Source organism: Ixodes scapularis, unplaced genomic scaffold (assembly GCF_016920785.2).
Source record: "Ixodes scapularis isolate PalLabHiFi unplaced genomic scaffold, ASM1692078v2 PGA_scaffold2__306_contigs__length_199485367, whole genome shotgun sequence".
NCBI classification, from domain to species: Eukaryota; Metazoa; Arthropoda; class Arachnida; order Ixodida; family Ixodidae; genus Ixodes; species Ixodes scapularis.
This window is the reverse complement of record NW_024609857.1, coordinates 6,439,245-6,682,652: the sequence shown is the minus strand read 5'-3', so window position 1 is coordinate 6,682,652 and position 243,408 is coordinate 6,439,245. Positions and strand designations below refer to the sequence as shown.

At 46.4% G+C, this 243,408-nt stretch overlaps 11 protein-coding genes across 20 annotated transcripts; 6 read left to right on the top strand and 5 right to left on the bottom strand.

Annotated features, from left to right (window-relative positions):
* Positions 1-2,675: 2,675 nt before the first annotated feature.
* LOC115319079 lies at positions 2,676-23,848 on the bottom strand. The gene is made up of 13 exons (XM_040219090.3): positions 23,629-23,848; positions 23,473-23,545; positions 20,097-20,216; positions 19,825-19,929; positions 19,580-19,722; positions 18,028-18,208; positions 17,190-17,323; positions 14,812-14,958; positions 13,064-13,273; positions 9,234-9,577; positions 7,273-7,424; positions 6,474-6,650; positions 2,676-4,928 (listed from the first exon to the last, which is right to left on the bottom strand). Exons 1-13 carry the CDS (start codon positions 23,776-23,778, stop codon positions 4,729-4,731), a joined length of 2,136 nt encoding a protein of 711 aa, XP_040075024.1. The 5' UTR covers positions 23,779-23,848; the 3' UTR covers positions 2,676-4,728.
* A 223-nt stretch (positions 23,849-24,071) lies between these two features.
* On the top strand, positions 24,072-25,333 carry LOC8035297 (U7 snRNA-associated Sm-like protein LSm10). Of its 2 annotated transcripts, none has more exons than XM_029978874.3 (3): positions 24,072-24,201; positions 24,431-24,585; positions 24,982-25,333. In XM_029978874.3, the coding sequence occupies exons 2-3, from the start codon at positions 24,452-24,454 to the stop codon at positions 25,286-25,288; spliced, it is 441 nt and encodes a 146-aa protein (XP_029834734.2). In that variant the 5' UTR covers positions 24,072-24,201; positions 24,431-24,451; the 3' UTR covers positions 25,289-25,333. The 2 variants fall into 2 exon arrangements, with proteins under 2 accessions (XP_029834734.2, XP_029834733.2); XM_029978873.4 differs by having other exon boundaries at positions 24,196-24,257.
* Positions 25,334-28,019: 2,686 nt separating this feature from the next.
* On the bottom strand, positions 28,020-41,035 carry LOC115326361 (citramalyl-CoA lyase, mitochondrial; the record flags this gene model as incomplete). Its single annotated transcript, XM_029987191.2, has 6 exons — positions 28,020-28,242; positions 30,778-30,956; positions 33,999-34,112; positions 39,524-39,722; positions 40,208-40,399; positions 40,622-41,035. Coding segments are annotated over 6 exons (1,266 nt in total), but the record flags the coding sequence as incomplete, so codon positions are not given.
* On the top strand, positions 40,942-51,545 carry LOC115319080 (transmembrane protein 39A-B). The gene is made up of 8 exons (XM_029978871.3): positions 40,942-41,375; positions 41,691-41,892; positions 42,326-42,409; positions 43,770-43,924; positions 48,725-48,989; positions 49,896-50,080; positions 50,800-50,920; positions 51,230-51,545. The coding sequence occupies exons 1-8, from the start codon at positions 41,299-41,301 to the stop codon at positions 51,464-51,466; spliced, it is 1,326 nt and encodes a 441-aa protein (XP_029834731.2). The 5' UTR covers positions 40,942-41,298; the 3' UTR covers positions 51,467-51,545.
* A 2,463-nt stretch (positions 51,546-54,008) lies between these two features.
* LOC8030002 (probable arginine--tRNA ligase, mitochondrial) lies at positions 54,009-80,620 on the top strand. Its single transcript, XM_029978870.3, has 19 exons — positions 54,009-54,204; positions 54,298-54,383; positions 54,484-54,586; positions 55,330-55,398; positions 55,501-55,598; positions 55,893-56,032; positions 56,524-56,600; positions 56,680-56,764; positions 56,887-56,960; positions 58,209-58,315; positions 61,155-61,253; positions 68,169-68,229; positions 69,951-70,024; positions 74,853-74,980; positions 78,064-78,247; positions 79,666-79,761; positions 79,993-80,067; positions 80,155-80,218; positions 80,515-80,620. Exons 1-19 carry the CDS (start codon positions 54,169-54,171, stop codon positions 80,599-80,601), a joined length of 1,743 nt encoding a protein of 580 aa, XP_029834730.2. The 5' UTR covers positions 54,009-54,168; the 3' UTR covers positions 80,602-80,620.
* Positions 80,621-81,169: 549 nt separating this feature from the next.
* LOC8053772 (phosphatidylinositol-binding clathrin assembly protein LAP) lies at positions 81,170-125,845 on the top strand. 4 transcript variants are annotated; one of them, XM_040219105.3, is made up of 20 exons: positions 81,322-81,657; positions 89,318-89,460; positions 90,721-90,796; positions 92,125-92,139; positions 93,249-93,354; positions 93,876-93,915; positions 93,999-94,055; positions 94,769-94,880; positions 94,957-95,063; positions 100,105-100,146; positions 101,269-101,357; positions 103,161-103,320; positions 105,652-105,711; positions 107,007-107,310; positions 110,343-110,438; positions 114,313-114,517; positions 120,191-120,353; positions 122,434-122,547; positions 122,906-123,061; positions 124,190-125,845. In XM_040219105.3, exons 1-19 carry the CDS (start codon positions 81,519-81,521, stop codon positions 123,050-123,052), a joined length of 2,175 nt encoding a protein of 724 aa, XP_040075039.1. In that variant the 5' UTR covers positions 81,322-81,518; the 3' UTR covers positions 123,053-123,061; positions 124,190-125,845. The 4 variants fall into 4 exon arrangements, with proteins under 4 accessions (XP_040075040.1, XP_040075042.1, XP_040075039.1 ...); XM_040219106.2 differs by lacking the exon at positions 92,125-92,139 and having other exon boundaries at positions 81,170-81,657; XM_040219107.3 differs by lacking the exon at positions 105,652-105,711 and having other exon boundaries at positions 81,342-81,657.
* Positions 125,846-128,904: 3,059 nt separating this feature from the next.
* On the bottom strand, positions 128,905-168,239 carry LOC8053775 (early endosome antigen 1). Its single transcript, XM_040219109.1, has 37 exons — positions 168,171-168,239; positions 168,008-168,070; positions 167,079-167,291; positions 165,428-165,438; positions 163,484-163,544; positions 163,298-163,387; positions 162,478-162,535; positions 160,349-160,455; positions 157,885-157,971; positions 157,736-157,773; positions 157,467-157,607; positions 157,302-157,370; positions 157,031-157,136; positions 155,606-155,773; positions 154,065-154,202; positions 153,455-153,541; positions 152,887-152,969; positions 151,426-151,519; positions 150,432-150,488; positions 150,258-150,359; positions 148,311-148,439; positions 147,304-147,426; positions 145,385-145,615; positions 143,403-143,468; positions 143,210-143,329; positions 142,497-142,604; positions 142,374-142,400; positions 140,327-140,563; positions 138,377-138,535; positions 138,161-138,250; positions 136,762-136,893; positions 136,043-136,231; positions 134,464-134,647; positions 133,893-133,947; positions 133,680-133,800; positions 131,670-131,768; positions 128,905-129,470 (listed from the first exon to the last, which is right to left on the bottom strand). The coding sequence occupies exons 1-37, from the start codon at positions 168,213-168,215 to the stop codon at positions 129,348-129,350; spliced, it is 4,011 nt and encodes a 1,336-aa protein (XP_040075043.1). The 5' UTR covers positions 168,216-168,239; the 3' UTR covers positions 128,905-129,347.
* Positions 168,240-168,574: 335 nt separating this feature from the next.
* LOC8053777 (solute carrier family 35 member E3) lies at positions 168,575-178,198 on the top strand. Its single transcript, XM_002434873.5, has 6 exons — positions 168,575-169,363; positions 169,635-169,745; positions 171,135-171,296; positions 174,814-174,896; positions 176,112-176,250; positions 177,945-178,198. The coding sequence occupies exons 1-6, from the start codon at positions 168,956-168,958 to the stop codon at positions 178,017-178,019; spliced, it is 978 nt and encodes a 325-aa protein (XP_002434918.3). The 5' UTR covers positions 168,575-168,955; the 3' UTR covers positions 178,020-178,198.
* A 417-nt stretch (positions 178,199-178,615) lies between these two features.
* LOC8053778 (solute carrier family 41 member 1) lies at positions 178,616-186,845 on the bottom strand. Its single transcript, XM_029987216.4, has 10 exons — positions 186,368-186,845; positions 186,184-186,291; positions 184,889-184,960; positions 184,628-184,772; positions 183,961-184,107; positions 183,737-183,881; positions 180,298-180,371; positions 180,085-180,216; positions 179,516-179,664; positions 178,616-178,913 (listed from the first exon to the last, which is right to left on the bottom strand). The coding sequence occupies exons 1-10, from the start codon at positions 186,671-186,673 to the stop codon at positions 178,659-178,661; spliced, it is 1,533 nt and encodes a 510-aa protein (XP_029843076.2). The 5' UTR covers positions 186,674-186,845; the 3' UTR covers positions 178,616-178,658.
* Positions 186,846-190,749: 3,904 nt separating this feature from the next.
* On the bottom strand, positions 190,750-237,140 carry LOC8053780 (host cell factor 1). Of its 6 annotated transcripts, none has more exons than XM_040219110.1 (26): positions 236,956-237,140; positions 232,769-233,081; positions 230,679-231,079; positions 228,770-228,915; positions 228,454-228,571; positions 227,813-228,085; positions 225,458-225,547; positions 222,282-222,409; positions 220,752-221,156; positions 220,589-220,645; positions 218,429-218,572; positions 214,874-215,183; positions 211,432-211,590; positions 210,853-210,962; positions 209,072-209,290; positions 208,742-208,907; positions 208,308-208,387; positions 205,817-207,176; positions 200,133-200,363; positions 198,930-199,049; positions 197,524-197,738; positions 196,965-197,102; positions 195,023-195,211; positions 193,889-194,204; positions 193,242-193,305; positions 190,750-191,925 (listed from the first exon to the last, which is right to left on the bottom strand). In XM_040219110.1, exons 1-26 carry the CDS (start codon positions 237,113-237,115, stop codon positions 191,883-191,885), a joined length of 5,955 nt encoding a protein of 1,984 aa, XP_040075044.1. In that variant the 5' UTR covers positions 237,116-237,140; the 3' UTR covers positions 190,750-191,882. The 6 variants fall into 6 exon arrangements, with proteins under 6 accessions (XP_040075044.1, XP_040075046.1, XP_040075045.1 ...); XM_040219112.3 differs by having other exon boundaries at positions 220,752-221,117; XM_040219111.3 differs by having other exon boundaries at positions 225,458-225,544.
* A 319-nt stretch (positions 237,141-237,459) lies between these two features.
* On the top strand, positions 237,460-241,033 carry LOC115326360 (transmembrane protein 187-like). The gene is made up of 2 exons (XM_029987190.2): positions 237,460-238,169; positions 240,704-241,033. The coding sequence occupies exons 1-2, from the start codon at positions 237,579-237,581 to the stop codon at positions 241,031-241,033; spliced, it is 921 nt and encodes a 306-aa protein (XP_029843050.2). The 5' UTR covers positions 237,460-237,578.
* The last annotated feature ends 2,375 nt before the right edge of the window (positions 241,034-243,408 follow it).

Below are 243,408 nucleotides of genomic sequence, written 5' to 3'. Positions count from 1 at the left end.
TTGGCAGCGTAAAACGGACCAGTTGCATTCGCTGGTACGATAAGAAGTATTTTAACCTCGAGAAGGACCTTTCCACGCTGACCAGCATGGCTGCAAGAGTCACAAGCGCAAGTGAATATAATTTGGGGCGCCAAAATTACGAGACATTTCTACCCTTGCCATAGCGGGGGACCTTTTCAGAGCCGTCCAGTAGGGACGGAGTTTCCCCAGACGCCGAAGAATGGTCGCTACATGCTTTCAGGCAGCCACTTCCTTTCTCCACGAGGAAAGCTTCAAGGTCATCATCAGGACAAGTGGACCCCACTGTTCACAGTGCTTGAGGGTGTTGTGGCTGGGCATGCTTTTTAAGTGCGTACGGCGTCTTGCACGCCAGTAGAAGATGCTGTTTTGCTCTAGACCTCTCCTTGCTTGTTAGTGGGACACGGCATCGAGGATCCAAAAATATAGCCGCACAGAATATGTCTCTTCTGAGCAACACTTTGTCTTGCCTTTTCATGGCAGTGGCCGGCTAGGTTGTGGCTGTCAATAGACCATTTGCTATATCCCCCAAGTGCCCGGCCCGCGCTAAAAGAATCGTGGGAGCGGCGTTCCTTCAGCCCCTTAGTGATCGGTAACTTCGCCCCTATTTCTGGTTACACAGGTTCTGAGCGTAATTCAGAGTTGCCCTGAACAAGCGCCTGATATACCTCAGTGATTTGTCGTATCGCTTTTAAAATTTCTCCTCAATGTCAGCGTTTTTGATACTGTGCATTAGAGCACTGCACGGGCCCGGGCCAGCCCGAAAGCCCGAGCCCGGCCCGGTCCGCGGGCCGGGCTCGGGCCGGGTAGCACGTATTTTCTCGGGCCCGGGCCGGGCTCGGGCTTGAACAAAAAAGCTCTCGGGCCGCGCCGGCCCGGGCCGGCCCGGGCCGTGCCTGGGCAATCTTGTGCCGTAAGTCATAAATTGTTGTTGATAGCAAGTTTCCTTATTAATCTTTTAGGTTCATTGAATACAAAAAAAAAAGCGAAGTGCAAATTCAGTACAGCGTCGTTAAAAATAATAACTAAAAGACGTCTTTGAAGCTAGAAAGCCTTCAAGTTTTTTCCGTGTGAGCGAGGGTTCAGTGTTATAAATTGTAAACAAAGTAAAGTCTCAGTCATATGCTTGTCAACCTGTCTGATTCATCGCTCTCAAAAATATCTAGTTCACTATAAGGAAGATTTAGAAAAACCTACGCAAGCGCTTTGGGTACCGTAAAAATAGCGTTGCGATATAAAACCTATGGCGATGCTAAGTTTAGCTTGCCCAAAGTGCTTGAGTACGTTATTCTAAGACTCCCTTATTGCACAGAGCGCGACACCATATTAGCGCGAACAAGCGATCGTCGTGTTTTTATGTTTATCTCATAGAACCAAAATGCTGTTTTCAAAACTATTAGTGTCTTTAGAAGTGCTCATCTGGGCCACAGACCTAGGCGGTATACTTTGGTGCCTACTAACACCATTTCGAAGTAAAATTCGAAAAAAGAGCCAACGTCGTGTTCGCGGTATCAGTGTCGCGCAGTGTACATAATCCGTTCCGCGCTTGCACGTTTTGGGAACCATCTTGAAAAAAAAAAGTTTTAAGGGGTTAAGTAGGAATATATTAAACTTAAGCTTGCCTGAAAGGGTTGTATATTTTAAGAACGCGTTGACATGTAAAGCTACTTCAGAACGTATTCTTAAACAGAAAAGGTGTGCAGACCAGGCTTAGAACGATGGAGACTTTTTGCGAGAGGTTGCGATGGGCAGGGCCTTATAAAAGTGGGTTGAAACCGGACGCGTTCAAACGCAAAGGGTGTTTCGGAAACTGGTTCAAGTAAGAAGAGCGTTTAGGGAATAGGTTGAAGCAGGACAAATTCAAACGAGAAGGGCGTTTAGGGAACTGGTCGAAACGGGATGGGTTCAAATGGGAAGGGCGTTTAAAGAATGGGTCGAAACAGGACGGGTTCAAATGGGGAGCTGGTTTCGGGAACGGGTCGAAACGGGACGGGTTCAAACGGGAATGGGTTGTTTCGGGCTACAGCCATCGGGCCGGGTCGGGCGGGGCCTAGAAATTGAAAATTTTGTCGGGCTCGGGCCGGGCCCGGGCCGTCTCTCTTCCGGGCCGGGTTGGGCCGAGCCTAGAAATTAAAAATTCTGTCGGGCTCGGGCAGGGCCCGGGCCGTGTCTCTACCGGGCCGGGTCGGGCCGGGCCTAGAAATTCCGGCCCGTGCAGTGCTCTACTGTGCATGCTGTCCACCCTTCAACCTGGTTGGGCTGCAGAAATCTCTTACATTATTATCCTGCCGATGTTAAGTTAGAAACGCTAAAAATGCTATAAACAGCCCCGCGGACTCCGTGCTAAATCCTGGTTTTTGTTGTGAATTATCGGCTTTTTAAGCAATTCCTGCTCAAACAACAATTACAAAAATGATAATATTGTAAGAGATTTCTGCAGCTCAGCCAGGTTGAAAGGTGGATCGTAAGCGCAGTATCAAAAATGCTGACGTTGACAAGCAATTTTAAAAGTGATACGACAGGTCCTTGGGGTATATCAGGTGCTTGTTCAGGGTGACCTCGAATTACGCTCAAAAAATGTGTAACCATGGAGTTGGTCCAAAATTAGCGATCACTAGGGAGCTGAAGGAACACCGTTCCCATGATTCCTTGAGTGTGGGCTGGGGCGCTTGGGAATACTGCGAATGGTCTATTCTTGACATCTCAATTCGACACGAGAGCCCTGCTCCGTGGAAGTCTCCCAAAGTTAGTTGCTCCCTTTGAAGCTGCACTGTTGCTTCCTCGGCCAGCCCCAGGGGCGCAACTACGTTGTTTATTGACTGCCAGTCTTCTTGATTAAGACGGTGTTCATCATCCATGATAAACTCATCTCGGAAGTATCACGGCTCCAGCAGTCATCGCATTATGGCCCCAGGGGACATCCACCTCGTTACGCAATCCAGGATGGGCTTCTTAGACTGAGCTTCCGAAGCGGGGAAGCACGGTCTGCCACCTCATTTTTTTCACAACTTTTCGGGCCTTCTGCACATGAACAGCGAGTGCCATGTACAGCGAGCTGCAACGTGTGTGCAGCACACCTCATTCCTCAACAAAGAGGTCCTTCATCTGAAAAAGCAAAAGACCCTTCTAATTCTTCGAGTTAGGAGGCCCCATCCGAGGCGCCATTGTATGCGTGCACATCTTCGTCCTCCAACTCGGACAGGTCGGACCAACGTTACTCGATCAATTCAGTTGGCAAACTCCCACGGAGAGCGTAATCCTTTATCGTACCCCTCACTTGGGCTAACACTGTTCGAAGCGTAAACCTTCTTGCTCGCTGTGGCACGTCTTGCAACAGCAGTTCAAAACACAGCTGCAGCGGGCAAAAAGGTTGACGCTTCAAACAGCATTTCCGAATCTAGGGGTTTCCTAACCTTTAAAGGTCTCTGAACCACTTTGTTAGCAACAGGGCAAGCAGCAGGTGTGGTGAAAACACCTCAACAATCATCAGCTAAAAACAGCATTTTTTGCTTTATTTCCTGAATACTTGCGCTAAGCTGGATGGATCAACGGATGCTAACGGCTGTACCCTTCATAACGGGCACTGGCATGAGCAACCTAGCCTAGAAATTAAAAACAAGTGATTTGGCCCCTCGCCCTTCTAGGTTCATTTGCTTCCCTGCAATTTTATAACTATCACCAAGATAACTTTTGGGGAATGGAGAAAGAAAACTAAGAACATAACCCCTCGCCTCCTCCCCCGGCGAGGGAGTAGCCAATCTCCCTCTGTCCCACCTGTCTCCAGCTGTTCCTAGTTAGTTGTACGTCATTCCATTTCCTCTAGATAATTTCCACCAGTCTTCAAATCTTCTCTGTTATCAAAGTGTATCATCCATTCTCGTCCGCAAACCCCAGTGCTCCAGCTAAATCCATTGCCCCCTCCGGGAGGGCGGGAGCAAGTCCAATGCACCTCAGCACCACATGTTCTATTGTCTTGTCTTCCCCATGGCACACAGCACACTGCGTATCCATTTCCTCACACTTTGTCCTAAATGTCCTAGTCCTCAATACTCCTGTTCTAGCTTCGAATAACAATGAACTCCCCCGTGAATTATCATGCCAATGTTCCTTCCATATTTCCTGTTTTTGTCCCCTGTTGAAGCTGATTTTCCCTGCATTCTTTCCTCCCAGATTTTTCTCTCGGTTTCTCTTAATTTCTTTTCCACAGAGGTAGTCTATACTCTGTCCCAGCACTTGACTGTTGGCATTTGAATTTCAGTTTTCGGGTTCGGCTTGTCCATTTTGCTGTCCTGACTTTCCATGTATAAGTGCTTATATGCCTTTCTCGCCCATCGTGCATCATCAATTTTGTCTAGCTTTTGTTCAAATATCAACTCACTGGTCGCCTCGAAAGATGCCCAGCCCATGTCCCCCTGCACTTCTTCATTTAGTGTAAATTCCCATGCACCCCCAGTGCCAGTCTGCCCTCGCTCCTCTGATGAATCTCTAAGCTCAACTGGACCTCAGATTTCATGCATATAATACCGCATTGCCAAAGCGCACCAAGTTGCCAACCTGCACATATTCATCATAATAAAAGTACCGTACACATGCTTTATTTACTTTTTTGTGATGCCTATTTACATACCTAACACAAGAAACTGAACATGGAAAATTTCTTCTCTAGTACAAAGGACTTTAAAAATCTTTCTTTTGCACGCACCACATGAATCAGCTGTTGGATGCAAGCTTTTCGTCGAGGTACTGCACTTGGGGCGCTCCCACGCTTGAACTGTGGACAAGAGCCCCGTTCAGCTCGGCTCCGTTCCGTCTGGCCCCTGCCTTGAACTGCTGCCAGACAATGCGTGCAGCTTCGAGCTTTCCCGTAGCAATCAAGAGCACGCTCAGATTGTAGGCGGCGTCGATGTTGCCTGCAAACAAATTATGGAAGCCAGCTAGCACCAAGGTTTCCCTATTGTACGAAAAATAAACAAGGATATATATAAAAAAGGATCCGTTACGAGACACCCTAATCTGCCAGGGAGAAGACTGCAGCACTTACATTTGCGAGAAATCCTACACCGAGCGGTGCCCTTGCAGCATGCTTTACAAGCATTAAAGGGACTATGAAATTGCTTTTCTTTGCATTGGCTGACTGGTGCTCAAAATAAACGCTTCTCATTCATAAAGCATGACATGGGCATCATAGTCTGTTCCACCTTAAGATGTACTAGCGCAGCTAAATGCCATCTCAGTCAGTCGAGTGCTTGGCACATGCCATACTATTTCATACTTCATGCTCCGCTCCACCCAACCGGATGGTGGCGTAATGTACCTCGAGCTCTTGACTGGCCTGTGTGGCTCATGGGCCATTGTAAGGTGAAGCAAGTTACTATTATACAGAGTTTTTGGTCACATGTGCTCGTTTTTGTAAAGAGTGCATTTATGAGCCTCGCATTTCTTTTCCTCTTTAACCTGCTCGGTTGAGCTTGCCAGGGTTTAGCGCCAAAGAGGCCATGAGCCTTCGAAGAAGCGAAACAGGGAAAAGAAAAGAAACATGCTAAGCCAAAGGTTGCTACGGCGCCCCGAGACATCCCAAAAGGAAGCCAGTGTTGTCCGATTCCTGAGCACCCGCTTTCGTTTCATGGTCCCTTTAAGACCTACTGAAATGGTTGACTCTCACATTCACATAAGGTGAGCAACACTGAAGGACGTACGAGTCTTGATACAGAACATGACGTGAAACAATTGATGAACCTGGAAACTCCAAATAAGAAGGCGGCTCACTGTTTACAAGAAATGCATCGGATACAAGTCACTCCAGACCCCAAAAAATATTATTGGACACGGTCCATTTGCTTCCTTTGCCTGCTTTCTGATTGCTTCATTTTTCGAATGCGTGTGAGGTTTTAAAACATTTTCTAGATGTCGGCGGCAATCCTTTTATCGCTACGAGAGTAAAAAATGTGACCGGCAGCGTTTAATGTTGACATCCGTGTCATTAAACGTCATCTTGCGCCACTCATTTTTTTTTTATAAATACATTTAATTTTTAGCAGTCCAAATCAAACATGTGCTAAGAGCGCGTGCTTTTTGGGAGAGGCGTTCGCCTTTCCTTCAACCTCTTTCGGCGTAGAGGTTATCTTCCATTGGTCAATCTGGAAGCACAAAGGGTCCCAGCGCAGACTTAGACCACTGCCTCAAAATGACGGTTGGAAATGGTTCGCTTCCTGCTGCACCACTCGGTAAATCACACTAATTATTGATTGATAATGCTTAATTATGACTAATTCCGACTTCTACATGCTTTGTATGCTTTATGTTGCCCTAGCCTGATTGTAATGGTTTTTTGTTACTTTTGAGCGTACCTAATGCTTTTCACGCGAAACCCGACCTTTAAACACACTCCAAAGGACATTAGCATGCAAGTAACCTGGGCTGGCAAATTGCCACGACAAAACAAATCGGGTGAGCACCTGGCCACGTGACGATTGCAGCCTGCAGGTGGTTGTAGGCATCCCGAAGCAGGTCCTGGCGGACGCGAATCACGCCCAAGTTCACCAGCAACTTGGACTTGAGGTGGCAGGCGTCGCAGGCATTGCTCGAGCCCGAGTTGGATGCCGCCGTGGAATGCGGGTCCACTACACCGACTTCTGCGAAATACAGAGTACAGAGAATACTAAAGCATGTTCACTAAGCAGCACAGCTAAGTCAGCCTAGCATTTCAAATTTGTCCCAGCAAACAACTGCAAAAAGGCTTCACTTTGGATGAATCTGTGGCAGAAGCTCTTTATAGTAAAGACTAATGCTGCAGCATAATATAGATGCAGTGAAGCAAAGTCAAAAGTAGACAATTGTAAAGCTGCTACGGGCATTTGGGGAACTGATACAGCAAATATCTTGCTATAGAAAGATTTATCCTGAAAAAAATGACGTTAAGAGAGGTTCTAGTGTACGCATCCAGCTTGCTTGTCCCCAAGGCCAAGAAATGGCACCACAAACTAAAAACAATTATAAAGCCTTTACATCCCGGCCCAGTGAAGACAGTGGCCCAAGGGGTGCCTCTACAAAGAACTCGGGAATACTTACCAAGACCACCTGGAAGTCTTCAATCAGTAAATGAAGTTGGTTATTCTGGGCACCCAAACCATCAAGAGCATCAATCAGACTGTGGCAACCTCAGCTAGGACATAAGAAAATAATCCCACCAGCTTTTTCTAGAAGCAAAGCCTCCCTGAAAGTGTTTGGGTCCAAGCAGAACATGGCGACACCAACCTCCTTCCACGACGTTGCCCGTACCGCCGTCCAGTTTGGGTCTCTTGGCGGGGGTCTCCGCACTTTCGCCTGTGCTCTCATCCCGTCCACTCACGACTGGCCGAGACCGTCCGCACCGACACTGCTTCAGTGCGTGCGTCATCCGGAGGGCACTGAAAAGATGCGCCGGACAAATGTTACTGCCGCTGAGAAACAACAAACTGTTTCTGACCCTCCTCCCCCCCCCCCCCCCCAAAAAAAAAGAAAACTGAAATGCCAAGGCCAACCGAAAATATTTTTTTATAAAGAACTTCCGAAGTGGGGGTTGTATGCACAACAGATTGTCTAAAGTGCCGCTTTTCGGAACATTTCAGAGGGATGAAATTTTGTAAGCAAGAATAAACAGGTTCGTCGACCACGGCATCCCCTCGAGACACAGGCCGATGAGAGATGACTAACTGAGCCTTACAAACAGTGGCTGTATTTACTTCAAAGTTCACTTTAAAAAACGAAACACTTCGAAATTGAGAACTCTGCTAAAAACACGCTTAAGACAGAGTGCGTTACGACCTCTTGTGATCCCTTATGAGAGCATGCCGGCGCCATCTATCTGGGGGCGGTGGAGCATCTCCACAAATTGTTTTTGTGAATCTTTTTTTTTTTTTTCTCGCAGAAACGATTACACAAAGCGTGCTGCGACTGACGGCGGTAGCTGCTGCATTGTGGAAAGGCACGTTGAAGGAGATTTATTTTCAGCCAGTATGCTATACAATGTTTGCAATGGGTTCTTTGCTTTCGGTACAATTGATGTAAGAGACGTGCGTGAGGAGACATGTGCTTTGGTGGAACGATTGGGCAAGATGTTGCACGCGTTAAAAAAAGACAGAGACACACTTTCTTTTTTTTTGCTGAAACACTTTTTAAGAACGGAGGTGCCGGTGATTGTGCCTGTGGCGGAAGCAAAAGTATTTTCGTGAGCCATACATACTTTGAGCAGCAGCAGTGGGGCTGACGAGAGAGCGCGTCCGCACGGCGCGACTGTAGTACAGAAAATGGGAGTTCTAGACCATCCCCCATTCCCCTGACCTTGAAAAATGACCTTCAAGAAGTAAAAACAATATACAAAGATCACCCTGTGGGAACATGTTCCACCATTTCCTGTTCATAAATTTCTCCCAGTATATCTTTTCCCTTCATGTCAACTAAATGGTAATACAGATCACTGAAGAATTTCTTCATTCGAAAAAATTTGGTCGTATAATTCCGTTTGTAACCCTTTTCAAAAGCCCCTTTATAATTTCACAATCTCACAGTATCACCAACTTTGAATTTCGGCCCCCGCTTACTTTTCGGTCGAGCCATATAGAGTGCCTCTCAACCTTATAGGGAGCTTTGCTGGACCTTTGCGACGAATGATCTGCCCCTACCAGCGGACAGGGCCATTACAAGCGAACCAGAGCAATTGAGCTCCTTGGCGAGAACTAGTCACTGGACAGTGAGAACCCCAGCCATCCATCTGATCCACCACCAGAGGAGGAGGCCCTCAAGGAACTGCACAAACGGCAAATATGTGACCATCAATCCCACCTTGTTTAGTGGAGAAAACAGGCCTCGTTTGAGCTGCGGTGGAGCACGAATCGAATTGGAAGGAAAAACAGGAGTCATTTATTATGTGACAGCTGTTCATCTCACTGATCAGCCTAAAAAAATAAGAATTACTGAACTTATTAGCATTTAAATTCACATTATTTTATAAATTACTATTGTTCATATATAGTAGTACAAACATTCAATCTCGCAAATAGTTTAAAATGCAGTTCCAGGGTCACCTCATAGATGGCGCCAACGTACCAGTGCGTTCTCTCGCCGTAAGAGATAGCGAGAGCTTACCTAGTTGTAAGCAAACGTGAATGTGTGAACGGACCCTTAAAGCAACAAACAGACCTACGCCCTCCGCAAATGAGACAAGAACGACGACCAACCAGCGGATATCTTCCAGGGCGTTTTCATATCTCTCGAGAGAAGCGAGAGAGGAGCCCCTGTAGAAGTGGAACGCAATCGTCCGCAGCTGCAACTTTACGGCGTGACTCGCGGGAGAGGAGGGCTCCGTCGACGAAAGACGGCCGAAGACCACGCCGTCCCCGTCATCCGGAAAAGCCGAGGGACAGTCCGTGGAAGTCTCCTCCACTGACGCAGCACCCAGCAGCTGGCCGCAGAGCTGGACGCAGTCTTCGAAACGGCCGCAGTTGAGCAGGCAGTGGACGCGTTCCAGCTGCACGTCACGACAGTCCGGAACGGGGAGCCGGCCGTCAAACGCGTGGATTTCCTGCGCAAGTTTTAGTATCGGGTAAAGCGTTGGCCACTCCGGCCATGAAAACGAGCGCAATAAAAAGTTGCCCCGAAATGAACAAATTATGAATGTTACGATCATCGCGCCTTATACTGCTAGATAGCATATGAGCTTTTTTTTATGAACAAAGCCCGCACACCTGCTTTGATGCAGAGAATGAGAATAATAGCCAATCACTGACATTTACGAAAAGGGTTCAGGGAATGGTGAGGTGATGGTAGCAAGAGTCATATATCTAAGTCTGTAAGTCGCACAGCCTTATAAACACTTCTTTTACAAAAAAGATGATATATAAGTCGCACCCTCACGTAAAGTCACGCTTTCTCGTGTGGTTGCCATGGTGCTGCATTTACGCCGCCCCGCTTCAGCCTATCTTTAAACTGCCAAAACAGAAGACCATCGGAAGGTGTTCCAATGTTCGTCCTTTGTCGTAAATGTCAATACGGCCAACGTCATACACAATTAAGGTACACACTTAGAAGAAAAAAGTCATATAAGCTGCACCGTCGTATAAAGCACAGAAATGCAAATTTAGAAAAAAAAACCTAGATTTATATGCCAGAAATTATGGTCAATCCCAGAATAAATTGCATTTCTAAACCAAAAGGCTATCAGTGCATTGTCATTCGCTCATCTCTTTTCGTAAATTATATTAATAGGACTCCACATGCCCTCGTAAAAGTGGCTGCAAAGGATAGCTTAGCCTATCTGCGGGACTTTACGGCATTGTTCAGGCCTTCTAAATGCCTCATCGTCAACAGTGGTGGAACTGACAAGTGGTGATTTGGAGCAGCTCTTGTGGCAGGGAAAAACGGGTTTTGGTGTAGACAATTTTTAAGCTTTCATCTCAGAGAATTTTATACAATCTCTTTAAAAGCTAGCCTCTGGAAAAAACTGCAGTTGTTGGAGTGTTGGAAGAAGACTATTTAAAGTGTCATAACTACAGGGGATCTGGCCGCTACAGATATTTATTTGTTAGAGCGCAGCTCTTAGGCGCCCGTTTGCGGCTTGAGCAGCGTCGGCATCGCCGTTGGCGTAACCACACGGTGCATTATGGGTAAATTTCCCCGCTAAACCTAGCGGAAAATTTTCCCCTAAAAGGGAGGCTAGCAGGAGAGGAGAGGCATAGCCTCCTCTCTGTACCTTCCTCTGCTCGTCCTCAAGGGCTGCGCTCCAATTCGGCGTTACAGGGAGTTGTAAACGGTTTTCATTTTTTATTGAATAATCATACGCTGGTAATTTTGCAGACACCTTAAATAACCTACCGTAGGATACCGCGCATTCTCCCATACCACACTAAGCGCCCATACCCAAATTTGTAAGATCTGAGAAAATATGCACAGTACATTGATATGTAAAACTGATAACCGGACAAGTGCCCATCCCCCATTTTTTCGCGATTATCTCTAAATTTTGAGTGGGTGCTTGCCCGGTATTTTACGGTATTAGGAGTACCGAAGGCATCTTCGATTGTGTGTGACATAAAAAATTATTTTGGCTAATTTGTAGGGTTTGTATCACGCTACTCTCGCTCATATTTCACCTGCTACTGTTCATAGAGCAGCTAAGCAGAGCACATAGCCACTCTAACTGATCACAATGAATAATAGTGATTTTGGCCAAATATTTCTGAATTGAATATTGAATTGTTGCTTCACCTTTCTCCATGCCTTTCACTACGGTTACACCATGCTTAGACAAGAATTTAGCTAAGCTCGCAAAGGTTGTTCCCAAGCTTCTAACTGCCCACTTATGAGCTCTGTTAAATTTAATCTAGCTATATTTATAGAGTGTGGCCTCAGAAAGTCCAATACCTACATCGGGATGGGAAGTAAACGACAGATTTTACATAAAATTAAACCTATAAAGGAGCCCAGCCATACGTAATTGAGGGGTTTTATAAAATCCTCTTGCTACAAGCAAATATTTTCTTCAATTCTGAATTTAGAAAAACAAGCACAAATAATGAACGCAGGTTGTTAGATCATCGCTGCCTACCACATAGCATAATAGCCACAGTTACATTTTGAAAATTTTACTGCAATGTAAATATCAACAATCAAGTTTTCTTTCTTTTTTTTTATACATTAGAAGCGCACGTATACCAGAACACTTTGAAGGTGTGTTTTTCGCCTAAGTGCTGTGGCGAAGCGGGTGGCAAGATCGCTGTGTTCGCTCCGCGGGTATTGCTTCTCTGCAGTGCACCGGCGCTTGAGGAGAAGTGCACTCAAAAGGGCTAACCCACCGCAATCAACACTTCGAAAAGTATGACTATCGCAGCTCATTTTAAAGATAATATCAAATAGAGTATAATTTAGAACTACATTTTTTTTTTAATTTCAATATTTGCACAACGCTACTCTTTGCACATAGTACTTAGGCATCCAAAAAAACAACTGTGCTTTCTTAATTTTCAGTGACATCGCCCGCAATGCCACGTGAGAGACGCTTTCAGTTGCCTTTCTGAGAACAGCTCCCTTTTGGCTTTTGGCACAGGCATGGGGCAAATTGTGCACAAATACACCCCCCGGAGCAGCATGCAGCAGGTTGTTCGTTCTGGCCAAAGCCAAATTTCTAGCTGCAGAAAGTTTCTCTGTGGTAGTCCTTGTACGCCACATTTCTACGAAAATCCAGAAATGTGCAAACGTTCGGCCAGAGGCCCTTCAAACGTGGTGCATGGAACGCATCTTCAACTGGTGCGTTTATTGCAACTTAAAAATTGGCCCTTCGATTTCCACAAAACGACGTCGTAGAAACGTCACCTTGTCGCCGGCCGTGATCCTTGCAGTGTCACAGTGGCAGTGGTGAATGTGGCACACGTCTGTTTCACTGCAGCTCACTCTCCAGCTCGACAGCCCATGGAAACTTAGGCAGCCAAGGGTTGGGACGCCGCAATGGCAGCGACACACGCATTATTTCGTGTTTTTACAGCGGAGCTGTTAAGGGCTAGCTTCCTTAGGATCGTGTCCCGTACCAAACAAATCTCGACACCCGTGGTCGACGCACCACTCTGGTTGCCACCGTCGCACATAGATGGTGGCAACATTTCTTCGAAGGAAGAAGAGCGGGAACAGAACGAGCGGCGATGTGCGCAGCAGCGCAAATGGTTCCGCAACTGCCGCAAGGCCACTATCGCCTAAAGTTCCACAGCGTCAAGCACTTCAGATTCTCTTGCGAAAGAAGAGCAGATCGCTCGCCTGGAAAGCCACCACAGAGAACAGAAGCTACAGCTCCGCTTCTCTTAGTTCTTCACCAGAATGGAAAGGCTGAAAGTTTTTTTTAGAACTCCAACGACCAATCACTGGGATCGCAACATCCTACAGCATGACATTTTGGCTTTTGTGATGTCATTCATTGCCACTTGTGGACCCCTTTCGATGCATGGGCGGGACAGGACGCTAAACTGACGAGTAGTAGATGCGTTCTAGGCACCATACTCGAGCGTGAAAGCTCCGAGCTCACCTTGGCCACGGTGCAGTCTTCCCAGAGTTCCTGGAGATGGTCATAACAGTCGGCCGCTTTCTCGTAGCGCCCCAGGGCCATCAGGCGGCGGGCCGAGTGGTACGCTAGGGACAGGCTCGGTGCCGGTGCCACCTCCGACAGAAAGCAGCGTCTCCCATCAGGGCCATCCAAGACAGTGCTGCGGCCGGACACACGCGTCTGCAGCGCTTCCTGCATTCCCGAAGAAGTTGAATGACCACAGTGTGTCGACGGGTAAACGAATGCGCCGTACACAAAAATTTTCATACTTCGACAAATATAGGGTAGCTCCAGCGAATCCGACGTGGTAAAACAAGCAGGAAACATTGGTGCCTCCACATGGAAAACTCAAACTTTCACCGAATGTGCATTGAGCGGGTCAGTTTTACCTTGTGAAATTTCAAGGCGTAGTTCTCCTTCTGGGAAAAATAAGAGCAACAAATTTGCCAAAGTGAACATCGGGCGCATTTGCAGACGACAGGGTCAGCGACACAATCGACTTGTGGCACCACCTACCGGTAGGCGCAGCAGGTAGACGACGCACACTGTTGTCCGCTCCCTGCACCTATGGGTAGTTGAAACTTTATATGTGTTGGCACCAATTTTTCCGGCTCGTTTTACTGCGTCAGATCCGCCGGAGCCATCTCACATTTGTTCCGTAACTCTGACAGAAGCCGCTCCTGCTTCAGATTTTACGGACATTCCATTCGTGCTCCTGAGATGAAAGTGACTCTAGCAATCTATTCTTGTAAAAACATTATCTGCCGTTTCTTGGCCAATACATCCCTCAGATGTGACGTCGCTAAATGGTTTTATTTTGTACAGTTACTCGCTAAAATAAATCGAGCTGACAATTGTCTTTCAGATATTTTGACAAATTTCAACAAATGATATGCTAATGTTTACAGAATCTGTCTTTTTTTAATTAAATGAAGAGAATATGGCCAGCCGATGGCTGTAGTGAGAGCATCCCATGTCATTGCACTTAAAATTAATGCTGGCCACCCACCCCCGTGATGCACTCAATTTGAGGCCGGTGGCACCTAATATAACATTATTTTGCTCTACTGACGCTTAATGTCCGGTTAATGCAGCTCGTGGAGCACTCTGCCGGTTATGAGAAGCTCCGAGGACCGCAGACCCGACCGAGTGGATTATTTTCAGCCACATGCCAGTCGCCTAGAAGGCGCAAGTTGCACTCCAATTAGGTGGATGCACCCATTGCTCCTGTCCAGTTTCTTCTGTCCACAACTGGATATTGTGGGGAAATAAAAACTTAGGCCGCCCTCCCTGCTTCACAAATCGTTCATATCTGAGTAACGCTGGTTCGAGAGGTGGTTTCGTCATTTATAATACAACAAAAAAAAAATGACAAAAAGCTGGGCTGAGACAACACTGTCTTGAAGACGAGGCCTGCACCTTTCCCCCCCCAACCGCCGTCACCAGTGGATCCAGGCAGCGCCGTCTAGCTCACATCAGCATCGCCGCCAGCACGTCTTGCGGCGTCTCAAAACGAGCGCGACACTGGAACGCGGGGACGCCAAGACAGACGTGTCTGCCACTGGACAGTCTCTCGTCAAGCTTTGGCGCATTTGCCGCTCGGGACAAGTCGGAGATCCACCGACAACGACGTTACGCGCAGGCCTCGTCTTCTAGGTGGTATCGGGCAAGCCACCTTTGAAGACGGTTGCCCTTTCAAGACAGTTACCGCCACTTCTCCTTCCACGTGCCTCAAACAGGAGGACGAGCGCCTGGAACTGGGCGTCGTGCATCCCGAGGCAGTCGTAGCACTGGGCCATGTTCCACAGGGCGAGCAGGTTGCATGGATCCTGCTCCAGGGAGGCGAGGAAGAGCTCCACCGACGAGTGCCACTTCCCCTGCACGCACCGAGAGGCGGTCACGTGTCTGCGACAAACTTGCATCTGGCTTGCGCACGAACGGGACTTGGGTCGTTCTTTCGCCCATCTTGGAAAAAAAATGTATGCCAAATTGCTAGGAAATTGTGTTGCGTTTGTGAAATGTTCTAGCATCACAGACGTTTAGCGGTACTGAGTTTCCAGACGCCAGATGCCTATGTTCACAGCACCCTTCATTGGTTAGTTTAATGAATGACCACATGTACACTTGACAGTTGTTCTTAGAATGAAGCGATACTACCGCTCTTCCTCACCTAATTGACTCCTTTTCACCTACCCCTCTGGTCACGTTACCTCCCCGCTAACCATCCAGCGTCGAACACCTTGCTCCTCCTCTCCCACCCCTCAACCAATCAGTGTCGAGCCTCGCGGCCATGCTTTTATCTGGGCTTCACGAAATGCCGAACAAATAACCAAAAATGTTTTGCGTTAAAATGAAAAAATTATTCTGCAGGTCTGGTGCATGTACTCAAAAGCTAGGTTAAAAGTGCAAGAGCGGAAAGGAAAAGTGAAAAGTAATAAACGATTGACTAAAACAAAAAAAAAGAAAAAATAAAAGAAAAAATAAGTTGCGCGGGTTTGGCGCACAGTAGCAGCAATAGTCGGCGACAAAGTGAGAAGAGCAGGGCGTCTCTGTCGAACGCCCAGCCTCCGGCATGTGCTCGTTGCCTTTTGCTATGCTTTGGCTGCAAGTGCACGCCCGCGGCTCACAAGGCGCCGAAGCGTTATTGAAAGTAGGAAGATTATGCTGGAGGTGGGACAACTGAAGCTCCTCCCTGCCGTTCTCACTCACAGTGACATCAGGACGAATCAAATGTGCGGTTACACTAGAACTTCTCCATAGTAGTCGCTTTTTCCATTTTAAATCTGAAAAAAAAAATGTGGTGTGTGTAGTACCTTAATATGGCCCTCCATAGATCTTACGAAGTGCTCGCACACAGGTGACATTGCGTATGAAGAATGCCCCCCAAAAAATTACAGGAGGACACTTAAGACTGTTTATGTGAAGGAATGCGAAAGCATTCCTACAAGCAGTGCGCCATGTCTGCCTATCGCACACGGAGCTCCAGCGGTGACATCACGCCTCCCCACTGCGCAGGCGCGGCGCACCACGCCGGCTCCACGCCTTCCGTGTCGATGCATCTGCGTTGCTGTGCTTTTCTTTGTGTCTTATTTCTGAAGCAGGTCCACTTTGACCTTGAGTGCCCCGCCGACTTCCGTGACGAAGCATCTGCGTTGCTGTGCTTTTGGCCAATGGGAATTTAACTGCCGTTTCGCAGCTACAGACGGTTACAGACAATGCTGGCTCCGCTCCACGGGACAGTTAATGCTTTTGCATTAAAAACTTTCTGAACACACTCCCAACTGACCTCTTAACAACAGCAATACATAGCGATCAACTTTGTTGAGTGATTGTGGGTTGCTGTTTTTGGCATCGATGTAAAGGCGCATTCACACCGGCAATGCGGTAGTCGCACGATAACTTTCATCGCAAAAGCGACCATAGCGGAAGGAAAGCGACACGATTTGAGCAGTCGCTACCTGATCCGACTTTCTGCGATGCGATCTAATCGCGGAGCAGCTGAGCCAACCAGCGGCGATCAACGCAAGCGTTTTCGAAAAGCGACTTGCAAACGAAGGTGTTGGACTCGCTCATCGCACACGCCAGTGTGACCATCTAATTATTTTGCGATGCGAGCTAGTCGCATCGCACAACTGCTTTGCATCGCCAGTGTGAATGCGCCTTAAGGGAGTCAAAAAAGAAAGACCACAGTAACAGCACCGTGTCAAGAATTACAAAACATAGTAGGTAAAGAATTGAGGAACAAAGAATTTTCGACAGCCAAGTGGAAACTTGACACTTATTTCATGCAAGACCAAAAAGCAGCCTTTTCTGAGGGCACTGACCAGTGACCCACTTCTTTCTGACAAGATAGCAGCAGCAGCGTGCATTAAGGGCTTTCCTCTCCACCGCCGCCATTTCCCTAAAATAACCGCCACAGTGCCTTTTTTTGTTTTTCTGTCCTAAAATAACAGTCCTCATTCTAACTCGCCACTGTCCAGTTGCATCTTTGCAAAAGATTCCACATGTTTGGCGAGAAACTCCATTTGCGCAGCAAAAAAAGTTGATGCCACAATACAATTTTGGCTTGTCGCGTGGCACCCTGACCTGCTTGCTGCGGCTCTCTCACCTTCTTGGCCAGGTGACAGCCAACGAGGTTCAGCAGTGCTGAGCGGACGCTGTTACTGCTCGAAGCTTGAAGCTTCTGCAGAGCTTTCCAAATGTCAGCTCCGGCGTCAGCCATGCTTTCAAAGCAGACAAGGGCTGTGGGTACACCGACACAAAAAATAAATTCAACGTGGTGTGTGGCCAATTCTTTTCATTCTCCATTCAATTTAAGCCAGCGAGGGAGGCTCTCGTCAGCAGTGCCTGGCAGTGTCCATCGGCATTATCAAGTTTGGGCAAAGAAGATGAAGGTTGCATAAGAACCAAAAAAAGCACATAACAACAGTGATGACACCTTTTAGATTAGTGCATTGTTCCGAAAAGGTTTTGTCTTTGTCTTACAGATGCAAACAGCCTATAACTTTGCAACTACCCGAGATGAGACGATTACTTGGTCCTCCCGTGCCCAAATGCCCATGCACCATGCATGCTTAGAGCGTGCTTGAGATTAGAGCCACCATCACTGCCCCACCCATCTCTTACCAAGACGTAGAGCCATTTAAACAAGCAGCTAAAAGCCGAAAAAAGTCCCGAGAACCAGGAGTAACTGCACTGGCGACAAAACAAGCGCATGCTACGAGAAAGCCAATGAGTGCTCGAGTTGACCGCACCAAAAAGAATTTAAAAAAAGATAAAAGGGAAGGGTATAGCCATGGTTGTGTTCATGTAAAGCCGACTAGAAGCCTCTATGCCAGTGCAACAGCCACCGCAAGTTCAGGCTACCTGACCACCTTTACAAAAACAAGCAAGCTCTACCAAATTAACATCAACCCAGAGTTTAGAACATCAATGCCAAGCATCACCTTGGAAATATGTCACAAAAGGGTCCAGAGCCTGGCAGCGGACTTCGGTGAGGCATCGCCGGACATCGGGCGAGGCGCCGGTGGAGATGTAACCGCACACCGCGCGGAGCACACTGCACAGGGACCGGAGTGAGGCATGGTCCCTGTACTGTGTTACCCGCAGCCAGTCTCGTTCCTGTTCCTGCTGGTGAAGCAAAGACCAACGCTGAGAGAACAACCTCACTACCTTGCTGTCATTCACGTCTCCCAATTAGCGCTGCAGTCACCGCATTTCAGTCGATGCCTGATGACGAAAGGCTGCCTTTTTTATAAAACATACCACCGTTATCTTACGGTTAGGGTGCTGCATTCATAGACTGATTAACTTTGAATACATGCGGTGCATCTCCGGATCCATTCATGCACTAGGTAACTTGTATTTTCCCCTTAAAATGTGCACCTATGGCAAAGCGTTGAACTCTTCACTTTTGGCTTTGACCTCGTTACAGAACATCACATAAAGAATTTAATTTGATTTATTCATTTAAAAGGGCATAAACACTTTCTAGCAAAATACACACAAAAGAAAAGATAGAAAAGAAACACACACTAGAACAAGAAAAACAAGAAAATGTGTTAACAGATTTTCTGATGGGTTGGCAAAACTGCAGGAACAAATACAAAGAATCACCCAATATTTTACCGAAAGACAAGCTAGAATAGGAAAAACACAAAAGCAAAGAGCACAGAACTTAAAAAAAAAGGATGTTTATTTTTTTTTTATTTCACAAGTCACAAGATGTGTCATGAGACGCAAGGAATGAACAAAACAATTCATGCGAATGACACGAGACATCATCTTCAGGAAATGAGTTCCAGTCGCTGATAGTCAACGGGAAAAAGGAATATATAAAAACAGTCCTTGAAGCACTGGGGCTGACGAAGGGTACGGCTATGTTCGTTGCGAGTAATTCCAAGCACATCAGAAGTGACGTAAACTGTTCTATTTATCTGCAGAAAAAAAAAGACACGTGGACCAAATAAAATTTATCTATCTATTATTAGCTGCAATGTACACTCACACACAAGAACACGAGAAATTAATCATGAAACAAATCAAGCGTCCCGACCCTTCGTTTAGGGGGTAAATAAATAAATAAAAAAATAGTTAAAGGGAATTGTAGAAATAAACTTTTAAAATACCTAAAGCACAGAATGAAGAGAAGGAAAACCAATAACTCAATGAAGAAGACTGTAAATGCGCAATGCTGTAAAGGCTAAAACTTAGCCAGGGCAGTATGGCTGCTAGCATGCACCACAAGACAGTGGTTACATGACTGCATGCCAGTGCAGTGGCACTCATTCCTATTGGAATGGGCAGGGGTGGGAACCAAACTCGAATGATCCCTGTTGTTCTGCAGTGAGCTTTCGCTTCACCTGTTTCGAGCTGCAATGTGCTAACGAACTCGGCTACACCGAGAAAGAAAAAAATGACGGATGCATCATCGACGAAGAAGTTCAGGCTGAGATAACTTTGTTGAGCACCATCAAAGGAACAGTTACGGGCACTCACATCTTTTGTCACTTCTGGAAGACCCAGAGCAGAGATGTAGGACAGCAGTTGAAAGCTGTTCACAAAGTCGTTTTCGCTCAACAGCCTCTCAGCCAGGCTGCAACTTGCAAGGACCAAAAGTTCAAAGGACGCTGGATCTTGCACTGCAATATGAAATTACGAGTTGCTCAAGCCTAGCAGTTGGTTATGTCTACATGTTGCTTGTAGAAGGCACCCGACAAAAACCGTTTGCACGGCGTACTCACTTTTCAGTCTCTTTCCGACCTGCCGAAACGACTTGATGAGATCTCCGACATCTTCCACCACAGAGGTCGTGCTTGAGGCGTAAGATGCATTCAGCAAGATGGATGCTTGAAATAGGCGATAAAAGAGCATTTCTGTCTCAGCTGTCGGCGTCTTGCATTGTGTCTTATTTAATCACAGGCCAACGCTTGCCAGCAGCTCAGGCACTGACCAATCAGGTACCAGGAATTCGCCAGTGACCTGGTGGTGCTTCGACCATGTTCACTATACGCACCTTTCTCAAGAAGCACACCGTAGTGGCGGGTCAAATCTTGCAAGCCAATCTGAATGCATTTGGATTCGTTGTGCAATATGGCACATGCCAGGGCCAATGTCCCACTTTTCACGGTAGCGTCTGCATGGGCACGTAAAATGAATTAATATTCTGAAGCGTTATGGCTAGGGTGTGTATTTTCCGGTTTTAACCGAAAAACACCGATAAACATCCGTCGGTGACAAAAATACAAAATCGGTTAAAACCGAAAAACACCGGTGGTTGGATATTTTCGCCCCGGTTAAAACCGAAAAACACCGGTCGTTGCACGTTTCAGACCTAGCGAAACCCTTTCCCCGTAGAGGTTCGTCAAACGTGTTATCTCGTCGATCCTGCATTCTTCCAGTGTCTATACATGGCTTGCACGTGGTGTCAGTCCGCCCTCCTTTCTGGGGGTCAAAAGCGTCTAGTTAACGCAGTGGAAGCTAAGGTCTCACACGCCTTTCCCCCATTGTGTCGCCCATTGCCCCCTTTTGTGGAAAAATTAACGCAGTGGAGGGTACGCTCTCACGTGCCCTTTCCCCATTGTGTTTGGCCAAGTAATGTTGGTACAAGCCATGTATTCAGAGGTTGCTGTGGTTCCTGCAAGACTCTGCCAACATCCGTGTCGTGCAGGCTACTGACCTTTCAGAACTAAGACTGAGATGCGTTCCTTGTTATCTTGTTAGTTTCCATGGGCTTTTGGGGAAACAGAAAAGGGGTTTTGTTGGCGGGAAAGTTTTTCACTGTGTATAAAAGGACCGTTCTGTAAAACAATTTGCAGACGTGTTTGAGAAGGCGCGTCCGTCCCGCGTCTGCGGGTTTGCTCAACGTGAGACTTGCTTCTCTTCGTCGTCACGCGGAGTAGAAGGCCACCAGGATGGGAAGTAAGCGGAAAGCTCAGGATGACTACGCTACAGATTTCATGGATGAATCGTCGTTCTGGTTCCGCGTGCCAATTGTTAATCCGTGCATAAACGTGGAGCTGCAGCCTGAGGGATTTGTGCCTTATGAAAGTATCTATCAGCTGGTCCTCCGAGGCGAGAGCTAGCTGAGTGACCTAGAATCAGAGTTTCTTTGTTACCGCCAGTATGCTGTGACTAGCACCGTTCATCCAGTGTTATTTTGGAAACTTCATTTACCTGACTAGCCACTACTGTCCCGAGCCTCGCTGGACATTTTGGGATTTCCTGTGTCCAACGCAAATGTGGAGCGTGCGTTTTCAAAATTGCGGGTTGTGAACCGCAAGGAACGTGCTGCCATGACGGATGCAAGCCTCTCGAAGTATGCTTGCATCTACTATAATAACAAAGTGTGAGAAATAGATGCTTCCTCGAGAAGTGTATGAAATATGTGAATAAAACTGGAACTCTCTCTCTGTGATCAATCGCGTTTTTTTCCACCGATAATCACCGATTTTATCCTCGTTGTGAGACGTTCCACCGAAATACACCGGTGTTTCGAAAATAAGTAAACACCGAAAAACGTCCGCCGATCTTTCTCACAAATAAACACCGGAAAGTACACACCCTAGTTATGGCCAACAAAATCAACATTCACCTGTATTTATTCTAAAGAGATGCATCCCCAGCAGATAAATGATGAAGACTGTCATAAATACAAGAAATATTTCTATGGCTACTTGAGCCTTTCTGAATGCACGCATATCCTCGAGTGGGTCTGGACATTTCATAGAACGCAGTTTCATAAAAAAAACTGTTTCACCGAACGTCATTTTGTCGAACGCTGTTTCATTGAACTATGCCGAGATGAGGACTTGGAACTTTTGATCTAATAATTTTCTTTTAACAACAGAATAGCAGACCTTTCTTTTCCTCCAGAGAGGTGAACTATTAATAGGAAACTTCATATTTCTAAGCATTTCTATTTTTTTTTATAGTAAATGATGAGGTGTGCTGGGGCTACAGGCCATTTGTCAAAAGACAATTTGTAGCAGGGCAGTTCGTCAGATAGGGCAATTTGTCGCATTGAGTTTGTCAGACTATTGAAGGACCTTTGCAGGACTGTTCGTCGAAAAGGGCTGTTTGTCTTTTGACGAAGTCCTTTAGCCCTTGTGCTGCTAATGTGGCCAATAATAACTGGGAACGCCACCTTGACATTTTATGAAACCTGGGATCGGGTGCAGTGACAAAAGTACATCCCTTCAAAGTATATCCTCGTCCTTGACGGGACGTAATGTTTCAAGCACAAAGCCATCCTTGAAGCAATGACATGTCTCCATGTCAAGTGAAACAGAAAAAGAATGGTATCTCCACTGTTTATTTTTTATCCTCGGCAGAAACATGGACTTGCCGGCTTTTCAACCTACATTTCAGAAGCTGTTTTCCTAGAAGAAATGAAAACACAAGTAACTAAATAAATAAAAGAATAAAAAAGGCAGAGAGAAGAATAGTTATATTCCTTTCTGGACGTACCTTTTATGTGCAAACAAATAGGGAACAAAGTATGGGGTGGAGCACAGCTGCTTATATTGACTGAAAATAGTAAGTTGCATACCCCCTCAAGTTTTGTTATGTTCTATGATTCAATAGCCAAATGTTTGGTGAAAAAATTACCATGGTATTCATCTTATTTCTGGTGAATGTGATTCGACAGCAACGTGAACACAACTCAGAAGTAAGAGTAAAATAGTATATAAAAAGCATTATAATCCTCTGAAATTTGGTGAAAAGAAATTCAAAGAAAAGGTGTCAAGCGATTCGATGAAAGAACATTTGATGAATAGGCGTTCAATGAAATGTCCACTTATTAATGCGAAGGCATTAAATGTATCATGGAGCAAACCGACGTCATCAGCTTTTGAAGCCATATCAAACGGCACCTTCCCCTGTCCCAATGGAGCGAAGCCTGCCGTATTTAGCAGAGATCTGATAGATAGGCTCCCATTGGCTGGTGCCGTTACTGTTTCAAGGAGGAAGGTTCCCATTGGCTCTCGCGCGGCATAGTTCCAAGGAACGGCACCAGAGAGAAGCCCTCTCCATGGCGGCGCAGCGCACGCGGCGGCCCGGCCGCCGGTAAAAGTGAGCAGAGCCGGCACAGGCAAACTCCGAAGAGGTTGCACGGCCGGGCTCAGCGCGGCGCGGCCACCCATCCTCAAAAAGGTGGAGTCATCATGACCATAGTTTTTACAGTGATATTAATTCTGGAGTAGCACTTGCCTGGATATCATGAACAAGATATGACAAACGGTGTATGATTAATACGATGTTCGGTAGTCCAAGCTTAGCTCATTACAGGGACTTCGATCGTTAGAAAGCGTTTGTACCGAGTGGTTTCTACCTTCAATGACACTGTTGGCGCGCTTTTTTCTCTACGAGGAAATTTCTATTTTCTTTACCTCGCAGGAGATCGAACAGTGTGTAGAACTCGTGCACGAGCGTCCGCTCCGAAACGCCGTCCAACGTTGCAACCTATGGATTAGGAACCAAAGAAATGCTTTCTGAAGGCCCCAGTGATTTCCAAGGCTTCGGGGCTTCGGGCTGCACCGCATTACCTCTGCCCGGCACACGAGTCTGTTGTGTTTCCACACCAAGTGGTGCAAGGCGTCGCTCGGGGCCTCTTGTACATCCAAGAGGCGACCCGCTTCTTTGAACCTCAAGTACTTGAAAGATTCGATAACTCCTTGCAGTGAACTCTCGTCCATAATTTCAAAAACAGCGACCACCGTCAATATAATCGCAACAGTTATTTTGATGTCCGCAACGCCACAACGCCACCTTCCGACCTTCCATAAAGTTCCATAAAGTGAAAATATTTTTTTTTTTTTTTAAATCGTTGTGACGTCCCTTGTTAAAATATGCATTGCTTTCGCTTTCTTTTGACGTGACTTTAACCACTTTAAAACTTTTCCATCTTGGACCATTTGGGCTTCGGACCGTGCTTCGGACACTGGCTTCGGACTCGGTACTTCTGGTCACAGCTTCTGGTCCTCGTTGATTGGCTGAATAAACGTTTAAAAATGGCGGGCCGGTTGGCGGCAAGGGCAAGAGAAACTTGTTGAACCAAACATTGTTCGAAGTTAACTTGTTTACCAGCTGCCCACTTGCACCGAAGTCATCTCTGACAGGTAGGGTCAAGTGAGGTGTTGCTACGGTGCATGGAACGCGTCTCCGACGGTTCCAGGCATGTTGCTAACTGGTGACTACGCATAATCAACCTCACTTAAAAAATCGCGGGTTGACTTACGAATTGTGGTGGCGTGCTAGCCGTACGTGTAACTGACCGTCGCTTCGTGCTTGGACAGTGATGAGACTGCATCAGTTCATTCCTGCGAGTTCTGGTTTTATTTCTTTCAGGTTGGCGCCCGCGCGTAACCAATGGCAACCCCGAAAGAACGAGCGGTGACTTCCAAGTCGCTCATCCTGCTGCTTCAGGCCTTGGAAGGACGAACCACGACGGTGGAACTCCGCAATGAGATAGTCGTACACGGGACTGTCGAAAAAGTCGACAGGCAAGCGGCTGCCCTCTTCTAAACATGGCCACGTGGTTGCGACGGCAGCTTATTGGGATGAGATTGAGCGGGAGACTGCTAGGATTGGATTAAAGGGGAAGGGAGGGAGACCATGGGCACGTGACTGGTGAGAACTGGGCTATCCCCCAACCGATCGCTGCCACCTCCATAAACAAGCTTACCGGAAAGTAATGATCCTGGCTTAGTAGCAGTAGTAGTGCAGCGAGTTTACTTGTAGAAGTAATATGTCAACCAGCATTCTGGTGCTGAATTGCTAGCCGTCACCCTAGATGTTGGTTCAAGGTGTACTGTTAAATGGCACCGTCCAGAGAGGCCTTAGTGGAGTAACGGTCATAACTACTGTCGACGCGTCACAGTGCCATGCCTCTCCCGCAGCTGCATGAACGTGGACATGGCGAACGTCATGCTGACCGTGCCCACCTCTAGCGATGCAGCGTCGCCCGTCGGCCGCTTCGAGCAGTTCCACATTCAGGGCCGCCAGGTGCGGTACGTTCACGTCCCAGACGACGTGGACATGATGGCCGCCCTGAAGCAGAAACTGGAGGAGCTACAGGGCAGCCGGGGCCAAAGCGACAGCAAGCCCTCAGGAATGCTGCTGCTCAAGACCCGCCAGCTGCGCGAGAAGATCCTCAGGCGGAAGGAGGGGAGCCTGCTGGGCAGGGGAAGGCCCCGCCAGCCATAGTGGACCAATAAGGCCTACAACACAAGGCCTTCCCCCCCCCCCCCCAAACGTCTTTTTTTTTTATAGTGAATCCACACAGCGCCACCCACTTTGCATCAGCATCGTCACCGGAGCGTCACTAGCACGCGACGACGAACGTGTCTCCTGCTTTTCTGCATCTCTCGTTGAACTTCCACGTATATTTGCCTCTTGGGGCGTGTAATGCACGGGCCTTGTGTACTAGGTAATAGGCAGACGGACATGGCCTGTTCCGGGATTCTTTTATGGCCTCGCCTTCAGCTGTGGACTGGTGCTCCCTTCACCGTGGTCGTGCCTGGCGTGTGGAAAGCCAACGAAGAAATACCGCACCGGTTTGTGAAGTTGCCAACGAAGAAATACACGGACCACCCAGGTGATCGTTTGACTGATCTCGATCGGTTCAGTGGCTGACGTGGTTCCTTGCAACGGGTCTTCGTCCAGAACCCTCCCCCCCTTTTGTGGCTATTGAGTCGATTGGTCTAAATGTCTGGCCGTGGAGAGGGCGGGGGGCTGTCGCCTTGTCAGGCATGTCGATACCTTTTGTGACGGCCCCCCAGACAGCTGTATTCCTCGACGGTTATCTAAATAAACTTTGATTTGATTTGATTTGATTTGAAAAAGGGCATTTCTGGGGTCTATGTCACGATACGACCGACACTGTGAGAGATGCCTCTGTGAACGCCTTGGGAGAGGAACCTTTGGGAAGCCTCGGACTAGCAGACAACAATTTAACAAGAGGCTTGGCTTCTTCGGGGTGCCAAGTCTTGGCCAAATGTCGGCTGCCACTTTGAGGTGTCTGTAAAGTTTCTTTTCAACTCCTTCATGATTTGTTTGAGCGAGTGCATTCCTCTGCATTTGATTAGCCATGAAGGTGTTCTTCACGTATTGAAGCGAAAAAACTTCCAACAGGTCTCGTAACCACATACTACAGATGCGAGCCATTTTTCCAGTTGTCAATTACGAGCATCTACGTAGCTTTAGCCCAATTTTCACTTTCCGAGCCAGACACCTCTTAAAACACTTCAATATTTGAGGGCTTAGTCTTGGAAACTCCTGCTGGAAGATGTTACATATCCACGGCGTCTTCAAGAAGCCGCCGGCACCATAGAAATTGCATGGATGTGACTGAAGGCTTCCGATAGGGCAGCTGCTCGAGTTGCCTGACCAGTTTGAAGATGTATGCCGTTTGGTCGGGAGTTTTATATCCAAAATGGGCTTTTGAAAGCCGAGCAAAAAGACATGCGAATGGTGCACCATCCAAGTCTTGTCTCAAAAATTAAATCAGTTGGTCCCTCAAGCTTATTTCCTTTGTGTCGTGTTTGTCCCTGTTTGATCTCTAGTACTGATACAGGCAAATATATTAACTTGGGATTAAATTGAATGCAGATTAAATGGTTGCATCATTTGAATAACTTCAGTCAACAAATTGTATATTGTACTATACACAAAATGTTCAAAACTTCGTTAGAAATAAAAAATTAAATTTTTTAGTAGGGTAAAAAAAAAGTGTTTTCCCTGTGTTTAATAGAATACATAACCCTAAATGCCCACCTCTGTGTTTCATAGAACGCTGAACCCTCTACGAGAACACGAGTAGAAAATCCATTTCATGTAGGTTGTGACATTCACAGTGTGTCGGGGTGTACATCCATCATATAATTTCATCAAATTCTATCCTTTACAGAAAACAAAAAAGCATGCCAAAATTTCTTTTTGCTTCAAAATAGTACCACCGTATGCATTCCTCCACAAACAAGCCTGGAAACGGTACTTTTCTTTGCACACACCGCGCAAAAAGTGGCGTCTGCTAACATGCGTGCTGCCCAAAACGTTTCCCCAGCCAGTGGTGCTTCCCCGAGTTGCCGTTCAGTCGTGTTTGTCCAGGGCAGGGTGTAAGATAGACAGGTGGGGAAACGGCCCATAGAAACCTACCGCAGCGCCGTGACCGTATTGTGTACTCGTCTGCTTGCGGGTACCCCCGATTTGCGACAGATGGCGCTGCGGCGAGAGGAAAAAAATTGGAATCGAATTCGCATGGAACTTTATGGGAGAGTGCGCAAAATAAACCGAGAGCACGACATTCCTTCATTGAAAATCCATGAGAAATCATCTCCATCAGTTTATCCGGTCGCCACCGGTCACCCACCCGGAGTGAGAGTTCGCGGTGCTCCACATAGATGGCGCCACAGAAAAAGAGAAACCCGAGGGGGACACAATCCGGTCGCTCATTTGGCTCTCGTTTCCCCACCTGTCTATCTTACACCCTGGTCCAGGGGCAGATCCAAGTGAGGGGCGACGGGGGCGGCCATCCCCCCCCCCAAACTAAGTCGACCCCCCCTCCCCCCTTCTCGGAGGGCAATTTAACATGGGTGGACCCCCCCCCGGTGCACATGAAAGAATGGGAGAATAGTATCCTTACAAATTTTCTGCGCCCCCCCCCTCCCTCCCAAAACAGAGTTCTGGATCCGCCCGTGTTGGTCGCGAATGTGACTGAAAGCCAGAATGTGCCTGCCAAAAGAGAACTGTTGAAAGCCCACCGGCAAGAAATCTCTTTCTCAAAGTTTAATTTATTTACAGCCTTGCTCGTTTGAATTTTTTTTTATTTGTTATCGCCGACGTTTTGTACCAAAGATCTGCCACTTTTTATTTTATTATGTCTTTTCATCCGCTTTATGTCCACACTTGCAGTATTGTCAAATAAAAAAAGCGAATCAGTCGCTTCTAGACACATTTATTTGATCACTCCTAAGTGGGCCATAGGTGCCCCCCTAGCTCTCCTTCTTTGCCTTCTTTTCGTGCTTTTCGTCGTCCGAAGAGTTCTTCTCCTCGACCTTGTTTTCCCGCGAGGCATGGATGGCCCTGTCCGCTTCCACCAGGTTGGTTGCCTGTAGCACCGTCGGCATGTCGATCATGCTGCCTTCGAAGGTGAAGGCACCCTGCGAGTGCCAGCCACGCATTGGAGGTCGAACCACGGGGAGGACAATACTTGGTGAGGACAAAATAATTCACTTCAACAAACTGGCAAACAAAAAGAAAAAAAAAAAAAAAAACATGGTTTGTTTTTTAAAGTAAAATAAATTGGTTACTTTATTAGCTTGCCTGCCTTTTTTCACGTTCGTCCCTCAAACTTATCCGATTAAAATCGGATAAATTTGATTTAAATCGCTGTAGTTAAAAAATGGTGATTATGGCAGAATGATCGATAAATCCATCCAATCTCTCAAAACAATGCGGAAGAAATACTGCAACCTACGAAACTGTATAATTACCAACTTCTTACTGATGGAAACCCAGCCACACTAAAACAGCAGCAGCTTGATTTTCTAGCTAGTCAAAAGTTTACTCTCTATTTCAGATCCTGATTTGCTTGCAATAGGATGTTATGTAACCGACCAAAGAAGAGCAAGGTAGAAAGCTCAACATGCTCCAGTTTGCTGGGAAGAGCAACTGCTTTTTGCTCGTGTACAGTCCAATAGAAATCTTTGCGATTTCTTGATTTATGTACGGAATAAAGGCTCACAGAAAGTACAAAATGACAAACAAACAGTAAAGTAAAAATATATTTCCGGGGTTATTTTTTGTGGGAAAAGTGATTTAAATCATTAGTGAAACTGGTCCGATTTAAATAGGTTTAAATCATCTTGATTTTTATTCTCCACCTTACTGGCGAAACAACCAAAACACAGACAAAAAAAAAAAAAAAAAAAGGCAAGGTAAGTTACTGCAGACCAGGCCTGTTCCCGGGCTGTACAGCTGCGATCTGACTGAGCTAATCATGAGCGCCTCATCACGGTGCCTTTGTGTGTCGGACATCACTGAGAAAATCAATCGCATACAGTGAGTGAGCCCTGGTCCTGCACTTCTTTTTGCGTGTGATTGGTAAGCGAAAGCACCCACTATTAACGTTTCCCAAACTTGGGAAGTCTGCAAATTATACGTCGGGCACCCAATTTGACCGGACCAGCACCTGTCTCTAGATTAAGCCATCTTTTCGGTGAAAGTGGGGCAAATGCTTCCCCGGTATTTTTCAATATATTTTTCTTCTTTTTAAAAAAAAGATTCCATTTAATGATTTGGTTTTAAGTCTGCAGTGCTCATGTGGGAACGGACAGAAGTTACTTTATTTTTTAGTCTTTTTTCCAATTACCCCAACTCTAAATCTAGTGCTCAGACTGAACACTTCACATTCGTAAGGCGCACAATATAGGAATACTTTTTTGTTTTGTATTTGGATTTTACAAAAAAAAAAAAGTATTCCAGAGGATCGCAGTTCTTCATGAACTCCCCATTCGGTCCTAAGCCGGACAATCCCGTCCCCTCGAGGGGCAACCCTTGGAACACATCTTTCGTTAAAGCGGCACTCAAGTGGAATCCGAGATGGTCTATTTATTATCATAATTCGATCTATGGACTCTAAGCATCCTAAAAAACCCGAAATTACATTCAGAAGCAGCCGCGTCCTCCTTTTTGCGCCGTGGCGGAGAACACTAGGGGGCGCCACCAGACAAGAAGGCAGCAGACATGATAGCCAATCACGCAAGATGGCTTCCCAGCGGACTAAATATTTTAATATGCGCATCTATGAAAAGTCAGTCCACCGGGAAGCCGTCACTCGTGATTGCCTGTCACATGCCCTCCCCTGTTGCCTTCCTGTCCAATAACACCCCCTGGTGTTCTGCACCACGGCGCAGAAAGAAGGTCGCGGCACTATCTTTGATTGGACCTTTAATAGGAAAATCGGCCACTCTTGAATGTGATTTCGGGTTTTTGAAAATGCTTAGAGCCCATAGATTGAGTTATGATAATAAATAGACAATCTCAGAATGCACTTGAGTGCCCCTTTAGGGATAGAACATGTATGTCACAAAACAAAGCTTTCCCCGCCAAAAAAAGTTAGTCCAATATTTTCATGGCGACTCATTTGAGCAATTCTAGAACGTGCTTCTACGAGAGTGAGTCTATCTGCACTCAGGATATTTTCCAACTTGGCCGCACTGTCGGCGCTTCTGGCACACGGTTGCTGCCTCTCCAGTTGCTGCCGTGCGGGTTTGAACGTGTTAAGTTGCGACTGAGGTGCGACGAAGAACGGCTGCCTTACTTGGATTTGCACATGTGGGGGAGCCGTCGTTTTTGTGGTCCGAAAGTGCGTCTGGCGCCGACATTTTATCCGAGACTTTGTGCGCAGTATAAAATAAGTGTTTTGTCGCAAACAAGTGTGTTTGAATGGATTCAAAAGTTTTAGAAAGGACGCACAAAATGTCACGAGCGTTCTTTCCGCAATGAGCCCGCTCGGCAAAAAAGGGGTAGACCAAAACAACAGAGAAGTGAACCTGGGGCGTAGCAAAGAAACATTCTCTCCCTCAAGAAACTGGCAGGTGTGCCAAAAAAGGGCCAAAGGCCGCTTAAGTTTGTATCGTCCGTGACGGTGCACGACGAGGATGTCCTTGGAAGCGCACGTGGCTGCCTCCCACCTTGCCCTCCTTCTGGTGCTTCTCGAACTGTGCCACCATCCTGCGGGCCCTGTCGAGCTGCTCGGGCGAGGGGGAGAAAGCCTCCTGCACCACCGCCACCTGGCCCGGGTGGATCACCTGCTTGCCCGTGAAGCCCATCGAGGCACCCTCCAGGGACTGCGCCCGGAGCCCCTCCAGGTCTGGGAAAAAGCCGCGCCACGCTATACTACGGTGACTGCAAAGCGTCTCTAGCCGGTGCGTTTGCCGTCCCATCCCACCCACACGTCAAAAGTGATCCCGAAGTGGCAGCAAGTGACGTCGCAGAAGCCGACGCGTCACGTTGTCAGATGTCACGATTCTGGCAATTGGTGCAAAAGTCCCGGCAAAAAGTAAGGGCGAATGCGAGTGTCGCTGTCGTCGCAGAGTCCAAACTCCTGGCTGCTGAAGCTTCTGCGGGCTGTCAAGCTGGAGAGCGAATTCCAGCGAAATAGGCGACTGCCATATACACCGCCGCTGCTAAGACACCGCCAGGATCGCAGCCGGTAAAAATGGGACACTTCCGTGACGTCATCGGGCAGAAACCGAGGTGCTAAGTGCGTTCTTAAAATGTAACTCGGTTATAGTTGTTATGCATGGGTTCTTTTGAGAGTTGAATGAACCAGGACGGAGATAGATTGTATTAAAACATTACATGCTCTCTATTGTTACCATGGCGGCTGGCGGGTCCTGGGATTAGTAGGCTCGGCACAACAGAAAATCTCTAGTGTTGCAAGTACAAACAACACAGGTGGCACCAGCTTCTGTTACATACCGTAATATCCCGAGTCATCGCCCATCCCCGAGCCATCGCCCACCCCAATTTTTGGGCCAATATCGATTTCCGAAAAAACACCGAGTCATCGCCCACCCCTTCAAATACCCCAGCGCGGACTCTGTGATCCTCGAACACTCATCCTACCCGAATGACGAGGCCGCGGACCTTACAGTTGGAGGACGTCCGTGACAAAGTAAAACGAAGGAGGGAAAGACATTTCTTTTTGTTTACGCATTTCCTCCGTGAGCGACCCCAAAGTGGTCGTGTATCCGTGCGAAAAGAAAACGATGGAGATAACAAAATAAGAGTTTGTTAATATAACCGCGGAGTGTTAAGTCAAAGTCTGTCTCCGCCGAAGTAAGGACACCGCGAACCCGCTCCTTCTTCCCGCCCGTCGCGACCGCGGCTGTGCAATATTTTAGGCAAAGCCAACGCGTAAATAAAGCTTTGCTGGAACGCCCTACACAGACGTTTGCAGAGCGTCCCAACCGTCCATTGATAGCCCGCCGTGCACGGACGCACGTATGTACGCACCAAACAAGAAAGTTGCGCAAGAGCTTGCGATTGACAAGGCGCCCGACTTGGCCCGACGCCAAAGTATTTGCCAACGCGACCGCCGGCTTTCCCGCTTTCCCAGGATTGCGCTTGGTCGCTTCTTTGGTCCGCTCGCTCGCTCGTTGCGCCTGGTCGGTTTTTCTATTTTCTTGTAGACTTTTCTTTCTTTTTTTTCTTACTAACTAGGAGAACATAGTGGTGACATTCTTTAACGGAACAAACGTTCGCGCTATATGCAGATCGGCGGTGTTTATAGCGCATATGCAAGCAACGGACTTCGCTACAGTAAAATGTTCTTTCGTGAGCATTTTTTTCTATAAAACAATGAAACTAAATCGAGTTTTGAGTTTGATGTATCTCTTGTGCATCAGCGCTAGATACGCAGAGAAAAATAGGCGGTTTTTTCCGCTTTTTTTCAAGTGTTTGTGCTCACCCACCGAGACATGGCCCACCCCACTTTTTTAATGAATTTCAGGCGGTAGGGGGGTGGGCGATGACTCGGGATATTACGGTATATAACAATAGTCACTTCAGGTGGAATGTAGTTATTCTATAAACACAGTAACGATATGTTAACAGATGTACCTATAGTCGCTGACTAGGTAAAAGCGGCGAAGAGCTTCAGTTGTCCCGCCTCAGGCGCAAGCTCCTGCCTTCGACAATGCTTCTACATCTGATGCGTCCCATGCACATGTGCGTGCAGCCAAAACATGGCAGAACGCATGGAGCACATACCAGAGGTCTGGAGTTAAAAAGACACGCTGTACCGTTCTCATTCAGTGACTTCAGTCAGAAAAATAGCACCTTTGCCATATTTGCGTGGCAAAAGCAGTGGTAACGCAAAATGTGATGTGTTAGTGGGGAGATACTATGTACACCTGTGGAGACTGGATGGTGCCCCCGAGTTGTGCAGGGTAAGCGTGCGAGCGCTTAATGGATGTGTTATGTACTTGCGAGTGCCGCGTTCTGCGCTTCCATCGTAAACGCGACTTCCACAGAGCCTGTTGGAGTGTGAGACGTGGTAGAAGGAATGCGCGAAAAACAGAACAATTGGAACACAGCAGTGCTGAGCAGAGCCCTGGTGTTAGCTTCCAGCGGAAGAAAAAACGCTGCGACAAAGTGAGTGTCCGCTTTCTTTTCTGCCAGTCTCTCTTGCACTCTTTCTCTGTGTGGAGTTTCATGGAGCAGAGCGCCGCTGTATGTTTGAACACATGATGTTTTCCCCCCACTGGGAGTTCTATGCTGGCACTCGAGGTAGAGGTTTGGCTGGTGTCCAATCAGCGAGAAGACGGCTGGCAGTCGGCCAGACGATTTCTGCTGCACCTAACTGGATATGGTTAGGTGCCACACGTTAAAAGTAACTAAATGTATTTCAATGCTTTTCGTGATTGTGACACTAACGGTTCAACTCTAACGTGGAAATGGGCACAGCGTCATTTGGATCCCGTTTGTAGCAGTGCTCGAGGTAGCACATATTGCTAAGGTTGAGAGCCTATGAATGAGAATAATTTGTCAGCCTAATTTCGAGAAGTGAGCTGTATCTGAACTTGGTCATTTAGTACTCCGAAATGTGGTTTCTCATCAGTTACAGCTACAGAAATTCTATTGCCACTTAGAAAGTATATTTAATTATTGAAAGATTAATTAATTACAGTAACTTGTATAGCTTTAATTACGCAGCTCACACCCTTTTGTCTAAGCCCAGCCTGGGCCCGAAAAGGGGCTCGCCAGCTCGAGCCTGAAAATATTCTAGAAAATCTTTCCACTGCCCATGTGTCCAACCTTGCTACACTGAAGAACAGCTAGCAGCTCAAAGAGCTCTTGGGCAGTGGCTTGCATGATTACAACGAAGCTACTCTTGGATTGCTATCACCTTTGTAGTCAATGTGAACCATGTCGATCGCCTGGATGCCGTATGCCTTAGCCAGGACCACCACTTGTTGCCTGGCAAAGAGCACTTCCTTTGCGTCCTTTGTACGGGTGGCACCTGCAACAAGGTCGTCGGATGTTTTGTAATAAAACTCGCAAATCCTGTCCCACTGGTGAGGCTAAAATTCTGTTTACCTAAGGAGGCATTAAGAGTGCAGTTTAGGTGCTGTAAAACTTCCCCTCTTTGCCCACCATTCTAATGTCTCGCTGCATGCAAACTCTGTGACAAAAAGCATTTACAAAAGAAACCGGCTGTTTTTGTTTTCTTTGGAGATGGTAATGAATTTTCTGAAAGAGTATGTTTTGTTGATTACTTGCCAGCAATGATGTGGAGGAATATACAGTGAAGCTTCACATATTATCTATTATAGTTTGACATTTATTTTATTTATTTATTTATTTATTTACATACCTCTAAAGGCTCCAAAGGAGCATTACATAGAGGGGGGTGTCGTATAAACTTTTACATAATCATACAATATTTTACAAGAAAAAATAGAAGACATCGTGTCACGCTAAACAGAACCATGAAGGGAAGACATTACATAACAAAAAAGCCACACACGCACTCACATCATTGGAGGCAGTCGATGTGCTAGAAAAAAAGCAATAGACCCAGCGAGCGAGTAACAAACATACAGGGCAATATATGATTCATTCACTTTAAAGATTCACGCAATAACAACATAAATGTATCATGATCAGTGACCGTCGCAATTTCGCTTGCCAACTCATTCCATTCAGTCGCCGCTTGTACGAACGGGGAGTATTTGAACAGATTAGTTCTTGCAAATGGAATATGAACTTTGTAACAATGATCATGACGAGGGGAAATGCGAGCCGGTGGGAGAATGTTGTTTTGACGGAAATCTGAGGAACTATGATAGAGTTTATGAAAATGGGATAACCTTGCGAGGTATCTTCGCTGGTGGAGAGTCAATAAACCAAGTGAACCCTTAAGTTGACTGACGCTTATAGGTGAATACGTTTTTAGTATAAACCTAGTGGCCCTGTTTTGTAATGATTCTAAATTATTAATTAAATATTTTTGATGCGGGTTCCAAATTATAGCTGCATATTCCAACTTGGGCCTAATGAGGGTAGAGTATGCAAGTAGTTTCGTTTCTGCAGTTGCCATATATAAATGCCTTCTTAAGAAACCAAGTGACTGGTTAGCCCTCCTAAGGATATAATCTAGATGAGTGTTCCAGGAGAGGTTGGAAGTTAAGTGGACTCCTAAATATTTATATGTGGATACTTTATCCAATTTTGAATCTATAACTTTGTAGTCGTATTGAAAAGATGAGCGACGATTGGTAAATGTCATTATTTTTGTTTTATCTATATTTATCTGCATTTGCCACGTGTCACACCATGAAAGTATGATATCCAAATCACTTTGAAGGGCCAGGCAGTCGCTTTGACTAGATATTTGACGGTATACCACACAGTCGTCTGCAAATAGGCGAATCTTTGAAGAAATGTTGTTGGGGAGGTCATTTATATAAATTAAAAACAAAAGTGGTCCAATAACGGATCCTTGAGGGACACCAGATTTGACATGTATAGGTGGTGAGGTGATGTCATTTGCAAGTACTGATTGTTTTCTATCGTGCAAAAACTCACGAATCCATGTAATTACCTTATCATTAATTTTGAGATATTGTAGTTTTTTTATCAGACGACTGTGTGGTACACGATCAAAGGCCTTCGAAAAGTCTATAAAAATAGCGTCGATTTGTGAGGATGAGTGAATACAGGTATGCAAATCCGTTACCAGTTCAAACAGTTGGGTTTCACACGAAAGACCACGTTGAAAGCCGTGCTGATTGGGAAATAGCAGGTTGTTTGAGACTAAGTGTTTCATGACAGATGAATATATTATATGTTCTAAAAGTTTACAAGGAACAGAGGTCAATGAAATTGGTCTATAATTTGTTGGGCAATTCCGATTACCAGATTTATAAATCGGCACGACATTTGCTGATTTCCATTCCTTCGGAATGTGGCCAGTATTAAGCGATTGCTGGAATAAGCCGGCAAGCACGGCACCTGATGCATCCTTTGTTAGTTTAAGTAGCTTCGAGCATACACCATCAGGACCCGGGCTGGATTTTGTCGGCAAGCGGTTAATGGCACTGATAACACCATCAATATTGATTTGCACATCGTCCATTTCTGGAATGACGATTGTAGGTGTAACATGGCGGTCAGATAAAGGGAGCTCGTCGGTAAACACTTCGCCAAAAAATGTGTTAAGTTTAAAAGCGGACTCGGATGCAGAAAGCTTTACGTCACCTTCTTGAAGTAAAGGAAATGTATTTTTTTCTTTGGGGTTTACGACATGCCAGAACTTCTTTGGATTTGTTTTTAGTATGCTAGATAAATCGTCGTTGAAAAAACTATTCTTTGCCTTTCTTATCTCATTTTTGCATAAGCGCGCACAATCTTCGTACGACTGCCAGTCACGGTCTGAATTTGAAGAACTGGCCTTTCTGAAAAGTCTCTTCTTTTTGGAGATCAAGCGTTTTACGCTTCGTGAAAACCAGGGACAACCCTCACTCGGGTTAATGATTAACTTAGGAACAAAAGCTTCACGTATAGAGATTAGTTTGTTTTTTATTGAAACCCAGTTTTCTTCAACAGAGCGTGTATGGAAGGTGCTTTCATACTGAATCAAAAAGTCTGACAGTGTTACCGCAATATCACTATAATTTGCCTTAGAGTAGTCATATATCACTTTTTTTAGGTTCACTCTCGTAGCATCCGATATCTTATAGCAGAAATAAACAATTCTATGGTCGCTAATTTCATCCAGCACGCGTACAGACATGTTTTCGGGGTGAGTGGCACAAACAAGGTCCAGTACTGCATCTCCGCGTGTGGGATCCTTTACCAATTGTTTCATTGAAAATGAATCTAAGAGATTTATAAAACTTAAACACTCTTCTACACGTGAGCAAGTATTACATACTTGGAGGTTGGACCAATCGATCCCAGGATAATTAAAATCACCTGCCAATATAAGTGGTAAATGTGGATACTTGAAATGAATAAATTCTAGAATATCTGTTAGTCTGTTGACAAATTCACATGTTGAATCAGGTGGTCGGTAACAAATTCCAACAATAATATTCTGAAAGGATACGGTACCAATGGAAACCCAAAGGGTTTCAAGAGGAGAGTCGATTGAAATCAGAGTGCAAGATATGTCCTTTCGAACTGCGATGATTACGCCACCGCCTCGTTTGGAAATTCGGTCCTTACGAAATATGTTAAAATTGTCGCTTAAAAGTAAACTGGAATTTGAAATAGTATCGGTAAGCCACGTTTCGGTTGCAACAATAACATCTGCTGAGCATGAAATAATGCTGCTTGCGAGGTCATCCTGTTTTGGCAGAAGGCTTCTAAAGTTTGCTAGCAAAAATGAGAAAATGATTATTCTCACATTCGCACTGCTAGCATAAACTACTGATGTTGATGGCAGTAAAAATAACACAAGAGGATGCAAAACCTCTTTGATCTAATAGCGAGTTTGTTTCACGGCCTTCGTGCCCACGCGTGCCTACTCGCAGCGTGGAACGGGTTCGTTTTGGCCGGCACTCCACGAGTGGTTGCACTCTCCGAGTTCGTTTCAGCGCTGACACCCCATGCGTGCATGCACTCGCTGTACCGAGAAAATCGGGAGTGCACCAAAATGCAATCCCGTCATGCCTCGCTCCGGTGGGGCCGGCGAGGAGCGGGAGCAGACGACGATGGTTCGTCTGCTACGATGTGTCGCGGAACCGAACGGAAAAAAAAGTAGATTTTCTGATAGAAATCGCGTTCCGCGGGCAACGAAATCAAACGCGAGCTTGAATTGTGAGCATCTGCTATTTCACAAAGGAAGCAGTCGACAACCCGATTTATTTGCAGGTTTTAAATCGCTCTGTTGCCGTACAAATGCTGAAATAAAGTGTAAAGAAATACTCAGAACAAACGCAACAGCGGCCCCCGAGATGTCTATCACCGTCCGTGTGCGGGTGAAAAATTTAACATTTGTCGACAAAACTCCCCCAGCAGAAACCTCTGACTGCCCAATAAGCATCAGAGAAAGCTAAAGATGGAGACTTTACCCGAGGCTTGGGCAACATCATCATGTTTAACATTTACCTACGTCAGCTAACTTGCCCCGTCGTATTTTGTTCGAGAAAGCTCTCGTTCTCGACGCCCTCACCAAGACTAATATCGAATCCACCTATAATGACGATCCAGATCGAAAGTCCCAGTTTTGCTGGATATTCCAACAGGCTAGTTTTAAACCGTACCCTTTCAGTGGTCCACGCATAATACCATGTTCAAATGAATCAAGCTTCTGCTCGGACAGCATCATCAGTTTTCTTCAGTGTAAACGGTTATAAGAATTGAAAGATCGCAACCAGCTGCTTTGTAGACAGCTGGTTGCGAAAATTTAAGCCGTCTGTAATTATCTCTACGGCAGCCTAGCTGCTTGAAGTCATCGCAACTATAAACTACAGGTTGCAGCGACCAACGTTTGTAGATAAACGTTGGTAGCGACTGCATTCTCGCATTCCCATGCATCACTCTGAACAGAAAGGCGCTAGTTTCGGTTTGAAGTCGGTACCTTTTCTACAACCTATACTCCGCGACAACTTTTCTTGGCAATGCAGTGGAAGGTACGTCCCGCGTCCCCTCTCCCATTTTTGTACGCAGGCTCTCCTCCTCTCCCCAGAAATGGGGGAGGAGGAAAGCCTGCGTACACTATACTTCGTTTCAGCTTCGGTCCGAGCGCGGCGGATGTTATGAGCCGAAGGGCTAATCAAACAGCGAAAAAGGCACAACGTCATGGCGTGCTTTCTGCAGTTGATAGGAGCAGCCGCTATTCGCCGTCTCTCTGTGCGCGCTCCTCCGCCGGCTGGTCCTATCAAGCGCAGAGAGCACGCCATGACGCTGCCCTTTTTGCGCTGTTTGATTGGCCCTTCGGCTCATAACATTGGCCGCGCTCGGACAGAAGCTGAAACGAAGTATAGAAATGGGAGAGGGGACGCGTGACGTACCTTCCACTGCATTGCCAAGAAAAGTTGTCGCGGAGTATAGATGGCGGCAGCATCAGTCTTCTGCACTCGGTGCATTTGGCGTGTTCGTTTGAGTCCAGTTTTCCGTGCAACACTCTGTGAGTGCGATGCATTCTGGGAGAGAACTCGAACGGTGCCAGTGCGTGTGAAACGAACTCGCTATAACTGACTGCAACAGACAGGACAAATGGAGTTTGTTCCAAAGTGCATTACACTTTTGGTAATCAAAGATTAAAGTGAGCATTTAGAGCCTGTCCTAAATCACAACTGGGTTGCAGCTGAGGATCACAACTGGATTACAGCTGAGTATGGGCATGTGCAGCTCATGCACACCAGACTGGCATCCTGCCTCAGCGAACTCGCACACACAGCAAGAAAGCAAGCCAGTGCGTACCGATGTTGGCTGTAAAGTCGTCCGAGCCGAAGACAAGTCCGGCCAGTCGGAAACGGGTGAACTCCGACATTTCTCTGGTGTGCTCCAGGAACTCTCGGCAGTTGAGGAGTCCCAGCGCGGTTTCGACGTACAACACCAAGTCAAACTTGTGCTTGTCCCTCTTGCGGTCCTTCAACTCCGACTGCACATGGTTCATGAGCTGCCCGCGATGGGAAAATGCACAAACCACAATGCTTGAAGATATCAGCTTGAAGAATTAACTACCATAGAGCAGTATAGGTGGTATTCACTGGGTGCCATGCTTGAGCGCATGCTCGGAAAAATATCCCACTTGCCTTCCAAGAGGACTTGCAATCCTGGTGGTGCGAACTGCCTGTTACCGAAGTGTTGCTTAAGCTCACGGTGAGCACACGCTTTGCAACAGCGGACTCGATTATGGCTGCAAGTGAATACCACCCATAGAAGGCAAAAGCAAAATGAGTTTCCCAATAACAACCCACGACAACAATTTTTCAGCTGTCTCAGCTCTGCCGAAACAATTATATGCGCCATAATTCCATGTCTCTCAAGCATATGACCTCAAGGGTATGACAAATATCCTCTCCTGGTGTTTCAAACTGTGTAACTTTGGAAAGATCCTCATCACATCACGTAAGGAAGAGAAGCGGGCTTTCGCAACTGTACCCAGGTGACGTCGTCCTTGCTCTCCACCTTGGGCAGGAAGATGGTGCTGGGCAGCGTCTTGGCTTCCAGGATGCACTCCAGGTCTTCCTCTGCCAGACCACTTCCCACCGAGTTGACGCGTACTGCCACATCCGTCCTGGCTCCAAATTGGAGACTGCCCAGAACTTTGCCAATCGTCTCCCTGGCTTCTTTCTGCACGATTAAGAAAAAAAAAAAAATGTATTGTTTTACATTGTGGTGGCATTGAAGTACTGCATTACACTAGAATGCCCCAAAATGGCGGCGAGGCAGCCATTTTGGGGCCTTCGAGAATAAAAAGTTTCTTGTACGATTGCTTACAAAGTTGGGGTTGGTTAAAAAAAAAAAAAAAGATTAAGAAAACAAGATGCATGTCAGACCCAAGGAGGACCAGACCTTCTTATTTACGGCCACTCCATCTTCACAGTCAAGTACGACACAGTCCACATCCAAGTTGGTGGTTTTCACAATTTTCTTCTCATCGTTTCCCGGGACGTAAAGCACTGCTCGTCTTGGTGTGTACTTTTTTCTTGTCGGTGTTGCATTGTCGTCACTTTTGTATCGACGGGGAAGCAACGAGCACAACCTGAGCTGTGAGCTCAGATCTCTGCGAAAAAATTGTCGCAGCATTTGAAGCAGAAGTGGCAGAAGTACCAAAGGACAGTAAAAACAGTAGCAGAAAGCTCGCACCGCAAGTCTTTCCTCTGCTAGATGGTGGAAGACATCATCATCATCATCATCATCGTAATGAAACACAAACAACGTGCCTTTCACTTTTGAAACAGTACGAATTTTGGACAATGCAGTATTTGAAAGTTGTTAATATTAGTAAATATTACGGTAAGCGGTATTACGAGGGTAAGTTTTAGTTCGCCAACATTTCTTTTTCATCATCATCATCACTTTAAACAAGCAGAAGCAGACATCTCTCCCGCCTGCGTTTTCGTCAAGCGACGACTCCGCCAAATTTACTTCTAACAAGAGCACCAGCGAGAAGATCCTTGATCACCGCTGCTGGGATAAAACTCTGGTCGTTAACTGACAACGCGGTCCGGATTCTGCGAGTAGCAAGCATGACGCGCGTCTCAAACGCTCGACGAAATTTTGCGAAGTCTGGTGGCAGCAAAGCCGTCATGCCCACAGATGACAGGTTAGTATATTTTCCATACTCGGTTGGCGATTTACCGTGCGCACGACATCGTAACTTACATATTTGTTTTAGAAACCGGTGTGCGTGCAGGTTAGTTTGTTAGCGAAGACTTTAAATCGGTCAAACTCCGACTTTGATGAGAACGCAGCATATGTCGAACCTTGCCCCCTTGAATCGGTGGACGACAAAGCAGGTGATCGTTACGGCTTTGTTCGTTTACTTTTTGTTGACAAAACTTTATGCGGTTTGCAAGGACACTTCCAGGTCGTCCTGTTGCGTTCATCGCACTGACCAAGGCGGCCCCTTCTGCTTCAGGTCGGGTCCTCTGGGAGGCCACGACCCGCTGTCAACAGCAAGCGTGCTAAAGCACGTTCAGATGCCGGACGTGCCCGTTGACGGGGAGCTGGTCTTTGAGGCCATCTCCGTCGTGTTCGTGGCAGCCGTGCTCTGCTGCCAGTACATCAACCTGTACAGGACCGTCTGGTGGTTGCCGCACTCGTATAACAACCAAGCCCTCGTGAGTAACCCGTACAGAATTCCACTAGCTGTAGTATACTGACTTGAACTCATCTAGATGTCGACAGTAAGAGAGAGCATTTCGCCGACATGTCGAAGTGTACATGAAAAGAATATGCTGGTGTGCAAGTATATGCATTTGTAAACTAGAGGCAGTCTATGGAGGTGAACAAGGGACATGGATAGCCTTACGGGACTAGAGGATGGACAGTTTCGTCCACAGCTTCGCCGGGTTCGTTAACCATCAATGTACAGCATGTCTTCGGGAAAGAAACTCTCCTCGCCACAGGCATGAGGAGAACTAGAAAGAGTCTCCGTTTCTTCGTTTTGAAGATGGTTGAGCTGTCAATAAAACTTTCTTTTGAAATCAATTTTAGGAGCCATGTTCTGTTTGTGGACTCGTGTTGGCCCTGTGGCCGCTGTATATCTTGCAGAACTACTACCTCATCGATGTCCACGTGGCAACCTTCAGCGTAGTGATCGCCTGTCGCCGCTTTCCTCTGGCCATCCTCAAGTCGGTAAGCGTACAACGCTTTTTGGGTGCTGTAGAAGTCCGAGTCTCAGTGCAAAGGAGAAATCAGATCAGATGAGGAGTCAGCGCAGCACAGCTGGCACTGACTGCAAATCTAGTTGTATGTTTAACGAGGCTCGTTGTTGGGCTGGTTGGTGCACATTGCTCAGCAAACTCATAAGCGCAAACAGCGATGGATACAAAGTGCTTGTCCATGTCCCCCTTCTTTGTGTTCGTTGCTGTTTGCGCTTACATGTTTCTTGAGTAACATTGTATGTTTGTTACGCTTGCCATGCCATACCCTAGGTTTCGTTGAGCTAGGTAATCATTGGGTTTGTGTTTTAATTTGTAAATGCATAACTGCAGAAAAAAAAAGATAAATGCAGGAAAACTATTGAATTCTATGTCGGTAATTAGTTGCTATAGTCACAAAAACTACCGGCAATCATGAAACTTGATTATTCGAAAACCACAGTTTGCTAAAGGAAGAAGTGTTGGCTGATGATCGTCAGCCAACATTTCTTTATTTGCAAGTGCATCAGTGCACTTGAGACATAAACGTCTGTGACTTGAATATTTTAATCTCTATCAGTTTACTTAAGGGAGTTTTCACCATCCACACTTAAAATATTTTTAATGAATGGGCGTCCGCGAAATTGGTGTCGACAAAAGGAAATGAAATGCATTCAGCTGCATAGCGTCAGAAGATGCTTTCTGTGCGTATCCCTGCCAAAGCAATCTTGCACTGCCACTGTTGTCTACTCTGGTGTCCGATCTTGGTCAAGATGAGAGCAAGAACCTTCTAAGCAGCTGGTTAGAGGGGGTGCCACGAATAAGACATTCTTTACCATTGGGCAACGTTTTAGTGAGAACATCCCACTAACATACAAATGGCAAGAGGAGTCTCGCAGCCTCTGATGTGATTGTCCTCAGTGCTCTCTCGTCCACAGGGCAATGTCTGGCTGTGTGCATTGGAAAAACGACTCGAGATTTGCCAACAAAGCGCGAGTTGTCAGTGGCTTCCAACGTGTAATAGACATTCAGAATTTCAGCATGCATCCGATCTTACTACGCCGTGGTGCCCAGTTCCTTGCAGACGATAAACATTTTTTCCCGTCTGTTAGCAGATGACATTCTGTGCTTTGTTGTTTTATTTCAGACTGCGAATGATGCTTCGTAGCTGACGAGGCGCCTTTTTTTCTCGCGTTAGCAGACAAACCACCTATGAACGCTATCTTCACTGGCTCAGCGAGAGGTAAATTAAATCTCGCTCTTGCGGTAACGAAAATCGGACCAGTGATGCGCAGTTGCACCAGATTCCTTGTCATTGTGCTGACGGGTCTTGGCCCGCTCTTTCACATGAGCAGCTGCTGTGGCTGGTCCTGCCGGGCGCCTGGTATCCGCGGGCATCGGAGGCGTGCCGGTCCGTGGTCCTTGCAGCGGCTGCGGCCATGCTGCTCTGGTGCTCCTACCACATCTGCCTGGGCCACGGCCTCCTCAGCCTCCTCTGCCTCGCCTATCCGTGAGTGACGGGCCTCATCCACGGACGACCCCCGAGAGGCGGGATGGTCATTCACCTTAAGCCTCCCCCGTATGCCGAGCTCAAATGTTTCTTTCAGCAATCATCATCATCATCGTTATGTATTTTTGTGAACACTTAAAAAAAACTATTATTTAATAACAAAAATGCGCTGTAATTTAGTTATAGGTTAGAAGGAGGAAATAGGGTAATGGCTGCAGCAAATTCATTAGTGTCAGTTATGGAAACAATTGGGTTGGGTCAGGTAGTGCATTTCAGTCATCAATGGCCAATGGTAAGGTTGACATTTGATGAGTGACGGTTGACAATGAAATTGGACGTACCTTACAAGAAAGGTCGAAACAAGAAAACAAATTGGGAGCCATTCCACTTTGTGAAGGTCGGTGACCAGTGAAGCTGTTTAGCACACGATACAGACGTGTCATAGAATTTTACAGCGAAGCTGTTTATGGCCAGGGTTTGGTGGATTTTTCGTATGCGTGTCCAAAAGCTCTACGCTCGCACCGCCGCATGCGCACGCCTTCCCCGTATAAAAGATTAGAAGTAAATAACCAAAATGAAGCGTTGATGAGCGTGCGTGCAAGATGCCATTTGTTTGAGGCTTTTGCTTTAGAACAGTTACTGCTGCAGTCGCCGGCATGTGTGACACGTGGAACACCATTCTCTGCATCCTCCTTGGTGCTTGGGTAATTCAACAATACGGTCTATTTCACTTCTCTTGTTGTATTGGGGAGGCCGCATACAGTCCGTTCTCCCGAAGAGCAACGCGTCTGCAAAGAGCAACAATGGGAATGGCACCGAGAATGTCAGCGGCGGCGGCGGGCGGCAAACACCACCGATGAAGATCGGGCACAAAACGCTAAGCTCATGTGGCAAACCAGACAAGACTATGAACGTTGCGGGGCAGAGAACACATCAAGAAGACGCAGATATCATGCTTCTAAATTAGACAACTTTAATGGAGGATACGCTAAACTCTGTGTCGTATGCTAAACAGCTTCGCTCATCATCCACCTTCACAGAGTGGAATGGCTCATGATTTTTTAACGAAGGTATGAACACATTTATTGTCTTGATCAGTGGTCATCGTGGCATACAAAATGTACACACACGTGCCGCCCACCACCACCGCTGACATTCTCGTTGCCATTCCCGCCGTCGCTCTTCGTAGGCACGTTGCTCTTCGGGAGTCTGGACTATATGTGGCCCTCCCACTACAGCGAGAGAAGAGAAGTGAAATTGAAGATGGAGAACGGCAACCCAAGCTTCAAGGAGAACGCAGAGAATGGTGTTCCACGTGCCGCATGCACACAACTTCTCCCGTATAAAAGATTCAAAGTAAATAACCAAAATAAACTGTTGACGAATGTGCATGCAAGATGCCATTTGTTTTAGGCTTTTGCTTTAGAACAGTTAACTGCTGCACACGCGACATGTGCGGCGCATGGGTGTGGTGCGAGCGTAGAGTTTTTGGTCACACACAAAAAAATCCATGGAACCCTAGCCATAAACAGCTTTGCTGGAAATTATGGTGAGGAGGCGATAACAAACATTGTCCGAGATGATTGTTGCGATAGAAGGTCTGATGGAGGAGAGAGAGACGAGACACCCTGCTGCGGTGAGAAAGTGTGTCAAGGTTAGCTGATTGGCGAAATCCTGGTGTGCAAGCATATGGGGAGTAGTCAGAATAAATAAAACTGAGGGCTCTGCTTTGAACAGATTCAAGACTGTTAGTTAGGTATACCTGCCTTGGTGACCATATGGAGGAAGCGAATTGTAGTTTAGTTTTGACCAAGGTAGTAGTAGCTAGTTATTTTCTGTAGTGTGTTCTTTAATTCATATTTATTTATGAGATGTGTTGTTTTGAGGGCAAAAAGTAAATTGATGTCTGCATGCCCCCAACCAAGACCAGAAGCAAGTGAGCCTTGGAGGAATAGCATACTTTGAACCTTGGTAAACAAAAAGAATAGCTTGTTTTTCTGGTATTAATTGTTAATGCAAAGAACCCGCACTGTATTTCAATATATAAGATGTAAGTAAAAACATAATCAAAAAATGTGCAAGGCGAAAAACGTGTACGAGGGAATTCTAATAAAGTGTGGAGATATGTTAAAAAGATAAGCTAAAAAGAAATCCTAAGGAACCTTAATCTGTTAAAAATAAAAAAAAATCTTTACTGCCGCCGCCCCTCATGTAATAGATGCTATATGCTATGGTATTGATCTAGAAGGCAAAGCTGAAAGCTTTTATTTGTGACATATTTTCCAAGTGTATAATCCGCAAAAACTAATTTCAGCTAAAAAAAAAAAGATTTTCCTTAGATTATTTGCACCAAATGCATAGTCCACGCGCTTTGCATAGTTTGCACGTGGTGCATAGTCCGCACTTAGTGCCTAATCAGAGCGTAAAAAAGATCATACACAGCACATCTTGACAAATGCCTGCTGTATTAGCTCACAAAGGAGCTTGTATCATACATAAATCACCATTAATATACTCTATTATCCATAAAATTCTTAATGTCTTGTCACTGTGAACAATCTAGAAAAATACAAAACCTTGTATTTTTCTAGATTTGTAAATACAGACGATCCACTCCTGTAGATAGTCTGTATTGGGAAAAATTTCAACTTTTAAATATATGTAGTCCGCGGACTATACACTGGAAAATACGGCATTTCCAGTCTAGTGGTCTACAAGATTACAATGGGTTCTCGCAAATAATGAATGACAGATTTTTCCAAACATGGCATTATTTTTCTCTTAAAGAAAATCAAGATAAACTCTGCCCCTGGCCCAAACTGTATCTCAAACTACAGAGTGTCCCTCGCCCCCCCCCCCCCCCCCCCCCCCAAAAAAAAAAGAAATTGCAAGGTTTTCTTTACTACAAAAATAAACTGCGTCGCCAAACGCTAATAGACCGATTTCACCTGCCAGTTTTGGTACGCCACTGCTGCCGCAACTCATCCAGGGAACTTTAGTCTTTCTGCATGTGCCACAACCTCGCTGGAGCTCTGCGCAAGGAGTGCACAAACAGTCTCGTGCGCTGCCGATTGCCTCCTGTGAACTAAAGTTATGGTGGCTTTACGCATGCGCCGCACGCTTGGTGTCCGAATTGGACGCCAAATTTTCAGAACTAACCATTATTTTATTCATAAGACATGATTTTCTAAAATTTTCAGGGGGAATATGATGGTGGCCGGCAGAGCTCTCGAATACATGGAGCTCCATAACGCCAGTTACCGAAAACAAGCGAAAAGGAGCCAAACTTTCCAGTAGAAATTTTCAGAAAATCACTTTAAATTTTTGAATATTGATAATGATGAAACTTTGGTATCTGCTTCAGACCGTATGAACTACATTTGGGCGGACAACGAGCATTCGGCAATGCATACCATTATATCCTGACGGATAACCCAGCTAAAATCATGAGCAAATCTTGTGAAAATGAGGAGTGGGTTAACTGTCTCTGTACAACCAATAAAAGTTGAAAAAGCGCTATTTTTAAATCATGTTTTCTTGCCAAACTTGCTATCACAGAGAGGGACAATGAAGCAAAGATGACTGTACTTCTCAGTCAACAATGTTTGCTTATATCCCGCCATAGCTACCTACTAGCCGCATTTACGCTGAGGTCATCATTGATCTGAACACTACTAAGTGGGCTCTTTTTTAGTTAGAATGCAATTAATTGCAAAGGTGCAAGCGAGCTGGACAAGAATGATGAAAATAATCCCTGGAGAAGGGGAACAAGGAAACAAGGAACAGGGATTATTTTCATCTTTTTTAGTGTTAGAAAAAATATTGCAAATCTAGCTAAAAATAGGGGGCGGGTTATTTTTTGGGTGTGGGATATATTTCGGAAAATATTACGGTAGTTTATTTTTGAGTTGAAAAAAATACTGTAAATTCTTTTGGGGGGGACACGCTGCACATCTTGAAACTGTGCCGTTTCTGCTGCTGTCCACCTAATCGAGTTGTTTAGAAAAATCTTTTGAACAAAGCGAGTTACCTCTTGACTGGGAAAATGCAAATATAGGACCTATACACAAAAGTAAAGACAAAACAAGAACTTGTAACTATAGGCTCATCTCTTTAACGAGTGTTTCCTGTGAAATGGTAGAGCACATAATTTACGCTAACTTAGTCGGTCATCTCAATGATAATCACTTTTTCCACCCTATGTAACATGGGTCTAAGAAAGGCTTCTTGTGATACACAATTAGTAGAGTGCACCCATGACCTTCCTGCTTTGATAAACTGTGGTAGTCAGGTTGATCATGTTTTTTTTAACTTCCGCAGGGCATTTGATTCTGTATAACATACTCTGTTATTGCAAATGTTAAGCACACTTCATATTCCAGATACACTTTTTTTTATGGATTGAAGCTTGACTCCTAGGAAGAAAGAAAAAAGTTGCCTTCGATGGTGCAATTTGGTTAAATGTTACCATGTTATTGGGTGTTTTGAAGGGTCTGTTTTGGGCCGCCCTTCTCTTTTTACTATATGTTTATAATCTAACTCTGAATATTTCTAGCCACGTGTGATTATATGCTGATGAATGTTGCGTATATCACAATATCTCCCGCTAGGCGGATTGTGAACTTTTTAAAAATGATCTTAACTTTACCTCATTGTGGTGTCAAACGTGGAAGATGACTCTCAACTTTATTAAGTGCAATTTAGTCAGATTTACCAACTTGACAAGCCCTGTCACTACAGATTATTTTCTTGATAGCACAACTCTAACTGGGCCACCTTTTATCGTCGTTGGCCGTGCAGGGCGGTCATCTACGCCATCCTGTTCGGGCCCAAGGCCGGCCCGCTGACAGAGCTGGTGCCCACACCACCGAGGAAAGTGGCGGCGGCCGGTCCTGTGCCAGGCTCCCCCACGGCCCTGGTGCACGTGTGCTCCCCGAGCCCCGGCGACGTGCGCGCCGAGGTGGAGCTGCACAAGCGCGACCTCAACGAGCGGCTCAAGCGGGTGCTCTTCAACACCCTCGTGGTGGCCTACTACACCTCCTTCCAGCCATGCTGCTTCGTCCAGGTGGGCAGGTGTCGCGGGCAGTGGTTGGCAGCAGAGAGAAATGCTGGTTGGGGTGTTGTTTGTGGCACGCTGTTAGTTTTCTAATGATGAGGCGGTGGAGACTTTGTTTCATAATCTGTCCGCACCGGCTGTAGGATTGAAAAGACGTATGCTTGCAAACTGTGTGAGACGTTGATCCCATGCTGGGATGCGGTACTATCAATCCAACCCGGCACCATTTTCTTTACAAAGCTTACGCATGCTTACGTCAAGATATGACCACAGGTCACCGGCACGTCCATGCTTTGTACAAGGCGTTGCAACCAGTTAAAGGAGTACCTTGGCACTCTTCGTACGAGGTGCCGGTGACTTGCGGTCATATCTCACTGTAGGCGTAGGTAAGCTTCGTGACATAAGAAAACGGTGCTGTGCAAACCAGGTTTTAGCGAAAGGCAAGAAGATCACTTTGAAGACGTGCACAATCGAGCGAACATTTTGCGGAGTTCCACTACATCAGACTTAAAGATTAGAACCAAAAATACTGATCTCACTTAAGATAGAATGTCGTCTGGCAGCAGAAGTCGACAAAATGTGTCTGTTCTCCCCTGCATCGCTCGGATGACACCCCTGTCGATGATAACCAGCAGCAAGTAGAGCTAATTGCCAGTGTTGCGTCGTTGGAGAAACCTAACTGAAAATAGGCACCCCATCTGATTTCACAGAGTGTGCTTAAATTCTGGTTCACACACTCGCAACTGCTTATGACCTGAAAGCTTGAAAACTATTTATAAACCTTACGACCCACTGTGCAGCAGTGCAGCTGGCTGTAAGCAGTCGCAAGAGGTTTAAAATTCGGTTGTAACGTAGTCAGTCGCAATTGAATGCGAGTGAAGCAGCCCCAAGTCTGGAACTTGCGGTCATTTGCAGAGCCAGCTTCAACTGGAGCTGTGGTGGGTGGTGCAGCACGGGGTGCTGTCCTGGCTCGGGGCGCTGACCCTTCACGCAGCCTACTGCTTCCCGCCGCAATACCTGGATGCGCTGCACCGCTCGGCGCTGCACCTCGGCCGCTGGAGGCGCCTGGAGCCACGCAACGTGCACGCACCGCACCACATGTGAGGACTGGCATCTGTCCCTGTAGGAAGGGAAACATGCTAACGCACGATGCATGTCCCCGAAAAATGGCCCATCCCCTTGTGAAGGTTAGATCAGATGGAAAAGGTTGGCGTGCTAACTTTCGACATATGGCTGCAAGATGGCCGATAAAAATTTCTTCAGGCACGAGACAAACTCATGCCTAAATCAGCTGCCTAGATCCCACCACGAGCATACTATTACTTGAAAAACGAACGGAAAGGAAATTTTTTTATTGAACTGCCTTACAAAATTTTGTCTGAGTAGATCCAGTTGTTAAAGCTCGTATCGCTTGCCCACTGCAGAAATCGCTTGAACCCATCTAATGCAATTTTGAAGGGTGGGCTATCCTGGGATGGCCCACCCGTAGACAATAGACAGAAAACGAGTAGGCCGAATATTGAGGTAGGTTGGGCCTTCTCCATATAGAAATTGCTTGAACCCATCTAACACAATTTCTAAGGTTGAGCTATCCTGTGACAATAGACAGAAAACAGGGGTGTGCCAGATATTAAGGTATGTTGGCCTTCTTTTAATTTGCCTTCACTCCTCAAAACGTGGGAATCCACATCCAGATTTCTGCAGCCAAGTTTAACCTGCTACAACAGTTGATGGATAGGTCTGTCATGTCTGTATTTCAGTTAAATCTGCGTGGCAGTTGTGAAATACAGTCAGCTCGACCCTTTTTTTTTTTCTTCAGCTGGTCGGAGAACGTGCTGTGGCCACAAAACAACCTCGTGAAGCATAGCAAGGAGTACTTCAAGGCGGAGGGCATCAGCAACGCCGCGGAACCTGGCAACATGGCTCAGTCTCGCTTTTACGTGAGTGCTGCATGAGTCTGCCGATCAACGACCCCATGGTTACCGGCAGCTTGTGGATGACAGGGTAGTCTCCTAGTTGTCTCTGTGCCCAGTGCAAGCTTGCCGCCTTCAGTAGTGCTCTGGCAGATTTCCCAACATCACCAGAACGTCACTCAAGCTGTTTTCTATGAAACAAGTGTTAATGAAGCATGTACCGGGAGAAAATAATCAACCAGAGCTTGACTTGTTAAGGGCCTACATTAAAAGCCATAGCCTTTGCCGCTTATAGCTTAAGCTTATCACTGTTTCTTTTTATTCTCATGTTTGCAGACAATATTCCACAGCCCCTTGGTGATCATGGGTGGCCTGTTGACTACTCAGGTCATGCAGATTGTGTTTGAGCTCTACCTCCTGCTGAAGTCCTCCGAGTGGCACCGGCTGCTCACCATCACCCTGTTTGTGATGCTCAACTCAGTGACTCTGTTCAAGCTGGCACGACAGTACTTTGTCATGGAGAGGATCTACCACGCAGAGAGGATTGTGCAGGAGACTCTTCTGGGCGGCTAGCAGATCTGCACAGCTGGTCTCTGCTTTGTACATACGGATGTTTGTAGATAATGTTAATAAAGCTGCGCCTCTGAACAAACTGCGAGTGAATTAATAACGTCTGCTATGCAAGATTAGTTATCCTGTAAGCTATGCGGAGGGCAAGTCGTATGCTTCTTGTGCAGGAGTTGCGGTGAAGTCAGAACGACGCTGAGCTCTGATTGGCTTTGACTGAAAATATAATGGGTAGAACTGAATGCTAGAGACCTTGAGGTTTACCCACTATTTTTTACAGCAAAGTTGTTATACACTAAGGTCTGGGAAGAATGTGTCCTCACATGTTGACAGAAAACTCCCCATTGGTTGTGGCAAGTGTGAATATATAAAAACAGAGTGGGGTCAAGTATGAATAAATAAAAACGAAAAGAGGGAGTAACCAACGTGAGTCAGCTTTCCTCGGCATTATTAGATAGGTCCTGATTTCTTGTTATCATCTCTAAGCATCGTCCTCGAGGTCGTCCGAGGTGTTATCCTCGAGGTGGTCTTTGAGGTCATCCTAGACGTCCTTGAGGTCGTCCTAGAAGTTGTCCTTGAGTTCATCCAAAAGGTTGTCCTCTAGGCGTTGTCCTTGAGGTTGTCCTAGATGTCATCCTAGAAGTCGTCCTTGAGGGCATTCTAGAAGTCGTCCCAAAGGTCCTCTGAGAGGTTGTACTCTAGGCGTCGTCCTTGAGGTCGTCGTAGACGTCGTCCTCGAGGCCGTTCTAGAAGTCGTCCTTGAGGTTATCCGAGAGGTTGTCCTAGGTGTTTTAGAAGTTGTCCCTAAGGTAATCCTAGACGCTGTCCTCGAGGTCGTCCTAGAAGTTGTCCTAAACGTCATCCTCAAGGTTGTTTTAGAAGTGGTCCTTGAGGTCGTCCTAGACGTCCTCGAGGTCGTCCTAGAAGTCGTCCCTGAGGTCGTCCTAGACGTCGTAAAGATAACAGCTTTGCTGGTCCTCCATCTTCACGTGAAGTGGAAGGGCTCTACAATTTTTTCTATCAGCCAATAAGAGTTTGGCGTTTGGATATCGTCGCAACCCCTGTGCAGGAAGCAGATGAGTTTGCGCTCCGCATAGGCACGTATTTATATCGCAAGCTTGGTCCAGGCCAAGGTGGAAATGAGGTATCGGACAAGGACAGAAAATGGGGTCGTTATTCCACCCGGGCTTTGAGCGTAGGCACAGTCGGTTTGGAACTCGGTGCATAGGCACGGCGCATGCCACGCAGCCTTCACGCGGATGCGCCTCGCGGCCTTGAGAAAGTGTACGCAAATGAGGACGGTTCCTCGAGCCCCTATTACGCGGTGCCATTTTATGGCGTTTGTCAGAAATGGGAGTGAACCAATTCGACACTCGTTCCGTGGCGGGGCGGCGCCATTCTCTCTCCTTTCACTGTGGTCCAGTGCACGTCGGCTCTGGCAAGCAGTGGTGTAGCCAGGGGGAATCTTACGGGGCTTCAGCCCCCCCCCCCCCCCCCCCCTCTCCCAGCTGACCCTATAATATACATTTGCATTTTTTAACCCTTCCCTTTCCCCTCAGCACCCCAAGTCATGGACACCAAAGCCACCTCAGCCCCTCCCCCCAAAAAAATGTAAAGCCCTTCCACTTCACGTAAAGATGGAGGACCAGCGACGCTGTTGCATTCACAATGTCTAAGACGATGCTTAGATGACGACGTATAGAGGGCGACGTCTAGGACGACCTCAAGGACGACTTCGAGGACGATGCCTGGGACCACCTCAGGGACGATGTCTAAAATGACCTCGAGGGCGACCTTGAGAACAACCTCAAGGATGACTTCTAGGATGACCTCGAGGACGACCTCAAGGACGACGTCTAGGACGACCTCAAAGACGACATGTAGGAAGACCTCAAGGACAACTTCTAGGATGACTCCAAGAGAAATTCAGCCTTTCCACACCGGTGAAAACCAGAATGGAAAGGCTGGAAAGGTTGCCGCCATCTATGAACAGCAACGGTAACCAGACAACCGGCAAGCCGGTTGTCTGGTTGCCGCCATTGTTCATAGATGGCAATAGCTGTCTGGAGTTTTGTGTCAACATTTGTTTGTCCACGGACATGATACTGGGGAAACTAGCCCTTAACAGCTCTGCTGTAAAATTCCTGGATAGGCCACAATGATGAACCTGTCGCCAGGCCCGCGAGTCATTTTGATAACTTTTGAATAGATGTATTCTGACAAGATCAGAGTTCTGGACAATACATGGGTTGCACGTGACGTCATTAAAAGAGCGCTCGATGACCACCAGAGACGAGGGCAAGGAGCTCCCCTCTTATCGGGACCCTCTTCTTTGCCTCCCGGATTTGCACAGGCGTCGCTATTCTCCTCCCAGAAGATTATGGAAGATTAACCCGTCACTCAAAATTCTTACAAAAGCAGCTTCCCTCTCTACCACTTACATGGTGGTCAAAAGTATGCGATGTGACGTGTTACGGGGTAAAAAGTTTATGGAATCAAAAGTAATCTTGGCAACCAAAAGTAGCAGATAATCGACAGTAGCCAATCCGGATCCAAATCCGATGTCAGCTTGTAAACATTTTGAACCAGCGTGGTTCACGGAGTGCGGCATGTTTCTGTGCTATAATCGAGAAATATGTAACACACTGTTGTCCTTTAACTTTTAACTGCTTGTTTTCGGTGTTGCGTGCTTGCCCTCAGTGAATATCATGGCTCTGGCGGTGCGGCGGTTACTCGCAGAAAAGGTGAGCCCTCGAGCTCGTGTCTCGGGTGCGGCGCGCTGTTCCCCTATGTTAATGCGCGACATGTTTATTTTATTTATTATTTCAACCTCTCAGATTACCCAGACAGCTGATCGTATTGGATGCAGCGATGGCTCTATACAAAAAATACTTCCTTTATTGAAATTAAAACTTGATTCCCGGTAAGTTGGTTTCGGTTTACCGTTGTCGATCGACACGCGTGCGCTCGTTTGTTTGTGTTTACACTTGGCGGCTTTTTGTTTGTTTGTTGCGCTGTTTAAGATTCGTGCCGCAGATCGTCGTCCCTTTGCAAGCGATCTCGTCGGCAACCGGCATTGAGAGCGACGCACTTTGGAAGCGACTCAAGTCCGACCTGAACTCGGACGTAAGTGCCTCCGTCCTATTCTTTCAAAAAGACGATGAAAGGATTCATTTTTCGCTTTGGCTATCTAGCGCTCAGAAAAGACACTTTACGCTTATGAAGCGTATGTAGATCAGGGGTGTCGCGAACTTTTGTCGAACCGGATTTTTAGGTCGAACTTTCGGGGTTCGACTGGGTCGAACCGGTTCGACTCGAACCGGTTCGACGAACCTTCGACCTTTTCACCAGATTCGACCGGTTCGACTTTGCGGACAGTGTGGCCAGACCTTGATACACGTATGTCTAGGTTTGGAGAATTTATTTTTATGCAAAGGGTTATTTTATTTTATGAACAGTTGCAATTAAAAGAAACCAATTTTAGTCACTGAAGACGTTAATAACTTAATTGTTTTGTACTGTATTAACTGAAATAACCAATCAGCGGTGCCCTTAATTCATCCTTTAGCCATTACCATCCAATCTGAAGCCAACTGTCCAGGTTGTCGCGCATGCGCACACGAGTTGAACCTCAATACAAGGTTCGTCGAAATTTCCGCAAAAGGTTCGAAAAAGTCTAACCTGGTCGAACTCGAACCTCGGCCGGTTCGCGACACCCCTAATGTAGATCTTCTGTTGAGCCAATAGCCGTCTGGGAACCCTGTGCCGTCATACCAGGAAACTCGTGACGTCATAATCGCGCGCGGAAGATAAGGATCATACGGTTCTCGACCATCAGTTTCTCTTTCACGGTCCCCTGTGCCCTTTAGTTCCCCATCGAGCTCGGATCGGGGGGAGACACTATCGCCGTCAATTTGGAGGTTAAAGATTTTGTAAAGGTATGGAACGCACAAAACTCTCTTCCTGCTATTTTGTGCATTTTATATCTGTTAAAGTTACGGCTAATTGTTTTTTGTGGGCTGTTTTTTTTTTGGTTCCAGGATACACTGCGATCAGCAGTGGCAATCGAAGGTGACTTTGTGAAACGGAGCGGCCTGCTCTCGAACCTACCTCGCCGTCGAGTGATAGCTGACTTTAGGTACTCGTAAACTTACCAACAACTTTGGTATACATAGCTTTACAGTGCTGACAAGCTTTGCTTTACAAATATGTTGCAGCACTTCTAAATACCTGAAACTGTCAGGGTGTTAATTGTAAATATTAATTCCACATATAATTGGACCGGGCGAGGTTCTAGATGACTTTTGTCCTATTATAATGGTAGCTTTTAGCGTGGTAACACTGAATATGTGCATGCCTAACTGATATTGAATCATGTCTTTAAAGGTTCTGTTTCATGACTGTCGTCTAATATTTTTGTCCATGCCTGCAGCTCACCCAACATTGCCAAACCCTTCCATGTGGGACACCTAAGGTCGACCATCATCGGCAACGTTCTCTGCAACTTGCACCAATTTGTGGGGGATGACGTGACAAGGATAAATTACCTCGGTGACTGGGGAACACAGTTTGGTATGTTGTACACCCAATGGTCTCTTGTTTTAATTCGGTACTTTTTCCTACCCTGTAACAAGCTGGGGTCATTACTTCAGTTCAAAACCCTTCCTTGAAATAATGGAACCTGGAGACATGTCTTTGTGATTTGAATCAAACCTGCTGGCTATCACAGAGTATTCTCATTGACTAAGTCCTAATGTGCAAGAAATGTTGTGAGCCATTGGTGGCATGGTAAATCCAGCTTCTGTCGTGTGTCAACAGTTTTACTGTGTAGTCAGTTGCGGTTGACAAGCATAATGTGAGGCTGATACTTAACCGGGTACAGTTTGTTATATGGTTAAAATTTCCTGGGTTTGTTTGTAACTAAGAAGCACATTTTGATGCTTTTTATTGAGTATGTCTCTTTGCACTAACTTGTTCTCCTAATAAAATACTACGTTCTTGGAACAAGCAGTAATTGCTTACAACCAGATCACAACATTATTTTCCTCCTTTCCCCCAACCAGGCATCCTAAGTTGTGGCTTTAGAAAATTTGGAAACCAGGCGGAACTTGAAAAAAATCCTCTGAAACATCTCTTGAAGGTTAGCAATCTTAGGCACCTGTGCTTGGATGCATGGCAAATGTTATGCACAAGCACTTACGATTTTCTTTTTTACCCAGATTTATGTTGAATCAAACGCCGAGGCAGAACAAAATCCTGCGTTTCGTGCCGAAGCACTGAGACAGTTCTCCGACTTGGAATCAGGTGACACTTATTTCTTCTCTAACATCCGTTCATTTGAACGTGGATAGTTTTTGCCTGTTGTGTTCCATTTACTAAATGGACTGCATAATAAATATTGGAGCCTTTTTTGTTTTGTGTTTCAGGCAACAAGGTTGTTGTTTCTCAGTGGAAACTTTTCAGAGAGCTCAGCATTGTCAACTACACAGAGCTCTACAAGGTACCACTACTCCTACTAACTTGCTACTATAACAATTTCCACAGCTGACTGATTTGTTGTTTCCTACTGGTGGCCCTCGTTGTGGTTGCATTAGATTACAGTTAACATTCAAGCAATGGAGTAATAGACAGTTGGTTAGATTTTGTAAGCACCTGTATAAACTTAAAATGTTCACATACAGACTTGTCTGTTGAGCAGACAGCATTTTTTTTTACTTTTCTTTTGCAACAGCAGTTCAAAGGTTGTATTTATGTTGGTCTAATTTTCTCCTTACAAAACTCGGTTATGCAATATTTATTTATTAATTTATTACCTTAAAAATCATTTAAAAAAAAAAAAAAAATCTTTACAGGGGTCTTAACCTGCCAAACACAAATTCGGAGCCGAAAGTTTGTGTAGCGTGCCGTTTGAATGGCGTTTGAATGCCGTCTGAACGCCGGCGGCTAAAGTGCGAAGTCATCGCCGTGATAGTCCAATCAGTGCGCTCCATGAGCTTCGGCCCCAACTTTGTGTTTGACAAGTTTAGAGCCCCAGAAGTGAAAAAAAAAACAAAACAGCAACAATATTTTGAGGCGAAAAAACAAGAACAGGAGAGTCCCTGAAGAAAGAACATAAAACAATAAATTCTCAACCAAATCAATCAAAGCAAAACACAAACCAATCAATCAATCACTCAAGACCAATATTAGTCAATTGAAAATGTAGAACTGCAGCATGCATTCATAATGTTTGCTAAAACGTTTGTTTTGAAAAAGAAAAAAAAAATGGTAAAACTGTAATATCTTAAAAGATGCCCCACCCCCGAAAGGTAACCCACTCCTATTTTTGGCAAGATTTGCTATTTTTTCAAGAACACCGAAAGATGGTCCATTTCTAGTAATTGCAGGGCCCTGGCCGGTGGTGACCTCGGCAGAAACGGTGTTCTTTAGCTACAACGGGAGATAAGCGAACATTGCTGACTAGGTAGGACGGTCGTCTTTGGTTCGTTGCCCCTGCCTGCGATCATAAGCCTTTGCAGGTCACACAAGCATTCTTTAAACTTCTTCTATCACGCACCAAAAAGTTAGCTTACTCCTTAGTGTCACCTAATTTGCCTTCGAGTTTAGGTGGGCCATCTCTTAAGTTATTAACAATAAAGTGAACATTGATAGCCATAGCAGATAAGGTACCCTTTGTGGAGATTGCAAGCTTGTGAGCCGAGTGCTTGCTGGCTAATGGAATGCAGGCAATTTACCTTTTTCACACCAGAGGCTAGGAGTGACGTTCGACGTTATTGATGGTGAGTCAAACTACAGCAAGGCGGCCCTCGAACTCTTGGATCGTCTGCGCACGGAGTCAAGACTCCAGTCAAGAGAGTGAGTTAGGTCAACCTTAGGGAGGACCATCTGCCAAACACCTTGCATGTGCAGCAATTCACTTGTGTAGAAGTGAAGGGGCCGAATTGATTAAAGCTCTAAATGCCGAACTTTGAAAACTACACTTTTACAACTATTGAGATCTGGTGTGTTAAGAAAGAAAAGAGACTCGGGATTCTGAAACAGTGGCCGTACTTGAAAATACCTTATTTATAATACAGAGAAAAATGTGAGCTTGGGAGGAACCATCACATTACAAACACAAATGAAGTCCAGTCGGAAAAGATCGCTTACACAGTTCCACACTTTTTGTGTCGATACAGTAGCCTTGCAGCTTTCAAGATCTTTTCTAGTCGGCAAGGGGTACAGGAGGTGAATGTTTGGGCAGCTTGGACGATACGCCCACGGGCATTCAGGCATTCGTCCGGAGCATTACTCGGCGTCCGGGACCACTGGTGTCCTGCTGCATTCTTTTCTCTAGGCTGCTTTCTGCGTGCCACCAAGCGTGTGTGTGTGCTTAGTTCGGCTGTAGTTGTCTTTATAGTGATGTTATTGCTGTGTCATTTACGTCAAACCGCATTAAAGTACTCTTCCACATTCTGCTACATTTCACCAAACAGACCAATTTGCATAAAAATTATGCCAGAATCTAATTTTACTTTCTCAATACTAAAACTAATAACTCACGCCTTCTATGCTGCAGGACGGCTACGGTATGCTTGTGCGAATTTTCGAAGATTCAGATTATAGTTTAAAATAATGTGCTATTCAATTCAATCTTAAAGGGCAACTCCGCTTCATTTTTGATATTTAGAAAACTATGTAGCCCTCTTCAGTATCATATAGGAAGACCCCATGTCAAATACTACGATCTAATTCCGTCTATATATTTAATAAACTGGCCAGCAAACCTTCAAGTGAGCCAAGTCGCCGAAATCTGCCAACTCTAGCGTGCGACGCGAGGCGCAATCGTCAGCGCAGTCAATGCGACGGAGTTGGAGCGGCAAACGTTGAGCCACTACGTCAGAGGCATGTGTACGTCATTCTCACGTTTTGTTTGTTTTTACTTCTCAGAGCGAAATTGAACAATGATGTCATGAGTTTCCCCTCCCGGTGTTGGCTGACCGGGCGTTCACGTGGTCACCGCAACGCGGATGCGCTAGTTTGCGCTGCCCTGCGCGCTTATCGGTCTGTTTCTCCGCTCCCTTTCTCTTTCGTCTTCTCCCCTTCTCCCTCTCACCCGGGCCGTCATCGTCCACGCCATGCGAAGCGACCTGCGCGCGTCGCGTGTCCTGTCCCTCGCCCCCCTCCCGAACGTCACAAGACCACGTGGTTCGGCGTGACGTGCCCATGACTCTGACCACACGAGACCAATGTTGCCTGACGCAACCGAAGTTTCGGTTTCGGTATCAGCTGGTGTTTAAATTAGGATTACACAAATAATATTTCACATTTCGCGAATCCGAAGACGTAGAGTTGTTTAGTAGTGCTTTGTGAATTGGAATCACATGTAAGCCTAAATTTTTCGGAATTGAGCGGAGTTGCCCTTTAATATCAATCACTGACAGAACTTGAAAGTTACATAATATTCTGCATTGTTTGTGATGTTTTCAAGTGGGCTCATTAGCTCCGTTGAGTACACTACACAGCACGCTGTTGTGCACTGCAAAAAAAAGTGACATTGTTGAGTGGACATTGCAACCCTGCATATCGCTTCACCACAGCACCACAGCATCTCTACCAACTGAACTAACCAGGAGTTAGACGTGAGTAGAGCAGATGGGTTTTAACAGCTGCCACCAGTCACCTAGCTGTGTTTGAAAATTTGTGTTTGTTTTTTGTTCCCCTTCTCCAGGGATTATTATTGTTATTCTTGTCCAGCTAGCTTGCACCTTTGCATTAATTGCATTATCATCATAACCTTAAAATGCAGGCTGTTCACTTTAGTTGGTGTTAGACTGGTGGCAGCTATTAAAACCCGTTTGCTCTGCTGACGTCTAACTCCCGGTTAACTCAGTTGGTAGAGCGCTCCACTGGAAATGGAGAGGTTCCTGGTTCGATACAAGGAAAAGGCCAATTTTTTCAGTCATGTACCAGTCACCTAGTTTTATTTGGAGATTTGTGTTTGTCCTTTGTCCCCCTTGTTCCCTTTCTCCAGGTATTATTATCATTGTCGTTGTACATACTTGGATATAACAAGAAGATTTCTAAATAACCTTGATTAGGTGGGGCTGAGCTGCACTACAGATTTAATTTTAATGTCAAACCTCCTATTTAGTTACTGGTTGTATATGGACCTCAACTGTTTGATGGCACAACCAAGGTTTCAACTAAAACTATGAATTTTACAGTAAATCTTGACACTGTAAAGTGAGCCAAATAAATCGGCGCTATCACAGAGGAAGCTCAAGCTTTCACCGAATGTGCACTTAGGTGCTGCATTTTACCTGGTGAAATTTCAAGGTGTAGCCTCCTTTCTAAGGAAAATGAGATCAACAAACACTCCCAGGTCAACGGCAAACATGTTTGCAGGTGACCGAGTTAGCGATGGTTGTAACCTGTAGCTCCATCTCCCAGTAAGCGCAACGAGCAGATGACGCATTCTTTTTTCTGCTTGCTGCGCTTACAGGCACATCACATATCTTCTGTACTCTCTTAAAAGTTTAACCTGAATGTCTGCACTGGCTGAATCCAAAACTTGATATGAAATTCTCTGAATGGTATCACCGTTAAATTCATATTCAATGCAATCCTGAGAAGGTTGTTATTTGCACATGCCCACATGCATGTGTAGGACTTCCTTGATGATTGACTTGCTTCTGATCTGGTGTCTGCACAGGGACGGGGTACTGGGAATCCACGTTCCAGGCGAGGAGGGAGAGGAGGACTGCTTTGTGCCACTGGCCAAGAGTGATGGGTCCAGCCTCTACCTGACCAGGTGACTCTCATTGTGCGCTGCTAGACCTGAACTTGTTTAGTACGCTGACTTTGCAGAAGGTTTCATCCTAAAATATGACGGAGGAATAAGAAGGAGCATTTCTTATGGTCCTTTTTAACCCTTTGAATGTCTTTTTTTTTTTCAAATGTTGAATGCATATTTTGGTCTCAATAACACTGCAGCATGCTCTGCCAAGAACATTTATTAATAAAATACACTCTTTTATGGGCAAAATTTAATTGATGTCTGCATGGCTCCAATCTACGTATATCTTCTATTACACTTTTTCCGGACACAATGCCACTCAGTGGTACCTCTACTTTGCACCCTGAGGTCACTCTTTTAAACGGCCTTGACTGTTCTTTGGTTATTCTGGATTATAACTTCCTTGTTTTCACAGTCATAGAATACCGAGTTCATTAGTAATTTCTAGATCTCTGTTCGCCTTGAAGCGCAAGGTTGAACAACATAAATTCACCATTCTATAGCAACGAAGGAGTGTAGCATAACAGAAGTCACCTAAACAAAAAAGAAAATTCCATGCCATCAAAAAGTGATGCTACAAGATAAAACATTGCTTTCATGACTTGCTCATACATGCCGCAACACATTAAAAAAAAAGAAGTTTACAGCTTAGTTGGGAGGGGCGAAGAGCAAACAAAAACTGAAACCACCCTGAAATCCGCCTGAGTATACTTGGGTGTGGCACTCAAAGGGTTAAAAGCCACGTGCCTACAAGATGTGCGCCTTACTCAAACTGAACAACAGTCTAAGATTGAGCATAACACCCGAGGATAACACCTGTTCACCTCAGGGGCAGGCTTTTGCTAAAAATGATAAGCTGTTGTCAGAGTTTTCTCTCTTAAGCTGGTGTTGTGCAAATATTGGTATTTCATAATAATAGGCTATTCAATATTCGCTTCGAGATGAACTGAAATATCCATACTTTTTAAAGTATTGATCGCGGAAAGTTAGCTCTGTTAAGTGTGCTCTTTAACAAGCACCGGTGCACTGCGGGGAAGCAACACCCCAGGAGCCTGTGGGTTCCTTGAGTCTTGCTTCCCCGCAGTGCACAGGTGCTCGGTGAGGTGCGCTCTCAACAGGGTTAACCCGCCGCAATTATGCAAGAGCATGTGTTAAGGCCCGTTCACACTCTTGCGACTGCTTGCGACCTCTTAAACCTGGGTTCCTTAAAACTTCTTAAACCAGGGAACACACTGGCGCCATCTATTGGGAAGCAGTGTAAACTCGGCGGTCCGGCCTATTTTTTTTTTATTTCTCGCGCAATATCCTTTCTTTTTTGGCTCGAAAAGCTTTTGTCAATGTTATAAACGAGTCTTTCTATGGGTATTATGCACATTTGACCTCGGAAATCCCGCAAAACCTTCGCTTTTGTGAAATGCAGTTCTAGGGTCACCGCATAGATGGCGCCACAATGTCAGTGTGTTCCCTCATTCTAGAAACATTTAAGAAGTTGTAAGAGATCTCGTCTCTCTCAGTCGTACTCGGTCGCAAGAGTGTGAACGGGCCTTTAGGCTGCGATGTCTTCACAACCCACACTCATGATTCACACTTTTTTACAGTGGAGCTGTTAAGGGCTAGGTTCCCCAGTATCGTGTCCGTGTATGTCGACACGAACCTACCTGGACAGCTACCGCCATCTATGAGCGACGGCGGCAAGCACACAACGGGTATGGTTTCCGCCGTCGCTCGTAGATGGCGGCAACCTTGCCAGCTATAGTAGAAGAATGGATAGTTGGGCGTGTTGGCGGGAATTCATCATAGGAAACATCGTGAAAAACAGACAACAACGAAGAAGAAGCACACAGTGTATCGAGTACAGCTCCGCTGGTCTTCCTTCTTTTTTTTTGTCAGATCTAAAATCAAAGAAAGAATATTTGCATATGACAAGCAGATTCATAAATTATCCGATTAAGATAACTGTGGCAATTTTGTTGTTCAAATGTCATAGTTCATAAATATAGCTATATTAAAATTAACTGTTTGAAGTGCCCAAATGGAATATTCATGCTTACAAGTTTTCTCTTTTTCCTAGAACTGTAAAAGATTGGAATAATCTCCCACAAAATATTTTGTCATCGGATTGTTTAGATGAATTTGAGAGCGCCCTTCTGAATATGTGTAAGATGGACTGATACATAGTAGTTCTAATATTTTTGCTAAGTAGTGGATGTTGAGTGCTGAGAATTAATCTTGTTCAGTGCTAGATAATATATTGAATGTTTGTTCTATTTCAGCCGCTTTATTTTAAGTAGACGTCGCTGAATGTTTACTGGATTGTATTCCTGATGTATGTTTCAATGTTCTCCTATCCCCCACACCTGCTAAAGGCCCGTACTTGGGGTGAACAGTATTCAGAAATAAATAAATAAAAAAATTGAGCGTAGAAGTAGACAATTACCTGCACAAGTTCAGCTGTTTTTTGTATTAGCATGGCACGCGGTAGTGAAAGACTTGGAGAGGCTATGCAATATTTGATTTGAAAACATTCGGTCTTTTTGCGAGGAGCCAGATCATAGGAGAAAGAGAGAGAAAAAAACCACATCAGTCTTGTATCCCTTTTTTCTTTTCATGATGTAACTTTTTTTTTAAAGTTTGACTAAACTTTTCCAATTCAGGTTTTGCTTTCGTGTGGGGGAAAAGAAATCATGTCTATTTGCACTTGGCTTTTTCCAAACAGCGCATTTGAAGTGAAAAGCAAGTTTTCACTTACGCGGAGAAATTATGCTGCAGTGCAAACTAACACATTTCCCCCCTAACTTAATGTTTAATATTTACCGATGTGATCGGTCCGCACAGAGAGGAGGTGGTGTGCTAATAGCGGTAAAAAAATGCATTTCTTCCTTTCATATTACTACCAGCTCCAATATCGAGGCTACTTTTGTTTGTGTTACATCGTCCTGCACAAAAACTATTATCGGTGTCTGCTACCGACCTCCGAATAATAGCGGCATGTTTTGCCACGAGCTTCATTCTCTGCTGCTTGAAATCAATGAGCGGTACCTAAGATCAAATGTCTTAGTCTTTGGCGACTTTAACTTCCCTAACATAGATTGGTTTAGTCTAACATCTAACAACTAGTGGGTCCAGTGAAGCCAGGGATTTTCTCGATCTATGCTTAAACCATAATCTCACCCAAGTCGTCGACAAACCTACACGTGAAGACAACATCCTTGATCTTATTCTAACGACGTCCCCAGACCTGGTGACATCTATTTGCCAAAGGAAAGGTTTTAGCGACCACAATCTGCTGACCGTGGAGTTATTCTTACCCATCCATTATAGAAACCCATCCTCAAAAATGATCAAGGACTACTCCAAAGCCAATTTCGACGCAATGAACAGCAATCTTTCTGCATATCTTCCTTTGTATACCACCAGTTTTTACTCTAGGACCGTAGAACAGAACTGGTTACTTTTTAAGAACAAGTTAAATAATCTCGTTGACCTGTTCGTACCCTCTGTACATATACGGAGCGATGATTGCAACCCATGGTATAACAAAGCATTAAGGTCCCTCAACAATAAAAAAAAGCGATTGTTTAGAAGAGCAAGGCATCTAGACTGCGACGCTGCCTGGGATGCATACTTTTTGTGCCCTAAGACCTACACTCAGAACCTTTGGCTGGCTAAACACAAGTTCTTTTTTGAGGTTCTTTTTGGTATCCTGCGTAACAACCCTAAAAAATTCTGGAAGATAATATCCCCCAACTCTCGCTCCTCCTCTATCCAGCTAACCGACGAGGACGGGTTCCCGATATCTGAAGCGGACTGTGCCACAGTATTAAATGACTATTTTTCGTCTGTGTTCGCATTAGAAGACGCCGACGTCCCTATATTGGCAGCATTACCGTACGAGTCAATGGAACCTATTGACATCTCATGCGCTGGAATAGCGAAACTCCTTGACAACTTGAAATTGACATTCTTTGGAGGACCTGACGACATCACCCCCAAAATTCTTCATTACACCAAAGCAATATCCAGTGAATTTCTCTACTTAATATTCTCGCAGTCCTTATCGCAGGGATGCCTACCATCCGACTGGAAACTGGGTAAGGTCGTTCCGGTCTTTAAAAATGGGGATCGTTCTTCGGCTTCGAATTACCACCCTATATCTCTAACCTGCGTAGCCTCAAAACTCCTAGAGCATATTATCTACTCAAACGTTGTATCTCATCTTGAGAGCAATAACTTCTTTTACAACAAGCAACACGGTTTTCGTAAGGGACTGTCTTGTGAGACGCAACTCATAGAATTCACCCACGAGTTATACACTAATTTTGAATTCAACCACCAAACTGATGCCCTATTTTTAGACTTTTCAAAGGCTTTCGACCGCGTTGCTCATTGTCGCCTGCTTGCCAAACTTTCGTGCCTCGGAATTGACCCTCTCATTCTCTCCTGGATCCAGGATTTCCTCTCCTCTCGCACTCAATTCACCACAATTAATAGTTCCTCATCCACACGCGCTGAGGTTACTTCGGGAGTTCCCCAGGGCTCGGTCCTTAGTCCCCTACTTTTTCTGATCTTTATTAATGACATTCCAGGCAAAATTTCCTCTAACATCCACCTTTTCGCTGACAACTGCGTCCTATACCGAAGGATAGCTTCTTTTGAAGACCATCTTTTACTTCAAAGAGACCTGGACGAAATCCAGGCATGGTGCACCAGGTGGTTAATGACGCTAAACAAATCTAAATGCAAGTTAGTCCAGTTTTCCCGAAAACGGCAAGGATCTCAGTTCTCGTACAAGTTAGAAAATAACTTAGTAGAAGACGTCCCGTCCTATAAATACCTCGGTCTGACTCTAACTAACGATCTTACCTGGAACGCTCACATCGAACTTATATGCGCCGAGGCGTCTCGCTGCCTCGGTTACATAAGACGAAACCTGAAATCGGCTCCCCCATTCGTGCGAAAATTGGCTTATGAGACATACATTCGACCCAAATTGGAATATGCTGCGGCCATTTGGAGCCCTCACCAAATATACTTATTAAATCATCTCGAGGCAGTCCAGAACCGCGCTGCCAGGTTTATTTTGAAGAAATACGATTGGTCGGTTAGTGTATCCGCCCTAAAAAGCGAACTGAACCTTCCTTTACTAAACGTCCGCCGTAAGATAGCGCGACTCTGTCTCTTTCACAAAATTTACTACTACCTCCCTGCGCTGCGAGACCCGCTCCTCCTGCCCCCCAGGCGATCTTCATCGCGGCTAAATCACCCGTGTCACGTTTCCCGCATCTCAGGCAGCACATCCTATTTTAACTCCTCCTTCTTCCCTCGTACTATTGTAGACTGGAACGACCTCCCCTCACTTATTGTGACCCAGACGAATCCCACCGCATTTCGCAACGCTCTTTGTGCTCATTTCTGTTAGTCCCACTGTGCCTTTCTATTGGTTTGTCTTGTGCTTTGCTGGTTGCCATGTATCAATGTTTTCATCCCCTTACGCTCCCCATGTACCCAGACTAATTTGTGTATTGCCGTAGCTCGTGGCGATGCCATATTGTTTTTGCAGCACCCCGTGTATTCGCATATGTCGTTGTTACTGTTTTATACTCTCGTGTTATGTACCCCCGCTTATGTAATGCCCTCAACGAGGGCCTTTAAGGGAACTTGAATAAAATACCGGGCCTCTCAAAATTTGGAGATAATCGCAAAAAAATGGGGGATGGGCGCTTGTCCAATCATCAATTTTACATATAAGTGTACTCTGCATATTTTCTCAGATCTTACAAATTTGGGAATGAACACTTAGTGTGGAATGGGAGGATGCACGGTATTCTACGGTAGTTTGCCAACAACAGTGCAGAACGATGCCACCCATATTTTCCGTTATTGCCGTTGAGGTTGAGGCGAGTCCTAGTAGTTTGTGATACGAATTAAATGATGGTGCTGCTTAGTTGTGTTTTCCGAGGGTTTACTCACCCTTTATGCTCTGGGTATTAGCCCACGTTGGGCATCTCTGGAGCGTATGTCATATTTTGCGTCTTTAGTACATATGTAAACTTCACTGCTCTTTTGCGACGAGTGTTCTAGAGTATTAATGAATAAGAAAACGACCACATAAAGCGTGCTGCGATTGACAGCAGTAGCGGCTGCATTGTGAAAAGGCATGTTGAAGGAGATTTGCCTTCAGCCAGTATGCTGTGCAATGTTTGCAATCGGTTCTTTGCTTTCAGTGGAGTTGATGCAGGAGATATGTGCTTTGGTGGAACAATTGTGCGGGATTTTGGTCGTGTTAGAGAAGGATACACGACCAAAATCCCGCACAATTGTTCCACCAAAGCACACATCTCCTGCATCAACTGCTTATGTGCTTTTTATATGCTTTTTGCATATAAAATATGCTTTTTAGGGGGGCTGAAATGCTCTTTCAGAAAGCCCAGAAAAGTCACTGAGGGATCAAGGCTCTCTCTTGCTCCCCCCGTGACCGCACCTACTGTGGAAGAAGCGAAAGTATCTACGCAAGCTGTTCTGTAGGGGTGCATGTCTGCACAGCGCGACCACATGACCATTTCGCAACAGCGGCTGCCAGAGGGGTGGGGGCGAAGGAAGGTACAGCGTCGCCAGAGGGTATGTGGGTGTAGCAGGAACGATCTGAAAGCAGAGAGCGCTCTTGCCATGATCACGTGAATTTTCCAAAACAGCGGGGGCCTACAGGGGGGAAGGGGGGAGAGCAAGAGAGAACCTTGCCCCAGTTGGTGTGTATGTGCGAGGGACAATGGAGGGAGAGAGAACAAAGCCCCTGCTGTAGATTGGGGATTTGCGTTCATACATGAGCATTTTTTTCGCCGAAAGGGGTACTAACAACTACCACTGTAAAATAGTATGTCTAGAGAATGTTGGGGAAATGTAAAAATGTCTGCGGTGTTTTTCTTTCATCAGGGACGTGGTCGCCGCTGTGGATCGGAAAAACCGGTATAACTTCGACGTGGCCTACTATGTGGTGAGTGCACTAAGTGCTGAATTGTGACAAAAACGTAGGATGAAACAAAAAAATTTCATTAATTAAATTAAACTACTTACTCTGAAGTCCTCGACAATTTTTTGCTTAATTTTGTCCGACTGGATGACACGAAAATCTTGTTCTAATCTTATCGATTATACTTCTTGGTTATCACAGCTTGATAGTCTCGCGTTTCCTGCATGTGCTCGAGGTGATCAGATTGTTTTAATTACTTATAAATGGGACAGCAATACCATCTCCAATGAGATGGTGTTGTACTGGTCCCTTCTTAATTTACCCTTGTCTCAGGGTTACATTGTTAGTATCGTAAGCGAGCTCTCTCTGTGACATCACGGCGACCTGCTTGGCGGGCCAAGTTTCTCATTGGCACTCTGTCTCACTAAACATTGTCACCATTTTCAGGACAAGCTCTTAAAGGGGCCCTGCAACAACTTTTTGAGTGGTTTTTAATTTGCACTGAACCTGAGCGCACTGAACGTAGTAACTTAAAAAAACTTTTCTTTTCTCAAATTTTGCTTTATTTTAAAAGTTATAGGCAAATTAGAATTACAAAAACAAGCAAATAATAACCTCCTTCATGACGTTGTAGGTCCTGGCTTGAGTGGCCGTGAAGTAGGGGAGGGGTAGTGAGCTCATCGAGTGCTTATGGCTGCCGCACTCCGTGTCAACGGCTTGAGAGGGTGCCACTAAAGCACGTTCTGGATAGGCTGTATGAAGCGGGCGGCCAGGGCGGCTTGCATTGCATTTGCTGCGCGATTAAAGACTAATTCGGCATGACACTTCATTGGCCACAAACGACAGCAAACACTGGGTAAAGATCAGTTTAGAAGGGGAGCCACTTCGCGCTGCCATACCGCCAAATGGCCAATCTGCCAGCCAAGCCCGCGCCGAAAACCTTCGGAACGCTCGGAACCGGTGGGGTCCTCGAGCCGGTATACGACCGCAGCGCCGCCGCATTCATCCGGGACCTTTCTGCGCTCGCCGTTTGTCGGAGCCCCATCCCACTAGCCCTTTCTGGTATGCGCCATTTCTTCCGCCGCTTGGTGGCGGGTTTGTCGACGGGTCTTTTCTTGTTTTCGTACTTTATAAACTGCATTTGTTTCTTTTCTGATCTAAAATAGTGAACAAAATCTACTTTCACACATAATTGAAACGGTTTGCGACACTTAGATTTTGTATCTCAACTAAAAAAAAGCTTTTAGCGGCTTTGACCAATAGTAAGCCCAGGACCAAAGACGTCACATATTGTGCGCTTTCGGCAACGTGGGTCGCCGTCGTAAGTGGAGGAAGTTTCCGCGTTGTCCAGTTAAAATATGACTCACTGATATTTAGTTACTCTCTCTGTGCCCACTGGCTTGCCCGAACCCCAAGAGACGTGGAAACCGCGAAAAAGGTAGACGCTTAAATATGATTGCAGGGCCCCTTTAATAAAGCGTGGAGTTCGGCTAGTTGGTTTGACATATTAAAGTGGAAGAAACAGTGCAAAGGACAGTGGACAAGTAGACGTAGTACATTCACACAGCGCTGTGTGTGTAAACTTCTACTTATCAACCGTCTTTTGGACTGTTTTTTCCACTTCAATATGGCAAACTATTGTTGTTGTTTTTTATGTTGGTTGTGCTGCACTTCGAACAGTTAGCTGCTGGCTTGTTTTGGTTTGTCACTTTGTTGTGCATCACTGCTCTTGCCATTTTTCCTAGGTTGACCGGTCGCAGGCTGGACACTTCCAGTCTCTGCGTCGTGTGCTGGGCGAGCTCGGTCACTCCTGGGCAAGGTCTGTGTCTGGTCTGGGAATTAGCCCGAGTAGAAAGTGCCACCGCAGTCAGGGGTCCGAGATATCGGGCATACTCCACAGTTGTCTTCCCGGAGCTTATTTACTTATCGACACACTTGTACTTGGATAACATTGTTTGCCCGTGAACGCTTTTTATATTGGAAGTCTTGTGCCAGCCGTACACTTCTCCTAGGCACATCACTCTTGCTCTTGTCACTCTTGCTCTGGCCAGTTGTTGCATGTTTGGCTTTTTTTTGGCTATCAGAGTCCTACGGAGATAGGGCAGGTTTCCGCCACAACACTAAAGAGAGACCAAGGGAAATAGAAAAGCGCAAATAATTTGTGCTAACTGAGTGCCTTTGTTGCTAGCTAAGATATGAACAGACTGGGGACTGTGTCAGAGATAGCCAACCCTGCCCCCTCTCGTTATCTGGAGAGAGAGTTGCTTAACTCTGCAGCTTATCTTGTTTTTCCTAGAACTCCACACTTATCTGGTGACACAAAGGGGAGCATCAGAAAGGAGATGATCTCAGTAACAGATAACTGGGTATATGTGCAATGGTGACGCATGGAATTTTGTCTGTCAGTCCAGGGAAGTTTTAGCCCAGACAGGAATGGCGTCTCTCAGCATTACTGCATGAAGGATTGCACAGCCCTTTACAGAAGTAATAAAAAAAAATATTGATTTGGAATAAAGTTTTTGTTTTTGGTTGCAGCAGCTGTTCCCATATCATCCGAATAGATACATATTGAAACCATATTTTTAAGGTTGTACAATAGATGAATCAGTGATTATTTATGTCTTACACTGATGGCTGGTACTGGGAATCGAGGATTTTTTTGCACATAAATGATCTGTGACATGTTCTTTTAAAATCAATTAAACTTTTTGGTTCGTTGACTGCTTATAAGCTGAAGTGTGCTGTTAACACTGCCATCCATTCTGTCATGTCATGTATGTTCTTATCAGCATTAAAATTGGTATGCTGCAGTTGTCGCTATCCTATGGTAGGGGCTAATTTTGTAGTCTCCAGTGACGTTCCAATCTAATGGACATTTTTGTGCTCCATTATGCTCCGAATAATCGGAAGAGGGAAAGCAGAAAGAGCAGGGCAGTTTCCGGTTGTGTAAAACAAAAGTGTTTAGTACTACATTGCAGTCCCTTTAGAACCTGTGGAGGTCTGCTCTCACTAGTCTAGTCTCAGCAAAAAGTAGAGTGCGCATAGCCGATTAATGCAACTATGATTTTCTTCACGGCAACCGTCACCGCAAAACATTGTCAACTGAGTGGTTGGCAGTCAGCAAGAAAAATGGGATGTACCCCCTCGAAAAAGGGCCTTTATAAGTGATATAATGAATACTTAAATGATGTACCCATGGTAAAAAGTAACACACTAAAGGTATACTAATTTTGCACTTTCATGAAACACTTTTCAAAGTATACTCGAAGTATATTTTTAGTTTACGAATAATCTAGAACCTTTTTTCCGCGCGCCAGAATACAGCCGCTATAACTGACCTACAAAGGGAATGAGCTAAGCTAGTTGGTTACTTATTTTGGGTGAGACCAGCGATTGGTTGTCTTTTCTTATCTCCTTCCCTCATCCTATAACTCCACCTTAAAAAAAAAAAAAAAACGAAAACTGTTTTGTTGTTTTATTGAGATGCCCAGCCACTGAAATTGGTACTGATGAATTCACACAAAGACTGCACTGGGGACAAGAACAGGATGCTTTTTGAAAGTTCAGTAAGTTCGTGTGACAACTATAATGTAATGAAGCGAACTGAATCGAAGGAAACAAATTGTGAGGGTCAATTATGGCTGCAGGCATGCATAGCCACTGAAAAGTGTCTACATTAAGTACTTTCAATATGCACATCTTGGTTGCTAGATTGGGTCAGTGCATGTAGTGCACTGCTAAAATATAAAGTACACTAAAGTACAGGGCACTCCAGAGAAAAAAGAATCCGTGCTTTTCGGCATGGGTAACTAAACTGTGTATCGCCGAAAGCTAAAACTTTCTGTGAATGTGATGCTAGCGGTTAGGATAAAACACAAAAGTTTGAGAACATGATGTTACGAAAATCGGAAGATAATTGAGAAAGACAAAATTTTCCTATGAGCCATTGTCTACCTAAGCCTGACATTGTCAAAACAAAAACTGACGTTGTGGATGCATGTGGGATCTATATCGGTGAAAAACACTTGTCAGCAAGAAGAGGAATGTTGTTTTTCTTTGCTGACAAGTTTTCTATTGAAATAAATGCTACAGGTGCCCACAATGTCATTTATTTTGATAATATTAGGCTAAGGGAAACGTTGGCCCATAGAGAAATTTCGCCTTTCTCAATTATGTTCTGATAAATGTAATGTCATGCTCTCAAACTTTCGCGTTTTACCCCAACCTCTGGCTTCACATTCTTACGAAGGTCGAGCTTTCTGCGATGCATAGTTTATCTACCCAGATTGCAAAACACCGTTGTTGTTTTTTTCGTAAATGCCCTCGATCTATATTGAAAATATGCTAAACATAATCTTAGTTGAAGCAAGTAGTCAGGCGAATCTGAATACCGTAGGCTGGCAATAATTCAAAGTCGGATATTTTGTACTTCTTAATTCAAACTAATTTCAAAATTTAGGTTGTCCAGCTATGTTTTTAATGCATTCATAAGCCGCTTAATTCGAACGGCGTTTTCGTAAAATTAATACTTTTTGTTCCCGCGGCCCAGTTGAGTGCGCTTCTTTCTGAGCACCAGTGCACTGCAGAGAAGCAACATTCGCAGAGCTCGTTTCCGCGGGTGTTTCTTTTCCGCAGTGCACCGGTGCTTGGCGAGTAGCGCACTCAACGGGGCACAGGCAGGGCACACAGCTCGAAAACAGATACCACGCGGAAATTTTTGCAGCAGCTTGCGCGGACGCTGTGACGTGGCGGCATGGCATCGGTCCACGTCACAGCGTCCATGTAAGTTGCTATGAAAACTGCCGCGCACTAAGTTTACATTAGACAGTTTCTTGACCTGATGAACAAACTTAATTTTGTTTTGAGCTGTCGTGCTGTCTGAACAGTCCACGATAAACAACATTTTTGAGGGATCAATAAAGTTGTCATTCATTTCAAAAAGGCTTCTTGTGTGGCATACCTGCTTATGATCAGTAGGCCTATGTAGAGGAAATTATAAAATATCTGCTTTGTATGTGTAGCCCTTCATATGGCAAATTATACTTTTACCTTGCATCATATTTAGATGAATTTCTTATAATTGAAACTAAATTTGTGGCAACCTGGAGTCTGAAATAATGAGAGTCTACTGTATCTCGTTTGTTTTTTCCGAAGATACAACGAAACACAAGAAAACACGAAAAACCTCCGACCAGTCGTGACATCATACCAGGATCTTTCGGCCACCAAGTGCGTGTTGCCATTGCGGGCAGCGTGTGGAATTGCAAGCTTGCCAAATATGTCCCCCGCACTGACCCTAGTCGTGATATTGTTTTCTGACCTTTATGAAAATAGCAAGAGTGAGCATGCATAGCCTTGATAGGTGCTGAAGATGTGCGAGAGCAGAGATGCAAAAATTCCTAATGTGATGTCATGCTTCGGGAAGAAGGGGCTTCAGCGGTACTTCGAAAATTATTTTCTGCAGCTTCCGTGCACCAAATTAAAGAATATTTTTGATATTTGTGATCCTGGAGGCCATATGAAGACGATTTAGGTGTTTTTCCTCAGATAAAGAACCGCTTCAGTTTCTTTTTAAAGGACACATGCAAAGGGGAAAAAATTTTTTTTTAAACAGCCTAGATGAAAAGAGTCAAACAAATTTACAACTAAAAAAACAAACAAATTCTTAGAGCTATATTTACGGCGCGAGATGAGTTAGTAGTTGGCGCCCGCGGTGGCTGCCAGAGGTCACGTAGTAGACCTGTGCGTCATCGCAAAGTCACGCCGCCGCCACATGCTGAGCGTGGCGATTATTTACGTGCGATTATTTACGCTTACTATCCGTCATGCTTGACTCATTTCTAAACGAAATTTGAATATTTCAATTTTTGTTTCCGTACTCCTTTAAAAAAAATTTTTTTTCTCACGTTCACCCCTAAGCTGACAGTGCTGTGGAAGCTACGTGCTCCCTGGGCCAGCCACAGGTTCGTCACTTCACAGGTACTTCGAATGGCTTGGTTGTAACGCGTTGACGCTATTGACACCACCACAACGCTGACAACACCACCAACGGCAAAGCTCATAACCATACCAGCCTTGCAACGTCACGAATGTGGGGAATCTTTTCTTTCTGTTTTTGTTTGCGCTGGATATCCCATGACGCATCGCACTCTCTGTTCGCTTCTCTTCGAGCGCTTGCTTGAGTGCACCGTTTGGAACAAAAATATAGCCATTCGTTCAAAACACAAACGTGCGATTATTTATGGTTACCATCCGTCATGCTTGACTCATCTCCAAACGAAATTTGAATATTTCAATTTTCGTTTCTGTACTCCTTTAAAAACATGTTTTTTCCTTTGCATGGGTCTTTTAGAGGATCGACATGGTAACCCTGTCCGTCCCTTTTTGTTTCCTCGCTCTAGAGTTACCATGTATAATCTAAGTGTAATTTTTTGGTTCGTACAAGTACAAAATTAGTATACCTTTTCATTGTACTCCTTTTTACCAAACCCGATTTAACGGAACCCTTGCCAGAAATCTCCGAGATTGTCATTAAACTGTATGCAAATTTTTGAGCGAGTCCTCGTAACAAAACAAAACTGGGGACTTTGCAATGGAGTTTGTTTCCCATGGTCTCCTTCCTTTTGGTTTCTGGTCCCGGCAACAAGCTCCCTTCAGCATGTCCCGTTCGGTCGCATACGGGGCATGAGCAGCCGCCGCGGGGAGATGGTGCTTCTCGAGGAGCTCCTGGACGAAGCCAGGGCGAGGGCCGCACGCGCCATGGAGGCCACCAACAGTGAGCAGCGCCCTTTCCCTCTCCTCTCCTTTTTCTTTCCCTCCGCCGAAGCCTCGGAGACGTCCCTCGAAGCCCTAATGCCGGGCCGTATCTCAACGAGATCGGAGAATGCAGGAAGCGGCAACTGCCACCTGATTTCGGTGGAACGGTCTAAAGCTGGGGTCACATTGCTCATACATCATAGAAAAGACAGTCTGCAAACACGAGTCAGCGGAATATCCGTGGTTCGAATGCCGCGTGCCAAGTTTCTTCTTGAACTCATTGCCACGCTGCATTCGAAGCACCGATCTCGCGGTGACTCGCGTTCGAATCCCTATGCAAACTGTGTCTTGTATGATGTATAAGCAGTGTTTTTAAGGCTGGTTCACACTCCTGCTACTGCTCGCGACTGAGTGTCTTAAGAGCTCTCGTGATCTCTTACGACGAGAGAACAGACTGGCACCATCTATTGAGTTGCCGTAAAACGCTTGGATTCATGACATTATTGTAAAACGCTTGGGATTTCCGTATTTTTCCTACTTTTTTCACGCATCATTGTCTTTTTATTGGCTCAAAAAATTTCTCACAGTCCTCTAAACGGCGATTTCTTATAAATAGTTATCTGCATTTGATCTCGCAAATACTGCAAAGCCTTCGCTCTCGTGAAGAATGCGGTTCCAGGGCCGCCTCATAGGTGGCACCAGCATGTTTTCTCGTCGTAAGAGCTCGCGGGAACTCAATCGTAAGCAAATGCAAGTGTGTGAAACAGCCTTTACTTATTTTGCAGTGTTGTAGTTGTTTCCTTGTCTGCTGTGGCCCATTCTTGGTAGGTGGCTTTTGCTTGGTTTCCCTCTCAGCTTTGCACAGCCAGATTGTCTGTTGTTTTGACTCTGGCGACCCATATAAGCTGTTGTTACATTCTTTTTGATCTTGTGCGGCACAGCTGCGCTTCTGGTGGAGTGGATCTATTCTGCTTTATAACGTTTAAGTCGAAGCAACCGTTCATTTGAATTCATGTCAGTTTTTGAATGAGAGCCATTGGTACGTCATCGGGCAGCTTGTTTTGCCTCTTGTACTGATGAACCATTTCTGGGTAGTGTTCCCTCCTTGAAACCATGAAAAAGAAAAAGAATGATACATTGAATTGTCTGATGGTATGTTCTCTTGCACAGACCTGGCTTATATTAAAGAGTAAGTATTAAAATGATCAGCATCTCCATGGACCAATCTTATAGGCTACCATTCCATACACTTACAATCAGAATGTGAGCTGGTGAAACTGTCTTTGACGGTGGTGTTGAACGTCTCTAGCAGCCCTCCCTGCCCATTACCCCGCCAATCTTTCGAGAGGTTGTGTGAAGCATGCTTTCCTACATTGCACTCGTGCAGTACAGAGAAGAGAAACCAGCCAATGCAAGGAAGCACAGGTGTGATTTTGTTTGCTTGTGCCTTTATTCCTAGGCAAACTTAAAACTTAATTAAAAAGATTTTTATATGTTCATACATATGCCTTTTGCTAAATTTTCAGTGCAGTTTTTATGTCAGCAGAATGTCCTGATGTTGCGATATCAGAACATTGGGGTATTAAGAACTGATACATCACCTGTCGTGCTTCTTTGAAGTGTGCTGTAAATGTGCATTTACACAAGTTGAAAGAGCCATATACAAGCTGTTCTAATGTATGTTGTCTCGAATGAATTGGTTTGCCCGATACAATGAATTCCCTACTGTTAAACTATTCTAAATGTGCCGTATATAAATGTATTTTCGCAAGTTGAGAAAAGTCATATGTCAGCTCTCCCGATGGCAGAGTGTGTTTTCTCTGGCGTAATTAGATAGTTTGCCCGTTGGGATGAACTTACCAACCTTGAAATTGGCCACAACCATGCACGAGCTTTGTGGAACAGACCAAATCTTCGGACTTGCATCAGGCCATTTCATGGCCAGTGCTATGTGCCTCATCACACCGTGACCAACACTATGCCGTCTAAACTTGCAGGTGTGGGGAATCTAATGCATAACCTTCGGGTCTCACTGGTGCCATATTCCCAAATCCACTACATTTCACTCTGGGGTAAAAATGTTGTACACCAGCGTTTGAAAACACACTTGCATCCGGCGTCACTCCGTCTGTGTCATTATGGGATGTGACCTGCGGGAGCAACTCTTATCTGCTCGAGCAAGATTTGGAACACAGCCCAGGTTGTCAACCTTTGGGTCGCCAACCTTCAACGAGGATTATTTCCTCTCACTGCAAGCTTTCGCTCCACTCGATATTGGGCTGTTGAATGACGTAAAGTCTTCTTTACTTCGTTCCAGCATAACTAGGCAAAGAGCGAACATTACGGCTCCCTCGAGCCAATCGGAGTGACGGACCAAAGCTTGTGACGGCTGTCTGCAGGAGGAGCACACTCCGCCGACACGTCGTCACTCCGCTCGTTTTAACCTCGGGGGTTGTAGTCTTCGGCATTTGCCAAGTTTGGGTGAAACAAAGTATAGCTTTATTTAATTATTATAGAGGAGCTGTTAAGGGCTAGTTTCCCCAGGATTGGTCCAGCACCAAACAAATGTCAACACAACACTCTAGTTGCCGCTGTCACTCATAGATGGCGGTAGCTGTCCAGAGTGTTTGCTACTAGAGCCTCCCTAGTGTTTGCCGATTGTCTGCTTGCCGCCGTCACTCATAGATGGCGGCAACCTTTCTTCAGAGGAAGAAGAGCTTGAACGGAACGAGCGGTGATGTGCGTAGCAGCGCGAATGGTTCCGCAACCGCCGCGAGGCCGCTATCACCTAAAGTTACACTGCGTCGAGTGCTTCAGATTCCCTTGCAAAAGGAGAGCAGATCGCTCGCTTGGAAGGCCATTGCCGAGAACAGAAGCTACAACTCCGCTGCTCTTCCTTCTTCACCAGAGTGGAGAGGCTGACAGTTTTTATTTAATAAAATTACCAGTTCCATTCAGGACTTTAGTGGGGTGCTTACAAAGGTCCGAAAATCATACGTTAGTTGGTGGTGCAGTCCTTTTCGCATTAATCCGACGAATCGTGCCCCCTTCTGTTTTCTGTGGTGTGTGGTCCGAGTGGTTGGTGCCCGCTTCTTTGTGCAGCCACGCGCGTCTCCGGCGAGGAAGAGACGGAGGCTGCAGCCGAGGCACTGGGCCTTGCGGGGGTGGTGGCCAACGCCTTGCGCTCGAGGCGCGGCCGGGACGTTGTCTTCGACTGGGACCAGGCACTCCATGCACGGGGAGACTCCGGGCTCACGCTGCAGTACGCCCACGCCAGACTCTGCAGGTACGGGCGTGGCGAGCGACGCTCGACTGGCGCACCGTGTTGCTATGGTGTGGCTTGTACTGCCTAATCGCTGTTTGTGCATTCCAGCTCATATCGCTAGCCGCTGTACAGGGTGTCGCCCCCAAAACATTTGCGGGGCTTTTTTTGCCACAAAACTGAACTGCACATTGCCGAACACTCAATCTGTGCTCAAATGTAGCACTAGCAGTTCGTACCAGATGACGAAGTTTCAGAACTAAGCGTCTGCTTATTCAAAAGTTACGGGTGATTTTCTGAAATATTCGATAGAAAAATAGCAGCTGACAAAACTCTCAAATATACGTGCAGCTGAAGGGTTCTAGTCACCAAGAACAGGCCTCATTTTCCCACTGAAATTTACAGAAAATCACTCGTAACTTTGTAATAAGATAACAGTTGGTTCAGAAACTTTGGCGTCTGGTGCGTACGGCTAGCGGTATATTTGGGCGGAGGCTGAGGATTCGGCAATGCATGATTCATTTTTCTGATAAAAAAAACTTTACATTTTTTTTAGGGGGAACACAGTGTACAGCATGCTACGAATCCCTCCCGGAGCTTGCTTTAAAGCTGACTATCGCAATCGATGCTCGAATGTGGGGGTCTCAAATTTTGGTCACAGGTGTATTTAGTGGTGCATTTTACCCTGTGAAATATCGAGGCATAGCTCTGTTCCTGCAAAAATTGAGGCTGACAAACTTAATGGCCACAGTAAAAGGCAGACATCGACGAGCGAGTAAGTTGAGAGTTGTGCTTGTGTGAGCATCTCGCAATAGGCGCAGCAAATGGACTAAGTCGAGGAAAGAAAACGCGTTGGATTTTTGCTGCCTTTGTCGGCATCAAATGCCTGAATAGAAGCATTTTTCAGAGTTGCTCTCTACTCAAAATAAGTCACGAAAAATAATCCCTGGAGAAGGGTAACAAGAGGGGCGAAGGACAAACACAAATCTATAAAACACAACTAAGTGACTGGTGCGCGACCGAAAAAATCCGCCTGGTCCGGGTATCGAACCCGGGACCTCTCCATATAGAGGTCCCGGGTTCGATACCCAAACCAGGTAGATTTTTTTCTGTTGCGCACCAGTCACTTAGCTGTGTTTGGAGATTTGTGTTTGTACTAATTGTCCCTCTTCCTCCCCTTCTCCAGTGTTTCTTTTCGTCATTCTTGTACAGCTCGCTTGCACGTTTGCATTTAATTGCATTATTAATCAAAATAAGTATTGCAATGTAAATAGTGCACTAACTTTTTTTTTCTGGAAAGTTTATTTTGGAATTTACATGCCCCATCTAGGCATTTTTAGAAAACAATATTTTTTGGGCATTCAGTGTCTCCTTAAGCACAGTGCAAATCTTTTTATCTGAGAGGTTTTGCGGTCACTCGCAAAATTTTGGCTCTGCTCCAGCCTCGAAGAGAAAGCAGACTGCCCCTTGGATTTAAAGTGTGACACCAGCGTCCTCTACGAGCCCTCTGCCATTGCCCTGTCGGTGGAACTTGTCAAGTGAGTCTGCAACATCTGGCCCCGGTAGGAGGACAAGGTAACTCTGTACCTTGTCCTCCTAATATGGAACACAGCAAAGGTAGTGACTTCGATAGGGGCTTCCACTGCCCGAGCAAGCAGGAGGCTTTCCAGTGCAAAGTGGCCACGCTCATAGCCTCTGAGACAGAGTATTGGCGTAATGAACACAGGCATTTGCAACATCTTTACGAACCCCGTTATTCTTTTCTGCAGGTTTGAAGATGCTGTGTTTGGAGCCCTTGTAGAACTGGAACCCTGCATTGTAGTCCAGTACCTTTATTCGCTGAGGTTGGTTGCTTTAGGGTGCTATGGATTATCCATACTGACAGCTCACTTGTGTGTATCTTGCATTAGTAAATTCTTGTCTCATTTCAGTCATGCAATAGGCAGAGCAAACAAGACCTTGATTGTCAAGAACCATGACACAACTGTGTCAAGTGTGAGTCTGTGTTCCGTTCGATTTTTGTCTGGCAGAGCAGTTTTGTTCTTTCCAAGAGTTGATGACAACTTGTGTCTATGAAAAACATGTAGAGTTTTTTTTTTTTTTTAGCTTGCCGTTATTTCTTATTAAAGAGCTTTGGCATCTAGACCGGACTGGTAGTGCTACACTTAGATTGGAAATTGGGTGATTGGGTGTTCGGCGATGCATAATTTAAATTTGCAGTAATATTTTTTTTTTTTTTTTTTAAATTTTGCAGACATTTAATAATTGTTTCATTGATTCGTGCATTGCAGGCAAGGCTGCTACTTTTTCACGCTGCAAGACTAACATTAAGCCAAGGATTGAAACTGCTTGGAATTCCTCCGCTGAACAAGATGTAGAATATTTGTGTGTTAGTAATAAAGAGAAATAAATACTGCATTCTCATTTTGTTGCCGATACATTGGGCATTGTTGTATCTTGTGACAGGAGTAACAAAAGAAAAGAGTGCAAAAAAAAAAAAAATACACCAGGGTCCCTAAACTTGTTAGACACAAAATTTGAGCCGAAAGTTCGCTGAGCGCGCCGATTGGACGCCGGTGAAAAAAGCGCGAAGTCATCGTCGTGATAGGCCAATCTGGGCCAATCGGTGCGCTCACTGATCTCTATGTCTTTGGTGCGCTCCGTCAACTTCGATCATAACTTTGTCGAGTTTAGATGCCCAGGACAAGTAGACGAAATAATTAGACCCGCGGGTAAAGAATGTAAAACCCAACAAATGTTTTAAAATAGAGAAATAGATATTGCATTCTCATTTAATCACGATGAAACTACCTAATTTTGGAAGGAGCAGGCATTTAAATGTCAAGTTCAAGAACGAGATAAAAGGAGATGGGGGGAGGAAACGAGCCTGTGTCAAAAAAGGTAAAAGATTACGTTATCTTTAACACGGCGTCATTCGATTAAATAGATAAGAATCCGCTGGTCGGCGTGAAGTCGGTGGCAGCCACCTGGCGACGCGCTGCAGAACCCCCGCAGGCTCCCCCGAAGCGAAGAGAAAGCAGATTGGCGGGCGGCAACGTGGCGTCACCGCTGACGTCACTGTTTTCCTTCGCCATCTTGGCATTTGATGATTACCAGATTTTTCGGAAAGAGGGGTGTTGTGGGAAAAGCTGCGCGCACGTACTCACGACACCGGCGGCGGCGCACAGTCAGGGGGCCCCCGATATCTGGAGTCGCGTCGGGGAAGCTCGTGCGGTGGTGGGGGTCGTGCCAGCCTGTTGTCAGTCTGTCCGGCAGCAGCAGCCCAGCGTGAATCATGTCCAAAACGTCGGGACAGAGCCTCAATGACCGGCTCATGGCAGCGAGGCACACCATCGCTGGCCAAGGCCTCGCCAGGGTGGTTTGCAAGGCGACCACCGAAGAAGTCATCGGCCCCAAGAAGAAGCATTTGGACTGTGAGTCTCTCGACAAGTCGCCTCGCTCCGCCCGTCGCTCGGGCCGCCGAACGCCGCTTGCTCGACGCATACTTGCGAGCACGGCACGCGACTCTGAAAGCCGAAAAGAAAGTTGACCCACTTGTAAGCCTAACACAAAGGTCTTTTTCGCCTGCTCGTCGATAGATCTCCTCCCCCTTAGCCTTTTTATCTATTTAGTTATTGCAATGCTAGTGCAGCGTTGGTCTTTCGCTGCGCCCGGCTCAACCGGGACGAAAACGTGCGAGTTGGCAGCAAATATCCACGCTCAAACGTGGCGAAAATGACGCGAAGCGTTATCGGAAAATTCGTCAGGGTATTTTTTCTTTTCTCCGATGAACGAAGGAAGACCTCGGTTCTGTTTGGTCCTTTTCCCCCTCGTCGCCTATTCTGCGATTAATTTTTTTTTTTTTTTTCGAAGCTGCTTCGCAGATCGTGCAGGCACGCACGACAGTACGCTGCACCCGCGGGTTATTTCACTTCACGTCCAACTATCGACAGCGCTGTTTGTCGCAACCGCTTTGGAATTCACCGCTGACGCGACACGGCGAACTGCACGGCAGCACCGCATATGCTTGCAGGAAAAAAAAGGGGTGGGAGGAGACGTGGTAAGGGGGTGGACATCTTCGAGCAGTTTTATCCGCCGAAACCAGCACAGTCTACTATCTGCATTACCGTAGTGTTCTGCAACTCGGTGCATTATCGCTTGCCTATGGCGCATTTACAATGTCCGCGAAGGTACTTTTTTTTTTCTCCTTTCGCATCGGAGGTTAAGTTATTGCGGTTTTGGAACGTGGTCGTATCTGTGTTTCCCTCTGCCTCACCAATCAATCGGGGATGACTAAGTATCGCATTTATACGCTTGTTCGCAGAAAATAAAAACGAGCGCCGAGGTTATTTTGGGTCGCTCATTTTTGTCGTGGGTCTCGCCGGATGTTTTGCCATCGTCGCTTTTCTTTCGCTCGTCTTGGGAGCTTCCGCGAGCTGGCCTTTTTTCGTTTGTTTTATATACCTGCTGGGGTGGGGAAATTACTGTACCCCGTCTCCACTTTCCGCAGAAAGAGTGCTTGGTTGTGGAAGGTTGGAGGTCGTTTGACCAGCGCAGTTAACGACTTCGGGAAGCGTGCTAGAGTGCGGTTTGGAATCCATGCAAAGCAAACGTCGGCGTAAACGCTGCTGATTTTGGAGGTCGTTGCGTCGGGTAGCATCCAGTCGCCTTCGATTCTCAACGTTTCTGGCCGCTTGCTCGCTTCCTCGCATCGTCTCGAATACTAGTCGTCATTTATATATCATACAATTCCCATCGTTTTTGTTTTTTTAGCAGTTGTCTATTTTCCCTGCTTCTGCACCAAACCATTCTCTTGTGCCATCCTTGGTTCCTAAATTTCACAGTTGAAAACATTCGCAAGTTCTGCGCCAAAAGAAACTCTTACTACATGATGGCACCGTTCCTTCGCGCTATAGAACCACTGGTATTGCCAACAGACACACGAAGGCACATAGAGGGTAAATGAATAGATCGGAAGTTTACAAAATGCTCAAATCTGGACTTTAAAAGCTTTGCCTCTCACCTTATACAATGATGCAATAACAGGAGGCTGTTGGAAAACAGCTGTATCGGGTGTTAACCAGCGGCGGGCAAAACTCCCAACATGCAATCTGTAAACAGAAGCATTGTAAGAGCAGAATGACTCAACTGTCAGCTGCACAGGTTTTTTTTTTGTTTACTTATTGTCGCCAGTAGCTGGATGAATTTGCCGCAGAGGCTGTTCCAGGGTTCAAATCGGCCCCAAAAGCTGTCAATGTGTGTTGTAACCCAATTTTTTTTTTCATGTTCATGTTTTGACTGGGTCTTTATATTTTGCACGTGTTAATTTTTGCACGTTTTCGCTACCCCCCATCTTTTTAGTAGCATGTAAGCCACACACTGGATGTAGCCAGACACAAATGCCTCTCTAAAAGGGTATGTATTTAAATACCGAATGTATTCCCCTTCTAATCGTGAACATAATCGGCTTGCCAGAGGCATTGCATGTTCTTAAAAGAATGGGTGGATCGACCTTTTCCATCTGATGTTCTGAAAAGGAGACTGGAGGTAAAGCTTTCCAGCTGTGGAAGGTCTTGTTTGCTTTTATCTTTGCACGCGTGCACTTGCCCAGCGCTCTATCTGCCAGCAAGGAGTCTGGAAATTGGATCTGTCTGTTTCTGTATAAGGAAAGGGGCAAGGAGGTACACTCCTCACCCCTGGGCTCTCCACATCTCTTCTCGTGGTCTATGCTGGATGCTGGCTTTTTCTCGGTTGAATTTGTCGATCTAAGATGTGCTCCTAGTTCTGCACATGTACCCCTGCAAGGTGTAACGTGCAACCTCTAATGGCTTTCTGGCAATAAAAACAGGTTGGGTGACAATTATGCTAAACCATTAGAATGGTGAATATAAGTGTTCAAAATTCTTAAGGATTTCTGAAAACTCTGTAGTATGGACAAGGCCACTTTCCTTTGCAGTAGATTACATATCCAGGCAGCATTGGTACGAAGAGCGGCAGCAGGGCCGAGCACAAAAAAGTCGACCAATTCACTGACCGAGAAAAAGATTATTTGCAGTCCGGTTCCGTACTTGCTTCCTAAAGCGGCACGGGCCGCTTCAAACTCCTTGGAAAAAGTTGTTGTGCTTCCCAGACCGCCATGAAACCTGGCCTTTCCTTCCCGCTCCAAGATTGCTCAGAGGCTTCTCTGGTTTGCGGAGTTCAGTCTCCAGTTTTATGAATGGTGCCTGGGATGCGTGGACACTTGTCCATACCGGGAGGGACCTGTCGTAGAGGCAGTGGGTCTCTGTGTCGATCCTCTTGCGAGGATGACCGATGGAAGGCCGTTTGGAAAGTGGTTTGACTAGATGAGGATCGGGCGAGGGGAGCCTCTCGGGAGGGGGTGGCCTAGATTTCTTTTCTGGCGAGCTGGTCCTGGAATCTTCATGGGCTTTCTCTCCCTGGTCCCTCCCCCCTCCTCTGTAGGAAACGTGGTCAGCTGTATCACTTTTTGTGGCAGGCACTCTCGGTTTCCTCGTGGTCTCTGTAAATGGGGACGGCAGGCCGGGGTGGATAGATAGGCGCTCGAGCAGGAAGCGGTGGGAAGTGTGTGTTTTCCACCAGATTTGTTTTCAATCACACTTTTGTTTGTCTGTTTGAGAGGAGGAATTGGATGCATGCTGAACAGCGTTCGAGTTCTGTTGTGTCGCGAGCTACTTAGAAAAAAATTTCACGTTGCTGTCGACAAGCAGTTTTTTTTTTAGTTGGTTGACTGACTGAAATTTTTACATGACAAGGAAGTGAGCAACTAAGTTGTTTAGACTTAGCCTGCTTGATAGTGGAGTTTTAATTAATGCGCATTTATCTAAAGCTTCGCTAAATTAGGGGACTTGCTTGTTCAAGGCATGCAAGCATAGATAGTACACTGTTCCCAGGGGGGGGGGGGGGGTTGCAAACTAAAGAATTAATGGGCTCATGGCCGTTTCCTACAAGTGAAGTGGCATGGTAAGCCACAATGTTTTCATGCTGTACATGAGTATCGTGCAAGGAGAACTCGTACCGTTGAGTTTGAAGCACGAAGCACTTATTTCCTGGTTAAATATCTCAAGGTTTCCAACAGCAGTGTACACACACATTGCTGGCCTATGTGTCCAGTAACATTCATCAAAGTTTACAGATTGACCATTCTTTCAGAATCTGGGGAAGTTACTGCACAACAAACATGAGAGGTTGCAGTAAGAGGAAATTTAGCGGTAAATGTATTTGCTATATTTGGTGGAGAAATGTTTCCCCGCTAAATTTGTTGGGAAAATTTCACCGCTAAACTTAGCCGTTCAGCCCGAATGACGACCTGCGGCTGGTATTGTGGGTCATACACAGCTACTGCCATTAAAGGAAGGAAACCATTATTTTTCTTGCTGTAGAATAAATAGTAAAAGCCAATTGAGCAATACATTGTACTAAAACTTTTTTACGTTTATGTTTGTGTAGTTACATTTTTGTAGTAATTATTTTTTTAGTACAGAGTTTTTGTAGGCTGCGTCAGCAGTTGATAATTTGAAAGGAAATTCATATTCAGATACTAGATTGACTAACAGGATAAAAAGAGCAGGGAGGCTTTTCATTTGCCCCACCTCTAGCGTAGCCTTCCTATCTTCAATAACAAATTGGCATGTGTAACTATACGAGGTTGCTATATTAATTTGATGCTGTCTCTGAACTCAACCATGAATGCCATTGTCTTTAATATGGAGACATTGGCACTGTCTGTGCAGTGTCAGCACACTGCACACTATTTTCACATTTTGCTGTTTACTGCCTTGGCTATAAATAAAAACAGGTTGCCATCAAGAAGTAGTTATACTCAAAGAAATTAATATTTAAAAACCTGTATAATGCTCCGTGCAGGAACTATGGGGGCGCTTCGAAATTTGCGCGTAGTGCCACTAGTGGTGGCATTCGACCGTGTGATGTGTTCGGCAGCTTGCGGAGGCTTTTCGCAAGCGAAGCTGTGGCAGTGCCAGCGTGCACAGACAAAACTTTAGCTCCTCGAGTCGATACTCTGAGTGCAATGTTGCTGTTCTCCGCTTATTCATCTCAGGATATGCATTTGACATCTTCAATAAATCACAGTGCAGGCTGGCTTCTGACAAGAAACTTTTCCGGCTTCTAGAAAGTGCAACCACTACATTGTTTTGCAAAATCTATTGAGGCAACAGTATTCTTATATTCTACCATTAGTACCTTGAATGCAAGGTGGAGAATAAAAATCTACATGATTTTATTCATGATTTAAATCATCTTTTCAATTTCACCGATTTTCTCACAAGAACGCCTTTCTCACAAAACTAATCTCGGAAATAGTTGATTGTTATTGTCTAATTTGATTCTGTTCAGAAGCCTTTATTTGGTTTTCAGAAATAAATAAAAAATAGTCAAACTAACAAAAATTTATAGCACGCTGAACACAAGCAAAACGAGGTGCTCTTCTGCTGATCGGAGTGGTGAGCTTTGTTTCTATCTTCGTGGTATCTTGTCCAAGCAAACTACAATATGAAGTAAACATGTGCTCACACACATGCAGACCAACGGAGACAGTTGTATGTAAGGTTGATCTTGCATTGGCCACTACATCCATTATGTCTTGTATGAGCTTTCCATTTCTTTCAAAAGATTATACTACCATTTTATGCAGTTCAAAACCAGAAGAAATGTCACTGTCGTTAACAAATCTCAAACTTTACATTGGAGTGATGTCTATTTTGATTTGCTTAAGTATTATAGCAAATCAAATCAGTATTATAGCTTAAGTATTATAGCTATTATAGTAGTTTTCTGAATAACCAAAAAAATTAACGTCCTATGTCCTAGTATGGGAGGAAGTTCTGAAATTTAAATTGTTAGATCATTTAAAAAGGTTGATTTGATTTATCTTTTTTATTTATGACTTTTGTCTTAGACTGAGCTGCATCCGCAATCTTGGTTTAATTTGATTAAACACGGTTCTGGTGGTTTGTTTTGCTGTCACCTACTGCCTACCAGCCACTCCAAATGTGAAAGGTGATTGCAATGCCTGAAAGGAGGCTAGTTAAGAAAGCACACATAAACTGCCAAATTCGGATGTCGATTGTTTAGCGATTCCAAGTTTCATCGTAAGTTTTCTTAGATTCACATTTCTCACCTTTTGTACCGTCCGAATTTTTCTTCAAAAAGTACAGACCGCGTGCGACACTGGTCTGGAAATAATATCAACACGTACCGTGGGGACAAAATGTCTTTGGAGGGCTTCCCTCCAGCGAAATGGGTACGGCATATCTGCGAGTGTGGGATGGGATTCCTGTCCGTTCCATCTGTGCTAAGATATGTAGACGTGACTGAAACAAAGACGAACGCAGCACGCAGGACGGCAGAGTAGAATATGTCCGCCGCGACGATACAGGGGCAGAGCTTATCGGGAGACCAAGGTTTTGCATTGTACGGCGTGGGTCCACCATTGTTGCTACCTTGCAAAACAACGGCGAGTTGAAAGACTACAAAACTTGGTCCCCATGATAGACAGCGCAGAACTAATGGAGCGCTTAATGAAGCAGCAGTTTATGTTGTCAACCTGGTGCAACCACATCGCTCCGACCTCAATGCATACCAATGTAAGCAGTATAGTTTGGCTTTCCTAGGGTACTCGCAGCTCGCCTTCCGTAACGGCCGCGCGGCGGGGTTGTGTCGCTTCAAGTGCAGATATGTAAAAAAATAATCTTAAATTGTTGATGAGTAAGAAAAAATATTTTTTTTTACCATCTTGGATCTCAATATTTAATGCTTGGAAGATGAAAGATAAGTGCATATTGGTGTCATTGAAATTCCCAAAATTTGTTGTGTAATGAATTTTATGAGATGGTGTGGAGCAATAATCGTAAGATCCTTGAACAGTGGAAGTGCTTTATTCAATATTGAGTGATTTGGAACAAGGTATTTTATTCAGAGTTCAGGAACGGGTATGCAACTGGTTCCTTTGCTTTTTCTACACTCTCGTGTGCCATATTTTAACAGTTTGCAGAAATTTAAATGGTTAAAAGCCAAGAGTGTTTTGGAAGTATGTTAAATGGTTATACTTCATTGTTCAGGGTAACTTGGTAAAGGGTGATTGCTACGGCCCCCTAAGCCAGTCGGAGCAATGGAGTGAAAGAAGGCAGCTCTTATAGAAGTGCACTCTGGTGGTACATTGTCGCATAGCTAATGCTCAGATTGGCTTCCTGAGTCATAGGTCTTGCCGTTTGAAATACCGAAAGGTGGTGTGAAAAGGAGTTTTCCGTGTTTGTAGACCTTGCTCTTTAACCCGTTGAGTGTATGGCAAAGCTTGATTTCAGAATTTTAGAGCGCATTTGTTAGGCACCCGTTTCCGGGTTTCACGGCGTTGCTGTCGGCGTAACCGCCTCACTAAATTTAGCGGCAAATTGAATTGATGGTGACGTCAATTTTCCCACTAAATTTAGGGGGAAATGACATCGCATGACTTTGTCACGTCACCCATGAACAAATTCAGTTTCTCTGCTAGATTTAGCAGAAAAATTGACGCCATGTGACCTCAACACCAATTCAGTTTCCCCGCTAAATTTAGCGGGTTAAGTTTCCCGCTAAATTTAGCGGGGATATTGGCGTCGCTTGACCTAAACACCAATTCAGTTTCCCCGCAAAGTTTAGCGCGGAAAAGGACGTCCCATGACTTCGTGTCACGTCACCCATGAACAAATTAAATGGGAAGAGGAGGAGGAGGGGCATACCATCCTCTCCTCCTCCTCAAGAGCTACACTCTAGTTTTGCATTAGATTTGTAAAAGTCGTTTCTTTTTTTGATGATTTATTTTGGTTCTTGTTGTACATACAGAGTGCAGCACAGCATAAACATGCGGAGAGGTTATTTTTCTTTTCCTCATAGTTGAATGTTTTCCATCAAAATCTTTGTCTAGTTGGTGGCAGAATCTGGTATTAGACACAATGTGGGGAACATGAAAAGACGCTGCTAATGTCGTGGTTGCGCTAGCTGTGTCATGCAGTGTTTTTGTGGGGCTGTGGGAGTTTCAGCTTTAAAAAACGGCCCTTGGTTTTTTCTTTCCCCCTGCAGACCTACTGCACTGCACCAACGAGCCGAATGTGTCGATCCCGCAACTGGCCAACCTGCTCATTGAGCGTGCCCAGAACACCAACTGGGTGGTGGTCTTCAAGTCCCTGGTCACAGTGCATCATCTCATGTGTTATGGCAATGAGGTGGGTCTTCATGCTTGCCCAAGATGATGTACTGTCATTGTGAACTGCTGGAAAGTTTTGAAATTTTAACTGCTTCTCGTTCGTGCAAGAGACATGGGGTGAACATGTGTACGTGACTTGCACAGGACATCATTTTATGAGATGTGGGGTTATTCCTACAGCTTTAAAGTGACACTTGTATGTTTCAAAATGGAAAGTGGAAGGAATGCTTGCTGAAGATAATGTCTTGCAAGCTATTGATACGTTACTTGAAATTACTTCTTTGTAGGAGCGGTTGGAGCATTCGGAATGTACACTTTTTTTGTGGTGTATCGGCGTGTCCATTGGTTTTTCCGTTTAGTTGATAGGTTACATTCCGATAAGGCTTGGGCCCGCAGTAGCAAGCATCTTTTGGTGTTAGGACATAAGCATTCAAGTGGTACAATCAGGAAAGGTACAGTGCTTTACGAAAAAAAAAAGGACCAACGTAGCATGTGGCCTGCATACCTACTGCGGCATCTACCGGGAGAAGCCGTGCAGTCTGGTGTCGCGAGTTGCACATGTGCCTAGGTGAGCCAAGCAGTCGGCGGCTGCTTCCACTCGATCGCGACCCCCAGAGGTGATTACTACAAAGCATAAATCTGAGGCCTAACAGTTTTTCTAATCGCGTGACTCACAATTTTTGTCTGTCCTTCAAGATCTGAAGTTATATTGCCCCAAATATATAAAAAGAAAAAAAAAATGAAGACATTTTATTTATTCAGTCTACAAAAGGACGCATGTGCCATGACACTGCACATTTATTTAGTATGTACATTGAAATCGTTGCAAGTGGTGGTCACTTTTTACAACTTAAACCTTTGGAAACAAATCTTTTTACGCTGCTGCAAAGAAAAAAAAATGCTGTCATGTTGCAAACTGGCCAACGTCGATCAGCTATTGGGGGTTGTGGACCGAGCATGAACAGCCGCTGAGTGCTTGGGTGAGCTGTGCGCATGTGCGACTCGCCACACAAGATAGACCGCTTCTCCTGGCTGATGGCGCCACAGGTACGCGAGACCACGTGCTTCGCTGGTTCATTTTGTTTTGTTGAGCGCTGTACCTGAAAAAATGCTGTGGCATGCTCGTCGTATTGCTGAACTCTTGCAGAAACGACTGGTTCAAGATCATCTGCACCAATATTGCTTGGATTCTATTCTTTTTAAATGCCCTCGGGTTTACTGAACAGGATTTTATCAGGTTGTCAAGGTAGTTGGTTACAGTTGAGTACTTCTGTTACAGAGGTTCACACAATACTTGGCCTCCAGTAACTGCACGTTTCAGCTCGGCACATTTGTCGACAAGACCGGCGTACAAGGTGAGCAGACTTTGCCGTAACTTGCAGTTGTCGTAAGCACAATACTTGGCAGGATGTCTGGAATGCATAACGGCTCGTGGACTTCTCTATGTTGTGTTTAATTTAATGAGGGCTTGTGAACTAGTGGCCCGCCTTCAGCAATTTTGATCTGTTGGTCAAGGATGATCATTGGATGTAGAGCCTGGGTCGGGTCACTTCTTTGCTTTGGGAAGCCTTTTGCTGTAGAGGAGGCTGGAAGTCCATAGGAGGATGGCTTTCTTACCTGCACTGCAGGGGTGGAATTCGCTGAGCATTTATTTTAAGCTTGCTTCACAAGGACCGATGAAGCCCAGTGAACATGTTTGAAATGTGCAATATCTAGTCTGGCCTTCAGAATTCTAACGCTACTTTAAAATCCAGAGAGAGGCCACTTACCATCAAGAGCAAATCGGGTGAAAATATGGGTTGGGCTAGCTTTCGATACACAATCAAGAAGTGTTAAAAAGATTGCTATTTTTAGGTGTGTCCCTTCCAAGCTTGTTACGGAGGCGACTGTCAACAAAGGGGACTGTACTTCCCAGTCAGCAATGTTCGCTTATATCCCGCCATAGCCAACTAGTCGCATTTAAGTTCAGGCCATCATTGACCGCAACACTACTATTACTAAAAGTGGGCTGTCTTTTGGTGTTTAAAAAAAATATAGCAAATCAAGCCGAAAATAGGGGTGGGCTATCTTTCGGAGGTGGGGCATCTCTGGAGTTTACGGTAATTGATACCATATGCAAACTTGAAAGTAGCTTTAAAGACATTTCATTCATGCTAACAACCTAACCACATGCTGCTTAGGAATCAAAATGCTCAAGGCAGGCAACCAAGCAAGAATGGCATTTCTAGGACCGCTGGGAAAAAGGAAGCCAAAACTATGGGTGCCCTACGCTAGTGGGCCTTGACGCTAATGAAAGCTGTGCACGTGCACTCTTCTAAAATGCGAGAGCAAGTGGATCCAGAGCATAGCTTTTTTTAGATTTGTTGTTTCGAGTTGTGTAACACAGTTTGTCAAGGTTGCATTCATAGGACCGGTAGAAAAAAAAGTTACATTAATTGGTTCCAGAAATTATTGTCTCGTGAATCCTAAAACAAGTTTAGAGCCTTCATTGGGTCTTTGAAATGGAGGTATAAAGATGCAAAGCCTGCAAAGCAGCCCCCCCTCCCTCTTAGCTCTTTTTCTTCTATCCTGGAACTAACGGTGTTTGTTGGTTAATGGTGTCTGCTGTGCTTTGAATTGCTAGTTGATTTCTTCTCTGCTTTGCTGGGCACGTGGTAACTGTCCTTTCCTTGATTTCCTGCAGCATCCTGTGACATGGGTTTGTTGTCGGAATACCTTTTTCTCATTCTTTTGCAACTAGTTTCTCTTGCCTGCTCCTTTTTGTTTTGTTTTTTGCAGAGCATTGCATGTTTCGTTTTGTGCGTGTATAAGATTCTTTTACTTATATCGTGGGAGTGTTTTTTGTTTTTAAAGTGGGAACGATCAAAGTTTTTTTAGGAAGTCATTCATGTTTAGGAGTATTGGAACACTAAGTTCATGCAGTGGATAAGTCAATCAAACCGAGCCAAGCAGTTATGGGCTTCATTTGACCCTGGTGTCTTGTCTTTTGTTCATTTCCTTTATTTTAATATCTAATTGATGCATATGATTTGTCTTTTTATTCTTGAACTATACTATGTGTTCTCTGAGCTTGATAAACCAGAAGGCACATGGCTGCATTGAATTTTATAGTGCACCATTCACTGTTGGTGATGAAAAGTTGTAGCAAGATATTTCGCTCACAGTATAGGAAAGTATAATGGGGTGCTTCTGACATGCATTGCCTTGGTTTTCTATTTATTTGTCGGAAAATAATGCGCTGCATTTGAGGCAGTATTACAATGGCCTGAGCTCTGAATTGATTTTCATCCAAGTGAACTTAATGTTTTGAATTTAACGACTGCTTCATACAGTCCCTTTAAAATCTACAAACAGCTGCACATACATTAGTGATTCCTGGTATATACCAGCAGAGATGCAAAGTATTGAGGTTGCTATAAATTACTATCAGTTATAATTAAATGTTAGTACTAACTGAATCAGTTCTTGACTTGTAGCTGCTAGTTTCTGTAACTGACTAGTCATTGACTACTTAATTGAACAGTTACTAACAGCTTGATTGAATTAGTTACTTGTACTTTTGTTCATTTACGTTACTCCAGTTTCTATTTCTGAAAATTACCTTGACAGATAACAAATGACTATGCTTGTGTGAGTGTAATTGTATTAATCTAATTCAGTTTCAGCTCCAGTAACTAACCTAGTTACTAAAGTGCAGCTTTTATAGCTCTACTTGCCTGCGATGTCGGAGAACATTGTAGTAGGAGAATTTTCGTTTGGTTTTATTATTTCTTTTTTGTGCCTCGTGCATTCTTTTTTTTCCTTCAGCGGGCTTCGACATGTCGACCTTCATTCGGCGGTACGCCAAGTACCTGACTGAGAAGGCGGTCTCCTACCGCACGGTCGCATTTGACTTCTGCAAGGTGAAGAGGGGGTGAGTTGGCACTCTGTACTTCCATAGTTTACTCAATGGGCCTCCTGGCCGAGGGGTGCTATGGTGGTCTGCAAGGCGCGACCACGTGAGAGGTGCCCTAGCCTCTGCTGGCATCTGCAAGATGTGCACATTTAATGCTGACGTAAAGTGGCATCCTAGTGCTCTATCTTGTACAGGTTGTGAGCTTATGCGGGCGTCTGTCAGCATACTTGTATGCACCATAAGCAAAAACGTTTGGAAGAATTAAAACATCCTTAATATCAATGAAAGAACAGTGCAGCTTCTGCATTTTATCGGAGTGCTACAATTTTCTTCTAACATTCCTGTTTTATTTAACAAATTTATGATTGTTTGCAAGCATGGTGACGAACAACCGAAATGTAATAACTTTCTGTGTATTATCATCTTGTCATATCCTCTAAGCTAAGTGGCTCGGCAGTTTTGTTTGACAAGAAACTTGTTTGAGGCTGATGCATGCTGGTTTGATGGTAGGAATGCGACTCTCTCCCGACGTCTTTCAGGAAGGAAGACGGCACCCTGCGCACCATGCCGACAGACAAGGTGGGTGGGCGTTCACTACGGGTCCCTTTATGTTTGGTCGGGGGAGGAGCTCTGACGTAATTTTCCCGCATTTCTCAACTCAGCTTCTCAAGACTGTGCCTGCACTACAGAGTCAACTGGATGCTCTCCTAGAGTTTGACGTGAGTCTTCCGTCAGTTTTGTTGTTGCGCATCAGTGTTCTTTGGCCTTTGCACTGACCAGGTTTAGACGATGGGGTTGTATCTGTTTGAGAAACCTGGTAGCACTATAACATTCTCCAGATAAAGCAACTTCTCTTGAAGACAAGGCCAGGTACACGAGAAGCTAAGAATTTCTCGTTTCATTCCTTTGTGTTTGTTCGAGTGTCTGCCTGTTTTGGTTCATTGGTTTTAAGCGTGCTCCTGCTATACTTCTTCACTGCTAAGATTGGTTGGGGCTATACACATTGGCAAGCACAGCCTCTGGGCACTGCCACTCTGCAGTTGGTGCCCATACATTGCCCAGTCTTCAGGACTTGTTGGGAGTGCTTGATGGTTACCAAACTTAGGTTCCTACCAAGCGTTTTACTTGGTGGTGGGACTTGTTTCTGAAATGCAGTTGCTTGCAAATGTATATTATGTGCATTGCCACATGTGGCACACTTGGGAGGTTTTCCTTTCAATATGACCCCTCGTAAGAGTCTGCGTTGTTTGACTGCTTCAGCTTTGAGCACATTCATATGATACATGCATACCCTTTTCATCATTGACAGCATTTGCCCGGATTTGAAAGTGCAAAATACATTGCCGTAACCTCGGTTGTATGTTGTTTCTTCTGTGGCCTCCGGGCAGATGAGGTCTCGTGCTATGCTCATGGTTGTCTTTCACGCTCGCAGTGCACAGCAAATGACCTCGTCAATGGGGTGATCAACTCTTGCTTCATGCTTCTGTTCCGAGACCTGATTCGGTTGTTTGCCTGCTACAACGACGGCATCATCAATCTACTTGGTGGGTTTGTCGCTGTCACCCTCTGTTGTCTCGGCCGAGCTCTTCATTTTGCCTTTTATTTTTATGTCCACTGCAGAGAAGTACTTCGACATGAACAAGAAAAACTGTAGGGAAGCTCTGGACATCTACAAGAAATTCCTCATCCGCATGGACAGGGTAGCAGAGTTCCTCAAGGTCGCCGAGGTGAGTCCCTTTGCGATAAGACTTTCTGGTTGCTTTCATTTTCTTCTGTTGGGCACTCATATCTACTCTTAAGGGAGGAGGTGGGGAATAAATATGAATTTTCTTATTTCTAGAGATATCTGAACGAAATTTACAGGGTGTATTTATAGCACAGACATAAGAGTAACTGCAAAGTTTCATGGAGCTGTGCATATTATTTCTCAAGTTAAAAAATATTTATCAAAATTGTCCATATGCATTCCTTATCCCAGGTCTGGAGAATTTGAAAAAGGTAGTAGCGACATAAAATTTGTTATGATGACCCCTGGATAGGTTCCCCAGGGCATAACAGAGCCCTTTTTTAAATTTCTTTGTTGAAAGATTTTAACGCAACTTTGAATTTTGTGTAATCAATGAAACCCACATTCATCAAATTTAATTTTTTTATTATAAATTTTTAGCATAGTTTTCTAAAAAAAGGGCTCTGTTATGCCCTCACAAAGTTATTAGAGAACAGAATAAAAAAGACAGTACAAAAATCCATTCATTAGTTCCTGAGATATCGCTGGGACGAGCAGCCACGGCAGTGAAAAAATCCATTCTGAGAAAACAGCACTTGAAAGTTGCACACAGATTTTCAGCTTTAGAATGACCCTGCAGAATAGTCAGAAGTGTTCTTGCGCACTTTCTTCTTGTTCCGCGTTTCCAACTTGTCTTGATGTCGTTTGCTGGCCTTGTGCAGACGTAGGGCATCTTTCTCGGCAGCTCGTTGGAGGGCTAGATGGGCCGGCTGAAGTCCCACTGCAACCGATATTTCTGCAGTTGCCTTGTAGCAGCCGGCGTTGAACCTCAACACCGCTTCATGCAGTGCAGTTTCGACAGCGATCAGCGATGCATGCTGTTCCTTAGGCATCAAAGACCACAGGACAGAGTGGAAAGACTCGGATGCATTCTGAGTCTTTGCTCCCAAGCAGCGTTGAAGCAGAGAAACCTGCGAAAGGCGTTGGTAGACGGGCAGCATAGCTGCAGCGACGTAGGCTGGGAGTTTGTGCTTGTGCTGGGGCTGTGGCTCACCTTTTGCCTCGGCAACTCTATGACGGCACCACGATTGAGCTCCCTCCGGACAGAGTTCATGGTGAGGCTCCTGGTCAGTCGACGTGACATGATGGTAGGTGGCCATAACAGCACGCTGCATCGCTGCCACGTCCTTGGAGTTGTTTCGGAGGGCCCAGCCATAGTAGTCGGTAAGCTTGTCGATAAGGGCCTTCGTCAACCTGCCCTTGCCGCTCAACGGCTTGTCGCTCTTCTGGACAAGGTTGCGCAGTGCCGTTCCCATTCTCTTCTGAACATGGTTCAAACACTCTTCCTTCACGATGGGGACTAGCCCGTAGACGTTCTCTTCGGTAAGGGCAGAGAAGGTCCTGCTGTCCCCGTCGGAGACAAGTGCTGTATACCGCAGGTCGTGCTTGGAGACAGAGCGCTTGAAGAGGGTCAGGGCTGCCTCGACCTCCATCCTCCCAGATTTGGCGTCCGTGTTTTTCTGGCAGACATGATGCATGTGCCAGCTGTCGTACCCTTGATCTCCAGGCTTGGGTCCTGTCTGGCACCCAAGGCACAGGTTGGATAAAACCACGGCGTCCAAGATGAGGCCTGTGTGGTATTCTATGACTGACCCGACTCCGATGTGAGATGTGTGCCCTCTCTTGTGCCATGTGCCGTCATACACCACGGTGACATCCTTGCAGAACCCCGGGTCCATCTTCTTACAGGCTGTCTTCACCGCGACAGCTGACTCGGCATAAAACTTTTCCATGCACAGGGCCTCTGGCTCTCTGAAGGTCTTCTTCAGGTGCTCTTGGAACGTTTTGTGGTGGAGACCTCTGTGGGAGACGTTCATAGCTGCCCAAAAGTCATTGAGAGCTGTCTGCCCCTTTCCTATCTGCTTGATTGCCATGATGGAGCGGATGTTGACTTCGAAGGCCCTCGAGTCTTGCTGGCGTGGCGAAGTCCAGGAACTTGCAATAATGCCGCAATGGGGGCATACAACCTCGAGTTTTGCTGCCAGTCCAAGTTTGGTGCCTTCTTGGACAGTCAGTCCAGTCCCCGAGCAATGCTTGCACACTGTGCAGCAGAGCAGGTTGCTCAAAACGTCGATCTGAACAAGGCAGAACTTCTCACCTTGGCTTGTAGCAGAGGCAGGCGTGGGATCGGGCAGCATGGCTTCAAACTTCCTCTGGGTTGCTGGCTTAGCTCCAAGTTCGGCTTGAACGGTATCACGATGTCTAGCTTCTGCTTCGATCTCCTCACGTGTCAGGAAATGTGTCCGCAGATGGGTAGATGGGTGCTGGAAGACGCGCTCCCACTTGTCGCGGAAGACGGGCGCTGGGACCCACGATCTCGGGAGGAACCACAACGGTCGGTATGCTCGGTACTCCAGGCGTGAGCGGGGCGATGCGTTCTTCCTCGACGACAGCCGATGGCACAGAAAATCCATCACTGGAAGTGTTGACACGATCATCATTGACGGCACGCCGTGCAGAAACTTCCAACTTCGCCATCCGCACTAACTTCATGGACCGCTTCCGCGCGCCAAACGCGCGCACCGTCTTGTACTTCAAACCCCGCATTGTGTGCGACCACGAAACAGACGGGCACGCTACACGAAACTACTCAAAGAAAGTTCGGAAAACGATCGTAAAGTTGGCGAAAAACGAAGCGGAGCTGACAAAGCAAGAGCGCGTGCAAGCAGACCACTACCAAAAGCAGACGACGCGAGCGGCAACAGCAGGAGAAATGGAAGAGGAGGAGAGCGCTCCGCGCGCGGAGAAATCGCGTCCCAGCCAATAGCAGTCGCGCGCTCCCCCGCACGCTCCTCCAGCGCGCGCTCTGTCCAATCGCGTTCTTGCGATTGCGACATGGAAGAACGGCGACCACGCCGTAACCACGCGGGCGACGCCATTTTGGGAGCTGGCAAAAAAAAGAGAAAGAATTCACGTTCAAAACAAGACTGAGATGGCGGCTGTCGACCGAACGCGTCGGAAATGGCGAGCGCGCGAAGTTGGGGTTGATTTTGACGTTTGACCGTCGCTTGGATGCTACCCAGGCCTCGTAAATAATTGTTTTTAAATATTTCCCCGTTGTATTTGGTGCTGATAATTACATAGGTTGTTTATGAGATATACAACCGAAAAATAAGGTTTTCTAAAAATCGACTTTTTCGCGATTTTTCGGTTTTCAAAGCCCGCGTCCTCCCTTAAGTAGATTTGTCCAGTATAGTAACAGGTTAACTGTTTTGTCCCGTGCTTAATGCTGCAATTACTGCAACTTACTAGGCATTCGGCAAGCTCTGGGCTCAACAATGCAGTGTCATATGCCAAACGTGCGAGGCTCTGTCAGTCCACATGAGACGGTTTTGAGTGTCAGTCCACATGAGACGGTTTTGAGTGTCGGTCCACATGAGACGGTTTTGAGTGTCGGTCCACATGAGACGGTTTTGAGTGTCGGTCCACATGAGACGGTTTTGAGTGTCTGTCCACATGAGACGGTTTTGAGTGTCGGTCCACATGAGACTGTTTTGAGTGTCGGTCCACATGAGACGGTTTTGAGTGTCGGTCCACATGAGACTGTTTTGAGTGTCGGTCCACATGAGACGATTTTGAGTGTCGGTCCACATGAGACGGTTTTGAGTGTCGGTCCACATGAGACGGTTTTGAGTGTCGGTCCACATGAGACTGTTTTGAGTGTCGGTCCACATGAGACTGTTTTGAGTGTCGGTCCACATGAGACGGTTTTGAGTGTCGGTCCACATGAGACGGTTTTGAGTGTCGGTCCACATGAGACAGTTTTGAGTGTCGGTCCACATGAGACGGTTTTGAGTGTCGGTCCACATGAGACGGTTTTGAGTGTCGGTCCACATGAGACGGTTTTGAGTGTCGGTCCACATGAGACGGTTTCGAGTGTCGGTCCACATGAGACGGTTTCGAGTGTCGGTCCACATGAGACGGTTTCGAGTGTCGGTCCACATGAGACGGTTTCGAGTGTCGGTCCACATGAGACGGTTTCGAGTGTCGGTCCACATGAGACGGTTTCGAGTGTCGGTCCACATGAGACGGTTTCGAGTGTCAATCCACATGGAGACGGTTTCGAGTGTCGGTCCACATGAGACAGTCTTGCAGTCCAGTTGAGTCTTGGGCGTCAGTCCGGATGGGACGGTCTCGGGCGTCGGTCCGGATGGGACGGTCTCGGGCGTCGGTCCGGATGGGACGGTCTCGGGCGTCGGTCCGGATGGGACGGTCTCGGGCGTCGGTCCGGATGGGACGGTCTCGGGCGTCGGTCCGGATGGGACGGTCTCGGGCGTCGGTCCGGATGGGACGGTCTCGGGCGTCGGTCCGGATGGGACGGTCTCGGGCGTCGGTCCGGATGGGACGGTCTCGGGCGTCGGTCCGGATGGGACGGTCTCGGGCGTCGGTCCGGATGGGACGGTCTCGGGCGTCGGTCCGGATGGGACGGTCTCGGGCGTCGGTCCGGATGGGACGGTCTCGGGCGTCGGTCCGGATGGGACGGTCTCGGGCGTCGGTCCGGATGGGACGGTCTCGGGCGTCGGTCCGGATGGGACGGTCTCGGGCGTCGGTCCGGATGGGACGGTCTCGGGCGTCGGTCCGGATGGGACGGTCTCGGGCGTCGGTCCGGATGGGACGGTCTCGGGCGTCGGTCCGGATGGGACGGTCTCGGGCGTCGGTCCAGATGGGACGGTCTCGGGCGTCGGTCCAGATGGGACGGTCTCAAGGAAAAACTTGCTCAGGTCATTTTGGTCCTTGTTTGAATGGAAAGATTGGCAATTTTAGCGATGCGACAGTCCCTTCAGGGGATGTCTCGTCAGATATTGGGCGTTTGTTTTACTGGACATCCAGTTCCTTCTGGTTTATTTGAAGGTTAAGAAGCTCCTGTCCTGGTTATGGTAGTTCCTGTATTGGTGGGAATACAAACTATTCGGGCTAATCGAGATGCATTGAGGCTTTAAGAGTCAATCTGTGCTAATATTTCACTTTCTTTTTTTCCGCAGAATGTAGGCATCGACAAAGGAGACATTCCAGATCTGACCAAGGTAGGTTTCCCTTCTGCATGTGCAACAACTCACACCCTCTGTGTTAGGTGTTCCTTCATAAACAGTGCTACCTCTGGAGGGCAGAGTGAATTCGCTTCGTAAATCATGAGGGATTCACATCTTTCTGCGGTTATCTGCTCTTTTTCAGTACTTCGAAACATTCCTTTCAGACTTTGAAAATAGGACGGTGGAGGTAAGAATGATGGTGGGATCAAAGCGGAGTGGCATTTTGTTGGCTCGAAATTTTGTCATTCGTGCTTTGACAATGAAACATTTCAAACGAAAGAAGGAAGAAATTGGCCAACTAATGATGTGCCCGCTTTAAAGGGAAGCTACGGTGCTTCATGGAAAAAATGAGTTAGAAGTGAATTCTAGTGTATTTTTACCCCGTGAACCCGAATACCCAAACCATTTGCTGCGTAAGTATTGTTAAACGCGAGAAAAATGCGAAAGACAGTCGCTGTCCGTGACGTCATCGACGGCTCTTTTGGCTGCCCAAGGCTAGGGGGGCGGGGCTTCAGCCCTATTTTGAAATTGCTCTTGCGGCTCTCCGGCACGTCGCATTGAAATATAATTTTGATATATGTTATTCTATAGGCCAAATGAACGCAATTCATGCGTTTTTTCTCAAATGTAGAAGTGCCCCATCTTCCCTTTAATGCCTATGGCTTGACTCTGTTTTCTGCTGATTTATATTCTCCTTTGTGATCCTATACTGCCCACACAGAGCTGAATATAGCATCTTGTTTTTCCGCTTCCAGGTTTGCTTCACGGTAGGTTGATGCCAGAAGTGTCTTGCAGTGGCCTCATTTCTTATGTGTTCTTTAGAAATACAATTAGATTTCTCACATAAAATAATTAGATGTATCTATACTTGCCTGGTGGTTGCAGCAATCTACTTCTAAGCATTTCTTCCCTAAAAATGCTTTGTCTCTCAATACAGTTAATTTGACTCCAGTTTTTTTTGCTTGGCACCCCAATGTGTTATTGCTTGAAATGTGGGCCGAGAAACGGGGCTTAATTATCATGCTCAAAGCCGGATGCATAGACTAATTGCGGACAGATGTAATGCCTGTAGGTCGTAACAAACATTGGGGCTCTGTCTCTGGTTGCTTCTTGCAGGCACCCAGCAGTCTGTTGGATGCCCTGGAACAGCATCTGGCTGCGCTGGAAGGCAGGAAAGGGGCCACAACCAGCACTGCCTCCTCGAGGTGGGGCAACCCTACAACCAACTTTTCAAGCAGTCTCAAAGTGATTGGGTTTAGTCTCGAGGAGTTAGAGTTAGGGGAATGTTAATTAAAACAAAAAAAGGCTTTTCTTTTTTTTTTAAGGGGGGGGTTGAATTTATGCACAACTTTCTTTTACCAGGAGGTCTTTCAGAAGTTTGATAGACGTCACTAGAAATCCAGAATTATTTGGGCTCCCAGGAGCTAGAATAAATTTGAAATCATACTTGTTTCAGACTCAAACTGTTCTCACTTTTGTCAAAATTTTTGCCAAGTTGCCAGAATGTGTTTATGGACGGGCGTATTGGACACTGCAATCACCTTGAACCATTGCCTTATGCATTGTGCTTCTTACGAGTGTTTAAACCACTGTTTCGTAAGAAATGTCACCAGCGAGTGCTGCAAAAATAACATGGTCTCTTGATAGCTTATTTCAGTGCTGCGCTGCCATTTACTTTCGAGAGCTGCAAGGGCACGAGTATTGGAGCGTTTGTCGTTACTTGTTAAGACAAGTGTAGACACGTCAAAGGGCTTTACTTGAACCTGTCTGTTCTCATTCCTTTGATATTGTGCTCTGAGCTCGAGTGAAAGTCATCTGTTCTCAGCCAGGGTTGTGACGGGAGTTGAAGGTAGTGATACTGCATCTCTACCCATTAAACTGCACCAAATCGGTCAGTTTTCTTAGCCTTTACTGGCTGAAAGTCCTTTGGGCTCTGGGAACCCTGCCCCTTCCTTCTGCTCCAGCCCCCCCTTTTTTTACATTATTCCCTAGTAGTCGAAGCAGCTGATTCTTGGCAATGCCTTCATTTCATACATGGGTTGGTGCACTTTTTGCATGTTGCTGAATCGCATTGCACGACTGTGGCTATGCTTTGCTACCAACCACCTCCGCCTAATGTTATGCTAGAGCTCTGTAAGAGATTTTTATTTTGTCAGATGCGTCGCTTTTGTTCACTATAGAGGTTAGCAGTTTCCAAAAACTAGTATAGCATGTTTTGGCAAGGTTTAAAAAATTTACTCCTTTTTTATGGGCATTCTACCATTTTTGTTCAAGCTCCACGCTTGTTGGCACGATTGGCATCGTTCTCTGCGACTGTTCTGGGTTTTGGGGCATTTTTTTTGGCAGCTTTACCCACACATAAACCCGCTTTGGAAAAGAATAGAAAAAGCTATACCCGCTACGGTTTAAACGGATTAAGGTCTGGCAACGCTGGCCACAAGCGTGCCTACGCGAGTTTTTCCCCGGCCGTTTTCACCCCTTTACTGTGCTTGAGCTAAGGACCATTCATGCGCTTGTATTTGCTCAGGATTGACTTTTTGCGATCCCTTGCGTCGAGAAAACGCGCCAGCGCCCTCAGAGTCGAGCCTGGAACTGCATTTCACTACAGCGAAGGTTTTTTGGTATTTTCAATAAGAAATCATTGCTAATGACGTCAAGTTTTTCGAGCCAAGAAAGAATGATGGGAGGAAAAAAGGGGAAATGTACTGAAATACCGAGAGTTCTACGGCTACTCAGTAGATGGTAGCACAGTGTTCTCCCGTAAGAGATTGAAAATTTTAAGCCACTCGGGCTTAAGCAGCCGCAAGTGTGCAAATGGGCCTTTAGTCCCGTCGCCTGCTTCTTTTGTTTTTGTTTGCTCTTAGCTTTGTTTTCTTTCCTTTTGAGTTTTGCCCTTGGTTTTGCCTGCCACGCAGTTTGACCCTCGTTTTGCTTTGTTTTCCCCTTTCCCCCCCTCCCCCCTTCCCGACCCTTCCCACCGCGTGTGGGGTGGCGCGATGGGGCCCCAGGGCGAGCAACCTGCAGAGTGCGGTGACGGCCCTGTCGTCCACCAGCAGCGCCTTTGGCTCGGCCGGCGGGACGGGCAACGAGCCGAATGGGGTGCGGCTGGACGAGGCCAGCGTGCGCAAGGCCCTCGAGGAGGAGGCCGCCATCATGAACCAGCTCAAGGTGGGCGAGCGGTCCTCGAACCGCGTCTACTCTCTGCGAGGGCTCGCCGTTCCGGTGCCGCTCCCGGAATGCTTCTCCGAACTCCGCATTGGGCGTCCCGGCCCACCTGTGCGTCGAAAGTGGTCCCCGAGCGGATGATGACTTTTTTTTTTTTTTTATATATCGTCGGGCAGAAATCGAGGGACCACTTTTGAGGACTCTGGAAATGTGCTGGTTGGAGATGCGCTCTAGGCGGTGAGCTGGGCACCATAGTAACGCCGAGGTAGAGCCGCTGCAAGTGCTCTGTAGAGTGGCGTTACTAAAGCCCACTCTTCCAGTCGCGTATGATCGGTCGTTGCCGGCTGTCACCGGTTTTAACAACTCGGCCGAAACGGATGGTCGTATTTCCCTTTTCTGGTCGAAATGGTTTGAGCGGAGTAAACATGTCTCCTGCGTGGGAAGATTTTTGAGGCAACCGCGAGCGAGCTTCTGAAGCATGTGGAGATGCCTCCGGAATGGCGGCAGGAGTGTTCCGTCGGAGAGACAAATTTTTTTAAGGCTATGGTCGGCAAGTTAGAAAAAGCGGGGAGGACGATCGGTCCTAATGTGAGCTATGTGCCCGCTCGTTCCTTCGGAGCGAAGCTGGCGACGGAGTCGATTTTGAAACTGTTAGGCCTTCATTTTGTACTAATTTGTTTGTGCTCCATTTCTCCTTTAGGATAGACCGCGGACGCACTGCGAGCTGTCGGAGCCAATTTAAGGCCATTCAAGTGTCGTGTGACCTTCAGCAGTAGAGCTGCGACGTGCGTAGTCAGGATGCATTAGCGGCGCTGAATGGCTGGGATGGCTCGTAGCATCTACCACGGTCCATCCTAAGGGGAAACGGAGTATAGCAATTCAGCGATAGGATTAAATGCCAATGCCTCGAGGCTTGTTTTAATGGCATTGAGCGCACATTTCACTGTTCTGGTAGGATAAATAAACCCCCCTTCTGCTCGATTTACTTTTTTTTTTTATGGTAAGTGAGGTATTCACCAGGTGCAGAGATTTCCATCTACTTGTACTTTTCACGGCGCCTATGGAGTATATCCTCCCATTTCCTGCTTTTGAAGAAAGAGGGAAAGTTACCCCACCCAAATGGTTTCATTCTTAATTTCGTCTTCCTCCCTCCCTCCCCCCTCTTCGGACATCGCGTTAACCCGAGATGTGGGGCATGGCCTGTACTCTCACTGCTTCGTGTTCTGCTTTGAAAACCCTTTAGTGCTGGCTTGCTGCGGGAGAACATAGGTCGCTAACCAGCAGTTCTCCCGCGCTTTTGCACCTGGGCTTCCTACGGAACACGCCGACCCTTGCCATGCACCATCGTGGGGGGCGAGACGTTCTGCGCTGCTCTGGCGGTCAAGTGGGATGATTGGTCAATCGGCTTTTCAGGGAGGGCTAGTTGTAGGAGCGAGTTTGACCAGGAACCATCTGCGCGAGGTTAAAATGTTCAAATGATTCCTCAGTCCCCACTTTGGATACGGCTTGCAGTCGCAATGTCTTCGAAGGAATTAACGGGCATTTGCTTAGCCGTCTAGGGGTCCTGGATGTTTTTCTCACTTTAGTTTTTGCCATTTGTGCATGGTGTACGTTGAACAGAGATATCACGAATAACCGTAAAATTGTACAAGCTCGATCATGTTGACAAGACTGGTAGGCACAGAATGTGCAAGAGGCCTTCCAAGGAAGGAAATGGTATAGTGCTTGACGGCTACCTCGCTTTCTGTGGGTGCTAGCTCACTATCTCGAGGTGGTGAGTTTAAATCACGTTGATCACCAATCATTTTATATGGTTCCCTATGGGCGTACGGTTTTTCGGTCTCAATTTTTTGTTGCAGCTGTTACAAACGTTACATAGCTCTATGAAAATCGGCTCATAAAACACATTCTGCGTTAAAGTGTGTGGAGAGGTTTCCTCAAGTTTAACTCTTACTCCGAGCTGTAAAATAGATTCTAATAATAAAATATGTAGGTGTGGCTAACAAGGGCAAGACTCGCCATCCTCTCACAGCCTGCCCCCTTTGAAGCATATTTCAAGGCAGCTTTCATTGCCTGGGCCTCTTGCAGTCAGTGGTGACAGTATAGAGCAACATCCTCTCAAACCCATTCAGCACATGTAACAGTAAGCTTCGGGAGCTCTCTTATCTTTTACCAAATATCTCGCAATAATGTTAATTGCTGAAGCCAGGGATGCGAAGGCATTTCCTACGTAGTTTTCGCGACGGTGCGAGGTGCACGATGTGTAGCGACTGGCCCATGGCGGCAGACGTAGCGTAGCGCCCTTGCCGATGACTGCCTTGTCTTCCCGTGTAGTCGGAGGTTGCCGCAGCATCGCAGGACCTCTCCTCGAGTGACTTCAAGTGGGACGAGTTGGTTAGTACCCTTCCCCCGTGGCGTCTATGGGCTGTCTCGAATCAGTGTGTCCTGTCTGTCGCGGTGGCTGTGGCGGGCATCTCTGTTCTCTGCGTGCCGTCTCTCCCGTCGTCTTGCGGGACTCCTTCGCAGTGGGTGAACGGCTGGTGCGGGTTTCTCGGGTGTTCCCCGGGTGCAACGGGGGCGGCCCTTTGACGCTCGAGCGTTTGCGGTGCTCCGTCGTGGCAAACGACTCCACGGCCGTGGGGCTGCGGAGTCTCGCCCGAGCGCTTTCCTCGGAGACTGCGGTCGTTGGCTCCTGGGTACTTGAAGGGTGCGACATCCGTGCCTCGCTGCTTCGTAGCCGGAGATGTTGCCGCCCGCTACGCTCTGTGCTTTGTGCCGCAGGGGAGGGGGAGTGTGTGTGTGTGTGTGTTTGGCTTTGTTGCCCACTAACCTTAGCCCCTCTTTACAGCCAGCCTCTGGCAGTGCCGAGGTGAGACGTTGGTGCCGTACCGCTTTCCGCCCGTGCCCCATCCAACTTGTTTGGCTCGCGTGCCTAGCGCGCGCATGCATGATGTTGAGGTGGTGCCGTCCGTTGCACGGCCTTTTCTTTGCCCTGGGCCCATACTGCTTGCATGTGCGTTGGCTCCTACTTTGTCTAGAACTATGCGAAGCGCGAGTTCGTTTGCTTCTTACTCTGGAGTTCCGATGATGTCAGAATGCCGAGGTCTTATTGGCCTATTGAAAAAAAATGGTGGGTAGACCTCGAGGCATCCAGCATTGAGGTTGCTTTCAATCGGAGTTCGGCGTTGTTATGACGTCACTGCAACTCCTGCACAAGAAGCGGACGACTTGCCCTCCGCATAGGTTTGGAAGTATGCTTAATCCACCGTCTTCCTGGAAGTCCTTCATATCCCAGACCTCGAAATGAAGCAGAATTAGACTGGCTGTGGTGCGCATATTGCTTCGTCACCCTTTAGCGCACCTGTGGCTTGTGCTCTACTGAACTTCTAAGTACACGTCCCAAAAGCAGTCGTACCTGAGTGTGCGTCCCTTCTAATCTCAGACATTTTGTATCTGTGTACGTGTGCCGCAGTTTCTGCGCCAGCGCGTCTCGGAAGTCGGTGGATTAGGCGAGACAAACACTGGCCGCGTTTGCGTTGCCCAGTTTTTACCCGAGCCTTGGCTTCCGCCTCGCGTGTCACTCTTCCCGCACCTGCATGGCTCCTTCCAGTCTTCGTTTCGCCGCAATGGCATTCCCACATCGGTGTATTTTCTCTCGAGCACGCGTCTGCCGTCTCTGTTGTTCGCAGGAGCGCCACCTGAAGGAATCAGGAGGACACGCGGGCGACGGCGGCACGAGCACCAACCCGTTCCTGTCGTCTCCGTGCGACGTGCCGCCGGCCGCCTCGGGAGAGGCCATCTTGGATCTGTTTTCGTCGGGGGCGGCGGAACTGTCGGGGGCATCAGGAAAGGCGAGCGACGACCTGCTCTGCTTGGGCAACCCATTTGCGGAGGCCGGTGGGGCCGCCGCAAGCGCCTCCCCATTTGCCGCCGACCGCATCCAGTCTCCGCCCCTGCAGTCGCAGCAGGCCTTTGCCCAGTTCACTGCCAACGGTGGGTGGTGCAGCGGCTGCTTCTGCATGCCTCTAATTCTGCGTTTGCATGTGTCGAAGGGCTATGTAGGAAAGCGAAGATATAGTGACTAGAATGTGCCTTGGACCCAAGTGTTTAGCGTCTTGTCCTTAGCCTTGCATCGCAAGTGGTTTCCAAGTGGCAGCAAATGTTACCGAAGCAGGCGTGCCGTGTCGTCCAATATCGCAATCCCAGCAGTCTGTGCTAAAAGTTACGGCAAACAAAGTACGAGCAGATGCGCGTGTCGCCGTCATTGTGGAGTTTCGTTTCCTTCCTGCCAAAGCTTTAGTGGAGTGTCGGGCTGGAGAGCAAACTGGAACAGAACGGGTGTTTGTCGGTTACCACTGCCGTTGCGACACCGCCAGGATCTTGGTCAGCAATGGCACCGACACATTCACGACGTCGGGCAGAAATCTAGGGACCTCTTTCTTAAAACGCGGTAAATGCGCTAGTCGGAGACTCAGTCCGGGCACCCAACCGAAACTTTTAAGATGCCGACGCGGCCATTTCGTTACCGAGGCGACTGTTGCTGCGTCCTTGAGGCGCAATCGGAGTGTCTAGGAAAGAAAAATGCATAAAAAAGCTGTTGTGCATAAGACCGCCTCGATCGATTAGTACAGTTTATTTCCAAAGGTGGACTCGCACGGAGGTTCTTTTTCCGCGGGAATGCAAGCGCTGCTTCATTTACGGGCATGTCGTACTGTTGCCAACGGAATAAGGAACGTGCCTACGCATATTATAAATCTCCCCGTGTGGGAATAAGGTTCGCTCGCAGAAAAGGCGTGAAAGGAAAGAAAAGGAATGAGTGTTCTAAAATTTTAAACCCATGTTTCCGCTGAAGTTGGTTTACTAATGTTCTGGGGGAATCGGAAGCCTTGTGGACAAGGTCGTGACCTTACGACTAGTGATGGACCGAATCTGTCGAACTTCAGATTCGGCAAAGTTCGGTAAAACCCGAACTTTTGCAGGAAAGTTCTGCAAAGATTCGGCAAAAATTCGGCAAATGTTTGCGCACACGCGAGAACGCGACGGAGCCTTGAATTGCAAATGGACGCCGTTCAGTATTGCGGTTACCATCGTGCAGTGTAGTACAACCAGCGGTTACGGCGCGGTGTGGGTTAGGCAACACGGTAACAGTGCGTTTGTGAGCGAGTGTGGTTCTCTTCAATATTTTCTGCCTCAAGAATAGAAGATTGACTAAGTAATTTATGCAGTCCACTGCGCAAGTGACAAAAGATGCGATGCATTCTGAAACATTGAGACATTGGCCGAGAATTTATTTAAAGCACTTCTCGCAATTATAACAATTCTGTTTGGCTCGGGAGTAGTGTGTTCCAAAACAAAATAATATTGCTTTTTTCAATTAGTGTTATTTCGCGATTTTCATGTATCTGCATAAAACTAAACACAGAACTATAATGCTCGACGTTGCACATCCGACATTCACTGTCCCTATCTTCCAAAACGTTTGTGTGTGTGCTAACACCAGAAACAGGCATTTTAAAGGTTAAAAACGAGACGTTGCGAATATGGGACGCACACTTTCATGCAAAGCTAACGTCATGTGACTCAAATCCAAGTACATGAATATTTACAATATTATTATTCTCTCTTCTGGTGAAGGCTCAGCAACCGTTGCATTCATTTTCGTGCACTAAACGGCGACTCCCAGAGAAAGCAAGAACGCAGCGTTGTTGCCTTCATTGTAGCAATGTACACACACATGCAGGCTTGCGCTGATGATGCCTCAAAACAGAAACTCTCGTAGCGTGATTCGTGACTGCGCCACGCTCGCTTCTACCCAACCTTGTTGTCACGCCACTTCTGCAAGGAGTCACTTAAATTGCCAGTAAATACACAAAAACAACACCGATACAATTATCTTGTAGAACATCACCTTATTTAGTAATAACTATGTCACTATGCATTACATGTAGCATTTAAGTTAAGAAAAAAAGAAACATAAAACCTTTTTTTTTTTCGCCAGAAAAAAAATGAAATATCGAGTCTGGTAACAATGTATTTTTGCCGAATCTTTAGAAAAGTTCGGCTTTGCCGAATCCGAAGATTCGGCGCCGAACTTTCGATTCGGCAAAAGTTCGGCCCATCACTACTTACGACACATTTCCTTGTAGAGTTTCAGCCATCTTTTGGTTCACCCTACGTTATGCTGGGGGAGGGCTCATTAGGACTGTTTATCTCTTTGCTCATTTTGCTCTTATTTGAAATCGAGCTTTCTGTACAAAGATCACTGTCCTTTTGAGATAGGGTATGGATTTGTTTTTATCGTTGAATAACGAGATTCAAACACAGCAACCAGAGTGATGAGAGTAGTTGTGTATGCGGTGGTTGGGAAGGTGGTACTTGTTGTCTTTTGGTGCCCACATTTGTTCGATTGTCCAGCTTTAGCCACTACATTACTTCACCTCAACAGCTTGCCAGTTTCGAGTGTGTACACAACAGTACAGATGGGGAGCATTAAGCGACTATCTAAATGGTGAGAAGGCATCATGAAACTGACGGTTATAAACAAAATGGAACAGGCACATACTAATCTGGAAATCCTGGGAATACACATGTTCTTATTATGGTGATATAAATAATTCCAATCTAGATAACCAGTCAAATTCAAGGTTCCTTGTTAGTTTGGTAGCACCTGTCAATACCTACCTCATCTGTCAGTATTGTACTCATCGTACATGATGCCATGTCAGATAAAAAAACTTTTTAACTAATATGTAGACACCTGAAAACACTTAATGTCCCTTTTAGATACAGTGAAACTAGTGATAATTTAAAGAACAGTAAAGACTGAAAATGCTGCAACCCATCTCTACCCTTTTAGAGTTACTGTAAAACATTGTGCACGGTACAGTTGCACGCACTTCATTTCTGCGACGTAACAGGTCCGGGAAAACTCAACACGCTTTATGCATTCCTTCTTCCCATCACGCTTGTCCCTTCTTTTTTGGCCCGGTGTGTCTAATGATGGCACGGTTGGCTCTGTTTCGCAGGGTTCATGTCGAAGCCGGTCACAACGCCATCTGGTCCGGGGGTCTTTGCGTCGGATGCGTCGTTCGCCGCTGCCTTCGGAGGTTCCCCTTCCACAGGTACACCCGCTTGTGTCTGGTGTCCCGCACACTGTGCCACCTTTGGCTTGAACTCCAACGCCATCCGAATTTTTTTTTTTCACGCCGGTGATTGCTTGCCTAGCCTTTTCTTTTGCTGGCTGCATTTGTTTTGTTTTTTTTGTTGGCCTGCATATTTTGTTTTGCGAGGTTTTGGGCGTGCTTTTCCGCCGCAATGCCAGATTTTCCGGTTTGTTTGGAGTTGGGAGAGTCCTCGTTGGTTGGTTCGCTTTACTTTCTGCCTCCTCTCCGCTTGTCTCCTCTCCACTGCGACGAGACGTCCACCGGCACGGCGCACGAGACCTCGCCTACCCGCCGCTGACGGCTTGACACGTTGTCCTCTCGCTCACTTTGACCTTTTGCTGTTTTTGGAACACAGATACCCATCTGCCCTCTGGGCATTTCTAACATTCTTGTCCTTGTTCTTGCAAGCTGACACTGGACAACCAGGTTGGTGGGATTTTCCTTTCGGTGTTGTTTTGCTCATTTTCTCTTTCCCGTCTGTACTAAGCTCGTCTAACCTTTTTTTCATCGGCGTTTCTGCCACATTGTTGCGTACTTGTGGCTTCTGCGCATCAATGGTAACTCCACTTCAGTCAGTTTTTTCCGATGTCGGACATCCCCATTCAGCCGGTTTCGGTTGCAGGCACCCATTTCTCCCGCCTTTCGAACCGGTGCTTTTCATTCGACTCTTCAAGGACCAGCCATCCCAGGGTTGTTCATTGTTACACATTTGTAGACAGCCGAACAGCTCTGCTACAGCGCCTTTGGGCACTGCAGTAAATATCTGAACAAAGGCCGGTTTCCTTACTCTTTAATGGAGTGGGGGCAGCGTGTCGCGGCGCCATTTGGCCACGAGGGACGGGCATTGAGACGAATTATCCCCGGTGTCCGCCCGTGCCGACACCGCCGTTGCGACGCGTTGCACCTCCCGCGCCAGTGTCGCCGGACAAGGAGGCCCCACTGGAGCGGCCCTCCGGGGTCCGGACGGGGGGCCTGGCCTTGCCAACCCTGGAGCCCCCTCCTGGGATGCGTTCCTCCTCGCCTTCGCCCACGGCCGAGCTGATGCGCGGCGCCGGCACCACCCCAATCCTGTCGCACGTGCCCGAGCCCGGCTTTGGGGATCTGGACGCGGCGGAAGCGGCAGAGACAGCTCCCGCAGGCGAAGACTCGTCTCCCTGGAAGGCCGCGCCGGTGGCATATGCGCGGCCCCATCCGCAGCACCCACCGGCCGCAGCCAGTCCTTTCGGGGGCCCGCCCTTTGGGAGCGGCGCCCCCGAACTCGCGGCGGCGCCGCCCGCAGACCTGTTCGGCTTCGACCACGGCGACTTCGCGAGCCCGTTCGGTGCCGCTAATCAGGCTTCGGCCCCGGCCCCGTTCCTCGAAGTGGCCGCCACCGGGGGACCCTTTGGCGCACCAGCGTCTCCGGTACGGGCGCAGCCGGAGCCACCGCAGGCGTCTGCTTTCAAGCCGGTCCCGAAGACTGCCCCTCGACCGGCGTCTGCTCTGGACGATCTGAACTTCGCCATCCAGCAAGCGATGGGAGGCGGCAAGAAGGCTGCGCCGGCTGCCTCAAGTGCTCAACCTGGTTTGGAGCAAGTGGTGCCTCCATTCGGTGTGGCATCTGCGTCCGGCGCATCGTCTCCGGCCCGCAGCATCACCTCGACCGGATCGGGAGTTGCAGGTTCTCTTGGCAGCTGTGGCCACTTAGCCCGTGGTGTTAATTTCGTCCTTTTGGTTGCATTCTGTTTTGGTTCTCGTGGCTTTCTTGGCAACAGTATTGTTTTTCTGGCGACGTCTTTATGGTTTTCTCTGCATTTGCAGTTCACCGTTGCATGAAATGCACTGCTGCATGGAAGAATGCTGGAATTGAGCTTTATTACCAGCATGAGTTACGCACCCATCTCCCTGCCAGTATGACATGCTGGGTCTGCTTCTATTTTTTTTTTCATTTAGTTCCATTTTGAGTGGCCTCTTGTGTTTATAGGTTTGCATCATCAATCCCTGCCAGCACTTTTTTTTTTTGAGTTGAATGTTTTTTTGAGAGGCAAAGAAAATCCTCAAAAGCTTAGTACACCTTGTAAAACTGACGAAACATTTGGCCGTCGTATTTGTGGATCTCTGAACCAGTTCTGTCAATTTAGCAGTTTTCCCACAAAATTTAACGATTTTTTGGTTTGTCTAGCAGGATAAATTGCCATTTCGCGTTAGGCAGCATTTTTAGCGGTTTTCAAGTTGTGTTGGCGGTGTAAAACCCCGAAGGGGAAGCATGTAATCGTGCAGTAACTGAAGCTAGTGAAGTACATTAGCAAACAGATTGCTTTAATGAAACAAATCAATGAACAGGGTTGCTGAAAATAGAACACGGAAAACTGGCACTTTTCTCTAAACAGCAATCTAATGGATATACCGTATTTACCCGAAAATAGGTCGACCACGAAAATAGGTCTACCCCTATTTATTGAGCCCACCGAGAATAAAAAAAAAATAATTCAAATATAGGTCGACCTCTTTTTTTTTTTTTAAGGAACAGGGGAAAGTTAGGGCAAAAGAAACAAACTTTTATTTACAGAACTCTCAGCTAAATCACAGGGCGATGTCAAAAAAGCTTCGTCAGCTTGGTAGACATCCTCGCAAATCGGCAACAATACCTCACTGACACGGTTGTAAAATGGATGACGACAAGAAGAAACGAAAGAAGGTGGAGACGGGCGAGTGACGAAAGATCAAACGCAAAGACACGAGCAACGCTGCGAGCCCCGTGAGTAACACGCGACCCGCCGAAAACAAACTAAAGTAGCTCCGTTTTTTTGGTTTTTTTTTGGTTTTGTTTGCGCGTCTGCGAGGGAGAGAGGAATGGAGCGCATAGGAGGGCAAAGTGCATGGCGCATCGCGTTCCTCTCCCTCCCTTTCCCCCTTGCCCAGCGAGGGGAACGCTACAGGCGTGATGGCGAAACTCGACGCCCGAGAAATGTGCGCGAGAGCCGTAGCGGACACGGGCTGTCGGCTGCTGCTGTTCGGTTGTTTTTGTGCATCAAAAGCTTTTTGAAACAAGAAGCCGCGCGGCTCTACCGCGACGCGGGCTAGGTGATTGATAGCCCCATACCCTCGGTAGGGTTTCAAATTTTGGTTGCGAATTAGGTCGAAATTCTTTGGTCACGATTATAGGTCGACCCTTAATTTTTGACAACATTTCCGAGAAAAAAAGGTCGACCTATATTCGAATAAATACGGTACTTATTTATGCAATTTCTTTTGCATGACACAAAAAGCCGTTCCAAACTGTAAAACCACTTTTCCCATTTTTATTTGCATATTTAAAGGATGTTTTGAAAGGTAGATATTCGAGATTCATTTTCAGCTGATGATTAGCCAGCCTTGGTGCACGGGCATTTTGGATGCAGCAACCATGAAACTGCGTTCTCCTTGCAAGTTACTATGGCAGCTACTTGTAGCAGTTGGTAGCACGAGCTGTAACACAAGCTTGCGTGCTGCCGGGTACTTACAGGTACCTCCTTGCGTCCACGGAACCAGTCACGTGGCAGAAAAATTCCTCGCACCTGCCGGTAGAAATAGCCGCATCACTAGCAAACCACCCCTCCAGCGAAGAGACTTTAATTTTCTACTCCCAAAGTTTGACAGTTTGTAGCACTAGATATGTATCTTCGAGCAAATTTGTCCTGGCTCTGCACTAAAACGGCCTGGAAAAACAATGTGGCAAAATTTGTACCCAGTGCATGGTGCGGAAATTCCCTTCATGATGTTTGGTTTACAGTATGAATGTTTTGTGCACCTCGTTTGCATGCTTGTGCGTTTGTGTGTGGGTCAGGAATGGTGACCACTTCTTCCTCCCCAGGCATGGACTCCTTTGGAGATGTGCTGCAGCCAAAGCAGACCGCCGCACCCGTGGGAACCCAGAGGGCCCCCGAAAGGCCCGCTGCAGCCCCGGCAACGGCGGCAGCTGGTTCTGGGGGATTGCTCAAGGGAGACCTGGACTCTACCCTGGCCAGCCTGGCACAGAACCTGGACTTCAACGGACCCAAGCAGGCAGCCGTCCGCAAGTGGGTGACCTGCCTTTGATCTCGGAGGGTTGTCTGCCTTGTACAGCGGGGCTGTTAGGTGCTAGTTACCCCAGTATTGTCTGCGGGCAAACAAATGTCGACACAAAACTCCGTCAGCTACCGCCATCTATAAGCGACGGTGGCAACCGGCTTGTTGGTTGTCTGGTTGCCGCAGTCGCTAATAGATGGCGGCAACCTTTTCAGCCTTTCCACTCTAGTTTCATACCTGCCAACTCTTCCGAATTTTTCGTAAAATGTATGAATTGGGACTAATTTTACGATTTTACGTATCTTGCATCAAATCTTACGAAAAGTATATTTTTTTATTTGTTTTATTTTATTTTATTATTATTATTATTTTTTTTTTTTAACTTCGTTGTTGGCGGTATCTTGCACCGTCACAAGAGGGCAATAGGTACCGTCCACAGCAGCGTCATGGTTTTTACTATCCGTCTATCCGGTGGCCACGGATCGGAAAACAATCCAAAGCTCGAAGTATTTGTGTGTTCGGCAGTGAACGGGTGCACGTTGGTTCGGCGTGTTCAGACGTTGGGCCTCGTTGTTTCGGCCAGTTTCGAGGCGAGAAGTATGGCGTCTGTGTTTGTTGCACGTGTAACTGTAGCATTCCCCTGGTCACTGTGGCTTCGCAGTGCAATGCCGAACTCCAAACCTCAAAAGAAGTACTTTCAGGTTTTCCAGAAGTCCTACACGTCAAACTTTCCGTGCTTCGTGCCACCCAAAAAGCGAGAGAAGTTTGGATTCTGCAGCACGTGAACGTGTGATGTACAGTATAGACCACTTACAACGTAACCGCTTATAGTGCAGGACCGGGTATAACGCGGTTTTTTTAAACCACCGGTTCGCCTCCCATAGAACTCCATGTAATTACATACCGCTTAAAACGCAGGCGCGCGCGAAGGGAAATACCAGTTATAGTGCGGTTTCTGGCACAGCCCGCCGACCGCGCCGACGACCGGAGCAGCGAGCACGCTTCCCTGTGCGACACTAGATAACGGCGCTGACGGCGCGAGTGGCGCGAGCCGCAAGCGTTGCGCAAGCGGCACTCGCGGGGCAAGGAGGTTGCTCGAAGAAGCGGGAGAAGCGAAGAGAGAGGCTTCAGTTGCCCTAGCGACGGAGGGACGCACGCACGTGTCGTTGACGTGCGTGCGTCCCTCCGCTTCCTTGAAAACATCCGAAACAACCGCAATGACAGACCAATCGCAGGTCGAGAAGTGTTCGCGCGCGTCGCATGCCGGTCGCGGGCCGGCTGCTTGTCCGTAAATATGGCATCAGTTGTGATCAACGTTGTGATCGTCGTCTTAGACGGCGTTCATCTCATCGTTCGGCGTAAAAGCGCTATCCTTTACTGTGAATTTTCGCTGTGTGTCGCTATGATAACCCAGCACGTACTAGAAGGGAAGATCCACCTACTCGAGCGGCGATGTCGTGGCGGCGCTCTCAAGACTGCAGAAACGCCCGTGTCGTCGTGTTTGTTTACTTCGACTACAGTGGTGATTATTTCTAAGCATTTGTGTGCTCAAACATCGCCCGGATTTCTTATTTGGCGCACTTCATGCGTGTGCTCAAGTTCAAGGTATTACTGGCGCGTACCGTATGAAGGATGCGAATTTTCACGCGTTTTCATCTCCGGAGAAAAGGGATTAGGGTTAGCAATCCTGAACGCTCGCAACGTCCGTCCGCAACCCGCGACGCCGTTAAAAGGCTGCGCCAGGCAAAAGCCGCTCATTTCTTTCAAAATGTGTGACACACTTGAGAGAGAAGTGTACTAGTCTGGTGAAATAAAGACTTTCCTCAAACTAAGCTTTATTTTTCATCTCACATAAAATAAATTGTTTTACAAAGGTAAGTTGTCTCATGGCATGTATTTTGGCCTGAAAAATTGATGTTTTGGTTATAACGCGGTACCGCTTATAGTGCGGATTTTCGCGACATACGTTATATGCGGTCTACACTGTATGCGTTTTGCACGCTCGCCAGGCTGACATTAAGCTGCACATCGCTTCGCATACCCCCCCCTCCCCTCTCTCTCTCTCCCCCCCTTCCTTCCCGCCGCGGCCGCGGGACTTTTACGAATTTGAAAGTCCACAGGTTGGCAGGTATGTAGTTTTCACCAGAGTGGGAATGCTGAATTTCTCTAGGCATCGTCCTTGAGGTCGTCCTAGACGTCGTCGTTGGGGTCGTCATAGACGTCGTCGTTGAGGTCGTCATAGACGTCGTCGTTGAGGTCGTCATAGACGTCGTCGTTGAGGTCGTCATAGACGTCGTCGTTGATGTCGTCATAGACGTCGTCGTTGAGGTCGTCATAGGCGTCGTCCTTGAGGTCGTCATAGGCGTCGTCGTTGAGGTCGTCGTAGGAGCCGTCGTTGAGGTCGTCGTAGGCGTCGTCCTATGGGCATGGTCGTAGACGTCGTCCTATGGGCATGGTCGTAGACGTCGTCCTATGGGCATGGTCGTAGACGTCGTCCTATGGGCATGGTCGTAGACGTCGTCCTCTGGGCATGGTCGTAGACGTCGTCCTCTGGGCATGGTCGTAGACGTCGTCCTCTGGGCATTGTCCTAGACGTCGTCCTATGGGCATTGTCCTAGACGTCGTAAAGATAACAGCATCGCTGGTCGTCCATCTTCACGTGAAGTGGTTTACTTTCATAAGTCGGGGTCAACGATGGGAGTGGATGGGGCCTATCGAGCCACTCCAAAAGCATCTTAGTCTTTCTGCGTGCATGCCGTCGACAGCTAAACCAATCGGGCATGGTGCATGTGCCGTGAACTTCTGCTCTTAGTCTGTGTATCTGTGTTTGTACAAGGGGCATTCATAAAGTTTGTATTTTTGCCACGAAGGAATAGATTCAGTAATCAAACGCGAGTAGGAGTTCAGACTCTCTCTAAATGTTTGCCACCAAAAGTTGCCCACTTTTTCCAGCGACTCGCCACATGCCGGAGGCCATTGTTATAGAACTCCTTGTTTTGAGTGTTCAGGAATCACTCCACTTCAGCAATCACTTGGTTGCCGTCCTTGAAATGCTTTCGTCTTGTTTGGCCATACTGGAAGTGTCTGCGCCATTTAACCAAAGTGTCATAAACTGGGACATTGTCCCCGAACAACGCTCCCAGATTGGACTGAACATCATTGGCATTAGTTCCCTTCAAAAAAAAAAAAAAAAATGGATCACTGCTTGTGCTTGCACCGGCGGGCAGTGCCATTTTTGTTTCAACTCCCTAGCGGCCTTCCGAGCTACTATTCGAGTCTCCAGCTCTACGCTCGCCCTCCCGCGGCGGAAACGGGAAGCGCTCTAGTGAGGGTCCCCCGATTCTCCTGCTCAGTGGGCATGGCGGAACTGCTCGCGATCATGGCTCGCGAAATGTCGTTTTCGAATGAAAACAACACTCTTCACTGTCCCAACGTAGTGCTGCAGCCGATATGGGATTGTACCTTACTGGAGAGTTTTAGTATTGCACATAGAAGCAAACGCAAGCGGTGTGCGTTTGCGTTAGGGTTGCGTGCCCCACGTTGTGCGTGCGCCTCATCGCCATGCGCCATCCAAGACCGCGATTTCGGCCTCCGCGCACGTGCAGTGTGGAAAGCGCAAAGCTAACGCAAACACACAGGGCTTGAGTTCGCTCGTATACGCAATATTAAAACTCGCTACTGTTTCACCGGCTTTTAACATCAATGAAACGTGCTGCAGTGAGCAGACGTGCAAGCAGGTAGGCGTTCCTTCGAACTGGAAAGGCTGAGATTGGCAAAACGACGGCGAGCAAATACAAAAGTAAATAAATGTTATGAAAAAACTAGTAATTAAAAAAATGGCTTTTTTTTTTTTTTACTTTTAGGCATTTGGTTTGGAAGTATATTGGCGGTGACTTTGGACGTTTCGCCTACTATTGTGCTCTAAAAGTCGGAACTTTGATAAAGCAATATACTTTACCCACAATTAATGTAATTTTACATGGATTTCTCACATTAGCTAGAATGTTTTCATTGATTTTAGACTATTTTTATTTTATTTGTAATTAAAATGCAGCAATTGGAAGCAGTGATGATAATTAGCACAGTTTTCATTGTCACATTTCTTCACGCGTTTAAAATTAGATCATAAGCAACAAATTATATTAGAGCTTAAAGAATTACTTATTCAAATATGTGAATTTTAATATTACTATTATTAATACAAATCGCGGCAATGTATGCCTCTAATAAAGCCAAGATCATGAGAATACTCTATTTAACCATAATAGTCTTTCTAGAAAAGTATAATTCTGTCTCATGTTTAGCATATGAAAAACTCTGACATAGTTATCAAGATAGGCAAAGAGTTAAACTCTGGATGTAATATGAAGTCCTACGTGTCACGCGGTGCTATAAAAACACACACACACACTTCAGCTGTCTGACTCAGATTCCGTCTTGGGTTGTTGCAGTGAGAGCAGCGTTTATTAGTTTATGCGTTTCATGGACATATTGTAAAAATTGGAATTCTTCTGTTATTCTTTGGCTGGGATAATTGTCATTATTTCCCATGACAATTATCTGAGCGAGAAAAAGGTAGCGAAAACGCACAGATATCAGCACTGATTTTTTCAACAACTACGAATATCAGCCTGGATCGAACAGTATGTCACAAAATAAAGTTTCCGCGAACAACTTTTCTAAGTAAATAATTACGATGTGAGACACATCTTGAGTCATGAAAGAATCCAAAATTAAGATTTCTATCGAGAAATTAAATCCAAAATAGAAATAAGTTTCGGTTTCGCTCCAGAATTAAAACGTGCATCCTTCCGTAATATGCTAAACACCGTTTTTGTTTTCAAGTTAGAGGTTACCTGCGCTCATAAAACATTAGCTTCCTCGTATTACCAGAAATAATTTGTCGCTCAGTGAAGCCAGCACACTAGACAGGTTCAACAGCGGCACGCATCTCTGACCCTCACTAAACCCGCCATCTTGGAAAATGAGTGGCGCCACCTATAGTTAGTTGGAGTCTCGAATACCATGCGATATACTGTGCGGAAACTAGAGGGACGCGTGCTCATGTTGTTGCCTGTTTTGTTCCCTTTTTTTTTTTTTCCTCAATTTTTTGTCTTGATAAGACAACTTTATGAATGCTCCTCGTATGTCTTCTAACTTTTGGCTGCACTCGTCGTATAGTACATAGAGAACAGGGAGGGCAACTTTATGCCTCGGGCATGTGGTTGTTTTAAGGACATGGATGTCTTCGTAAGCACTAAAATGTGCACAGTTGACGCTACATATCGGAAAGTCAGTGAAGTTTACGTTTTACTTCATTACATTAAAATAGCATGTATTAAAGTTTGATATCATGCAGAGAAGTTTCTGAAGCAGTCAGTCTGGTGACTGTGGCTATGCGGAAAGCCAGTCGTCTGCTTCTTGCGCAAGAGTTGCGATGTCAAATAGGCTTTCATTTCAAGAATAGTGGGTAGGCCTTAATGCTAGATGCCTTCAGGTGTACCCACTATTTTTTTCGGTGAGCCAATAAGAGCTCAACGTTCTGACATCACTGCAACCCTTGTGCAAGAAGCAGACGAACTTGCGCTTGCACAGACTTTGAGGAGCAGTATTAATTGTCTTCTCCCTTTTTGCTCACTGTGGTCCGGATAGACTGAAGCATGACATGCTTCCCGTTGCCGCAGGACGTCTGGGGCGCACCAGTGGGGCTCTCCGAAGCCTGCCTCCAAGACCGGCGGGAACAACTGGATGCCGGGTAGTGCCCCCGGGTCTGTGCCGGCGGCAGTAGCGGCCCCCGCCCAAGTGCCCTGGGCGGGCTCTCCGCAGCACATGTTCCAACCCGTGGCGGTGAGTGCGCGCCAAGCCTTCTCACCAATATGGCCGGACTTGTGTCGAAGTGGTCGAGCTTTGAGAAAAAAAATGTCGGTACCTGTTTTTAGTTCTGACGGACAGTTACGTGTAAACATTGCAGTGATGTGATTGCTGCGCCAATTGCGCCAAACTGCGCCAAGAAGCGAACCCTGCTACGTCCTGCTACATTTTGCCAAAATATGGGTAATCTGCGCCAAGCCTGCGCCAAAACACCAATTTTTGTAGTCTTTCAAAACCGAGACTAAACTGAGTACCGTGATTGAGCGTGCACGAGCTAGGTAGCGCAAGCGGCCGCCCAACAAAAAGTACCCTGTATCAATCGTCCATCCGGTCTTCCAAGTTTTTCCAGCCACCTCTCGTTTCACGCTCTCGTCGTTCATGTGTCTCGTCTCGCATCTTTTTAAAAACAATTTCAATGATAGACGCGGGCGTGTGTTGACGCTTCAGTGCTTCAGTCGTTGTACAAAGCGCTCCAAGTACATTTTTGACCCTGACTCGCGATGTCTTGTTTTGACCTGACTCGCTCAGGTTCTTTTTTTTTTCTGTGTGTTTAGCTTGTACCTCGCCTGCCGGCCTGGCAAGCACTTGCCGCTGGACTGTTTTTTGTCGTGTGCCGGACAATTACATTTTGCATACAATTTTGGGAACCAGTAGGCGACGCAGCGGAGTGGCATGGTGTCTGTTTCGATCGAACAGCCATCTCCGCTCGCGCGACGAAGCTCGTGCAAATGCAAGCCTGCCGAAGTTGCCCTGATGTGCATGCGAACATGACTGCATGACAGAGGCACGAGCCAAGACGCTTGCAACCCATTGTTTTACGTTTGCTTACTTTTGACAAAAATCTGGCACGTCGGGAACCAGTAAAACGGTGGCAGGCGGTTTTTCGGAAATGCTCGGCAATGGCCACAGCACTGTTCACTTGTGGAATGTCTCAATGTCTCTTTGGAGACATTGAGAGTGGGAATTCATTACTAGCCAAAGGCAAAGCGAGGCTTGCAGCAGCCTTGTAGAAAGTTTCGAAACTCGAAAAGAAATGCACCCGCTAGTCTTAATGCACTTTTGTCTTGTGTACAATTTCGCATTGCAGTGCAGTAGTTACGTGTTTCATCAGTCGGAGACAGCTTTCATTTATTATATTATATAACTGAGGTAGTCAACCTAATGCTGTGATATTTACTAATAAGCTGGTTATTTTCAAATAAATTTTAATATGTGCAGTTTGGTTCTTATTTATCTATAGAAGGATTTAACTGAAGCATTGCAAATTGTGTCATGTCATTGGCATTTCAATTACATGTTGAAACACTCCCAGGTGGTCGAACTTGATCATAATTTGTTTATTGCGGCGAGCGAAGTGTCCTTCGTTCGTCCAGCACTTAAAACATATGTTTATTTTTTAAGAATATCTGCTCCAAAGGCCACTTTTGCTGCTCCAAAACACAGTTTTCGCTGCTGCAAAAGGTGCTCCAAAACGGCTTAGGCCAATCACATCGCTGACATTGCGACCTTGCGGTGTGGTTGGTTTAAAAATGAAATATTCCTTATTTCGGACGGGTGTCCTGTCCTCACCACGCTGTTCTGGCGTGGAGACTTGGATCTCGAAGTTCTGAACTCGGACAAACGCTCCTGGCGGTGTTCGCCATGACCGCAATTTCGCTTAGAGAAAAAATTAAACTTTTGATGTGACCATGATTTTTTACTTTTAGTATCTGTCACCAGATCTAGAACTTGCGGGCATGCGACGAAAATAGGCACGCCTGCTGGTGTGCTTATGCCACAGGGCTGCTGTTTGCAGGCGATGACGTAGTGCTTCCATCTAATATTTGCTTAGCACTTTCGTCAATGGTTCCAACAATTTACTCCCCATCTGGGTTTTTATGTCGACTCTACTGGGCAGTCTGGTCGCTAATGCGCTTTTGGTAACAGGTCAGGCTACCGCAAGTGTCTTTTCTGCTCGAGAAGTAACTGTTTCTGCTAGTGGCTCCTTTGTAATGGAGCAAAGGCGTTGGGAGTTCCACGTTACTGACGGTTTTGGTGCTCCTTTCTGCCTGGCCAGGGTGCTCCGGTGGCCCCCGTGGGCCAGTGGGGTGCCATGGGAGGAGGCATGATGCTCAGCTCGGGGGGCTTTGCCCAGCCCCAGGCCCCGATGATGCCACAGCAGGCCTACCAGGTGGGTGGAAGAAGCCTTGATTCGTTGGATTACTTCTTTGTTGCAGTTATGGAGGATGTCAAAGAATGCTCTCCACCATCCTTCATATTTTTTTTGGTTGTTAGCATTCATCATAATCGTCGTCTGACCCCTCCCGATATTAGGGCGAGAAATTTTTTGCACCAACACAGAGTGCATAGCGGCTGTAACGACACCCATCCAAGCTGCTCCACTGGTGCAGCGGTGGATCAGATTATAGAGCAAGTGATCCGGGGCTTTATTCCTTGCGACAGACAGACAATTGTAGACTCGGAAGTGTTCCGTGCTTTGTCCGGCTGCACGTTCTCGTTGACTGAATTGGGGTTGTCTTGCCTTGCAGATGGGGTCTATGCGGCCCATGGGCCAGCCCCTGGTGGGTGGCCCTGCGATGGGTCAGCCCATGGGGGGCCTCTTTCCCCAGGCTGGCATGGCGCCCCAGGCGGGGGGCATGCCCCATGCGGTCAATGACCCCTTTGGGGCCCTCTGAAGGGCTCAGGTGAGGGCTGCCAGCCACATTTCCACGCAACATTTCGTATTACCATGGTCACTGGAACTTTTCTTTTACAATTGTATAGAAAAAAAAAAAATTAAGTAGGCAATAGTTTTTGTAGCCCCGAATACGTCCGCGGTCATACTTAGTGTTCTGTTGTCAACAGAGCCACTCACCATGCTTGTGCATTTTGCCAGCAACAAAGAACTAAGCATTAATGCAGAATGTGACTGGACACCGTTCATCAACATGGCGGCACCCAGCTTACCAGAAGGGAAACACCTGTAAAAGCAACGAGCAGTTTAAAAGTGTGGAAGGTTTATGCCGCTACATTAGTAGTGGTAGCACAGTGCTAGCTCCTTTCTCCTTGGAGGATCCGAGTCAAGGTACCAGCCCACAGACCTCCAGTTGGCAATTTTGTATACTGGTCGAGGTGCCCGTAATTTGACCGAGGCCTCTTGCGTTAAAGGAACTGAAATTCTGGTTGCTGATTGAAAAATCCCCGGGTTGTCTAAATTAATTTTCGGTATTTTGGTGGGGCATGCCAGACACCTCTTAATGGTTTGGCACATATGGAACGTAACCCCTTCCCCCAAAGCTTGCAAGTATTCCTCTTTAAAGGGATGGTGAACCGAAATTTGGATTTCAAAAAACAATGCAGGACTGGTAGGTGGGACGTTAGAATTCCTACAACACCATCCATAAGGTGATATCTCGAATGGACGGCCGTAATTTGGGGAAAAAAGGTCGCGATTTAACGATGCCGAGGCGCGTGACGTCGACATACCTCATTTCCTCCTCTCCGCTTCGCCACCTCAAGGCGGCGAGACGGAGAAGCCACGAGGCAGTTTCCTCTCCTCAGCTTTTTTTGGAGAAACAAGACGTCAACATATCCGTCCAATGCACCCTTTCTTTTTTTTAGAAAAATATGTCATCCGTTCGAGATGTCACTGTACGAACAATGTTTTGGTGTTTGTAGCGTCCCGTTGCACGCTTCTGCCGCCGTGTTTTGTGGAATCCAGACTTTGGTCCAGCATCCCTTTAAGGCATAGTAGTTGTCTTATCACTCCATTGTTGATGCCAGCGTTTGGTATTGTTACGGGAGTTTGGTGGATTAATGCGCCACCCTCTTAGGTCTGCATCCCGGTGAAGAGCAACTCCGTCAAGCGAGGCCTGGGGTTGGAGCGGTGCCTGTCCACCACCCGGAGTGCAGTTCCCTTCCCAGCAGAGCGCCACCCATCGATTGCCGCCATGGCGCAACATTTTTCTCTCTGCGTGTGCTCTTCATCTGGGGGCCTCCTCCCGTGCGTCTTTTCACCGTGCGTGTGCGTCTTATCTGTTGTTTCTGAACCCCAGAGAGAGAAGAGGAACTCGCTTTCTTCGTTGTACATGTTAGGAGGTGTATGTGATGCGGGAAGGTTCCAAGAACGTGCGGGCTGTAATCCCAAAGTTTGGACTCGGTTGCGGTGGGAAGGGTCTTTTTTTATTTCTCGCGAAATAAATGCGGCACGTCTGGTCCGGTTTGTTAGGAGGGCCGCCAAGACCGGGCGTGCCCCCGACAGATCTGGAGCCACCTTTTTTTTTTTCTCGAGTCCAACTCTGCTTTCCACACCTCGCAATCGTCGGAGACAAAAAAAAAAAAAAAAAAAAAAAGATTGGCTTGCACATTGGCTAGTCACATAGCTTCGAGACATCACTGTTAGAAACTTGGAGACGATTGACCGCGAAGGGCCATCAAGAATCAATGTGTCGAGAGGCGAGGCGGTGGTTTGGCGAGTTTCGGTGGAGAGTTGTGTGCTTTGCTTCCCGTAAAAGGCTTTTTTTTATTTGTTGTTTCTTAAGAAACAGTGACAATTTTTTTTTTTTTCCCACAGTATTGTGTTGTTTTCTAGAGTGCTTCCTTTCCCTGGGACGAAGGTAGTTATTTATGCGCGGCGCATGTGAAAGCACACGCCGCGGTACGATGTAGTACGACTCCCTCGAATAACTTGTTGTGTACAGTTTTTCCAGTTTTGCGTGCGTGCGTCTGCATTCGCTGTATAGAGGGAGTTTGTGGGTGTACATATCGTGCGACGGGATTGCCCAAAGGCGCGGTTGATTTATGTCTGTAAATTTCAGTCGCGTACGTTTTTGTCTATTGTTCAGACATTGCTTTACCTCCCCAACCTCCACCCCAGCCGGTATATATGAATATATATATTAAATATACAATACATTCCATATGTTGTTGAATGTTCTTTTCTTTTTTTTTTTATGTTTGGTAGACCCTTGCTAAAAGTCCTATAGGAGATTTCTGAGATTAAGAGGATGTGTTTGAAGAGGCCATAGTAGTTTACAATAAGGGGGCTGGAATGTGTCGGAATGTATTGTGTGTACGTACTATTTAAGGAACCAGTATAACGCAATAGGCAGTGTCCGTGGCTACTGCCCTCCGCATGAATGCCCGTGCAACTCTAAGCGCGCTGTCCCACTGCTGTACACTTGTCTGCATTTTCAGAGTATTCTCATCTTGAGCCTCCCCGCGAGGGAGTCGAGGGCTTTGCCACCCCCCCCCACTCGTATTTAGAACTGCAGAATATTTTTTGTATGCCCCGTTACGGGCATTTGTTGTTGGCTTTAACTTTTTTCTTTCGTTTCACGTGTACCGTCGTAGACAGCAGTGTGCTCTTTGAATTCCGTTGCGTAAGGTCCAAACCGACGCTTTCTCGGGAAAAGGCTGTTTAGGAAGTTAGGCACTTTGCTGTGATGTATTTGTGGAGCAAAGCCAAATAAACTTGTTGCCTTATTACAGTTGTGTGTTCCGGATCATTATACATAGTTAAAGCGCTTATTGTGTAGGCTTCACTGAATGTAACAGTTTTTGCATGTGTTATTTGTAAAGGTAGAACAGGAAAAGTGCTGAGAAATTGTGAATTCGTTGCATAATCCCTTAGTAATGCTTGAAAGGCTGGGTAAATTTGATACCAGCCAATACCCTTTCGAAGTAAAATACAAAAAATATCTAGTTTGGGCTAAGTGTTGTGCAAAGTTAAGTTTCCTCCCCGACACCGCCCTCGAATATTTCTTTTCCTCCGCTCACCAGGTGGTCGGTGCATACCACGTGACCAAATTTGCTGCCGCAGTTCACGGCCGTGCTGCCGCAGCCAATGTTACTAGAACAACTCAGTTGGAAAACTGCCAAAGATCCTGCTCTGAAAAAGTAGCACCAACCCATAGTCGAACAGAGCTAATGGCGATCGCAACGCCGCCATTTCTTCCGCAGCGGCCACTCGGGGAACTGCAAGGCTGCTTGTATTGGTTTGGGCATATCGCGTTCGATAGCGTCTGTTGCAACTGTTCTATTTTGGCTTTAATTGGCCATTCCGGCGCCGAAGCATGTACGGTGGAAGGGGTTTCTGGAATGCCAACCCCCGTCTCCCAAGCGGACGTGCCGCAATTCACGACCGAAGTTAGGATGCAGCCAGGTCAGGAAACGCTACCTGAAATCACTAGTCGGACAAGGTTGTATAAAAACAATATTAATCATGCCTCAAATCCTTGTAAACTAAAGATTTTAGAAAACATCGCACACCTCTTTTGTACTAATTTCCAATAAAAGTTTCTAAGAGTTTTTATGCAAGAACATGCTTCCTAAAAGTTTGTGGTGACCACACTAAAGAAAAGATTGAGCTGCCATCTTGGTATTGTGAGCCTGGGAGTTGCAGTACTCTACTCTGGGAACATTCGGCAACTCTAGCAGTAGCCATATAAAACAATTCGGGTTTCAACTCGTCGCTAAATGGTGGTGCTGTTATCGTATTTAGCTCTGTCTTGCTGGATGCCAGTGGCCCATTCTAAAGTGGTCAGTTTCCCACCAGAGTTTCTAGCAACGTTGGCTGCAGCACATACTCCTAATACCTGCATTTGCCTCTTTAGGTGACGTGGAATATTCAACCTCATTATCTAGGAGGGGATGGCCATGCTAAAAAAGTGGCATTGTCTGCTGCGAGTGAAAATAGAGAAGGGTCTTGGCCTCCATGAAGAGGAGGTTCAAGTTGCTTTTCCATATGCTGGAGCTTTAGATGTACCGAATTGGGGTCCTTCGGTAATGCCTCTATTCCCCCTACTTTGTTTCGCAATCTATTGAGCCCTGGCACACTTCCAGTTCACATTTTCAAAGTTTTTACTCCATTCTTTTACAAGACTGAACCAAGTCCGACAATGCTATAAGAGGCCATTTCCAGAAGATAGCGTATATATTTGATTGCGCAAATGCTGCAAAACCCGCCATCTAGTTCAAAACCGGAAGTAGTTTGGGGCTATTTCCACGCTGGCACCTCCATGTGTCAACTGATGCAAGAAAGAGTGAGTAAGAGACATAGCCACAAAGGCCAGGTTTGGCCCTGCCTTTGCTATATCTAGCTTGGTGGCAGTGCGCTACGTATATTAGCACAGAGTGATAGCAAGACCACCTGTGGGCTTCCACCCATTGGAATGGTTTAGATGTAGGACCAATTTGAGTGGAGAATATTTACTTATTAAAACTTGCAAAGTTATTGCCATAGTTATCACCACGAACTGTGGAGGAACTTAGTTTATGGCTCCGTGGCAAACTCTATTAAAATACAATTGCAGGCAAGCTTCAGGCAAGGAGTGCCAACAAAACCCCAAGTATAATCTAGAAGGGTCGTATTCATTTGTTGCCCATCCCGATGGATCGTCGCAAAATGTGCAATGCCCTAAGCAATGCCGAAAAGAGCAGATGATGGAGGCGGCTTCGGAGACAACGCACTCTAAAAAAAGGCAAGGGCAGGTGTGCAACCGCGCTGTTTCAAGACCCACATTTTGTTTCACTTTAAATCTGACCGCAGCCAACGCTACAATTCGACGGAGCTAGCCAAACAAGCGGCGCCTAAAGTGAGTCGTCATGGGCGCTCGTTTTCTCGTAGGTTTGCCATCATCTGCTAAGCCATAGCGCGCAGGAAAATATCGAGGACCACGGCGACTTCACCGTGTACAATTAGTTTGGTTGGTGATGCAAACGCACAAGAAAAATGAGCACAGCGATGATGGGAGCTGCTCAACTGGCTCCATCAGATGGCTGTAGTCGGAGAAAGTGGAACGGACGTCGAGGCCATAGCGGCCATAGTGCTTGTGGCGCAGACTGACCACGAGTGCTGGGTCGGCATCCGGCTGGGAGAACATGCCAACTAGATGTCGGATATCTGTGTCCTGGCTCTGGTCTGCTATCTAGGTCCTCTTCAGCGTCTGCAGATGCTGCGGACGTTGCAGGAGCATGCAGGACCTAGGCATTTAAATTTGCGCATGGCCTCTTGAAATTTTTGCAACTGGTTTGTTCAAGTAACTCCTGTACTTGCAGACCTTCACTGTAAATTGCCGAGTCTCGTCTTGTTCATAACCATACATCAGACATTACCGTTTCGGTTCCTATCCCCAAATGCCCGTAATGCTGCCTACAAAAGCCTTTTGAAAGTCTGTGTTTAGTATCTTTTGTTTCATGGTCTCAAAGTCTGTCCCTACTTTGTGCAGTCCTTGCCACAACATGGGTATGATTAGGAGCACCATTATTATATGCTTTGGACGCGACGTCGGTCACCATTCATTCGTGGGCTGTGGCTGAACTTCACGTGTTTGAGAAACTTGTTGCTTCATCCCAAACCAGTGAATGCAGTCAACAACATTTTTCGTTTTTTTTTGTTTTTTTTTTGCTGCAGTTGCTACCTTTGACTGCGAAGTAAAGATACCCGCACAAAGTTTGCTGGTCAAGTTTCAATTAGCTGCTGTGATTTCAGTGGCTCATTACAATAGCTCATTTATTTACAGTTCCCAAAACTGAACACACAAAAACATATCTTTTAAAGTTTATTATTTATGGGACATTCAATATATATATATATATATATTAGTCACTCTTGTGAAAAAAAGCAAGAAAATATCTTAAGAAAATTCATCAAGTCTTATACCTACATGTATCTTACATATAGTACTAATTGCACCAAGGCAGGAAGAGCATATAGTATGTTTACCTGAATCATTAGAGAGGCATAGCGCAACATTAGGCCGTCGTTGTCTCATACATTCACCAAATCCACGAGCTCGGCGTGCCGACAGCTGTGCTCACTCCCACGGTTAGTTTAATGGCACAGTTCTACGCACCCGCATGATCACCGCATTGCTAGTAAACTGTTTGTAACCGTAAAACAAGAATGACGTTAGCAGCACGACCAAAGAACCATTTTGTGCACATCCACGATGAAGGCCAAGTTAAAAAATAAAACCCGCGGCACAGAGTTCATTGGGTCACTTCGGCGAAACAGCCGTCGCACACTCTGACTGGCTTCTTTGAAGACGGAATGGTGGCAGATCTTGCAGAACACTCGTTGCAGAAGATGTTGCCACAGTTTCGACAGTGGTGCTGCAGGAGAGAAGAACAACTATTCAGAGAAATCGCAAAAAAATAAATTCAGAGAAACAGGTTAAGAAAAGTTTTCGAGGGGAAGGAAGGCTGGGGAGGGGGAAGTAAACAATGCTTGAGGGGAGAGAAGGAAACCTCCTCTCTCAAGCGTTCCGGCGCATATGCACTCTTTCCAGTGCATGTATGCTCGGAAAGAAAACAAATTTGTTTGAAGTACTTTATTAAGAAAATACTACTTTCACAAACTTTAGGTTGCATAGAGACAAAAATGAAAATATTCTTCTAATTCAGCAATAGAACTTATATTTACATCAATCAGACAGCAATGTAGCAGCCAAATTCAATTATAAGAAACTAAGACTATAGGATAATTAAGTCATGATATGACTCCTTAAGCATATACTGTGCATAGGTACTTATGCAATGTATGTGCGTGTGACTTTATTATTCTGTGTAAATAGCACTTTTTTTAACTTTTAAGGGGAGACACTACCTTGAATTGCACTTTTTTTTAAAAAATATTCATATCCAGAATTGCAGAGTTTTGGCATGTATGGATAACAAGGAACACTCTCACAAAGTCTTGTCAATGTGCATTGACAAATAATGTCAAAAATAATTATCCTTTGTATGTTGGTGAGGTGTGCTGCACTGCGTAGCACTCGTCATCCACAAGTGAAAATAACTGAAATCAATATCAGTATATCAGAAGAAGTTTGAGGAAGACATCACGTACACTGCTGGAAAAAATTTCTGACATTTAACAAGCAAAAAGAAATTTTTAAAATGTTATCTTGAAACTTCAAGGGCATTTATCTCAGCTTCACTTTTTAGTGTCAAATATCAGTTCAGGGAAGCTATCATTTCATAATCAAATTATGCGTGCAGATATATTTTGGTTTTTCTATATCAAAATTTTCTGGAGAACACGACTGTGAACTTACTTTCTGCATTTTTCTGCTCTTTTGTTATGAAAAGTTTATATTACTTTTAATCAAATGTACACCCAAAAAAAATTTTTTTCATATTTTTTTTTTGTGAATAAATTTTATAATTTTTGAAATTTCTTTTCATAGTCGTCTAAAGCAAGTATTCTGCTGTATGTTCCAGCAAAAAAAGTGGCCATTTTCATTACCCTTTCTAAACGATAGCTTTCCTCAGCAGATACACTTTTTTATTATGAACTTTTATGTAACTCATCATGGGATACATTTATAGGGTTGATCGAGCCCCACCCCTGCCCGTTTCGATCTGGATCAGGGTGTAAGATAGACAGGTGGGGAAACGAGAGCCAAATGAGCGACCAAATTGTGTCCCCCTCGGGTTTCTCTTTTTCTGTGGCGCCATCTATGTGGAGCACCGCGAACTCTCACTCTGGGTGGGCGACCGGTGGCGACCGGCTAAACTGACGGAAATAATTTGTCATGGATTTTCAATGGAAGACTGTCGTGCTCTCGGTTTGTTTTGTGCATTCTCCCAAAGAATTCCATGCAAATCCGATTTCTATTTTTTTCCTCTCGCCGCAGCGCCATCTGTCGCAAGTCGGGGGTACCCGCAAGCAGACGAGTACACAATCCGGTCACGGCGCTGCGGTAGACTTCTATGGGCCGTTTCCCCACCTGTCTATCTTACACCCTGATCTGGATGAGCATCGTACCGGCGTGCGGTCGTGTATCACTACTGCGTGATGCACGTTAAAGACCCCAGGCTAGCGGCTGTACCGCACTGGCTAAATTTCTCATCTACAGCTGGGAGACTCGTCGCCCCTGTGAGGCAGACCAAGTTCTAGGCTGTATAAACACACACACAACCCAATTTTTTTTATAGGGTTGAAAATTTCCACGGCATCCTTGTCCAGTGCTATGAGTACACCCTGCAAATTTCATGCAAATAAGACAAACGGTTCAAAAGTTAGCCTTCCGGAGTAGTGTTCCCCCTTAAGTGTAGTGCAGTGATTTATTTAGGTGACAGCTGAAAACTCTATAGTGAATGAACACTAATTATTCCTAGTTCAAAGGAGTAGCAGGTGCAGCTAAAGTGGCAGCTAATGTATTTTTTTAATTATTTTTTTAGTTATTAAAAAAACTTGAGCTGGAAGTAAGCATCTACACTTGGGCACTGTGATTGTTTTGTAAAACTGCCCAAAAAAAGCAACAGTGTCTGTGCTCCAAAGTTAAGAATAAATGGTGAGAAAGTGACCTTTCTGATGGTGACTGTGAACTGCTTCTGGCAGCCGGTGCAGTGGGCCACCTGAGAGTCGTCTGCCCACTTGCGTCCCTGGTACTTGGCATTGTCCATCTGCGGCCAACGATCGCGCAACGTTCACTCTTTCCAGTTTTTCAGTGACGGGATCAAGAGCAGTGACCTTCGAGTTTTAATTCAGGGGTGGAACGGCTGCGCCATTTGCGCCATTTTGCGCCAGACGCATGTGTCTGCGCCATCGTGCGCCATGTTGCTGAAACTGCGCCAGAGCCAATACCTCACGCCATTATGCGCCAGATTACAAAACGTGCGCCAAAATCTCTTTATTTTGACTTGGTTTCGGTTTTATTGACTCGATTGGCAACAATGAGCGTGGTTAGCCTGGTCGGCTTTACAATCCTTTCTTTTGTTTATTCTCTCTGTGTATCCCGAGTCGGAAGCGCGCGAAAAAACTCTGATTATAAGCGCTACACCACCTGCGACTGGATTGTTATTCTTCAACCATAAGCAGTTAAGCAAGTCGGCTGAGGTGAGGTCGAGTCGTTAAGCGTGAGATTGCCTGAGGTTCTGCGGCCCGGGATCCGGCACCCTGACGTCAGCTAGTTGAAAAAAATGAGCAAATTATTTCTTTTAGTACCTACTTCATTGTTAGAAGTTGGAACCGCATTCTCCCAAGATAAATCATGATTTGATAGAACTGAAATGCGGTCCGATCCGAAACCTTGTCGGTCAGCAGCTCTTACGCGAGTGGTATATCTACTCGGCGTACATTAACCTTGCTCCTGCTTATCACTTCAAATACAATAACTTCGTTAATCGTAGTCTGCTGCTTCGATATCGAGTTGCACAACTTGAAATTTGTTGCTCTGTTCCTCCGTGCAACTGCACGTTCGTTGCTTACGGATGCCACGTGGTTCGCACATATAATCACTATGTCGAGCGCGTGTGGGTTGTGCGATAAGCAGTGCTGGTTTGCACTTTTAGCAGCTGAAAGCCACTCAGATATTATCAAGGACGCTATCTCTAGAAACATAGGATACTTGCGTTTTGATTCTCATTAAGGCTCACAGTTTCAAGTTTTCGCATCTGTTATACTGTTATCCCATCCTACCTAGGTCCCAAACCACTCATGTTCATTTGTGCTGCTAGGCACGATTGAAATTGCTCCCGTGCGTGTCTAAGACACAAGCTGAAGTGCAATGAAAACTGATCCGACCTGCTCCTAGCCTGCTCCAGAACGTAGTTTTTAGCTGCTCCCAACCTGCTCCAAAACAGCTGTTTCAGCTGCTCCCGTGGCTGCTCCCAAGTACATTTTATGAGTTCCACCCCTGTAATTAGATCCTGGGAAATGCACATTCAAAAGTTGCCCCAGTGACAAAAATAATGCCCATTCAAATAATAAAGTATGGAAAAATTGTCGACGTTTCCACAATATGCTTTGTTTAAAAGCTACATGTGTTTTGCTAGATGTGCAAACTTGAGGAACCTGCACAGAACCTTGGGGTTGGCTTCCCTTATCGGAAGATTACAGCTGAAAAAATCTGAATTTTATCAGAAGCTTGCTTCTCCAAGACTGGTGGCACCTGTTCGCTCTGCCGACGGCTAGCTCCCGGTTAGCAGGGCGTAAATTTTCTCCACTTTGGGAGCTTCCCTTAAAATTCATTACATCAAGTGCATAAACCTTACAGGGAACGGTCGTGGAAATTTGGGAGCTCGGGTAACCACCGAGGGGACTCTGGGGAATTTCTGGGCTCCCAGGAACCTATTTGGAAAACATGCGTACACCTGCAAGCAGTGGAGCCTGCTCGTAGAATTCGTGGAGTACGCGTAATTGCTGCCCCAGCAGTGTACTGCAAACTGGAGTAGTTTGCATATGCACTGCAGACTCTTGGTCGCATCGCGACAGCCCGCTGGATAGCTTTTGCTCGAGCCATTTGGCTTGTATTGCTGGCAAGAACCTAGCTCTGGAGCCACGATGCAAAGAGAGAAGAGAATTGGAATTGCGACCTGCAGGGCCTGGTTTTCTCGGCCGAGTTCGTGGAGGGCGGCCACAGAGTCGTCCAGCTTCTTGCGGAGATCGGCCGTGGTTGCACGCAAGGTGTCCACCTCAGCCTCACTCCTCAGGCACCTGAACACAAAGGGAAAAACAAACACAAGCGTGTCATGTCTTTGCTTCGGATCGCTCGCAACGTGCAGGTGTACAGTCCAGTCGCGGCTCACCTGTCCAACAGTGCCCGCCTCTCGTCCAGCGTGTTCTCCAGCTTCGCCTCCAATTCTGCGCAAGGTAAACGCGTAAAGTAAATGGAATCTTCCCACAGCATCACTCCGGACGTTAGTTGTGACAAGCTCGTATTGCTGGCATGTGAAGGCATTCGTAGTATGACCATATTTATTTATTTTAGTTATTTTTTTCGGGTACTCCACAGTGCCCGTGAAGCCGTTATAGTGGGGGAGAAGCAATTGAGTAAATGATGTCGCAGCACATCCAAGAAGGCACGCACCGCCTACACCAAAACGCAGATCTCAAAAACAAAGAACACTTTGAAACATGCTTATGCACCAAATCAAAAATATGCAAAATAGAATAGTACATATGAAGGGTTAAAGACTGACAAACGATTGAAAAAATCGCGGGTACTCTTTTTTCCGTAAGGACGGCGGTACATAAAATTCTGTAGGAATATCGCAACAATATTGGGCAATATTGGGGATGCGTTTTCCTTTCTTCTTACGCCCAATTAAGTCCAATGCGGTTTCCCAATTGGGGCGAGCGGGAGATGGGGTCCCTCACCGAGTTTGTCCCCGGAGATTCCGTCGAGCTTGGCCTCGGCCGCCTCGCGCTTGGTGCGCTCGCTGGCCAGGTCTCCCCGGAAGGTGTCCAGGTTGTCGGAGAGTGCGGTGAGCCGCGCCTCGTAGCGCGCCTTCTCGCTCTCCCATTCCACGCCCTGCTGCTTGCACTTTCGACGCTCCTCGTCCTGGAAATGAGGGAACAACAAAAGCGGGTGCCGCGCGTTTGCACGAGAAAATCTCTAGCGTTTTCTGCGGAACACCGAAACGTGGCGCACGACAGGTGTAGGAAAGCGCTCCTCGTGGGGTTCACTTAGACTGCAGCTTAGGAAGATTTTTGTTTTCCGTCCTACAAACGAGTTTGAGATTGTTTTGTCCGCAGCTACAAACTTGCCAATCGTACTGGCCACTAAACTGCGCAAGTTAAAAAAATTACATTTAGTAATTAGTTTAATAATTAGAATTTTTTTTGCAATCGTTCGCCTCGTTTTTCGCTTACTTTTTTGCAAACGGCTGCCTCAACTGACAATTTGTTCCAGAAAACAATTTTTTTTCCCTGAACCACTCTATTTTAGAAATCTTGAAAGCCTTCACTGAAACACCGCGCCCTAAAAAGCGGTCCCTCGATTTCCGCCCGACGACGTGATAGATGCGTTGTGCTGTTGCCAGCCCCGATCCTGGCTGTGTCGGAGCGGCGGTTCCAAGCACAGTACCGGTACTTAAATCAAACTCGGCGGTTTTACGTGCCAAATCAACGACGGACATCTGGCACACCCCAACGAAGGACTGAGGATCACCTGGGGATCTTTTGACGTGCAACAGAAACCTAGGTTTCACGTCGCCTTCTCCGCAATAAGCCTCCATCGGATTGCGGGCAACTCTGCTGGGATTCGAACCCGCCACCCGGGGATCCGTAGGCCGGCACTTTGCCTTGGACCCACCGAGAACTGCAGGTTGGGCTAGTTGGTTCTGATTCATACTGAGGCTTTAATACCCTTGTTACACGGGCACAATTAACTGCAGTTACGCTAAGCCACAGATAGCGCACAATACTTGCGGACAACATTCTGCGGCTATGCAGTCAAAGCTATGGGCGAACGTGCCCTCGAGCATCTTGAGCATCTATCGAAGCAGTGCGCTCGCGCTCTTCACTTCTTCTGATATAGCTGTCAGAGAGTATAGTGCGGTATCTGTGGTGCTGCGAAACAGCAGTTAAGTTGAGTTAACCGCGGTTAAGTGTGCCCGTGTAACAGGGGTATAAACCAACAAACACGGACACAAAAAGTATGCCTTGTCCCGTGTTGCCTCTCACTTTTTGTCCCAGTGTTTTTTTTTGGTGTAGAACCTCAGTTTCGGTTGAAATGACACCTTGTTTTACGTTGCCTCTCACTTTTTGTCCCCGTGTTTTTTGTCGTAAAACCTCAGATTTTAATTGAAAGCATGCCTCGTCACATGTTTCCTCTCCCTTTTTGATCCTCATCTTTTTTTTTTTTTAGGTAAAACTTTGGTATGTATAATAAAAAAAAGACACAAACAGAGTGATGCCCGGGGGACGAACGAGACGCTCCTGTCCCTTCACCTACCAACGCGAGCTTGAACTGGGCGGCCTTGTCTTGGGAGGTGCTCAGCTGCGCCTGTAGCTGTTCCCGGGTGGCCCTCAGCTCCTCCTGGGTGGACGCCCTCTCGGCGGCAAGCTCGCCCAGCCGGGTGTCCATCTGGGCCTGTTGGGCCGCCAGCTGCTCCTGGGCCTCCCCTTTCACCCGCACCAGCTCCTGCTCACCGCGGGAGACAAGCACAGACGGACCGGGAGCTTGAAGGGCGTGCGTACACTCCGGACGACCTTGGTGTCTGTCTGAATGCAATGCCCGAGTCCACTGGCTCTCAAACTTTTTCTAGCTCTGGAACCCCTATCTGGATCGACTGAAAATCCAGGAACCCATGCTGGTCCCAGCACTGGTGTAATGAAGTGGCGTGAAAGCCTACAGACCTCCCCTCCCCCCAAAACAAATACAGAAAAATCTTCCTGGCTACGCCACTGCCGCATTCAATTGCTCTGGCAGCCGGCTTGCTCTAGGCATTTGTTCGCAGTCGGTAACCAACTGCCTACTGTCAGGTACCAATCTTGGCAGGAGGTAGCAGAAAGAGTTGATCCTGAGGAGACCTGTTAGTGACCCCAGACTGTTTCGATACCCAGAATGCTACGAAGCTTTGCAATCCCAGTGTTGCCATGAAAGTTCCCCAGTCATTTAGTGTAGCGAGGAAGGCTGCGCAGACATTGGAAAAGCTTCCGATCGCGCGGTACCTTGGCGGCAGCTATTGCATCCTCTTCGAGCTGCGTCCTGAGCTCGCGGAACCGGGCTTCGAGTTCCGACCGCTTCTTTTCTTCCAGCCTGAGTGTCTCCTCCCGCTCTTGGACCTCATCTTGAAGCGCCGCCTGAAATTAGAGACGTTTTCAGGATGACTTGGGGACAAAGCAAAAACACCCCAACCAATGAGCGGAGGAATGGTGCAGTTCTACAGATACGAAAGCTACTTTCCACTTGATTTTCCGCTAAATTGTAATGGTTCAAGTGCATCTATGACCAGTGTGAATTGTGTCTTTACTTCATACCCTCGATTTCTGCCTGGGGATGTCACAATTGCGTAATTCTGCAGTTTGCCACAATCCTGCCAGATGTCGTGGCAGAGAAGATAGCTGTGGCCAACGCCCTTTCTAATGCAGCTCACTCTGCAGCTAGTCAGTCGGCAAAAACTGTAGCTCTCGTGCATTAGGACAGCCACAATGCCTGCATTGGCTCGTCTTGTTCTCCCATTTTTGTGCGACAGTCCCAAGCAGCACAGAGTTGGCCAGTCATCGGCCAATGGCTGGCGATGGTCCTTGGCCAAGTGGCCAGACAGTGGCCAAAGACTGGCCGGTGACTGGCCTTTATCTGGCCATTGGCCACTGGCCATCAGCCATCAGCCAAGCATTGGCCAATGAATGGCCACTCTCTGGCCACTGGCAAAAAGACCATCGCCAAATCCGTGCTGCTTGGGGTTGTCACGTTGAAATATGATGTACAGTTGGGCGACAGAAACTTAGGTAAATAGTTGAAGCCTAGCTACAGTAAAAGAGTAGAGCCAAGGGAAAATTAGAATTATTGGCAGGAACCCCTTGTAATCTAGCGCCTTCCAGTCGGCCAATAAAGTGAGTTACTATTTTGGCCCAGTTCAGCTACGTCAAAATTCAAAACACGTCGGCCACTATGAAAAGACGGTTTATTCGCCTCGAGACTTAGACTGAATTTAGGGGAAGCGTGTTCTTGTTTACCCATCGTTCTCTATGAGACACATGGTGATTCTATCTGTCCCCAATGCGGGTGGAGACAAAGCATCCACACTAATGGCAAAGAACACGCACAAGAGTACAGAGCACGAGCGCTTAGCAATCGGTTCCAGTTGCTCCAAGTATGTGTAAAACAAAGCATAGTTTAGCTTTTCACCACATCTGCCGTGCCGATCGAATCTTGAGGCGAATACAACCAACCGCCAAGATCACAATAACTCGTAGCATTATCCCGTAGCTCCTGTGACATATCCTTTTTTGCCAAAACTGAAGCACGAGTGATTTACGACCCTAGACGCCCCGGTCGGAGATGTGTTTTAGGCACCGGATCTGAGCAGCAGCTCTAGCTGCCAGGTCTGCACTCTTGAAATCTTACCTTCGCATCGGAGAGGGTGTTATTCTCGTTCCTTAGGCTAGTTGCCTCGAGGTCGAAGGCCATCAGCTTGTCAGAGAGTTCCTGCTTGACCTGCAATGTGGCAGACGGGTCTAAAAGAGTGAGCATGAGCTAAATGCGAGGCCACACATACTCGTAATTTAATTTCATCCGAAAACTATCAAGAAATGTTACGGTCATTGAGTCAATGTTCAGCACCTGATTAAGGCTTTCGAGTGCGGACCCCAGTTCTGCCTCCGTAGCACGGCTGGAGGCAAGCTCTTCTCTGAGGGACTTGGCCTCTTCGTCCAATCGCGCAATGCGTGACCCGAGGTCGCCAAGTTGATTCTCCGCCGTGGCCAGCTGAGCTTCCAAGTCCTGCACGGCACCGGACGACACAAGGGCAGGCACAATGTCAATCGACAAAATTATACTCCGCCCATCGTTTCCACGAGATGACAAGACTGCCTCGCAGTGTCAACAAATACTCACGTCGATCAAGTGGCAGGTCCACCGGGGTTTGTTTTGTTCAAGAAATACATACTAGAGTGTGTTACACAATGACAAACTTGCACCTGAAGCCTGGCTCATTTGCACAAGGTGCATTTCCTGCAACTAAAACGACGGCAGTGCGAGAACCATCGGTAAAACTGCGCAGCTCACACCATGCAGCTATCAATAAAAGGAACAACCGCGAGAAACAATAGCGAGCCCCGGAGATGTGCGCCCATCTTTTCTAGCTGCATGCTGCATTCCTTTGACTCTGTCGTTGCTGTCGTCTCAATTGCTGTGGAAGCAACCAATGGCAAATGCCTGAACTAGCGCTTAAAGAGGTACAGAGCACAACGATCGCCGGAGTTTAGCGATTTTCCTTTACAATTTATAAATGGTGCTCACCAGAACTTTTAGAGCGATCAACATTCTCAAACGAGGCAACTACTCGGGCAGAAAATTTTTTAAATCGTCTTAAGGGGGGACGTAGGGCTTTAGAGTAATTTTTTTATTTATAAAAAAATACTTATCATATTATGCACTGATATAACAGATCTCGCACCTATTCCAAATATACAATCAGATATTGAATAGCTTTACTAGAACCCGAGTTATGGGAGATCAGTTTAATTTGATTAGGTCATTAGAGAAAAACTATTCGTAACTAATCAAAATTTTGAGTGCAACTGCATTCACAAGGGTGTAAATTGTGCGGTGATGCTGTTTTAGATCTCACCTGAGAGGGTTATGTTACCAAAAAAAGATGATTGTAATTATAGAATTATTTAAGAAAGTAATTAATTGGATAGAACTCTTAAGTTGGAAAACTATAAAAATAGCATCACCGCACAGCTCCATTCTTCCTGATTAAAATGGCACCAAACATATTAATTTTGCCAAAGACAAACTTCAGAAAACGCCTGTAGGGCATCGGTACTTGCGAAAAAAGTGTGAAGAGAGAAAAAGCCCTTGAAGTATGTGTATTCCTACTGAATGTTAATAGAAAATGAAGACTTCATATTTTTCTTTCATATTTAAAAATTAGATAGAGCAATAATATTTTGCACAGAGCTGAGTGGGTATGTCTAAACATCAGAAAAGGCATTTTCTGAAAAATGACTTTTGCCAACTTTTTAGCATTTAAAGACCAGCCTCCCCCCTTAAGACTTTACTATTGGTAAACAACAAGGAACCATGTCACGCTGCACAGATTCTCTGCCTTTTAAACGGAGAAACACCCCACACTGCTTTGCGTCGTTGCAACAGAAATTAAAAATTTCAATTTCGAAACGAAAAAAAAAAAATTGCGGTGGCTTAGCTCAACTATGCCAGGATATACGTAGCGTGAGCTTATGCGCACAAAATGAGAGGCGCTATCAAGCGGCTCTGGTGCAGCGTCAGATTTGGCTACTGCACAATGGAGGTGCACAGCTGGGCACGCGGCAGCGCCAGTGCATCTGCCGCGGCTATGACGTCACTCCTCTGGAATGCGCAGACCGGCAAGGCACGTGCAGCGGCGACTCCGGTGCGCCAGCTGTGCGCCGTGCGACGTCACTGCTCCTCGCGCATGCGCAGCAAGGCTCTTTGGGAGCCACGCAAAACTACTCAACCTCAGCCAGTGTAGCTCACGCTACAAAACTGTCTGCCCGAATGACGCCATCGCTTGGAAGAGCTCACCTTGCGCTCTGCTGTGAGCCGCGCAACCTGTGCGGCGGTTTGCTCCAGGTCGCTCTGGAAGCGCACTGCCTCCTCCCTGGAGGCCGAGAGGGAGTCCCGCAGCTCCCTGGCCTCTGCATCGAGCGCGTCCCGGCTCGACTGCAAAGAGCCCCGCTCCTCCACCAGCAGCTGCCCCTTCTCCCTCTCCCTCGCCAGGTCGCTCTCGAGCCGCTGCTTCTCGGTGCCCAGCTGTTGGACCTTGGAACAGAGGCAGCCAAAGGGGCTGGAACTGCGCAGCACTACTACACACAACTACCACTCTGGCATACCCAATGCTCGTGGGAAAACATGCTCCGCTTTTATTTCTTCCGTTCATTAACGACATTATAGATGGCATCGATGGAAACAAACTTTTTTGCGGATGACTGCATTATTTATCGTGATATTTCGTGCCAAGATGACCAAACATTACCAAACAGGTCTCTAAGAAGCTGGCAAATTGATGCAATGGCTAACAAATGACTCTAAACACACAAAAAATTGTTTGTATGTGCCTGACTAAAAAGAAAAAAATGTTCTAGATTATTCTTACAAGCTAAATGGTATAAACTTGTGTAGAGTCACTGAATATGAGTATGTAGGTGTCGTGATAACTTCAGATCTAAACTGGAACGCACATATAAAATATGTGACATGTAAAGCTCTTATCAAATTATTCTTATCAAATTTTTTTGTTTTTAAAAAGAATGTTAAAACACTCAAGTCATGAAACCAAACTGTTAGCATATACTACACTGGCTGGTGCAACCAGTAGTAGAATATGCAATCATAGCCTGGTTCCCTCATGCACAAAACAATATCAATATCCTTAAAAATGTTCAGAGGAAAGCAATAAGATTTATATACCGCAAATATGTACGGTTTCATTCACCCACTGAGTTGCTTAAAGGATCCCGTGTTTTGACCACTGCTAATCGTGCACTAAATTCAAAGTTACTAAAAAGCATTTGCCTAGTTGTGGCCTTAGCCACATTTAAGTGTGACCGAGGTCAGACTCAACTTTAAGGGTGCCCAAATGGCATCCTAAACTGCAGTTACTTTTAAGCATGATTAGCAGTTACTGCCAACTATACCTTACTTATTCACACGTTACATGAGCAGCTTTAAATTCTTGTATTTCTTTTTAAACAACACTTTCAAGATGGACAAAAACAAGTAGCATGTGGACTTTTCTCAGTCAAGAACAACAAGACACAAATATGCAGTTATCCAATATTCATTTCATAATAATACTTTCAGGCACTCTTTTTTTTTCCTTCTGCCATAAGAGATTGGAACAGCCTTGACACTCATTTCTTTAGCTTTAGAAGTGCAGATTCGTTCATTAATGCTCTTGAACAGCACCTCCTTAGTCAATTTATAAGCTAACTGAATATTTAAGAAAGTGACCATTTTGACTATTACATTGTTTTTGCACACCTCAAAATCATGTTTATATGTACCTTTGCCTGTCATAATCCCCCAAGGAAATTTACAGCATTCTGAGATTCTGAAATAGATGAATAAATTTTCTATGTGCAACTCGTCAAGTCCAATTGTGTCGACTAAGACGCAGCTAAAATAGCTAATACGGTAACATCTTTTTATAGTAAAAGGTAGGAGTGTTCCAATATAAAAGTTTCTGAATATGAATTGAATATGAATAATGCAAAAAATTGACTTGGAATATTGAACTGAATATTAACAATGTTCTATCCAAATTCAAACATTTTTAATCTTAATTCAGTGATGTACAGTTAATTTTTTTGTTGAGAAAAACACTTTCTTTTTGCCGACCACCTGTACAATAAAAAAGCCACTAAAGTCTCTAATAAAAAAACTTTTCCGAAAAAAAAAAAAGTTATTATATATAGCAAAGTTCAATAGTATATGAATAATCCTCAAGAACAAATCAAGCACAATGCCATTCCTTGTGCCAAGAAGAAGCAGGCTGTAAACTCAAAGGAAATAAAACAGGAAGAGTGCCGGCTTCATTACCATGAAAACTAAAAAAGAGAATAAGTAGTACCTGGAGCTGCAAAGAAGCAAACTTCTCCTGCAAGAGAACAAACAGTAGAACTTAGAAAGACACGTAAAATGTGACAGGATTCAGTTGTCATAATTCAGCTAGTTTCAGGGTAAGACGGCTTGCCTGACTGGAGCTCAGAGAATGCTGCAGTTGCGCGAGCTGCTCCTTCAGATCTGCCGACTCCGCATCTGCACGGCTCTTGCAGTCGGCGAGGCTCGACTCCAGTTCCGCCTGAAAGTGGATCCACGGTCAGTTCCCTATTCTTCTCCCTTCTTGACTTCATTCACGTTCCATGTGGCTCCTAGTCATACCAGATTTAAATGAGCGGTGCAACAATTTTAATGTTGAAATAATTTGCAGCTCATATTTTTAATATTGTTTATCTTGGCAGAAGTGAGAGAAAAGGCGCCACATTCCCGGACACACTGCGATTTCGCTGCATAATCGAGATGGAAAAAACACAGTTTCTTCTGATCTGCAGTTACATGTAACAGTCATTAGAACTATGGTGGCGCTCTCAATCATGAGTCAACAAAACCATTTTCTCTCCGTTGCTAGCCTCGCTATCTTTCGTGCGGCAAACCGTTTTTTGTCTCAGTCGCTTGCCGTGACCACAATGGCAGTTGCCACTCTGAGCACAAAGGGCCGAACGCTGACACAGCTCTCGTATCCAATGGACCATGGGAGTTACTGCCCAAGCAATGGCGCACTAGAATAATTGATGCTGCGGCTACTAGGTGGCGCCCACTTTTGAAAAGGGTCTACTCCTTGTTAACAGCCGTCGACAATGCTGAATGCGTAGTTTGTCATGCAAACGAGAACCAGAGCGTCCGCACCTTCTGTCGGGTGAGGCTCTCCAGCGTGCTCGCCAGGTTCTCCTCCGCGGCCTTGAGCTCCGCCTGCGACAACTGCAGGGACGCCTGCAGCGCTTTCCCCCGCTCCGTCTCGGCAAGCAGCTAAGGGCGGCGGAAGGCAGCCGTTGCAATTGGACGGCCCTCTCGTAAGGTGACGCAACAAAGGTCCACTCACAGTTTCCTCGAGGTGTTTCTTCTCGGCTTCCAGCTTCTCCAGTAGCTGCTTCTGCTGCTCTTCTCTCTGATACAGACAAACAGTTTTGCTCTAACTCACTTTCAACTGTTTCAGAGAATGTAACTTTGTTTACTGCTTGATTGTATTCAATGCAAAAAAGGCACCCATATTTGACTGGTCCCGGCACAGAATACTTCGAGGTGACTTCCAAAACAATAGTAGTCAAACCGCTCTATAGCAAAGCCAGTTTTTCAGAAAGATAAATGGTCACTACATCAGCATCTTCACTATACTTATTACATACAATTGGTACTTCAATACCTATACTAGCATTACAAGCATACTTCAACTTTGCTTCACTATATCCAAATCTTATCCTTATAAAATCAGTGTTTGCAATAGACACATCTTACTCTATATAGATAAGATAGTCATGTGAGAATAGTGGATTTTCAGTTCAAAGCCAATTTAAAGCAAAAAGTGGTGTTGGCCAAATATTTTGTAATTGAATATAAAATAGTCTTTTCAGCCTTTGACTACTGCAACGAGCTTAAACGAAAACCCAGCTGAACTTGCAAAAGATTTAGCCAAGCTTGCACTTGTCCATTTAAAACTAAGCTAATTTATTGACTATATAAGCTGTATTTATTGACTGCGGCCTCTGAACATTCAATGCCTACATTGGGATGGCAAGTAATTGATGTATTTGACATAAAAGTTGTACTTGTACAATGCCCAGGTATACCTAATCAAGGGGATTTTTAAATATTCTTGCTATACGCAAATATCTTTTCTTCATTCAATCAGATATGACTAACACAGGTTGTCAGGGCATCTCTGCATACACTCATGCATATCAGTTTAACTTTGAAAATTTGACAGGAACGTAGATATCAACATTCACAAAGTTTGCGTTTCTTTTTAAATACACCAAACGCGCATGTGCATCATCCCGCTTTGGAAATGAGTTTACGTCCTAAGCACACAACTGTGATATTTCTATGTTTTGAAGTGTTGATCGCACTTCTTACACAGCACCGGTGCACTGCGGAAAAGCCACAACCAAGAAAGCAAGCTCCGCGGGTGTTGCTTTTCCGCAGTGCTCCGGTGCTCGGTAAGAAGCGCGTTCAACGGGGCTCATTTGCCGCGATCAACACTCCGAAAAATACAAATATCGCAGTTCTTCTCGAGGCGAATATCGAACAGCGTTCTATTCAAAACGACTATTAGAAAATTCGAATATCCCCACAACACTAAATTAAAATACTATTCCAGTAGGCATTGGTGCTGGTGGATTTGGCCTGGTGGCCCAACTTGAGAATCTAATTTTGCGACTTTTTGTGCCAAATTAAAAAAAATGTTTGAACGGGCATGCTGCATCCTACAAATGTGTTACGCGACAACCTTTAATATAATTATTCATCATTTTCAAAAGAGAAGAGAACAGTAAACCCAAGTCATGGCACAATATGGGTCGTGACACTGTAAGATTACCGAGTGAAAAGAGAGTGCTTGCTCCAACTGACTGAGTCTTGCAATATAAAAATTTCACCAGATTATCAAATTATTTTTTTAATAGACTATACCTGAGGCATAAGAAAGTATCTGACTTTTAAAAGACTTCACAGGCTTTTCATCAACTTTCCTACCACAACAAACTTAAAAAGGAACATAGGGATGGTTGATGTTTGCCGAAGAACGTCGGCTGCCACCCCCATGAAAAAAATCTCCACAGGGGGTTCCTTTTCCAGTCCTTCCTCCCAACTTCGACTGTCTTTGTGTTTAGGCTTGTTTTCAACATACTAAATATATAAGACGCCAAGGACAGATGAGGACATGAGGGAGACGGGACAGTGCTGTCCCGTCTTTTTCATGTCCTCATCCGTCCTTTGCACTTGAAATATTTAGTATGTTTAGTATCATTTGGATTAATCTCAAAACTGTCAGCTTCGTGTCCCAAGCAAAGGCACTCCCGAGCTCACCTTGTTCGCACTTGTTCGCGCCTCTGCAAGTCGCTTGTTGGCCTCCTCCACCTTGAGCTGGAGCGTCTGCTTCTCTGCCGTCATGGTGGCCAAGGCCTGGCACTTGGCCCCCAGCTTGTCTTCCAGTGACGCACTCTTGGACTCCGCCCTGGCGACGCGCTGCTTTTCTTCCGCAAGCCCGGACTCCAGGTCCGAACACTCGCCCCGCTTGGAGTGCAGCTCGCTCGTTAGCTGACCATAAACAACCGGTCTATTAGCCAATCAATCGAGCAAGTACTCAATCATTGAGTTTATGATTCAATGATCTCTACTGCGTGTGGACAGCAGAGGTTGGCTGACTGCCAAGGTACTTGATTGCACTTTGAGAACTTGATTGTATACTTGGTCGATTAGCCAGCCAATTGAGTGAGCACTCAATCGGCAAGTTCACGACTGGACTAACGCCAAAAATTGGCTGCCTGCCAAGGTATCCGATCGCAGTTTGACAGGTGAAAGGAAAAAAGACCCTACAGTCAAAGACCAAAGACTCAACAGTCCAAAACAGCCTTTTCTGTCCCTTTTTCTCCCCACAAACCATTTTACTGAAAGAGGGTGAGAGGCAAGAGGGAAAGAACTTCCCCACACTTTCCTCCTCACTCGGTTGAGATAAATGGGAGAAAGGGCCAGATAGAGCCCACTGAATAAGTGTGTTGCTCGATGCTTTCACTTTCTATCATGTTTTGTTGTTTTTATTTTTGCTCAAATATGTATTGTATGAATAACAACCGGAAGTCTAAAATAATATGACAAGGGCTCTCGTGCATGGGAGTCGTCAAGGTGAAAGAAACTGCAAAGTTTTCAGGCTTCATCGCCCTTTACGCAATCAGGAACCCCCCGATCAGGGGGCTCATCACTGAATCAAAATCTTTTGCTTATCGCCATCATATTGAGTGTACTCTCAACATTCCTTGAATGGAATGCTCACTGGGTTCTACCTTGCAGATGCACTAAGCAAATACCGTTTGTCCGTTTTGTCTCGCACACACCCATGCATCGTGCAGCTTACTGCAGGACAGCTATGCTCGCACGTTTTTCATTAGGAAAGTCAAGTCAGTGTCAATCTAATGCGTGAACACAGTCTCAAGCAAGTCAATCTAAAGACACTTAAAAAAAACACTAAACTTAGGGAAAAAAAATGTTTTTTCCCACCTAATTGGCACAGGCATGTCTCAAAACAAATGTTTGTTGAAAAAAAATATTTTCCTGCCCAATATTTATGCTACAATACAAACTTTTCGATTCATGGTCAAAACTGAAATTGTACCCCTGTGGGATGATGATAATAGCATCTGTACCCAACTGCTGTGCACTCTGAGGTCCAACAAACTCAAGAGCACGCAGCAGTTGGGTACCAATGCTGAGTGCAAAATTAGATGGCGTATTATTTGGTAAAAATATTAAAGGATAAGTTTACATGAGTAAACAATGAAAAATAGGTATATGGGCTATGCCTAGCTCATATTCTGAAACCATCAAATGGGCCACTCTGGCATTCGTTTTGGCAAATTGAAGAAAGTAAAATGTAAGCCAAATTTATTTTATGTTCCTTCCATTTATATTTTTGTTATATGTTAAGTGCTGCCACAGTGGCCCACAACAGCATTTGATGATTCTTGTGAAAAGAAGACTTAGCCAAACATTTGTTAATAGAAAAAATGTGTTTTGTTTCTGGCTTAGGTGAGCTTCAATTTTTATACTTCCAAAAAATAAGTATAGCACCTGTGGTCACCTCAGTGGTAAATCATTGCATGATACATTAATTAAGAAACCAATTTATGTTTTCCCCTCAAAAGGGGAATGTGCCATCAAGTTCACACTGTGTCATTATAATTATCACGAGTGATGAAACGATACAATGTTGATGTCACGCTCCAACTTACCAATTGCACCTTCTCAGCAAGTTGGCTGGCTTCTTTGGCGTATTCTTCCAGCTTGACTTTCGACTTTTCCAGCTCGCTCAGCCGGGTGGCACTCGTGGCTTCAGCGGCTGAGAGAGACTCACTCTACGAGTGAAACGAGAAGAAAATAATGTTTGTCAGAACACCGTGATTCCAATCTTCTACCCACATAGCACCATCTAAGGTCGTTTCCAGGGCGGTTCACTGTCGGACGGCACACAAAAGAGCTGATGGGTCGCCCCAAGAAGCTGCAAAGAAGTCTGCGGGGTATCCAGAAAATTCCCTCGTTGATTCGCAAAACTTGCTGTAAATTCCCATTCCCTGTACAAAACATTTTTTACAACTCCCCCCAACAACCGACTAAACCTTGACAACATCATCGAACTCAACAGGAGTCCATGGCACCTCACGAAGTAGGGACCACCATTTAAACTCAAATAGATTCATTCCTATGCTCACAGCACCAAAAGGACAAATTGGAGAAATTAACAGAAAATGCTACAATTGAAGCCACTTTTGTAATCCCAGAGAAATACAGAAGTGACAAGCTTTCATCTTAAATACTTCCCAGGAGGTTCTACGGAACAAGAAACCCCTTTCAACAAGAAGTGCACCGTTTGTGTACTCAGTCAGATTTCTTCAGAGAAAATTTATCACTATGTCAGCATCTTCACTATGTCAGTACATCAAAGGCCTACGCAGTACTACAGGAATACTTTTATCTCTGCTTCGCTATATCCATTTTTATTGCGTACGTCAGGCTTTGCTATACTTCTTCTGGAAGCTGCCATTCAAGACGTCGGTGGATTTGGCAGGTGCTTTTTTCACTTACTGAAGCAAAAAGCTTTTATCGTAAGGTAGACTCTGCAAAATGGATCCTTAGCAAACAAAAAAGAGCACAAGTGTCAGCACATGTTTCTGGGATGCCAACTCAAGCACGACGACCGTTGCTTCGACAAGGAGCCGACAAATGGCGAGGAGTACATCACCATGCGTTTCAGGTCCTCTTCGAGTTTGTGCTCACGCGACCGGCTCGAGGTCTGGCTCTCTTCCAGGTCCCTGCAGCATTTCTCCAGCTTCTGCTGCTCCCCCATGGCAGCCTGCAGCTGTGTCTTGCTCTGAACACGCATGGCGTGAAATAAAAAATAAAAACATTAATTCAGAGAAAGCGTAGACTCAGAAAAAGCAGGAATTCAGAGAGACCTTATGGATTAATTAAGGGGAGACATGGGTCTTTGGAGCCAAAAACTTCCTAAAACTGCATTCTTTTGAAAACGGCGATGGCTGTTGTTCTTCAGAATCTACCAGGCTTCTAATTTCGTGGATGAATGTTTGAGCTATAAATCAATTTATAATGTCTATGTGGGCTGAATGTGCATTAAAGTTGACTCTAAAGCATTGTTTTTGCAAAACACAATTTTTGGACTCGTTGAAAATTTGCAGGAGGGATATTTCAGCATCTACAGCAGTCAGAAATATAAGCTTTCTTAAAATCTGTTCCTAAGTGTGTGAAGCATACAATGTTGAGAGCAGATTTTTTAACGTAAGTCTAGAAAATTTTCTATTTGATCTTTTGTTTTATTACTTGTTAGCCATGCATTGAGCACTGAACTTTAATATGTTGTAAAATCACTAATAATGGGTTCATCTTAAAAGTGCTTCCAACATTGCATTATCTACACTTCGTAGTATCTAGTCATGCGTTAAAAAGGATATTTTGTTGAGCAGTTTTTTCTCCATCATTCCTCCAAACAAAGGCAGGCAAATTTTAATTATCTTCACGACAATTCTACTGACTGAGGAAATTACCAGATATATGAAATCAGCACAAAAAGCTGAACAAGCTTGTGCAGTTTCATTGAGTTTGGTCATAAAATAAGAAAAAAGCTTCAAGATCAGTGTTCCCCCTTAAGGAAGACCATAGATTAAATTAATAGTGAAAATTCAGAGGAAAAAATATAAAGTAGAGAGTAAGGAAAAGCATAAATTCAGGGGAAGCATATATTAAGAGTGTATATTCACTGATAGTAGGATCCAGAAAAAAAGTATGGTAGTATAAATTCAGACAAAGTATGGATTCGGAGAAAGCAGATTCAGAAAAAGAATTATGGCAAAGAATGGATTAAGAGAAAAGATTGTCCGAGAGAAATCTTTGGTTACGAGAAGGCCAGGATTCGAGAAAGCATGGATTCAGAAAAAGCATGTGGATTCAGAAAAAGCTTGTAGTACCCCTCCGCTTGTCTTCATGCACAAGTAACTAATTCAAAGAAATCTCTACATGCCATTGATATTAAACCTGACATAAAAGGAGGTCCCTTTACGAAACCAAATGAAATTCATCACACCTTCTCAAGGGCGAAAAACCATTGAGCAAAACAAAGATGTCAGTCATTCCAACCGGTAGTATATGGTTATTAACTACATAGATTAAGGCTGCCTTCCCAACTTTGTTCTTCTAACATTTTTCCGAAGCATGTGACATCATCAAAGTTCCACGTTTGGAAGACTGACATTCATGAAGAAGCAGGCATGAAAGCCAAAAACTAAAATAAAAGCAGCGCTGCATTCCAAATATTAGGCCTGACCTTGGCTTAGGTGAGCCTCGAAGCCAGAGCAGAGAGAAAGAGAGTGAAATGCAATCACTCAGAAAGGAGGAAAGAACTCTAATCATAATCCATACTGATGGTGTCACAGGCAAAAATGAGCAATGGCCATCAATATTTTGTTTTCTCATTTATGACGCCACGAGGAAGGGGGGCTTGTGATCCCCATAAAAATCACCGAGTCCTTTTCACTGTTGCAGCTCTATGCAAAACCTAGAATCTAGCAGCTATTCTGCCTTTTCTCATTTCCCTCATTTCTCTGGCTTGTGGTTGGGGCTGAAGCGATGTTGGAGCAGGAAAGAAATCGTTGGGCTGCCAAGCAGCATGGCGTACCTCTTGAAGTTGCTGATGCAAGGACTCCACTTTGGCGTCGTGTTCCTGAGAAGCCCTCTCCGAGGCCTTTTCCAGCGCAAGGACCTGGTCCTGCAGTGAAGCCTACGCCGAGGAAAAACGACTCGAGATTAGTCTTTGGAAAGTCGACTTTGGCCTCGAGACTGCGTCACTTACGTTCTCCTGCGTCAGCTGCTGCATCGCGAGGGTGCTGGCACCTTCTCCGGACTCAATCTGCGGCAGTTTCCAATTCATTAAGTGATGGTCCAAATCAAGTCGGAACTGATACGCACAAACCAAAAACAAAACTGGAACCTGAAACAGTGCCCTGGTTTTAGCCAAGACACTGTAAATAATTTACTAACACATTACTCGAACTTAGTGGTTATGGTTTCAATTACTGGGAGCCATATCTCAGGATGATGTCACAAACCGGGGAGCACAACTATTGCGGCAGTGCGGTAACCGTTCCCGTGACATGAGAGTTTGTAGCAGATTCCCTCGCTTTTGTCCGTGAACTGCATGTGCAATATCAGTTCCCGTGACAGGCAAGTTCATAACTCGTTCCTGCGTGTTTATTGCACCATAAAACTTGAATCGGCAGCATCCGCGATTCGCGGTATTAGTTCCTGTGAGAGGCAAGTTCTCGGCGGGTATCCGTGGGTCCTTTGCATGGTAAAATGCAAATCTGTTGCGTCGGCAACCTGCGGTATCCTTTCCCATGACACAGGAGTTCGTAGTAAAGTCCTGTGTGTTTATCGCATCGTGAAACGCGAATTGGCAGTGTCCGCGATCTGGAGTATCAGTTCCCACGTCACGTGGTTTGCAGCAGGTGCCCGGTGTTTATCATTAATTTTTTATAAAGTTTTGCTGTGGCATCCCCGAAGATAGCCCACCCCATGTTTTTCACCATTTGTCTTCATTATGGGTGAGCATTCTTTCGCAACTTTACGGCGGTAGCTTAATAAAAAAAGAAAGGCATTGGTTCTGGAAACAACACTTTTTCCTCCCTAAAACTTTAATCAGCCCTTCGTGAGATATCAAACGATGGGGACATTATAAAAGAAAGCACTAAGTAATCGAGAAAAATCTGGACCTGGTCAACAGAAAGAGACGATTTTTTACAGTGCCTTGAACCCACTATGAACCATGCTTGCTCCAACCTCCTCACCTTGGCATAGAGATCAGCCCGTTCGGCTTCCAGGCGAACTAGACTCTCTTTGACCTTGGTCAGCTCTTCTTCCTGATCACTCATCTTGCTTTCCCTGTAAGACCAAAGAGTGTGCTCCACAAACATTTCTCCTCGTGGGCTCTTATGTGCCAGAGCTGTAGAGAAACTAAATAAAAAAGTACTTTTAAGCGAATAAAATAACTAAAAAGGAAAGTACAATACTTCAGCTACTGAAGTAAATGACAGTGTCATTAACTAGGTACCTACAAAGTTACATTTACATTTTAGTAACCACAACTGCACCCTAATCACAGTTTTGGCATAACTTGCAACTTCCCTAGTTCAATTACGGCTCTCAAAATTATGTCGACAAATACAGTCGACTTTTGTTCATTCGACTTTGACAGGACATATGAAATTGGGTCAAATGATTAAAAAGTTGGATTTAAAAGATCCGTGTGGAATTTTAAATACTATAGAGCGCTTTAGATCAGGTGATCTAACATGTTTATAATGAGCCGCCGCACACCGCCTAATGGCGGTGGCAGCGGCCGTGTATGTCGTTTGAGCGTTCGGTGCAAAGCCGGCAGCGGTGACCAGCGGCCGGCAAACGAACCACGTCGGCGGCTATGAGGCAAACGTCACCGTTGCACACATTGATGTCATCGGCGGCTCTCTCTCACAAATAGCCAATCAGCGCTCACTATTCGGCAGTGTTGTTGCAATGGTTGTTTCGTGTTGGGACCTGGCCATGTCCGGCGTCTCAACATGTGCTCTCTTTTTTTTTCTCTTTGCGATTCGGGGAGCAATTTAAAACTTGAAAAGGGGTTTTTTCGTTGCCAGGTGCTGCCAATCCCACCTCGTAATTCATAAACATAAAAAAAAGTCTGTTCTTGCGCATCACGCACGGCCAATCATGCTCTTAATTCGCCTACCACTGGTTCTCTAGGTCGAATTAACCAATATTTTATATTTCAAGATCAAAATAAAGAGTTTTTTTTCGAAAGAAGTGCCTAGGCCTTTTCCAGGACCTTTGAACAAGGTTGAATTGAACAGAAAGTCGAACTAACCGAGGTCGAATTAACACGAGTCCAACTGTAGTATACACACCGACATTAAAGCAGGATCAACGTTAGCATGATGAGTTTTAAGTGCAACAAGCACTGCCGCTACTTTGCTCTTTTGAAAACAACCGTTGGCTGGCAATTCCAGCATATCTCGACATCATCGGATGCCTGAAACGTAAGTGAAACTTAACTTAGTGTTTCTTCATAATTAACTGCAACTATAGGTAATATTTGAAAGAATGTAAGTACTTAATTACACTTCAGCTCAAGTAAACATAACTTAATTACTTTCTGAGAGTAACTTCTACAGTTCTAGCTCTGTTGGGGCTGCAGAAACACCATGAACCAAGCCAAGTGCTCTACGTATATGCCAACTCCAGAAAGGATTTCGTACCTGGCTTCCAGCTGCCTCGTCAGTTCTTCCACTTTCATCTGCTTCTCCCAGGCCTCTGTCTTGAACCCGTCTCTCGACTCACGCTGCAGCCACAAACAAAAGTCTCAAAATTGTGCATTGAATACATGTCAAAAACTCAAATTCTGAAAAGGTTCAAGATATCCACTACGAGCACTTTTTTTAGTGCCTCAACAACCTGAAAGCCAGTGATGCAGTCACTAGCCAGGGTGCTAGATTGGCACATGGTAGAAAAATAGCACAGAGCACCGAGCTACAAAGACGAATTTTATGCCAAGTAAAAGCGCAGCAAACTTGCAAAAACAGACTTGATGGCAGCCTTTTTGGTCACTTGCGGGAATACTCCAGAAACAGCTCACGGATATTTGGTTTAACTGTGTCTCAAACTCGACATTATGTGAAGCTGGAGAAGTAAAGATGAGATGTGCACAAAAAAGACTGTAGGACGAAGTGCATCTTGGAACTATGCGAGCTTTTGGCAAGCTGCCAATCTACCTTTGCAAGTAAAGAAAAGTTTCTGCACACAGAGCTGCGAGAGAGTTGTACCTACCGTCGACTCGTGAGAATCAATCTCCTTCTCCAGTTTTGAGCTCAGCTCTGAAAGGCTCGACTTTTTCTTTCCAAGTTCACCGGACAGCTGGCATGTAAAAACAAAAAGTAAAATTGCCGGTGGCCTTAATCTTTGAAGTTCAATATTGCACGCAGCACACTGTTTAAGGAGCCATTGTTTCAATTTGTTTAGAAGACATTAATCGTCATATGACATTATGATGTCAAGTCATGGATCTCGTGTGACACAGTGTCGTGTAACATTGTGATGTCACAACGCTTGAATGCACGAATGAATAGGTTTCTGAGAGTAGGAGCTTCTATTATAAAGCGTTCCATGCTTTAATAAATAAGGTGCCGTGTAAAACATTGTACTACTTTCATCCTAGTCACGACTGTCTCCATTTGATGCTATGGGGGTTTTCGATAAACAACAGCTCAGTTCCCTCGAGCATCCTTGGAAGCCACAAAAATTAAGTGGCACCTTAATATTTCTTTCTGAAAAGTTTTACGTTAAGGAGAGAAAAAAGGACCTTTCATAGACAAAATTCAAGTAATAAAGACAACACTATAATGATGCAAACTAGTAGTTAGAATCATTCTTTACCTACCTGGGACAATTTTTGTTTCAGCTCAGCGACCTCCGCGTTTTTTGATTCCAGTGCTGTTTGTGATGTGGTCTTCAGAGATGACAACTCGTTGATCAGTTCGGAGTTCTGAGCTCCCAGGTCCTTGAACGCTCCCTCTAACTGAAAGGCGAAGACCACAGGGTTTAGTCAAAAACACACATGAAAATTCAGCTAATTACAGAGTTACGCCGTTAGCACAAAGAAGCAATGGCCGGTTTTTCTCATTTGTCTCTTAAAACCGAGAGGGCATCCTCAAAACAACCAGACTCCAACTTGGCTGTAGTGTAGTACGAATATTCAAAATTTAAAATAGTAGCTTCGAATAATACATTCGATATTTACTTTCAGATGAACTGCGATAGTCATTTTTTTTTTCTAAGTGTTGATCGCGGCGGGTTAGCCCTGTTGAGCGCGCTTCGTACCGAGCACAGGTGCACCGAGGAGAAGCAACACACGTGAAACCGAGCTCCCCGGGTGTTGCTTCTCCGCGATGCACCGGTGCTCAGCAAGGAAAGCACTCATCGGGGTAACCCAGAGCCGTGTATACTATGTTGGGAGAGTCTGGCCAGTTTACGATCTCGCCGCCGTAATGCCCTCCTCCTGAGTGAGCCAATCAGCCCGTGGCGCAGAGTGAGAGGCGCTAGCGCATGCAGCTGCCTTCAGCCGTCCGGAGAGGGCCATCATTTTTCTTCATTCGCCCAGTGCAGTGCATGGAATCGACATGTAAATTTTGCTTCTTCCCTTTTATTTCACAGGCTATGGCAAGAAAATGATTTAGTGTTCTTCCTCGGTGGGTTAAAAAGCTATTGAATGAAGTTTTCTTGACGTTTGACCGCAAACTTTTATCCAAGCGAAAAAGAAGTCGGCCCATTGCAAATGACAGATAGCCTCAACAGTGTTCTGCGCCGAACGCGTGTTGCGTGAAAATGGCGGTCGTTTCCACTTTTTTCCCTCTTTCCTCTCTCGCTCCTTTTGGTGCTCTCCCTCCTTTCCTTCATTTTTCTTCTCTCCAGTGCCTTCGTCTCCATGCATACTGGCCAGACTCTCCCAATATATAACTCTCGGGTGACCCGCTGCTATCAACATTTTGCCGCGCATGCTATCAAGTACGGCAAAAAAAAAAAAGGTGTATTGCACAGTATGCAAGCTAATTAAATTCGACTGATGATTGAGTCCGGATTCCGGAGTGGAGGCGTTTCCGACCAGTGCAGCCGAGCACGCTCATATACATTCATTTTGGAATCTGGATACAGATTGTTTTTTTTTTAATCCGTGTATGGGCCACATCTTAAACATTTGCCCTCAAATCGGGGAAAAAATAGTACGGCCCTTACACGAATTCATACGGCATTACTCTTCCTCTCCAAACCTCTCCCTCCATAAAGGCATTGAGGGCTGTTCCATAACCACCTCCCCGGGCATTGCGACAATAGCAAAATGATGGCGAAACAATGTGCTTCAGTGTTACACCAACTGGACAGGCACACCTCTCTTTCTGGAAAAGCGAAAGACTTGAGGCTCACTTGTGCCAACTTGGAGGCTAGTTGCTGGGAGCTGTGCTTTTCTGCCGCAAGATCGTCCCTGCTCTGTGCCAGCTCAGTCCTCTGGGACTCCAGGGCAGTCTGAGATGCCTCCAGACGCTGAGTGCAGCCGGACAGCTCCAACCTCAAGGCGGCCTCGCGTTCTTCTTGCTACAAATTTCCGAGCAAAGGCCGCTCCATTTACCGTTATATTAACACAAAATGTGCTTTATGAGTAATTTTCTACGAAAAAATCGTCATCGACAAAGCGATGTAGCAGCAACACGCAGAAGCATTACAAACGTCAAGACTATATAAAGTTTGAGTCCACCGCGGGGCTCGAACCTGGGTAGGTGCAGTGGCAGTCGGATGCTAGAGCCACTGAGCTTACTAGCCCACCTGGTCTGGAAGGGTTCACATAATAATGAAGCAAGATAATAAAATAAAATAAATAAATCTAAAACAATAAAAAATAAACAAATAAAATGACAAAATAAAACTATTGAATAAATAAAATAAAATAAAACAATAAAAACAAACTAAAATAAGCAAATAAAGAACAAAATAATAAAATCAAACAATACATAATATTAAAAAAAGAAAAGAAAAGAAGATAAGACAGATATGGGGTGAGGTTTGTGTGGGCTGGTCTTTGTCGGCATCATCGAGCCTGTAGAATTTTGCTACTGCCTTCAAACTCGTAGCATATTGTGCACATACTTCAATGAGTCTCGATGTAACAGAAACAGGTCACTTCTCCAATGGTCTCTGTCCCACGGATAACTGTGAATGTCAATACCCATCATAAACAAACTTACTTTCTCGTGCCAGGCCCATTTGTTGTGTTTGTTATAGTATGTTATTAGTTTTTTTGGTTCCGAGTAGTAACATCTGCATATTATTTCCAGCTTTTTATTTGTCTTATTCATTTCTAAATACTACCACCATTGCCCTGCGACTTCTATGCCTGCATGAGTAGCAACGGGCTCTTTGTTAGTAAGAGGCATAGAAATTCATCCAAAGTCACGCAATTAAATCCAAAGCTGTACTACATAAATTTGAACCCATTGAAGCCGTCTGCATCCTAGTTATGGCAAACCAGCACTTACATGCAAGATATTTTTAGAAAAGCCTTTTTTCTGATAACGTTTGGCACAAGCTTGGTGGCAGTAAGCTGCACTGCAACAGGAGGGCCACAGCAACCTTCTAGTTCCTTTCTTTGACTCTAAGAGCTACTTCCCCCCCCTCCCCCTTTTTGCCAATAAATCATTTGTACGCTCTAGCCCTATTGTCGCTTTCCGAGCTGGCTGTTTCCTCTTGAGCAGCCAACCAGGGAGTCCTCAAAGCAACTGGGAGACGTCGCAGACCACGCGCAGTCACAATCCGTACCATCCCCGAGAGAATAGAAAGAGGCCGGAGTGAGCGCACCTGCTTCAGGGTGCCCCTGAGCTCCTTCACCTCAACCATGTGCTGCTGCAGGGCTTGCTGCAGAGCTCCACTGCTCGAGGAACGGTCGTCCAAGGCTGCACGCAGGCTGCGGGGGAAAACAAAGAAAAGCCGCAACTATCGAATCCCACCAATCTCAAATTAAAGCAACAAAAAAATATTCCACCACTAAATCAACCAATAACCGAGTACACCAATTAAAGCCACGTTCCAGGCAACGAAGCCGAGAATGGTGAAGGATTGCGGCGCTCACCTGTCAATCTCTTCCTGGCGCGGGGCCCTCAGCAGAGCCTCCTCCAGGGATGCCTTCTCTTCTCGGTAGCTGCAAAAAGAGCATGGCAGACGGCAGTTAGGAGTGCTAACAAAGACGCAACAACGGTTGGCGAGGCGAAACAACGGTTCGAGAGGGACCACTCACGCGCGACTGTGTTCCATCAAGAGGGCATTCTCAGCCTTCAGCTTGTCTCTCTCCACCTCTCGCTCCAGAGTCAGCTGGTCCATGGCACGCTGAACGCTCACAAGCTCCTGCTTCAGTACCAGTGCATCCTCGGCGCCGGACCTGCATCGCCGCCCAATCGGAACGTGGCGCTTAACAGAGGGTGAGCGTGACAAAAGCAAGCTTTCCGTCGAGGAAACAAGAAGAGCTAAGTGCTTAAAAGCTCGTTATAATTAAAAATTCAAACTAACCTCTGAGAAAGCTCGGAATCCAAGCGTTCCGCCTTTTCCTGAAACAAAACAGATGGGCAATCTGGACATGTTCCTTTGCTCAAGGAATACTGGGTGCAAGACAACACGAAACACTTCACAGGCATTTCTGTTAAGCCGAAGGGTCGCACCTTGACGTGAAGCAGATGAGACTCCAAAGCCGCTTTCTGGCCTTCCAATTCATCGAGCCGCGACTTGAAATCAGCTGCCTCTTGCGACTGCAAGGTAAACCAATTATGACAAACTTTCTCTCTAAAAATGCTCAAGCTCATTTGATCCAAACAAGAGGGTCTCCTACATTCAGAAAGGGAGACTGTCAATAATGTCAGAGCGTTAAAATTCAATTGTAAAAAGAAAAAAGAAAACTGGTCACAACTTAGTAGAGAATTCCCAACAGGTTCACAAGTTGCTTCCGGTGACTTGAGAACAGTGGCCGCTTCCTATAAAATAATAACCTAACACGTGCTGAAATGCAATAAAAAACAAAAATTACAAGAGGACGCTTAAGCTTCGCCTTTAAAAATGGAATGCAATAGCTAAATATAAACTCCGCTCATTCCCAAGACATGCAAGCGTGTCTGCGTGGCCTAGTGGGTAGCGTGTCTGGCTTGCAACCAAAGAGCCGTGGGATTGATCTTGCTCCGCCTGAAGTACTTTGTAATTTTTTTTCTTTAAAGGGACAATGAAGACGATTTTATTTAATTTTTTTAAATGGTGTTTTAATGCTTCTTGTGAACATAGCGTGCCGCCCAATTTTTTGTAGACATTTATGACGCGTATTTATGTGCCGACGAAAGAAGTAAAGAAACCGAAACTGGACCATCTCCAGTCTCGTTTCTGGGCCTCCGAAAACGGAGGTGACGTAGAGAGTGACGTCAAGTGTGAATAGTCGGTATCGGTAGTATTTAGAAGATCGAGACTCTGGTTACCGCGGTGGGCTATAGCAGCGCGGTGGCGCGGTCGTTGCGCCGACTCTGTCAACATGGACGAATGCTGCTCTCGCGAGCGAGTTCGAGCTTCCGTTCAGTGACCGAACACCAACAGAACGGGAGTACGTGTGTGGCGGCCACTGCCATCACCCGACGGAGACCACCCAGCCGGCAACGAGCGGCCCGCATGCCGAAGGACGAACGCGGGGGAGATGCCGAAGGGAAAGCGGCAGCGATCCCGCCGTTCCGGGATCCGGTTCCTCCGCGGACGTCCTCTTTTCGTCGTCAAAGAACACGAACAGAAACCCACACGTGAAAACTAGCGTCGCCCGAACGAATACTGGTCTTCAGTCGACCACAGCTACCATTTTGCAAAATCTTTCGAGTACCGTGTTCTTTTCTAATTTTATTTTATTTGCCCATAGTTGCTCGCTGTTGGTTTCACGTCCAGCGTAGGAAAGAAAAAAACAATGATGCTGCTTTATTTACGGTTTAGTAATTATTTCCGGTCCGATTTATACTTTTCATGGTTATTCAAGCGGAAATTAGAACAGTATTTCTAGAAATCGTGAACCAAAATGTTACCGAGGGCACGTCTCTCGTTTCGACCAATCGCTGACGCGTCTCTTGTGACGTCGCGCTCCTTGGCCCTGATCGGTCACGTGAGCTCCGCTTCTCCTGGTTTTTCCCGCAACTCTTGGGGCATCGGCCCAGTCGATCCCGATACGATTATTACCGCGACTGTTTCATTGATTTGCACGGCACACAAGCGCCGGTTTCGGCTGAAATTCGGGCAACGTGGCCTGAGACGTGCCTGGAACCCAGTTCAATCGCCAAAAAGATCTCCAAAATTGCCTTCATTTAAGGCAAATGAATCACTTATCAAACCATCAGTATGTTCCAGTTCCACCGACACAGACGCCGACGGAGGATTTTCTGCGACATAAGCTCCTTAAAGCCATCGCTTTAAAACGTGAAACATATTGAAGCTTCGGAGATCAAACCAGTGATGCTGCAGCATACAGCACTTCACAGTTTACGATAATTGTCCTCCCCTAAAACTGAGCCAGAACCTCGCAATTATGCTCAAGTAAAATACATACCTCGATGAAACTTATTTAAACTGCCTCTCATGGCACACATACTAGGTTTTGAACGAGCTTACTTTCTTTGTAACGATGGATAGTGTGCGTTTTGTGCACGTCGTAGCCTGCTAAATTTAGTGAGATCATTTCTCCACTAAACAGCGTCTTAGCATGGTGACACCAAGGTGTCAAGTGACGTCATGTCACGTAACGGCGTAATCTAGCAGAGGTATTTCTCTGCTAACATAAGCAGAACCTTTTTTTTCTAAATTTAGAAGAAAAACCTTTCTTTTCCCAATTTATTTAAAGTCACGAGATGTCATGGCATCACGACATCACAATGTCACAGGATGTCATAGCAAACCTCATGTCAGAATGGCACATGAATGCCGTCCTTTAACTTAACGGTCCACTAAATTTAAACCTAGCAATGTGCCTGTGCACAGCAGCGTGTATTGCCCCGGCGTTACCACACTTCACTCGCAAGACACGGCAAGGAACCGGGAATATGTTTTCTCAGCTCAGGTCCTCCAATTGGAGCTTTTTCCTTCACCAGAGCAGAGGAGAGCGTAGTGATTTACCGCCAAGGCCAGCCGCTGCTCGAGCTGCTCCTTGGAGATCTGAAGGGCGGCGCTCGTGTCTCCCGCTTGTCCCAGCTGCTGGCGAAGCAGCAGCACCTCGGACGTCACTGCGACATGTCAGACAAGAAAACGATGTTCGTCGGGGATGCACTCGAGCAAATGCGGCCCTTCCAGAAATCACGGTATTCACTGGAAAGGCATCCTGCAGCAAGTTGTACAAAAATTCATTGGACGATTACGTGCCACCAGATTTATATATGACCACTACCACGATATCCCGAGTCGTCGCCCATCCCACTTTTTGGGCAAATATCAATTTCCAAAATAACATGGAGTGATTGTCAACTTCTACAAACACCGTGATGCGGATTCGACGATCCGCAAACATTCACACTACTCAATGTTGTGGCCACGGACCTTTCGGTTGGAGCAGGTCCGTGACAAAGTGAAATGAAGGAGGGAAAGACAATTTACTTTGTCTACGCACTTCCTCCCTGATTTCCGCGTACCCAAGGAGGGAGTACATTCGCGCGAAAGGAAAACAATAAAAATAACAAACTGAACCCTTACAAAAAAATTTCCCTAAAAAAAAAAATTAGAAAGATAACACAACCAGTAACCCATTTAGGGATCGCGAGGTCAGCGAACACTCCATGTCCTGGAATGTAACCGCAATGTGTAAGGTCAAAGTCCGTCTCCACTAAAATAAGGTCATCGCGAATACCTAATCAATCTCCCACAACATCTTGACCGTGGTTGGTAAAGTTGTGCAATGTTTGAGACAAAGCCTACGGGTAAATAAAGATTTGCTGGAACGCCGCACAGAGACGTTTGTAAAGTGTCCCATTTCGAGCTCCGCGTTTGTGGTCCTGTCCACGCTACGCAGCAACATCGCCTCAACCCACGTTGATAGCACCACGCACAGATGCATGCATGTATGCACCAAAAAAGAAAGTTGCACAAAAGCCTGCTCCTTGTGATTGACAAGGCCTGACCTTGTCAGGCCTTGTCCTAACAAGGTCAGGCAAGGTCAGACAAGGACTTGGCCTGACGCCAAAGTATTTGCCAACGCGATCGACGGCTCTCCCGCTTTACCAGCATGCTCTTCGTCGCCGCTTCTTTCACCCACTCGCTCGCTACGCCTGGCTATTTTTTGTTTTTGTTTTGTTGATTCTTCTTTTTTTTACTAACAAAGGGAACAGAGCGATTTCAGAACAGTTCTTTTACAAAACAAGCATTCGCGCTGTTTACGGATCGACGGTGTTCATCAAGCGTATATACAAGCAACGAACTTCGCGATAGTCGAACATTCTTTCACAAACATTTATTGTATGAAACAATGAAACTAATTCGAGTTTCGAGTTCAATGTATCTCTTGTGCATCAACGCTAGCTTTTTCTCAACTTTTCGTGCTCACCCACCCAGGCATGGTCCATCGCAATTTTTATGAATTCCAGGTGGCAGGGGGGCAGACAATGACTTGGGATATTATGATAATATATAAAGTAAAAATATCTTTTCCAAATATAGCTTTCTAGCTTGCACCATTATTGAATAAAATACGGTTGAACCTTGATCGTACGTTCTGGGCTAAAACATTTTCTCGGGTGTTGCGCTCGTGAACAATGGTCCTATTGAACACCCAGGGAACAGGCTTATTATTTTTCATGTTTGTTGCATTTGCTTTACTGGCTGATACCTTCAAAAACTGTCATTCGATGTGGTAGGCAACGTGTTAGGTCCTTCATCTTTTGATACGCCCTTTAAACTTTGCCCCAGTGCTGCCCTTCTGACCTGTACTGGCGCGGGCAGGCATGACACTGAACTAAACTTGAAAAGTCCCTTCCAATGCCTGTTTTCCGTCCATGTGCCATAAGTAGAGCCCTTCTAAGTGGGTTGAACTCATGCTTCAGATTGCACATCTGAAGCATCACTGACTTCAGTTGCACATTTCTAGTGAGTATTCATTTCATGACACTCGACGTACAGGGTACAAAATGAAGGCAGAAGTAGTTTGAAATACTGCATGCTATGTTTGCAGAATGAAAAAAAAAAATTAAAGAAGAAAGGGGATTAGGTAAATAAAAAGATGATCAAGTGTCCCGACAAAGTATTTCGAGAGAACTCACGTAGTGCCTTGCCTTCTTCGAGTGCTCGCACTTGAGAGCGTAGCATTTCTGACTCTGCCTGAAATGAAAAAAAAAAAAAAAAAAAACTTTTATAAACATTGCATGCCTACAGAAATTTAAGAAAATGTTTACAGCACCTTGAAACATACATATGGGGTATACATTCTTCATCCACTTCACATAAAAGGTGAGATACCAACAATAAAAAAAACTCAAGTGCATTGAGTGGGGCATAGAAATTTAATACTGAAATCTGTTGCTCATGGACAAAACTCCTGTCTTGTTACATACTTATTTTTGTCATTTACATTCCTGCTACTTTCCTTGAGATAAGGGAACTCCTCAGATAGTACTTCCACAGTGGTACATCACACCAGTTGAAACAAACACACAATCAGACAATCCAAAAGTGCTGCTGCACTGTTCAATCACCTACACTAAATGCAGATATCATTCCAATCAACGTAGGCATTAAAGAACATTAGGGCAATGCAAGCTCTAAATTTCCGAGAAACCACTAACCCCAATGCCTTCTAGTAGTAGTGCAACGATTTTACTCAAATTGTTACTCAAACAATGGCATGAGACCCGCACACTTCATCACTCATTCAGCAAAGAAATCGCCAGTAGCACCAGACTAGCAACATTTCTATTAGTCAAAAAAATGAAGAATCAATCTCAGTTCCTTTTTTTCCTAAGCTAGACTAGAAAAAATCGAGGAGGCATTAAAACATGTCTAGCATGAATTGCGAAGTTATTAACACATTTAGTGTCAGTGTTCCTTCTATTGACAGAACCATAGCGTTTATTCTGCACTCACCAGTTCAAGAGCGACATCGCCCTTGCTTGAAATGGCATCCTGAAGTCGTGACACTTCTCGCTTCAGCTCATCCGAGTACCAGCGCTCCTCCTTCGTGGAAATCAATACACGGGCTGTGTCAATTCTTCCGCCATTAAAGCACTCGCAAGGGTCGATGCACTACTTCCATTCTAGACCGAGGCTCACCTTGAGTGACGTGTGAAGCTCCGAGAGCTCTTGCTTGAGGTTCACCAGGTCCCCGCCGTTGCTAATGGTGCAAGGGGAAAGGAAGACCGGGACGAGACGAAGCTAAGTTCAAGACCACGGCAGTTAAAAACTAACTCTACTGAAACATCAGCTGGTATCTACTTTATACTTTCCTTGAAGTGCATTTCATTTCATGCAATTTCTAGTTCACTCGAAGTATATTAACTAAATGTAAGCCACTTCTTATTTCACTCAAGGTACATATATTTTTTGTGCTCAAACACTCAAATATGCAACTTCTCAATTACTTGGTACTTATACTTTTATATGAACGTTAACCTAGAGCCACTCCATAGCATCTGTTTGACAAGAAGTACAGACCCAATCGAGTTTTTTGGTTGGCAGACGTCTGTGGTGGACGTCGGCCATAATGACGCGAGGAGAAACAGAAACAATAAACAAAAATGTACAGCAAGCGCATATGCACGGGACAGATGCTCCGACACTCTGAACAGTCGCGTGGAGATTCTATGCAGGGATTTGTATATCAGGTAGAACGTAAACTAGTCCACAAAGAAAGAGTGCCGGCCAGTGTGCCCACTCACAAGTACGCTCTTCCAGGTGCTAAGCCTAAAAAGCAGGGCCTACCGTATTTACTCGAAAATAGGTCGAACACTATGTGCTGGACCCACCGAGAATAAAAAAAATAATTTAAATATAGGTCGACCTTTTTTTATTTTTAAGAACAGGGGAAATTTTGGATAAAAGAAACACACCTTTATTTACATCACTCTCAGCTAAATCACGGGGCGATGCAAAAAACTTAATCACCGTCAGAACTTCTGGACATGTCATCGTCGTCCGAAGATTCGTCAGCTTGGTAGACATCCTCGCAAATTCGCAACAATACTTCACTGACACCGTTGTAAAATGACGACAAGAAGAAACGAAAGAAGGTGCGAAGCGACGAAAGACACACTACAAAGACGCAAGCAAAGCCGCCGTGTCGCCATGAGCAACACGCGAGCCGAGCGTTGGCCGAGTCGCCTCATGCAACAAACAAAAGTAACCTCAGATTTTTTTTGTGTGCGCGTTTGCGAGGATGGAGGGCAAAGTGCATGGTGCATCGCGTTCCTCTCCTTTCCCGTTGCCCAGCAAGGGGAACGCTAGTGGCTAGAGGCGCGATGGCGAAACCAGATGCCCGAGAGATGCGCGCAATAGCGGCACCGGCCACCGCGGGCGGGCCATTTCGCTTGTTTTCGTGCACCAAAAGCTTTTTGAAACAAGAAGCGGCGCAGCTCTACGGCAACGCCGGCTCGGTGACTCGATAGCTCCATGCCTCCGGTAGGGTCGTAAAATTTGGTCGCGAATGTAGGTCGAAATTATTTAAACACGATTTCCGACAAAAAAAAAAAAAAAAAAAAAAGGTTGACTTATATTTGAATAAACACGGTAGGCCTCGGCTTGCGCGAGTCCCGAGGCAAGTGAGCAAGCGAGACACAAATTATGCAATCACTCACAACCAAGAAAAGAACTGGAATGAAAACAGACCACGAAGAGTGCATGCAGAAAGCGCACTTGAGCACCGATACTACACGGCTGCTTCGCTGATATCTTCGTTTTAAAATTAAGCCTATGGTCCATGACAGGTTAAAAGCAAAGTGGAAGCTCCTCCCACCTCTCAATACTTTAGCGGAGCGAAAGCTGGAGAGAATGCTTGCTAAAGTGGAAAGAGGTGGGAGGAGCTTTCACTTCACACTTGACCTGTCACTGACTATAGGAGTTTTGGAACTATGTGAACATCCGGTGGCTCTACTTTATCTCATACAGCACACACAAGAGAAAGGTGAGTGCATTATATGGAGGCAGGTGCTGGCTCTCAGCCATACAAACGTATCTGAGAAAAGCTGAAGGCCACGAAATACCGTAATATGATTTGCTCACCTCAGGTCATCCTATGCCAAGGTTTCCCACCACGCAGCAGGTGCAAGGTTCAGACAGGATGGAAAAAAGAAGGCGGCATTGTTGTCATGTACTTGCGCGTACAAACTCAATTATCCTAGCTATCGACCAAGAAATGAGGCAGTGATTCAGACATACTGTACACACTGCTAGAGTACAGTAGACTCATTAATTCAAACTCCAGGAAGTCACAAATTATAGTTTGAATTACCAGAAGTTTGAATTATCAGAAATTCATCTAAATATGATAGCAGACAACATTATGATTTGTTACATGGATAGCTACAAATACAAAGCAGATTTTGCCAGTTTCATCTACATAGGCCTAATTATAAGCAAGTACAGGAATAACACATCGGTGAAAGAACTGTGATGTTAAGCTTATTCATCCAGCAAAAAAGTTGTCGATTGTGGACTGTTTAGTCAGTACATGAGATCTTAAAACAAAATTTTCAATACCAGCCAATGCAAGTAGCTCTTTACGGGACTCTTCCTTTGCAGACAGAAACTTCCAGAGCTGAGCAATATGCTCAAAGGCCTCTGCGGCTGTGACAGTTGGTAGTGGGTCATCCCTTTCTTCATTGTCATCTTCACTCTCACTGCTGCACTGTGCTGGCATTACTTCCTTATGTCCTCTAATGAGTCATCACGACAAACACACATCGTCGTCAAGACTAGCATATTCCGCCAGCTCGGCGTTCACATTATGTGCTTCAAGGCCAGAAAGCATGATGCCAGTGAGCTGTTCCTCATCCTCGATGTCGTCTTGGTCATCATTGCATGTCTTGAAGCACATAATGTGAACGCTGTTTTCCGCTAATGTGTGCCGCGTGAGCCCCGTTGAGTGCGCTTCTTTCCGAGCACCGGTGTACGGCGGAGAAGCAACACTCGCGAAAACAAGCTCCGCAGGTATTGCTTCTCTGCGGTGCACCGGTGCTCGGAAAGAGGCGCACTCAACGGGGCCGCGAGAACAAAAAAGCATGAATTAAGCGAAAATGCCGTTCGAATTAAGTGGCTTATAAATACATTAAAAACATAGTGAGACAAGCAAAATTTTCAGATCTGTTTGAATTAACCGGAAGTATGAAATATCCGAGTTTGAATTATCGCGAGCCTACTGTAATTCAAAGCGCACGTCAAAGCTCTCGCAGAAGGAAAGCAACTGGTCGATCTGCCAATCCGGTCTTTCTCTCTATGCAATATAGTACTTGTCAACTGAGCGGCTCCGAAATCTTGCAAAAGAACAGAAAATTTGAAGGCATAAAAGACTTATTGGGGCTGTCGCTTATAGTTTTGTAACAATTAGTCACAGTATCTGGGAAAGCAGTACTGTGGCCCACCGATGTGCAACCAGTGCATTTCTGTGTCCCACCAGGCACCATCAGCAAAGCTTTGGCGTCTGCCCGTCAAAGACGTTTAGTGACAGTTCTAATGCCCTGCGGCGCTCCAACAAACAAAATGGGAAACAAACCACTTTGATTTGTGGCCCTCCTTTCTCAGATCTTGCAAACTCAGAGCCAGTCAGACTACCCCCGCACCTTTGCGGGGGTAGTCTGACTTTACCCCCGCACAGTTGCATGGCTTTCACGACAAGGTGTTTGACCTGGCACATGGGTGTGGGCAGAAGGCAGACCTTGTTTTCCTGGGCAGTGTGGTGCCTGGTGTAGTGGCTCTGGAGTTCCGGCTCCGAGCCCAGGCGCATCTTGCATGCGGGGCACACGAGGCTCGTCCTTGGTCCGACACCGGCCTCAACACCGGGCAGGGCGTTCCCGTGGTTTGTCTCATAGTGGTTCTGGAGAGCTTCTGCCGAGGGGAACGCATGGAAGCAGGAAGGGCACAGGAAACCCTGCACCCCAAACGGACATGTTGCAAGTTGGGCTCTTCGACACCTGTGCGCATGCCGTCCTAGGTGCTCAACAGAGAACTGTTGGAGCAGATGAACACACTTTGCAGTTATAACTTTGTCACGGTAAGCAGAAAACTAAGTTTATAAAAAAAAAAAGAAAAAAACTTACATACGAAAAGGGCATTTTTGGTTTAGAGATTTCCTATGTAATCTAGCGTTGAGTAATATTTTGTTGCTTGTGGTGATGGTCGCTGTGCAAAGGATCTACGCGGCTGAAACGTTCGGATACATGTCATAGCGTTTTTTGAAAGTTAAATACAGTTATCAAACGATCAGATTTTTTTTTCTTCATTGTCGTACGACTTCTGCGAGTTTCTAGACATGGCCTCGTTCTTCACCCCGTGGTCACTTGCAAGGACTTGGCGGTTTAATGCGTCATCCTGAATCGAGCCGAACGCAACTCAAACCGCTGAGCAGTCCAAAAACCTTCCGTGTACGTACTTTGACCACGACAAGCACGCTGCAACTAACGCCAACCGCCGCGCCTGCGATTCACACGCGGCCATCGCAACAGAGTCTGCTCTCAAGAGTGCCTCTACAGAAGCATGAGACAACCTAAGCTGCAACTTAGAGCAAGCTTTCAGTGCAAGCTGGCTTTCTGGCCTCCGCTCAACACAAGAAAAAGACAAAAATCGGTTGGATGGATCAAGATTCACCTCTGCCTCTTCATCTTGTGAAGTTTCGGTGGGCGGCTTTGTCGGACTTTGGCTGCTTTGGTTCTGGAACAAATTAAAAGGTTGAATGTTGTTGCACCAGGCAGAAAGCAAGAACGCCCGTCTAGAAACACGCAAACATATAACGCGGGTCGTAGCAATCTACCTTAGGATCCGAAATACGGTTAAGAAGTTTGTTTATGTTGAACATCTTCAGTCTCCAGCAGAAGACCGGAACCGGAAAAGAGGAAGAACAAAAAACGACAAAAAAGTATCGAGGCATGGCGATTTCACTCCTACCTATGAACACCAGCTGAGTCACACGAATTGAGCACTGCTCGTCGCAAGGCTAACTAAGCGTGTTTCTCATTGAACATAACTAAATAATAACGATTTGAATAATAAAATATAAAATAAATTTATTTTTGTTTTAGGCGTAGTGTGCAAGCCCGACCATGCCGCAGGAGAGCGCGTTGGACAGAGGCGCCGTTAGTCTGACGTAGTTGGGTGCTTTATTAGGGGACGTTCTCAAAAACGGATGAAAACGCACCAGTGCTGAGTGACTGTGAGTCATAACTCTATGCTGTGAGCAACTGGGAGCTGTGAGCCATGCTGTGAGCGCGCGCGTATGATAAACTGCGGTGAGCGCCGTGAGTCTGTCTTCGGGTGGCATAGGTGGCGTAGGCCACAGTAGCGGGCGAGCGGCAGAGCCAGAGCCGTCGCGGGCGGGCTTTGCGGGCTGACGAGCTACCCGCCGGGTACAGACTGCCGGCGTCAACCCCGCCTCCGTGTAGCGTTGTCGTGCATTCCACTGTACTACACCTGTACCGTCTGTACTAGATACGGTAGTGCCAGGTGGCCGTGGCGCAGCGATGTTACCCCATTGTGCCAATTGACGCGTAAGCATTCTGCGCCGATCTGATCGCTTTGCCGGTTTGAACAAAAACAGTCATGGCTAAAGAAGCAGAAAAACCGTCGGCCTCGAGCCGCTTGTTCATTAGTTTCTGTCTCGTCGCGAACGTGTCCCTGGCCATCTTCATCGTGATATTGAACAAATGGGTCTACGTGTACGTCAACTTTCCCAACATCACCATGACCATGTACCACTTCTTGATGACGTTTGTCGGACTTCTGGTGTGCCGGTTCTTCAACATGTTCCAAGTGAAGACGTTGCCCATCGCCAAGATGTTGCCGCTGGCGGTGACCTTCTGTGGCTTCGTGGTGTTCACCAATCTCTCCCTCGGCCACAACACCGTGGGCACCTACCAGATCCTCAAGACACTCACCATGCCCACCATCATGGTCATTCAGTACTTCTGGTACAGCAAGACCTTCTCCTTCAAGATCAAACTTACGCTGGTAAGAGGCCCCTCACAAGCCATCTTGTCGGGGTGTTTACTACAAAACACAAATTCGTACTGAGCTTGCACCAATGCCATACTGGTGATTTCTCAAATCTGTACTGTATCCCTTCTGCACCGCAGTAAAAATAGCCACTACGCAGCGCCATCATCGAGGCATTTGTTTTGTCAGTGAATTCGAAAAGATATTTGCACTTGTACACTAGAAGGGCCCGTATGGACTGAAGTCCGCTTGGTCCGACGCGGTATGCCTTGTGTTTTTGCAACAGATCCCGCTGACTCTTGGTGTCTACTTGACCACATGCTTCGACATAAGGTTCAACGTCCTGGGAACTGTGTATGCCCTCATTGGTGTGTTCGTCACATCCCTCTACCAAGTGGCAAGTTCAACATTTGCTCTCTCTCTTGGGGTAATCGATGAACAAGTTGACAGCAAACTCAAAAACAGTGGTAAACTAGAGGAAGGTCCAACCAAGGCATCCTTTGTCAGCGAGGACCATTTCTAGCGTAAAATTGACCCTTTTTGAGCCAGCGGTAGCTTTGTAGATTGCTAGTGGCAAAAGTCAAAACGAGTTTTCAATGTACATAAATAACTGTATTTTTTAGTTTTTGCCCGCCTAAAACGAAATACTAAGCTTTTGACGCCATCTCAACAAGGACAGCAAAGTTGGTGCAGAATTGAACAACAGCAATCTGAAGGACGCTGAAGTATAATGCTAGATGCCATAGACTACATGGGTTTCACCAGGAAACGCGTTTACATCTTGGTCCATGCGCCGACGTAGGTTCTCGTAGGCCTCTTTAGGTCCGAGTGGTGTCACAACATTCTCATACATCAAACATTTTGTTAAGCCTGCACTGATCACATTATCCAGGCATCAGTCATTTTTTATTAATCTCTAACAACAGGACTAACGAAATATGCTTTTCCGTTCATTTTCATAGAGAAAGTCGCTTTCTCAAATTAAAGGGAGCTAGGTAAACAAGCGCACAGCATTGAATGTCGTCACCCTTGGCTCTGACACTAGGCAAGGGCTGGTAGTATTATCCAGTGATTGCAAAATAATTCTTCTCTCAAGGAAAAGGCACAAAGGATGGTATCTTTCTAAGACACTGGCAGGTGGAAAAGCTGCACCAAAGACGCCGAGATTGATACAAAATACTTTCAATACAATGACACGTCAGTACAATCGGGCACGACTAATTCACGACGGTTCCAATACACAGATAACCTTGATAGGTGTGGCTTGGGGGTCACTTCGCACAAGGTTGCCAATCTGTGTGTATATATCTGTTTGTGTCATGTTAGCAAGTTCAAAGCCAGGTATGGTACTCTGGAACGTTCATAGACACCACTGCCAGCACTGCTAAAAAATCCTTGGAAAAAAAAAAAAAAAGTTTATTTTGAGAACTCTAGCAATGACATACTTTCTCCAAGTATATTAAAGACCCATTCGACGAGGCCGTTTCAGGTGGCTGTGCAATATTCGCTTGGAGGCCATTGTACCTTGGAGTGAGAACATACGCAAACTTTTGTTCTATTCTCTGTCAAAAAATAAAGTGCTTCTGGCCAAGATCTGCTTAGCACTACCATATAGACTGCCTCGGCAAATGGGTCTGTCATATTGTCGGACGCTGTACATTGCCAGGGATGTCTGGGGGTCAAGTATAGCCCCTGACAGAGAATTCCTCGGTGCCCCCATCCCATTGCACCCGAGCTCCGATTCGAAACAAGGTGTTGATGGTTGCACCCCACCTTCGCATTGCAGTGGGTGGGCGAAAAGCAGAAGGAGTTCCAGGTGAACTCGATGCAGCTGCTCTTCTACCAGGCACCCCTCTCTGCGCTGCTGCTCCTGTTTGTGGTGCCCATTGTCGAGCCACCCTGGGCAGCTGAGGGGTTCCTCAACCACCACTGGACGCTGGACCAGATGGTCGGTCACACTTCCTCTCCTTCTCGCTTTGACAAGCCCTCCTCATTGACATTTCGACAGAGGTGACACGACGTGAACGTGCGTCGTTATTTCTTTCTGCCTCGGACTGCGTAATTCATGTTCGAGAGGATTAATGTTTTTGCGTGTTTGAGGTTGCTCGTTTGAATGTTTGAGCTAATAAACTGTTTTTACGCGTTTCCGTTCGCCGAAAAAATATAGTGCAAACCATCTGGCCTCCGAATGAATCGCAAAGTTTTATCCAACGTTTTGCTAAGAGACGACAGCTGCAGGGCAGAATTGCCCATTAACAACATGTTGGCTACCACTCTGAAACATCCGTAGGAGGTCCTTTTTCATGTAAGCGGTATCAGAAAGAATAACCGCTAAAACGGTGCAGCGGGAACGGTATGAAACCTTCAAAGAGCTGAGCAGGTGACTGCTACAATGTTCCAACATCTGCTGCAACTTTTGTTAAAAAGCATTAAGGCTCATTCACGCGCTTGTGGATTGCTTATGACCGAGTGCGTCACAGCCCCCTGTGATGTCTCACGACGAGAGAACACACTGGCGCCGTCTATCGGGTAGCCATGGAACACCCGCGATTTCCGCATATTTTCTATTTTTTTTGCGCATCATTCTTTCTTTATTAGCTCGAAAAACTTTTGACAATGTTATAAGCAATTATTTCTCGTAGGTAGTCCATACATTGATGTTGCAAATACTGCAGATCTTTCGCTCTAGTGATATGCAGTTCCAGGGTCACCTCATGGATGGCGCCAGTGTGCCAACTAGTCGTAAGATATCACGAGAGGTTGTAACGTGCTTTGTCGTAAGCAGTTGCAAATGTGTGAATCGGCCTTTAAAAATTGCTGTTCTATACATCTTTAAAAAAGCTGAATGCTCCAGTTTTTATGCATCTTTTTTAATATTTCATAATATTTGGCAGTAATAATAAGATTGTGTCTTTGAATTAGCGTGGGCAATGGTGCCTTATTTCGGTTGTTTCTTAGTAATCCACTGTGTTTCATGGTTATATCGATCAATGATGCTATGGTTTATGGGGCAAGCACATACTCTCTCTCATATGAAAAGAATGACAGAGCACGCAGTTGTTGCGACCCCCAATGTGTTTTAGGTCCCAGGCTTCTTTTTTCTCTTACAGGATCTCCCTTTTGCCTTAAAGGGTAACTGCAAAGAAAAAAAAGTGTCTTTTTAAACAGCCTAATGGGACAAGCATGTCACAAAACAAATCTTTCGCGAAAAAACTAATTTTTTATAGTATAATACCAACTTTGTGGCGCGCGATTTAAAACGGACGAAATAGCCACAAACTAAAATCAATCTCCCGCAATAAATATTGCTGTAAACAATTTTATTTTTGGTGGAAAAATTCTCTTGTGACGTGCTTGTCCCAATTAGATTGTTTAAAAATACATTTTTTTTCTTTGCAGTTACCCTTTAAGTGTATGTGTATGATTGTACGATGGTGATCACTCCATAGTCTGAACATTCAATTGAAAACAAGACTGGAGGTACTGTTAAGTGAGCCACAACAAAATAAAACGTGGCACAGTTTTAATTAATCATCTATACATTTTTTTTATTATTTCCTGTCTCAAAAGTAGGTGTTTAATGAAAGACGGTAGATGTGGCATTGGTGGCGTAGCATTTCGAAACTTCCAGTTGGAGAGGAAAAAGATGCAATGCACATTTGCAATGTTAGTTTTAGAGCGCAGTGCTTAGATGCCCGTTTCCGGCCTGGTCGGTGTCGGCGTAACCGTGACGTCACGTGACCCCCCCCCCCCCCCTGAGGTCACGTGACCTCATGGGGATCACGTGACCTCACGGGGGCCACAGGGGAGTGAAGGAGGAGGAGGGCAGCAGGAGGAGGAGGAGGGGGAGGAGTAGTAACAGCAGCAGGCAGGATGACGAGGTGAGGAGGGGTATACTTTCCCCTCAGTACCCTTCCATCCTTCTCCTCAAGAGCTGCGCTCTAATTCGGGGTTACAGGGAGTTGTAAACGGCTTTCTTTTTTTTTTTTCTTCTTTCAATTAGGTGCTTTCGTCTAGCTAGAATTGGCAGTCCGCTCGCTCCACCAGGAAAGGTGTTCGGTTCGCTGGTGATGCTTATTTAACGTGCGTTGTGTGGCAAAGTTTGATTGAAGGGCCGTTGCAGTCTGAAGGCCTCTATTTGAGCGTTTTTCTCTCATGCCACTCTTGTCATCTCCGTGTCCAAAATGCTAAAAATTGTAAATGCTCACTTTTACCTCATTCCACGTCGCATTTATTTAATGAAATTTGGAAGGTTGTTAGACCCAATAAACCAGAATCACTTTTTTCTAAATTAAATTTTATAGTTCAAGCAGGTTGCAGGTGCTCGTTGCTTTTGCAGGAAAACAGCTAGCTCTAAAAATCAGCTGCGTAGTGTGACGAAGGACCGACTGCCATTAACGCTGCAATCAGCAAAGCAGCTGTCAACTTTCCAGTTAAAATATGGGAAGTCTGTTGAAGGCAGATGGGTGAGGCAGAAAGTCATAGATCAGCCGCGCAATTTTTTCTTCCATGAAAGCTGAAACTTGTGCTACCCGTTTTAATTTAGTTTACTTACTTTTGGCATACTGCGATACATGTGAGATGCATGTAATGTAGCTTTAGCTCTTCATAACCTGCTTAGCGACGTGAGGTTCGCTGGGCAGCAAACCAGTGTTGGCAATTTGAGTCTGTGGTTTTTATTGATCATACTTACCGTAAAGTACCGGGGAAGCGCCTACCCCACTTTTTGCTAAAACCTGGGTTAGTCTAGACATGGACGCTTGTCCAGTAAAGTTGGTAAAAACCAAGATGGTGGCCGAACTGTTCACTCTGCCTTTGAAGGCAGGGTGAACAGAATCAGTGAGAGCATTAGACAAATTAAAGCAACTGCTAAGTAGTATCGAACCAGAATATTCACTTACAAATTGCGTACCTGCCAAGTCTCCCATATTACCCGGGAGACTCCCGAATTTCGACCAATTTGTACGGCTGTACGATTGACAGAAAAATCTCCCGGAAAATGCAAATTCACCCCTCCCCCCCTCTCTCCCCGCACAATAAGGAGTTTTTGCCGTCGCAAGAAACGGCTGCAAGGATAACGAGGCCCAAATGTTTCTCGCTAGCATGAGCAGTGCAATATAAATGCAATGAAGTTGTCTTTGTGTACATTTGTTGTCAATATTTCCTTCCACTTAGAAATTCTCCCAGATTTGGTTTCTCTGAACTTGGCAGGTATGAAATTGTCAACGCTACCTAAGGAATTCACTATAAAAATGCATTTTGATGCAAAGATAATACAAAGGTGAGACAACTCAAGTCGTCGCGCAGTTTGTTTTCTTTGTAAAAGATATTCAGTGGAGGATTGCTCCTCGCAAGTTCCTTTGTTGGCCACGATGTGGCCTGTGGTGTGCCTTTGTTGTAAGGTTGCACTCCCCGGTGGAATTCTTCAAGCTATGCGCTGACATGCTTCTTCGCTTCCATTGCAGGCACTTGTGCTCCTGACAGGGCTGGTTGCTTTCCTTGTCAACCTTTCTATCTACTGGATCATTGGCAACACCTCTGCCGTCACGTATCCTCTTTTGGCCCGCTTCTGTAGCTGCTGTGCGCATGCAGTAAAACGCATATATGCCCCACTTTTTAAAAAAATGTTTGTATGTCCATTAATTCTTTGGATATGCGTTCCCGTTCGGTTTCAGTTGCAGAGCATGCAGCTGTATTACTGAGATCAAAACCTGCATTCGGCATGAGGGAAAAAAAACAAAAAAAAACATCAATCAAAGGATTAATGGCAGCCTTAGGTATTTTGGTTTTTGCCCCTGAAATATCCCTAAGGTCGTCGAGCCCAACTTTCCTAACATTCTCTTTCAATCTTCCCCAGCTTGTGACAGCAGCCGGGGGGGGGGGGCATTTGGGGGGGTAGTTTTTTTTTTTTTAATCACTGACTTCTTGGGGCACTGCGTTGCAAGAAAGGAAATTAGAGTTTTCCCATTGGCTGCCGGCAACCAAGTAGGCGCCAATCGAGGGTGCCAGACTGAGAGGTCACACACCCAATCATTTGACTATCCGTAAATTATTGTGAAAATCGGGGATTGTGTTTGCTGTAGAGTATCGCCTCTTTTCAGCGGCAGTCACCTCGTTCTAATAGTCAGTTTCCCTCACTTCGTCCGATTGTTCCTAGCTTTCAGTGTGGACTGGATTCCTTTTCACCCTGCGCTTTTATCAAGCGAACGTCACAGTCCTCGTCGTCATTATCGACCATGTAATGCCACAATCCTGGCGGTGATGTGACTGCGAAGGTGAATTTTGTTGAGAACGCCTACTCTACCGTAGCTCAACCTGCAACCAGTCGCTCAGTGGAAACTCCAGCAGGTGCCGGTCTTCTTTGCAGGCACTTTAACAACCAGCTTATAGCAATTCCGGTGGCTCCCTGTCTTAACCTTTCGGGGATACTTCGGCACGGGGGCGGTGCGAATACTAAACAGACCAGTCGGAGGCACGTTCCAGACACTCCAGTGCAGATAATATCCTATTATCATTTTCCCAAAGTTGGTAAAAGCAGTGGCGCAGCTTTGCACCCAACTTGGAATGGGTACTGTTATATAGCCAGAGCAGCAGTAGCAGGGCTAGGAACTGAGCAACAGCAACCACCATAGCGAGACCCCCAGGCACGACCACGTGTTCTCGGCAAACATCGGAGGCTCCCCGGGCGGGCAGGCGGGTTCTTGCCACCATCGGTTGAGCGACCACGTTGCGTGGCAGAGGCACCTTGACTGGCCGCGTCCAGCTACAACGTGGTGGGGCACACCAAGGTGGTGCTCATCCTGGCGGGCGGCTTCATCGTGTTCCAGGACCCCCTCCTCCCGGTCCAGGGGCTGGGGCTTGTGCTCACCCTCTGCGGGGTCTTCATGTACACCCACTTCAAGGTGCGTGCCATCCCCAGCAGACGGGGCTTGAGCTGGCAGTTTTATGCCGGGAACGACTTGGTGTTGCATTGTTCGCTTCTCGACGAGATTATGTGCAGCACAACAGAGAGCAACAATGCCATTTTTTTTAGTATCCTCTCTAGTCGCAGACAGAATGAGAGCGTCCCTTTCGAATACCCGACCCCTAGCACACACGCTCGTGCGTTATTGAAGGTAGAAAGCTTGTGCCGGTGGCGGGACATCTGCAAGACCTCCTGTTCGTTATCAGATTGCTGGCCTTAGAGAGACCGCGCATCAAATGCTACGGAGTAGTTCTGCCTTAAAAGTTTACCGACTTGACCAACCAAGTTCGACATGCACCAAGTCGCCAAAGTCTGCCACTTCTAGCCGCCGTGTTGGCTATGCACAGCTACGTCAGACACACGCATATTCCAGGTTGAAGGCGTTAGAGGTGCCAATATGTCTTTTCGTTGCGTAATGTCAATGTGTTACAGATAGCGCCTTTCTCCAGAAAGCTCTACAGTCACCGCTGGTAGACAGGGCACGATTAAGCACGCAACTTGGCAGAGTTTCGTGAATGTCATAAAGGCGGATAGTCATTGCATTCAGCAAGTCCATGCTGAAAAAGGTGGTTGAAAAAACCCCGAGGCTGCGGGTAAGCGACACAACACTAAAAAGTCTCTAGACTTTTTTACCCGCAGTCTTGGGTTTTTTTCGACCATGTGCAATGTACACCAGCTCGTTTGCGCCTTTACATTTTGCTGAGAAAGGTGATTGCTGCAGTTAGCAGTAGTGGTGGTAGTAGGGTAGCAGTATAAGAATAACAGTAAGTAGTAACATTTATATAAGAAAAATCTGAAAAATTTTCTAAAATATGCTGCTCCTTTGCCGTACTAACGTGCAAAAGCAGTGGTAATACAGACTGTGATTTGTTAGTGTTGAGAAACTGTTTACTGTAGTTACTCGCATAATGAACACACCTTTTTTTTCCCGAAAAATTGACAGATATTTAGCGGGGGTGTTCATTACACGGGGTAAAATTTTTTGCATTTACTCAGTTCGTGCAAATGTCATATTAGGTACCAATATGACACGGCAAGGTACTGTGGCACGTCTCCACTGATGGAGGCGCACCCACGACTGGTCGGGGGCGCGCCACAGTAACCATGCTTTATAAATTGCAAACCTTTTTAGGGCACTTTCGGGGTGCCTTTTGCCAAAGAAAAAGCGCCCTACGAAGTTCACTTAGCACGAAAAGCAAAGCTACCGAAAGGCAACGGCACCGTTCTTAGGCGATATATATTGCTAGCATCCGGCGGCACGCTCAGGTATATCTGCGACTACGCGGATAAGAACTCGTATGAAGTCTAACCGCCAACCGCCATTGTTGTGCGATCAGCGAGGAGACAAGCACTACATTAGCGTCGGTCTGTCGACATCCGTTGCTGGCACCTAACCAGATAGGGTTATGTGCCAGCCATATAACACATTCTGTGTTAGAACAGCGAAAACTTGTTGCTTTATTGAAAGCCATAGCACGCATAACACGATCCAGATCGCACAACAAATTTCGCAGTGACCAAAGTGTTGAAATTACTGTACCAAATATTTCCAAAGGGTCGTCAGGTGTTAGTAAGCTAGTAAGTTTCTAGCTGAGAGTTCTTTTTTGACTCTAGGTTGCACTTTCTTGACAGCTTCAAGAGCAGAAGAATGCAGCTGCCATGCTGCCAATGGCGTCTTCGTCGGAGAAGTTGCTCACCAAGGCGTGAGCACTGGGGGCCATCTCCGTGGTGCGTGTTAAAGTGCTTGAATGTTTGCAAGGCAGCTGTTCCGCTTTGGATGTGTGTGTGTCAGAAAAATATCTTCACCTGCCTATTTCTAGTCCAGAGAGGAAGCATTCTTCCAGACACTGAGCAATAAAATGCCCAGACTGTTGTTTTTTGAGAAAGTGTGGTGTTCCACGTTCTAGCATTTGTCCTCGTTGCCATGGTGGTGCCACTACTTTGACAACAATGGGGGGGGGGGGGGGGGGGGAAGGTTCTAGTTGGGCCTGATCCAATGGTCCGCTGTCAATCAAAAGCATGGCCTTGTCCAGACTCTGCTTTCCCCTTGTAACTGGAGCGATTGCTGCTCGGCATTAGTTCTCCCGATGTGTCAGCTGCATGAGGAGAAACACTATTGGTGCCGGCACTGGTGCCTATTTTTTTCGTCTCGGCACGTTCGACTTTTCCCAACGTATTCAGTTCAATTTTGAATCGCGTTTGTTGTATTCGAGCGGGACGTGCGTGCCATTAGTTTACGGCTTTCTAGAGTTCTGGAAGCATGAAGATGGAGTTAGAGCTACAAAAAGGAGAGGTGGAAAACCTTACTTAAAGAACTTTTCTTTATCAAAGTAGCGATTCCTGTTTCTAAGCAAACGGCACGGAGATGTTCCTCGGAGCGAGGTCGGGCAGGAGGTCATCCCAGAGGTGGTCTCGAGCGTGGCGCGGTGCGGCGTTTACGTCGCCCACAGCCCTGAGCAAGTGGAAGGAGAGCGCGAGCAGGCCGATGCCAAACAGGTCACCCAGCGCAGTCAGGTACGGGATGGCCGCGTTGTCCGGGTCGATCTTGCGGCCCCACATCCAGTAGACCATGCAGCGCGACAGGTACAGTAGGATGAATACCTGCACGGGGTCACGGCGTGTCGGGCAACGACGTCTTTGCAGGTGTAACACTGCATAAGCACCTCACTTTGTCAATGCACTTCACTAGCAGAGAACAAAAAACATCTTTGCGGGATTTTTATTGCGTGTTCACATCTTATCATCAACATGTTTCATCAATAGTGAAGTAAGATAGATTTTCAGAGCTGTAATGCTGTATGGGGCCATTACATAGTCAACGTGCCTCACTGCCTGTCTCGGCAGTTTATTCGACTCGCTCGGTGGAAAACATGCTGCAACAATAATATTTTGTCGGTAAGTCTGTGGGCGAGCTGCGGAAGCGGCTACGGGCCTACACTTCGACTTTGACAATCTGATTTGCCGAAGGACGGCCACTGGTCAGCATTGAGGGCATTATCCTTGCAATCTCGACTGATGAAAATATACGGCATTTCCCCCGTTTCTATTGCCCCAACAGAATTAATGGCTGCGCTGTCAGTCGCAACACTTAGATGGTTCCTACTGCGATGCATTAGGCCTTCATACGTCTGCTACGGCAGAGTCGTGCAAAGGGGCAGTCCTTGGGCACCTTAGCTGGTGGTATGTGCCGAGATGAGACTGACCTGGAAAATGGCCGAGGAGAAGTAGACGAGCAAGAAGACGGGCGTGATGGACATGTGGCTCGGCCTGAGGAAGCTGATGGTGTACGTGAACACCAGATGCCCCGGCAGGACCATCATCATCAGCACTCTGGCAGTTCTTGCATTGCGACCTGCGCGCAAACGGCGAGCGAGTGGTCTTTTGAGAGGACTCCTAAATTCAATCGAGCCCCCTTGATCACCTACAAGCCACAAATGACAGAATGTCTGTTTTAGCCAGTGCACGCTGCCTGCCGAGATAATTTGGACGACCACAAACTTCGACCGCGTTGCTCCAAGTTTGTGCACTAAAGTGACACATTGGAGGTGATTGTAGTTAGACCAAGTATCGCCAGCCAACAAGCACGAGACTTGACAAGATGTGCAAACAAAACAAAGTGTTTTCAAGTCTTGGTTGGGTGGTTGAGCCAGTTGCACAAAATATTCAGTTGTAACGAAGTAGATTGAACATTATATTCGCCATTGAGTGCATGTGGCTTTCAGTTTACCCTCGGCTGGTGGACGGTGGTTTGCCCTCACGGCGTTTCACTTGCCTTTGCCGAAGAATGCCGAGCAGGGGTCGATGCAGACGCCGGCCGAGTGCGGGTGTGTCCCGATCTTGGTCCGCTGGTGCAGGTAGGTCGAGAGCCTGCTCGTCTGGATGGCAACCAAGTTTCCTGCCACACCTGAGAAAACAGCGGAGGATGTCATCAATAGGAGATGGGATGAGGGCAGTTTCCAATGTACACATTCATTAAGTTGCCTACCACTGATCACGGGCTGGAAGACGGCTAGGTTTTCGAACGTTGGCACCGTCATGTCCAGGATGGATCCCCCGAGGCTGTAACGAGACGCTCCATGAGTAAAGCTGCCACATCATTTTCAAGTGACTGCAGTCTCTTATTTCTTTTTATTTCCTGTGCCCAGAATTAGCAGCTTGCTAATTAATGGCAAGCACGAACATAGGCAGAAGCAATGAAAACGCCTTCAAACTGATGGGACTGCAGCAGCCACTTTCTAAACCCATGCTGACTGTTGAAGGGAATAGCATGATGAACATTCATAAATGGTTATTTTAGGTATGAAATCTAAAGCAAACAAAATAGTATTTTACTGTAATGATGATAGAATAGAATAACTCTGAATACCACATTGCATGTCTTGTTCAAGTTTTGAAGGTTGAAATGAAAATGTGCAAGTTTTAATCAAGTTAGAAAAAGCAGCTTTTGTCATTTATTTATAGACATCAATAGCATTTTTCATGTAAGCTTTATGATGATGCAAGATCGGCATGCGGGCGATAAATATGCTTCCCAAAAAGAGTTGGACTGAACTCGTTAAAGTTTTTCTTAACTGCCATTCTTCCACTGCTAAAGCTCCTTTAGTTTTTATTTAAACTTCATTGGCTGTTGCCTCAAACAGTCAGAGGCCTCTACAAAGTGTTTGATTTTAATTCGAAGATTTTTTAAAAATAGGGTGAGAGTTGTACGAGCTCTGTCTTCACCATGTCTTTATCAGGCTCGGCAAACATTAGATGTGGGGATAATTGTCGCGGTAAGTTGACTAATTAACTAGAGTCTCTTAATGAAGTTCATAATATTGCTTTTAGGGGTCATGCTGAAATAGCAGTATTGGTAACCATTACTGTTAGAGGCCAGACCAAATTAAAGAATTTGCGAAAAGGCAACAGTTCATTATACAGTCAACTTTCATTAATTCAAACTCGAGGGGGGCCGAAAATTTGTTTGAATAAAGCAAAGTTTGAATTATCAGGAGTTTCTTCCCATAGAGACGCATAGGATGGGACCTGCACGTTAGTTTGAATTATCCGAAAGTTTGAATTAAGAGATTTTGAATTAACGAGAGTCGACTGTATATTAATCAATCAATTGTCACTTTTTTCGCCCGATTTAAAACTCATACTCAAAAAGAGTGCTGCAGAAGTCCCTATTTTTTTTTTTCGTAATTACCTAAACAAACGGAACACGGTAAACCACTGTGGCCCAAAAAAAAGAGTACTCCAACAAATATAGCCTTAAAAAAAAAAAAAAAAAAAAAAAAAACTTGTTTGGCTAGTTTTGGCGCAACATGTGCGCTTGAGAGCAGGATGGCACAGCAAAAGTGGATTGGCGCACAATGGCGCAATTGGTGCAGCGCTTCCACCCCTGCACAGAACACATATACAGCCAATCATTGCGCATAAATAACATAACAAATAACCAGATCGAGAACATGATTCTCCATACAAATGCAATCTTCACAAAAGGTATTTTCGAACGAAGACGTTATCTCTGTCCTGTAACAGCTGAAATCATGCTGTCGATCACTGTGATTGGCAATCTGCGTGCTCCGCGGAAAAGTGAACCCTCAAAGTTTTTTTTCATAAACAGTGTGGCTATTACTTGAGTAAATACAGTATATGGTGAAGATGCCACTTTTTTTTAAAAATTGGTTTGAATTAAAATGAATCTTCCTTGTAGAGATGGGATATATGTTGTTAAATCTAATTTTAAACACAAGCAGAAATCGAAGCCAAAACTTCGGCTCCGTCCAACAACATTGGCTTCGGGCCGCCAAGAACATGGGCATCACGTGGTATGAGATGTCACGTGATCGTCTACACAACGACGGGCGTGATTGGGGTGGGCGTGTGCCAGGCGCAAGTGTTGTTTGCACCGCACTGTTCACCACGTTTTGGTGTCTGTGACATTCAACGACGTCTGCACAACTGCGGCATAAGTTTGCGCGCATGGTGTTCGTAGTGTGAACGAAACTCTGAGAGAAAATAATCACAAACCATGAGATGACGATGCGGTAACAGCGGGACGGCCGGACGGCTCCCAAAAAGAGCGCTGCGCAGGCGCGGTACGCAAATCATGTGGACACCGTTGAGCGATGAGAGGCAACGTTGCCGATGTCACCCGTTACTCTTGCCCGGAGATTTAAAAACAAGCAAGAAGCCCCTTCTTGCTAGCGATGACTTTTAGCCCAATGTTTGCTACGCCCATGCCGTAGCCTTGACTGTGCTGCTGGTTGTGCCTCAAATCGCCACTTGAGTCAGCGAATTTCGGCAGCTTGGCGAGTTGCAAAGTTTGCCAGATCGTTTAAAGGGGCGGTGCAACGATTTTATGATTAAAATAATTTGCATCTCGTCATTTTTACGTTTATCGTGTCTTGGAGGATACAGAAAACACCTCCTTCATTAAAAATGTTGCGATTCCGCTGCATAATCGCAAAGCAAAATTTGAGCTTTTTCCCCCACCTGCAGCCCCAAGTGGCAGCCGAAGGAACTACGACGAAAAGATTACGTGACCTTGCTCGGCTCTAAGCTGCAGCATAACGCCCGCTAATGTCAGCAGAGAGGGGGAGAGGAAGCGTCCTCTGAGAGAGCACATGGGAAGCTACACGGCACTCCGAATGACGTCACTAGGAGGGGGACCAGGTGTGACCCTGAGGGCTGGGAGTGAGTTAAGGGGTGCCCAATCTCTATCTTTTTTTTACGGAACAACTAGGACACGCAGGTGAAATCGATTTTCTGTTCTTTACTTAAGAAGTGTCAGAGGGAAACTTCCAGAAATCTTTGACCGAAGTCCGGAAATCGTTGCACCCCCCCCCCTTTAAGAAACATTTAGACGAAACCAGGTCGTAATACTTGACGTGTGGTCTTCCTAGGTGATACTGAAGAGGAATGCATTGTTTTTTCAAAAACAAAAATGAAGCGGAGCGATGAAGCAAAGTACCTGGGACAGCGATGTTAACCTAGCGAAGGTTGCTCCTCTGCACTGCACCAATGTGCGGTGGTAAGCCTGCTCAACAGAGCTATCCAGCCCGCTTGAGCAAACCACAAACCAGGAGAAATATAGCAGAACTCCCACTTACTGTCAGAGTTCAAAACCAAAAAGAAGCAACAACCACTAGCAGGGAGAAGAGGAAACAACTGCAGTGAAGCAAGCTTGAAACAACTCGTCCTGCTAAGCATGTAATTGTTACCAAGTACACAAACAACGTTGAACAGCCTGTGGCTTCACAATAACGTGGTGAGCCGAAGAAGTCGGTTGGTCAGGAACGTAATGGTGATTCTCACAAGATCATGGCTGCCGGCAAAGTTGGGTGCACCCTCGTGCACCTTAGTGATAAGATGGAGATCCCGTGTCTAGGTGGCATCCCTAAAACGTTGACTTTGTTGAGAGCTTACGGGAGTCTCACCTCGAGATAGCCATGGCCGAGATGATGGGAATCCATCCGCTCCAGAGCACCTCGGACGTGTAGGTTGTGCTGCGGGCTATGAGCACCCACAGTGGAATGAACAGCATGAAGAAGATGACCACACACACATAGAGGCGGACATCCTCTGCAGTCGGAGAAGCGTTCGGTTCGCACCGTATCCTTGATGTAAAATTGGCGGTCGACACTGAGGCCCGATAACTCACCGGTGCCATTGAAAAGCAGACTCCCAGAGCCAGCGAGCAGGGCAAGTGTGGTGATGTCCCCTAGCGACGCCGCAATTGGTATGGCCACGTTGTCCGGGTTTATGTGGTACTTGCGTGACAGGATCACGACGCCAATCATGAGCGAGCCTGCGTTTGCAGCCACCACACGAGAGATTGGTATGGGTCCGATGCTTGCAAGATACAAGCAAGTATGGAATGCATAAATGTTGCGGTCTTGAATAGATCTTATATTAAGCAACGTTTGCCCGAAGCTTTGAAGAGACAACACTGAGGACTGAGAGCTTATGGCATGACACATTCAATGGCACACAAGTGCAACATCCATCTCGGTCGAGTGTATCAAGAGCCGGGACAACGAGGTTTTAGAGACGCGACGGGCTGCATGCGATCCGCCGGTTTGAGTATGCCTGACCCTGTAACGGCATGGACATGCAGACTTTATGCTCTGATGCTGGAAGTACTACCTCCAGGGGGACAAGCATGCTAGTATGCATTCTCCAGGGCACTGCAGCATCAATGTATTTCCAAGCTTGGGGGTAAAAGAGTGGCTCTACATCAGATGCACACGGTGCATACTTTCTATAAAATAATGAAGGCTACTCGTTGAATAGAGACGCGCTTGAAGTACAACAAGCGTGTTACCCACCCAGAACGAGGCTGGCCACGCTCGCAGTGACCAAGCTGCTGGCGCAAAGCATGAGTGCGTTGTGGGTGTCGAAGCGACGCTCCGTGATGAATCCCATGATCATGGCAAAGATGGATGCCAGTAGAGACACGACTGTCGCTTGACACTGCGAAGACGCACGGATCACTCGAATTACTCCTGCAATCATTCACATGATTGAGCAGTAGTCAAGAATTTATTGTGCATGTATATTCTGCGAGGTTTAGCAGCTGTTGGCAGTACCTGAACCAGTGCCATGTTCCCGCTGGCCATTTTCCATTGCTCCCGAAGGGTATCCATGTGGCCTAAATTTGCCTAAAAGCAGAAAAAATAAAGTTTCAACACTACAACAAGCTTTCAATTGTGGCTATGTCGCTTCCTCAATTGAACATCAAGTAGCATATGTAGCAGTTATTACTTAGCCCATTGCCCTTGAAAAGATATGTACATGTTATGCATCAACCAAATCTTTGCCACATATATGTAAAGCCGTTAAATGTTCAGTGATTCTACTTTTGCACCATTTTGCGCCAAAAGCAATATCCTCCGTCATCATGATAAAAATCCTCCATATTTTGCCACATCGTGCCAAAATGTGTGATTGGCCAAATTAGGCGGCTACTTGCGCCACCTACCCTAGCCACGTGCAACCTGAGCCGCGACAAAGTGAAGGACACTTAGTGGCTGTGGTCAACCGCTATAAACAACCGCTATACGTATAATCATGAGAAAATTGTGATGTTATTGTGTGATGTCTTTGCTTCGTCGCTGTTTGACGATTTATAAATTCAATGTCAAGCGCTATTTTTGTATGTTTGAAATGTTGTTGATACAGTGTCCTTGTTTCTTTTTGTATTTGGTCATATGTATTCTCGTGCCTTGTGCACCCCTGTAACAACCCTAACGGGTTAACAGTATACCTAAAATAAAAATAAAACTCTAAACGACAAGTTTGAACGGAAGAAATAGGATCGGGGGCAGGGGCTTCTTTCTGAGGAAAACTTAAGCCTTTTCGAAAACATGACTATGCTGGCAGGCATAAACGAAAAGCTGCAAAAGATTTAAGGGACAGACCTTTGGTAGGTTCTTTAAGTTCAAAATAAACAATACACAGTAACTTACATCAACAATTGTGTCAACTTTATATAAGAAAGATCTGTTTAGTAATTTCTCACATACATTTTTCATAGTTAAGCCTGTGAGGAACAACATTAAATTGGTTGATACTATCCCCAGAAAAAAAAAAAAAAAGCTTGGTAGGAGATTGGCAAACTTTAAAATTCTCTTAAATACATTTAAGTGATCATAAGTTTTCATAACTGCTTACGCAAAGGTACTTTGGAAAGTGATATTTAGGTGCTCAAAAGGGCTCCAAACTTTACGTTTATGTGCTCCAAAGTGATCCGAAAGCCAGTTTTAGGTGCTCCAAAGTGCTCAAAAATTTGTCTTCAGGTGCTCGAAGAATTGCTCCAAATCACAATTTTGCAGTAGCACCACTGAATGTCAGTTAGAATGTATAAAGGAGGCAGGAAGTATACCTGCGTGGACATGCGAGCAGCCATGGTCATCTCCAGATTCCCCTTCAAGCCCAACAGTGCAGGCACCAGAATGAATAGCTCCGTGACCTTCTGGAAGACTGGCCAGTGCTGCAAGACCAGACAAGTGGCCGAGGCCGTTCGTCGAGCACTTGGGGCCCATTGGGCAATTTTGTCAAAGCCCCACCTGAACCATGTCCAGGAGTAGACCAGCACCAACGGTTCCAAAGCCGGCAGCCAGGAACGGTACAAACACCTGGAGGGCCGTGGCTCGGATGGACTCCTCGAACCAGAGGTCGTCTTCGATGTCCCCCTTGGAGGTTATCGTCGGCACAAAGGATGTCTTCCGCACGGAAAAGAGCTCCTCCTCCGTCGCCATCGAGATCTTGCGCACGCAGGGGCCGTACCGCAGCTCTCCGCTCGCCATCTGGGCGCGGAGTAGTCTGACGCCCGCGCTGACACCGGTATCGTTGTCGTCGACCTCGACGGTCATCGAGGTTGGTGGAACCTCCAGGCTGATGGATGGGTGGTCCGGTTGATCTTCGCCAGTTTCCTGCTCTTTAACTATGCTCAGGTTGGTGACGCTGGTCTCCTCGACAAAGGAGGTGGGCCGGCTGCTGCTGGTCTCACTGCTCACGCTTATCTGGAGACGCTGCCGCCAGGGTTTGGCACTGTGAATGGTGGTTCACAGAGGGCCACGACAACGGTGAGTGCATCACTACGTGTCGGGCCCTTGGTCTAGACTAGAGCACAGGGCGCAGCATGGTTAGCTCGAACACAATCGTGGATTTCCTTGCACGATTGAAAGGCTTTCATCAAAATCACTAGGAAAGTTGCGTGATCACATGTATGGAACCAATTTAGAAGGTACAGTCGGCACTAAAAGGGATTAGCACAAGCGATCAATGGCTGGGATTGTGAAATTGCTGTACGGTGCACTGCATTGTCGTGAAAACACCGAGAGCCAGAGTGTTTGGGCTGTTCCCACATTTCTATTCCAGGGGTGTTTCAGCAGCCAGCTATTGTTTGCAACTAAGTTTTATGTACTAGTACATTAATACTGTCATCTATGATCCTTTCGAATTTGATTATAAATTGGTGAATAATAATTTTAAAAAGTAGCCCCTTTGCCGTACTAGTGTGGCAAAGGCGATGGTAACGCAGAATGTGATGTGTTAGTGTAGAGAAACGTGTGAAGACTGGATGGCGCGAAGCGGCCCTGTGTCGCGCAAGGTAAGCACGTGAGCGCTCTCTGGATGTCTTGTTTGTGGGTGCCAGCTTCCGTGGTTGCAGCATAATGCACTTTCCCGGAGCCTGTTGGAGAGTGACACAGTCGACGAAGTGTGTGGAAAACATGACAATTGAAATGCAGCAGCATTCAGCAGAGGCCTGGCACCGGCTTGCGGCGAAAGAAAACCAAAAATTCGGAACTACCTCGACCCATTGCCCGGCAAGAGAGTCCGCCTTTCTTCTCTCCGCTGTTCCATCACTCTCTCTTGCGCTCTATTTCTGGAGAAGCCCGGAGCGCACTCGCTGCAGGGAGCAGAGCACCGCTACATGTCTGAACATGCGATGTTTTACCCCCGCCGGGAGTAACACGGAGGCACTCGAGGGAGAGGTTTGGCTGGCACCGGTGTCCAGTCAATGTGGGGCAAATGCTGCATTAGCGTTCGGCTGGCAGTCGGCCTGTTGATTTCCATTGCTGGCACCTTACCGGATATGGTTAGATTCCAGCCACATAACACATGCTGCGTTAAAAGAGACCCCATATGCACGGTCATGCGTGACCACTGAAAGCAGCCCGAGGCAGAGCAGCGGCGTTCCAAAAGTGCACTTTGACAAAGGCTGCTGTCTTCCGACCTCCCTTTAGCCCCAAAGAATGGCAACTGCAAGGCAATCTCGTTCCCGCTGTGTTTGTGCAACTACAGCACGTGTTTCCCTTCTGTTGACCTAGCAATCGCTTGTTTATGCTAACCTCTTTTAGTGCCAACAGTACCATTTAATGTCCGACACTTAGGCCCACTTTTAGTGGGCCTATACATGTTTAGGCCAACTTTTAGAGGGCCTGTGCATGTCATTGGTACTGTTTTGCATTGTGCACATAAGGGTTCTATGTTCACAATGCAAAAAAGGACCAGTGACATGTATAGGCCCACTACACCATGCACTGTACAAGATCCTTCGTGCCAGATTGTTGTTCAGCTGGCAGTTACCATGAACACGCATGAATTTGAAGATGCGTCGACTGAGATCTACAATAGGTAGTTTGTCAAGGTGTACGGCAATGCAATGACTTAACACTCGACTTGCAATCTGTTGCGATATTTTCAGCTGTGTCTGAACAGGACATTTGAGGCCTTCAGTACTCGACGAAGACATCATATGGGCTGCCAATAAGATGGCCAGAACAGTACAGAATGCTGGACAAGCTAATTTCGGCTTAACGAGTTTTTAGACCATCAAGAAGACTGCGCCGAAAAGTAGTCTTTTTACGACTTTCTCGGTGCACATTGTGAGCTCACTGCAATTAAATCTCACCTCCAATTTGTGAGTGCCATAAAATTATTGCTTGATCAACCCTTTCACGACTACACAAAGATTGTATGAAAACACATAAAAAGTATTTTATTTCCAACAACGAAAATGTGTCAAAATGTCTTAAATTGTAATTGGCCAAATGAAAATGAATATTTCGAAAATGGCAAGGATGAGTAACCAGGGGATGAATAAACATTTCCAGCTACAAGTGGTGCCTCCAACGTCTGCTTGACGCATTACGACGTTCCATTGTTTGGCATGCGAGATTTTCGAGAAGACGAAGACATTTTCTGGTTTTAGAATGCAAGGAAGATAGAAGAAAAGCAAAACAGAACATGCTATGACCTTTTTGTTTGCTTTGTTTCTGTGCCCTCAGAGCTCCTGATGATAAGAATGAACCGTGCCACTTCCAGGATATACAAATCGTCGAGTCAGCACGAGCATACGTCGGAACAGCCCCACAATTCCCCTCGCCACGAGGTCTCCTGGAATTTTCCAGAAAGGTCTATAGGCAGGTTTCTGGTGCAACTGAAGCTGCAGTCACTTAACTTATCCTGCTATTTAATTACTGCACTTTGTGCTACAGATATGTTGCTTATTTTGAATAATTATCTTTTAGAAACTTTGAGATTACAATATGCTGCATTTGTCCAGTGGTTGTGTAAGTGGATCAACCGAATAAAACTTTTCTTAGAAACTTTTACTTACGCAACGTCCAGCGAGGGGCCCTTGTCAGCCATGGAAAGGTGACGAGATTTCACACCGAGTGAATTCCAGAAGGCTGCTTAGAGCCATGCAGGAATCCTCCAGCAAGCGGTCAACTGCTACACACACAATCAGATCAGAGAAATTAAGGTGCTTTCATTTTAGCGAGGGATTGATGCACAAACAGAAAATATACACATTAAGTGCAACAGTGTTAGTCTCGAAGTCATGCGGTGGTAGCGTCACAAAAACTGGCAGGACCATTCGGACCAGCGCATTTTCTTTCTCAAGATCCACTCACTTTTTGAATGAACAGAGCACAGGATTAATAGTTGGTGCATAAACAACTACTGTATGCCAAACTAATTCAAAACTAAGAAAATAAAAAAGGGCAGCCACCGAACCAAAGTCCTCCAAAACTAAGAAAATAAAAAAGGGCAGCTACCCAACCGTAGTCCACGCAATCACTAGTGCCACTTAGCAGCCTAATCAACCGCCAGTTTATTGAAATTTGCTAGTACTTCGCATAACTTTCTACTTTGCTGAACGATTGTTAGAACCTTGCTCTCACACCCAACCTGCCGATACAGAAGCATGCCAAGTGGGCCACTGCGGAGATTCATCACAAGGTCCTTCTCCCAGTCTTACCTTCTGGTCTTGAAAACACGAAACTCTCTGCTCAATGTCGGGTCAAAGTGATGAACCACACACAAGTGGCTTGAAGCACGGGACACAGTATTCCGTGTACCAATGTTCAGAAGCACCATATGTCATCACCTCCCAAGAAGACGTTCAGGTAAAATAAAAGATAACCAATAAAAGAAAAAAGAAATGGCAAGGAAGCAACATCAGCTCTAATCCAATTAGTACACGCTTATCTTTACGAGCGTCCACAATTGCCCTAGCTTAGGAAATTTCCCGATGCAAGACTTACCGCAAACTACGACACAACCTGCCAAGCCTTCATAAATTGTCTCGCAAAGGTTCTGCGGCCTACCTAAAACAGTTGGGCTGAAATAAAAATTTCATCTACCAAGTGACAAATGACTTGAAAAGCTATTTACGGTAGCTAGCCTTAAACTGGCAGCCAAGATGTCACCGAAACAGCTAGTAAGTAGCTTCTTCAAGGTCCTGAAGTTAAGTCTCAGCAACATGTCAGTTACCACTCTACAGGCTTTAACCAGGTCGCTTTAGTTGTTCTTGCCAGTTGCAACTAGCCTCACAATTCGAAGACAGGAATAAGTAGTCTACAAGTGTATACCAATGACCATTTGCATCATAGTCGACGTGCAATCCGAAGATACAGGTGAAAAAGAAAACACAGGCTTCCTGTAAAAGTCTACAACTGCTTTATTTCTCACAAAAACAAAAACAGTGATGATTTGGGTAGGTAGACAAGCAACATGCTGATGCACTTAAAAAAAAAATAGATGGTGGGCAGAAGGCCACCCTGGTGGGGTGGCACCTACAGGGGTAGGGGACACCCAGTCGGACTGTCACCTTTGTGGCATGAATCATCTCTGACAAATCAGCTCTAAACACTGTACAACACACAAAAAAAAAAGGATCTCTCAAAATATTTTTTCTGTCCGTTGTTGCATGCTATACAAAAAGAACAACAGGTCAAATTTTGGTGCCAATGAATGCGATTAAAAAGAAAACGACAAACGGAACATAACGAAGGGGAAGGAACAACGGGACGAAAATGTAGTGCTATATACAGTTCTGAGGTGAACATTGTTGTCAAACTTTTTCCCCTCTTCTCCTCACGTGGGAGTGCACACTCTAAATGTTAAAGCTATGTGTGCCTGACTGCAGAATTATGATAAGAAGTGCTGCAGAGATGATTGACAGACAAAACAAAACAAGAGACCCCAAAAAAAGGACAAAAAGAAAGTTCACCGAAATACGTTTCGAGTGCGGGTATCGCCGGGGGTTCTGCAGCTACTGCAAAAATGAATATCCGTAGTCGCGAAGGAGGCAGCGGAGACGGGGGAGAAAAAAGGGAACCAGCTCGCGAATGCAATCTACCGGTGAACCCAACGGCCGGTCGTCGTCGACGGACCGAGGGGACGTCGCCGCAGCTAAAATCCGAAGCTTTTATGTACAGCGGATGAAAAAGTCTGAAGATATAGAGAATGCCGGGGTAATCCGCGTGCTATGCCGCAAAATGTAGTGGTGGTGTGCCCAAAGAGGACGAAGAGGAACCAAGGGTAAACGGAAGAGACACGCTATTTACCGAAGAAAGGAAACGTGCAAGAAAGGAAGGGGGACCAGTCAACACACCCTCAGAGGGTCTATCGGAAGGAGAGAGGGCAGCTTGTCGAGATTTTCTCCCCAAAAAACAAATCCCAGCGTGGAGGACACAAAAAAACGACAACGAAAAAATAACAATGCGCAACTGGATAAAAAAAAATGGAGGGTTAAAACGATGCCAGTTCTGTCGTCGTCGTTCGTGTTCAGGAGTCCTCGTTTTTGGCCTTCTTGGCGGCTGCCCCTTTCCTGCGAGAGGGAAGAGTTTCATTATTTCCTCGGTCGATTTTATGTCGGAGGCTGCAAAACGCGACAGAATGCTGCTACCGAATTGAAACACTCAGAGAAGTACCTGCGTGGGCTTCTCTGAACTGCAGCAGCTATTCCAGAAAGCACTGGTAGCATAGTGTCTGCCATCGCGCAGTGATCTGACTGAGGTTGGCAGGATACTAATTACCGTATTTGCATGAATATAAAGCGAGTTTTTTTTTCGAAATTACGTGCCTCAAAATGCAGCTCACGTATATTCGGAATCGAGTTCAGCCACGAGGCATGCGAGTCTGGAGAAGAAGAAGAAGATAAGGGCAGGAGGAGAAAACGGAGGTTAACCAAATCGGCCAGCCTCGGTTGGCTACTCCGAGTTGGGGAAGGGGATGAAACGGTTGGCTACTCTAAATATGGAGAGTGAACCCTCCGGCTCAATGCAGGAGACGAGGTGGGAAAAGAAGTGAGGGCGTGGGAGCGAATTTGTAAGCTATTTGGCCACGTGAAGGGGGGAAGGGGGAACAGAACACATAAATGTTTTATCGCTTTCGGGTTTCTACAACGCACGCTAAAAAGCACGCCGCAGAAATGCAGCGCGCCTTGCAGGAATGCAGGCACTGGCCAATTCAAGCCAAGCCAGGTCAAGTCAAGTCAACACAAGCCAAGCCAAGACCACCTGCCTACTGTGTTCATGCAATCGTGCAACACGAGGTTTGTTTATGTGGAGGGGCCAGAAGAATGAGTGTGATGGTGTATGGGTCCAGTACTCTTTTTCTGCCTGCTTTGATTTCTGCTCCACAGTGGTGTGGTGTTTGTGTGTTGGTGCTTCTGCTTCGTGCCTAGCAGCTCGCGCCAAAGCAAAAGGAACTACCAGACAAGCGGCCCCGTGCTGCTGCATATCTGCGAAGTCGCCTAATGGATTGCAAACAGAAGGACCTGAGCGGTCAGGATGACTGCAGTCAAAACATAAGCTCATATTTCTTAGATTTCCATTGCCCCCTCCTCCCCTCCCCCTCCCTCCCTCCCTCCCTCCCTCCCTCCCTCCCTCCCTCCCTCCCTCCCTCCCTCCCTCCCTCCCTCCCTCCCTCCCTCCCTCCCTCCCCCCCCCCCCCCCCCCCCCGAGTGCAGTAAACTTATGCGGCCTCCGGCTCGCGTTATAATAGTAATAGTTTTTTTTTGAGGGCATCAAAACTTGCCCTTGCGTTATACTCGTGCAAATACGGTAAAATCGGTACTCTCCCCAACTCTTTTGGCTTTGTGGTCGGATAGGGGCTTAAAGGGAGGAGGAAACTACCACTCACCCTTCTGAGGTGGGTCTCTTTGTAGCTCCAGCACCGCCGCGTCCGCCCGCGGGAGTCATTCCATCTGTCGTAGAAAAGAGGTTGTCGTAAATCCGAGGAGTTGGACCGAGGCCCAATAGAAAAATGTCGGGAAGATGGATACGATCCCTGTTCTCTCCCCCAACAACTGGGTATGTGCAAACCAATGGACTCTTTTTAAAAGCCCCTCTACGTGCCCTGCCCAGAGCCAAACCCGACACTCTAGTGGCAACACAAGACTGTTCTGAACATTGCCGAAGCCAAACATTTACGGGAGGATAGAGCAGGTAGTGGATGACTCGTTCCAACGCACGATTTGCCAACTGGGTACCGCACGAATATTAGGCAATAATGCTTCTCTATTATCGCCATTCGAGCGGAGATTTCGAGGTTTCCGTGACTGCCACCATTGGCTACACTCCACTTCAAACTTAGTGTGCATCGCTGTGAAAGTTACCGGTGCAAGCGCATGGCTTCATTTTGCATCTCATTTGCACGAGAGCCCGTGCAAATGAACCACGATACAAAGCCGAAGGCTCGCCGGGAGCCCTGACGGCGTCGTACGCCAAGTATGAAATGAAGCGGGGCTCCAGCCAACAACGAAGCACCACTAGCGTGGCCCCACGCACCCTGCAGCCAGCGGACTTGGGTGGCCGGCCCGTAGCCCTTGTCGTTGCGTGCGGCGATGCGGAAGATGATGGCGGGCTTGCTGGTCATGTCGACGTGCGCCGAGGCCAGGGAGGCCGAGGGCACCGTGCAGGCGGCCTGGGGCCCGCAGTAGACGCGCACAAAGGCCAGCTGGGACGGGTTCGAGGTCACCGTCTTGGCCGAGCCCGCCCCGTCGCCCGTTGTGGCAGAGCGCACCGCCAGGTACACCGAGTACTCCGTCACGTCCCCGGGGTTCCCCTGGGGTGCCTCCCAGGACAGGTGGGCTCCGTCGGGGCCCTGAACAGCACGAGGGTGGGTGACTCAGACTCTCGGTCAAACAGGGCCCAAAAGACTCGTTGCCCCACCAAACAAGGTTTGAGGGTCTTGGCACCCAATCGAACAAGGTCCGAACGCTCAACTAGAAAGGAAATTGTTCTGTTCCCAATAGGACGACAATCCGATACGCAAGGATTTTGCGGGAGGGACTTGAAATCAGTCCCTCCCTTGCAAATGCCGAGCTAAGTGTGGGTCACCTCTTTATTCGGTTGCATTCTTTGAACGAGCACACCGCTTCCCAACAAGCGGCACAGTTGAGGGCACAGGGCACACGTAACAGCTTTGCCATTTAAAAACTTCTCCATTGCATGTGCCCGATGCCCGCGTCGTTAGAAGACAGTAACCTCAGTTATACCGCCCTAGTAAACCACCCCATATTCTGTATTGTGCGAGGAGGGCTCCAGATAAAATATTGTCAATTTGTTCTAGGCGAAGAAGAAGAAACACTTCAAGGCAACTAAGCTAGTAAGGTCTCAAAACTTCCCAATTAAATTGACTGCTACTTCCAAGTTTGGTTCGAAGACCCAGGGTTTCCAACCCGGAGCTCTTCATCTACCCATAATTAATTCATTGCCCCCCCCCCCCCCCCCCCCCTCCACTCCAAATATATTTCCCAGTTTACAACCACAATTTAAGCTGGCTTATGCGTCGGTACTTCCAAAACCGCTTCAACACGAGACTGTTGGTCGTCGAGAGGACGGGGGAAAACCCCTAGATTCTCGGTCAGAGTGACCGAGAGCCCCTCAGAGGATGGGAAACTTCGAGGGGGGAGGCCCCACCTTGCTGATCTTGATGGCGGACGGGGCCCCCGGGTAGCCCGGCAGGCAAGTCTTGAAGGCGGACACCTCGCTCCAGGGCCCCCGGCCACAGGCATTGATGGCCGCCACCCGGAACTTGTAGGCCGTGCCTGGCAGCAGCTCCTGCTTCTGCAGCATCGAGTGGTCTGGGACAGACACCACATCCACGTCCTGGGGGGAGCATACGGAATGCGTCACTCGCACGCCGATCAGGCACCTGGCCACGGGGCACTCGATCGCGGACAAACAAAGTCTAGGAGTCTACTTCCCTGCAGAGGCCAGTCACTGGGGCTTTTCAAATGAGTCCAACACACAACAAAAAAAAAGATAAGTTTGGACTCAAGAGACAAGGTAGACCTATTTTCCGGCAAATGCACTACAATCCAGACAAGTTCTTAGGAAAAGAGGCCTTTGGGCCTTTCTCCAAATGTTTTCAAATATGCAGCGATATGCGGTGCAAAAACACAAGACAGTCTTAAAATCCACTTTTGTGCTCCTTTAAGGGGGGACATGGGTCTTTGGAGCCAAAAACTTCCTAAAACTGCATGCTTTTGAAAATAGTGATGGCTGTTGTTTTTCTGCATCTACCAGGCTTATAATATTGTGAATGAATATTTGAGCTATAAATCAACTTATAATATCTATGCGGGCTGTATGTGCATTGAAGTTGACTCTAAAACATTGTTTTCACAAAACACAATTTTTGGACTCGTTGAAAATTTACAGGAGGGATATCTCAACATCTAGAGCAGATAGAAATATAACCGTTCCTGAAATGTATAGCTGAATGTGTGAGGCATACAATGTTGAGAGCAGATTTTTTAATATAAGTCTAGAAAAATTTCTATTTGATTTTTTGCTATATTACTTGTTTTGTTGGCCATGCATTGAGCACTGAACTTCAATGTGTGGTAAAATCTCTAATAATGAGTTTATCTTGAAAGTGCTTCCAACATTGTATTCTCTACACTTCGTAGTATCCAGCCATGTGTTAAAGAGAATATTTTGTTGAGCAGTTTTTTTTCTATCGTTTATCCAAACAAAGGCAGGCAAGTTTTAATTATTTTGAGGACAATGCTACCGACTGAGAAAATGACCAGATATATGAAATCAGCACAAAAAGCTGAATAAGCTTGTGCAGTTTCATTAACTTTGGTCATAAAATAAGAAAAAAAGCTCCAAGACCAGTGTTGGAACACTACCCAGAAAAAACAATTTCTGCAAAAATGTTGATTTTGAAAAACGTCATTTACATCCACCAACATCTCGAGAGTATTGCCAGAAACTTTCATTAGTTTACACTGCATAGTTAATTCTTTATAAATTATTTTCGGTCCACCAATGCTAAACGAAAGGTAGAGGTTGGAGCACTTTGAATGCATTTTTCTCCATTCCACTTTCTGTCATAAATTTCACTTTAGGAGAACTATCATTTTGTTATTACTAACTTGGATTCATTTTTATGAGTTTTCCTGAGTTGACATTTTAAAGGGAAGATAGCTATGAGCTTGCATTTTTTATTTTTGTCATTTTTCATGCTCAAGAACTAAAATTTTGGACAAAGATGGAAATCTAAAAAACAGTAGTTGTGTTTACGTGGCTTTATTGTAATGAAAGATGGTATAATATAGAAATATAGCTCCATAGCTATCTGCTCTGAACTGTCCTAAAGCAATCAATGTAACATGAAAACGATAAATTTATAAGAAATTTCAAAACAATAGTTTTCCTGTGCAGACAGGCCCACTTTCAACTCTGAACATTTGCAATTTTTTTTTGTACTTCACCCAGGTTAACAAAATTTGGCAGAAACATTCTCAACATCAACAAATACAAGCCCTGTAAATGTCATGTAAATCAAACAAGTGGCTCAAACATTCACTTTTTTACATAGTGTCCCCCAGAGCATGCGAATGCCACCTACGTCGTCCTTGCGTTCCGTCTGCTCCGATGGCAAGTAAAAATGCGAGACCAGGCAGGAGGTCTCCTTGAAGATGCCCACGTCAAACCACATGCCGTCCCGCTTGGCCGGAGACGGCTTCGCTACTGCCTCCTGGATTGCCTGCAAGACGATACACGATTGCCGCGCATCAGTCGGACCGTACGGCAGAAAAAAATTAACTTATGCCTCATTTTCGTGGCAGTGAACTAGGAGTAAGCCACAACAACCCTGGCGCAATCCAGCTAATGCTAACACAGGTAATATTTGTGCCCGAGTAATTACATCGGCTGCTCTCTCAATGGAAAGCTTATGCATAAATGCTTGAACTTCCCCCAATCCAAATTTGGTGGGATTTTACTGCACGTCGGGAGGCACGGCACAAAGCTCGTTACTTAGGATCCCGAAGCGTTTACTGCGCACCAAGCAAAGAAAACTCTATGCATTTGCAGGACCACCTACCGAATCCTTCCACTCGACGGAGCCAACTTCAATCTGCGTCTGAGCAACCGGCGCAAGCGTGCGGCGCAAGTGAGCAACCCACCGGCTTGGTTTCCGCGCCGTCTTCGGTCTTGATGGCCACGCCGTTGGTCGCGGCGGCGGCCACCTGCGGCGGGGCGGGTGATGCGGCGGGCTTGAGCACGGGCAGGGCGACGCTCTTGGGTGCCGGTGCCACCGGGGGTGGTTCCGGCTGGACCACCGGCGTTGTGACGGGCATCGTGGTGGACATCGCGGCCGACGCCAGAGTGGACAGGGGGTCTGCGTATCGTTGAGGAACAATTTTTCGGTTTTCGGAGTTGATTCGGCTCTCTTCCCATCTGCAGACAACTCGAGGCTTTCGACCTTGACGCATTAATGTACAGAAAACAACAAAACCAATAAAAAACTCGTCACAGTACGGGCATGAGAAATGCACATCTCGCTGAAACACGCCTGGAGTGAAACAAGCGACTCCACATCGGGTTCACCGGTAAATACCGATTTGACTCCCAAGACTCCATAGAAGCTATGGCCAGGGATCCAAACCATTCTTTATTATTTTTTAACATCATGCGAAACCCTGACAAATAAACTACAGTTCAGGTGCCCAGGGTGGCCGTCAAACTCGCCCAAAAAGTGGCTACAAGTATTATTCCGAGTTTGCACACTTCTCTTCCTGAAAAAGGAACTTGGTCTTGCCCTTCAAAAGAGTTTATATTTATTACTGCATCACTCCGCTATACTACATAACTGCTAAAAGTGTAACCTGGAAGTATGAAAACATAATCTTTGTTTGAATCTTACCATTTGTTTTTAACAATCTAACAAATAGTTGTTCTTCCACCTGGGAACACTGCTATCACCTCTAAACTGCAGACAAGAAGGGAATGAATTTAATTAACAAAGAGAAGGTTGGAAGACTGGTGGAAATTATCTAGGGAGAATTGAATGATGTACAACTAAAACAGCTGGGGACAAAGCAAAAGTTGGGACTCCCTCCAGCATGGCTCCGGTCCAAAGTCCCAATCCCGTTTCCCAGTGGGCCCGGTGCTGGGGTAACGCCGCTTAGATTTGACCAGAGCAAACTTGGCGACTCCCTTGCCGGGGGAAAGAGGCAGACGGCAATGTTTAGTTTGTTTTGTCCGATCCCCCAAAGGTCATTCTGGTCATATTCCTCACCACAAGGTGATAGTTACAAAATTGCAGAGGGGGAGCAAATTGGCTTCAAAGGACGAGGGGGAATCATACTTTTGGTTTTTCATTTCTAAGCTGGGTTGTGCAAGCTACCGCCCGTTATAAAGGGTACAGCCATTGACATCCACTCATCCACGCCTCAGATAGGCCACCCACGCGATTGCAGTGCCATCTCTGGGGCTCTCATTGTTGCAGTGAGCTTGGCATCTCTTAACTGCTTTAATGAATGCAAACAAGAGCCCACCGCACGAGCAGCATTTGGGCGGTGCAACCCACCCGTGGGTTCGTTGAGCGCCTCGACTGGTGGCGCAGGCAGGTCAGCAGCGGGTGGCTCCGTTGTGTCCATGGGCTCCTCAGGAGGCGGTTCCACCGGTGCCGCTTGCTCCGGTGCAACAGCTGCTGACAGGGGGGTACAAAACAAACACCATCCCCAAACCTTAGTTTGACGACAGACCAAACCCTGCCAGGCAGTTTGAGAAACCTGGCCGTACTAATTGGCACGTTAACATGCAAAACTTTTCTCAGTGACTTTTCTGAGATACCTGAAAACCATAGAGATGTTCCAGAATTGCAAGAAAGTTGGTACACTTTCTTAATGTCCTTTGGAAATATGCACACCGGTGTGACCATTTAGCTGCCGGCAGTGTCGAAAAAAATGCCTATACCGGCACCAGCCATCAAAATTACATCCCACTCTTTTAGGGTCAGCAGAGATACCAGAGAAGAGACCAGCCTCAAACCCAGTGAGTGAGCTCGAAAAAGGTCCTTTGTGACTGGGTCCGAGTGTTTCTTGGAAAGGAGCTTACATAAGAATCTTTTGAGGGAGGTACAGCTCAGTACAATCGTTTATGTACTGAGACTTGTACCACGACATCCAAATACCGGCAAACCCAGCTGGCTAGTTCCCTGTCACTACACCTTCCTCTACACTTAAAACAATATACTGTTCACGCCAGAACATGACTGGTTGTTACTGCGGTCGCATGATCACTTACGCCAGCCAACGGCTGGCTGGCATAAGTGGTTGCGTCTTCATATCTACTCTCAATTTGTGCACAGAGAATACAAGCTAGGGCAGCAATGTGCAATGTGCAGTCGTCACGCCACACGCCCTTCACAGGGGTTGCTTTTCCCTTCCCAATCCGTGGAATTCCAGAGGCACATATCCAACAAAAGACCTCCATAACTTTAAAAAAAAAAATTGTCACTATTTCTTTTTAGATTCTATGCTATTTTGTTTTAGAAAGCCTGCCCACTTTTGTATTCTCAAGCACCAAGGCTAGGGATAGGAAAGGAATGCTAGTACTTTGACTAGTTAGCTACTCTGGGAAAAACTTCACAGTCCTCTCTCGAACGCAGAGCTAGGCCGAAAAGCACGAAATGCTTGTATTAAGCAGGGTGCAGCCATGCCGAGCTAAGACGCAAGTATTCCCCGAGCCGCGAGGACGCAGCTGGGGCGAGAAGCACGCGAGCACGCACCGGTCTCCTCCTCCGGGGCCGCAGCCTCAACGGGCGCGGCGGCTGCTTCTTCCGGCGTGGCCTCCTGCGCAGCTTCAGCCTCGGCCTCAGCCTTGGCCCCCTGTGCGGCGGCGGTCCTGGCGGGCGGGTCGTCCACGCACATCTGGGCAGGGGGCAGGGCCCCGGGGGTCTCCAGCGAGAGGGCCTTGCCGCCCTCCCCTACCTTCTCCCCTGCCTCTGTGTCCCCTGCGTCTGCAATGGCACGCGCGGGACGTAGCGGTTATTCGTTCCGTTAAATCGCGCGTCTTCAAACAGGGTTGCTAGGAACCCGGGGATTTCCCAGGGTTCCCGAGATCCCCGATTTCCTCGACCGTCTCTGCCCCAACGTAAAGCGTTTTTCCTGTTTAAGCACCATTTTAGAAGATGCCACTCACTGATGCACAACTACAAGAAAAAAAAAACTCACTGATGCACAACTACAAGAAAATCGCTTCTCTCGGTGTACGTGAATTACGTATTGGAGGGCCTGTAGGCTTTGGCACTGTTTTATTGCGTCAGTGCCAAGACAGGAGAGGGTTCCTCGGCCGGCAGGCAAGGGACACTGAAGTTCCTCGAGATCGAAAATTTTGAGATCCCAAACATTGAACGAATCCCCCATCACGGAAACGCTCGGGAAGTTGTACGCAATTTTTTTTAAAAATATGAAACTCAAATTTGGATTACTACGAGAAGCACGCGACACAACTCGCTTTTCCTCGTGCCGCTTTCCTAAACTTGCCCCACTTTATTGGCCCATTGGATGAATAAGTAAACGAACGGATCCGCAGATGTAGAAGACGAAAAGCATTGTATTGTGATGCGAGGCATATCTGTTGTCGGTATTTAGTTTCATATGGTATTGCATGAGTTTGGTTCGCTGCTGCGTCACTGTCATTTTATGCGCGTGTTGCTGCACAAAATGTGTTTGTCCTTCCCACTTTAAAAATAACGGTCTGTTCAAATAGTAAAATGCACAGACAAAACACCCACTGTCAAGTAGTGAAACTTCACAAATTTTGGGTGAGCACCTTAGCCAGGAAAATGTCTTGATTCAGAGACAAATAACATCAATATATAAAATGCTTCACCAAACTGGAAATATTTTTTTTTTTTTTAGTAACAAAAGAAATACATAACAAAAGAAATACATAAATGTATTTTTTTTTTTTTCGTTACTGTTTAATTCCCTATCAACGTGCTCAACTCACTAAGAAAAGATTCCTTTGCAACAAAGTAGTGATTTGGGCTGGTTGGTTCACAACGCATAAAAAGACCAGGATGAAATAAAGACGACGGCAACACAAGGCACCTTGTGTTGTCGTCATTTTTAATCTGACCCCTCTTTTGGCGCTTTTAGTACCCAAGTTTCTTTTCGAATCATGTTAATGACCATGAAACACAAAATATCTAAAATCTACTCGTGAGCTTTTAGACGTTTGCCTTGGCTAATACTGTCGAGACTGGTTATAACAAGGTCTATGGAAATCGGAAATTACTTCGCCATATCTGGTTCTTTGTTATATCTGAACTCCATAAAAGTAACGCGCAAAAAAAAAAGAAAAGAAAAAAGATGACACGGGTTGTCACGGGCACGTGTTTATCGCGCCTGCAGAGAGTGGTCGAGGTTTCCCTACATCCGCCCTTTGCTAGATCGGAGCTGCTTCTAGCCAAGATCCTGCGAGCTACGTACGGACTGCGTCGGCAGCTGCGACGGCTGCCAGAGGAGGATGGCATTCTTTTTTGTTTTGTGCATCTCGTTGAGAGTGGCAGACGCCTTTGTTTCGAGGAGATTGCCTCCATTTTCCCCATCGAGGTGCCAAGCGGAGCTGGTACTCGCAATCGTTGACTGGCAACGAGTCACCGAATCAGTGCTTGAGCGAAGCTAGACTTTTGCGCAGCGAGCAACCACACCGATTAGCGACGCCGACACCGAACAGAAAGTAAACAAAGAAGCGCATAGGCACCGACTTTGCTCTCAGGGGCTCAAGTTCGCGCTTCGTTGGTGTATAGACCAAATTTAAGAGAGGGGGTAACTGCTCGATCGGAATCACTGGCGCTCCGAATGCCCGTCGGCACGCCACAATGTTTTCTGCGCATGCGATGCGGAAAAGGCGCTTTCCAGATAACGAGCGGGGTACGGACAACGATACAGAAGCTGCTGCTGCCGCCGGCCTTTGCGGCACCTCTGCGGCTCGTTCAGGGTGGCTGCTCAATCGCAACGACAAAGTTTAATTTTTTTTAAAGAATTATTGCAAAATGTTTTTTTGCTATACTTGCAAGAGCTCCATTTCCTTCACTAAAAACAGGAACAAATACATTGAAAAAGTGATAACGGGAATGGGAAATCGTGATCACTTCACTATAGTCGCCATTTCGTTATAACAGACTTCTTTATAAACGTTCGCGACTGCAATTCCCATCAGGATTGTCGCCTTCGTTAAAATCAGTCGTGGTCGTTCGTGGAATTTAGGAACATTAATTCCGTTTCGCAAAGTTCAGTGCCCAATTAAAGGGGTACACCGTCTCTTCGAAAGTGGAGGTTTTTTTCTACACCGATGATTTGGGGAGGCTCTTTTTCGAGTCCCTCTCGCCACATTCAAATACCTTCGCAATTTTTTTATGCGATTACTAAAACAATGGGGTAAGTATAACTACCAGGGTGCTTTGACTGCAGAAACACTTTTCTGCACAACAAATTACAGAAGGCTATTGGGAGCGTGCTGCCCAGCATTGGCAGCTGGTTGGGCGTGTCAGCAACAACAGCGTCCCCGTCACGTCTTATAGTGAAGCGCTGCCCGCTCAAACCACCTTTAATGTCCAGCTGGCTTCTTGGCGGCGTCTGCACCTCGCTTCGGAAAAAAAGGTTTACACCTTGACGTTCAGAAATGTATTTGTGTCTGGCGTTTTGCTCCGTGTCCTCATTCCATTTGGCCCGGCGGAGTCGCCCAAAGCCTAGGCTCAATAGTGAATCCCCCAGTTGTAAGCGGCAATGATGGCAACAATAAACAACAGATTGCCACGTTTTTTGTTTCTCTGCATTACAATATGCCTCTACAGAACATGCGAGTGTTTGACGATCCAGAAATCACAACGAAACAACATTCAGTGGTGACTAATTGATAAAATCTATGTTAAAAGTATTTTTCGCTCCTCTTTCCAGACTGCTCTTTGCTCGCTGGCGCATTGAGTAGACATACCACATGTGACAGATGATTGCGGCAGGTTTCGCCAGCGCAAGGAGGGGACCCGCATTCTTACTTTCCAATTCTCGAGTAAAAAAGTTGAGGCCGACTGTGGCCCCGAACGTTTTGTATTGGCGGCGTGCGCAAACTACAGGGGGCGCTTCTCTAGCTATCATCACCATCGTTTCCGACGTCACGGATAGGACAGACTGGGACTGACTGCGCCGATCCTGGATCCCTCTACTCGTCAACTTGCTTCATGCACTGTTTGGGTAACGCGCAACAAGGCCTGTTTCACGCATTGTGTTTATTTGGTGAAGTGACATTTGCAGCTTGCCAATGCTTGAAACCGTTGCAAGCGTAGTTGCGCTAACAAACACTTTTGGTGCTGAGGTGTCGAAGCACTCGAATGGTGGTGTGCTGTTCTCTAGCCCATTACAAAAAACTGGAAGACAAAAACAGAATATTCAGTGCTTTATCCCACTACAACATCTACCACTGTGAATAAGATGTATTTTTTACAGCGAAGCCGTTAAGGGCTAGATTCGCCAGGATCGTGTCCGGTATGCCGACGCAAACCTACCTGGACAGCTACCGCCATCTATAAGCGACGGTGGCAAGCACACAACCGGTATGGTTTCCGCCGTCGCTCGTAGATGGCGCCAACCTTTCCAGGTATAGTAGAAGAATGGATAGTTGGGCGCGTTGGTGGGAATTCATCGTAGGAAACAGCGCGAAAAACAGACGACGATGAAGAAGCACACAGTGTATCGAGTACAGCTCCGCTGGTCTTCCTTCTTCATGAGAGTGGAAAGGCTGAACGTTTTTTAAATTATGAGTCGGACAAAATAAAATTGAGAAAGGAATGTCTAATTGAAAATAGAAAAGCGAAATTTTGAAACCTCTCGCATGTGTAGTGAAAGTGAAAGTGAAAGCGACCCCCTGTATCATGTAGGCTCCAGTGTTTTGTGAGTGCAGGTCTCTCATTAGTTTCGAATTGATTTCTTTTGAATTTTGTAAACCAGTAAACAAACATTTCCTCAGAATAATCGGCAAGAACAAGCGGTGGCTGGATTCCCTAGTCGTTTAATTTAAATCCCTGCCTATTCACGCAGTCAACGTGAAACGTGCGAGACCCCCTCACCATCGAAGTCTTAAATCTATAGTCATTTAGAGATTAAGTAAAGTTTTTGAGGGAAAGGAGGGCTGGGGAAGAGGAAGCAAATGGAATGCTTGAGAGAAGGAAATCTCTCTCCAGCGTTCTGTCTGCTTCCTGCTCCTCCTCAGCCTCCCTTTCCCTCTAAAAATGTTCTTAACCTCTAACTAATTATAGTAAAAAAGTGACACTTCATCATCCCAAAAAATGAAGAATACAGCTGCTATGAATTAGTTTGTATATTTAATTTTGTGCACAATGCGTGATGTGCTTCTCAGCAAACGATTTTAAATTTGTAATCAATCCTTCGTAAAAATGGGATAGAAGAAATCAATCAATCGCCTGAACTTGCCGGGCCATGGCCGACAATTTAAGAATTTATGAAAATTTCTGCTTTTCGTTTAAGCAGAAGTCACGACGTGACAAGCTTCTTTGCCACATATTTGATTCCAGAAAAGCTAAGCGTCAGTTGCTGACGAGCATTTATTCAGCAGCAACTGACGAGTCACTCTTGGACAGATTGGTATCGGCAAGCTCGATGTAGCTAAAACAAGTGTGCGGCGCTTTGCACCACAACTGTACGCGCATGCAAAGCTAAGAAGACGATACGTCATTTACTCTGCTGAATGCAAAACCTTTTTCTACAGCAGCCTCCACAGATCCGGAAAAGAAACAAACAAAACAAGTATCAGAGAAGCTGTGAATAGCCTTGACGCACGCTGCGCAAGCTGTAATGGTAAAGCTCAAGGCTTGTTTTTGAACATTGTAAAGATTTTCCAATATAAAAAAAGCAACTTCGAAGCGGTTATTGATTAGAAAGATTGCCCACAAAATCATGATACTTGTTTCTTTAATAAATAAACCGTCTTTATATTGGCACAGATGCAAACTAACAGTCACTCTGTGCTTTGACATAGCTCATCGTCTGCTCGCATTTTATCAGTTGCGTCACAGGAGGGCGCCCACGAGGTGGCGCCACCAATACATCTTGTAGCCAATAGAGCTATGCTCAGGGAAGCTGAAATTGAGTAGAAACTATGGTCGGTTGCTACACAAAATGTCTATGTGAAATGCTCCTGCTAGGATCCGCACCGTGGTGCTGCCATCTTGTTGAATGCTTCCCATATACGATACAATTTGATTGGCTCAGTCAGGAACGTATAACAAACAATAGAGGAGCGCTTCCAGCCCAAGAACCCAGGATAGCAGCACAAGGCAGAAAAAGCGAGAAATGCAAGACCGAATCGATTTTGGGTGCCTGTCGGAACCTCTCGCTTTCCTCACAGTTACTAGCTCCGAGGAGCGGCTAACCCTAGACACTTGCCCACCTTTCTGCTCTTCTTTCTCCTCCTCTTGCTCCTGATCCTCACCCTCCGGCTGGGCGGCCTCGTCAGCTGCATCTCCAGCGCCGCTCGGTGGCGGCTTCTGGTCGTCCCCTTCGTCTCCCCCCGCGCCCCCGGCGGCTCCTCCTCCCTGAGACTCCGCCTCTTCCTGCGGGGGTGGGGCCTCCTCCCCTCCCCCTCCCCCCGCATCACCTCCCTCTCCTTCGCCCTGCTGGTCGCCAGAAGTCGTCTGCTCTTCCCCGCCCTCTCCGGTGCCCTCTCCCTCGTCTGAGCATGCCACCACGCACACAGCCAGGCTGTGAGACGCTTTCCTAGAGAGCATGCCACTGCGCTTCGGTGTGCTGCAATGGATGCCGTCTGTACAGTCACTTTTCTTGGGGATGCCACAGTGGATGCCGTCGGTACAAGGCTCTGGAGTACCACAGTGGATACCATCTGTACAGGGCTCTGGAGTTCCACAGTGAATACCGTCGGTGCAGGGCTCTGGAGTACCGCAGTGGATACCATCTGTACAGGGCTCTGGAGTACCACAGTGGATACCGTCGGTGCAAGGTTCTGGAGTTCCACAATGAATGCCATCTGTACAGGGCTCTGGAGTACCACAATGGATGCCATCAGTGCAGGGTTCAGGAGTACCACAGTGGATTCCATCTGAGCAGGGCTCTGGAGTTCCACAATGGATACCATCTGTACAAGGTTCTGGAGTACCACAGTGGATACCGTCGGTGCAGGGCTCTGGAGTTCCACAGTGGATTCCATCTGTACAGGGTTCTGGAGTACCACAGTGGATGCCATCGGTGCAGGGTTCTGGAGTTCCACAATGGAGGCCGTCTGTACAGGGTTCGGGAGTACCGCAGTGGACACCATCAGTGCAGGGTTCAGGAGTTCCGCAGTGGATACCATCCATACAGGGCTCTGGAGTACCGCAGTGAATTCCATCTGTACAGGGTTCTGGAGTTCCACAATGGACACCATCGGTGCAGGGTTCAGGAGTTCCACAGTGGATACCATCCATACAGGGCTCTGGAGTACCGCAGTGAATACCGTCGGTACAGGGTTCCGGAGTTCCGCAATGAACACCGTCTGTACAGGGCTCAGGAGTACCACAATGTACACCATCAGTACAAGGTTCTGGAGTACCACAATGGATTCCATCTGTGCAGGCGGGCTGTGGGTCACAATGCATTCCGTCGTCACACACGTCATTCTCGCCGCAGTGGACACCGTCGTCGCAGACCTCCGCGCTTTCAGCTGTAATCTTCACCGGCACCATGGTATCCAGAAGGGCCTGTGCCGACTGCATCATGGCTGGGTCCGTGGTACTGTCTGCGTCTGTTTCCATGCCCTGGGGAACAAGGGCAGGAAGGGCCATGAGCAGATGCACCACATCTTTGCTCGTCGCTGCCCCCCCCCTTCTCTCTCTCACCTCTATCGTTTGCGGGCGCAATGCCTTCATGCCAACGAACACATTTTGTGGACTGGTCAAAAGAAACCCAATTTTCACATGGCACCATGAATTACAAGTTGGCCATAGGCAAACGGTATGCAAATACAAGGTCCCTCAGAAGCCAGCATTTAGCAACACATCGTGCTGCACATGTCTACCATTGCACTTAATCCTCTCCAGTTGTGAAAAGCCTTGGCTGGTGTAACCTACCCTAGCCCCTCCTACCTTCAGCTCAGTCACCATATTGCTTTCTACGACTCTCATACCTAGCCAGATCCTGTCAAGGCAGACAGGAACCGTCACAAGTAAAGCTGCTTGTTTTCCATCATGCCAGCATCGAAATATGTATGGACGACTCAAGAAACAACACAAGGCCGCAACGGCAACACTCTCGTGTCTTTTCTAAAACACCGCCGGCTTTATTTACAGATTCTCTTCCACACATTAAAAGAAGGCAAGGCAGTGTACGGGGCAGGGAGGGGCCCGGGCAGTTAGCAACGCAAGTGGGAGATGCAGCAGGGGGGTGCACAACCACATGAGTTCCGCTACCAAAGAGCAGCCTGGGAGGGAAGGGGGCCGAAAAGAAAAAAGGGGTGCCAGTGTAAAAATTGTGCATGCATGGAGAGCCAGCAAAGGGGGAGGGTACTGCATGAAAAAGCTACGAGATTAGTTTTTATTTGTAAAATTAGCTGAGCTTTAGTCACGCCAAAAGGTTGTTTGACACTAGGACTAACCCAGGCCCTACTTACAGTTAAGCATATTAAATGATCCAGTTAATTAAAAAAAAATTGCCACTCAAAATAGTTTTTTTTTTAGACTTGCATGTTATTTTTTTGCTTATTTCCAAAAGCTCACTGCCATTTTTAGAAATGAAGCACAACAAGCAGGTATTTGAGCTGCTGTGCTTCTCCCCCTCCTAGAAAAACTTACAATGGCATAGGCTCACTTACAGTACTTCTGCGTTGTGCAAGCAATGATGCAAAGCCATTACTAAGCAGAAGCGGGATCAATGTCAAAAAACAGCCTCACCTGCAGGTCGCTTTCAAGCACTGCCGCTGCATTGGCAGCTTCATCCGCCCGAGATTCTGCTGCCTCTGCGGACTCCGCAGCTGCACATTGTGACAAAGAAGGAGGCGGTCATTCATGTTTGCTCTACACAAGCATTCTCTGGGAACACCAAGCACATGCGTGACGGCTATGAGCTGCTGCACCTGGCAACAGTGTGAAGTTAGCATCATTTTGTAGGTATTCATTCTCATTATATTCTGTCTCTCTCTCTTTTGTGTTTCATATCAGGCATGAACTTTCTACGCTGTGCATGTCTGGGATTCAAATGAGATCAATATTTTCTCGGGCAACTTTTTAGCTTCTGGGAACACCAGATTGGATCTGGCTCAAAACTTCCCTGTCGTGTTGCGGCAGAGAAAGTCCCAGCGATCGCGTCATTACGGTCTGTTGCTCACCTGCCGCTTCGACTAGTCTCAGGGCAGAGGCCGGAATGGTGGTGTAAGTCACCCCTCCGGAAACCGTGGTGGTGGAGCCGCCGACACCGCTGCCCTGTCCCGCCGCCGTCATCAGCATCACCTTGCCGCTCGACGTGGCCGCAGAGATGGGCAGGCTGCTCAGTGCCTGGGCAGTACAAAGGGAGATCAGAGGGCTTGTGAAATGAGATAAAAGAGGAAAGACAAAAAAAATATTGTTTGCAATTTAACCCCATTATATGCAATAACAATTCTTTTGGCAGCTGCGACCTAACGGGGGATAGCGTCGTTTTCTCTGCCTCGAGGGCTTACCTGTGTGGTGACCACGGTGACCCCCTGGTGTCCGGCCACCCTGGCGAGGGTGGGCGTGGAGGCGGCGGAGGCTGAGGTGCCCACGATGGTGAGAACCTTCTGGGACGGGCTGGCACCGGGCTTGGTCTGGATGGTGATGGCCTGGGCACCGCTAGGAAGTAGCCCCTGGGCCGGCAGGGCCACAATCTGCTGGGTGCCGGCCGTGCCTGTGCCCTGCAGCTGCAACGCGACATGTGCGTCAGGAACACCCCCACCCATTGGCGGCGAGCCCTCGAACCACTCGGAGACTGAGAAGTTCCGTCACATAGTGTGCAAACCACTCGTGCATCGAACGGGCCGAAACTGGATCGAGACACGAGGGGATGCAGAGATCAGTGGACGCAGCTTATCAGTACATATTCCTAGTCGTCGTCGCGAGAGAACAACGAAGGCAAACACTGAAATTAAGTTAGTTCGTACACCACAAATGCTGTGGATAAAAAAAAGAAAAAAAGAAAAAAGAAGCTAGATACGGTTTTGCATGCTACAACCTTTTGCCTCTCCACTATTTTTTTTACGCCTACCTGACCATTTTTATTTAAAATCTCTTCTCAGTAAAGTAGCTTTTTTTTTATTTTGAAATGCAGAATGTGTTATATGGCTGGCACCTAACCATATTCCGTTAGGCGCTAGCAACGGAAGTCGACAGACCGACTGCCAAGCGAATGCTAATGCAGCGCTCATCCCCTCACTGACTGGACAGAGGTGCCAGCCGGACCTCTTCCTCGAGTGCCTCCGTGTTACTGCCGGCGGGGGTGAAATGTCAAGTGCTCAGACAAACAGCAGCGCTCTGCTTCGTGAAACGAGCGCGCACCAGGCTTCCCAAGAGAATAAGCACGAGAGAGAGTGACAGAAAAGAAAAGAGAAGAAAAAGCATTCCTTTGTCGCAACCGGTTGAGGTAATTCGGAGTGTTTGGTTTTCTTTTGCCGCGAGCTGGTGCCAGGGCTCTACTCGACGCTGTTGCGTTCCAATAATTGTTCCGTTTTCCGCACGTCCCATGTACTGTGTCTCGCACTCCAACGGGCCTGAGAAAGCCTCATTTACGCTGCAACCGCAAAAGATGGCACCCACGAGCAAGATATTCACGGAGCGCTCATGCACTTACATTACGCAACAGAGGGCCACTTTGCGCCATCCAGTCTCCACATGTGAACCCAGTTTCCCCACACTAACACCAATGCCTTTGTCACGCTAGTATGGTAAGGAAGAGCTTTTTTTTTTTTTTTTTTTAATCTTTGCTATGTCAATAAGGATTTTTCATAAGGCCGTTTTTCCCTCCGCTATGCTCTCTGCAATGAAGACGCCACCATGTCACTAACTTTGTCTGCAGAGTTGCGGAGAGCATTGCGGGACATAGCTCTGCGGACAAAGTCACTTTGCATGCAGAGGTGTACCTATTGCCCACGCCTGTGCCAGTTTAGAAAACATACTTCCACTACACTATAACCATATCTTTGCTATATTGATCGATACTACGAAGAGGTACTTCCGTTTCCCTAATACACAGGCTGGAAATCGTTGGTCAAGAACACTAATATAACAAGAAATATGGGCGTACCCCAAGTGAATGTTATCAAACACTGCGTATAAGTACTTTGTTTACACATTCATTCAGAGGCACAAACGTGCCAGCAAGGGACCGGCGATGTTCACACCCATTGATTTTGTTGAAGTAGAAAACATTCTGGGGGGAGGGTACACAAAGACAGGCCGACAGGGAAAGGGAGAGAGAGATCCCTACCTGGATAGTGCTCCCGGCAAGGGTCTTGGCCGGCATGGTCAGGGCACTGGTGCCACGGGACGCTGGCATTGTGATGGTGATAGGCGAGGTGCTGCTCGTCAGCTGAGTGCCTGCACCAAATGGAAAGACAACAGTCTCCCACTAGAACAACTCAAACCACTTGCGAGCCAGCAGGAGGTGAAATTTTAATGGAAAAGAAGGTTCCATGGAAGCTTAAAAAATATAATAAAATGTGAAGAAAAGGAAAGGAAATGGGAAAAGACAAAGAAGCAAAAAAGAAGGGATAGACGAGAGAAAAGTCGACAAACGACAAAGTAAAAGCTTGCATAACTTTTACAAGTGGAATCCAGCAAAGCGCTTGCACAAGTCTACGAAGTGGTGTCTCCTGATAAGCGGAACCGTTTTTGACGGTCCGCTGGAGTTTCGATCGCATTCGTTTCTTGCTCTATTCTGAAGGTTATATTGCTGTTCACTACAAATCACGACTCTCACTCTGAAGGGCAGAATTCCCGCAACACCATTGTACGTTGTGGCACGACAGTTGAGGTTAAGGCCGAGAGGGAACTTGTGCCTGCTCACGTGTTGGGGCTGCAGTGGTGAGGATGGTGAACGCCTGCTGCCCCGTCAGTCCCGAAGACGAGACCACAATCATCTTGACCCCGCTGGCAGAGGTCACAGAGTTGAGCTGGGCTCCCGCCGAGATGGGCAGCACGTTCACAGATGTCGTGCCCGTCTTGGCTGCAGCCAGGGAGAGAGCAAACCCATCCGCAGGCTTCAGCCAGTGCCCAGGAACAGTGACTCTCACAGCCTAATCGAGCATGCAGCCAGGTGATATTGAGGACAATGAAATAAAAAGGTTGAGAGACTATGACAAAGGAAGTCACAATGTTTCACGACACCCTAGAGTCTAAACCAGGGGTCTCCGAACCCCCGCCCGCGGAGGCCTTCCACTGGCACCTCAGCAGGCCGCAGTTCTTCCAGTAACATCCTGGCCCATGGCCCGCTTTAAGCAGGCCCGCTGCTAACAACGCAAAAATAAACACGTGTAAAAGAAAATATATACATATTATGCCACGATGCGCACCAAATGCGCACATGAAGTGAGCAGAAAAATTACAACTTGTTATTTAGTTTACATTTTTATATTTATATTCCGGCCCTCGAGACTACAACCGACCCCCCATCCGGCCCGTTAGCCAAAATGTTTGGAGAACCCTGGTCTAAACCGTGAGGTTCGCGAGCTGGGTTCCCAGGAACTATTCTCCGACTACCCTCAGGGGCCCCCCCAACTCCCCAACTTCCATTGGCTGCCGATGCCCCTCAGTAAAGTGTTCTTCCAGCTTAAAAACAGACAATACCTTAAAGATATATTAATTATTTTTTTCTAAAGTCACATTTTTAACAAGTAGTCTTATCAGCTTTCAAATATCCTGGATGTTGTCAGAAAGCTTCACACCTGTAACAAATATTATTTCTGACATGTCGGCACTGGATCAAGTGCAGCTTTCTGAACTTTCAAACGTGTCTATCTCAGTTTCACTTCTTGTCATAAAACCTTGGTTCAGGAAAACTATAATTTGACATTGATGTGTGGAGCCAGTTTTTGAAGTTTCTGTACAGAAATCTTGTAAGGAATGCCACTGCAAGCTTATTTTCTGTATTCTCATGGTCTTGTTAAGAAAAGCTACAGGATCTTCAACCCTGCACACAAAAAAATGAACTTTTTTTTCACAGTTTAGTTTTTTGTAAAAAATAATAAAATTTCTGTAATTTCTTTCCATAGTCATGTGACACGGGTGTTATACCGCATGTTTAGCCAAAAGAACTGTCCATCATCATTGCCTTTCCTATAGTTTTTTTTCGGGGGGCGCAGAGTTTATTTAACATACTTTTACGTATCTTTGGAAAATAAACTTGGAAACTTAAAACTTTGCATGTCATCCTCTTTCCCAGCTATTGAATATACCCTGCAAGTTTCATACAAATAAGAATTATTGGTTAAAAAGTTAACCTTGTTTGGAAGACCAGAGTCATCCATTGACGCTATGTGTCAAACACTCCCTGGTGTGTGCACCATTGTTTACAAAAGTTTGAGAATTCCTGCCAAAGACATGTGAACCAGCCCTAAAACGCACATTAAAGGGTAACTGCAAAGAAAAAAAAAGTTTTTTTTTAAATAGCCTAATTGGGACAAGCATGTCAAAAAACAATTTTTCCGCGAGAAAAAACATTTTTTACAGCAATATTTATTGCGTGAGACTCATTTTAGTTTGCGGCTATTTCGTCCGTTTTAAATCGCGCGCCACGAAGTTGTGATTATGTGACGTCAATCCCAAAAGGTTCTCATTGGCTAAGAGTTTGATTGACAGCTTAGATCTTGGTTCTTAAACCTTTGTTATATGTTGCAATTTCCTTTTGAGCGGCATATTTTTACGTTTAAAGAATAACCCATGTGATGAGAGTTATTATTCTTTACAAAGGGCTTACAAGACGGGCACTTCCGTTTGGATTCATACAAACAAAAGCTTCGCCATTCTTTCATGGCTGCCCAAGTCTCTGCTCCCGCCTGTCTCGCCTACCTCGACTAATCGTTTCGCCGAAGTGATCAGTGTTTCGTCGTTTCGTGCTGACCCAGGTGCTTGAGTGAGACTTCTTGAAGTGAAGCAGTGTGTGTTTAGCAGCTGTCGCAGGTGTTAGTGATAGGAAGCGACGCGGGATTTTGGCTTTCATAGCGCGGTTCTTTTGTTTTCCTCTTTGCTTGCTTAGCGTGCCTTTTTTTTTGTTTTGCTTTGCTTGTTTGCGCGTGCAAATGCTGACTTTTCGGAGATGTCAGATGCGTGATCCCGACAGTGAGCCTTCCAGCAGCCATGTCGCCCCGAAAGGAATGCTATTTGGCTGGAGGCAATCGGGCGTTCGCGTAGCGACCAACGTGTCTAGTTACGTTCTCGTCATATCGCTCTGGAGGCCGTCGAGATTCGCCCCGTGTGCACCTAACGTCCGCGACTAGACAGAAAATAAAAAAGCACTATGTCCACTACGTAAAAATGGTCTCAGTTCATGCATCTGTAGGCAGGTACGAAATCGTGCCCAAATTTATTCACACCGCACGATGCAACACGTCGCTGTGCAAACGCAGTCCAACACGAAGCATAAAAACGGCAGATTTAGGACAATTCGGAGTCCATTGTTAAATTAAAATGACGTAATTTTGTTGAAAACGCCCGCAGCTTTTTACGTATGGTATGCGTCGGGAAACTTCCACATTTTGAAACAAGCGAGGCAGATTTACTTTTAAAAACGCTCCCAGCGTCCTCCCGGACCAGTTTGACTGGATCAGCTGACGACGACGGGACTTAACTGGTTGAACGTCAACCCCACAACAACCAATTTGCGCTCCGTGTTAGCACCGCATTACACACACCACGAACGTTTCAGCTCTGTCGCATCGCCGTGTTGCACCAAACAGAACGAGATCGCCGGAACCAACGCAGCGCTGTCGTGAACCTTGGCTTGTGGTTGCGCACTCGTGGATCCTGTGACTCCCTTCGCTTTCAAAGCACGCACGACGATTACGAACGATACTTTCCGTCTTCCGGGAACATCACAGGGGCACTTCTCCGGTCACGTCTTCGCTACATGTGCTCGCAAACCGCGTCAAACCAAAACAATACCGCGGCCTGGCGTAGTTGCCAGATCTTGCTGGAAGTCGAGACGCTGCGTCGTTCAACTCCGCAACGCAAGGAGAGTGAGGGGCGGGGCGTACTCCTCTTCCGCGGGGGTCGAAAGAGCGGGAGTTTCAAATGTGGAGAGGTTCTGACTCTACTAAATTACGTCCTGTGGCATAAATATTGATAAAAAAGAATCATTTTTTTCGCAGAACATTTGTTTTGTGACATGCTTGTCCCAATTAGGCTGTTTAAAAGAAAACTTTTTTTTCTTTGCAGTTACCCTTTAATAATCCGTCGTAGAAACAGATGGGGGCAAATGCAACGACCAGGAGGAAAACGGCAAAGCCACTTACCCTTGCCGGCCTCCGAGGTGGCCGGTGCGGTGCCGACGACGGTGGCCTTGCCCTGCGGGTGGGTGGTGACCACCAGGATCTGCTGCCCCGCCTGGGCCCCCTTGAGTCCCTGGGCCTGGCCCAGAAGCTTGGCCCCGCCCTGGGCCCCCTTGGGCGCCGCTATCACGATTGTCTGCTGTTTGGGGCCGCCCGCCGTGCCGCTGGCGCTCACCGTTCCCCCAGCCATGCCCGCCTTGGCCACCGTCACCATGTTGGAGGGCAGCGTGCGCAGGATCGTTGTTATCACCTTGGGGCTACCCCCGCCGGCACCCTGGAACGGGTGGCGGTCGTTCAAATCACCGCATGCTTCGAAGGCAAGCTCAAATTATTCGTATCTCAGAAATTCGGAAGGAATGCAACGATGCCGAAATGCTAAAGCTTGTGAGGACGACTGCTTTTTTTACGCTTGCGCTGGATTGCCATTGCGACGAGATGGGGTTGCCACCGAAAGGACAGCACCATGAACCTATGGTATGATTTCTCTTCCCTCCTTAGGGGCAGATGTCATCGAACCCCTAAGCATTTAGCTCCAGACTTGGCCGCTGAACCCTGGTATCCCGAGAAGGCCAGCTAGACACGCGCTGCTCATTAGCTGCCCAGCCTAGTGATGACAAACCAACTTACACGGTGGAACAGCACGAGGCATAGTTGGGACTGGCCTTGGCCAGACTGGAGAAACCCCCCCATGTTTGGCCAAACAGAACAAAATTAGAAAACACTTTCTGAAAAGTTCTGGCGAAAGGACTCAGCAGACCCCGTCCCTGGATGCCGTCTTGTCCTCAAAGGCCCTCGCAAATTGCTTTAACCCCTTGGGGTCATCTGTGGGTATCGCTCAACAAATAAATATTCCCGTTTTGGGTATGTGTCGGCCCTCTCCTTACAGGTCCTTTCTCCTTTGCGGTCAAACGTTGGGCGCCTGCCAACAATTTCAAATTGCGCCATCGAATGGCATAAAATGTGCGACACTTTTTCATTTTTTTTATTCGCTAGATGCAATCTGCAATGACAGGAAAGTAAAAAGGCAAAGACATGAAAATGTTCTCTACTTAAGGGGAGACGCGGGTCTTAAAATGGTCAAAAAACGCGAAATTTCACGTTTTTCAAAATTCACATATTTGGATTAATTGTAGTCTAAGGTACCTGCCTGCAAAGTTTCAATGTCGAAATCAATGTCTAAACGTGAAAAAAAATGATATTTACGATGTCCCCGCAGAGCCCTAACACAGCGAGTTCAATGAAAACAAGTGGAACTTCGCGCCCCGCGCGTTTCGCGATCGCTCGTCGGATCGCGGCCATCTTGGTCTTGTTGGAAAGCCGCTTATTTTCCCCACGTCCCCATGCCATTCGTTATCGCGACAACATCGGGGAACGTCCGCATTCCGCGGGTTTCGAAAGCCCCAATTGCGATCTCTCATTGGCCTGCTAGCAAGGTGCCCGTACGTCAGAGCACGCGCGGCGCCTAGCGCCCCTGCTATTGGCCTAAACGCGCCCCTCCGCTCGTTTTCTCCTTTCCTCCTTTCCGTTCCTGCGCTGGCGAGAGGTGCGTCGTCTGCTCCTGGGCTCGTCTCCGCCCGTCTCCTTAGGCCTGTCTGCTTTGTTTCCTCTGTGGTCGAGCGCACGTTTCAGTTCCCGTTTGCGCGCTTGCGTTGAATATTGTTGGTTCGTTTTCCTACGAAGTCGCGCGTGTTTTGTTTTGTTTCGCTTCGAGTTCTCGAGATGCCGGACGACGCTCGGTTGAAATCGAGCACGCGGCAAGCGTTCGGAAGGAAGAGGAAGCGACCGTGGAACAAGGAAGCCGAAGCTGTCTGCTGCAAGTGCGCCACCGCGATCGGCACCGCCGGATGCCTTGGATCTTCCGGAAACATCAGCCGGAGACATCGCGACTCCATGCAGCAGCGGCAGTTTGTCGAGCTTTGCGAGCGCGGTTCGTGTCGACACTGCATACTACTCCACGGCCGAGCAGGCGCAACGAGTCGCACGATCGGACGAATGCAAGCGTGCGCTATCGGAAAAGTCGGCGACCCGGCGCAAATTCGACCTTCTCGGCGTCACCACAGGAGGCCAGACGCGCGACGCTGGGACACAGTTCATTGTAGTGGACATGAAAGCTCTCAAAGCATGGAGAAGGACAATCCGTGTAAGGCCAACACTGCCCACCAGAGCAGCAGCAATGCAAAGCAGAGGTTCTCCAGGCAACACCAAACTGGAACAGCTGGGGACTACAGTCCTGGACAGCTGTGAGGGGCTCCCCTTTCAAGTGCTACACGAACAAAGGCCCTTTTCAGGGCCAAACAAAATCTGCTTTCGGAACGTGCAACCCTTGGTGCTTCTTCCCGTTGTCCCTTATAGAGCCTACTCATTCTTTTATAACGTTATTTTACATTGCAGACATTATTTCTCAGTTTTATATTATTTCTAAAGGTTCTTGTGAACGGATTGTAGAATTTTTCATCTCAATTTGTTCAGATAGAACTATGCTTCATATTGCTGAACATTATTGCATGGGATATCTTACTCAATTTTATGCAATGAGTGTCAAAACTTCAACTGCAATTTTCTCAGCTTCGCATTTTTTGTCTACATGCCTAGCCTTACGGTTGTTTTCATGAGATTATTCTTCGAGGATTTCTATAAACTTTATACCGTTGAATTCAGAAAGAAGTGAACTACAGGGTGATGCTATTTTTGTATGACAGTATGGGCCCGAAATTTTATTATTAGTGATAATGTGACCTTGTTAAGCTTTGTAAATAGTGTACTTGACCTAATTAGACTAGTTTTATACAATGATCTATCTTTACAAAAATATAAATAGCATCATCTTGCATGACAGGTCTTTAGCTACAAATCCGTATCACTTATGCAAAAAAATTCGTATTAGAAAGTTCCTTAATGAGTCGTAAGAAATGACCTAATTAGGCTTCATTATTTTCTTCGTAACTCAAAAAGTAATTGAGATATTGCAGAACTAATTGTATATTTGAAAAGAGGAAGCCAAAACACATATACACACTAATTTTCATTATAATCCATTAATAAACAAAAAAGTTGATTTTAGAACCAGTGTCTTGCCTTAAAGCCTGCACTCGACACCCTGGCTTGTAACCCGACACTTGCTTTGAAAAGTATCATGCATTACGCAAGTATACTTAAATTATTCAAATAAAAACATTCAGAACAATGCAGTTATTTCAAACTGAACATATTGAACGTGGAATATTAAATAGTTGAATTTGAAGTCACTCATTGATTTGATCTTTTTTTTCGCTTAAATTAACTCAGACTAGGGAAGGCCTACGATGGGGAAAACTCGCACGACCCCAAAAGGTGAAACACCTTGCTGGAGCAATGTTACGAACTGAACCTTTCTTGTCCTACCATTGCATTTAGTCACATTCCGCAATGTGCAGCTCACATTCTAGGTAAGCCCTGTGAACCAAGACGCGCCACGGCGATAAGAGATCTTCCAACTTCCCTTGCTGGCATCGCCGCTCAACGGTGCCCGCTCAAACTCACCGCCGAGGTGAGTCCCAAGAGGGTGGGCTGGCCCGTCGCACCGGCCTGGGAGGTGAGGAGGGTGGCCTGGGGCTTGCCACCCGCTCCTGCCTGGGTGGTCACCAGCTTCACGATGGTGGCACCTTGGGGGATCATCCCCTTGCCCTGCAAACGCGAAGTTACACCTTAGTTTAAGGGCAGAAGACACCGACAAGAGATCTGGCCCTCTGAAGCAGAAAAAGACCAGTGCCCTGTTATCCTAACAGCACAGTGTGGATCAATATAAACATTGTGTATGACTTTACAAAATTTAGAATGCAACGTAGAGAATGCCGACAGACTAAATCATCCTCACATTGTTGGCTTCCGTTTCGACTGCTAAAAGCCGGGATCTCGGAATGATGTCGCGGACCAGTCTGGAGTTATCTCGAGGGGTCACGCGGACACAAAACATTGTGACACAGTGTATGTGTACTGTGGTATAGGAGCACTCCATGCGCTACGGGGCAATAGAACGAGAGCACACGACAATGCGATCACTGCGTGTTGGGTATTTGGGCTCGCATGACCGCTGCCACAGGTTCGCTCTTTGGTCTGGAACATCGTTGCAAGATCCCAGCTCACAGAAATATAAACTTAAACCACTGAGTACAGCGTGTCTCATCAAAAAATTTACGGCGCATTTTTTGTCTCGCTGAATGCTCATTCTCCACCAAACGTAGTGCTAGCGGCTGAAACCAGATGCTAAAGTTTCAGGACCAACCATTATCTCAGTGAAAAGTTATAGACGATTTTCTGAAAATTTCAATGGGAAAATGGGGCCCGTTTTTGGTGAGTGGCATTATTAAGCTGCATGCATTATTAAAGGCCCATCGGCCACCATTTCATCATTGAAGATTTTAGAAAATCGATTATAACTTTGGAATAATATAATGGTTAGTTCTAAAACTTTGACATTTCGTTCGGACCTCTAGCGCTACAATTGGGCTGAGAATGGGCGCTCGGTGTCACAGGGACATCTCCAAAGCCGTCGGGCACTGGTGTCGCGTTCACGCACCATGAAGTCTTGACGGCGAAGTCGAGACAACATCGTCATCAGTGGACCCCCGACCCCTTCAAGCGGCAGACACGCCGGAGCTCCACGAGAGGGCGGCGTTGCTGATGCCAGCTAATTGGTGCTGCATGGATCCACTAGCTATGCATTTGGGGAGAAAGACACAGGCCTTCTCTTCTAGGTGGCATTGGTTCGAGTGGCGTGATGCGACGCGACGGGTGGCGTAATACGACGATAGATGAAGGGACGGATGGATACGGCTCAACCCTTTTAACCGGGCGGTGGCTAACACCACCTAGCCGATGCTTTTAATTTCAACAATGAACCGATTAAACTCGTAATTAATTAAGAATGATAAAGAATTTTCTATCGCGACGATGCAGCAACTGTGGCTGTTTAGCGGTCGCTACACGAGACTCGCACGTACACAGTGTTTATCGAATGTTGATAAAGCGGATTCTCAAAGCTGTTGCGTAGCCCTGTGGTAATGCACCCAATTCGCATGCGGCAGACTCGGGATCAAATCCCGAAAACACCGCGGTGGTGGGCAGTCTTTTCCGCTCCTCGACGATACCGACAACAGACGCCCTACTAGGACAACGGATATAACTTCCAGTGGAGAGAAGAGCCGATAACAACTGCGATGCCTGGAGGAAAGAAAAAATATATTATCTCCTATTAATAGAACGTGAAGAAGCAGCTGAGGGGTTAATCCAGATAGGGCTAAGGATGCTCAGAAACTGAATGCATTCCTTCATTACTCGCAGTCCCAGCACACCGCTTCCTTTCCAACGCGTCCAGTTCTCCCCCTCATGCCTCCCCCTGCCATCTCTCTCTCTCTCTCTCTCCCCTCCCCTCCCCTCCCCCTCCCCTCCCTCCCCCCCCCCCCCCCCCCCCCCCCCCCCCTATTCCCGCACCATTGAAAGGTCCGGAGGAGCGGCCTGCCAACGCGTTGGTCACTTCTGCCGTCCTCTCCATACAGCCCGTCAACAAAACCCCTGAGCCACCTGAAACCAATACAGGCGGGTCTCCCAGTGCTCTGTCTCGGAGTTTCGTTTAATTGGACCAACCCCAAACTATTTCTTTCACAACATCAGAGAGACGACTGAGATCAGTTCCCAACTCACCTGAATCTGCTGTGCCTGCATGCCAGCCTTGCCTTGAATCAGGCTCACCTTGGGCATCTGGTTTGGAAGTGAAAGTCAATCCATTAGTGGCCACACCGAGCAACCTCCCACCCCCGCACCGCCGCACGACCGCGTTGCCGCGACATAAGTCGAGGACCCTCACCGTGGCCAGGGTGACCCCTTGGGTGGTCTTGACCAGGGTGACGATCTGGGGCTGAGAGGAGGCCCCTGGGGTGGCCCCCGCCTTGTGCACCGTAATGATCTGCTTGCCACCCGTCTTGAGCAGTGTGCCGGGCGCTGCCAGCCGCACCGTCTGCCCAGCCCCGCCCTGGAGGGTGCCCAGCTTGAGGCCCTGCTGGCTCAGCACCGAAGGGGACACCACACGGATGCCCGCCGACGGACTGGCCGGGGTCGCCGCCGAGGTGGTCGTCGTCATCTTCTGGGTGGCCGCCGCCGCCGCTGCCAGTGCCGCCATGCCCGACATGGGCTGGCCGCCGGCCGCGCCGGCCGCCACCGTTGCCACGGGCTGCTGCGTCGGCGGCCGAGGAGAGCGGCTCAAAAGACCGCTCTTCGGCCATTCGGCGATTTCAATTACGGTGGTCACTAGCACAGTGGAAGACAGCATTCCTGACAAGTGGAGATGGCGCAGCATGACGGGAGCTTGAGGAACCGTCCCTATTCGAGCGCACTTTTTTGATGCCGTGAGGCACGCACCTGCATGTGGAACCCCCACCTGAATGCCACGAGATGCGTAAAGCCCGAATGGAATTTTGGCCCCCCTTCTGGCCTTGTTCCACTGCCTCCCTCTGCTTCTTCTTTGGTTTCTATGCCAGATTCATGTGGCGTGTTTTGCTCGCAATTTCGCAGTTGCGACGTCGAGCACTGCAGCTTCCATGGTGCCTTTTTGACGCGAAAGCAATGTCGCCGGAAACTCTAGCGAATCGCACTGCGTGAATTGGCCTTAAGTCAAACTCTGATAAGTACTTGGCTTTCCATGTTTCCAAAATGATATCACGATACGACCCGTTGACTGGCACATAATCTTTACTAAGGAGCGAGTTGAACTACATCCCAGCAATCCAACACGCACAATCTGCACTTCCACTCCGATTTGCAGTGCACACGAAGCATGAACAAGATCTTCGATTTTATGGAGTCCTAGTAATGATAAAATTGTACGTATTTTATCAGCTTGGCACTGGACGAGCCACCGCATGCTTATTAACGATGCAGCACCCCCGTTAGAAGGGGTCAATATTAGCCATTGCCCAAAACCAGGCTGATTGTCTCGCAATTAATTTTATTTCGATTCGCAAAATTACTTTGCCTACTGCTCCAACTTCCGCCACGCTGCAAGCTCCGCTGTCCCGCGAAATATACTCGTGTCATAACTAAAGCCGTAAACCCCTTCTCTGTGCTTTTTCCTTTAAAAGCATAAATTTTGTTTGTCACATCCATTGTAGTCGTAACACGGTGTTGTTCTAAATATTAATGTCAACGTTCCTTTGCATCTCAAGCGCAAACTGACCGAACTGGTTTTGCACCTCGCATAATAACGCAACTGGCCTCGAGGTACGCAAGAAAGCAACAGTCACCTTAAATCTCACCAACTAGGTCACTACCCTCTGCAGTATCTATCCTATTACTCTGAATTGTATGCAGATAACCGATAGAGACGAACACGGGCACTCACCACTCCGGAGGGCAAGGTGCCCGTGACGGTCTTCACCACCTGCTGCCCCGTGGGCGTCGTGGCGATCACCCGGATCTGCTGTTGGCCCGCGACGCCGGGAGAACGGGTGCGCACCAGGGTCACAGTGCCTGCGGCGGAAACGAGACAGCTCGAGGCTCACGTAGGAGCGGAAGGCAGCGGGGGTCTGCCCGTGCCACAGACCAATCGTGCGTCGAAGCGAGCCTCGGGCAACGTAAAAAAGCGTATGGGCGTTTCGACTCGGCAAAGATTTTGCGGCGATTTCAAACGAGGAAGGCTATTGTTTGGGAGACTTTTCGCAAGTCGGTTAGGTTAAGAAATGCGGAGATTTTTTATGTTTCTTGCTTCCAAGTTAGTTCTTGGGCATTCTTAAGCCGCCACAGTTTCCTTGGCTGCAGAGATCCAAATTAATTGCCACATCCTTCGTTTCCTAGGTTGTGGATAAGCGTAACCCCAGCAGAAAAAATTTAAACTTTACAGCGGAGCTGTTAAGGGCTAGTTTCCCCAGGATCGTGTCTGCCAGCAAATAAATGTGGACACAACACTCCTGACAGCTACTGCCATCTATGGGCGACGGTGGCCACCTTTCCAGCTTTTCCACTTCGGCTTGCCGACTTGCGGCCGGCCATTACTTCATTCCCGCCATAGTACGGCATCGCTGCCTTCGTTCTTCACCAGAATGGAAAGGCTGAAGTTTTTAAACTAAAAATATGCAGTGACAATCCTAACTCAATGCGGCTCGTATATAACACTACCGCCATAGTTTATGCATAGAAACACATTTTTGTACAGAAATATTTAAAAAATAATTGCAAAAACACGAGTGTTTTTGCGTCATTTAGTGAGTGTTGAAAAAACACAAGTGAATTCAGAATTTTATGTCTAAGACTCCAGCAGTCAAAGATGAAGATAAATGAAAAATGGTCCCCCTAAAAAACACACACACATAAATAAATACAAAAACGCATAAGCCCCAATGATAGAAGAGTCATGCAAAGGTTTAGGCAATCAGAAAAAGGAGTGTCTGTCACACGCGTGACGAAGAAACCCGAAGTGAAGAGAAAAGTAGGAGGAGAAACACGAGAGAACATAGACACAAACCAGCTCCAGTACTATTGCTGGCCGGCCCTCCGGAACTGCAAACATAGCAACTGAAGTCACCCAAATACATTTCTCGCAGAACAGTCCTCTGGACGTTCAGCTAACGCTGCACAAACATGGCGGGCAAGTAGCCTCAAAATGGGCACATAGCAAAAATTTAAACGCAAGTTCTCTACGGACCTGCCACTGAAAAATGCATAAATTGTTAGCCATGTTGCTTTCTCTTACCAAAAGTACAATAATTAAGGGAAAGGTAGTTACTACAGTAACCTGTTAGACCAATGATACAGAATGAAAACATGTTGCATTCAAGAAAATGTTTTGTTTTTGTTGAGTGGCAATTTTGTTAATCGTCTTGGACGTTTCCAATTTGGGTATGTTTTTTGTTGGATTTCTGCAGTGCCTCACAGAGCTGCGGATGTCCGCATACATAAAAGGATGAAAGTCCCCATCGTCAGAAAAAATGAAGCACCCAGTGGAGAGCAGTCACATTGGGAACCTGCCATTTGTAAAGCCAGGCCCGATTCCTTGCCTGGGGCTCCAACCTCTCGCAAACCTTCCCTCGCTACACACGGTTGGTCAAGACTTCACCAATACGTCTCACATGTCCTCAACTTTATTTTATCCCTATCCAGGACTGTAAGGGGACAAATTAGTTGAGTTATTGCAAATTGCTACAGTTTTGAGAACTAAATACTTTCTAGCTTAGAATAAATATAGCTAACTGCAACTTCGTTGCATTTTTAGGGGTTGCCTTAGTTTGGTGAGAGCACCTTCTCAAAATTGATATAATGACAAATACACAAATTCACAATGATTTTGGGTCTCAGCACCAGTGTTATGTGCTGCTACTGCCCTAAATTCTGCCGTAAGCAAGGTACCGAATCTAAACAAGACTGTGCCAGCACCTTTTTTGCAGTTCTCAACTGAAACATTGGTCAGCAACTCCTCAACATTGTGGGACATTCTAGGAGTTGCCTTAACTGTAACTTGGCCAACTTTCGGTGCATCACTACGCTCATTCAGGCACCTTCTCTCCTGCACAAAAATATTGCTGTATTTAACTCAATTCAAAGACAAAACACTACAAAAAAAAAAATTGATTTTGAACAATGCTATATTTACATCTGCCTGCCAACATCTAGAGAGTATTCCCAGAAAGTTCAATTTGTTTATACTGCATAGGTTCTTTCTATAAATTACTTTCAGTCCACCGATGCTAAAGAAAAGGTAGAGGTTAGGGCACTTTGAAGGCGTTTTTCTTTGGTGCACTTTTCAACATAAATTTGATCAGATAAATCTATTGTTTCAGTATGAAACTGTCGAGACTTAATTTTTTATGGCTTATATACTGAAATTTTATTAGAGCCGGTTACTATCAACTAAGATTTTCCATTTTCATGTTCCTTTATTATGAAAAATTGTAATTTGCAAAACTTGATAAATGTAAAAAAAAAAAAAAGACATTCCTTTTTTCTTTTTGTTAGAAAATGCATACTTTGTGAATTTTTTTTTCTATAGTAACAGGAAACAGGTATTCCAGTATGCATTCCACCAGAAAAATATGTGATTATACACACTATTGCTCAACAATCCATTGTGCAGATTTTATGCCAAGCTATGCTTTACTTTCTTCTAGGGGTATAGTAGATCATAAAACTGGTTGGCAGGGCTGAAACTTTGTATGCCCTCATATGGCTACAAACACCCAGCTGCAAATTTCATGCCGACTGAGTGACCGGTTCAATAGTTGACATGCCCAGGTACTGTCCTCCCTTAAATTTCAGCTCATGAACTATGACTCAATTACTCTTTTAGGACGACCTTGATGCTGTAGATCTGTCTCCAACAGATTCGATTTAAGGTGTCAGAGGATGCCCTTAGATAGGCTTCAAGCCTTGGTGCACAAACGTGGTGACAGAGCCGGGAAGCAGGGGCAGGGGTGCGCCAAAGACGGAAAGGGAAGAGAGAGAGAGGGGTGCGGTCGTGCAGGGAACAGAGGGCGGGGAGGAGCCGACGGGGCAGGGGGAGGCCACCAGGGTTGCCAGAGGACTGACCTCTGAGGCCCGCAGCCAGGGAGCCCGCTGAGGAGGCTGGCACACGAATGGTGGTGGTTTGCGGCGTCGCATGCTGCTGGGTCTGCACTGCTGGGTCGCGGGGCCACACACACACGCACACGCACATTCATTTCAGCAAAAGGATATAAAGAAACAAAAACACACATTGCACCGACAACAACAAAACATGGCATCGTCAAAATGAGGAATGGAAGCGGGCAGGAGGCAACTGCACAGGCAAGTGGCTAGGACAGCCCTGTAGGGGAAACCTGCCTTTTTTTTTCTCGAGGGAATAGGTGGATGTGAAGGGCACTCGCAACATGGCCGACACCACCCCGCACGCACCCACTAGACGTCCCCGCGAAGGGCAAGTTTGCTTCCTCAATCATTTTGAGAGAATCTGTGGGCAGTCTATCCGTAGAGCTCCAAACAAATCTCGTGTCCCACCTACGTGCAACGTAGATATGATGGGATTCTCCTATCTAGGTGTTTAGACTCCATCAGAAGAACTGTACAAAGAGAAGTAATGTTGGATACTGGAGAAGGCACAGGAGATCACTCTTTTAGGGCAGTTATAATGAAGAATTGAAATATGCAAACTGCCATTTTAGATCAGGGCTGACCTCACGTGTGGCACCAATGAGCACAAATGTTTGCCGAGGGACTGCAGCAAAAAAAGATTTACGATCCCAAAAAATATGACAACTGATGATGATTTCGGGATTTTACAGAAGAGAGAGGAAGCAACTCTGGAACAACAGTTTTATTTCTTCTGGACTTTCACAGCTGTGAAGAACACCTCTCGTTCAAATGATTCAATATATTTTTTTTTACGTTCCCTAATAATGCTGAGTGAAACTATAGATTCACCTGCATTGCTAGGTTGCATCTACTTGTGTGTTCCTTAAAAGTCTAGAAAATTGTTTTCATTGTTTTATCTGCCTAATTTTGTAATGCAGACCCTGTCATGCTTGCTATTGGCATATAATCCTTTTAAACATATTTCTATGAATATGAACCTTCATTTTGTGAATGATGAGTGTGGGTTTTGTAAGAGTGATGATGCTATTGTCTAGTTACAACTTTCCACATTTTTTTTTTCGTGTTCAATTTTGTTTTTGATTAAAAACTAATTTCTATTTTTTTTTTAACCCTATTTTTTACATATTTTACATATATGTCAAATGTCACAGACACCAAAACGTAGTGAATAGTGCTGCGCAGACAACCCTAGTGCCTGGCGCACGCCTGCCCCAATCCCGCCCGTCGTTGCGCAAAGGATCACGTGACATCTCATACCATGTTCTTGGCGGCCCGAGGCCAATGTTGCCGGACGGAGCCGAAGTTTCGGTTTCTGCTCGTGTTTAAAATTAGAATTAACAACATATATCCAGTTTTTAGTGAAGCAAATGACGTAGTGTCTTTTACTACTGCTTTTTAATGCAAAATCACTCATTATCCAGAAATCTTTGGAAGTGAGCAGAGTTGCCCTTTAACCCTTTCTTGTTGCTTTCCCCCTCTTTAATGTCTTTGGCCTTGAGGGTACAATTAATGAAATGAAATGAAAAGTGCACCACAAAGGAGGTGTCAAGGTGTTTGTGGGGTGCTCAAAATAAATGAAAGAATGAATGATTTCAAAATCATGGGTCAATTCAAAATTATAACTAAAAGACCTTCGAGAGTGACCACGATTTCTGAGCTCATTGAGCCAACCCAGATGTTCCCCCATGTCAGACGCTGCACCAAGCACGCCGGTGCAGTGTGGAGAAGCTCAACGCACGTGCCAGCGTAAAGCAGTGAAATTTGCCACGGTGGATGTAGTGATTATCGACTGCAAACTCAAAGGAAAATTGAACTAACAGCACCAAGGAAACCGAGTACAATACAGGTAAGTGCGTGCGCCAGAGAAGGAAACGTCAAGATAAACCGTGAAATTTTGAACCCTTTGAAGCAAACTCCCAGGTCGTACCCACCGGGGCACGACTTTGGACTCTGCACATATCTCATATCCCATATAGAAAAACATAATCTGAAAACTTATCAGCAAGCCTTTATCATAGCAGGATGTAAGCACAACATTAGAAAAACGTATGTGCGTGGTGACGCTCTCTTTTCTACGTTCCCTGAAAGATGCTACGATTTCATATCAACATTAAAGATATTTAAGCATCTTTTTTTGTTGTTTAATAACTAAAAGACCACCCCCTTGGCTTGTTATGAATATTTCAGCAAACATAGTTGCTTCGTGGTAAAAGTCAGGAGGAGGCCCCGTCCGACTAACCGGTCTTCTGCATATGGGCAATACAAATATTGTAAAACAATAATAAACAATGGCAAGAAGGCTGTTCGACTCACCCGGTGCCCGAATTGCCTGCGCAGCCGTCGGAGTCCTGAGCACGTGCTGGGCGGCCGCCATGGGTGTCACGACCCGAGGGGTGACCACAGGGCTTACCGCCACCGGTGTGGGGCGTGTGGGTGTCACCGGGACGGGTGCCACGGGTGGGGCGGCCACTGGCGTCACGGGTGCCGCCGGCGCCACCGGCGTTGTGGGAGGTGCCGCCGCCATTGGGGGTACCGCGCTCGTCGGGGGCACGTCGTAGCGTTGCAGCTGCAGCAGGTACGCGTCCGCTGCGAGAAGATAAAGACAATCTCTTGAGTCTGTGCTTGCTCGGTCCTCTCCCACACCCGGCAATATCTTCGGCGTGATGCTCGACAATAAAGTAAAATAAAAAATGTAAAAAAGATTAGATATTTTCTAGAATGTTGCTGTAGTAAAGTCAGTCTTTTGGGATAAACCTTCACCATATTGGCACCTCAAGTGTCTATGTAACGAAGCATGCTTTAATTTTGCTTCACCACACACCAGAACCTCTCTTTAGAGTAAAAGAAGCAACAGCAGATACGGATATATTGAAGTCACATCCTTGCATTGTGTTCACCACATTGTACGGACGCAACTTGGACGCTCGGACAAAGCGTGGGGGGGCCCTGCTCACCCGTGGGCACGGAGCCCCAGCAGACCTCGAGGGTGGCGGTGGACGCCCGGACCAGCTGCACCCGGGTGGGAGGCGGCGGCTTCTCCGTCTCCAGGTACCAGAGGTCTTTGCAGCACACCTGCGCAGGGGGCGTGGAAAGCAACGGGGCGGGCATCAGCGCACCTTAAGCGAGTTGGAAACGTTCCTTTGGAATTGGCGCATTAGAGTGCCGGTTGCCTCGGCTCTATCGGAAGTCTCGGAGCGGTATCGCACATCACATTATGTGGCTGGAATTCCGTGCCACGTTCTGCATTAAAAAGGGCAAAGAAGGCAGCACCTGGTTGTTCCAGGCCTTGCGATATCCGTCCCGGCCGCTCCAAATGTAGAGGCGAGAGTTGATGGCCACCGAGCAGTGCCCCGCACGAGCCCTGGGCACTGCGTCCTCGAACACCTCCATGGCCAGGGGCTCCCAGGTCATGGTCTCTGCAGGCAATAGCAACTCCCCTGGTCAGTTGAACCCCATACAACTCTCGGCGGCAACATAAGAAAGGACAGATATACTCAAGTGTCCCCTTATGATTGACCATGTGTCACGTGACTTTTCTATGCCTTTGCTTCCGCGGTGTCGTCGCCCTCAACTCCAGTGTTCCGGGCCCCACCCTTATCACGCTGGTACCACCCGCGGAGCCAAAGAAAAAGCTTAATAACTTTAGAAGCATAGGTTAGTGGAGGACAATTCTTGTTTTATGTTAATTCTGAATAGTATGCAAATGCAATGCACTTAAGGGGGGACATGGGTCTTTGGAGCCAAAAACTTTCTAAAACTGCATTCTTTTGAAAATGGCGATGGCTGTTGTTCTTCTGAATCTACCAGGCTTATAATTTCGTGAATGAATGTTTGAGCTATAAGTCAATTTATAATATCTATGTGGGCTGCATGTGCATTGAAGTTGACTCTAAAACATTGTTTTCACAAAACACAATTTTTGGACTCATTAAAAATTTACAGGAGGGATATCTCAGCATCTAGAGCGGATAAAAATATAACCATTCCTGAAATGTGTAGCTGAATGTGTGAAGCATACAATGTTGAGAGCAGATTTTTTAATATAAGTCTAGAAAAATTTCTATTTGTTATTTTGCTATATTACTTGTTAGACATGCATTGAGCACTGAACTTCAATGTGTGGTAAAATCACTAATAATGAGTTTATCTTAAAAGTGCTTCCAACATTCTATTGTCTACAGTTCGTAGTATCTAGCCATGTGTTAAAAAGAATATTTTGTTGAGCAGTTTTTTTTCTATCGTTTTTCCAAACAAAGGCAGGCAAGTTTTAATTATTTTGAGTTCAATGCTACTGACTGAGAAAATGACCAGATATATGAAATCAGCACAAAAAGCTGAACAAGCTTGTGCAGTTTCATCAAGTTTGGTCATAAAATAAGAAAGAAAGCTCCAAGACCAGTGTTCCCCCTTAAAAAGCTTTCAGAAATAAAACAACTTAATCTAGAGAAGCATAGGAATATCAATATAAGATTCGTCACACCCCAAGAGTGCTCATCCCTTGTACATCGAACTTCACTGATGCCGCACTGCCTTGACACATTCCAGTTCACGTTATTGTCGGGACTTTTCCGAAGACAATGAGACCATTCGCAAACCTCTCAAATCTTCGACAGCGTGCCCATGGTCATAACTGTGCCTTGTCTGTGTCCAGGAAGGACTGACCTTTCGAGTGCCTACTTGACGAATTCTAATGTCTAGCCTTTGTAACTGGCTCGCTATCCTGCCGATTGGTTTCCTGCAGTTTATATTACTGGTGGAAACAGATATATCTAGCACACACATCTTCTTGTGTCGTTTGGCGTATAGTGTAAAAGAAGTGAACTGCCGAGGAGAGTTTGAAACTGGCGGTGCAGAAGATGCCGAGTAATCCACTGCGGTTTCAAACACGTCGCCTTCTATTGCTGTCGCTATCACCGCTACTGATGATTATGATAATATCTGAATTGTCAGAGCCATCATCTTGATTGCTGTCAAACACAAGATCAATGAGTTCAGCACTAGAAACACTTTAACCCTTGCAAAACGCCAAGTTCCAAAAAAAAAAAAAGTTAACTGTTTTTTTATATATATTTTTAATTGAGCATAAAAATATGGAGCATGAAGTACCATCTAAAGTACCACTTACGAAAACACAAGTGGTGTAATAGGGTTGCCGTCTATCAACATAACACCTGCTCACCCAGGTTGAGGGAGGCCAGGGTGTTGGTGCACTTCCACTCCTTCTCGTGGGTGGAGGCCTTGTTCTCGTCCATGACCAGGGGCACCCAGCCGCCGAAGACGAACATGCGCTGGCCGATGAGGGTGGCCGAGTGCAGGCTGCGGGGCAGCGGGGCCAGACCCAGCACGCTGGGCTTGCTCCAGCTCATCGACTCCACGTCCAGCTGCCAGAGGTCGCCCAGGCGGCAGCCACTCATGCCCCCATACACGATCAGCCGTGCCTGGCGCCCCTCCCGCGTCTGGTAGGCCACCGCCGTGTGCGACTCCCGGGGCGGGGGCGGCTGTCCAAACACCTGTGGCACGTCCCAGGCCATGCTCGAGGAGAACGGGCGCAGCTCCAGGGTGTACAGGTCGTTCAGGTATCTGCGTCCCCAAAGCGGGAGCGAGGGCACAGAGATGAGGGACAGGCTTGAGGCCAAGAACAACTCGCTCAACTTATCTGCTACTGCAAAGCTTCGGAGAAACACTACCCAACAAGTGTCGTTTCGCTCGGCGTTTGCAAACCTTTGCTCGGTCGTCTTCACGCTCGGCGAAGAGTAAGTCCGCGAAAAAGATACAACGAGTAATAGACGCACACTTCTAAATATATGGTAACCCGATGTACTTGCAAACGAGTGGATATGAAGAGGCCACGAACGAGTGTTGCACGACGTCATGTGATCTGAAGTTGCGCGACAACAATTTACCTGCTAAATTTAGCAAGCAAGTAATGCCACGAGATGTCAGTTTCCCCATCAAATTTAGCGGGGGAATGACGTCGCATTACCACAATGTGAGACAAAAATTCAAATTTGGGGGCTTTACGCGCCAAACCAACGACGGGCATCTGGCATGCCCCAGCGGAAGACTGAGAATTAAAGGGGCACTGACACATCAAAATCGTAATTTATTTTATTATCCGAAACGATTGAAAATGATGCCGGGACATTACCCTCAAAATTCGAAACTTGGGAATTCAGTATTTGTGAATTAAAAAAACAATTTCCAAATGCCGAATTTGAAGTTCCCGCGCGATCCGCGCCAGCGCAGTGAGTCAAATTTTGCGGTCTCCTGCGACTCGACTTTCTTTCGGACCTCCGCACTACGCTGTGAAGCAAAGCGCCGTTGCCACAGCGACCCGAAGCGAGGAGGAGGTGAGCAGGCGGGATAGAAGGGAGCCGACGCGGGGAAAAACCGGTCTTCCCCGACTCGGCGATAAGCCTCTGCTCGAGCGCCGCCAAGGTTTCCGAGGGAGAACACAAATTCAGGAAGCGACATCACACCGAAATCAGATTTTTGGTATTTCAAAAAGAAAGGCCTTAGTGTGTTCGTCATTGCGTTAAAAAACATGTTTTACGATTGCCGTTATTAAATGTTATAGAAATGCCGCCTACAAAGCTTCTAAATCTCCTGATTGTTGACGTCACCGATCAAAAGAAGCAAGGAGGTTAGCGCGGGAAATATAAACGCCAAAAATAAAAAGGCGCGCGCGCGCGCGGGAAATTTTTTTTCGCGATGCGTTTTTTTTTTTTGCGTGTCTATGACTACAACTTGCATCGTTTTAGACAATAAAAAAGAATACGACCTTTGGGGTGTCAGTGCCCCTTTAATTTCGACCACCTGGGGATCTTTTGGCGTGCAAATGAAAGCTCGATTACCCCCACGGCGCCTTCTCCGCAATAAGCCTCCATCACCACATTACGAGACCTCAAGTTACATACTGTCGATTTCTCCACTAGATGTACCGGCAAATTGATGTGACCGTGTTACGCAATGTCAATTTTTTTTAGGGGGTTTTGCGGGGGTCGCAGTTTGCCCTCGCCACATTCCATGCTCCCAATTTTTGTTAGCACTACTGAGGTCGAGGTCGCGTAATATCTTTTTTCAGAGCTTTTACGCCTAACACCACCACATCCCGGCTTTTGCGATGCCATTTGTTGCCACTATGGGAGCACTTTTGACGCACGGGCAGAATGGGACACTAAACACGTCAGTCAGAAACCCATTCCAAGCACCGCAATTGCAACCAGACGCAAGCGCGCGAACCGGCCCCGAGCCGAGGTCGCCACCCACCTGGGGATGTTGTTCTTGGGGTCATCGCTGTCGTTGGCCAGCCCCCCGAAGAGGAAGGCCTTGTTGCCGATGAGGGTGAAGCTGTGGCCCAGGCGGGGGCAGGGGGGGCCCGGGCTGCCCCTCGGGGGCCTGGGCTTGAGCCGCTTCCATTCCCAGCGGCTCGCCTGTAGCTCATACAGCTCGTTGGAGTACTTCCCGTACTCCACCATGCCCCCAAACACCAGCAGACGGGTGCCGTCGCAGACAAAGCCGTATGCGGCGCAGCCAGGGGGGATGTCCCCCTTCACCGGGGGCACAAACCACTGGTTGGTCGCTGCAAATGAGGCATGCAGTTAATACGGGCATTTAGAATGGTGTACGCAAAAAGTAGCGTCGTCGCCACGGCAAACACGCCTGCAAAGCTAATAGAGTTTTGCGCTTTGCAGGTTATACTTTTGTGTACGCTATTTCCCGAAAATTGCGTGCGAATGCAAAGAGTCTTTGCGTTTTTCAGGGCTAAAGTCAAGTCAAGTGCAGTTGGAAAATGGCGGTTCCCAGGATTGCGGTTGCGGCCGCATTGACGGTTGTCGTGAGTGGAACATTGGCGGCACCCTCGCGAGCACAATTTTTGGTACACGATAATGCTGCGCTCCTACGGGAGTTGCACGTCACAAAAGTTTGGCCGAACCCAGCAAGGGGGGCAACCATCGCCGGCAACTTGCTGCTTTCGACGCACGAACACCTTTCGGCAAAGGTCAGTATAGACCCCTTTCTTCGCAAATGCCACCAGGCAGTGCTCCAGTTTTTGACGTCCTAGCGAACTTCCAGTTCATAAAAAAAATAAACAAAGCCTTCTTTAACACCACTTCTTGGAAGATTTATGTTTGTGAACCTTCCAAGGGGTTCATGTTTCTAAAAAGCAAAAGGGTCTATATGAGATCTCTCTTGCCGACGCGAATGGACACCACAGGGAAACCACTTCCGTCACTCTCATTATCTAAAATGTCACTCTGAACAAAAAAAAAAAAAAAACTTGTTTCATTTCTTAAGTTGGAGCATTTCGCAAATGAAATAACAATTGTTAGTGTATCTTGGTGGCATTGCAAGCACGAGATACTTGGGTTTTGAGTCACGGCAGTGGAACGCCTTGCATAATATGTGCTAAATTGCAAACACTATTCAAGCGCTATTTTGCACATGTTAGCAAATGCTAAAGTGCGTATGTTATTCTAAAACTTCCTATTATAATAATGTAGAGCCAGAGTCTCCAAACTTTTTGGCTAAGGGGCCAGATCGGGGATATGTCGTCTTGCGGGCTGCAAAATGAAGAAGTAAATATAAATGAAAAAAAAAAAAAAAGTAAATAATCTTAGATAAGCATTGAAATACAAACTTGAAAGTTAGAATAATAAGAAAATAATATGAGGTGGATGAATACATCCACTTTATCCTGAAATTTAGTATTGAGCTAATTATGACATTACACAATAACTGGGACTCAGAAAACACACCAGGCATAAATCAAAGTGCATACAAACTTTGACATGTTCCAACCGGGCAGAAGACCAATGAAAACGATAGAACTGATGTGGACCATAAGCAATGGATACGACAGAGGACACTAAAGCACAATATACATGGGAATGTAAAGGACTTCTAACATACATATTTACACAGATAAAAAAAAAAAGGGGACTAAAGAGTAATGATGCAGGTGATGACAACGTCCAAGTAATAATATAACGAGAGGACACACCTTACGATAGGTAGCCTTAGTTTTTTTTTCTAATGTCTCCGTTAACACGGCTAGTTCACATTGCATCGCCATTTCTTTATGCACGCTTATTATAGCACCAATAACAGCGAACCTGCTGGAAGTGGGCCACAGGCCGGGACTCGTCGGAAAAACTGCGGAACGGCCGGAACAGCTACGCGGGCCGGGGTTTCGAGACCCCTGGATCTAGAGCGTGGGGGTCTCCGAGCTCCGTAATTTCCATGGCCACCCCTAAGTAAAACATATTTAAGCACTAGTTCAGTAAATGTGATCCATAAGCCGATGCATAACGATGTGTCATTCCCAGTGCGTGCGTTGTTCTTTACAAGGTCTGTATGCTTCTGCACTGCTTTTCTGCCTAATGCCGAGACTGGCAGGGGGTTGGCTTGACTGTCATCCGAGGAAAATAGGGGTTCCTCGAGCTAGAAGGGTTCAAGAACCCCCAAAATAGAGGGAAAGGTCCCGTGCCATTCAACAGCATCAGAACGGCGAGGCATAGACGCAGACATTGGTGGCCCCACGGCACCATATTGCTGACGACGCTTTGATTACACAGTGAAGCGGGAAAACATCATTTTCAAGGTCTGTATTCAATTTTTTTTCTAGTTTTAATTTGCACAATAAAGAAAAAACATTAGCATTGCGCGCATTGTACAAAATTAAATCTAGTTGACGAATATTCAAGCAACTTTAACTGCTTCTTTTTTCCGCTCTTATGTCGCTTTTCTTTCTTTCGGGATTGTTGGAGTCTACACTGCCGCGTTCTGCTCCCGTCTTTACCCCCCTGGGGAAAGAGAAGGGGACATACTTTAGTCCCTATTTGCACGAGATATTCTACACTGAAGAAAGCGGAGTATGGAACGACCCTCCCGAATCCATGGTCATCATTAGCGAGACTGCACTGTACCGTGAACAACTTGAATCATACTTTCAAACCTCTGCATTTCCGGTTACTTATGTTCGTGTGTAATATGGCTACATTCTATATTAGTCCCATTTGTTTATTGTTTGTACTTATTTTGTGCATATGCGACGATTTTGTGTAAAACTGCGTGCTCGTTTGTTTCTGTTTCTTTCTTTCGAATTGATGTATTTGAAACTTGTGTATTTTTTTATGACAACTTACACACTCCTGGGCAAGGAGGCAGTCAGAAAAACAAAATAAATAAGCATCTCAATAACCGAAGAATGTGCCCTCGAAATTTCAGGGTAACTGAGCCAGGCAATAAATAAATACATATATATATACATATATATATATATATAAACGTCAAGTTTTGGGCGAAACCGAAACCGCAGTGCTTTGATCGGAGCAGTCTGAAAACCGCTATCACATTATTCCTTTTATTCAGTCGGTCCCCTCTTTGTAGCAGAAATCTGAGGGAAATTTATACAATACGCAATATTCCTTTTAGCCTTCGTGCGCCCAGAAAGCACGCGCAAAAAAAAAAAAAAAATCGTTCTGGAGAGCGTGCAGCAGATTTGATCTTTTTCAGGATCAGATTATCCCAAGGCAGGGCTGCTAACGCTACTACTAAAGAACCCACAAGAATCTGAGCTACCCTCATCAGCGTTATCTGACTACATTCCCTTCCATAAAACCGTGACGTCACACTGCCATTTTTGGCCAGAGCGAGTCGACATCACCACGAGACTCGAATGAAGGAACGCACCCGCCGACGCCGCCAGACGATCTGACATTGCTAGGCCTAACCGCAGCGCGAAAGCGGCGACTGCAGAGGGAAAAAAACACACAAAAAAAGCGCACTTCTGAACAAGCCCCCCCCTGAAGGGGATTATCTGAAAAAACACCAACAGGGGAGCAAAATCGAGAAGCAAATTGTGAAACTACAACCCTACTGAAAGCGACGGATTTTTTCTACAAAAGAAAATGCCAGAATCGAGGAAGCGAACGGGAAGCTCGGAGTATTTCATCAGCGCGCGCTCTTTTTCGGCCGCCATGGAGCGAACATGTTACAAACAGACGCCATCTTGGGAAAACCTACTCAGGACCGCCGAAAACAAGCGCTTGTCGGAATCAAAGTGCGCTTCCGATCGCGGAGACAATCAGCGGAAAGGAACTTCGGAACGCTTCTGACGTTCCGCGCACGTCTTGGGCGCGCAGGCGAACCGAGGAGCGACAGAAAACCGCGCCGCGAACTTTCTCATGACACTCATAGGGCGCCGCCATGTTGGATGAGGCGCTTGGAGTGCTTGGAGTTCGTATAAATGAATATTAAGGAGCCGTCGAGAGGTCGACCTCGGGTTGCAGCGAAATCAATAATGATCCGCTATATCACACCGCCTCGATTGGGAAAACGCGGCTCGCGCCAAGACTTCACTTCGCTCAGAGGAGCGCGCCCCTGCTTCCAAAGACAATACAGGGCGCCATGTTGGTAAGCTGCAGGGGAGCGGAGGCCGCTGAAGAACTTACATGTGTTGTAGACGTGAAGTTCATCCACTATCCCTTCGTTGCCGCCGCCGAATACTATCATTAAATCTTTGATAGCGACTGCTCGATGGCCGTGACGAGGCCGTGGAGCAGGGCCAGTTGTGTTTGTCACCCGCTTCCACTTCAATATGGGTGCCGCCATCTTGATTCATACCCACAATGCTGGGGTCGGGCCCGAAATCCCCGGATGATAAACAACATCCAAAAGATCAGTGCAGAAAATATGCTTTTCAAAATTTAATTATTTAGCTAACAAAATAAAAATTGTAAAAAGTATATAAACATTATAAAATAAACCAATAGTAAAAATACGTTAAAAACACGTCTGATATTTTCGATATCTGCGGAGCGCTGCGCAGGCTTTTGTTTTTTTTCTTTGGTTTTCAGATTGCCCGGATGTAAAAATCTGATAGTTCTCTCGGCGCGCCTCTTGCGGCAGTTGGGCGCAAATGGCGCGGTGATTTGAATAATTTGAGTGAGGTATATTTCGAACTTCGCGGTGGTCCTGGAAATGACGCGTCCCCCGAGTCGCCCGTGGTGGGAGCACACGGGAGTGCCGAGCACGAACAAGCACCGCTAGGCGGGTCGCACCCACGAGCCGCAACATGACGGTGACGGTGCACCAGCTCAGCGACGGGACCTCGGGGTACGTGCCGCTCCTGGACGTCAGTGGGCTGGTCGCCGTCCTGTACCTGCTCGCCGTGCGGGGCCTCTTCGACCGTTGCAACGTCGAGCTGGGCCACGACGCGTACGGCGAGTACCCGAGCACGTACGCGCGGCGCCTGCCCCGCTGGCTGCGGATGCCGTTCAACACGGCCGTGAACGTGCTGTACCTGCTGTGCGGCTGGTACTGGCTCCGCAAGGCGGGCTGCGAGGAAGAGACCCGCGCAGAAACAAAGGCGCTCCGCGGTCCGTTGCTGATGCCGGCTGAGGCGGCCTACTGGTTCCGAGCGTACGGCTGGCTGTGTGTGCACAGGGGCATCGTCCAGGCGCTCTTCATGGTCGCCCAGAACCGGAGGCTGGCGTCGCTGTGCGAGCTCAGTCGCCTACTCATCGTGTCCTGGTGCGTGCTGTGGAGCCTCCGGCTACTGGGCTTTCTGGGCGAAGGCACGTCGCGCTTCGTGGCTGCCCTGGCTGTTCCCGTGGTTCACTTCGTGTGCTGCCTGCGCGACCCGCGAGGCCATGAGCGCGCCGAGGTGGGCACGCGCGTCGGCTCGCTTGAGGTTCTTCGAACGGCCTCCTCGTTTTCTTGAGAGACTCGCAAATTAGGCATACCTCCCCCAACATCACTCTAAAACACGAAACCCCACCTCGGGCCCCCACCTCGAATAATTTCTAATAATATCCTACAAAAGTACACAAGCATATGGTATACACCCCTTCCCCCTAAAAAAATAATATTAATAGTAATAATATTTTAAATTGATAATCCTGCAGATAAACCCCTGCCAGAATCCCGAAAGTCCCAACACTGCAAGCCGTTTAAAGCGTGCAGGTCACGCTTTAAAATAATTTCTATGCGTTAAACTTGTTGATGCGTTGTTGAGCGTGTTGGTGTCTAATTTACGATAACGAAAGAGGGACATAAAAGACAATTGGACTGTGCCGTAAAAAAACAAAAAAGGACCTTTATTACCTTTATATATATTTCATCCTTGCAACGGCACAATTAATAAAAAAGAAATTAAAACTAAATTAGCGCGAGCAGTCAATGTCAGCCCTGGAATAACCTAAACGCGTTCGGCGCGATTTATTTTAATAAAACATATTTATCGTTTACATGCTGATTTTTGTTATGATCGAAGTTCTGCTTATAAAATGTCATTGATGTTCATAATCAAATGACAAAAGCTAATTAAGAACTGCAGTTTTACTACAACCTCTAGAACTTGGAGGAAGCATCGATTTGGGTGCTCGTAATTATTATATTCTAGCATTATTTCAGTGGATTAAACTAATTGGTTTACGTTTCATTTCGTACATAAAATAACCATGCAAAGCAGTTTATACTGCCCTTCATTGTTACTGTGCCTTGTGCTTCTACTCGCAATTAAACTGCTAGCTAGGGAATCAGACCTGCCGCGGTGTTGATGCCACCAAAAGGTTGCACAGAAGCCAAAAGTCAAGGTAGGCATAAACACATAAATCTAAACATGATATGTGCACTGGTGTGCATAAGCATTAAATGTACTTTTTGCTGCTCCAAAATGGACTTCTGACTGCTCCAAAGGGTGCTCCAAAGTTACTCAGGCCAATCTCGTCACTGCCATCGTGACCTCGAAATTCGGAGATTTTGAGATAAATCCGAATTGTCAGAAATTTTACCGGGAAGAGTTTTTCGGAGTTTATCGGATTTACCCGAAAACATGGAACCCTAGTTTCCCTCATAAAAGCATGTGGCCTTTTCACACCTGCCTTGCAATCAAAAGTTTCTTACACGCCTCATAAGAAAACATTGAGCCGTTGCAACGCTGGTGGAAAGTTGAGTTTATAAACTTCCACCGAACCAGTCTGGCTATGCTAAACGCACCCCGTTCAGCACGGCCAGGTCAGATGGATGTCGGCAGGGGCCTATTCAGGATTCTCACACTGCGGAATGCTGGAAATATTCTGGGGCGCTCTAGGTGTGTGAGTATGTCGGGGGGGGGGGGGGGGGGGGGGGGGGGCGAAGGGGGAAGGGGGGCTGCTGCTGTGGTTGGAGGTGTGTGCATAAACGTATACATCACAGATTGGCGGTTGTCAGGTCACCCCGATAAGAAATGCATGTCCCACCATTTTGGCAACACTAATTGACAATGACTGTAACGATGAACCCCGGAGGTACTTATATAGTGGCCGAGGGGAAGAACGGTGGCTGACCCAAAACCAACCTACTAATCGACGTCGATAAATTTAGGAACAAAACGTGAGAACGCATGTGAGCTGGTGTAAGTGTACAATTACCCGGGAATGCGGTGACAGAAACTGGGCAGGAAGAGGGAAGCACGACAAGAAGAAGATCAGGTAACATTTTACATTGGGCACAAATGTATAGACAAACATGTGTAATACGTGAAAGTTATTGATTTGGGCGATAACTGTTAGCAATAATAATAATGTGTACAGCTGGCACTCGGTCAGCCAGTGCGGTACAACGGTGCACCACGCAGTAGTGATACACGTCCGCACTCCCGTAAATGACGCTCATCCAGATCGAAACGGGCAGCGGCGGGGATCGATCCCAGGATCTGGACTGTTAGCAGTGCAGGCAACAGCACCCACACATAAAATGCTTTACAGCTCTTTTTTTTTTTTTTTTTGGGGGGGGGGGGGGGGGGGTATTTGCAGTTTCGCTGTTTTGTTTGTGTGTGAGCAACATACCTTTGCCTCAATCCTCATCTCAAGTTACCGTAAGCAACATTTTACGACTGCTTATTTATTTATGTATTTATTTATTTATTTTTTCGGGGGGGGGGGGGGGGGGCGGAAGAGAAAATATCAAGCCTGGAGATATGTGGGTCTCCATTGATAAAACTAATCGCTACCTGGATACGTCTATACTTGTTAGAGAGCGCTTTGGTGATGATGTAAGTTTAGAAAGAGTTATATACGCAAAGAGGGGGGTCGAGATGTGTTCTCCCGTCCCCTGTCTTTACGTATATAACTCTTTCTAAACTTACTGGATACTTCGTTTGTTGTTGTTTTTTTAGAGTTTTTTGAAGGATACTTTCTACAGGTTGCTTGTTCGCAGATCCACCAGGGGCTGTTGATGGTGCTGCTCATGGCCTGCCTTCAGTTTCGCTACGGGGACGTGGCGCACTCCCTGACGTCGCTGGTCCTGGGATGCGTTTGCGCCGCGCTCTTGGCGGTCCTGGCCCGCAACGACATGCAGCTGGCGCGGTCGGGCCCGCCCCTGTTCCGCTCGCTGACGGGCTTCTTCTGGTCGCGGGTGTGCGAGGCGCTGGTGCTCCACTGCGCCGCGCGTTTCATGTTCGCCGTCTCGGTGAACAAGTACGTGGACAGCTCGCTCCAGTACGACTTCCCGGGGACGCCGACCGTCGCCGAGGGCGGTGCCACCTAGCTGGCAGCCCGTGTGGCATGCGGCACGCTTTCGCACTGCTTGCGGGGATCAGCGCGTCGTCGTCGCGAAAGACTCGATTGGGGACGCATGACCATAAAACACCCTAACTTTTTTTCTTTTTTTTTCTGTTAAAATAACAGAGTTTTGCGTTGAGTGGTGTATGACGTGGATGAAATTGACAGGAGATTTGGTGCACCAACGCATAATTTACAAACTTTGCCACAAGGTGTATTGGCACTGCGCGTGTCCCGAAACTAGATTCACGAGAGGGAAAGCTTCTGCGCATGCGCGGTGCCGACAGCAGTGCCATCGTAGGGGCGTGACGTCAGAAGGTTGAGTTCGTGTGTACCACACGGTGCGGTGACTTTTTTCGGGAACCGACGTACGTACGCATCTGGCAACTCCCCGACTGGTATGTTTACAGCGCTTTCCATGCCGGCCGGGAACCGAGGGATCTTTGTGATCGAGAGTGTCCATAAAAGGCAGCAAAATATACGACACCCCTTAATGAGGTCCCCGGCAATGCTATACAAGTTGTCACGCTCCCAGGGATTGGTTGTAGAAGGACTGGCAAAGAATGCGAGCGGACAATCCCGCTAGAATTGTTGTTGTTCACTGACGGGTTGTAGAGTGAGCTATAGACGCTTTAAACACGCGCCAGATTGAGCCGCCATTGCCGACTTTCACTCTAAAAAAACCAAACAAAAACGAAGGGTGTAGTCCTTGCACCCCTTGTCACATATACGACACCCCAAAACTTCAGTTCGGCGTACAGCACACTGACGTGAAACGGAAGGCCCCAACTTTTACGAGACGTTTCATGACGATGCGATATGTAAGATATTAATAAAGGGGCGGTGCAACGATATTTGCTAGGAAAAATTTTCACTTTAGACGAGCGTACTGGCGCTAGTGAAACCCAAGTATACTGGCATGCAACGCCACTGACCAACAAACTCCTTTGTTGCGGTGGAATTTCGTGCACAAAAACGAGCATTTTTTTTTTAATTTCTCCTTCGCAAAACTTGATGGCGTAGCTGGGAGTTCGCGGTATCCTCCAGTGACGATATTTGAATGCGTCTCATAGCTTGGACCCGAGCATTGCGTATAGGCAGTCCATTTGGGCTTGTGATAATCGATAGTTTGACAAACATTCAGGTAGTGGCACGTGTCCAATCGCTGCAACGACGACAATAGCCGAACCATAACAATGACTGGAACTCAACGCGTGTCCTGAGCCTTGCCAACCCCAGCGCGTAGCTATGACCAACATTGGCGGCATAGAATCGGCTCCAGATCACGTGGCCGCTTGTTCTGGCGGCAAGTTGGGGGGGTGAACGTTTATTTTTATTTTTTTCTGTGACGCTTATTGCGTGCGGAGAAAATGAACGCCTGTTTTATTGGTCAAAACACGTCAGGGGTCCTTTCTAAGCGGTATTCGCGCAAAGCACAAAACTTACTGTACATCCCCTTTAAGCACCATCGAACCAGGGGCGGATCTAGGCCTCCATTTTGGGGGGGGGGGGCGGTTCCTCGGTGTAAAACGGCGAGGGGGGGTGGGAGGGGGGGGGGGGAGTGTTTATATTTTTTGTGGAGTTATCGTTTTTACTAAACTCTGATAACATAATATAGATCTTGAGAGCTTTTGTATTGGTTTATTTGTCGGGGATGAACTCTTTGAATTAAAACCTTTCAGGTGACCACGCTAGAGGTATGTATCTCGAAAATTGTGGTGACACTATACTTTCTGAAACTTGGGTTTCAGACCGACACTACGTGAGCAGTCGATTTAGGGCAGCTTAAAGACATTGCCTTGGCAGACATTCTGGTTGGAGCTAGTGCTCAACTGCTGCGGCAACGGGAAGAGCGGCTTAAATCAGCGGAGCGAGTACAGCGCAAACAAGCGACAAAAATGCCCCGGCGGCTTTGACGCTGCTCGCGGCGTCAAAACACTGTTGACGCAGCGAGCGAAACGAACGCTGCCATGCAAGTTCGTCGGTTGTTCGCCGTATATTTGGAATGTCCAGAGCGCAGCACATGCGGCATTGCCAACCCAAACTCGTGTTTTCACGTGTTCTGGATGCAACTCGAGAGAACGAAAGCGAATAATTGTTGAATATTTTTGAAAGCATGTTGCAGTTCGGCAACTATAACTTTTGAACTTAGACAAGACCTTAAACCAGCAATGGATCCTTCCAAATTATATTCGATTGTACTTCGTCTGTATATTTTCTGTATCAAAGGAGCACTTACTTGTTTCTAAGTAGTTAGCTCGTTCGTCAGGGTCGAGAGGATAGGTGCAGAGATATGATAGGGCAGAGCGGTTTTAAGGTCTGCGAATCTCAACTGGGCTAAAGGCCGATCACGACTGCAGC

What these genes read in the sequence shown, in the direction of transcription:
- LOC8053778 (XM_029987216.4), bottom strand. Translation starts at nt 186,673, where the DNA reads ATGACCGTCGAGGTCGACGACAACGATACCGGTGTCAGCGCGGGCGTC. An exon ending in CGTGGCCAGCCTCGTTCTGG is followed by an intron (nt 184,108 to 184,627) that starts GTGGGTAACACG and finishes CTGCAAACGCAG; the next exon opens with GCTCGCTCATGATTGGCGTC. An exon ending in CTTCCAGCCCGTGATCAGTG is followed by an intron (nt 180,217 to 180,297) that starts GTAGGCAACTTA and finishes CTGTTTTCTCAG; the next exon opens with GTGTGGCAGGAAACTTGGTT.
- LOC115319080 (XM_029978871.3), top strand. Translation starts at nt 41,299, where the DNA reads ATGACGCGCGTCTCAAACGCTCGACGAAATTTTGCGAAGTCTGGTGGC. An exon ending in GTCATGCCCACAGATGACAG is followed by an intron (nt 41,376 to 41,690) that starts GTTAGTATATTT and finishes CTTCTGCTTCAG; the next exon opens with GTCGGGTCCTCTGGGAGGCC. An exon ending in AGCCATGCTGCTTCGTCCAG is followed by an intron (nt 48,990 to 49,895) that starts GTGGGCAGGTGT and finishes GGTCATTTGCAG; the next exon opens with AGCCAGCTTCAACTGGAGCT.
- LOC8053775 (XM_040219109.1), bottom strand. Translation starts at nt 168,215, where the DNA reads ATGTTCAACATAAACAAACTTCTTAACCGTATTTCGGATCCTAAG. An exon ending in AGCTTCACACGTCACTCAAG is followed by an intron (nt 163,388 to 163,483) that starts GTGAGCCTCGGT and finishes ATTTCCACGAAG; the next exon opens with GAGGAGCGCTGGTACTCGGA. An exon ending in AGAGCCTCACCCGACAGAAG is followed by an intron (nt 142,605 to 143,209) that starts GTGCGGACGCTC and finishes ATCCACTTTCAG; the next exon opens with GCGGAACTGGAGTCGAGCCT.
- LOC115326360 (XM_029987190.2), top strand. Translation starts at nt 237,579, where the DNA reads ATGACGGTGACGGTGCACCAGCTCAGCGACGGGACCTCGGGGTACGTG. An exon ending in GAGGCCATGAGCGCGCCGAG is followed by an intron (nt 238,170 to 240,703) that starts GTGGGCACGCGC and finishes GCTTGTTCGCAG; the next exon opens with ATCCACCAGGGGCTGTTGAT.
- LOC8053780 (XM_040219110.1), bottom strand. Translation starts at nt 237,115, where the DNA reads ATGGCGGCACCCATATTGAAGTGGAAGCGGGTGACAAACACAACTGGC. An exon ending in ACTTCACGTCTACAACACAT is followed by an intron (nt 233,082 to 236,955) that starts GTAAGTTCTTCA and finishes CCTCATTTGCAG; the next exon opens with CGACCAACCAGTGGTTTGTG. An exon ending in GAGACTAGTCGAAGCGGCAG is followed by an intron (nt 208,388 to 208,741) that starts GTGAGCAACAGA and finishes CACAATGTGCAG; the next exon opens with CTGCGGAGTCCGCAGAGGCA.
- LOC8035297 (XM_029978874.3), top strand. Translation starts at nt 24,452, where the DNA reads ATGGCAACCCCGAAAGAACGAGCGGTGACTTCCAAGTCGCTCATCCTG. An exon ending in ACTGTCGAAAAAGTCGACAG is followed by an intron (nt 24,586 to 24,981) that starts GCAAGCGGCTGC and finishes CCTCTCCCGCAG; the next exon opens with CTGCATGAACGTGGACATGG.
- LOC115319079 (XM_040219090.3), bottom strand. Translation starts at nt 23,778, where the DNA reads ATGGACGAGAGTTCACTGCAAGGAGTTATCGAATCTTTCAAGTACTTG. An exon ending in ACTGTTCGATCTCCTGCGAG is followed by an intron (nt 20,217 to 23,472) that starts GTAAAGAAAATA and finishes GTGCCCATGCAG; the next exon opens with ACGCTACCGTGAAAAGTGGG. An exon ending in CGGTGTGCTTCTTGAGAAAG is followed by an intron (nt 19,930 to 20,096) that starts GTGCGTATAGTG and finishes GCCTATTTCAAG; the next exon opens with CATCCATCTTGCTGAATGCA.
- LOC8030002 (XM_029978870.3), top strand. Translation starts at nt 54,169, where the DNA reads ATGGCTCTGGCGGTGCGGCGGTTACTCGCAGAAAAG. An exon ending in CGAGTGATAGCTGACTTTAG is followed by an intron (nt 55,599 to 55,892) that starts GTACTCGTAAAC and finishes CCATGCCTGCAG; the next exon opens with CTCACCCAACATTGCCAAAC. An exon ending in ACTACACAGAGCTCTACAAG is followed by an intron (nt 56,961 to 58,208) that starts GTACCACTACTC and finishes TTTTCACACCAG; the next exon opens with AGGCTAGGAGTGACGTTCGA.
- LOC8053777 (XM_002434873.5), top strand. Translation starts at nt 168,956, where the DNA reads ATGGCTAAAGAAGCAGAAAAACCGTCGGCCTCGAGCCGCTTGTTCATT. An exon ending in TCACATCCCTCTACCAAGTG is followed by an intron (nt 169,746 to 171,134) that starts GCAAGTTCAACA and finishes TTCGCATTGCAG; the next exon opens with TGGGTGGGCGAAAAGCAGAA. An exon ending in TCATGTACACCCACTTCAAG is followed by an intron (nt 176,251 to 177,944) that starts GTGCGTGCCATC and finishes CTTTCTTGACAG; the next exon opens with CTTCAAGAGCAGAAGAATGC.
- LOC8053772 (XM_040219105.3), top strand. Translation starts at nt 81,519, where the DNA reads ATGTCCAAAACGTCGGGACAGAGCCTCAATGACCGGCTCATGGCAGCG. An exon ending in CAAGAAGAAGCATTTGGACT is followed by an intron (nt 81,658 to 89,317) that starts GTGAGTCTCTCG and finishes TTCCCCCTGCAG; the next exon opens with ACCTACTGCACTGCACCAAC. An exon ending in TCATGTGTTATGGCAATGAG is followed by an intron (nt 89,461 to 90,720) that starts GTGGGTCTTCAT and finishes CTTCTGTTACAG; the next exon opens with AGGTTCACACAATACTTGGC.